Source organism: Tympanuchus pallidicinctus, unplaced genomic scaffold (genome assembly GCF_026119805.1).
Source record: "Tympanuchus pallidicinctus isolate F22 unplaced genomic scaffold, pur_lepc_1.0 scaffold3, whole genome shotgun sequence".
In the NCBI taxonomy this organism is placed as follows: domain Eukaryota; kingdom Metazoa; phylum Chordata; class Aves; order Galliformes; family Phasianidae; genus Tympanuchus; species Tympanuchus pallidicinctus.
Window position 1 is genome coordinate 74,723,121 of NW_026294747.1, and position 288,358 is coordinate 75,011,478.

At 40.9% G+C, this 288,358-nt stretch overlaps 6 protein-coding genes and 1 long non-coding RNA gene across 29 annotated transcripts; 4 read left to right on the top strand and 3 right to left on the bottom strand.

The window, feature by feature from the left end:
• Nucleotides 1–922: 922 nt before the first annotated feature.
• Nucleotides 923–28,260, bottom strand: ACBD5 (acyl-CoA binding domain containing 5). 2 transcript variants are annotated; one of them, XM_052694465.1, is made up of 13 exons: nucleotides 28,086–28,260; nucleotides 26,989–27,109; nucleotides 25,543–25,615; nucleotides 22,125–22,236; nucleotides 21,948–21,980; nucleotides 12,710–12,847; nucleotides 11,632–11,832; nucleotides 10,862–10,968; nucleotides 8,668–8,944; nucleotides 7,538–7,737; nucleotides 5,902–5,952; nucleotides 5,505–5,614; nucleotides 923–2,872 (listed from the first exon to the last, which is right to left on the bottom strand). In XM_052694465.1, exons 1-13 carry the CDS (start codon nucleotides 28,159–28,161, stop codon nucleotides 2,860–2,862), a joined length of 1,512 nt encoding a protein of 503 aa, XP_052550425.1. In that variant the 5' UTR covers nucleotides 28,162–28,260; the 3' UTR covers nucleotides 923–2,859. The 2 variants fall into 2 exon arrangements, with proteins under 2 accessions (XP_052550425.1, XP_052550426.1); XM_052694466.1 differs by lacking the exon at nucleotides 21,948–21,980 and having other exon boundaries at nucleotides 28,086–28,253.
• Nucleotides 28,261–29,219: 959 nt separating this feature from the next.
• LOC128086182 (uncharacterized) lies at nucleotides 29,220–47,591 on the top strand. 6 transcript variants are annotated; one of them, XR_008209278.1, is made up of 6 exons: nucleotides 29,220–29,582; nucleotides 30,175–30,379; nucleotides 35,589–35,652; nucleotides 36,240–36,333; nucleotides 43,908–44,142; nucleotides 45,760–47,591. It is a non-coding gene; the product is annotated as an uncharacterized LOC128086182 (long non-coding RNA). The 6 variants fall into 6 exon arrangements; XR_008209282.1 differs by having other exon boundaries at nucleotides 29,228–29,582; nucleotides 30,360–30,379; XR_008209281.1 differs by lacking the exon at nucleotides 35,589–35,652 and having other exon boundaries at nucleotides 29,223–29,582.
• Nucleotides 47,592–50,219: 2,628 nt separating this feature from the next.
• ABI1 (abl interactor 1) lies at nucleotides 50,220–126,766 on the top strand. Of its 13 annotated transcripts, none has more exons than XM_052694463.1 (12): nucleotides 50,220–50,493; nucleotides 72,961–73,128; nucleotides 98,604–98,780; nucleotides 107,841–107,855; nucleotides 108,587–108,687; nucleotides 112,026–112,166; nucleotides 114,175–114,275; nucleotides 114,851–114,931; nucleotides 116,567–116,743; nucleotides 119,685–119,771; nucleotides 123,649–123,834; nucleotides 125,717–126,766. In XM_052694463.1, exons 1-12 carry the CDS (start codon nucleotides 50,377–50,379, stop codon nucleotides 125,890–125,892), a joined length of 1,527 nt encoding a protein of 508 aa, XP_052550423.1. In that variant the 5' UTR covers nucleotides 50,220–50,376; the 3' UTR covers nucleotides 125,893–126,766. The 13 variants fall into 13 exon arrangements, with proteins under 13 accessions (XP_052550423.1, XP_052550424.1, XP_052550412.1 ...); XM_052694452.1 differs by having other exon boundaries at nucleotides 50,264–50,493; nucleotides 116,576–116,743; XM_052694455.1 differs by lacking the exon at nucleotides 119,685–119,771 and having other exon boundaries at nucleotides 50,264–50,493.
• A 708-nt stretch (nucleotides 126,767–127,474) lies between these two features.
• PDSS1 (decaprenyl diphosphate synthase subunit 1) lies at nucleotides 127,475–150,063 on the bottom strand. Of its 3 annotated transcripts, XM_052694467.1 has the most exons (11): nucleotides 149,923–150,063; nucleotides 149,201–149,265; nucleotides 148,166–148,289; nucleotides 147,676–147,806; nucleotides 139,315–139,456; nucleotides 138,440–138,551; nucleotides 138,242–138,351; nucleotides 131,705–131,785; nucleotides 131,448–131,561; nucleotides 128,729–128,809; nucleotides 127,475–128,012 (listed from the first exon to the last, which is right to left on the bottom strand). In XM_052694467.1, the coding sequence occupies exons 1-11, from the start codon at nucleotides 150,046–150,048 to the stop codon at nucleotides 127,872–127,874; spliced, it is 1,227 nt and encodes a 408-aa protein (XP_052550427.1). In that variant the 5' UTR covers nucleotides 150,049–150,063; the 3' UTR covers nucleotides 127,475–127,871. The 3 variants fall into 3 exon arrangements, with proteins under 3 accessions (XP_052550427.1, XP_052550428.1, XP_052550429.1); XM_052694468.1 differs by lacking the exons at nucleotides 148,166–148,289; nucleotides 149,201–149,265; nucleotides 149,923–150,063 and adding an exon at nucleotides 140,930–141,023 and having other exon boundaries at nucleotides 147,676–147,790; XM_052694469.1 differs by lacking the exons at nucleotides 148,166–148,289; nucleotides 149,201–149,265; nucleotides 149,923–150,063 and adding an exon at nucleotides 140,930–141,026 and having other exon boundaries at nucleotides 147,676–147,786.
• Nucleotides 150,064–150,184: 121 nt separating this feature from the next.
• LOC128086176 (protein adenylyltransferase SelO-like) lies at nucleotides 150,185–173,572 on the top strand. 2 transcript variants are annotated; one of them, XM_052694450.1, is made up of 19 exons: nucleotides 150,185–150,454; nucleotides 153,003–153,121; nucleotides 153,359–153,487; nucleotides 154,268–154,332; nucleotides 154,429–154,485; nucleotides 154,586–154,684; nucleotides 159,114–159,181; nucleotides 159,940–160,027; nucleotides 161,747–161,816; nucleotides 162,453–162,525; nucleotides 163,269–163,352; nucleotides 164,600–164,729; nucleotides 165,370–165,414; nucleotides 165,499–165,580; nucleotides 165,672–165,764; nucleotides 167,720–167,799; nucleotides 168,675–168,718; nucleotides 172,610–172,689; nucleotides 173,303–173,572. In XM_052694450.1, the coding sequence occupies exons 1-19, from the start codon at nucleotides 150,205–150,207 to the stop codon at nucleotides 173,423–173,425; spliced, it is 1,779 nt and encodes a 592-aa protein (XP_052550410.1). In that variant the 5' UTR covers nucleotides 150,185–150,204; the 3' UTR covers nucleotides 173,426–173,572. The 2 variants fall into 2 exon arrangements, with proteins under 2 accessions (XP_052550410.1, XP_052550411.1); XM_052694451.1 differs by lacking the exons at nucleotides 168,675–168,718; nucleotides 173,303–173,572.
• Nucleotides 173,573–176,331: 2,759 nt separating this feature from the next.
• On the bottom strand, nucleotides 176,332–235,135 carry APBB1IP (amyloid beta precursor protein binding family B member 1 interacting protein). Of its 2 annotated transcripts, none has more exons than XM_052694448.1 (14): nucleotides 234,907–235,135; nucleotides 223,102–223,173; nucleotides 220,729–220,816; nucleotides 218,659–218,951; nucleotides 214,363–214,440; nucleotides 212,125–212,284; nucleotides 208,814–208,935; nucleotides 201,497–201,571; nucleotides 200,101–200,244; nucleotides 197,235–197,345; nucleotides 185,341–185,439; nucleotides 184,289–184,406; nucleotides 181,162–181,262; nucleotides 176,332–177,423 (listed from the first exon to the last, which is right to left on the bottom strand). In XM_052694448.1, exons 2-14 carry the CDS (start codon nucleotides 223,171–223,173, stop codon nucleotides 176,896–176,898), a joined length of 1,989 nt encoding a protein of 662 aa, XP_052550408.1. In that variant the 5' UTR covers nucleotides 234,907–235,135; the 3' UTR covers nucleotides 176,332–176,895. The 2 variants fall into 2 exon arrangements, with proteins under 2 accessions (XP_052550408.1, XP_052550409.1); XM_052694449.1 differs by lacking the exon at nucleotides 176,332–177,423 and adding an exon at nucleotides 177,547–178,259 and having other exon boundaries at nucleotides 234,907–235,134.
• A 20,323-nt stretch (nucleotides 235,136–255,458) lies between these two features.
• LOC128086143 (uncharacterized) lies at nucleotides 255,459–272,998 on the top strand. Its single transcript, XM_052694416.1, has 4 exons — nucleotides 255,459–255,615; nucleotides 260,830–261,368; nucleotides 262,554–262,620; nucleotides 267,761–272,998. Exons 2-4 carry the CDS (start codon nucleotides 260,907–260,909, stop codon nucleotides 269,278–269,280), a joined length of 2,049 nt encoding a protein of 682 aa, XP_052550376.1. The 5' UTR covers nucleotides 255,459–255,615; nucleotides 260,830–260,906; the 3' UTR covers nucleotides 269,281–272,998.
• Nucleotides 272,999–288,358: the final 15,360 nt, after the last annotated feature.

A 288,358-nucleotide genomic window follows, 5' to 3' on the forward strand; every position in this document is an offset into this window, starting at 1 on the left:
GACTGTTCTGTGTGTGGGTTTTTGTTTAAAGCTATCAATCCTGGCTGCATTCTTCAACGTGAATCATCTCCCAGAGATACCTTATTACCCTGCATACCACAGCTTTTCCCTGGATACTTTTTGACTGGAAATACTACAGGCAAAAATACAAAAAGTTACAAACATGGGAACTGAAAGCGAGTTAAAGCTTCCTCCCCATTAGTAATTGACTACAGCTATTTGCATAAGCTGGCATAGATGTTGGTCCCTTGCAGCTGGAGCGTTTGACCTGGTGTTGGGGGAAGGCCTGTGTATTTATTTATGTGTTGTTTTTTTTTTTACACAAGGGCACTCCTTAGTGGTTCCTCTGCTACCAGAAGGGAAATAGCGTGAAGGCAGAAATACAACTTTGCACTGTATTGTCTGCTACTGTCTGGAAAAGACAGTACAACTCTTCTCTTGTGCCCTGAGCTGAGTACCTCATTGCAGTTGGAGCAGCTTCCCTGTTGTTTCATCCACTGTAAAGCTGTGCTCTGAGATGCAGGTGGATTCACTGCTTCAAAAGTGCCATGGATGCTTGCAGTGCCACACAAACCCATGATGACTGCAGGGCCTTGTGAGGAGAGCCCCAGATGGAAGAGGGGCTGCCAGTTCTCTGCAGCACTGTTCTCCTTACACTGCCTTCCAGTTAGCGCTGCCTTTGTACACTGGCAAATGACAGAGATTTTCCTTCAAGGTGAGGTAACAGCTAACTAGAAATTTGAGTCCTATCAGGCTCTGGTCTTGGACTTTGAGGCCCCATCAGGAGGCACCAGTAAGCACTGCAGAAGCTGTGCTTTGTATTACAGCCTTTAGGTTGAAGCTGCTTCAGCCCTCAAGTTCTGAGCAGCCTCCACACCCAGCATGCTGCATTTAGTTAAGATGAAGAAAGTGCAAGATTAAATACAAAATATTAAAGGATTGATTTATTGAAACATTAATAAATAACACATAACACATGCCTATGCTTATTTCAGTGGGAAGTTAACAGGTACCTTTGGGAATGTCTGTACCATCTCTGAAAGGAAGCCACCCACATGGGACATGGTTACCAGCTGGGAGAGGCACTCCACGGTGCTCCCTCCTGCTGGGGTAGGTTGGAAGTTACCTTCAAGCTAGAGTGTTGCTCCTGTATAATCCTTTCTGTTGTTTTATATTAAATTAATCACTCTAAGGGCTTTAAGCTACAGGCACAGTGGCTTCTGGTCACAGTAGAACTTCCCCTCCAGCATAAGATTTGTTCAGACCTGAGTTTTTGATACATCTCATGCCAAAACTGACCTCTGTCAGATGGAAGCTGATTGTTACAGTCTTCAAGGATATTGTGATCATTTTATTTTGTAATTCAGCTTTACAATCAGGAAATCATAAGAAGGAAAAATAATTATTTAAAAAAAAGAAAAAAAAAAAGGGCTTAAAACAAGATTAAAATTGCCCCAGTAAGACAAACATTGAATTCTGTGATTACATTTTTTACAATATAGCTTGTATGAAAAATGCTTTTCAAACTATAAAAGATTTCCAGGAAGGGCAGAAAAGAGCTTTCCTCGGTAATCTGTAATATTTGGTGTGGATGGAGAATGAAAGTGCATCAATAATATGGTGAAAAATTTCTATGATTCAAATCTTATGCACAGGTTGTGAGATAACTTAATTCTTTAAGGTGAAGAAGTGTCTTTGTTTTCTCATTAATTTTAGTACACTTCCATTTTGTAGAAATTAAGACTGACATACATGTTTACCTACCTACACATGCACATCTCTAGCTGTATCTTGGTTAATTAATCCTCCATAAAAGAAAAAGAATCGTCACCAAAATTTAAGTTTTGTTCTCTAAGAATAAGAAATCAGAAGGATAAGAGAGAAAGGAATACCAAACCTAACATTTTTCCTAGTGCGAGTGGGGAAGAGTGCACAACAGATGAGGGATAGGAGCTCTTATTTTAATTTGACATAAACTGACAAAAGAAAACTTGCAATGCACAGAGCTTTGTCAAATCTCAGAGATATACTTACAGAGCGAGCTTGCTTTCTTAAAAGCACCTTGTGCCTCAAGTATGGGTTTCAGTTACAACAAGCTGTAGCCAACAAGAATATAGCTATCAATCAACATTAAAAATATAAGGTGCAGCCTTTTCAGATGGATCCCTTGCTTTGGAGGGATCACACCTACTTACAAATACATACTTCACAGTTCTCTGTTACTAAGGGCTCTAACTTCCAGGATGTTACCACTTGTAATACCTCATTTATGATCCTGAAGGATAACCAAAGCTTCCCACTTCACTGCTGAACAGTTTACAAGGAAAGTTGTCCCACATTGGTTTAGCAGCAAAAATAACCAGTTGAATTCCTAAGAGCTACACTGTATTTTTCAACAGTTCACAATGTATTAATTCATACTTCATTAGTGCTTTCATCTCATAGTACATAAACCTGTGGAAAAACAGGTAGGGATATTTTCATTGTAACCTTATTTCTATATTAAAGCGACAGCTTTACGTATTTTGCTTTTTCTTTTACAAAGATGACATTTTCTCTGTTATCTGGCATCAGCAAGACTAGTTATTCCTAAAGGCCCATCCACAAACAGGTTCCAAAATAATTAATGTTCATGTGGTTTTAAGGATGAAATTATTAGATTTTATTTGTAACCTAGGAGCAGCAAATCATTCAAGTATCAGTAGTGTTAGTCCTTAAATGTTCAGCTCAAAGGTAGAACAAATATTACTATAACAGAAGGAACATTATCCCAAATCCTGAGGTTCTCTTAAGAATTCAGAATTCCTTTACTTCCCAGGGCCACCTTCTTCTAGCAGTCTTAAACAGCATCATGAATTCTCAGTTCAGCTTTCTAGAAGAGGAAACAAATAATCTAGGTTAATGTACTCTCACATAACACAGTTTTTCATTTGTCTAAATACCGAAATTGATTAAGGTCACACATGAAAGAAAGATTATCAGTCCTTTAAAATACAACACTGATTCAAGACTCCTGAACATTTGCCTTAGATTCACAGAATCACAGAATGGGTCGAGTTGGAAAGGACCCTTAAAGGTCACCGGGCGCAACTCCCCTGCAGTGAACAGGGACACCTACATTACATCAGGTGCTCAGAGTCCCGTCCAGTCTGACAGTGAAATGTCCCCAGGGATGGGGCATCCACCACCTCTCTGGGCAACCTGTGCCAGTGCCTCACCACCCTTAGTGAAAAAAAACCTCTTCCTTACATCCAATCCAAATCATCCCTCTTTAAGTTTGAAACCATTTCCCCTTGTCCTATCACAGCAGTCCCTCCTAAGGAGTCTTTTCCCTTCTTTCTTACAGCCCCCTTTAGATAATGACAGGCCGCTCTCAGGTTCCCCCGGAGCCTTCTCTCCAAGCTGCACAGCCCCAGCTCTCATAGGGAAGCAGTTCTATCCCTTGCATCATTTTTGTGGCCCTCTTTGGAGGCCTTCTTAAGTTAGGGAACAACATATAATTTGACAGAACTGGCAGAACTTAGACAAAGTAGATAAAATACCACCAGGGATTCTGACCTGCTGGTTACATTCATTACTACTGTCTCCTGGAGTACAGGAGAGGAGCTTGTGGTAAAGGAGGGTGACAGCACCAGACCACATCAGCGCTTTGCATTCATGAGCTGCTTTCCAAGTGCTGAGAGCAAGCTGAGATATCCCCAGGGGTACGAGCGAGGCACAAAGCTTGTGCAGACTGGAGAAGGCTTTCTCACTGCTCCTTCCATGGAATCTGCTCCACAGTTTAATGCTGAGTTACCTCACAGAGTAGCAGAGACACCTGGCATCTGCTCTAGGACAGCATGCGTATTTTAAAACCAAATGTATACGATATGGTCAATACATGCACTGTGTACACAGCTATTGCCTAAAAGCTTACATGCCTTCAGAGAGTACACGCTGAAAATGGCACTGTGACAACAGAGAAGGCATTTTGTTTCATTTTGTCTCCAAGTGTACTGATCAACCTCCTCCCCTTAGCTACAGGAGATGAAACTCCCGATGGAAAAGTGATGCAGAAACAGTCCTCAAACACAGGAACCTTTCTTCACAAACAGAAGAGAAAGGGACTGGAGCATCTCTTCTATAAGGAAAGGCTGAGAAAGCTGGGACTGTTCAGCTTGGAGAAGAGGAGGCTCAGGGGAGATCTGAAGGGAGGATGCCAAGAGGGTGGAGCCAGGCTCACCTCAGTGGTGCCCAGTGCCAAGACAAGGGCATAAAGCAAAACACAACATGTTCCACACCAACATCAGGATACAGCCCTTTGCTGTCAGGGTGACACAGCTCTGGCACGGGCTGCCCAGAGGCAGTGGAGTGTCCTCCTTGAAGATCTTCAGAAGCAGTGTGGACGTGGGCCTGGGCACCCTGCTGTGGGTGTCCTTGCTTGAAAGGGGTTGGGCCAGGCAGACCCAGGGGTCTCTGCCAGCCTCAGCCATGCTGGGATCCTGTGATTTTACCATTCAAGAGAACACTATGCCACGAAAACTTTCAATGATTAAGAAGTTATAATTTAAGCTAATTCTAGTAAGGTGTACACATAACAGACTCTGCAGAGTGGCAGAAAAGAAAAAGCTCAGGACTAAAAGGTAAGAGCACTCAATATTATCAGGTGCAAAGTATGTAGTAACCAGGGAACACTGATTTGATATTACGATGATTGAAAAGTTGAGAAAAAGTAAGGTGAGAATACAGCTGTCCTTCATCTAAAGGACAACAAAGTAGACATTATAAAAATACCACTGCAAGTTGCTTGTAAACGTAAAATAAGAAATAGGTGACATGAGACTCCATAACATATTTGACAGGACATAGCTGTCTCATGGCACAAGGTAAGTAGGGAGCCTAGCAAGAAAATGGCTCAGGAGGATACTGGGAGTGGCAGGGTCACAGAATGTCATGGACACACCTTCAAGGTATCCAGCCTTGACTACTTTTGTACACTCTCTGAAATTGCTCTTCTGCATCACTTCATGGATATAACCTAAGTCGTCTCTACTGAACATACTACATAAAGAGTCATACTAACCAATACTTTCTAACATTGAGACATTTTCTCTTCATGTCTCTTCCTAGAAGTAAGTCCCAGCTACTGGAAGGCATTCCTAGCTTCCAGCATCTCTCCTTGAGCATTTGTCATGAGTTTTGGGGAATAAACCACACACCTTCCGAAGGTCACCGTATCACAGACTCTACTGCACAACCTGCTTTAGCTTTCTATTGTCAGAGCCATGAGTTCCTGATACAGGTAAGAAAACATTAAGCAAGATGTCCTGAAAAAAGCAACTTAGTAAACAGGACCCATTAAGCTCCCCGTTCTGACACGGAACTCATGGCTCAGATATACATGCATGCTCTTGCATTATTCTTACGTGCGAAGGCAGGTTTTTTTATGTCTAAATAACCTACTTCATACTGATCATCAACAGGTGAAGGAAAGTATATAGGAGCCACTGAATGCACATCTTTACCTTCGCTTTCTTTGAAGATATACGTGCACCAACCACTGGGCAATAAACGGCCATACAATAGCAAAAGCTAAAACGCCAGGAGAAATTTCAAAGGGCCACCATGATGGTTTCTAAGGAAGACAGAAGAGAGTCCAGTCAGCAACCTGCACGTGCGCATACAACACCACCTCTGTGCTTCACAAACGCTTCAAATGCTACCATACCAAATAGAAAAAACTGGTAAGACCAGAAAAAAAAAATATTTGTCTATTCAATAATCTTTTCAGGAACAAATTATTTTTCTATCACTTCATCAAGGAAGATACAACATGAAAAGCACATACAAAAAAAGCCAGACACAAAACATTCATCTCATCCTTTCACGTTGCCTTTTGCAAATGGAAAAAACGGGATTTACCTTAACAGAGGAGGCAGGTGGATAATTTGACTGTAGTGTTGCAGATCTTGCCTTTAAATACAAAGAAAGACCTCATAAGTGTCAAAAAACAATTACACCATTTCTGCTTCACTAAATGAGAATATTTAGTTCTTCACGGTGGCTTTGCAGTCTGTTTGACAGCTTGAGGAACAGTTCTTAAAAGGAAAGGAAGCTTTTCCTTGACACTGTTAAAAGCAGTACTACACTCAGTGCAACCCACCTTCCATCATTTGGTTTCCAACTTAACCTCTCATGCTTCCATTAAACTTAAGAGCATTTTTATCACATTTCTGTATGTTAAAATATGAATCAGTATCACTGACTGAACCTCTCTAGTTTTTCAAGGCTCCCCCTGCCTATGCAACTTCATCCCGGTCCAAATCCAGCAGGTGTGATAATCCAGAGATGAAATCCCAGTAAGTTAACTTGCATAACAAAGTATTTAAACACTGGTAAACTCTGTAATAAAGACAAGAAGCATTCTTTCAGTGTGCCCTAAGCTATAGCTATACAGTCCAACCAAGGAATCCATCCAAAATCTTATAGGCAATTCAGAGAAAGAGAAGTACCAGAAACACTTCAAGCCTTTTCCTACATACTGTTGTGGTGCTTCCACAGGAATAAAGAAGTCAGCTTTCTAGGCCTTTCCTAATGAATGTGTGAACCAGAAGCTTCTTGACCTTGCTGCTCCTCAGAAAATGAAAGCACAGCGTGAACTGCTGGGCAAAAATCTTTGACTTATTCTTCATATATTGCTTTAGTAAAAAGAAAGAAAAAAATTAATCTGTGTGCAAACACCAGATTCTTGAACAGCTAAGCTGAAGCAAAATTACAGTTTTAAGAAATCCTCTTCCCTGGCTGCCTTAGATTTGGGGTGCGTGCATCTCATAGGACACTTACTGACATGGCTCTACAATGCTCAGGCACATCAAATATCAACACAACAAAGAGAACCAAGTATTTCTGACTGCTGGTTGAATACAGTTCTATCACATTCTATCCTGCATACACTACTAAGTGTAGCAGTATTCCCACTGAAATGGAAAGAAAAAGAAACACTACATCAACAAATATCTACACTCTTAAGACTTCTGCTTGTCTTGTACACATGATGTGAAACTCCAAGGAAGTTGGATTACTTTGAAGGAAAAGAATGCTATGAGAAACCAATTTGCTATCTGAATAATGAACTCAGAATTTCTGCCTGCAAACATTTAGCAATGTGGGAAATTAAGATAATTTTATTTCCTTTGAAAATGCTCTGAAATCTACCGATGAATCCCATGGGATCCCTTAGTACTATCATTAACCATGGAACATCTATGTCACGACTGCATAATGTGTACTGATAAGGATGGCTGAGATTAGTTGTATAACAGAAATGAGCACAATGACGTATGGTTAATATCTAAGTTAATATGCATGGTTTTGTTCACAGGTACAACAGTCCTGAATTGTGTTCCTAACATTAGCTCACAAAAAGAAATTCTAAGTTGAAACAAACTACAGAATATAACAAATTTATTTGCAGTTTAAGAAACATTGTTTTAATCTGAAAGCATAAAGATACTCGGGAGATTTAACAAAAATACAATCAACTTGCTTCAGTGCGTACCTGTGATGCTGTAACTGCCTCCAGCATGTGCAACCTCTGCAGGACATTCTGCATGTCTTCTTGCAACCGCATCAGCACTACGGCGATCTGCTCGTTGAGGCTGCCCCGCGGCCCCCTCTCTGATCCCCAGCGCTCTCCATCCCCTCCATTACCCATCTGTCCACCTTGCGAACTGTCTCCTAAAGGATGAAGTCTGTGCCCTACGTTGGGAGGGAAGAAACGGATGCTTAAAACACAGAATTGGCTACCAGCTCTATTGAAAATGTTTGTTAGGAACACTTGTTCAATTCTCTTCCACCCCAACTGAGTGCTTTATTCAGGCAGCTCAAAAGTGCTGGGAGGTTCCTGCAACAGTTTGAGATGTTTCCCTGCATGAAGTCTTACGTAACAGAACCTTCACCTATCACATTCCCTTAGCTGTACACATAACCAAATGTGTTTCTGTCTGCTTGTAGCAAACTAAGTTGAACGAGAAAAAAGGGGAGACAAACTAACGTGCAGCCCTACAATATGTTCTTCAGAGTAGTTAATATACGTAAGTGCTCTTTTAAAATTTTCTCCTTAATTTTGCCATTTGATGCCATGCAAAAAGACATGGCATAAATAAATGCAATGCTTTAACAACCAGAACAGACAGCATCAGCATAAATAAAAGGTGTGGCTAATACCCCAATTATATAGAAAACAATGTGTAATTGATACCTTTCCATGAGGTTCCCTGGTTTCAAATAGAGGTGTAAATAGGCATGCATTTAAAAATAAATACGCAACTTGTAAAGAAATTTTTTGCAAGCACAGATGGGTTTTGAAGATTATGCTTTAAGAAGGTGCTACAGACAACAGTTGGATTTTAAGGTCAGCCAAAACTGAATCAGACGATTCACTTATTAAAGATCTCCACAACACAATAAAATTATTCTGTAATGTTTACTATGAATGAAATAAATTCTTTGAACACAAAACTGATCACCACCCACTGGAATTAACATTTTATTAGCTACTTTTACTGTGAAGGACAGAGGCATTGTACAGTGGGACTGTCTTACTGAACAAGGCTGACCAGTGCTTCTTAGTCTCCTCTCGCTTATAGCCATGAGCAGAGTAGAAAATACAAAAGCTGGGCGCAGTACCTCTCCCTCTTCTGACACCATAGAAATCTGCTTTTTCTCCATCCTTCTTCTCCTTGTGAGGGGCCCCATTACTGGCTTTGCCATCTTCTCCTCCACACTTGACTTCACCTTTCTCTTGAACTGCTCCTTCTACAGCATTTCCCAGCTGCAGATTCCCAGCAGTTGTGCAAGCACGCCTTGGAAGATCAGTATTTTCTAATAGGAGATGATGATCTACATCCAAGAAATGGGATGGACGCTTTAAAGATCCTTTAGCTGACGTGATGATCTCCGAGGGCTACAAATTAACAAGTAATTAGAGTCTGTAAAATGTAACAGTTAACCATTAAAAAGGAAGAAGCAGCATCTTTTCTTTCACTTTAAGAAAGCAGCTTGCTCTGCATTATGACTTTTAACAGGAACATTTGTTTTGCTATAGAACATGCTTACTGATGCCCAAACATTCTTTCCAAATTGAAAAGGTTAGACATTCACTTGAGACAAATATTCTCAAAACACTGAACTACTTGGAATTACTTTAGACATTTTCAGCATACTCTCATACACTCACTGAACCTTTGGAAGATCTCAAAATGTTCAGTTTTCCTTTGGTTTTGCCTCCCAGACAGTGAAGAACTATCCTAAACTAACTGGTGAACCAGACTGTCAGAGCCATGTGCTATTAGCAATGTTGGGCTAACAGCGCTCACACTAACTGCAAAGAAATCACACTATTTATTACCAACCTGCTCAATATTGCTTGACTGCACCCTGTATTTTTCACAAATAAAAGTAAATTCTACCAAGTTTTTCATTCAAAATCTGCGATACTGCAGAAAGACATTAAAAATAGCTGCCATGAACATTGGCTGGGTCACAATTACACGTTCTGCAAGAGGACTGCCTTGAAGTGCTACAAGCATCCTTTGTTCAGTGAAAGGACAAAGTATGAGCACAACTACATGTCGAAGCAGACTGGGGAGCTCAGCTAGCTGCAGGTAACTCCATGAAAAAGGAAAAATAGCAAAAAAGAGGAGAAAAAGAAATGCAAACTGCTGCCAAAAATCCTGTTTGTCAAATACAGATCTGCATCATCAGAACTGAATATTGAGTATTTGTTACACTTTTTGCAATATTTAAGTTCAGTGAATGTTTTCTCATTTTAGTCAGTCTGTAGTTGTACATCTATACTTATTTCTACACACACCTATCTGATCTAAACTTATCACATTCAAGTTGGGAAATTGATACCTATCTACCCACGCCCGTGAAAGAGCCTCAAACAAGTTCAAACAGTACACAAGACAACTGGGAAACAACCTACATAAAAAACAGCTTGAAGCATTTCTACCAAACCACCTTTTGCAATAGCTTTCACTGCTGCACAGAATTCTGATTTGCTAAAAGGAAACAGATAAGAAAACAATGCAACACTGCTTGCAGGCCTTTCTGATCACGAGCGCCATTCACACAGTCCTTTCCTGAATCAGGAAGCCAGGTGTTTGAGTACACTCTGCCAAGACTACACTGAAAATGGATCTCCAAAAGAGGTCCAAACCAGTAATTCAACTACGACCACAGTTAATACAAGCAACAGTTCAGTGATAACTAAGCCAGTACAGTTGGTGCCCACCTTTTACATGGAGGTCAAAGATGCATGTTATGTCTGAAGAGAGTACAAGAACCCCCACAAATCATCATCTCCCATTTCTCTAGATCTAGGCTGCTTTCTTCCACTGGCCTACAGGCTTCCTGCTCAGGCTTACTCTTTACTTATTCTAAGAAACAAATGCAGGATTTATCAGGCCAGAAAATGAGAGCAAAGATCCACACACTACAGAGATGCTTCGTGATTCTGAGGGTCAGCTGAATTCTGGTCCCTACATACGTTACTAGACCCTGTTACCTGTGGATATAACCCTTACTTTCTTCATACCATTCCTTTTGACAGTTGTTTCTATGAGCTGCTGGTTTGGACCATTTCCCCTCACCTAAATTCTGTGAGGGCAATAATGTGGAGGCTGCTGGAACAGTATTAACCAAGCTGTAAAAGACTGACAATAAAAAGAACACAAAATGATAGTTCAAATAGGAGAAAGGTATGTGTGTGTTATTTCATTCACCTCTGGATGTCCAGGTTCACCTGACAGACAGGAACCTATTTAAAAACAGGCATATTAGCTTCAAACTACATATAGGAATATTAATCCCTTACCTCTTCTAGTCCAAGTTGCTCCATCGAGTCACAATAAACTTCGCTGTCTGAATCACTGGTTAAGTGCTGAGTTCCTGAGACCTCTTCAGTGCTCTCCTCATTTGCACCTGTATTTGAAGGAGGTATGCACATGTGCTTTGTAAATGTGAGCCAATCTTGGCAAAGTGTAAAGCAATGAGTTAAAATAGCTAGGTGAGCTCCAGTTCACGCCCTATTCATCTACTGTTGTCATCCTATTAATAAATTATACAAAGCGTTTGCTAAGGGAAAACCAAGCATCATACTGATATTTCTATGTTCTAAGATCAAAATTTTAATTTTTGTCTGTTCATTTCACCCTCCTTCCTATTCTCATTATAAACTAGTTTTGAACAAAGTCATCAACTGATTTTCAATTGGTAGATTTGGACATCAGTTACGATAAACTGACATTCACAATATTTTCAGCATGACAAATACAGATATTAATGATCTTCATTTAATGACAAATTAGCTTTCAAATGCAAATAACATACACAGATAATACAATGATTTTAAAAGATAATTGCACTTCTGTATATTTGAGCCTCCCTCTGAACTTACCCCTTTTTCTGTAAAAAATGTTTAAAAAAGCACCTTATTTTAAACTGCTAAGAATTGACCTAAATTTTTAGTACTCTTACTTCACGTTCATTCTACTGGAGGATACCACTTCTCATTTTTGAGTCCCAGGATTGAGATTTCCAAGAAAAACATATGCAAATTAGCACGTGATCTTGCAAGAAGAATACCTTGGTGATCACAGTTATTAGCTATTTCTAGGCTTGGCTCTGTCTTCTTTATTTCTTCCTCCACATTCAAGCCATTCAAGGCAGATTTGTTCTGGATTCCATTCTGCATATCTGGGATAATGCTGTCCTTGTAACAGTCATTAGCAACAATATTTTCCATATTCTTAGCAGCTAATGATTCTGTTTTCAGATTCTTACATTCTGTAAAAGAACAGGAAAACCTTGCAGATAGAAAGCCAGGTATATAACAGCTAAAAACACAGTTCTTAAAGCAGATAACTTTCGGATGGTCTATATGTAAAATGTTTATGCAGAACAAAACACAAAAATGTTTCTAGATTCACATTTGCAGGGATTGTTCTGTTACTATAAAAAGCATTAATATAACAGTTTAACTTGCATAAAGAGCAGCTGATGTTTAACACTTTACTAAGCAATTCTACCATTGGTCCCTCTGACAACGCAAATAATTATCCCAGTGTCCTTGGTGGGAAAAAGAACTGCATAAAATTCTAAAAGTGTGATTTCATTTGGTTTTCACTTGACACTGTTACTACTCAAAACCCTTATGAGCCCCCAAAATGAATGCCATTGCAAGTTCTGTTTTCCTTTCTCTGAAGAAATGTGATTTTCAATTCTACTGTTACTAACAGCTGCTACAAGTAGCACTGGCAACAAAAAGGAAAACAATACATGATATTCTATCAATTCTTAGATAACACTCTGACATAACTTTCTAGCAGTCAAAAAATGTATGGCAGTACAACAAGTACAGCATTCACAATCCTTTGGGACTTTCTGATACTTACACAGTTTAAAAAAAGAGACAAAAAATCTCTGGAAGAATCACAGCATGTTTGAGGTTGGCAGGGACCTCTCATTCCATCTGGTCCAACCCCTGCTCAAGCTGGGACACCCAGATCTGGGCATCCACAACCATGTCCAGGTAGCTTTTGAGTATCTCCAAGGAGACACAATCTCTCTGAGCAATCTGTGCCACTGCTTCATCACTTGCACAGTAAAGAAGTGTTTTCTGAAGCGTTTCCAAGAGGCATTGGTCTAAGTGTAGAAAACATACCCTTTACATTTTGCTGGAGTTCTTTTTCTTCCTCTTCACGAAGTCCTTCTTCTTCTGATTCTGCTCCACTATCACTACTCTCAGCTTTTCCATTCACAGTCTTGAGATTTGGAGCAGAATTCAGGACGTTACTAAGGTCTGAGAAAACATTCAACAAGGAAAAAGTGAGTATTTTAAAAGAAACTAACACACAGCTCCCCCAGAAATATCAGGCAGCTGCTGCAGAAAAGCATTTCCATATTAAAAGAACAATCAACGAATGCCAGTTTTATGCTCTTCCTTAATTATTTTAATGTTTCTCTTTTGTGGTTTACCACAGAATGCCTGACTACTCCTGAATGATTCTGAGGAAGCCTACTGGAAAAAGACAGCACATTACATGTTACTTTTGCTACAAAACCTCTGACCAAGACTATTATCCACACTTCTGGTACAGCTACAGTAACGCTTTATCTAGGACTGATATGGCCATTTTCTCTGAATCCAGAGATCACTATTTTTATAGAAGTTCCCTTTGGGGCTGAAATGCTTCAAAACTGCAAACTCTGGAACATTCCACTCAATTATGTGAGCAACCAGATTCTGTGAAAAGGGAATATTCTATTAATCTCTTCCCACAGTGGTTTAAACAAAACGTGATAACAAAATGTATACAAATATTTATCTGGCAAAGTGCACATGGAAGTAAGCACTCTGAGTTCAGTGAAAAAGATGGTGTAATTAATACACAGTGCATTTGTTTGCTTGTCTAATTATACAAATATATATTTTATATATATATATAAAACAAATATTAAAAAAATAAAGTAACAGTTTAGCTTTTGTTTTCCATATCTGTGATCATTTCAAGGTTCCTAATTCACTCCATGTTCAAAGTATTGCAAGCTAAAGATTCTTAAAAATATAAAAAGGAGAATTTAAGCCTTTGCTACACCCTATGTAAAAAAAATATGGAGAAATATCTACTGATGATTTCAACCTTGTACATTAGCACAGAGTGAGTAAGGTATAAAGTGGACAGTTCCTAGACGCTCCCACACTTTATGTGTTGACCATAAGGCTGGATTCTGTCTGCTTTAATTGTCATCATAGCACTCCACAACTTGTACATAACTTGTATAACTCCATAACTCTGCATAACTTGTACGTTCCCTTGATGGAATCTTGAAAGATTAATTAATGTCAAGCCTTAAATTAATTAGGCTTAATATTAAAGAGCAAAATAATATCCAATTATACCGGAGTTGTCAAACCAGCCCTGCTACTTTCTTTGCTGCATGTGGAGCGATGGGTTTTCTACTAAAATCTTGCAATGAAGAACTGATCTGCTTTCCCCAGTCCTTTAACATCCATACTGCTTAAAAAATAAAAAACAAAAGAGCTTTTATTTAGAAATAATGAATATGTTAAATTCCCTGTTCACCTCAGTCTTACTGTGAAATAAGCACTCTATGGGCACCTTGCATCACCATTTTGGATTGCAATTAAACTTTTATCTGAAAGTAACTGGAAAAGCTATCACCTCTTTTGTGGACCATGAGAATATAAGCAATGACAAAGTCATTCTATTCTTCCTGAAAAACAGTATTTGCAAAAAAAAAAAAAAAAAAGACTTCATAGGAGATTCCCACCATATTCCCTGTTTATTTCTCATAAGCATCTTTCGCTTACTGTAAATCTCAAATCTAGAGATGTTTATCAGAGAACAAACAGTGCAAGAAGGATAACGTAACACTGACATCCTCTGCAGCACGAGCAGTAGGCACAGTGACAGCTTGCTGGCAATGCAGAAGCAGGCATCACCCTCTCCATTGAAATAAAAACAGGGTGGGGAGCAAACATGCAAGCGCCTTACCCAGCCGTGGGAGTGAACAGGAAAAACAAGAGTTGGAGACACATCCAGTCATAAAGGCAGGTGATTAAAAAACTGAAAACCTCCTCACCCTGCCCAACATATTGATGGTATGGTTGGGACTTTTTGCAATGTATTTCCTAAGATTTACTTCTGTTTGGTTTTGAAGAGGAACATTATTGAACATGAAAATGTTTTCTTAGTACTCTATTTCAGCATGGAGATTATTAATCTGGGGAAACTTCTGTGTGCTACACTGCACCTACTCAAATGGAATCACAGAATGGTTTGAGTTGGAAAGGACTATTAAAGGCCATCCAGCCCAACTCCCCTGCAATGAACAGGGACACCTACACTGGATCAGGTGCTCAGAGCCCCATCCAGCCTGACCGTGGGTGTCTTCAGGGACGGGGCATCCACCACCTCTCTGCGCAACCCGTGCTAGTGCCTCACCACCCTATTGTAAAAAAGCTTTTTCCTTGTATGTACTCTAAACTCCTAAAGACGTAAAACTGAAGGAAAGTATCAGGAGTAACAGCAGTATGCCATGAAACACCTGAAAACAAAATCTCTCAGGATCATATTTCTTTCACAAGGTTACTCTTAGCAATAGTGCTCCTGAAGACCACAGAGGCACAGCTTTGATGCAGACTCCAAAGGACATAGCACATTGTACAAAGCCATGGCCTCACTGAAATACCATGCTTGATTCTGCACTTCTTGTCAGAATCCCTACTGTGTTATTCTCACCAAATCCATCCCAAATTGCTTCTACTTCTATGAGGTATGTGCACCAAAGCCTAATCAGAGCCAACAGGTAGCAATTTCCACAGCCTTGTGGGTAGGTCAGTAATTGCTCCTTGAGGAATGTAGCTTTTAATATGAATAACTCCATCAGCTTGAAAGTAGCAAAATCTTAGCTACTAAAGAATGATTTCTATGACTTTTACTTACAGCAACTTACATAGGAACTTTGTACTATATTCATATCAATTAATGCTCTGTCCAAATTTGGGTGTCAAGTCCCCAGACACCAGTATATATAAATCACGTTGATGGTTACTTTGATAATCAGGTAACCAGAATTCTTTTCTTGCCATCGTAACCCAATGTTCCATGCTTGTAGCTGATCCACGTAGGCTTCCTGTTTCAATTCCAAGTTTATACAACTATGCTCTGCCACTTCTCATTCATCTAGTTTCACAAATTTCCTCCTTCCTTTTGAAACTGATGCGTTCCCATACTGTATTGCTGCAAGGAGAGATCATTTACCACAGGGGAAGGAGTACGCTTCAGGGCTTAGCTATGCTTTGGAAATCCCTCTGACATTTATCCTTTCATAACAGCCTTCCAACCAAAAGTCTCTTTGAGCAGTCTATGAAACAGCACCAACAGCTGATTTTCCATCAGAACTGAGCTTATAAGTAGTATTTTAACAAGTGGTTCAAAGCATAGATATGCATCCTTTCTGACCTGGAGCTGTGCTGCCTGACATAGCCTATGCTCATCCTTTATCCCTACATGAGAATAAAAACATTCAAGCTGGTGTTTACTTAAACAACACATCTTAAAATGAGTAATAGACCTCCACTACCTTAGACTGGTTTCACTAAGAAGCTCTCAAATGAGCAGCTCAGAGGACAGACTGCTGAAAGCAATGGCTTCTGAAGCTTCATTTATTTTCTGAGGGGGGGAAAAAAAAAAAAAAAAAAAGACAAAGGGTACACGCAAGCATTGAGAAGTCTAGTGTTCAACTAGAAGACTTAGTTTGCCTTGTTTCCTTTCACTCTTTGGACAAAGCTGCTCTACACCACACTAATGAACTGTCCTCACAAATAAGATGGTAAGAGGGCATGCCAAAAATAAAGACAAAAATACAAAATCCCTTAACTACCATTCTTTTAATCATTCTATTTGATCATCAGATTTTGCTCTATACAGTTTTCATTTTTTTTAAAATTTAGTCTTCCTGAACTTCACTATAGCAGGAACAAAGGCCTCTCCTTTTTCTTTAATTTACTCCAGATGACCACAACCCTTTTTTGTCCACATTCCTCTCTCTTCTTACGTGTTACTCAAGCTGTTACAGAAAAATATATGCCATTTTATTTTCATAAACAATAGTCATGTCTTTATTTGCCATTTACAAGTACCAAAACAATCTGCGGATAAATAAATATTAAGAGCAGCTTCTTATACACACTATTAACTTGCAAGAATGCACTGAGGATTACTGGCTTAATCATCCTGGAACTTTACGTTTTATTTCCATTCAGTATCAATAGAGTTCTTCTCCATTCATACCACTGGTACTTACTCCCCAGAATTTTCAGGGCACTTTCCACATAAAAATAAGGCTACTGAGTTTTATTTGACTGATGTTTGCATGGTTTTCTTCTTTCTCTGCTTGAGACTTGAGCCAGTGGAGACAACCTGCTTGTATTTTTGGACAGAGAGCAGCTCAGTAAGGACAGCAGCCGATCTGCAGGCAATCCCAACAATGGCAGGCAGTTCCATGCAATAAGGCACCAGGCACCCAAAATACAGGGCCACTAGCACATGCAGATCAGTTACAGGGTGCATGTGCAGAGAGAACAATAACATAGGCTTTGCCAACATACTGTCAACATCTTAGAAAGCGATCAGGAGTAAGAATGAACGTGAAAAATAGCTGCTTCTTAGATTTCATATTAGCTCTTAATTACAGCAATTCCAAGACCCAGGATGTCCCCATGTCTGGTACTGCATTCCCCTGGGAGAATGAGCAGGATTTGCTATGTTCTCTTATGTGTGGAAGAGATACAGTCAATATTTGGAAATTTTTTGTTGTGTAAGAAGTAGAGAGGGGTTTTATGTACTAGTGTGATGATACATGTAAGTACACATGAATATAATAACACACATTTGTCCCAGAAAGTGCATCAAAACTCCATAAAGAAAATCAAGTTAGGCCTGAAAGCAACAGAAGAATCTATTTCTGGGTCACCTATAGTCCAGTCAGCAGGAAAGTAATTTCAATCAAAAACTGTCTTGCCTTGTACAAGAAAAAAAATTACACAGGAAATAACATCAAGATTGTGTGCCCCGCAACCTGCTCTTAGCAACTGAACAGCAACAGCCTTTCTCACCCATATTAAACATAGCCTCATGGATAATTGATGGCTCTTCCATGCGTATTTGAGACTATGATTAAAGTAATTATTTTTCTTATAATAAAGTTGTACATAAAACACTAATCCACACTCATTAGACACAAAAGCTATTATTGTTGATTCAGTTCCAGCATGAAACCCAGTACAGTCAGGTTTGCCTTGTACAAGATGGTTTTGGAAGTAAACTGCTAAACTGCTGAGACAGAGGCTAGTGTGGATTTTATTTTTGCATCTATGAATATGATCTGTAGCCTTCATAGAATCTCAGAACAGCTGAGGTTGTCAGGGAGCTCTGGTTCCACCTGTTCCACCCTCTGCTCAAGAAGAGCCATCCGGAGCAGGGTGCCCAGGGCCATGTCCAGGATTTTTAGGATCTCCAGAGAGGTAACTCCACAACCTCTAAGGGATATCTGCGCCAGCACTTTGTCATCCACACAACAGATAAGCGATTCGTAATATCTAGACAGAACCTTGATTATAGCTGTTGCTTATCACAGGGGACTAGAACTGGAAAAATAGTTTAAAAAGAACTTTAAAACCTCTCTCAACACCCAACAGCTTCTCCTGCCCTACACCTGCCCTGCTTTAATGCACCTCGTCACTGTGGTACAGCCATCCATTCTAGATATCCCACCAAAGCACAGCAATTCTGAAGTACCGGGGGTTGCAGTTATTTTCCCCCTTCTTACAAAGCATTAGGGATTCATAGCCATTAAGTTCCTTAAAAATCCTAGTGAGGAAAGAGGAAGGAGGAGGAAGGAAATTAGTTTAGCAAGTATCTTTGAAGTCAAGCACAAATGAGAAACTGAGCTTATAAAGCAAACAGAGGGTGTTTCACAAGAAGCCCACACACAAGCAGGAAAAGCATGCCACCAAATGCTTCATTACAAAGCAAATATATTAAAAATGAGATGAGCTCTTTGAGAAAATGCAACAATTTGAAAAAGAGAAACTAATCATATGCAATCTACAGAAGCACAGCTAGGAAGTATTTTACGTTTTAAGAGCAAGATAAGTGTTTTTGAGAATTAATAATTAAGAGCAGACTCACTTCTTTCAAATGCAATATTCCCCCCTAAGCTTACCTGCATCCTGAACTAGAAGCACTGGAATGAATGCACCCACTTGCACCAACATCATGCATACCTCAGTGAATACTGTCTTCTAAGCTTAGCTCTCACATCCAAGCAACTGCTCAATAACTTATCTGCCTGCAACTTCTGCCACTCACATCAGGTGCTATTGAAGTGGTGCCCTGCATAGGCAAGAAAAAAAAAAAAAGCTACACTGCAATCAGCACTGCCCAAAAGTAGCCTGTCAGTCAGAGACAGTGCGCTTCAACAGAGCTTATTACAGTTGTAATTACAGCAGTTACAACGCACCTGGGAGCAAAGGGCTCAGGAGAAAAACACTAAGCAGGATGACAAAAGTATTACAATGCTGAAACCTTCCTGTCTCCACAGTGCATAACTTGTCATTGCTGAAGGCAACATTTAGTCTTCACAAAGGTTTATAAGGAACACTTCTGCTCAGCGTAACAGCAGAGAGTCAACTTTATTTAGTGAGATTCACTGATATAACTGTGTTTTAAATGCTGGTCTTCTTTAGAAGTGAGCTGGACATCAGATTTCTCATTCATTTGTTAGCAAATATGTGTTAAGGCTGCTCTTCTAAAGCAGCAGTGTCCCTATCAGGTAGTGACCTGTAACCTCTACCACCAGCTACAGACAAAAGGATCCCTCTTTAGCACAGCAAAAATTGCCCACTTTCTTCTGTAGCCCTAGGACAGATAAGGCTCCAGTTTCTCCTTTGACATACTGTGTTTTATGGACCTGAATTAGTCTTTTCCCCCACCTACCTCCTTTAAAATACTTTCTACCTGTCACAAAGACTATTATCTGAAGAGCCTCAGCTTCTCAGCCACAGTCTGAGCTTTCAGAACATTGCCCAGGTTATGTACCCTTGAAATATTCCTCAGACCTACATAGTCTACTGGACAAAACCATGCTCCCCTCCTAACTCCTCTTCTGATTTCCCAGAGGTATGGCACAGACCAAGCCTGGGGATTGTAACGTATAAATCAGGCAACTTTCTCTTAGCTGCCATTTTAATGTTGGCATGTGAAACCTCAGGGTTGCTCATTAAGGTGAGCCACAAGCTCTGTTGACTCAAAAGACATTATTTCAATGGTTTGCATTTAACATTAACAGAGAAACCACAAGGAGTAGAAATTTAATTTTAAAAGGCTACACTTCTGTTGAGAGGCCAATAACACATCAGATGCATATTGCCTGGTAGCAGATGTTGAAGCAAGATGACATTCTTTATTGATGACAGACTTTTTAGGAAGCAGCATGCAATTCTTACATAGATGGATAGTCATTTTCACTCAGACAAAAGCCTGATGGAAAAGCAAAAGGCAAATCTTCATTCAAAATGGGCCAAAAGAGAACAGAGTACAATGAGTACAATACAAAAAAAAAAAAAAAAAAAAAAAAGCAGTTTCCAGGACATAAAAATTACCTGCGCCTTAAAAAACGACAACAAAAAAACAACTTCCGAAATAGAAGCTATACAGAGCAAGGGCAGAGGAGACTGCAAGAACTAACACAAGTAAAAATAACTATGCATCCATTTTTAAGAGTACTGTCACCAGTGTCTCACCACTTCAAAGCAAACTTGGGCAGAGCAGCTTAACTCCTTAGAATGAATCTGGGAGAGTGAATGTAATCGTGTCTCCATACTCCTATGGAATATTTTAAGACCTGCACTATGAATAATACTGATTACTTGAAGCTTCACTTTCCATCATGGAAGCATTAAGAGCACTGAAGAAAGCATTTCAAAAATCTTAAGTGTAAACGTAACGTTCTATGATAAAACAATGGGATTCTACAAAAATTGTCGAAACTCAGTGTGGCAGAATTAGAAGTTGCAGATTTAAGTTGTATGTGCTTTATCACACATCATAAAATTCATCCCGTTGTGCTACTGTTGCAATAAAGTTGAAGTTGGCTATTCTATGTCAATTTTACTTTCACTGCCTAGTGCTTCATGCTGAATCTTCAAACTATACCTGTTTCAGTAACAAACTTAAAAGATAAGTATCCTAACTTTTTTCTGCCTGAGTCTTTTTTTTTTTTTTTTTTTTTTAAATAAGACACTTGTGGCACTTTGCCATAGACACCAAGTGTAAGTAAATCCTTATTACACAGCTGACTGACCTGAATCTACTGATACTCTTAAAATCTTGCCTATCAATCTAGCCATGAGGCAAGCTCATTAAACTCCTGACATGAACTATATGCAATCGTAATCTTAAAAATTACTGTTTCAAAGCAGCCACTTGAAAACCTCAACCATTACCCTTAGTCAAATGGAATAACTATTTACCTCCCTCTGAGACTCCACGCCAAAACCAAATCAAAACTGCGTTTGCTTAAGAAGGGGAAAAGGCCCACATACAAGACACCAGTCATTGCTGCCTGTTAAGCACACCAAACTCATTTGTGCAACGGTTCTAGAGCTGTTACAAGTTTTCTCCTTTTGCATTTCAACAGTTTTCACTGAAATGAAGACAGTTCAAAATCACTAAGGCTTATATCACAACCTTATGAGCACACTGCCTCTAACAAAAACCATTACCAAAACATTTTTACAATGGCATTGCCAAATTAAAGCACCACATTGATTTTTATGCCACACTGCTAGGTTTGCCACTTGTTGGAAACATAAAGTGGTTAAAAAGATACTCCCCTTGTAAATCTGAATCTCAGAAAGTTAACCTGAAAGTTTCACAAATTCATCTTGTATTCTGAAGGTGTTATGAAACCATGATTAACAAAGCTGTGGGTTTTGACTCAGGAAGATTTTTTTTTTTTTTTTTTTTAAATAAAATTTAGATGAGATAACAAAGCTGCATTACTGTGTAGCAGCACCCATTTCCAACAGTCATTCCTTTTATGAATGAATAGCGAGAGCTAGATTTGGCTTTAAATACGCTTCTTTCCTCAGGAAGAGTTTTCCTTCAGCAGCTCAGAAAGCACGTAGATAACGACTAAACACACAGCTTCCTGGATCTAACTCTATTTTTATTTTTTACCTATTTTTTAATAGAAATAGAAGATTCAGCCTAACGAGGTGGCAAACCCAGAAGTCACAAGTGTTTGCAAGAAATTACTACAGCACCAAAACAATGGAAGAGATGGACTTATCCATAATTTCTTATTCCTACCTTCCAAGTATTTAGATACTTTCTCCATTCGAACTGCCGTATAGTAGAGAGAATGAACAGAAAGATGCAACATTTAGCTTTAAAATCACTTACAGAAAACAAGCACCTCACCCCCCCCCACTCCCAAAAGCTGGAGTTGTGATTATTAATAGCACAAAGGAAGTTATTTGTTCGAACCTGAGGTTAGGCCAGATCCTCTGTTCTTTTTATCTTCCACTATTTCATAGAACGGGCCTATTACTTGCAGTAATTCTTCAACTTTGTCCGTCATTGGCATACTCTCAAGTATCTGCACAAGTCCAAAATATGAAGTACCTCATGAAACAGCATTTCAATGATTCATCCATTTCAATAATTTTACAAACTGTCATCCACTGGCAAGTTAGTAACACTTCACTGCATTTCTCAATATATTATTGTGATTTATTTATTTTAAAAAATTTATTTAAAAAGCTCTACAACATCATAAACCAAACCTAACAAGAACCCTAATTAGCTTTATTAACTTTTTGTGGGCAAAGACAAAACAGTAGAGCTCACGTCCCACTAAGGGACAGCTATAGCAAAGTGTTAGCAGACTTTGGAACCCATTATTTCAATAATTTCAAAGTAAACCAACTCAAAGTTCATCAGGCTGCTGTTATCTGATGTGGAAAGGCAATCAATAAAAATAAATCACAAAGAAAATAAAACTGAAAGAGTTATTTGCCAGAGGATTCTTCTGGTTGGTCAGACCCTGTCATCTTCAGTAGAACCTAAGGCACAGACAAAAGTACTCTCCCAGGTCCATCTGAACCTCCCTCCCCAACCACCTCCCCCACCCTAAAAAAAAAAAAAAAAACCACACAAAATGGACAGAATACAGCAAAGCAAACTGCCACCTGTGGTACATTCCCTCCTTCAGAAGGGCAATGGAAAGGAACAGATTGGAGGAACAAGTTGCCAAAGAGCATGCATCTCACATAAAAGCACCAAGCACATCGCTCAGAAGCGGAAGCAAATGCTACTCCTTCACAAAGCAGAAGCTCCAGGCAGGCTAGCAGGTAACATGCCTATTCCAAACCAGTCAAATATACCAGGAGACAAAGATTCTATCAAAATGCAATTTCACTGACACTTCTGACCTATTTAGTGTACATAATTCATTCTATATTTGTAAGTGAGAAATGCTCTGTGCTCAGCTATCGAGCTAGAGATGAACCAGAAACAGGAAAGGTTTGTTTTTTCTTAAAAATAAACAACAAAAAAACAGAATTGATAGAAACAAGAAAACCTCTCTACAGCAACAAAAATGGTAGGTATTTACATTTGTCAACTGAACCATAAGCCAACAGCTTTTAGGAAAGAGAAAAAAAAAAAGAAAACAGGCAAGACATAAATGAATTCTAGATTGCTGATTTATTTGGGTGCCAGTTCACATATCAATATTCTTGTTTTAAATTAAAAACACTGTAGTGGTTTCTATGCTATACAATAATTTACTTGAAGTACATTAATCTAAACAGTATTACTACATAGAAGTTTCAGAAATTTGACTTGGAACAGATATTTATCTTAAACAAAATGCACCTGAGCTCACACTCAGCAGGGACTAAGATGCTGGATGGCCACTCTGCACCTCAACATCTCACCCACACACCTTCCTCAACAACTGAAGTTTTCAGCACTGCCACTTCAGAATCATAGACTCACAAGGTTGGAAAGTATATCTGCAAGATCATCCAGTCCAACCGTCCTCCCACTACCATTGCTCCACCAGCACTAAACCACATCTCACAGCTTCTCATCCAGACGCCTCTTGAACACCGCCAGGGACGGCGACTCCACCACCTCCCTGGGCAGCCATTCCAGTGGCTGACCACTCTCTGAGAGAAAAAGTTCTTCCTTATATCTAACCTAAACCTTCTCTGGCACAACTTGTGGCCATTTCCTCGGGTCCTGTTTGTTGCCTGGGAGAAGAGGCCAAACCCCTTGTCGTCCCAAGTTCCCTTCAGGAGGTTGTAGAGTGCTATGAGGTCTCCCCTGAGCCTCCTCTTCTCCACACCGAACAATCCCAGCTCCCTCAGCCGCTCCTCATAAGACTTGTGCTCCAGACCCCTCACCAGTTTCATTGCTCTTCTCTGGGCACATTCCAGGGTTCCAGGGAAAATAAACCACCAAAGCCACCAAACAAATAATAATGTTAATGTTGTGAATGGGTCACCTGACACGTGCAGCCTAGGGTTACATCCCATGGTGGTGGAATGGGAAGAAACATAGCAAGGGTACACCCTTAAGTTACATCAGTATCCAGATGTCACCTCCCAACCTGACCATGGATATCTATGCAGCAGCAGAGCACCTGCAGTAACACCACAGAGATGAGTGTGGTACTGATAGAACAATCCAGTGGACTTGAAACACATTTCTACTGATGTTTCAAGTAAAACAAATCAGCCTGGAAAAGCTAAAGCCAGCATTTCAAGTGACAGGGCTGAAGCAGCAGCAATGCAGAGTAAACAGATCTCTAGTTTCAAAGCTGAATGAGGCAAGAAGTCATTTGCTCTCCAATCCTTACACGTGATCTCTACAGAGGCAGAATATTTATGCTTCATTTGGGTCAAGTAAGCAGGCTTCCTCACAGGAGACTCACTCAGGCGTTTGTTCGGTGCAGACACAACTTCACCTAATTTTCAGCATCCTGACAAATCAACTACTGCATTGAAAACAGCAAGTGCACTACTGATGTGTCACTGCATTTCAAAAAGGAGATTTGAAAGGAAGCACTAAATCTTGTGGTCTGCATTCAAAAGACACTTAAAATTTAGTGGGGATTTTTGTTTTTAATTTACCTAATTAAGATAAACAACATATGGCCTCTTCTGTTTTCTGGAGGTGCAGTAGGGTTATGTTGTTTGTTTGCTTTAAATTTTTCATTTAGAAGCAGCAACAGCACTGCTAATGAGAACAAAATAATCAAAATCACAGATAGAAAAAATAGTTGTTGAATTCCAGCCCCATACCAAGTAAAGGTTTTTTTGCTATACCAATTATCAATCGTGCCAAGTATTCCAGCAAACATTTAAGACTATTAAAATACTGTACTAAGAAGAAAAACAAGTGTATCCAGAGTAAAACTTAGATTTCCCTTGCCTTAGTGTTAACCTCATTTTAAGTTACAGATACACCTTCATCCAGAGCGACTATAAAAAAAAAGAAAAATATATATTTAAACTGGAAAGGCTACCTGAAGTAGATACAGTGTAAAGGGTTGCAGAGCAAAGGGTTACACAGGAAAAAGACAAGAGACCTTAATTCTGAACATCTACCTTAGCTCATACTTCAGTACTACTTTAGCTCTGTCATTTAAGCTTCATATCAACTAGAACTCTTGTTTTTCCCCCAAACCAACCCAAATCCAGTAGCTTTGAAGGAAACTACAGAATTTTATCTGCCCCACAGGCCAAAAAGCATACTACTAAAGCATAACAGCTCATAAAAGGAAGAATTCATTTGGAGCTCTGACAGCATTCACTGAGAATCCCTTCACATTTCCTAGTTTAGCTCATGCAACATTTTGTTCTAAAAGATACCTTCCACTTGTTAAGAAATTTACCTTTTTCATTTCTTCAACATAAGCTATCATGGCTTCCTCTTTGGACATATCTCCCAGGGCACTCCAAGCATCCCTAGGAAAGAAAGTCACACATCTTCAGAGACTCAAAGGCCCACAGGATTTTTTTTTAGCCTTAAATAGGCCAGTTATACAATGCTCAAAGTTTCTCTCATACAAGTAAAATATTAAAAAATAATAATAATAACAATAATAATAATAATAATAAAAATTTAAACTGCAAACTGCTATTGTATTCAAGTTTGTAATTTGCTAAGATAATTAAAGCAGTGGGACATACATACAGAAGAAACAAAATGAACAGCCTGAGGAATAGCTAATCAACGATGATCTTGTACCCAGTAACGTTGTTTACAAGTCCAGATATTATGAAAAACACATACTTCCCTTTCTTTTGACTGACTTAGGGTCCTTGACAACAGGAAAAAAAAAAAAAAAAGCCTAATACTCAGCTGGCACCTACAAATATCTGCCAGAATAAGTCATAAGTTGGTCAATAATAAGTCAGAATAGGCTACAACAAAAGTGTGCCGTCCTTTGCACCTGAGTTTAGTAACAAAGGAAAGATGCACCTGTCCAAAAGGCAAATAATTTAATCATTGCCTCCAGCTACCACCGTAGTTAACTCATGACCTAAAAAATACCCAACTTTCCAGTCTTGCAACACAGAAAATGTCAAACTTTTTAGCATTGCAAAAAGAATGCCAGAACACAGGCTGAAATAAAGCATTTCCTTACCCAGAACTGCACTCGATTTGACACTATCCATACCTTTTGCCAGACTACTTGTCCCACTTACAGCAAAAAACCCCAAGGCTGGGGATCACATTTCAGCCACAAACAGCCAGATGAGTGGGAGCTTACTGTCCCAGTCATGCAAACACACCTTCTCCCCATTTCACAGATCCCAAGAAGACCCTGACCATAGAGACAGCAATAATAGTTGCTTTTCAGAAAAAAACTATTAAAATAACTTAATTAGGGGAGTGTTCATACAGGTTCTCAGACGGCTTGTAGTCTAAAAAAAATGCTATAAGCAGCAAGTCCTGTCACTGAGCACATGAACCAGGCACAAACTAAACCTGCCCCAAGAGCTTGAAGCTGTAGCAAAAGCTTTTAGTGAGCATCTATGTACTTCATTCTCATATTATATAATATAAGAAGAAGAATTTCAGACACTGTTCTACATTACACTGTGTAGACTGCCTAGTTTTGTTCTACAGGGTGGATATACAGTGTGGAAACATTACAATGGTTTATAACTCCTCGAAAAATATCATCTGAAACATAAGAAGGAAAACAAAGTAACAGAGATTAAAAAAGAAAATGTAAAAAAAAAAAAAAAAAAAAAAGACAGAAATTATTCCTTCAAGAACTACTCCTCTTAACACCTCCACCCAAGTATAAAGAAGAGTCATGAAAAGTTACCATTTATATCTACCAATAGGATCCCAAAATCCAGGTCTTGGAATGTTACAGGGTCCTTGTGTTGCCTGCTTATAAAAGCTATAGAACTTCAGCATCATTTCATTTGTTGGCTGGAAAGAACCTAGTGAAAGCATTTTAAAATACAATTAAAGTATAATCAAGTATGTTAGCAAGTATTTTGCAAGCTTAGTATTTCTGTCAGAAAACAGCCTGCGGTTTATTCCAGCTTCATTCACAGCAGTGCAGTTTAAGTCAATGAAAAACATCTTCACTTCATCTAACTCGAGTCAGCCACACTGACAATATTTACTTTACAAACAGAGAGCAAGCTGAAGATCAAACAAGGGACTATAACCTTTACTGCTTCTAAGGTCAGAATCCACAATTAGCAAAGAGTAACAAGTAACAAAGAGCAAGGCTCCTTTCACTTAGTTTAAAGGGGCAGATTCCACTTCCATAACAAAGTATGTCACAGGTCATTTTCACATGGCAAACAGGAATCTACCAAAAGACTCCAGAAAATACAACAACAGTAACTCCTCCTGCATTGCTTTTGTTTACTTGTTATTTGACAGGACTTCCAATCACAGCCTCATCGCTCTTCCTTGTTTGCTTCTCTTCCTTCACAGAACAAAGATTTGTACGGGTAGGAAGCGCAAACACAACACTGCAATAACTGGCAGAGAAAATTCATACTTACTCCTTTAAATCAAATATTCTGGGGCTGGATTTTTGTCATTAAGGGATGCCAGCAACAACCTTTAGTCCCAGCTCTTGACAAACCCATCTTTACTTATCACAGCGACCAAAAGGATACATTCTGACGTTTTGCTCTGCTGTTTCGTTAAACCTTTCAGCAGAAGGATCCCATGTGACATCAGCTCCCAAGCTGCCAAACCAAGTCAGGACCTGAGGAAGGCCCTTCCCCAGCACAGAGCCGCGGGCCGGCGGGGAGCCGCAGACCCCTCCTCCAGGAGGAACTTCTTTCCCAAGTTCGGAAGGTGCTATTTCAGACAGGACGGGGCCCCGCTCCCCCCTCGGCCCCCCGCCGCACAGACCCCAGCCGGCCGCGCCCGCCGTCCTCAGGCTGCACTCACCATTTTTGGGCAGGCTCTGGATCACCTTCACGGCCGCCTCGAACCGGGTGGCGTGCACGGAGCCGGTCTCCGCCATCTCCGCCTCGCGTCCCGTCCCGTCCCTCGCCGCCTCCCGCTCTGCCACCGCGCCGGGCTGCGTCGGCGGAGCGGGAGCAGGTCAGCCTCCCCCGCCGTGCCGCCCGCAGCACGGGAAGGGGCAAAGCGCCGCCGCGCCGCCACCGCGCCGCCACCCCACCGCCCCCCGGCGGCAGCGGGTGCCCGTGCCCGTGCCGCCCCGCTTCCCAGCGCTCCCCCTGCGGCGCGGTGCAACGCACGCAGAGCAGGGGCCCGGCCCAGCCTCGCCTTGTAGAGCGAGCGCGACCCCCAACGCCCCTAGTACGGCCAAAGGCCCACCCCTACCTTCCTCCCCTCGTTAGGCGCCCATGTTATGTCTCCCTCAACAGCGCTCTTCCCCTCCCATCGCACCGCCCCGGAGCTGTCCGGGGCTCGCTGGGAATCGTAGTTCGCCACCGCCCGGCTCCGGGGCCTGGTGGCGCGGCACTGCACGGCGCCCGGCTGGCTGTGTGGTGCCGTGGGCCTCGCCGTCGCGGCCTGCCCGTCCGCTGCGGCCTCCAACGCCGGGATGTCTGTGAACGTTCAAAATGTGTCGCGCTCAGCCCATTTACGGTGCTGACCGTGTACCTTCAGGGGATCCCCTGCTGGCCTATCCACCTTGCTGCTTGCTGCCCTCTCACAGTTGCCTCTTACCCCCGCTTCCACATACTTCAGCTGAAATATCTCTGTGTTTACACTTTCAATGACTCCTACTTAATTTAAAATCCCATTCCTAAATTTTTAAAGCCTGGAACCACGGAAATGGCTATTGCTGTGGGGTTCAGAATGAGTGCTGTTGTGGTACAGTGAGCTGTCGCAGTAGCTAAACAAATGCCCTTACCCAAAAGCACTGTGCATCAGCACACACAATCAGACAAAAGTATGCTAAAACTGATTTTGTAGCAAATGGAATAGTTTATCCAGTGAGTCTCACGATGAATTAGTAGCCTCTCTACACAGAGTACAAAACCTTGGCACTCCAATCAATTCCTATATCTGGTACACATTAAAATGTATTTTAAATTCTTCTTAAGGCAGTTGTGCGCTCACAGTATGTGCCCTCTGGTGGGAAAGCAAAAGCTTCACAGAGAGGGAATTAATGCTGATCAGCCCATACTCCGCTGAGCTACTTCGTTCCACAAGGTCAGCAGCCAGCTGGCCAGGGAGAGCTTTGCTGGAGAGCAGCTGACACTTGCAGAGGTGTTCAGACAGGATTCATCACAGTGGGCAAAGGACAAACCCATGTTATAAACATCACTGCTCCACTCACACAATTGTTACAGAAGAATTTCTCTGAAATTTTCATCCCTAGTGGGAGATTTCTAAAACTCTTGTATGTTTTATACCAATATCCATCTTCCTTTCTATCCACAAAGGTAGGAACGACAGAAGCACAGATCAAAGGTGTTTGTTTGAAGATAAGTGGGTCTCTGTATAAATATGGGTTCTTTGAGTGTGCAAAGAGTTAACTGCAAAAAAGTAATAAGGAAATGAAGGTCCTCTTGTGAGGCCAGATGATGTGTAAATTCTATTTACCTGAGAAAATCTATAATTACATTTACCATTTAATTGATTTAAGAGAAACGCAGTCTGCTTCCCAGACTTTCACTGGGAGGAGGAGATGCAAATGACAACCTGTTTAATGGCTGTGTGCAAAACAGAAGCCGCCATCTTTGCACTGAAGGTGTGTAAGATCCGTAAACCCAGAATGAGGCACTTGAAAATGAAGTAATTCAAAATAATTAGTACCATCATGCTCTGAGACATGGATGAAATAGTAAATGAGAGGCAAATTATGAGTGCTGGTGAGCCTGTGAGAGCACATCAGAAATGACTATTTAATTTAAATGCTTATATATGATATTAACTAGCATGCCATTAACTGTCCTTGTGTGCACATACTGTATTCTCAGTGTAGTGAGTTCCATGTAGAGTTAACAACAATTGGATTTGAAGCATAAGTAATAAAGAAAGCCTTCTGATCTGTTGCACAAAGATAAGAGTGGATCTACATTCCTGTCGCAATCTGGGGACCTTGACTTCATTACTTAGGGAACAAAATTATTTGATAACTCTCTGACATCTTCTGCATCTTCTGGGAACCTGTTCAGAATGACCACGTTTGTAAAATCTGATAATGATCTCTGTGTTGAACTTGATTGTGTTTCTGTCACTATGCAGGAGCAGCTGCCAAAGCAATTGTAAGTATGAGCAGCTCTTCTTTCTTTTTCTTTTTTTCTTTTTCTTTTTTTCTTTTTCTTTTTCTTTTTCTTTTTCTTTTTCTTTTTCTTTTTCTTTTTCTTTTTCTTTTTCTTTTTCTTTTTCTTTTTCTTTTTCTTTTCCTTTTCCTTTTCCTTTTCCTTTTCCTTTTCTTTTTCTTTTTTCCTTTTCTTTTTTCCTTTCCTTTTTCTGCTACGAGTGGTTTGGCAGTGTGTGTAATGTGTGACACTTGACATGTCTCAGTACTTTCTATTGTCACACTTCTCTTTAGCTGGTACTTCATAGTCCACTAAAGGAGAGTATGTGAATTGCTAATATGAGGCATTTCTTGAAATGTTAAGATAAGAAATCCTGTATGCAAGTGTGCTGTTCTAGTCCTGGAAGGAGAACATTTACAGGGTACTGAAGAAAAGTCAGACAAGATCCTGATCCTGAGGATAAACTCAGTATAAACTCAGACCTGTTCTTCACAGAGGGAGTAGGGGTGGTTGTTGAGTCCAGCAGTGCTACAGGACAGTGTATCAAGGTCTGATGTGCTAAGTACCTTCTCTTTCTATGCCACATGTAAGGTGACACTGTCCCTCAGTGTCCTTCTTATTTGTACTCCAGATCTGAACTAACTTTCTAGCAGATGCTTCCAGTGCATCCCAGAAGATCACAGAAGCTACAAAGATAGGGAAGGCAAGACTGTGAGGAGTGACTGAGGTTGCTTGGTTTGTTCAGCCCAGAGGAGACTGAGAGGAGTCCTCATGGTGGCCTGCAGCTCCTCATGAAGGGAGCAGAGGGGCAGCGCTGAGCGTTGCTATCTGGTTACTTACCAGCGTAGAATTATAGAACCATTAATGTTGGAAAAGGCCTCTAAGATCATCTAGTCCAACCATCCACCTACCACCAATGCTGCCCATTAAACCATGTTCCTTAGTACAACATCACCTCCTGAGACAGTGACTCCACCACCTCCCTGGGCAGCTCATTCCAGTGCCTCACCACTCTTTCTGAGAAGTTTTTCCTAATATCCAACCTGAAACTCCCCTGGTGCAACTTGAGGCCGCTCCCTCTCTTCCTACCTGTGAGAAAAGGCTGACCACCACCTCAGCACAAACCTCCTTTCAGGCAGTTGTAGAGACAGAGGAGGTCTCACCTGAGCCTTCTCTTTTCCGGACTGAACAATCCCAGTTCCTTATAAGCCACTCCTCATAAGACTTGTGCTCCAGACCCCTCACAGCTTTTTTCCCCTTTCCTGGACACGCTCCAGGGCCTCAATGTCTTTCTTGTAATGAGAAGCTCAAACCGAACTCAGTACTGAAGGTGCAGCCTTATCAGAGCTGAGTATCAGGGGGACAATCACCTCCCTTCTCCAGCAGGCTACACAAGAACGCCATTGACCTTGGCCACCGGGGCACACTGCTGGCTCTTGTTCAGCAGAGGGCACGACAGCAACAGGACCTGAGTCAGGGAACGGTCAGGTGGGGGACCCAAGAACTTTATCCACCAGAGGTTGGAGAGCACAAAGCAAGCTTCCCCAGGCAGTGGGCACAGTCCCAAGCTGCTGTGGATCAAAGATGTTTGGATAACACTCAGAAATATAGTTCGATTTTTAGTTCGTCCTGTGTGAAGCCAGGAGTTGAATTTGATCCTTATGGGTCCCCTTCTTACTTGGGATATTCTGTGATCCTATGATCACCTTCATTTTACTGGGACAAAGGAGTCAGTAACATTATGCAAGTGAAAAGCAGAAACTGGAACCAATTATGCCAATTGCTCCCTCAAGGGTCTGAATCACAGCAGAGTATTTCACAGAAATATTTTTAAATGGTGCTTAAGAAAGTAGACCAGAGTCTCATATGCATTATGAGCAAGTCTGTAAGCTACCAGATCCAAGAGCATGTAATTTTAGTGAAGCTTACTTTTTGAAGTATGTAATCCAGCAGAGAGAGAATGAATTATTTAAAAACTAATAGTCATAATTATGAAGAACTAAATTAGCATTAAAATTTCTAATTCAAATGTACATGCTTGTGAGGAATGGAAAGATATTGTCCAAGGATAGAGCAAAGGAGTCTAAGGAGTAATTTTCTACATTGTTCACAGTAGAAAGGCTAATGTGTCAGTTGACATTTACTACATGATTTTTAATGAAATTATGAAAGGTATTTGTGTAAAAATCAAGAGCTCTGGAGAAAGAGAACTATTTGCTTACCTTGAATATTGTAAAAACAGCAGTTGAAGTTTGTCTTCTCATGTTAGGATAATCTCTGTTCTTCAGGAAAAGCCCTGTGGGGAAAAGACTAGTTTGAAATGAACAATAATGCCTTTGGGAGTGGAAGTTTTCTTGTGAAGTTCAGATACTTTCCTCAACTAGAAATACCAACTAATTTCACAGTTGGGGATTAAATAATGGAATTATTTTTAATCATTAGGCCACTTTTCCTAACGATAAGACTCCATGTCACCAGAAGGGTTAAAGATGACATATCCAATTTTAAATCCCTTTCAAGATATTCAGTTTAGATATCTCAGGTCTTTCAGCAGTCAATATTGTGAGCTATGTTTTTCTTCCCCCACCTGCCTCCCGCTAGCTCATGTGTTTCAAAAAAGAGGATGCAGTAACAGAAATATCAGCTCAAATCTGTGTCATAATACATCTTTTGGAGAACAAAATATTATTATACTTCTAAAGACATTTAGCAGCATTTGACTTTGCATTTAACTATATATTATTTATGAAGTCGAAACCTTTTACAAGTTTACATCTTTGCAGGTGTAAAGTATAATGCCTTTCTTTTTTTCTTCAAGCTTACTATTCATTTCTTTTATGACATTTTTAATAAAGTTCAGTTTTCCTTAATGCCTCAAGGTATTGTTATAAAGCCAGCAGATAGTAATAACAGAATTGTTCAGGTTTCGCATATTCCAGAAAGAACATTAAAAAAATCCAGTGCCCGTACACAGCCAAGAAATGAGCTTTAGAATTTCATCTTGCAGCAATGGCAGACTGTGTCTTCTTATAAACAGCAGGAGCAGACTGCTCAGAACAAACATTCTTTTATTTCAGTAAAAAAATGTAGTAACCAGTAGTTAAATTGCGTTGTCATTTAAAATGATATAAATTTGGACTTGCTTGGTTGATTTGGGGATGTTCATAGTGTTACGCATTTTCATAATGCAAATTAGTAGAATTTAATTCTGAAAATCGAACTTTGTTTTATGTTTTGACATTTGCGCTTCTTATCCTTGCTACTAGTGCAGCTAAAGTTTTAGAAGCCTATCGTTGTGTAATTTGCCTTGTGGGAATAGCAAACAAAATACTGTGGCTGTATCGCATTAATGTGCTTATGCAATGGCATATTTATAGCCAGACAGCTCTTGTGATATTTCTTTCAATTTCTGGAAGGAAATAAAAAATAACATCCCCAGTTTAGGCCTGTTCTTTTAAAATTCTAGCAAACGAAAGTTATTGTTCTTTCTAGACTCTGAAAAATGATATTGCTGAAATATTTTCATGAAACATATTTACTAGTACACAAAACCTGGAATACAACTGGCAAGGAGGACTGAATTCAAGTGTTTTTTGTCCTGAGTCTATCTTTATTCTGGCAGAAAATATACCACTGAATTCTTGGTCAGTGGGTTTCAACAACCTGATCTAACAGATAGGGATGATTTACTGGAGTAAGTCCTCCAACAAACAAACCCTCAAAAGGACTTTAGACTGAGTTTAGTTGGGTGCTTCAACACTACTTCATTACAGTCTCCATTAGCACTCAGGTCCATTGCCCCATGAGTCCTATAAAAAACCTGACTTCTTCAGAACACAGTGGCAGTTAGCCAGCTTTAATACCATGGCTTTTTCACCCTCAAAATCAGGTCATGCCTAGTGCTAGCCATTATCCAATAAAGTTTATCTGAGAAGCTGTGTTGTGAAATAAATCTGACATTCAGGCATTGTTTCAGTCTTTAGTGTCAGATGATTTCTTCTGGACTGAAACAGACGAGTCATCTCTGCTCCAGACTTTTGGGTGACACGGTCTGCCTGCTTCAGTGAGATGAGGGAGCCAGGTGAACTACAATTGATAAGAACCTTCCAGTTTTTCCCCATTTAAAATGGGGAAATAATAAAATATAATGAAATATTAATAAGAGCTGAAAATGACTGGATTAATAGTTAGGACAAAAGAAGTAATTAAATGTCTTAGGTGTTGTTGTTTTTTTTCCTTGGTACTGAAGATTCTGTAAATTCCAGAAAGGTTAATGAGGAAAGACAGCTGTCAGTTCTTGTTTCCCAAAAAGTAGGGGGAAAAAAATCAAAAAGTCTGCTTAATAGTTCTCAAGGTACGTTACTTTTGGTTCCTAAGAAAACAATAAAAGAAATAGAGACAATTGAGATACAATGGAAAAACATTGTTGAATCCATGGAAGACTTTGAAAAAGTATTTCTAGTCAAATCAGTCTGCTGTACATAGAGAGATACATGCAGCCCCAGCTGAGTGGCAGGCTGGGCAGCTACGTGACTGAAAACAAACTTTGTCAAAGTCTGTTTGTCACACTGAGTTATCTAAAAGAGGGCAGAGGGCAGCCTCAGCAACCATTATCAATCTTTAACCAAAGATGTAGCCATTAAAGAGCACTTACATCATCACTTAAGCCCAGGTCTTTGGTGGTCAAATAGATCACTTAAAAGCATTCTGAAAGCAAATGTTAGTATTACAAATTTGCCATACAAAAGAGAATGATGAAAATATGCCCTATTTATTGCATTTATTTGCCTACCTTGTTTGTTTTTTTTTTTGATTGTTTGTTTTTTGTTTTTAAAAATCTTTCTGTAACTTTGCATGTTGGCCTTCACAGCTCACTATAATTCTCATGAAAGATTCACCGACAATCCTTCTATGAATCTTTATAAATAGAAACTAAGCAGACCATTTATTGCTTTTATTTGGAATTGAATTCAGTGATGTTTCCACTTTAGCGAATTCATTCTTATGTCCTTCCTTTCATAAATCACAGGTGCCACTGCTAGGTACAATGCTGCAGTAATAGTTGTATCAGTATCAAAGAAGCAGTTGAGGAATGAGATACTGGCTTATCCAGATGCAATATTCCCATTCATACATCCAGAATTTGTTGACTCTTTTGACTGTTGAGATGGTCAAGAGCCTAAAAGTAACGATTCTCATATCCTGTTTGTAGCTGAGGACCCATGTGAGAAGTGTGTACTCTTCAAGTTTTTGTTCCAACAAGTGCAGTTCCAAGTGTAAGTGGTCATCTTCTGTAACACTGTTTTTGCAACTCACTCATCAGATTATTCTATCATGACAATTTGTTCCTGTAACTTTTTTTTTCAATCTCCTAATCACGGTGGTCTTTTTTTAGAGCTTTACTGTAGTTTTCAATCAAAATTAATTGCAAAGCTGAGTATTTTACAGAAATCTGAATACATATGCTATGCAGTCTGTAGTAGATAAACATGTAGATAGGTAGGTTGGTGTATAAATAAATAGGTAGGTAGATAGAAAGACAGACAGACAGGTTCATCTATCAAATATGTTCTCACAGAAAGGGCATTGAGTTATCCTGAATATATGTGTACTTCCCTATACATTCCTATTCATTTGCATTATTAAGATAGCCTTCATTAACTGCTTCTTAATGGAATCTCCTGTTGGTCATTGTCTCGCGTACCTGGGATCAATGTTAAGCTAATAGGACTACGATGGTTATTAATCTTTTTTTCAATAGTGGCACAACCTGTGCATTCTTTAAGCGCTCTGGAATTTCTCCAGTGTTTGAAAACTGACTGAGAATTAATATTAACAATCTGCTCTTTGCTGGCTCTTTTAGAACTCTTGGATGTGACTAATCTGGACGTGCCGATTTAGGAATATCTAAATTTAGAACCTGCAGATAACTAGATCTTCTCTGTTCTCCCTTTACTGTAAGCCAAAAAAATACACTTAAAGTACTATTATTAAAGATCTGTTTTTGTTGCTCTGTTTGCTCACCTGATGTTGTATCATTTCATGTCTCTTTGAAACTCTGCAGATGGGATGAGCTTTGGGTTTCTAAGTTTTTTTTTTAAACAGAGCTACAAATTTCTTTGTGGATTACTTTCGACTTGTATGAATCCTGTCAGCTGCAAATCTTGCATTACAAGCAGCTCAGCCCAGTTTATAACTTTTTGCAGAAGGGAGTTGCTTTTGTTTTTTCACTTATTTATCTAGACCATTTTTAAGAGGAACTTTCAGAATGTTTTTTCAATCCTTTGCATGGTAGTACTTCTAGAATTTTGATCTGTATTACCCATAAAAGTCTTTTCTGCTTCACTGCCTCTATGAAATGTCAGCTCAGGAGTTTTTTCCAGATTAAAAATTAAAACTTAGAATATAATTACTTATATATGCACATATACATCTAAAGTATTAAGAAGGAAAGCTTTTGATTAGTAGCATTGGTTATCCCAAAGCCTATGTTCCTATATAATGATAAATGTACTGTTGACACTATGCACTGACTTTTTTTTTCAAAAAGGTTTACAAATATTCCAGTATTTGGATAATATATATGAATGCATTCTGATTTATTGTAGAGGAAACAATGCAAAGATCAGCTATACACATATCTGTACATCCATAAAACATAAAGCAGTGATAATGCATATTGAATTATTCAGTGCAATATTAGCTGTTGCTATCAGCAGTGTATTGAACAGATCAAAGAAAGAGATTAAATAGTCCATTCATCCCCAAATTAGCTGGGTTGTGCTGTAGCTCATGTGGCTGTAGGCACAAGGCTGCCTACCCTGCTTTCACCACAGATACCCTATCTTCTCTGTAAGCAAATCCAAAACTGCATGGCAGACATATTAAGGAATGAGAGACCATTTTTGATACAAATCCTAAAACACTGTAACTACAGCCCCAATTTGAGTCTTTTGAAGACAGAGTAGTTGTTGAGCTAAGTCTATGACTGTGCACGTGCTGCAGCTCACCACCAGGGCATCCCACTGATGTCGCAATAGTAAAATAAAGTCCTGTGCACGTTTACAAAGGAGAGCCTTGGGTTATCAGAAATACTGGCCCTGTGTTTTATTTTTATCCTTATTTTACTCAGATTTGTGTCCACAGCAGAACTAACAGATGGATATTTTTTGAATATTGTGAAAGGGTTTCATGTTTGCTGCATCATTACAGCATCATTTCATCAAAGAACCCATGCCATAATTGGTATAGGCAATGGAAACAGAACAAATACTCACAGAAATGACAAAATAATGACTTTTTAACCTCAGATATTAGAAATATGAAATTGTCTCACAGGTCTTAAATAGGAAATTGGGGTATAAAAAGAAGCAGAATGAGTCCTGATGTGAACAGTCCTGGGCATTTTACATTATTAAGAAGAGGAATAGAAAAGGGTTGGGAATAACTTGTGAAAACAAAGTCATTTGAAATAGTTTTGTTAAAAGGGAAGACTCATGCTCACCCTAGAAAGAAGCTCTGTGGTGCATGTTCATTCATTGCAAATGGACCTTACTTCCTTTGGTCTGCATCTGTTTCATGTCTCAAAATGTTTGCTTTCTTATGGAGCCCACCATATCCAGAGCAGTGTGTTTGCACACTCAAGCTCTTTAAAATGCATACAAAGGGCACAAAATGTCTTCATTTATCAGATTAGCTCACAGATCAGGCACTATTCAAAAGAGTAGAATGGCATAGAATCATGGAATCACAAGGTCAGAAAGGACCTACAAGATCTAGTCCAACTCGTCCTCCCATTATCATTGCTACCACACAACAGAACAAAGGTGTCAGCTCACTGTCATAAAACTCAATTCCCCATCTAGTCAAAGGCCAGGAGTTAAAAGCAAAATAGATACAAATGATTAATTTTCAAATCGCTCACCCTTTTAATTGATTTAGATTACATTTTAATAGAGTAAATGCATTTTTAAAACTTTACTATGAACACCGACTGCATTCACACATTCCCTGTCAGAGGCTTCCAAGCTGGCTGAAGAAGTCACCCCCTCCTCCATACCCACAGCTGCCTTTTGCTGCCCCTCTGATCTGCCTCTGGAGCTGCTCTCAGAAATACCTCTACCCCATTCCAACCAGAATAAACTGGATTCTGTTGAACAGCTGAAATGTCCTAAGAAAGCCAAGGCTACAGATTTTTCTTGGTGTGAAAAGCGCCAAGTTTGGGCTACAAAACCACACCAGCAGAAGCTCCTGCATTATGCAGCTGTTTTAGGAAACCTCTCTGCCCATGGCACAGTTGATTGCCACTGGGGCTTGTTACACTGCTGTTTATAAAAGAGCTAGATTCCCACAACGAAGCTGAAGCACTTTGGTGGTATGGTAACAGGTACTCCCGTCCTGCTGGAGCACAGTTGTTGTTGTTTTTTTTTACTGTTGCTTTGCACGTGTGAGGTAAATATGTTCCTTCATTCACACCCACACAGAAGTCAGGTGTGTCCTAAACATCTGGGCTGGGTAAGTAGATAGGATCGATTCTTTCATCTTGCTGTGACATCATTTCATTAATGTAATGTGACCCTCCCTGAAAAACAGATGAGACGGTGTGTCTTACAGAAAACAAATTTCTGTCCTCTCCTTTCTACAGGTATGATGTTGAGAAATGGCTGAACAAAACCAAATAACTTTAATTGGTAGGAGAAGATGTGCAAAATTATCCTGGATTTATTAAGGAGTAATATAAACAAACATAAAAACAGATTTCCAAATGTCAGTAATACTGAGAAGGAAGAAATATCATTCTAACCAACCCTGCAGCTAGAACTGGTGACATATATTGCCTTTGTGTCTTTAGATTAGCTTTCAGATTACCAGTTTATATCAAAATAAACCTTGCTGTGACTAAAATGTCTTATTATTAACCAATAGAGGTGAAGAAATATAAATTATATCAACCATAATCAGCTGACGTCTTAACTTCCAGTTGTTTCAGCCACTACTACATAAAACAAGTAGTGCATTGCTTACTTAAGGAAATGCTAGCTGAGGGTGAAACATGCTCTCTCATTATTCTGAAGTTTTCTAACATAAATTCAGAAGATAAATGATAAGAAAGGTCTGCTTGTGGGGGCAAACAAAGCCAGTGTACTGTCACGAGATTTTAACATATATTAAGGCACGAACTTGAAATCAATATAATTGTTTCCGTATAACCTTGCATAAGAGAACTCTCACTTCATAATGAATAATCTCTTTATTTTTTGTACCTTGTGAACCACCAGTACTTTGAAACAAAACCTCACCTTTCATTTGATTAAAAGCTCTTGCACTAAAATGGTTTTACATGGATCAAGATAACTTGTAGAATCTTTTTTTGTGAATAAGCCTTAGCAATGGAATAAACATGAATCAGTAGATTGTTGCTGTGATCCTTATTCCTGGGCACTTACAAACAAATATATTCCCTAATGACCTCACCAAACCTTAGAAAAATACATTTGTATGCAAATCTGTGAAAAGTCATATGGCAGTGCGACCCTTAGGATTGCAGAAGCTGTGCAGTACCTTAGAGCTGCAGAAATGTCTGACAGCTTTTGTATTGGAAGCTCCAGGCCATATTCAGTAGGAACACTTGAAATTATAAAGTCTGAAAAGCAACATATTCTACTGATATATACAACTTTCTCAGTCATTTCTGAATTCTTACTAATACTGCCTAAGGGCTAAAATAAGAGATTCAGATCCATAGAATACTGCTATTTGCCACGGACCAAGGCAGGAGCTAGTTGCTTCCAGCCTAATCCCAGCGTGCCATGTGGCCATGATAGCGGTGGTCACGCCAGAAGGAAGCGGGCTGGTGCCTGACTCACTGCTACTTCGGCCAACACCAGCTGCCTTCCGGCTGAACTGCAGCAACAGAATGACTTGAGATGTAGGCTTCTGTTACTGGTTGATGTAATTTATAACCTTCACAGAACCGTAATGGTAAATCACATTCTAGCAACTTTAATGTTCTAATAGACTATTAGACAGTGTGAGGCTACTGTAACTAACATTAAAAGAGTTAACTGAAATGGAGCTTTTTCAGTTATAAAGAAATGATGCTTTTGGATGAGGCACCATATGTCAAATTTGCTGCTGTCTTCATAATGCAGAACAAGAGAGCAGTTGAATACCAAATTCTTTTATATGAAATCAGGTGAGCAACTTTTCAAGCTACACAATGAAAATAATAATAATAAAAAATTATTTATATTAGCCATTTAGGAGAAGATATTCAGCCCAATTCTTTCTGACAAAATAATTTTTTTCTTTCTCTAGAAACCAAAAGAATTTTCAAAAGAGTCTGTTTCTACAAATTTCTCTGACAAAAAAGACTTGCCCCCTTTATAAGCACGTATGATATACAGCCAAACATCAACTTGTCTACGAGACCACAGGATGATGGTCATGCATAGGATATGCCCACTAGATAATTAACTGGTTAATATATTGTTTTAGCCTGCTGAGGCTCCAGTATGTGGCCAATAGCAAAACCAGCATCAGGATTTGGCTGTTTAGACCTGCAGCAAATTACCACTATATAACAGGAATAATTGGTAGTGTATATATATATGTAGTATGAATACGTAGTATATTTTATTAATGCTATTAACTCCATATTGACATATAGTATATTACATATTTATCCACTGATGGGGGATATAATCCTTCTATTTCACAGTGATACTGTATAGTTAACAAGAATAAATGCAGAGAACATCTCTTGGCCCTTTTAGTGCACAGAGAAATATCAGCAGTGCAGACTGATCTCTGAGTAGATGTATACTAACGCTAAAAACTCTACTGACAATATGCACATACAGTGGTTTTAGAAACGTACAAATTAACCAAATGTTGTCAGTTTTTTTTCAGAAGGAACAAGAGCCATATCCCTGAAATTACCTTCTGCCAAACTTCAAAGTCCTCATCAAAATAAAGGGCTGCTGGTGCTTTAATCTCTCACTGAAATATTTGTAATGGGTTAAATAGACTGCATTTCTCAGTGTTTCTTTCTCATAAATTCCCTGAAGAAAAAAAAAAAAAAAAAGCCTGAAGTAGAAATGTGTGCTGTTAGGGGTAAAATAAGACTGGCAAAGGTATAACCAACTGAAAAAAAAGCATTAGAAGGCAGTGCTTAACAACAGATTTCGCGTACATTACAGTACACTACATCTCCCATTTAAAGCAGCATCTTGATCTCCTTTGTAGTTAGAATAATACTAAAGAAATGTAGCCATTATTTCCTTGTTTATAAATGGATATATTTTGTTATCAGATCTCTTCCACTGAGAGATTCCTAGATAGATTCCACCTTATACTCCAAAGACATTTTAAGAAATACAAACATGTCAGATAGAGAGTAAAGGGTCAGACAGTTTCGTTATTTAATAAGAAGATCTGGCAAGAATAATTAATCCATTTGGTACTCCAAATCCTTTTAAATGATATTGGAAGCATTTTTAGTATTAAATACATATATATTTATTACATGATAGTGTTTAAAAGTCCCCAACCCTTCAACAAGTACAATGGTCAGAAAAATACTGTGGGATTATTATGGTTATGCTCAAATAAATTGAAACCTTCACAGCTAATGTTGACACCAAATTGTTGAGCATAGCAGGAACCTGCCATTAGTAATTTACATATTTGCTTCCAATGGTGCCTATGCATCATAAAGATAGTTTATATTTGCATTTGCTGCCCTCTGAATCAAGTCACTTTCCAGTGGAACATATTCACTTTCACTGGAGATAACTTTCATTAGTGATAATTAAAGGAGAATTTTTACTGCGTTGTGCTCCAGGAAACAATAAGAGGTTGCAGAGATTGATTAATAGCTCAGCTAGGTTTGAGACATGTAATCAATCTCACAGGCACAAAAGATTGTTCCTGTTACGTAATGAAACATAACAAGAAAGAAAAAAATGTTTACTCTGAGCTGTGCTTAGCCGTTAAATTCCATTGAAATGCACTAAATGGCCTGATTTATTTTAAAATGCTCCCAACAGAGAATAGCCTCAGTCTATGGGTAATGACTTTTGCCCTCATTATCTGCACAGTCTGTGCTTGGACTCTGACTAGGACAATGCCAAGGAGGATGTCACTGTTATCTTAGTGTGGAAATGATTTTCAGTAGACAAGTGCATGCAAGAGTTGCTCTGCATCCAATCCCTTTACTTTTGGCTTCAATGGCTATTGAAGATACTCTTTTTCAAACACAGCTGAACCCCACAGACTCAATATTACTTCCAGTTGAAGCCTTACCGTTTTAGTGGGACCTGGAACAAATCCAACATCCGTAATGTGTTTTTACTTACAGAAAAAGTGCTATTATACTGTGACTTATTTTGCCATCCTACTATTGTGTTGAAAAATACTATCACTGCAGAATTGCTGTCAAATGTTTGTTTTTGTTGTGAAAATAACACTCTTTCTGCACTAGCATGATGTTATCATTTAATTATTTTTTCTTTTCTGCTTTGTGATGGAAAACTGCAATTCAACGAAGTATATATTTAAATGCAAAAGAGGCATACCAATTAATCAGTACGGAACATGAATGCTTTTAATCTGCATCAAAAAACCACAGGCCTTAGAAAAACTCCAATCTTTTCAATAGAAAATATGTAAAAGTAATTCCTGTCCGTGCTCAAATTTCCTCAAATACTATGCAGTTGTGCAATTTAACTGCCTTTGCACTAATGTATTCTTTTAAGGTTTTGCATTATGCTAAGAACCTTTGGAAGAGTCTTTGATTTCTTTTTCTGTGGCACAAAAATGTAAGTAAGCATTTTAAATGGATAAAAAAAAAAAAAAAAAAAAGAATTCATAGATTGATCAAATGTTAGCTCTGAGACAAAGAGAACTGAAGCTTAGATGTTTACTGCATTCTGGGTCTTACCCATCCAATTAACATGGAGACAATTAGTAATGAGGACAGGAAATAAATTAAGCTGAGAGTTGCAATTAGATATAGCCATGACAGTGAACTAATTAATTTTGAGTGTATACGAAAACTAGCTGACGGTATTACAGTGGTCAAGTCTCCCTCGCCTAGCGTCATGCAAGACGGGAAATGACGACAATAGGAAAACCTGGATGCTGTTGCCATTAGGGATGCTCCAGGGTACACCAAAAAGAGACACTTCTGTTCTGTATATAGTAAGTATATCTTGAAATAGCGTATTAGCTCTGTTTTCACCACTAGCCTGAGGCCATGCAGTGCTGCATGAATTTGCGAAGCCATCCTAGGATCTACATCTCTAGGAAGCAGTTATAGGAGTGACAACCCTGTAAATAATACCTGAGCAAACAGGCTCCACCAAACCCATAATGGTTTGTGCATTCATTACACTCTGGAAGATTTTCATTTGTGTTATCTTCATAGCTGTTATCCAGTGGTGCAAAACAGAACAGAAATGGTACTAATAGTATTTTGAGACTTCAAAACATTTCTCAAGACCTTGAGTTGTGTTTTTTTTCCTGTTAGGGAAGCTCACTCCAAAGAACTATGAGAGTCAAAGACACTGCTGACACGAGGCATCAACCTCCCAGTGCCTGCTTTCAAGTCAGAGACATGGTATACTTGCATCTGCAAGTCTACATTCCTCTATATATCACTGCTAATTGCCAGAATATTACTTTTTCTGGGAACAGTCTCTCTCTGGTTTCAATAAGAAGCTCTACATAGAGTGAGAAATCTTACTCAGGGGAAATTTTATTGGGTATGTATGCAACAAAGAAAAGCTTCCTTTTTAAAGGGTTGTCATTCTCCAACAGCTATTCCTTCAGGAAATTCCAGCCTACCAACTGATGTCTGGGCCAAACCTGCATGGGTCCATTCAGAAAACTATCACTCAGTGCCTACCCTTGCAATTGGATTGATTCTTTTCATATTGAGACTAACCACCCACAAAGCCATGATATAAAAGAAGGCCAAAAAAGATTTGCAAGTAAAAAAGATCACAGCCAGGTATCCACCTACTGCTTTATGTGGCTGCTTTATACCAGCCCTTCCTTGAGATGCTATTATAACCAAACAGTTTAGCCTTATTTGTTACTGGTATAAGAACCATCTTGTCACTTGTCACCAAGATACCACAGTATCTATATTATCTGGTTTGGGTCTTGGAAGAAAGAAATGGACATTCTTTAGGTTCTGCATAGGTATGGCAGCAACAAAACAGCCTGGATCCTTCACTTTTCCAATGCTTTTAGGGCACTGCATGCACTCCTCTGCATGATGTGCTGCATTTTGGGGGATTAAGAAGAAAAGTCTACCATGTTACGAGCAGCTGGGCATAATGACAGCGCTGGGGGCTTAGATTAGGAGCTGGAAACAAGATATGGGACAAATTTGTTGGTGCAACGAAAATGGAAAGGTAAAGTCAGGAGGCAATCTAGTGCCTGGAGGCTGCGCTGGGGAAGATGAAAGAATGAAAACCAAAGTGAAAGAGGCCAAAGGAACAGGGGATCCAGCAGAGCATGGGAGGGGAACAGCTGAGATGACAGATTGAGGAAAGGGTCATGGGGATGAGAGCAGAGGAAGGATCGCTGACATCAGAGACTGCTGAAAAGTGATGATAAGCATGAAGAAGGGATGCAGAGAACGCTTTATAAAAATGAGGTTGAAGCAGAAGACAAAATCCTGCAAGTGAAAATATATTATAGGTCACGTCAAAATACAGTGGAACTATTTATTTTTGTGCTGCTCTTATCTTGTGCATTCTCAAAGCAGCAATTTTGAATCTTATTAATTCTGTGCTCTCCAGCGGCTCAGGCTGCCTAGCAATGCCTGGCTGGCGCTCCGCTGCACATGGCTCACGGCTGCCTAGCAACTGGCAGGGGGGTGCCAGGGGCCCTGGACCAGGCTCAGGGGTGCAGCCCTACCTCAAGTACCCGGATCCCCCAGCTAGGTAGAAGGGAGCAATGCTGCTTGTTACGTCTGTGACAAAAATCTTAATGCTACTTGTAAAAGAGCACACATGGAGATGCCCAACAAGAGTGCAGAGAGCCTGACAAATGCCTCCAAAAAGTGGGAGCAGTCCCATTTTTCTCTGCGATATTCAGACAACCTTTGATGATTGTTGAAATATGAATATAGTTAATTACTAGGCTCTGTGGACTAGATCTGAAAGACAGGAAAGCAAACCAACATAGTGAAGTAGCTTCTTGGGTGGTTACTTCTAATTTGATGTAGGAAATACTAAAGATACCAAAATACCTTTTGGTCCCAGAAAAAAAAAAAATAGTGTTACATATTCATGCAGGATTGTTCCAGAACAGCTACACTTGTACACCTATTGTCAATAACACTGTAATCAACAAAAATCTTCTTACAGGAGCATGAGGCTTGGCATCTGGTAGAAGAGCTGATGCGGCTGATCTGAACAGACCTCGTGGCCTCTGTGCTTCCAGCTGCCCTCTCAAATCCCTCAGCTCCCTTTCCACTGCCAAAAGTGCTTGTGTAGCTAAACAGCTGAACCAGGAATTGATCCAGCAAACAGACCATCAAAAAATAAATTGTTATTTTCCAATTGACACTATTGTAAAGGGAGAACTGTTCTCAACAGAAAAACAAAGACATACCTAGAAAATGGAACAGCTACAGAGCTACACAAATTACAGTGCAGGAGAAGTTGCTTTGATGCTACTACTTTGATGCTATTCTAAATAGGTGGGTTTAGAGTTACATTTTTCTCCCATTCAAAAATGGGCTACATTTCAGAAGTACCCTTGGAAATGAGCCTGTCCCACTGAGAGGGAGCAAATCTTAGACAGCTGAGATGCTGAATGGTATATATGCACAGTTTACTTTTAATGGGATCTCATTTATGAGGTATTTGAGTGGAGCTTGAGAAGCATCATTACATTCTTTTCTCTATCAGCCAGACTCCCCAGCCAGGAAAACTAGCTTTCTTACAGACTTGCATGTAACTTGAGTAAGTTAGTTAACATTTCCTTACAATCAGCAATTTACTGGAATAGTGGATAAGTGTGATTAATTAAAACAAAACAAAAGAATAAGACCATTTCTAGGGGGCAATCTATTGAATGCAGTTCAGACATACATTAGTGTTCTTCAGAAAGGGTCAACTCAAGTCCAAAATTTTATTGGCTCCAGCACTGGTTCTGCTGGGTTTGGCTAACAGCCTGGCCACTCAAATGGCCCCATACTTTTAGTTACTTGAAAATCACTTCCCATATGCACCACGCGTGTTCATGGAACCAGCCTGTGTCATTCACATCTAAGTCAATACAAACTCTGAGAATCTCAGGCATGAGGAGCACAGTGCAGAGATCTTCAGGTGACCCAGAAGGGACATTCTGAAAGCAAGGAGAACCAGCAGGGGCAACAGCTATTAAGGCTGCTCACCTGAACAGTTGAGCCTGACTGCACCAGGATTCCCAATGAGTACGGCACTAAGCTAAAATGTCCCGCTAGAAGTGAGCTACCTCCGCGTGAGGCCAGTCGGGGGTACCTGTATCAGGTCCACCCACCCACCGGGCTAATCCCGCCACCGCCAGGGAGGCTCTGTGCCGTGGGAGATGGCACGAGGTGGCGCTCTCTGATGGCGTCTTCAAAGAGCGCAGTTTGAGGCAGAGCGTCATTTGTTTGTTGAAGGGCTTTTGGGTGGAAATTCGTTGGAGCCCCCTCGAGCTTCTGCTCAGCTGTTTGAGGTGGGCGAGTTGCCTGGCAGCCAGCGCTGCTCTGTTCAGCTGCAGCTGTGTCTGCTTGCAGGACTTGGTTGCCTGCTGAAGTGAAGCACGGTCTGTTTAACAAAACACACACTGCTGAGTTTTCTATACTGAAAAAAGTCAATGCACAATGTCCCACGTGTCTTCCATCTCTTAGTTCAGGGGCAGCAATAACATTTTAAGAAGAGTTGACAACATTTGTGTTGCTTGAGGATGTTAACAGCTCCAGTGAAGCCAGTCTGTGATCTGCAGGCCAAGCCAACAGGAATTCGTAGCCTAACTGAAGAGAGAAATCAAATTTGCCTTTGTATTATGATCACCGGAGAAGTCAATGCCCAGGATGGTTTCTGATCAAACTTACCCTGGGAAACACTAAAGGCTTATCTATATCTCAGTGCTGTTACAGGTCAAATTTAATTATTTTACCTTAAAAGGGCACTTGGAATCCAAAATAAAAATATTTTGTTGAAAATTACCTGCTGTCCAAAAGAGAGTTATTGAAACCACTTTGGAAATAATTTTACTAAGCTGACAAATGAACCAGCCATCTGAAGACAGCAGTACAGATCCATCCCACAACAAGGGCTGTGAGTGCACCAGCTCCACCCTCCACTGCCCCAGAGGGAACTCAAGCATCCAAGCACCTGTCTGTTCCCAGATGAGAACTATGAGGTCCCTCCAGAGCCCAGCAGGCCTTCCTGGGCTCCTGCTATTACCCTCACTTCCATGGCTCCAAACGTGCAGCTGGATTTGCTGACTTTGGAGGGAAGCAGATGTTCTCCTCTCTCCACCTTGACTTGGAGACACCATCAGTGTGGCCCAGACTAGGGCAGCTTCAGTGCTGCAAACACAAGATGGACTCTGGTGGTCATGTGAGATATACAATTGTGCAGACAGACGAGGCTCTCTGCTCTTACTGTGATGAATTTCAGACTATTTTTCTGAAATGTGTTGATATTTCACTACTGTGAGTTTCTGTGGGACAACCAATAAAGCATACAGACTGACAGCAGTTGCTTTTGTGTGTACAAAATGCACAGCCAAGAGATGAGTAACAACCCTTGGAAACAGCTTCTCCTCGGCCTGTTACTCACTGGAAAGGCAGGCTCAGCCATCCCCACATAGAAACAACCTGCTGTTACTGCTTTCTTGTCTGGTATGATCACAGAAAACAGGATTTTACTTACAAAAAATCCCAAAGATATGCAAGAAAAATTGTCCCAAAGAATAACAAGCCACTTGCGTTGCACACTTCCGCAACAACCACAGGAGGTCCTGAATGACAATAGATGAGGTAAGAGAGTGTCTGGATTGATGTAACTCTGAAAATAATGCCTCCTATTTACTTCCATGGAAACAACAGATACAAAGAGCGCAATAATATTTTGATAGATTTTCAGCTACAAAAAACTATATTACAACATGGTCAGCACCATTAGGTATGCATTGTCACCAGCAAAGAACAAGAGCCTGCATGTCATGTTCTCAAAAATCTGCACCAGCAGAGGTGACTCACTGTCACCACTGTTGAAACGCATCATTCACTGCCTCACTGTGCTCACGTCCACTGTTTGGTGCAATTTTTCCCACATGGAGGAATTCAGTGACACATCTTTGTTTCATCTGCACTTCCATGCCAGATGCCACTTTGTCAGACTGACCCTCTGCTGCCATCTGTCACACAGCAACAAAATGTAATAGAATATTGGTGGGAAGGGTTGACCGCTGCTTCCATACCAACAACATCCACTTCTGGTGGTGTGGGCCAACATAATAAAATAGGAGACATTACTTTCAGAACAGCTATCTAATTTACCTCAGACAAATACTTAAGTTGTTATATATTACAAACTGATAATAGCTAATGGTCAGTTGCCACTTCTGGGCAGCCGTTTGCAAGGACCTCCACAGCTCAGATTCAGCCTCTCACCCTCTCCTACAGGATGATCAGCTGGGCAGGGCCTCTGCACAGCACTAAATACCTCCTAACCACATTGTTCTTGTTTTAGCCATTTCGTGCCACCAACTGTCATTATTTTACAAATTTCTTATCCTAACCTGACAGGAGGCAGAATCTTGCAGGATAATGATAGGCTGAAGTAAACGTGACAAAGTTCAGTGAGCCCAAGTGCCAAGTCCTGTGCTTTGGTCACATCAATCCTATGCAGTGCTACAGGCTTAGGGTAGAGTGGCTTGAAGACTGTGCTGAGGAAAAAGGTGTGGGAGTGCTGGTCAATACTCAGCTGAACATAAGCCAGCAGCGTGCCCAGGCGGCCGAGGCCAGTGGCATTCTGTCTTGTATCAGAAACAGTGCAGCCAGCAGAAGCAGGGAGCTGATCATCGCCCTGTACTCAGCTCTGGTGAGGCCACACCTTCAGTACTGTGTTTGGTTTTGGGCACCTCACTGTAAGACACTCAGGCCCTAGAGGGTATCCGCAGATGGGGAAAAAAGCTGTCAGGGGTCTAGAGCACAAGGCTTACGGGGAGTGGCTCAGGGAGCTGGGGTTGTCCAGTCTGGAGGAAGCTCAGGGGAAGCCTTCTCTCTCTCTCCAATTGCCTGAAAGGAGGTTGTGCTAAGGTGGAGGTCAGCCTCTTCTCCCAGGTAGCAGCAATAGGAGAAGGGCCTCAAGTTGCACCAGGGGAGTTAAGTTGGATAAAACCTCTTGGAAAGAGTGGTGAGGCACTGGAATTGGTTGCCCAGCGAGGTGGTGGAGTCACCATCCCGAGAGGCGTTCAAGAAAAGGGTAGATGCAGCACTGGCACAGGGAGGATGAGGGTAGGACTAAGAGGTTTTTCCGAACCTTCTACAAGAGCAACGCTTCCCCGATGGAGCCTTTAGCCCTCTGCTGAAGAACCCACTCTGCCTCAGCACAGCACGAGTGGATCTGGGGCTTTTGTTGCCGCTGGGGCAGGGACACAAGCGGTGACGCAACACAGCCCAACCCCGCCGTCCGCCATCTCCCCGCCGGGCGGCGCTGCACCGTGAGCGACCCCACTCCGCGCATGCGCACGGTGGGGAGCCCGGCGCCTACAGCTCCCGGCGTGCTCTGCAGAGCGGGCGGGTTTTTTTCTGCTGCTTTTTTTTTTTTTTTTTTTTTTTTTTTTTTTTTTCTTTCCCCTCGGAGAGGGAAGGATGGGTGGGGAAAGCGAGCGCTCACGAAAGCGAGGCGAGGAGGAATCCCACAATACCAGGCGGGTTGCGAGCCCGGCACTGCCGCTGTCTCTTTAATGCAAGAGGAAGCGATGCGGAGGGGTGGAAAATGGCAGAGTTGCAGATGTTACTAGAGGAGGAAATCCCTTCTGGCAAGCGGGCTTTGCTCGAGAGCTACCAGAACCTCACTCGAGTCGCCGACTACTGCGAAAACAACTACATCCAGGTGAGGGGCGGTGGGGCGGCTCTGCGGGGCGGGGTGCGCGGGGCCGGAGCCGTGAGCCGCCAGCCGCCTCGGGGGCAGCGCGCCGCTCCCCCGGATTTGCTTTTTCTTTCAACTTTCGCCGCCGAACGGCCGGCTTCCCCCCACCCCGGCTCGGGAGGAGAAGGGAGGGGGGTTATTATGTCAGTCCGGCTCGGAGAAGGGTGTGTCTTTTATTTATTTATTTATTTTTTCCTTCCTCCCCCTCTGTGTGTATTCATTATGAGTCACATCCCGGAGATCTCCCCGGGCCGGGCACGGGGGCTGGGGGGGGGCGGGCGGGCTGCGATCCTCTCCGCGCGGCCGGTCCGGAGCCGGCGCCTTGGGGGCTGCCCTCCCGGGGCGGCGGTTGGCGGCCGTTGGCGAGGCGGCCTCGCGCCATCCGCAGCGCCGCGGCCGAGCCCGGCGGGGACCGTGCACCGCCGTCCTCTGCGGGGATCCGCGGTGGTGGTGCCGCGTTCGGGCCACGGGTCGCCGTCCCGGCGTGCCGCAGCGCGGGGCCGGCCGGCGAAACGGGCGGCGTGCGGGAGCGGGAAGCGCCCGTGTGCAGGCACTCGCGGGCAGGCGTGATGTGGTGTTTCAAAATGGCAATCCGTGCCTCTGGGAGGCTTCGCGATCCGACATCCTGTAGCAATCATCGCGGCCCGCTGCTGCTGCTGCTGTAGGAGGCTCCGGGGCTGCGGCGCGTCCCCAGCGCTCGGCGTGGGCTTTTTTCCTGTACGGCCCGTGGTTCCTGCTCTGCCTTTAGGTCTGATTTAGTGAAACTACTTCCAGCACGCTTTACTGTTATTTATTTGTTTATTTATTTATTTTGGTCAAGATTTGCAGCACAGAACTCTGAAAGTAAGCCTGTATGTATAGCCATACCAGTGTGGATGTGGAACCATCAGGAAATGCTCAGATGAAACCTCTATTTGCCTTTCCTTGACATTTTTCTTTCCCAAAAATTTTTTCTTTAATAGAAGCACTGCTTGTGCAGTGTACTTGTTGAACTTAATAGTGGATTACTCGTGTATTGGAGGCCCTGGCACAGCTGCCCAAGGAGCTGTGGGTGCCCCATCCCTGGAGACACCCAAGGCCAGGCTGGATGGAGCCCTGGGCAGCCTGAGCTGCTGGGTGGGAAGCAGCCCATGGTAGGGGTGGGGCTGGGTGGTCTTTAAGGCCCCTTCCAACCGAAGCTATTCTAGGATTACCTGCAGTGAGCACTTAATACAGGTTATTCATGTCTTTGGCATCTAGTGTTGTCAGTGAATTGTCTTACTGCTTATAGTAATGGAACAGTGAATCTGAAAATAAAGCTTTAACAACTCAATGTGAAATCTTTTTTTTTTTTTTAAGTGAGTTTTATACTTGGATTAAAACTGTGCTAAAAAGTCATATTTTAAAGCATTTTGTTATTTTTGGTATGTGAGGGAATATGAGTTAATGTGTATTTACTCTTCCGAGTTGTTTGCTCCACCCAGAGAAAGCTGCTGATATAAATGCTTCTATGAGGCGAGGTTCATTTGGTTTTACTCATGGGAAATATGACAAATACATAAGTGTGGTAATTGCAGCGCAAGTTTTGACCTGTCTGCTGCTGCTCCCAACTTTTTGTCTGTGTCAGAAAGCGAGAGACGCTTCGGTTACATTGCTTTTCCAGTGCTCTGGAACTTGTGTCTTTTTTTAATGCAAACAAAAAATAAACCAACACTTGAGCTAGTTTCCCTCCATGCATTTGGGCTGGTGTGTTTTTGTTCTGTTTTAAAATGTAGTAGCTCACTTTCACCTCGGGTACCAATGTAGGCTGCTGGGATTGCTGCAGCCTGGTCTGTCTGTGTACAGCTGTGTTTACCCCTTTAGGAGGAAGCTGACATTCTGAAATTCCTAATCAGGACTCATGCAGTAGCTCTGAAAAATGTATGCCTGACTGTGTTGTGGATGTGTCATGCATTTACTGAAGTCGGTAAAAATGACAAATGTATTGATAAAACTACATTTACTTTCTTAGAGTGGCAGGGGTGGACTTTTTAATCAGCACTCAGTGCTAAGCCATCTGCTCTCCAGTTGGAGTGCTGAGCAGATCGTGGTGGTGCGGCTGCTGGAGGATTAGGCAGTGTGACACAGGGTGCTGGGTTATGAGAATGGGGAGTGTGTGTGTGTGTGTGTGATTGGAAAGGGGTGGGAAGAAAGAGGAAGGGGCTTAATCAACACAAAATACAAAGTGTTTGCATTTTATATAGTGGAACAGCTAACTACCACTCAATGCATCAGGGAGCTTTTGCTTAAATAATAATAAAAATAGGCCAGAATAAAGAACATGTGTATTGGATGTTAAAGCGGTTCAGAAGTGGATGTGCATCGTAGCTTAGCCCGTAGCATGTAATGGTCTCGCTCTGGTTAGCTTTGAATTTGGGCCATTTACTCTCTTTCTACAGAGAAGTCTCTGTGCTCCTTAGTGGGAAACTGTTCCTGTGTGCTACCACCTGTGCTGCGTTGTAGTGTGGGGGTGGAATGGGTGTGTGATCACTGAGTGCTGCTACTAACAGCTGCTTATAACTGTAACGGTGCTCTGTTTATTCAAAACTCTGTGCCCACCTTCACGCTCTTTATTCTACGTTCATGTTGACAGGTAAGTGGTGTCATTTTTGTGTCACCCCAAGATAATGCAGTATTCAAATTGCATCTGTACTTTTAGGTTTGAAAACATACAAATCATCTTTACTTCCATCATTTAATGTGGAAATAATTCTGGTAATGTTCAGTCACCCTGATTTTGTGATTTTGTGATGAGAACTCTCTTCAGTGTTTCTAGAGATCCTTAAAAAAAAAAGGGAGGGGGGAGAGGGGAGAAGGGGATGGTGGGGAGGAAGGGGAAAATACTCTTCACTGCAGTGAAACTTGCCTCCCTGATAGTGACTGTAGCTCTGTAGGCAGAAAGCATCCTTTTAGTAAAGCACTTAAGAAAGATGACAGGTAACAGCATTTGGGGCTCTCAAGGTGAAAATCACTGTTCTTAGAAAAGTGGGAAGCAGTTTCTTGCTAGGGCAAATTGTGAAGAAATCAGAATACCAGGCAGTAATGCAGTATGTCCTCCAGACCATGTGTATTCTGGTTATCTGGAACTTGATAGGATTTTACTTGATAGGAGGGGAGAAGAATTCAGGAGAAGCAAAGCAAATAGATTTGTAGGAAAGATATCCAGCACTGCAGTAAAATGACAGACCTTGGGGGCATCAGAAGGAGAAGGGGACAGAAAAAGGGAAAGGAAACCGAATGTAGAAGGAAATGTAGTCTTCCAGTGAAGGAAGTTGTGATGTTATTAGTGAGGATTTTGGCTCTGACTAAGGAAAAAAGAAACAAGTACATTGCTGCATTTAATTTGTAGCTAGATTTAAAATCTGTTATGTTTCTGGTGATGAGCTTTAGTGGCAAGTAGGTAGAAGATTAGATTCTTATTTTCTTTTGTTAGAGACTTAGATCATCTTTACAGTTCAAAACAGGTTTTTAACGTTGAGTATTTATCTGGAAGTACAACTTTCCTCTGTGTTTAACAAAATATACTTGAGGAGACAAGTTGCATTTTTCTTAAAATTTTCTTTTCTGCTTTAATTTCTGGCACCCTTCAGGATGCTGGTCTGACTGCTGTCCTAATGATGGAGGCAAACAGGCATGCCTTTATAGTAATGTAGGGTGAGATCTGCAAAGGGGGGGCTGGTAGAACTGTCTTATAATGGAAATAAGCTTTTTTTTTTTTTTTTTTTTTTTTTTTAGTTTTAATAGATGCCATACAAAAGTAAGTTGCAGTGCTTAATGCCTTATCCAAATCCTTTTGTCTGCAAATAAAATGAGACCATCTCTTCAAGGGAGTGCAGACCGCTGGAAGTTTATCTGAAAATCACTGGTGAGGAATGTCTGAGATTCTGCATTGTCAGTATCCTAACCAGCATGAATACTTCATCAGCACCGAGACTGGAACATTGGATGGAGTTGAGGAATTTGTGGTTCTTATTACGATTCTCCTGCTGAAAATATTAGCTTCCAGAAAGAATCTCCAGTCGCTTTCCAGGTTGAATTGAATTCTTTTGTTTTTAATGAGCTTATTTGAAATAACTAGCTTAGGAACTGTTAGAAATGATACCAAAAACCAACATCTCCAATATTATTTCCTTTTGAATAGCTTCAATTGACTGGTGTATAGCACAGGGGCCTTGCCTGTGAAGGACTCCTTAGAGCTGCCCCTTGCTGTTTAGGTTGGTTATCTTGTGCACCCCTGTTTATGCTTAGGCAGATACATAGTTTCCATCAGTCTCTTCTGATGCACTGGGAGGATCAATTTGTAATTTCTCCTCCACTCAAACGCAGTTTTAAGGTGACTGTGAGAACCTTTATATGTAGTGCTTGCGTAAATACTGATCTTAATGGTCTCCAGTGAGTGGACTTAGCAGCTCTGGAAAATAAATTAAGTGAAAGACCCTTGAAGGAAGTAAGTGCTGCGTTGCCTAAATGTGTGTTTCTATGTTGTCATGTTATTTCCTTTTGTAGCTCCTGACAAGTATGTGGAAAATGAGCGGTGAGTTCACAAGCTATTCTGGGTAAAACAGACAAAAGCAGAGAGATTCCAGTTTGGCTGCTGTTACACAAAGTTGAAAGTTTCATTTCAGTTGGTAGAAAAATGTGTGTGGTGTGGAGGGGAAGTGTTGAATGCAAGCTCTGATGTGATCTTCCAGTATGCATCTAAGAATCCTTTCTGCTCAGTAGCTTGAATGTTTGCTTCCTGTGCAGCAGATAAGATATATTGGAAAGGAAGTAACTTCTTCCATGGCCGTTCTTTTTCCTTAAAAGTTGCTGACTGATCTGACACTTGATTTCATTGCCTGGAGTATGGAAAGTAGTGTAAGCTTAGCTCAGTATAAAGCAGTTCACTTGGAATGTCTAATTCAGGAAATGAGCTGCTTTAAAAGGATCAACTTCTTAAATTGTTGCTAATACAAATCTTTTACATGCCGTGAGAACTTAGGTGCTTTTATGCTCATTGGTTAATTAGTTTGTATCAAGAGTAAATAAGTGTTGGTCTTTTATTCTGGTTTCACTGCTAAATTTGGAACTTTTTACAGAAAAAGCCAATTAAACCAGTATGCTTTCTGTAACACCAAAATATGATTCAGTATTAGAGAGCTTGAGAGCAAAAAGATAGTATATATGGATGTGTCATCCACATTCTGTATAGATTTAAATTGTACTCTTTATATTAATTAAGAAAATGTTTTAGCTTGTACTTTAAACATTGTTTCTTGTCAGGTTGTGTTATACTGACAGCAAATGGTTAATTAAAGGCACTGGTTGCTCTGTAGGTGTTTGAGCTTTGTTCTTCAGCAATTTAGTTACAGGTTGGTGGCTTTGGTTTATAACTGCCCTGTGCCAGCATGTTGCCTCTGTCTTGGAAAATAGAACTAAAATTGAAAGCAGCAATCGGACAACAGCACAACTTTATTAAATTGCCAAGCGATTGCCCTGTTTATACAGGAAATGGATCCTAAAGCAGTGGCTGCCTGTTTTGTGTCCAGAAGAGGTGGTTGGTAGGAGATTGGCTTTTCCAAATTTGAAATATTTCCATTATTTTTAGTGTATTCAGTTTAATAGGCCAGTAAGATGTCAATTGCTCTTCCTGCACTGTTTCGCTTCAGTGTTTCAGCAGATGAGGATGTTGGCACTGTGCTGCCAAGTCAGGTGGAGCGGAGTGGATTAGGTTAAGCTGTTACAGGTGCGTGCTGCATCTTGTGCAAGGGAAGTGCTCTCTGCTCCCTTCCATTTGCTCATGTATGGGAATGAAGAGGCTGCAGGTTGCTGTCAGTGTGCATTAAGTGTGATCTGTGCTCTTCATGCTGTACTCACTGTGCTGAGCACGTAGAATTGTTGGAAGGAAGAAAAAATATATGAGGAGCAATCTTCTGATACTTCTGTGTGCCTTCAGATCTCTGGCAGCTTGTTGTAGCCAGTAACTCTCATGGTAAAGAGAGAAAAGGTGGGCCTTTAGGATGGCTCAAAAAGAGGAGCACATGTGAGGAAGATAAGAGTACAGGGGCAGGTTGTGCATGAATAGGAAGTATTGCATCTCTGAGAGCAAAGTTCCTTTTAGTATCTGTGCTCTGATCTAAGCCTAACAATAAAAAAATGAACTGTGAAACAAACAAAAAAAAGATGCAACTTCGCAATGTCTTTGGTTAGTATTTTGAACTGCCTTAATTTCGCACAGAAGCATAAATGGAGTAACAGAGTTTATAACTGACTCGTGGAAGGTCGTGTAGGGACATTCTGTCAGATTTGGAAACAGAACCCAATTGTTTGGAATCGCATCAGTGTGCACAAGGGTTTCCCCTCCTCCCTCCTGATGGCCTCTGTTACACTACAGCACATCAGTGCATGTTTCCATTTACATGGGGGCAATGTCCAGAGGGAGTGCAGTATGTTGCTTGTGAAAGCATGCACCTGAAATTGTCATTAAATTCATTAGCAGCCATTCTTTTTAAAGACCTCAACACATCTGTTCTTATAGGAATGTTTGACACTAATTTTCAGTCTTGTAAACTTGTGTGCAGTTACACAGTGCTCACAGTGTGGTCTGTCTCATTGCTGGTGGCTATTGCTTTCTTGGCAGGGGCTCTAGATGATGTTGCTCTTCTTTCCCTTTAGTGAAAGCAGTCTGTGTTTGACAGCTCTGGTGTCTGAAATCTTATTTATCTGCAGAACAGCGGGGTGGTAGCTGTGCAGACGTTGTCCTTACTGAAGTAGCAAGACATTCTTGAGGGATAAGGATGCATCTTGATCTGTCTGTGCCTATGCTCAGCCCTTAATTAGTAACTTGGAGTCAAAAGGGCCATCGTGTGGTTTTTATTTCTTGTTACCCAGTAGGAAGTGACTGGTGGGCCCTCAGTTACTCAGTGCCCAGGCTTGTGTGTAATTACTGAGCAGGCTGACTGTGGAGCACAGCTATCTTTTCCTCTTTAGCATTAGCAGTACTGTGAAGCTGTTCCTTCCCCCCCACCTGCTTACCCCAAATCTGAGCACCTTGATGGAGATGTGTTGGCTTGGTCACAAGAACTCTCCCTCTCCTCCACCCTGAAGTAAAGGGGAAGTAACTGCTGAAATTGTGACAGTAGACACAGCCTCTGCATGGTTCCTCCCTTTTCCTGATCTCTCTGGTGAGGCAGCAGCTGCAGACAGACTTCATCTTGTGTGGGTTGTGCAGAAAGCCCTCTGCAGCTCAAAACTTGCACCGAGCTCTTGGAGACCAGAAGCAGTGTTCAGTGCAGGAGTGGTCGTGGTGCGCTTCTGTAAGTGAGGTTGCATCTGAAGTGCCTTTCAGCCCACCAGCCCATCACCGTGCCCTTCTGGTTGTGCTGGAGAGGCTGCAGCAAATGCTTTATCTGCTTAGAGCTGGGTGGTGAAATAAAAGTTAGCATGCTTCTTCCAGGTGGGTTCTTTGTGAATTCTGTTTATTACTGAAAGCAGAACTCTAAGCTTTCCCTGGTGTTAGAGGGAATGCTTTTTTTTTCTTTTTTTTTTCCCCCTTGGGTAAATAAGAATCTGTGCCACTTCTGCTTGATACTTAAGCAGTGAGCAACACCATTGGTAATGCAAGCTCCTAATGCTGTCACCAGAAGCCCTGCAGGAATACTTTCTTGCAGAGAGTAGATTTGTTACTAACATGTAGATATTTTAGGAAATGGGGGGAGGGGGGAAAGATGGAGAATCGTTTGCTAGAGAATTTCAACTTTGAAATGTGAGAATAGTATTCTGAAAGTGAACCTGTAAAACTCAACAATCTGTATTAACATGAAATGAAATTGGTTACCAACCCGCTACCTGCCAACTGGCTGAACTGGTAAAAACAAATTTGTTATACTCTGAAAAAGATTGACCGTTTATAGAGTGATTTGCCTGAACTAGATCTTGTGTGAAGATAGCACATGTGTTTGTGACACAGCCTTCCCTCCCTCTTCCTTCCTCCCTCTCCAAAAAACTGCAACCAACCAGCCACACACATTATTCCTGCAGCAGAAGTTAAAGAGCACATGTCCCTTCCTGCGTAAGGAGGTTCTGATAGCATGAACTATTGAAGAACTCAGGGAGAAGAGACTTGGATTTGCTTTCCTAATTGTATCATGACTTCTTAGACAGATAGGAGTAAAAAGTGGTGATGTTACAGCTTTTCTTAAGAAAAGCATGAGGGTTTCCCAGGACTTGGATAGATGCCGATCTAGAATTGGACAAAATGTTCTTACACGGTGGTCTTAAGGCTATAAATAGTTTGAAGAAAAAAGTGATTCATTTACTACTTGAATCGTAACAATTCTTATATATCCTTGGAGGTTTAAGAAAAGAAAAAAAGTGGTTCTGGATAATCCCGGGTGTGTATGCAGACTTGCCAGAACTCCTTGAGAGCAGCCTGACTGAGAAGGGCTTACAGCTCATGGCAGATGAAAAACAACATAAGCCAGCAATGTGTGCTTGCAGCCCAGAAGGCCAACAGTATTCTGGGTTCCATCAGAAGAGTGATGACAGTGGGGTGAAGGAGGTAATTGGCCCTCTCTACTCTGCCCTTGTGAGACCTTGGCTGGAATACTGTGTCCAGGTCTGGGGCCCTCAGCACAGATGTGGAGCTTTTGGAGCAGGTCCAGAGAACTGCTATGAAGATGATCAGAGGGCTGGGGCACCTCTCCTGTGAAGACAGGCTGAAGGAGCTGGACTTGTTCAGCCTGGAAAAGAGAAGGCTGCCAGGAGACCTCATTACAGCTTTCCAATATTTATAGGGAGATTATAAACATAAGGAAATCAACTTTTTACATAAGTAGATAGTGATAGGACAAGGATAAATGGTTCCAAACTAAAGGAAGGGAGATCAAAATTAATGTCAGGTGGAAGCTTTTCACTGAGAGAGAGGTGCTGGAACAGGCTGCCCAGAGAGTTATGGATGCCCCATCCCTGGAGGTGTTCAAGGCCAGGTTGGATGGGGCCCTGGGCATCCTGGTCTTGGAGTTGATCCAGTGGTTTGCAACTCAGCCTGTGGCTGGGGAGTTGGATCTTGATCATCCTTGAAATCCCTTCCAACCCAACTGATTTTTATTACTTTTGGCTACTTTTATGCCAGTGTTTCATGTGAGAGTGTTTTTCCTAAGCTCTATCAGGCAAGTACTTGTTTTTTGTTTGTTTGTGGGGTTCTTTTGTTCTCCTCAGCTATTCTTTCACCAGATGCATATCTTTGCTTTCCTCCTCTGGTCTCTCTGTTGTACTGGGGGAGCCAGCAAATCTGCCAACCAGTGTTTTGTCCTGCAGCAGTCATTGTCAGTTGAGCATCTTAGTTGGTTTTATTGTAGAAGGCGTACTTCAAATTAATACTTAAACTGTGATTTCAGTGAAGCAATTTCATGTTTTCTGGAGCCTAAGATAAGAAAGTGCCAGAGTGAAGCAGACCAGAGAACAAGGTGTCCAGGCAGTTGCGTCAGACTACTGCAGTAATGTCTGCGTAGTTGCAGATTGCCATGCCATGGATTGTCTTTTCCCATTACTACAGCAGATACAGTTGTCACTGGTAAGCTTTAGGGACATAATAGCCAGCAAAATTTCTCTTTCCAGGTGCTTCTCCTAGGCTGTGATTATAATCTGAGTTTACTGATTTTTCTCCACTCATTGAAGACTCTTGTCAGTTTGCTGCAGGTCTTTTTTGTAGGCCTTTGCTTTACTCTTCTCCTGGTATCAAATACTTGGTGCCAAATACTGTGGACTGTACTTTTTTTATTTTTGTACTTTAATGTAATAAAATTTTATATTATTATAATATTTTGCTGTCATTGCAGCTTCAGCCTCTGAAACAGATGGTTTCTTTTGGGCTTGCTCTCTACCTTGTTGACTTTCAGTCTCTTTTCGGCTCTCATCTGAAAACCATTTCTACCATGTCTATTTCTTGTAATTAATCTCTCTATTATTTAATTGCATATTTTACTGCATTGCAGTTTAAATTATGCAGCTATTTTTCATGATGCCTTTCAGACAGCTTCCAGTGGCATGGGTTTGAATAGCAGCTCATCACATAAAACTGCAGCTACTGAAGGCATTTGTATACATTTCTCTTTCAGATTATCCTTAATGGCCCAGAGTTGGGATTAAGGCTTTGACTGTGGTTTGTAACCACCTGGGAATGAGGGGATGAATAGGGTACAGAGAAACAGAAGGCAGCTCAGAAGATGCTGTGTGCACGGAGACTAACTGTGTTTCTGTCTACTAGTAAACCTTTTGGGAGGCCTCTTGAATATTTGCTGCCAAGCCTTTCATTGATAAGAAATCTTTCTTGTTTAGAAAGCTGATCCTCTTGTTAATGTGAGACCAAAGGGTGGAAAAGAGTTGGTAAAACCTTTGTTTATGGGGCTTTGAATCTCTTAACAGTGAGGGGAAGGTGGTCATATCAGGAGAAATGGTGTTCTCTTAATGTATGCCAGTGGATATGGACTGGCATAGCAGAGTTGGACCTAATCCTGAAGAGTTTTTATAAAAACGATTACAGCCTCCAGGGTTCCCCTGTGAGTCCTTGTGGCGGGTGGCTTGGACGATGCTTCAACCAAGGTCCAGGGAGCACCAGACTAACAAATAGACAGATGATGGATTAATGCGCTTATGTTGGCAAGACCCTTGGAGACCTGGCTGGAAACTGTTTGGCTTTTGATTTGCTGGCTGACTTACAGGACTTCTGAATCTCTGGGAGGAGCTATTGTTTCTGTGGTGCAAACTCATGGCCATAGCTGTATTAGATAAAATGTGTCCGCTTTAGAAGCGCTTGGCTCTGAGAGGGCTCTCTTCAAATACCGTGGGTGTGTTTCCTTCTGCAGCATACAGTATGTTCTCTCAGCACTGAAATGATCTGGTTGCTGCAGTAATGCTAAGACTTATTGGGAGTGATGCAAGTACATGCTGTCTTAAATGGCAGTGGATTCCTTGTATCTAATTTCTGAGATGCCTTTAACTTTGTGTGCTGGAAAAATTTATTCTTGCCTTGGAAGTAATTGAAGCTACAAAGTAATTCTTACTTTGTAAGAAGCCTTGTATTGCTTGAATGGTGGGCTGCGTCATTTCTAGATGTGTATTTCATTCCTCTTTGGCAATCTGGCCTTTATACTGATGGAGAAGAATAAAGATCAATGGAAAGATTTCTAGCACACGTTTTCTCTTTGGAAACCTGTGCATGAACAAGAACTGTAAAATGAGCTACTGTCTATGCATATTGACTATTCAGTGTCTGAGGAAAGTATTTGTTGTAATTGTGAGAAGGTTGAAAACTGGGGATGGTGGCCAAGCACGCGTGTATGTGGTATCTAAGGGTTGGTCAAAGTAAACTGTCGCTGCTGCTTAGAGAGAAGTTGCTGGTTTTGGTGCTGAATATGGAAGTAGGGGGGAGTGATTCGAGCATATTGTAGAAAAGGCTTTAAGAGTTGATGAAGAATAATCAATGTTGAGTACTAAATATCAAATATAGGAATGATCTGAAGGATTGTTGAAAAGTGAGTGGAGGGTCATGAGCAGCTCTGCAAGTTTTTGGGAGAAGTAAAAGTGGAGAGGAATCGGGATGTGAATGTAATCCCACTGCTGTGTGCCTGTGTTCAGTCACTTCGTCTTGTGAGTATGGTAGTACAACAGCAAAAGGAACTACTGTTACTAATTGCTTGCTATCAACCTTGGACAGCTAGAGGGGTAGCTTTACATTTTCTTCCCCAGATTGCAGTAAGGGGTTACTGCAGCACTGGTGGGAGTGGGGGAATATGAGCTGAAGTAGGTACTTAGTGGCTGTATGATATCCTGCTAGGCCTGGGGGGAATGAGTGCAGGGAAGGCTGTGAGTCATGCTCATCAGTCTCATAAAGCAGGAGGCTTTTTGAAATTGGCCTTGGAGAGGAAGAGGTGTTTAATGGAGCAGTTATGAAGGAGTTATGCAAATACAGAACATAAATAATGAGCAAAAGATACTAAGTTCTTTGCCACCTCAGAAAATGAATAAATGCCAACCAGCTACTGCAGAAGTTGAGTAAAATGCATAATTGTTGAGTGTAATGAGTACAAAACTCCGGCCATCCGCTCTGATAAGAAAATTCTCCTTTTCTGATTAGGAAAACAAATTTTTCTAGCTGTTGGAACAGAAGAGTGTTTTTCAATTTCCTTTCAAAAAGTGACAAATTTAGAAACTGAAAGTCAGCTTTTCTTATAACGCCTGGTTGGGAACAGAGGTAGTACAAAAATTAGCTTTGCTGTAGATGCTAACTTAGCTTTGCCTTGGATGTATCTTCAGTGTTTAGGCCTGTTTACTTACAAGTCTTTCCTCTTCCATCCTCTTATACATTCAGGATTTCATTTGCTTGTAAATAGTGAAACTCTTCAGTAAAATTGAAAGCACGTCCATAGGGCGTAACTTTGCTATTAATACAGCCACTGCTTTTTTTTTTTTTTTTTTTTTTTTTTTTTTTTTTTTTAACATTAACAAGTTTCAAACAGGATCATGGAATTGGGATATCCTAAGTTGGAAAGGACCCGCAAGAGTCAGCACATCAGACTTTGATAGACTGTCCTATTCTGTAGTATTGCTGGACTCAACAAGCACCTCCAATCCATTTGTGAGGAACAGGTCTGAGTTTGTACTTAGGATTGCTTTTATCTGCCTTTTCTCCAGGCATCTTGTAAATGTTTTCCTTCAGACGCTGTGCCAGCACAATTCCCCCTCCCATACATACATATATATGTGTATGTGTGTGTGTATATAACCCCTTAATTTGTTATTTTATGTATGTATATGTTTCCTATTGAAAAACTTGCTTTCTGTCTTCTGTTGGTTTCTCTAAGTTTTGCATGTTGCTGTGTTTGGGGATGGCTGTATTTGTTTTTGCTGCTTACTGGCCTATTCACGTCTTTCTTTGCAAGGAAGAAGTGGTGTGTTACTGTCCATTCCTCTCTCTCACTTTGCTCTTCTCCATTTTCCTGAACCATCTGTTGTGGGTTTTTTTTTTGTTTTGTTTTGTTTTTTTTTTTTTGATGAGCTGAATTCCTACTTGCTGCAATTGAAACAGCTCAGTGCTGAAATGAACTGAAGTATGTAAGGTTTCTGAATGCTGTTGCTAACCTTAGGCTTGAATTTTAATTTTATGAGAAGTAATTATTTAGAGAGAGGCTGGATGTAATATGCTTCTTTATCTGACAAGTACTGTCAGATGAAGAGTATACAGTTAGGCCCAGGCTGCACAAAAGCCTAAGTAGTATTAGTAATTCTTTGTTGTTTTTCTCTGCTTACATGCAAGTTCTTGTTTGAAAATAAAACAAAATTTAAAAAATTCGTTCTGATTGCAGTTTACTTTATTAGCATGAGATCACTGTTGAGCTTGTAGTAAATTGGTGAATAGTTGTTAGTGATTAGGGTCTTTTTTTTTTTTTTCCTGAATCTCCAAAATGTATTGAATCTCTTGGTTTTAGGCCTGCTTCTAAATATCTCTTCAAGAAAAGAGAAGCAGTGTCTTGGGAAGTGAAGGCAGATGTTGGAATATGTGAAGACATCTGTAGGCCACAAAACAAAGTGAATCCTGATCATGGGTAGAGATACAAATGTTATTTTCTATTTTTTTTCAGACTGAAGAAGACTTAAATGGGCATGGAATACTACAAAGTATTCAAAGACAATTTCACCCTGTAATGGTCATTACTTTCTTTTTTAAAAATATTGTGATGGTTGGGAACTGGTTTAACAGCAGCTGCCCATGTTTTACTTAAGGAGGCTGTGTTAACAGTGACTCTTCAGCGTACCAGTTCTTCCTGAATTAAAGGAACTTTTGCAGTCACTATTTGAAGGTCTGACTACTCCTTAGCTCTGTGTTGTAGTGTGTTGTGGTTCTTCCTGGAGCTGACCAGGGCAGAGCGTAGCTGAGAGCCTGCTTGCTTTTGCTGCCTGCTCTTCTGCAGATGCCAGTATTTGGTTTGTTGCTCTCTCTCGAACAGCACCTGGGACTGCCCTGTTGTATGGGTTCAGATTGTTGTTGGCATAATTGCATTTGGAATATCTGTAGTTTCCTCTGGGTTTCTGGCTTGCTGGTGAGCCTGTCCTTGTTAGATGAGCTAAAACTTGTAGGTGGATGCTGGCACTTAAGCAAAGTAAACAGCCATTTTAATTTCAAGCCCTATTACAACCAGAGAACAAAAGATCGATATTTGAGAGACAGTCTATAAGGAAACAAATATTGTCTGTTGCCTAGCAAACTGGAATAATTATTCGCTCCCATAGTCTTGGGTAACTTCCTTAGCTCTAAAGAGGAAAGATCTCTTTGGAAGCACCATGGGCTTTTCTTCCAGGCCTCTGGTGGCATTAGGTGGTTGGAGCTGTGGTTCATGGATGTCTCTGTCAGAGCCCTGCTTGGTTAGCTCCAAGGGGATTAGCGTGTGCAATGATGTGATGTCATAAGGCAAGTCATAGGCATTGCAAGGAAGTTGGGAGCCTAATCTTGGAGCAACTGTAAGCACTGATGCTGTGTAGTGCTTTACAGGAATGGAAGAAGTGGTTTCTGCCCTGGAGCTTGTGTGGTCTGTATCATGTAAAACAAGAAGATAAAACCCAGTAGACCAAATTTGTTAAGTTTGCTTCATATGCAATCTCAAAGCCTTATTGAGTGCTCAAGGGTTGTGTGAAAATGACACGTGGGCACACTTCTGTCGCTTTGGTTCACTGTTGCATGCTGGTTTTGTTGTATACACAGACGCTAACAACTGAAACATTACAATATGCTTTGCCAACACGTATGTTTACTCTGACATCCCTATTGGATTTGGCAGGAGAACTGAAAACTAAGCTTTAAACACTATAGAGAATTTTCTTTTTCCTTTTTAAAAATAAGAGTAGTTTAGTCCACAGCCGACACGAACAGTATTTCTCCCTTTGACAGAGAATGCTGCTAACAGAGCAGCTGGCACATATCTTCCCAGGCTCCATCTGTCAGAGTCGGCATGGCTTTGTAAATCGCTCTCCCATTGGATAGTTTAGTTTCATGCTGTAACGTTCACAGCCTGGATTAAAATGGAATTTCTAAGTTGATTTTTTTTAAAAGTTATTTACTGTAAAATAGTGGATTTTTTTTTTTTTTAGTTTCTTTTCTTTTTGTAAGCTATTTCTGCCCTTGTTTACAGAGCTATTGAAGTCTGTGGCAGAGTATTGTGAATGCCACATCTTGTGGACTTGTCTTTTTTTTAAAAGTAAAATCACAGATGACAGTAAGGCAGTTATTGGAAGCTTAATCTCAAAGACCCCAATCTGTGCCTAGTATGCAGGTCAGAATGGACTGGAATCTGATAACATGTCTGTGTGCCTGAGAGAAGTAAATAGTTTTTTTTAAAATATTGGTGTAGGTATTGCAATCATCACATGTTTTTGTTATCAAGACTCAAAAGTTTGGATTGCTGTGGTGAATACGTGTGTATGTGTACTCCTCACACTCTCCTTTGGAAAGAATATCTCTCCTTAATGAAAAAATCGTTCTCTCTGTCTTCCATGAAATGATAATGATTTGAAAAATTGAGTCTCTTCTTTTTACAGTTAATCAAGTGAATGAAGAGCAACTTTCAACTGAAAGAAGATCTGCAAGGACTAAGACAGATTGGCTAAATTGGTTTCAGTCCATAGAAATGCTAATTTGCTATCAAGACTATTCAGGACAGGTCAGGGGGATATTATTGATGGAAATGAAGGATTTGTTTCTAGCTGATTGTCCAGCATACACAGGATTTGGGGGAAGGGCCTGTTTGAAGCAGAGCTTGAGCTAGACAGCGATTGGTAAGCAGTTCTGTGTGTTTGTCACACTGCAGTAATTTGGTATCTGTCTTATTCTGTAGCTGACTAATCAGTGATTTTTGACAAATAGCATTTCTAAAAAGAACAGACTGAAATCCTGCTAGTGCATTTGTAGCTGGTGGGTAATCATCTCATTCAAGGCTGGTGCCTTGAATGAATGCCAGCTTTGTTGTGCAAGGTGTTTACCTGAGGAGGAGAGATTCAAGTTCTACCAGTTCCTCTGCTTTGGGATAGCTGAGTTACTGCGTCTTATCCTGGAGAAACTTAGTCTAAATACTATATAATACCACTGGGTTTTTTTTTGTTTGTTTGTTTTTGTTGGTGCTGGAGGTAAGTTGAGAGGATTTGAATTGTAGTTGTTACTCTGGCTGTCTTTATGGAGGGTTTCTTCCTCAGTAGTTAGGAATAAGTATTTTGTACTGCGTGGACTTGAAAGCATTTCATCATCCTGGTTTTAATTTTGGGGTTACTGTAGTGTGAGGAATCTTAGGTTTAAGAACAGTTCTGAATGGTTAAGCATGCTTCTGTGCCTTCTTCACGCTCCTGAAGCAGCCAGTTATTTCAGTGGCTGAGAGCTCCCATACTCCTGCTTGACGCTGCTCCACGCTGTGCAGGGGGAGCTGCACAGTCTTTCTTCCTTGCTTTCACTGCCAGTGTAAGGAATGACTGCCAGTCCCCTGGAGAGGCCTTGGGTGGGACGTGGACGTGGTCAGTGGCTGCAGTGCATTGCAATTAATAGCTCACAGGCATTGGGTTCTAAAATCCTGAGTTTTCAATACCTCGCAGGAATTCAGAAATGGTAGTAAGGTACAACAAAATCACAAGTTATGACGAGTGACATTAGTAAAGTGCTTGAATATTTTTCTACTGCCCAGATTGTATTAACAGTTTCAATGTAAACTAGTACTGCTGTTTGCATTGTAGGTTGTTAATGGAGATTCACCTGTGCTCTGGAACATGTGTGGTTTTGCCTTTAGTTCCCCCTTGGTGTGGAGATCACCAGACTGTGCTTGTACTGAGTTGTTTTCAGACTTTGCTCATTCTGAGCCATAACCTGCTCCCTGTCCTCACGTACATGGGTTTGTTTTAAATTTCCCACAATTGTTTACTGATGATAGCAATGATATGAAGAGCAAAGTAGGTGGTTCCAGTCAGGGGAATACTGAAAATGGCTGCTTTGGGGATGATTCTATTGAAGACAGACAGCAGATGAAGTGTGCTGGTGACCCTCTGAAATCTTAATTGTGGTGCTCTGGGATGTCTCGTGCCACTATGTTGAGCAAAGCTTAAATTTCTGAACCAAGTCTCCTGATGACTTGCTTCATTTTCTGATGAAGAACAGTCTAACTTTTAGGCAGGCAAACACTGGGCCTAGTTGTACTAGGATCTGTGGATGCTGAGGAATAGTGTGTTGTCCCCTTGAAGTAATCTCAGTCTACTGTACTGGAGAGAGAATTCCTTCAGTGAGATTGCTGCATGGCATGAGTGTGGTAAGCCTGTTCTAGGAGGCACTTGACACAGCCAGTTCCTACTCTGTTCTTTCTCTGGACAGTATATGTCAGAAGTGCAAGCAACTCTCATTTGTCGATCTTAAGGCCTTAGTCTCTGCTGCTGTTCTGGAATGATGTATATCCTTTAAGGCTGTACCTGTGATGAGAGAAATCCTGAATGCTCCTTAGTGAGTACCTGCTAGTAATAACCACAGTGAATTCAGATATCTTTGGATGGCTTCCAGGTAAGTAGTCGGTTACTGAAAGTTCTTTGGAGTATCTAAAATTGTGGCATCTGCAGCTGTGACTTACCTATTAGACTTTCTTCTCTTGCTGATATAGTTAGCTGTCAGTAACAACCTGGAAGGTCCACCACAATGCAGCCTGTTAGAATGGTTTGTAAACAACCACCCGGAGCTATGGGTAAGAGGGAACCTGTATTTGTGGACCACCTCTTTATATCAGTAGTAGCACCTCAGTTATTTACAGTGACCTCTGGATTAACGGTCCATAATAGCCAATTTAAATTAGGCTTCTGGCTCAGAGTAGATAAACATTATCTAGTGCATGTGGCATATTGAAACCTTTGAGACACATTACTGCAGCTTGAATGCAGAATATTTGCTCTAAGCTGAACATATGTTGCAAATGGTGTAGAAATGTGCAGGCCTTTTGCCAATAGCAGTCAGAAGTTTGGGGGGAAAAAAAAGCCCTTAAGACTGTCGTTCAGCTTTGGGTTACTAAAGGCTTTATCAAATCAGTGAAGTGGCAACATCAAGCTCATATAAGCTTCTGAAAGATCTGTGTAATGTTACAAGCTCTTGTTTTAGATAGGTTTATAAATAATTTTGTCTGCGGGGGGGGGGGGGGGGGGGGGCACTTTCCAGAGATATTTGGAGAGGTTAAGTATTGATAACAAGGAGTCTCCAAGTCAGTGCCCGGATGCGGTGTTTTTACCACTCTGTAAGCATGTTTCTAAAATTCTGCAAAAATGGCATGCTGTAGGTTATAGCTAACTTAAGCTAAAAGATTTGGCTGATTGTTTTTAATAAAAGTTCATTCTAGGCTTTGTCAAGATCAAAAATCAGAGCTAAAGTGGTAAGACCTTTGTGAAAGGAATCAGAATTTTGAAACCAATCGTAGGATCTTATAGCACTAGGAGGAAGTCTGCACTCTGCAAACTTGAAATGTAGATAAATGACAACTTGAACAAAAGAGAATGTAAATGGGTATATTGATGATCACTGAATGGTGCAGTTTTATTCTGCGAGTGCTGGTATGTGATAGAAACTGCTAAATCCTTGTAGCAACCGATCATAGTAACTCTAATTTTCTCTTTAATCTGTTGATGAAAGGTAGGAGATGCTTCTTAAATGAAGATAGCCAAGGTGCAGAACTGAGCAATTATTCCATGCTTGGTTTGAAGCAAAGGTAAATGTACTGCAGCACTGAATTCATTAAAGGCATCCTGAGTGATAACAGTGAAGGCATATAAAAGTGACTGCAGATTTGTTCCTCTTGTTTGGTTGCAGAGAGTGATTGGGCCCTTGAACAGAATGCCAGCATCTGAAAGGTGTCAGGTGCTGAATAATTAACAGCTCTGTTTAGCTTAGTGATTATTGGGCAGCTTTAGGGCAGTGCTCTATTAGTAGTTTATTATGGGTGATTTTTTTAAGAGTTGAGGTTGCACAAAGTCCGGCCATTCAAGATGGAAAATGTGGAACAACATATGCCACGTGCTCAGGAGGCAAACTAATTCATTCCTAGCAGGCTTGTTGCAGTGTGTGATCCAGTGAGCTGCTTTCTGACCTTTGTCAAACAGAGCCTGGTCATTGCTTTCTTACAGGGAATTTCAAGCACAGAAAGTAGGATGGAAGTGGGGAAAAGAGAAGGCAGGCTGGAGAAAAGGTAATAAGAGTATGGACCAGCATGCAAATGCCTGCCTTCTGAAGATGCTTTGCAGTGTGAGCTGATGTGATTTTGGAGGAAGCTGGTACATGTAGCTGCATGCTGTATCAACTAGAAAATGGTGGGAATTAGCTGAGTGAGAAAGCAGGGAGGGCAGATGGCTTGTCCGCTGCACAGACACTGTTCTGCGGATGTGCTTATGTGTGGGTGGTGTTTTGGAGGGGGTGTGGGAAATTGGCAACGCTGCAACTGGTTACTGAGTGTTGGACAGATTCCTCATTGTTTGGCCTTTGAGTGGTGCTGAACTGAGAAAGCAGTAGGTAAGATTTTGCTCTTCTATTATGGCAATTGCCTGGGTGTAAAGTCAGTTTTGATCACAATAACGTAGTTGTTTTTAGGAAGCATTGCTATACAAGTTTGGACTTGAGAAATATATGTGGTACGTGGTGTGAATGCCATGCTATTTTATCATCTCTGTCCCCTTGGGTTTTAGGAAAAGCAATTTCAGACGGCAGTTTTGCCATTCTGACAGGACTGTTAAGGATAAGCTGGAAATACAGGTTGCTTTTTAAGAGGAAAACTTAAAAAGCTGTGATTGTTTTGATTTAAATAATATTCAGTTTGCTACTAAATGACACTCGAACTTCCTTTCACACTGAGAACTATGGGGGAAGTAACAGTATCTTTTAAGTTATTAATACAAACCATAAAGTAATTCTGAACTGTTGGAAAAACAAATGAGTTGATAGCATATTGTCATCTCCAAATTTGAGTAGTTAACTGATGCTGTACAACTGATGTTGTACTAAAGTATCTAAAGGCATGTGAACATGTTTTATGATCTGTACTATTTCTAGTTTTTGCTTAGAAATGAAAATAGCAGTTCAATAATGCTGGAAATTCCTGCTTCCTCCTGCTGCTGCTCTTGGCTTTTCCCTCTCCACTCTTCATTTCCCATGCTGTGAAGCTTCTAGCATGTATCTTGTGGATACCAGCAGTTCTAATTAAACAGTGCTGAAGACTATGGGTCAAACTAGTTCTAATTTAAGCTGTTATTTAAATTACTGAGCTAAGTTGACTGAATTATCTATAAAGTTTGAAATATTTCTAATCTAGTAGGACATGAAATACATTATGTATCACAACTGCTCATCTAATCCTGCTGCCAAATTGCTCATTTGGGCAAATAACCAGAATTTTAGGTGTTTAGGCAATTGAGGACAAGGCATTTGCTCAATAAAACAGGAGAGTTGTTGTTGTTGTTGTTGTTGAAGCTTTCTCATTTGACAACAGCAACAGCGCTGTAGCTTTGTAATCAGTTGGTGTTCAGTTTAATAGTGTTCAGTTAAATCTTTAGTAAAATACCTTGAGTAAAGATTTCATATCTATTCAAACATAGATCTAAAGGTGGAATTTGCTGACTGGCTGTGTCTAGTTCAGTAGAAATTCTACTTCAGCTGTCTCTGAGGCTGCAAGCTGCACTTCCACCGTGCTGAAGGTGGTAGAAGTTCAGTTTGGAACACCTTGTTTTCTGTGGGTGCCAACTCAACACTGCACGTTGTGATTTTTTTTTTTTTTTTTGGGTCACTGCTAGTAATGATTTGAAGCTTCAAATGCCTCTTTGGAGAATCAGTGTGCTTTGGGAAGCTTGCCTCTTGAACTATAGTAGTTAACGGATCCTTCACTGTGAAGGCTTATTTCCAATGAAGTACTTGCTAAAATTTTCCGACATCTAGAAACATCAGTGTTCTTTTAAGGTGAAAAGTAGCTTTGTTTGTATTAAGAAATATTAACACTTTTTTCTCTTTTTTGCAGTAGCATGTTCTTAGTCCATGCAGTAGCTGTTCTACCCATTGGCAGCACATTGCATTAAACTGCTTCCTGTTGTTGAAAGTGTCTGTGAGTCTATTTGAAGGACGGCATTGGCTAGAAGTGTTCTATTACATGTCAGAACACTGCTGGGAACATTGATAATGGATCGAAACAAATCTCCTGGTTTGTGGGAGTGGGGCAGGAATTCATCCTTGTTTTAAAAAGAAATATATCTCTTTAGGAGATAGCATGGCATAGCTTGTGTTTCAGTATTTGTTGTGCAGTGAGTTTATGATATATACGATCAGTTTACCTTCCAATTTTCTCCTTAAAGCAAGAGAGACAAGAAGGTTTCCTTGTTAGTTCCCTTCATACTTAAGGGGCAGATTTAACACTGGTGGATGTTAACCTAAGACACTGAAGAAGCATGAGGTGAGATTCAGGAACAAATGGTAACTGTAACTGGACTGACTGTGGTACAAAGAAATGAAATGCAGGGTGGGTTCTCTGCTCTTCTATCAACATGTGATGTGGCTTGGCTGCTGCTGGAACTGATGACTGTGGGGCTGATGAGGTGAAAGAAGGCAAGGAATGTATGAAACGTGCATCTTTTGTGGATAAAGGTGAGGGTTGGAATGGGGTCAGAGAGGGGTAGAAAACAACATAAGGCTGGGTACTGCTGTGGGACACCTCAGGGGAAGGCAGGAGGAGAAGGAGGCTTAGGTGAGCCTTGTTCCCTGTGAGTGGGACCGCAGCAAGGATCTGCTCCTGGAGGTGAGTGGTACCTGAGCAAACAGGGCCAGCAGCAAGCTGGCAGCTGCCACGGAAGGCTTATTAAGCTTTCACATGAGGAGAGGTAATGTCACAATTGCTGCTCTGCTTCCCCTCTCTCCACTCCTGAGCCGCAGCAGCCTGCACAGCAGGAGGGTTGGCTTTGCAGGCAGCGTGTGTGGTGGGGGACACTGAACTGTGGGAAAATATTTTTCTATATTTAAGTTGTTTGGGCTGTGTGATCTCATAAGAGATGGTGAAAACTGTTTCAATGTTCCTGGGGAATTAGAGGCTTTTCCGGAAATGAAGGATGTGCAGGCAGGCTTTAGAAACCCATTGCTGATAAATCATGTGGTTTTTTTTTCTGCTGAACGAATTGCTTCTTGGCATGTAATATTATGGTTAAATAGCTCTCAAATTCTTTATTTCTACTTTTTTATTGAGAATTTTTGAATGTTGATGCAGACTGAGTACTTTGACTGCACAGTCAGATTTTCTCGATTACAGATCCTTCTAAATATAGGTTGTGTTTTTTGTTCCTGTTCTTTCCCCCATCTCGTACCCTTTTCCTGGCCTTAAGCAAACATCTTGTTCTTTTGTTTTACAGGCTCCAGATAAAAGGAAAGCATTAGAAGAGACCAAAGCCTACACAACTCAGTCTCTAGCCAGTGTTGCTTATCAGATCAATGCTCTGGCCAACAATGTACTACAGCTGCTGGACATCCAGGCATCCCAGCTGCGGAGGATGGAGTCCTCCATCAACCATATCTCCCAGGTAATCTTTCTTAATAGAGGTGTTATTTTCCCTCTTGTATTATTGAGAGATGGGTAGTTTATGTTGACTTATTTGAATTCTGTGATTAATGTGATTGAAAAGGGTAAGACTTTCTTCTTCTAATATTTATGAAAGCTGCTTTCTAATGATGATTGTGATAGAAATAAAACATATTCCTTACCAAGAAGTACTGGGACTATATTTGATTTAAAGCAGGAGTTAAGTTCCCAGAATCAGAAGCTGCAGTTGAGAGTGTTAGAGAGGATTTTATTTTCAAAGAAATCCAAATGTTTCATAACTGGAACTCAAAGGATCCAACTCAAAATGTTCTTTAGTGAATTTAAGACCTTTGTCGGTCAGCCAATACTGTGTTAGTAGTACATGTTAGACCAAATTTCTTAAATTTGAAGAAAAGTGCTCCTCGTGGACTTTGCTGTCTCCCTGTAGAGCCCTGATGACCTCTGTTTATTGCTCTTACACGGTAATCATGGTTTCCAAAAACTTTAAATGGCAGCTCAGCAGTTCCCTGAAAGCTGTCAGCCGGGGGGAGATTCCAGTGCATTCTTTTTTCTGGTAACAAACCTTTCTGAAACACTTGTTGACTCAGTCTGTTAAGACCTATGCAAAGTTAAAAGCTCTACTAAATATTTAGCAAGTAGTTGTAACTGAAACAGTTTAGGAGGAAGTACAATTGGTGTAAATGAATTTCTTGCTCTGTCAAGTATTGGGAGGTTTTGTGGTGCTAGGTTCAAGGCTACATATGAAGATGTGACTGCATAAAGGACTGAATCAACAAGCCTCACAAGCACTGCATGTTCTGTTACATTGAGCACATCTTTTCCTGTGTGTTTTAGAGCTACAGTGAATGAAGCAATTATTGTTCGATTTTCATTGGTTCACTGATATGACTAATAGTGAAAAAGCCAAAATGTTCGATACTAGCACAAAAGCTGTTAACCCTCTGTACTATTTGCTGCTTGAACTGAAGGCACTGTGCTGAAAGCTGTTGAGTCACCTGATACATGAACTGTTTGCTAAAGACTGTGAACAATCAGTGCTTTGTAGAGCTTTGAGGCAGTGTTTAGCAAGGTCACTCATAGTTTCTGCTGCTGGTTGGTCTTTCCTGAAATGAATTCTTGCTTATAAATGAACTTCGGGTGCTAATTTGTGGAGCTAAACTAGATATGGATAACGTATGCGTATTGGCTCAGCTGTTTGCTTTCAAGTATGGTTTTTTTTTTTTTTTTTTTTTTTTTTTTTTTTTTTAAGATATGCAGTTGAAACATTTGATCAATCTGCTGTGCAGTTGTTTGAATGACTGGTTCTAAATTCTCTGAAGTTTCCAGAGTGTCGTCTTTTCCCCTTGCTTATATCAATCATGAATATTTCCATGCCTCTGAAGCATAGGAGGATGAATGTATTTTCAAAACAGAATTCTTTTCCATGGAAGAAGTATTGCCTAGAAACACAGATCTGAGGCACTGCCAGTCAGCTCCTCAATTCTGGGTCTTGCAATACAGAGCAGATACCTATGGGATAAGGTACAATTTGCTAAAAAATATTTCTGGTAATGAGAACTGTGGAAGAAAATCCTGTGATTCTTTTTATTCGCAGTCAGTTTGTGTTTCCCTGCCACTTCTGTTGCTCAGTTCTGATGTGCAATTTCAGTTCTCTGTGCATGTTTTCCAGAATGAGTCTAGTCTAAATGACTGGACAAGCTAATCTTGACTAGTAGGCACTTGACATTTCTCATAGCTACGTACCTTCTTCAGTGGAAAAAATACTCAGGAAAAGTTAAATGGAGTGGTGTGTTCTGTTCTTGCTACTGAAACTTAATTGTACAGATGGAAAAATGACTTGTTTTCATTGGAAAAAATGAATTCAATTTCATTTTATTTTTTACTGAGAACAAACAAGCTTCACATGAAAAAATCGTTCAGGGATGAAGGAACACTGCAGTGAGCAGTTCCAGGAAAGGCTTCTGCTCTGGCTGCTGCATAGAAGCTAGACCAGCTGCATCTTCTGCAGTTATAGTTGTCTTTCCGCTGTAACCTGTGGGTCTGAGGTGGCCCGCACAGAACTACTTACTACGTCCACAATACAGAGTTTTGCACAAACAGCTCAGCTGTTAAATCCTTAGTATTGACTTTCAGCTTTTCCAGACTGTTCAGATATGGCAGAGCAGAGACTTGATTACTGCTGTGGAGAAATTGGCAAACCCTTCTGGTATATGAGAGCCTACTCATCCCGTTAGGCAGGATTTTAGGGAAAAGATAGCGAGTCTATATTTTAGACCATCTTGAGCTTCAAGGCTTTACTGAGGGCATTAAGGTGTGTGTGTGTGTATACACATATATACATATCTATATATATTTATATATCTCTCCAGGCCTCTGTACTACAAGTTTTCTGCTGCAGCCACAGTTACATCACATATTTGTCAGTTCCTGTTTGAGGTTTTAGTTTGGCTGTTCTGAAGACAAAAACATACTCAGAAGATTACAGGAATTGCTCAGCTGGTTGTGATGTAGGATGTGAAGGCAGATCCATGCTGTGATGTGCCCTCAACATTCCCTGTGGGACAATGGTAAAATGGCAGTGGAGGAAAGACCTGGGGCGTCCTGTCACTTTCTTAGCCACAGATGCTAGGTTGTAACAGAGCAGGGCTTTGTTTTGGTATTACCTTCAGAAGGAGTTACAAAAAAGCAATTTTCCTTAGTCTGAACAGCAGTACCTTAGTGTTTGCTTTCTTCTACTGTCTGAAATGTGAGGTATTTGGAATGGGAGCTATTTTCTTTCATAGAGAAGATGAATGAAAGCATAGACTGGACAGTGATGGAGTGAAACAGTGTCTGAGGGTCAGCCTGGAGTGGGAGATGGCAGGAAGGACCTCGGGCATCAAGGTGGGACAAGAATGAAGACCTTAGCATTTGGCATATGCTGTTTCTTAGGTGTTGGGCAATTCAAGTGTTGAATAAACCAATAATTTTTCATGTTGCTGGATGACGAGTTAAACAGGACATTGTGTACTTGTGCTCTGAATGCAGTTTGTGCTTCGTTATGGTTACTTTTTGTGTATTAAACGAGTTTAAGCAGTAGACTAGACACTTATGTTTGTTTGTTTCATTCTTGCATGGATCCCTGAATCCGTGAGTTAATACTTTGATAAATAAATCCTGTTGCATCTTTCTTTTTGCTCTGAAAATTGATGTCTTTTAGCAGAGGAGTTGAAAATTCAGCTCTTCCTAGCTTAAACATTTGACAAGGAAAACCTGCCTATCTAGAAATTTGGGCCTATGTTTTTTGCTCTTTTGACTTGCACTGTTTTGGTGGTTCCCCTTCTTCCTCTCGAAAATGAGAGCTAACTTAGGGAAATGTGCTTTAAGATACATTTTTGCTCATTCATTTCCATGGACTTGAAGTGAATGAAAATGAGACAGTTGTCAGAGGAGGAAGGTTGACAAGGGACATTCTTGTTTACAGTGCCAAAACTGGAAAATGTAACTGATCAGCACTTGCATTTATGTCTGAGCAGCTGCAGTACTGGATGTAGAAACTGCTCCTTTTTTTAAGAGATGATGTTTTGTACCAGGAGGCTCTTGCATCCCTTAAAACGTTAAATTCTCTTCTGCATCTGAAGCTGTTCTCTAATGCAAAATAAGAGCTGTTACAGAAAAATGTTCTCAAAGTGTACATTTCAATAGGAAAATATACATGCATCTTTTGTCACTGCTAAAAGTTAGAAGCTTTTGCAACTAAGACAATCACTTAACTAGTTTAGGAGAATCTTGCTGTCACTCTCTCATGTCTAATACAAGCATTGCGTGCAAGCAGAAAGCCAAATGCCTTTTGTACGGTATGGCTCTCTGGCTGAAGGCAGTGGCAATCCTTCTGTACACAGCTATTACCTTTTCTCACATTTCTGAACTTTACAGATGGAGACATCTGTCCTCATCTGCAAAGTAGCGGGACGTTTTCCACTGAACAGGTAACCAGCAAAGACCAATGTGGATGAGGCTTCAGAGAAGATCTGCCGGAGATCTTCTGAGGTGTGAAGGGGTGGGCTTCTAAGCAGCAGCGAGTTGAGAGCAGGCTGGCTTGTCTTTGATTCCAGGAAAAAAAGAATATGATAGGTCTTAGCTGCTCAGTAGGTCTTCACTGTTTGAAGAGAGTGATACAGTGCTACATGCAATGGGGATTCTTACTTAGTTTATGAGAAGGAGCTTTTCCTGAGTCTGTGTATGCCGCTCTTGGGTTAATGTGGTACCACGTGCAAGGGTTGTGGCATACAGTCACAGCACAGTTCATATTTGAAAGCCACAAAGTAGAAAGAGGGTAGAAAATGCAGTGAATCATCTGCTGATGAATGTTGACTGTTGTGCCTGGGAACAAGCAGTTATGTAAATACTCTGGTATTCCTATGGGAGATACTCACCAGATCCTCTTGGTGACAACTGTGGTTCCAAGGAGCAACTTTTACCATGTAACTACCTCTTTAAAAGGAAATGGGTTGCTTAATGTTCTGGTTTTGCTCTCTAACATGACGAGCATATGGGCTGAATAATGATTGGACTGTTATGTGGGAAGAAAATTAGTCAGATCTAGAACGTGGCTGGATGCTGCTAACAAGCAGGGTCAATATTGCATTGTTCAGAATAGTCTCTGGAGACCACTTGGAACATAAATTATGTCCTCGGCAAATCTGGGATAGTTCTTAAGTTAGCGAAGTTGGTTTGCATGCTGAATGATGGCACTTCAGTGCAGAGAAACCATGAGAACTGAGTCAGCAAAAATCTCTAGAAAGCCAGTGAGGTGCAGGGCCTGCACCTGAGGATCCACTGGTTTGTACAGGCTGGGAGGGCTGAGTGAGTCCTGGAAAGGAGCAGCTGTTCCAAGGGATGCTATGCTGGGAGAGGGAAATGGCAGTATGGGGCTGACTTGGAAAGAGTACAGCTGAAGGGAAGGGGCTGTCATCAGCCCTGCAATGAGAAGGCTTCACCTGGAATGCTGTGTTCAGATTTGTCATTCTTGCCTTGTTCAAGAGAGCCATAGGGAAACTGGAGAGAGTGCCAACAGTGAACTATTGAGATGGTCAGAGGCATGAAGCTACAAAGGGAGGCTGAGGACATTGTTCAGTCTGACAAAGAGGAAGCTAAACAGTGACACAGTGGTGTAGCCATCAGCTACTTGAGTCTGGCTCTGTCACATCTGTAGTTAGCCTCTCTTCAAGTGGCAGTGCAGAAAGAAGCAGGTTCTGACATGGAGCTTTTCATTATGGAAGGTGGTGCACCACAAGTTATTCAGAGGTGCAACTCTTTCCAGCATTCCACTGCAGTAGCTGGATTGACCCTAAAATCTGACTTGTCTTTGCAAGGTACATCAAAAGCTATAGGACCTAAATAGTGATGGGCAAGGGTGAAGATAGCTCAGGGAAAAAACACCACTCCATGTTTGCAAATCTTGTTAGCTCTGGTTCCATATAAACTTTCCCTGCCACACATCCAAAAGTGCATGAGGAGACCAAAGTGTTTTTGCAGGAACCAGAACAGCATCTAATGTATACATTAGTAAGATAATTTCTTATCTCTCATTCTCTTGAACTGACTTTGCTTGTCAACAGACAAATATTCCAAATATGGTGAAGAATCTTGTACCTTTTGTTTAAATTAACCTTGCCTTGGGTGGCATTTCCTCTCCTAATAAAGTGCTGACTATCTCTGTGGCCTTTGCTTCACATCCTGTTCTTCCTGTACTCTGTAACATAAGCCAAGGCTCCCAGAAGCTGCTGCAGCTCAGTTGTGCTGTGCTTGCTCTGCTTATCTGTCTGCTTATGAAAATTGTTAAATACAGTGTGTAAGGGTTGCCCTGATAGCTGTTCTGTTGAGGAATTCTCCATGACCACTAATAAATACACACAGAATCTGTAACTCCTTTGCAACTCAACCGATGAGGTTCTCTTTGTTTTTTAAATAAAATAACTATAATGGGATTTTAAAAATTATTTGCTGTTATGAAAGAGCAGCCCTAACTGTCAGCCCTTCTGTGCTGACCGCCACCTCAGTGACTCCCATAGGGCAGCTGCTTTGATGAAGAAGGAATTGAGTCAGAAACTTTTGCTTCCTCTCATTCTTTATTCCCACCTGGTTTTTTTTGAATGCTGAGTGTGAATGCGTTGCTGGGGAATAGGAGCTTGCTAACTGTAATGGCTGGTCACTGCAGTGGAATATCCTTCCTAGTCATTCCCATTCCACACTCTGATAGAAGCATATTCTAAAAGGACAATTTCCATTATCTTGTAGACTGCCAAAACTTCTTTTCTGCTGGATGGACATTTAGCTGTGAGCTTTAGATACCTCATTAAATACTGAATTAAGAGGTCTGATGTGGCTTCGTATTTTCTGAAATCAAAGCAAAAATCCAGTGGCTGCAGACTTGACCCTGGAAGGCTTTTTCTGATGGTTTTGTTCAACAAACAAGTCAAAGATGTTTGTGCAATCATTTTTTAATGAAAGCCTCTTATATCTGGAAGATATATCACATAAATGAAATATGTCACTAACCTGCTGTAAGGTCACTTATTAGACTTTGAGAATCTCTTTCTTCTTCAGATGTGTCTGATTAGATAGCTGACCAAAATTAATTTTCCATTGCAAGTCTCTGTAAACAGACAGTCTTTATGTGAATAACTTTTTCTTCCCCATTGAATTAGGACTTATCTCTGTCAGTACTTTAGTGGCATAAGTGCAAAGAAAATGGAAGGGATGCAGTGCTGGATGCAAGAACATTGTGTAGTACGGCAGCAGGTAACCAGCTGCCAAAGCATTAATGGTCACCATATCTGTGCTGTCCAATGCAGCTATCTGGAAAGTTCTTTTTGTTTTTGGAGCTGGGTAGCATTATAGTTGAGCTGACCATATTTAGGGAAAGAGAGAAAAAGAAGGCATAAAGGCTGTATTGCAGAACTGGCATCTTGATCATGTTGTGTTACTGAAACTACTCTTCCTGATGAGGCATGGGGTTTGTGGTTGGGCTTACGCAGCTCAGGCAGGAATTGCTGAGTGCTTTCTGCTGGCTGGTTTTATTTGGGGCGTATGTAACTGCTTAGTTCATGTTGATCTGCAAAAAGAGAGCTAGGTAGTGTTTTACATGAGTATTTTATAAGCTGGTAGTAATACTCTGACACCCTTTATAGTGCTTCTGGTTTGACTTTGTTGTTTCATAGCAGGCTCTAGGGAGCCATTCCTGTATCAGTTGTGCATGTCTAGTAAACCTTTGCAGTTCAGTTCATGGCAGGTGTGTGAATGACAAATTAGCTGCTGTTTTAATGCTGGGACAGTTATATTGTTATGTCATAACTTTGAAAAAAAGATGTAAGAAGCATGGGATTCTGTCAAACTGTTCACCTTAACAAACATTTGTCATGTGGCTGCTGTGCCCAAGTGTGTCCCTTTCCCAGCACCACTGCGACAGAATAAGCTTGTGCATGGCTGAGCCATGCTGAGTGCAAAGTGTTTCTTTCATGTGCAGGAAAAAGAAGTGTGTGAGAAGCTGTATGTATTATATGCATATGTTTTATAGCAAAACAGCTACATGTAAATAGATTTCCATGAATGTTGTTTTCAGAGCTACGTATTCCACTAGAGAGCCTGGATTCTTAACTGATCTGCTGCCAGTGCCATGACAGAAAGGGGGATGAGCAGGGGGAGTAAATTCTGGGTTTGTTTGGCTAAATTCTGTGCTGTAGATAATATAATAGGATTTTGTTGTGGGTGGGTTTTTTTTGTTTTTTTTTGAGAAAAGTAGTAATATGTTTTGTACTAATACAGTTTAAGTGACGACTAGTGGATGTAGTGATTTGCCTTTTCAGCCATTTCCACTGGGAATGCTGGCTGTGTGTGTAGAACCATAACCACCATAAAAGTATTCCTGCATCTTTGTCAGTCTCGAAAAATAAATTGCTGAATCTGTCATTTTCCCTTCTAATCTTTGTTTCTGGTTCCAGCAAACCATTACATTAAGAACAATGACTACTTATATTGCATGGGCAGTGAAATGTATGTAGTACAGAACCATGAGATCACAGAACTTGATATTTTGTTTCCTCTTTGAGAAACAACAACAACAAACAACAAAAAAAGAAGAATGGCATTTTCCTGAATTAAACCCTTTTATGAAAGTATAGTGGTTCTGTAGCTTTACCTGTTTGTGCCTAAAAGCATTTGTTTCTTCCCCTTGCATGTTGTCTTGGGATGGTTTTTACTTACAGGTATGTGCAGGGCAGCCCAGTGGAGGAGTCTGAATACAGCTTGTGATTTCTCCAACTCGCTTCTCTGTTCTTGCTTGTCATGGGAAATAATGTTTTGTCAACCAATTGTAGATTTGACTTTCTTATGCTATCTGAGATTTCTGTATGTGGCACAAACAGGAGTAAGAAGGGTGTGAGTAAAAGCTGTGATATCTCTGCACAATGTGAAAACAGGGTAGGGACCTTACCGGGATCCTTAGAGGCATCTTGACGGAAATTGCAAAACATGCCAGTGCTTCACAAAAGGTCAAGTGAGCCATCTTTTGAAAATATAAGTACAGTGAAGTGTTGATTAGTGACTGAAGGGAAATTCTCCGTGTCTTAGTTGTTTTGTGGTTTTTTGTCCTTAAAGTTGAACAAGGTTCAAAACTAGGCTGGATAAGAATATAGGATAAGCCTTCAAGCCATAAATCAACCTTTATCTGACTGGGTAGAGGATAAACGTCATCTTTGGGAAGCTGATCCTTCATTGTCCATTTATAGGATTTCCTTGCATGTGTTGTTAAGATAAGGGGCAAAATGCAGCAGTGGCTGGATGTATTGCAGAACTAAATGAGATGAGTTGTTCTGTAGGCAAAACTTGTCTCCTAAACTAGGCTAAAAAACGTGTTACTGAAGTTTTTGAGCAATGTTTGTGTTTTTGCTAAGAGTTGATGGGTAGTGTATGCTGAATCGGTAACACAGCACCTTGTGAATGATCAAATTGTTAATTCATCTTCATTTAAAGAATTGCTATCTAAATTTCTATGTTGAATGAAAAGAAAAACTAAGAACTACTGAAGTTGTGCTGTTGGCTTGCATGTGTATCTTGGCAGGTAAATCATGGCATTTGAGGGCAGATGCCTGATAGCAATGTTGCATTACTCCAGTGCTACAACTCAGGGCACTGTTGACTGACAGTGCTGATGGGTGAGTCACTGAAGCAGTTGAGGACAATCTCTCTTTGGGAGGTGTAGCCTGTAAGTCATATGAAGATGACAAATTTCTGGATGTAATTACAGGCCATTAAGGTAAAGTCCAGCCAAACAGCCTGAAACAAATTAGACTTTTCCAATTACATAATCTTAGCTGTACCACTATGTTTGGATGTCATTTCTTCCTGTATCCTAAGTTGCACGTTGAGACAACAGTGTCACTCATAGCTTTATCAGCCTTTAACCTGATGGGAGAAAAACCATCCTTTGTTTTTCTATTATTTATTTGTCTGGATGAGGAGCTATGAGATGGTTTAGTAGCTTGTGGTAGCAGTGATAATGGGTGGACAGTTGGATTAGATGATCTTGTAGGTCCTTTGTAACCCTGTGATTCTGTTTTTCTCTCCACACACCGAGGATGCTCTACTCACTTTTGTATCAGTATCTTAGTCTCCTTCTAAATTGATGTAATTCACTGTATCTGTTTCTGCAGTATGTGAATGACATCCATCCATGTGACCTGTAGGCATGTCCATCAGTGCTTTGCTTTAATGGTAAGAAGACAGCTGAGCACAGACATACTTATCCTTCATTTATTAGTTTTGAAGCATCCCCATTGTAATAGGTTTAGAGCTACTCAGGCATCTGGATATTTAAAAAGGTGGTAGAATCTTTTGGTTCATGGTCTCTTTGTTAATGTTTTTTTCCTTTCCTCAGTACAACCTGTGGCACACTAACAAATAACAAGTCTTCAGGAAATGGAAGTTGGTTCCTGAAAGCTCTCTCTGAGAAAAATTCAACTTCAATCGCCTGGCATTTTCCTGCTTTAAGTATTCCTCTTACTGTGTAGCAAGCCTCATGGCTGGCAGAGAAGATATCAAGCTTCAATCCCATTTCACTTGTTTCTTGCTTTTAGACATCCAGCCTTGGAAGCAGGAGGAGCTTGATGAGACCAGAGCTCCAAGTTATTTCATCTTCTTTTCAAAGAACTGATGTTATCTCTCAACATCTTAATGGAAGTGTATTCCTCTGGGCTGCATTAAAAGTGTAGCTCTTCAGCCAATGTAGGAGTCCTTTGGAGATGCCCTCTAGCGCTGTCTGAATTATTTGGAATAAATGTACCTAACATTTATTCTTTTTGCAAAGTACAGGAAAAACATCTCACACGAATAACAGCCTTTAAAAAATGTTTTCGTGAAGTAAAATTGAGAGAATGCTGCTGTCTGCTATTAGGTAGTGACTGGTCGCCTATTTCTGTATTAGTCAAAAGCATTATCTAATCAGTAGAATAAAAAATATGGTGTGAATTTTCCCAAATGCACATTTAGGAAGCAGAGGTTCTGCAAATAATTACTTAAGAAAACGTCCTATATGAACTGTCTACAGATTTGAATAAAGGTTTAAATTCTCTTTCTGTGTACTGTTCCCCTCTTACCCATTTGCCTGTTTTTCTTCATCATCACAGTTTTTAAAAACAAATGCATAGGTGTTGTTTAAAGTATCTATATCCTTCTGGGAATAAACACAGGCTGCAATGCTGGGTAGATATACATAACTTAAATCCAAAGAGTACATTGACCTCAAGAAAATCAGGATTTACTGAAACAATGCGGAGGAGACAGGCTACAGAAGTTTGCACAGCTGTCTTTCTGTGATCTATTAAATTACATCCTGATGTATTCCCTTATCTCGCAGGCAAACATTTCACTCTTAGCACTGCATCCCTCCCAGTTCAGGTAAGTGTAGCAGAATGGTGTCCCCAGCTGCAACTGCATAGTTGCAGAAGTTGAGTAGCTCTTGTGTGTGTGCTGAGCCATATGCTATTGCCCAGGTCAAAGGCCAGTTATGCATGAGTGCTCAGTGCTGGGAGGCTTTCTTTTGAAATGTTGGTGTGGCTTGTAACCTACCACAGCAATGGGAATACCTTTACAGAGCACCAGCATTCCTTCCTCAGCTGGCTTTTAACAGTCCCCTGGTCAGCATCTGTATAGTGTTTTTGCCGAAGGTGTCACTGAAGATATGTCCCATCTGATGTTTTTTTCCCCTACTATTTTATTCTGCAAGGCAGGGTTTTGTTGTCTCTGTCCCTTTCCCTCACCTCAGCATGGGGTCAGTTATCCTCAAGACAAGGTTATGAAAACTACGCACTGCCTTTCTTCTGCAGACTGTGTTCAATCTGTCACTTCCAAAGGTATTTTTCTTCTTCTTGAGTGTCTGCAGTCAAGTTAAATTTCTATGCCGGTGACTGCATGGTGGAATGTCTAATTGCCTGCCCAGTTGTTGAGAATTTCTGATTGATTTGACAAATAAATGCAGTGTAATAGTGCTGGGATAGCATGTTCAGCACGGGGCCACAGCACTGATGCCCTCTGTGCCTGCACACATCTTGTCTTGAACCACTGCCTGGTTTTAGCTTCTGTCTATGTGCATGAAAAATCTGTGCCATGATAGCAAGCTGAAAGCATGTGAGAGATGGTCCCAGAGAAGGGGAAAGGTGTTGATGTGGGTTCCTCTTTGCTAGGATCTGCCACAGTGCTGTATCTTTAGAGACATTTTGACTGGAGAAGGTTATCGCTCAGTATGCAGTGAATGCTGTGTGTGAATGCTGTAAAGGCATGTGGATGTTCGCAGCATAATAGCGGTGTTTTGTATCGGTGGTGGCCAAGAGTAGGAGACTGGGGGAATCCACCTACAGAAACTGCGTGTAACTCCATAGCAACAGCATATAACTTCCTCTTCATGTTGCTTGTAAATTAAAATGGCAATGGAGAAGTGCAGCAGCCTTAGTAATTCCATCTCTGCCCTACCCCCCCTTCAAACTGTTAAATGTCATACATGCGTGTGACTTGGTTATCTGTCTTCTGCTTTTACTTAATATATCCCAAATTACAAGAAGCCTGTATGACTCAGTCCAAAATTGTTACTGCTGTTTTATAATACATGTAAGGGGATTTTTAATTCTCTTTTTCTAGAATGTCTTAATACATTATGGAGAGTGGGATGTCAGAAGAAGTTTAATAGAACCATAGAATGGTTTGGATTGGAAGGATCCTTAAAGATCATACAGTTTCACTTCCCTTCTGTGGGCAGGGTTGCAACCTGCTAGATCAAGCTGCCCAGGGCCCCATCCAACCCAGCCTTGAATGCCTCCAGGGATGGGGTATCCGCAGCTTCCCTTGGCAGCCTGCGTCAAGGCCTCACCACCTTCTTGAGTAAGAAATTTCCTCCTAATTCGTAATCTGAATCTCCCCTCCTTTAGTTTGAAGCCATTCCCCCTTGTCCTGTGCCTATCTGCCCATGTAAAAAGTAGGTCTTTCTCCTATTAATGAGCTCCCTTTTAGGTACTGGAAGGCCGCATTAAGGTCTCCACAGAGCCTTCTCTTCATTGCTAAACAAACCCAGCTTTCCTTAGTCTGTCCCTGTATGAGATGTGCTCCAGCCCTCTGATTGTCTTTGTAGCCCTCTTCTGAACCTAGCCCAACAGTTTCATATCTTTCTTGTGAAGGGGTGCAGGCCTGGACGCAGTCCTCCAGATAGAGCCTTACGAGGGCAGAGCAGAGGGAAATAATCACATCCCTTGCCCTACTGCCACTCTTCATTTGATGCAGCCCAGGATACAGTTGGCCATCCAAGTTGCAAGTGCATCCTGCTGGCTCATAACAAGCTTGTCCACCAGAACCCCTAATTATCTCACTGCAGGGCTGCTCTCAATTAATTCTTCTCCCAGTCTCTACACATATCTGGGATTGCCCTGACCGAAGTGCAACACTTGGCCTTGTTGAATCACATTATGTTCATATCAGCCTGCTTTTCAAACCTGTCCAGATGAAGTTTGAGTTGGGTGATGTTCAAGATATTCCCAAGCATAAGGCTTGTCCTCTGTTATAGCTCCAGGAGACGGGGTTGTTTACTGAAAGGGTTTGAGAAAGGGAAGACTGGATTAGAAAGTTGAACTCTTGCTTCAAAACTAAATTAGAACAAAAAAGTAAGAGCTTATCAGATCCAGTTAGGGTGTTAGTGGCACCAAAGCTCTTTTTGTTGCAGTAATCCAATAGAAGGTAGAAGGCAGAAGGCAGGAAGTTAACTGCAATGTAAAATAAATATACCGAGAACTTTAAAGAGAAATCTGTAGTGGATAAGGGCTTCTTCAGCTGTCTTATCTTATTATAGTACTCAACAGTACTGGGCGTGAGAGAAAACTGGCCATTGCTGGTTATTTTCCCATCAAAGGGTCACAGAATCATAGAATGGCCTGGGTTGAAAAGGACCATAAGGATAATCTAGTTTCAAGCCCCCTTGATATATGCAGGGTAACCAACCACTGGAACTAGAGTCATCTCACAGTTCTGCAGTAAAGTTGCTTGCTTCCTACAAAATCTTTAAAAAAAAAAAACCCATCAGTCTTCTCATAAGCACACAAAGGTTGAAGAAAGAAGAAAAAATCATATGTGGTAAACTGTGTCTTTGGTGAAGGTACTGCAGCTGGCTGATGACCATTTAATTAACACTGATGAGTTCCTCTTGGCGCAGTGCTGGTGCACCTAAAAACCAACAGGTTTCCCACAAAATTGTATGATTGCCATTTAGTGAAGTAAAATCAAAGAGATTTAAAGATAGTATTGTTCATTGGATGATTTGTAATCAAAACTATGTCTGCAGGTGGCTAAAGGGTGCTCTTTGTCATTTCCACTTACATTGCTTCTATTTATTGGCTTAAGGAAATAGTCTGTCCCAGGACTATCTTAGACACCTTATAAGCTCTGAATTCACTTCTGGATTTTGGGCGAGGGCAGAGAAAGGTGGCTTTTATGTGGGAAATTTGTTATTCTTTAGCATAAAGATTGTTTTGAGATGCACAGTAAATGTCCTCTCCTAACTACATAACATACCTTTGTATTTGGAGAATCTTTTGGCTGTTAGAGGTGATGAACTAAAACATAGTCATTAAACTGAGGCTGTGTTAAATTACTTTTTCAGTTTTTCTCCTTAAATCTTGAAACCTCAGGTTAAAAATAAACATGGGGGACTGGCTTTTTTTCTTTAGACATGAACATTCTGGCTTGTCAGCCTGACTGTATCAGTTCCTTTCCTCTGACAAACTTTCAGAAAGTTCAGACTCATTCTGTTGAGTTTATTTTTTATAGGCTTTTTTTAGATGGTTTCCTTTTCAGCCACCTGCAGTGCACTTTGCAGGGGCACATGTTCATCTCCTGTAATGTTGCTTTTTTTGGCACACAAAATGCTTTTCATTTGACATACAATTTTGTTCATCTCCCGTGGTGGTTCTTTAGTGACTCCAAACTACTGAAGAAGCTTTTTAATTTTCCCTTTCTATCCTTGTGCTTTTCTTCACTCGAGAACATATTTAGATTTGTATGTTTTGTTTAATTCTAGACAAGTGTATTGCTTCCACTAAGGAAAAATGAGACTCATTCAGCCACTTCAAAATTCTGAAATTCTTGTATGGGAGCTTGCATATGCATATTTTTCTTCTGTTTTGTGGTTTTGTTTTTTTTTTTAAATGAACCTACTCGTGCATGCATATCTTGAGTACTACCCAATAAAAATGCAATTCAAAATGACAGAGATCTAGTTTCAGGTACTGAAATACACTTGTGTGCACTGTTGGGATTTTGACCTTGCATAATCAAAAGCATTTATCTGCTTTTTGTGCTTTTTAAGACTGAATACAAAGCTACCATACTATGACTGCGCATCTCAACTGTTGTTCTGTCAAAATCAATCAAAGTAGGATTGCACACTTGAAACACTTCTCTTTTGAAGTGTCTTCTATTTTAAAAAACACTTTTAATCAGCAGATTTTTCGCATTTTTGGCTTGTTTTCATATGTAATTAGTAAGTCATTGGTTCAATTTATGTAGTTTTTCTCTGGAAACTTGTATTGGCAATGCAACTGGTGTTAACCATTAAAATGTCTGCTCAGCTCACTTCATAGACCATCTCTCCTCCTTTAGTGAGCTATGGATGGATGTACCTTCATAGTTCCCTTATCAGAATCTCATCTTGGTGAAAGGAGGCCAAGCATAGCAGAAGACGGCATTATCCTTCACAGATATCATAGAATCATAAGGTTGGGAAGGACCTACAAGATCATCCAGTCCAACCATCCTCCTGTCACCATTACTGTCCACTAAGCTACTAAACCATATCTCGTATTTGTTTGTCAGAGAGCGTGAAACTCCAGTGGATAGCTAGTTGTTCGTTTGTCACAATCAGTGGTTTTGATCTGGTGGAACTGGGTGGGTGCTTCCTGTCATGCATCATTGTGGTGTGTGCTCAGCCCCAGCTGAATCCCCAGCAGACCCTGGGAAGCCTGTTCTAGATTGATGGCGGCTTTTGTTAGAACAGGGAGTAAATGATACCATGCAAACTGCTGCTATCTTCCCTACTTTTGACTTTTGGTGATGAAAAGCCAGACAGGCGGCACTGCAAAACATTCTCCCTCTTTCCCTCTATTTGTGTCCTCCCATAGAGATGTATGTAAGTGGTGTATTTTTTCTACCTGTTATACCCAGGTTCTTGAAGAGAGTTGAACATTCAGTTCAATGTAGATGGCCAAAAAAGGTAGCTAGAAGTAGAATCATAGAATATCCTGAATTGGCAGAGACACACAAGGATTTTGTTGAGTCCAATCCTGGCTTCAAATCAGGCTGTATGTCTGAGAGCAGTGCCCAGATACTCCAACACTCAGGGCCCACAGCCCTGTGCAGCCCATTCCAAGCCTGAACACCCTCTGGTGCAGAACCATTCCCTGAGCCCAGCTGCCCTCCCCTCACGCAGCTCCATGCCGTTCCCTCAGCCCTGTCGCTGTCACACAGAGCAGAGCTCAGCGCTGCCCTCCGCTCCCTGTGAGGAGCTGCAGCCGCCATCAGGCCTCCGCTCAGCTCCTCTGCTCTGGGCTGAGCGCAGCCAGGCACCTCAGCTGCTCCTCACACATCCTGTCCTCCAGACCTTTCACCATCTTTGTATCCTTTCCTTGAACACTTTCTAATAATTTTATGTTCTTTTCATACTGTGGTGCTCGGTGCTGCATGCAGTAGTCAAGGTGAGGTTGCAGCAGTGCGTTATTGAGTGGGACAGTTACTTCCATTGACTGTCTAGCAGTGCTGTGCTTGATGCACTTCAGAATACAGCTGTCCTTGCTGTGTGTATGTATTTGGTATGCTCAAATGGTTAAAATAAACTTTGATTTGACAGAGCATTGAAAGTATGATCTGTAGCTCACTTAGGCAGTTACACTAGCAATTTAAACTTGATGGAAGCTGTTTGACAGAAACCTTTGATATCTTTGTTGCTTGTTGCTGTGTTTCACTGTGCTCACAGTGGCAGCTGTGCAACATTGCCCCTACCCATGCCCAGCCAAGCCCCGTGTCTGTGCCCACTCTTGGTGCAGTGCGGGCGGCAGCCCTGAAGCTGGCCTGAGCTGCCAGACGGCTTTCTTGGAGCAGCACGGGAAGTCTGGCAGAGCCAGAAATAGAGCTTCCATCTGCTGTTCCCCAGGCTCTTGCTCCCAGCCGCAGACCCGTCCCACCTCTTCCCTTTGCTCGGGTAACATCCCAGCAGACAGCCGCCTCCTGTGCTGGGGGCCAGCTGGTTCTGCAGCATTGCCTGACCGCCATACTCCAGATGTTTGACGTTCCATTTCCCCATACTTCTGTGAACTTCAGCAAAGTGCTGCTGGCATTTTACCAATGCAGCAGGGGAGGAGGGAGGACTGTTGCCTTAACCATTTTCTTTCCATAACAAAGGTCTATACGGAGCTGCTAAAACGTCTTCCTCTTCAAGACATTGCCATCTGACAGTCTTCCTTCTCATGTCTCTCTCCTTGTTCCCAGATATGCTCTGCGGATCTCCCCTCCTTCAGTGATGACATCCTCTTCCTCTCACCTGAGGAGGACAGAGTGGGGAGTACAGATGTGTAGAGGTTCCCTTGTGTTTCTTTGTAGATGCTTCTCATTCATAGAACCTAGTTCTGAGAGGTGGCATCTCCCATGCACAACTTGCTGCCCCATGTTGTTTTCTTAGCACCATGTGCAAGCGTGCTGTTTGTTAGCTGTTAGAGGATAATATATAGAGCTTCTTTCCTTTGGTCTTGCAAGAGCTATGAGTGTGTGCCCTAGCAGTCTTCCTGTTTCCAATTGGCACAATAAAGAAACGTCAGGCTTGAGCTCGAGTCCAGCTCTTGGACAACCAGGCTGGTTTCCTTGCTCTGATTCTTGTCCTAGAATGTCAGTCATCTGCCCAGCCCCTCCAGTGTGTCCTTGCTCTCTGTCCCCTTTCTGCTCAATTTCTCCAGCAAACTATGTGACTAGATTTTCCAATAGGAAACTTTGAAAAGAATCTGTATAAATAATTCTTTTGCTGAATAGAACTCTCTTCTCTTCCATTTTTCAAAGCTAACTGTATAGGTGCAACTTCACAGACTGCATTTTGGAAATCAGAGTCTTTAAGTCCAGTTCCCAGTGAACCCTATTCTGGAAACCTTTCTTCCAAAATGAAGTTTTGTAACAGCAGGGGGGCTAAAGGTGAGGCTAGATGTCTTTGACCAGCAACCTTTAAGCCTCTTTCTCTAGCTTTTGTTTTCAGCTTCTTGATTTTAAGGAGATTCAGTACTGTATCAGCAACCCCCTTCCCATCCTTTTTTTTTTCCTTTTTAATTTAAGATATATCAGTATTTTAACACTTGCAAGCACATACTCTGTTGGTCCAAAATCAATTTTCTGTTAAGTTTGCCTAGCACAGGACTCTTGAGCTTAACAAATTTAACAGTGAAGCAGGGAGTATTTGGAGCAAGAGGTGCTATGGTCTGTATTATTGTTTAATATTCTGTGCTTCTGAATTCTAAAACCATATAAAGAGCAAAATGTGCTGAATTAATGGGATGCCTCTCCACTGTATACTTCTCCACTGTCCTGCAACCCCAAATGTCTTCAAACCTTTCTGACATTTTAGGTTTTTTGCTGTAAATCTGTTGTTTCTTATGCTGATGGCTGTTGCTAGGAGAATCTGAGAAAATCTACTGTGTATAAAGAAAAAGATTTAAATTCTAAAGTCAAGGGCCAGCTTCATAGGATAAGCTGAAAAACAGTCTGCTTTCAGACATAAGTGCAGCCCACTGATAAACTGAAAATAAACACAGCCATCACATCATCACTTTTTGATATCATTCCCCCTCCAACAGTGGGTGATATTAGTTAGTAAAAGGCACTAGTAGCAGTGTGCTTGTGTGCACTTGTATGTTACTTGTGTGTATATATATATGCACATAAAAATTGTATGCATTTGTGCATGTATTAAGTCTGGAAATCAGACTTAGTATTTATTTCAGTGTTCTTCCTTTGTCCTGTCTAGTGACAGGACTTCCCTTTAGGTGGCCATAAATATCTTACATAGACTGCAAGTTGCTGTATACATGTTGCTGACCTTAGTTCATTGTGCTGTTAATCTGCAGTATCTCTTGAATGCGAACCCTGCCTGCAGGACAAGGAAGGTGGTATATCAGATTACACGAGATGTGGCTTATCCGGATCCTCTACCCTTTTACCTTAGGAGGCCTGGGTTTCCCAGGACTTGGGGAGATGAAGCTGCCTGGGGAGCCTGTCCTGCTGTCGTAACTTGTCTGTATGCTGAAGGGAACGTGTGAGAAACTTCTATCTATAAGCCTACAAGAACACATTGTTGGATTTGCAGCTCTAGAACTGTGACTCACAAGTCTATTCTAGTTGCCTCCTACATTGCCAGTACTGGGTGTCTAAGTGCTTTGGAGATAACAGGAGACCAGTCTTGCATGGTGCACCCTCAGAAGACATGAAGGATATTCTGAGGTGTTAAGGATTATTGTTCACTCAAAACATCACCGATAAGAGAAAATTCAGGGGGAGGAACGAGGTTCTAAGAATTTGCCAAGCTTTTTGAGCAAGCTTCCCAGAAGCAGCTCCTTTTCATTCTATAACTGAATTGATGCAAACATAGATGAAGTTTTTGAAGTATTTCTAGTCAATGGAGTTGTCTGTTGTAATTCCCAATGCCGGTAGAGGCTCAAACCAGGGAGAAGATCCCTGAGAAGATAAATGTGTGTGCTTAACAGCAAACGTGAGCAGCACCAGCTGTATTGTGCTCTGATCTGTATATCTCCCATGGAGGCCAGGCTTGCTTAACCCTGGGACTCACATGGAGCACCTAGGTGAGGACATTCCTCTTCATCAATGCAGCCTGTTAGCTTTCTTGTTTGTTGACAGACACATCACGTTTGCTTGCATGAGGTACCGAGCATCTTCATCTTTTATAAAGAAGCTGACTACATTCCTTTCATCTCTAGAAATGATAGCAAATACATGTGTGGAACTTCTTAGTTCTACTCAGTAGATTCTTTTTTATCTATATGTATAGGGAGAAGAGGAAAGCAAGTGCCAAATTTCTTCAGAGATCATATTTTCTTTTACTAGTAATTTTTGTTTCATTCTTAAGCAACATACATTTTTTAAATTTCTGTAGGTTAATTCTTGAGGTTCTTGAAACACATTTTTAGGAATCAGACAGTTCAAGCAACAGGAATCAAACACTGAAGTTTCTTGCACTTCCATCATGAGTTCTTGAAAGAGACTTTGTTACATTGTGTAGGTATCTGTATGCAATGTCTTTAAAATCCCCCAAAAGCTATTTGTGCTGTTGCATGCATGATGTATCTTGAACTCATAACTGATCTTTTCTGTAGAACTTCTCTTGTGTAAATAAGTTCACATTTCCTTCTGGTGAATACAGTGAATTTTCTTTCAAATTTCCTTCACAAAGTAATGGCATAAGATGGTGGTCTCTCTGAAGGCAGCTGTCTGGCTGATCTTGTTAAAGATGGGGATTTTGTCTTTTCTGTAGGTCAGACGGGCCTCCTTGCAGGTAGCCTGTACCATATGCATTGTTCAGGATCTCTTCAGCACTGTTATTTAATTAATTGTAACTTGTTCATATCAAAGTCTCATTAAATACGCTTTCTTTATGGAAGTAGCAATAGCATAATTTATTTTTAAAGCAGAGCAAGTTAATAATCTTAGTCCCATCAAATTGTTTAATTTTAGGGGAGCTTATATAAATGATATACATATATATATATATATATATATATATAGCAAGACAATGAAATCTGCTGTTTTGGAGAATGACAATAAGGGATAATATTGAAGTTGGATCTAGGAGCAAAATTAAGAAGAGGTTTTTTTCCTCCCCTTTTATTTAGGGAATGTAGAAAGCACGTCAGTGTTTCTTAAGTTTCTTTGGCTGACACTACGATTTATGATCTGGGTGTATGAGCCCTAAGAGAAAGTGTATGTTTAGAAGAATGTGTTAATGTTTATTTTGATTTTTGTTAATCTGTAGATTTTAATTATCAATGTGTTTTACTGTTATAAGCAAATAAGTTGGAAGCTGCAGAAAGTTTTACAGATAGCGAAACACTACTTTCCAAATTCAAAGATAAACAAGTAAGCTGGGACTGAAGCAGGAAATCAAGCTCCTTTCTCTGCACATCTTGCTGTCCCACATATTGTCTGGTTTCACTGAGCAGGCTGAGACTGAAACTTGTGCCTTTGTCACATCAAACAGATCTTTTGCTGAAAGCAGATGTAATGGATTGCTGGACTGACTTGATACATCAAATCCAGTGTTTCAATTGGCTTGTCTTTGACTAGAAATCCTGTTGTTTCCCTCCCCCCTCCCCCTTAAATCTTATGGCATTTTTTTTCCTTATATTGCCAGCAATACAATCTTTGGTATCACTTTTAGGGATTTCTTTGGGGGATTTCACTGCTCTCAGGTGTAATATGAATGAAATCCTGTTCTGTGTTAATTTCCCATTTCCTGATGCTGGCTTCTGCAAGGTTGTCACTGCATTCCTGCAAGTAATCTGTGCAAGCCTGAAGCATGGCACCAGCATTGTGCATGAAGCAGCCAGGAGGGTTGTGGTTTCACCAAATGTGCTGGGAAGATGGGTTTGGGAAGTAGTAAGGGATCTGGGAGCGGCCGCTCCCTTAAGATTGTACTTTTCATCATATAAAGTAGTTCTAGTCTGTGTTGCTGCCATCTATGTATGTGTATAATGTTGATTTGTCCTCTAACCCAAGATTCCCTTCATTGCAAATGAAGCGTTAGTAGATAAAACCACAAACTGAAAAGGCAAAAAAGGGAAGCAATGTCAAAACTACAGAAGACTATTGCAAGTAACAAGCAGTTCTGCCTTCCTTTTCTCCTTGTGTTCTCTGAAATAGCAGCTACAGGTGGCCTGTGGAGTTGGAGTCTATGTCTGTTCTCGTCTGAAAGAACCTGGAGCCAAACTGAAAAATGACCAATTTGTACATCTTTTCAGCATAGTGCATTAGTTTGGAGGACATTTATGACGCAATAATGCTTTATGCATTATTAAAACTGTTGTATGAAATAACCTGAAAAGTTATCATTAAAAATGGCATGATTTTAGAATTTTTAGAGGATAGATAGTGCTGTATTTTCAGCACAGAAAAGAACTTCTTGCTGTATCGTTGCTACACTGCACTGCAGTTGGCCTTGGAGCTGCTTCTGAGAAGGCAAACAGTTAAAGTTTAACATCACATCCTGTTGGTCTGCTGTTTCTTTCATATGATTTGGAGCTGACAGATAGCAGAGGCAGCTAATCATTAACAGTTCCTTCAACCTCCAAGTTCAGTTTTGCTTCTGGAATTAGCTGGCATGTTCCCTTGCACCTAGTTATAAGGGCAAAGGCATTTGTTTAATGATTTAGCTTGTATTTGCTTCCCAAAGAGAACATACTTCTAGAAGTGCTGTCTCCTCCTAATCAGTACAGCACTGGGCATCTTCCTACTGGATTGTGTTGTTCACAACTGAGAATCCTGTCTGTATTCCCCAAACCTTAACATTTTGCCACATTTATTTCAGCACAGGCCACATGGACTTGAAGCTGGTCTGACTGTTTCCTACTGCATGTTACTCTGCCTTAAGCCAGGCCTGTTTGCTATGGTTTACGTCTCTTCATCTTTGAGGGGTAGAAGTAGGTTTTGTGCATTGCATCACAAACTGCTTACTGCTTTTAGGGTATCAGTGACTAAACCATAAAATTTCACATCGACATCAAGCAAATAGATACAATTACTAATGTAGAAATCACAGAATCACAGAACTGTAGGGATTGGAATGGACCTCAAGAGGTCATAGAGTCCAACTCCCCTACTAAAGGAGGTACCCTACAATAGGTTGCACAGGTAGGTGTCCAGATGGCTCTTGAATATCTCCGTAGATGGAGACCCCACAACCTCTTTGGGCAAACTGTTCCAATGCTCTGCTGCCTTACGTAAAGAAGCAGCCAGCAGTTAACATGCAATCTTTATTGATCTATTAAAGGTCACTACTGCTGAGGAAGCAAAATGTTGTTTAGTAGCTGATGGGCAGCATACTGTCCTCCTCAAACATATGCTTTGCATAGGCCAGAACACTGCCTCGTGTTTCTAGTGCACCATATGTGGTAATGAAGAGTTGCAGTTGCATTTGCTTTGAAGAGCAAATGAGCGTCTTGCACAGGCACGCCTGCATGCCATTCACAGCATACATGTACAACATCAATTTCTGGCCCTGAACTAAAATACAGATAGTGTTCTCTTTGCTTGGTCTGAAATCTGTGGAAAGACTTTACAAATCTCTGCTCTGTTTAATTTTGGATAAGCTGTCTGATATAATTAATACTTACTCTTTTCCTGTTCCGAGGATTTTTTTTCCATAAACAAGAATTTGCTGTAGAACTACTTCAGTCATTTTCAAAAGCATGTGTGGTACAGCATCTGTTCCTGGAATCTCTTATCCTCTGCTCAGTAATTCCATCAATAGTTGATGGAATTTTCATTGTTCGTTGCAGGGAGGAAAAGTCGGTCTTATGGACCACCTGCCAGGAAAAGATGAATCTTTTTGTATGGTGAAGGGCTTATGTTTTTTTTCCTTTGCCATCGACATTAAGAGAACTCTTAGTATTAAAGATGTGTTTTTGCCCATGCTGTGCAGAGGATTAATTTATTAGTAGCAACAGAATCTGCTCATAAAAGTGAAGCACAATTATGTATTTCCATGTGCATAAGAATATTTTAAAACATCCTCTTTTGAAACATTGTACTATGTGCCTTAAATTGCCACCCTCCTTGGTATCCCCTGCTGTTTGGGTGGCTGAAGTGGCAGTGGTTTTTTATTTTTGATGTTGTTTTTCCCTATGCTGTTGTCATGTATTAAAAATGTGAGGAGTTGCACCTTCGAGTTCTGCAGGATAGTTTGAGATCTTGCATTTTCGTGGCTCATTGAAAGGATTTGTGTCACACAGAGAAATTGGAAGAAATGATCTAAGAACATATAGCAGATACTCAAATAATAGTTGTTGATCTAGCTGAAAGCCTGCTGAAGGACAGAGCTTAAACATATATTTCAGTCTCTGAAAGGAAAAGAACAAATAATTGCTGGAGCTGAAGAAACACAGGTAGTCTTGTTCTGAAGTCTTTGCTCTGTCTTCTGTGAAATTGGCTGCCAGAACAAATGTGGGCACACTGGCTGATGTTTGATACTGATGTAATGGCAAGTGCGTGGTGTCTGGGATTGTCTCATTTGGAAAGGTGCTTTTTTTTGCCCCCAACAGGTAGTTTTCAGTGCCTGAATGTTTAGAACAATGAAGCTTGCTCCACAACTTTGTTGGGATGTGTAATGAACTCATTCCAAATAACCGAATGCAATCACACTCATTTAATATCTTATTTTGCGCTGGAAAAAAAATCTTATTTCTATTAAGATTCCTCACTTTTGGAAGTAAAAGACCCTTCTGCAGTGTTACAAGCTATTTGTTTTTCAGCTTTTAGCTGTGAAAATAAGCTTGCTCAATATCCACTTGCGTTCCCATTTGCAATCTGCAGTGCCATGAGGTGAAACTGTTCAGGAGGATTTTATTTCTTTCTATTCCTAAAAAAATTAAGGATTCTACAAGCATGTACACTAAATATAGGAAAAATAATTTCATCAAGTGGAAGAATTTCATAGTAAACTTTGAGCACTGAATTCTGTTTTTCCTGGAGATTGGAAATGGTCATTTTCTTGATGCTTACCTTTCTCTTTATCATTCTGCCTCATGTAGAGTCAGATACAGTCTAATTTAATGCTTCATCTTTTATTCTGTTTCACTGAAGATAACATTGCAATTAATATCCACTTTAACTTTTGTTGTTTCTAGAGATGTACCCAAACCTACTGGTGGGTGAGGAGTTTTTTCTTCTTCCTCAGCTTTGACACTGTTTCTCCATGAGAAATTGATGCTTACACACTAAGCATTATTTTCCTTAGTAGTTATTCAATAGATTTTATTCAAAGTGACTAATAGTGGTAGCTTTTGTCAGATACTATATTCTGCAGTGATATCCTGAGGTGCCAGTAACTACTTAAACCAGGGAATTAAATCCCTGCATTTCAAAGAGTCTTTCTAGTGGTGGGATTTACTGTGGCTGCCTGGTGCTTGATCTGCGTGTGTTCTCCCTTGGATGGGGTTTAAGCAGTGGTTCTCTTGCACACTGGAAGCACACGTGTGTTATGTGAAGCTCAGTTTGATCCTACACAGTCTGCAGGGCTGACCTTTCATTCCTCTTCAGGTATTTCCTAATAAAATGATGGAGCTGGGCATGAATGTGGCTTCTGTATTCCCTTAAGAGCACCTTTAAGGCTCTGAAGGTGCCATAGATTGTGTGAGTGAAACTACCCTCCATGCTGTGTCTGCCAGTTCTGTTGCAGACTGTGACATGCACCAATGACTGCTGAAAAAGATTGCCTCCCAGCTTCCGAAGACTTGTGCCCTCTGGGACTATGGGCAGGCTGCTGAGCTTGCCTACCCTGGGTTCCCAGCTGGCAAGCTGCAGTCATTTATCACTATTGTCAGTCATAAGAATGTTGAGGGTTAATCTGCACATGCTGTATCTGCGTAGTGTCTTTAGAGCGTCAAGGCAATAAAGTATAATTGTAATTTTATTATTAATATTGGTTATTTCATTAAAGTGTAATTTTCAAGCAATGTTCATGTTGATTAAACTCATTTTGTCAATGAGCTGGCATCCTTCCAGCAGCATTATCTCGGTTCAAAATCTTTGTCTAATAGTGTGGCCTAAACATGTAGATAGATAGCTCTGAAAAGAAAATAACAAATGCCTAAAGAAACCCATCCTTTCTTGTTTTTAATCTAGACTGTGGACATCCATAAAGAAAAGGTTGCTCGCAGAGAGATAGGCATTTTGACGACCAATAAGAACACATCAAGAACTCACAAAATTATAGCGCCAGCGAACATGGAGCGTCCTGTAAGGTATATTCGAAAACCTATAGACTACACGGTGCTGGATGATGTTGGCCATGGCGTAAAGGTAAGAACACCTGAACACATGAGAACTCAAGTAGTACAGACCAGGAGATAAGGTTAGGCAGAATGACCTTAAAATGTTGCTCTCATTTGTGTTAGGGAGTACTGTGGGTTAGACATGCTCCCACATACAAACATTTTAATAATAGAATTAGTTGTTTTATGAAGATTTTTATTATTGTTGTTAATTATTTAAGCAGTGTTTGCCATAACTTTGTGACTAGCACTGGTAGTCAGGGTCTGAAAGTAATGGCTTATGATCTTAGCCTGACTTTCAGAAAAGCCATGACTAAATTCTAAAATTCGGAATACTTTCTTGCCTAATTAACTTTTCTGTCACTCCCTTTATTTCTTTAACTTTTAAGAAAAAATCAGTCATCTGTTGCAGGGAAACAGGCTAATTGTTTTTTTTTTTTTTTAATTTTATTTTTGGAGGGTATGGAATGAGAGACAGGGGCTGGTAGGAGCAGGATTAGCTAGTTGGCATTGAAGTCTTAGTGGCTCTTAACATCTCCCTCTCATTTGTGCTTTTGGGCAGCCTGTTTTGCCTCTCTGAATAAAAAGCCTTTGTAAATTTTGTCCACTGCTGCTGAAGTGGTTATGGGTAAAATGAATTTAACACCCTTTCTCCCCGGCTATCTTTTTATAGCAGATAATAACTTTGTATACTCCCCAGAGCAGGCCTTCAGGTGTATTCTGTTTACAGTACTTCTCTTGAATAGTATTAAAAAGCTTTTATTCACAATCTGTGTATCCTCTACAGCCTGATGTCCTCTGGTCAGAGCAGCTAGAGCAGCCCTTCATGAGCCCTTTGGCTGAGCTCTCAAGGAACAGATATTTCAGAATTAATACAAAAGAGTACCGAAGGTGCATTGTAGTAACTCTGTGAATGCCCAGAGAAGTCTGATTCCAACACAAGCTGGAATGCATATCTATACCATGACTGCTCCAGGATATGAATCAACATAATGGCTTTTAGCTACCTGATTTATTTTTTTACACTTTCTGGCAATCAAACCTGTATCTAAACCTGTACTAATCTTGTAACTTTTAGGGTTGCTTTACACTTGTTATTTGAGGCAGGCTGGGTGGAGCCTGTCCTGTGTAGAAACATGAAAGATTAGCCCTGAATTGCTGCAAAATAGAAACACTGGGGGCAAAGAAACTGTTGATTTTTCTGCATGCATGCAAGGAGAGAGCTCTATGAATACAGAATGCGGGAATTGACAAATTCAATGTCAAGATTGGTTTCTGCATTTAAGTGCTCCAGGAGTCAGATGCTGCAGAAGGCATTTTTAAAAGCAGAATAATTACTGTTAGTCCTTGAAGTTAGTGCTTTGCTACACTGACCCAAAACTGGTTGCTGAGTCTCTAAATGCTAAAGTTAGCTGTAGCAGTTGCATTTTCTAGTATAGTCATGTTCTTAAGAGTACGAGTGTCTTTACAGTTGTGACCCTTTTTATTGAAGGAGTGAAAAAGAGATGCCAACTACCTGTTTTTAGACAGCTCTTCTTAATAAAGATTTATTTTTTTTAAACTGCATCTGGTTTAATCTAGTATAACAAACTGCATCTGTTTCGAGGTAAAATAGCATCCAGTAATAACCAAATTACCAGCATTATTAAGTTGGCTACAAACTACATCTGGCTATCGTTTCTTCGAGCAATATGCCTGTTTTATGATTGTGGAAAGCATGAAACTCTAAGTAGAAAGGTGATATTGCTGTTCAGTATGTAGACTTTTTACGCAAGTGAAATAAGCTGCTGGGTCATCCTCAGGTAGATATTGAAGGCATCTGTCATACTTTTGACACCTTCATCAGTATTGACCTTCAGTGGATGCATTGTGAGAAGATTTGGCTAAGACAGGAAATGATGTAATTACATGTGTTTAGCCAACATTTTACTGGGTTTCCTGGAGTGTGACGCAGATCACAGCTATCACGGAGTTATCTCTAGATCTGTCTGTGTCTGTGACAGGGGAACAGCAGGCTCACAGCCCCACCAGCGTGGAAAAGAAAAGGAGAAAAGGAGAAGAGTAGGGTGATGGGAACTGGGCCTTAAAACAGAACAATGGCAATGATCTGAGGAGGAAAGTTAGTTTACTAAATATGATATCAGAACACTAGATAACACACTGTACAATATATAATTGGAATTGAAGCTAATAAATCAAATAAAATGAGAGAGAGTGTCCAAAACCAAAGGCTTTCCTCTGAATTGAAGGCGAAATGGCTGGAGAGCACAGCCACACACTGCCAGGCAGTGAGAGAGAGTCCCATGACTTGCCAGCTTTATCTTCTCCTCTGAACACAAAGTCCTCTGGGGTTTGTAGCTCTTCTCTTCCAAGAGCCAGGTATTTGGAAAATCGGTGGTCCATGGAAATGGGGCATTAACTCTTTAACTCCCTGTTAAAGAGGTTAAATGGCTGTTCCACTCCTTACCTTTCCTTTTGAAGGGTCCCGTATGGATGAAATGTCCATAAGGAGGAAAGCTGCCTTTTTTTTCTTTTTTTTTTTTTTAAATATATATGCCTATGAAGTCAGGTCTAACGTGAGTCAAAATGGGGAGGACTTTCCCTCACTAGACAAACACTTCGTGTAGATGGCCTCAGAAAACACACAGACCATCATTTTTGCCAGTCCCCTGAGTAGTTGCTCAGTTGTCACCCTCTGGGGATAGGGGAATGTAGCTGAAGTCATTCTTGGTGAATAAGAGTAACAGTTGTGAAGTGAGAGCACACCTTCCTGTGTGGAGAGCTTGGTTTGAATTATTAGGCAGAGGTTACTTTAACATTTCCTTCCTTCTTTTCCCCTTTGTTTGTCAAAGGAGGGTGGGAGGGGGGAAGTAATGTGCCAGCAAATAAATAGGTCAAATACAATTACACATGCAAAACATCCCCAGTTTAATAGGGGAGGAGGAGGAGGAAGCTTCAAAAATGCCTTGAAAGCCCTGGAGTTGGCTTTAGAATTTGTTGCAATCTTTTTTTTTTTTTAATAGATGGCAGATGGAATTGCAGCAAAGTAGGAAGTTGAAATGATTGCCTTGTGGTGAAGGAGATGGTGTAGAATACATGTGAAATTTAAATGTCTAATAGTTTTAATTAGAACAAATTTGCAGTATGCAGCAAACAGTTCTAAAACTGTCTTAAACTATGTCTGAAGATTGATCACTTTTCAACTGCTTGGAGAAAAGTTCTGAATTTCCTTGTTTTTTTACTTGTTACAAGTATTTCACTGCACCACAGCTGTAAGAAGCTTTCAAGACCACAAGTCAGATGGAATCTAAGCACTTGAAAGTGTTAATTAGGAAAATGAAGGTTGGAAGGAGCCCTTTAAAGTAGGGATGGGACCAGAAGTGTGCTTGTGACATGGGCTCTGCTCTCACCCTTGCCATGCTTTTGCTCTAGTCAGTTGGTATCTGCGTGCTTAGTGCTATCTGTGCAAGATGAGAATGCAGATGAGGAGCTGGTGTGAGGGTGGAAGGCTACCTAGACATGCCTGCTATCCCTGTAGGATACAACTCGATGTGCTGGCTACTTGAGTATTAACTTTTAAGTAATTCACTGTAATAAAAATTAAGCGAGCCAGAGATCCTGAACCTGTGCCTCTGTCTTTGTTCCTGCATTAGCTTATGTTGAATGCTCTTGCTTCAAAGGACATAGTTTCATTAATGTCGCAGCATCACTTGGGGGTCATGGCCAAACAGTGAATATTGCTGCAGGGTAGAGAGGCTTCTCTGGGGAGAAAAAACAACCCTCACTGCTGCCAGCTCTCTTGCCTGTTGTGAGTGTTGATGGCAAGTGCTTTTCACAGGGCATTTGCTACTGAAAGTTAGAAGTGTGTGTGATGTCATCTGGTATAACATAGGTTTGAAGACTTTCTGGCTGCAAAGAAAACTCAGCATTTTTGTGATCTATCTATTTTCTAATTTGAATTTTTTATTTATTTATTTATTTTTTTGTTAGCCTTATTTTATTGTAGCTATTAAATATTATTAACTAAAAGAATTTGGAACGGTTGAAGTGTTTCAGAACAGAAATCTGATGCATCTTCCTCTGACTAAGGCTATTGATAAGTGCTGAGGGAATGATACTACATTTGCCCATCATCCACAGTTTCTGTATCTTAACAGCAGCTTAATATGTGAAAACATTTTAAAGTTAAATGACTTTGGAAACTTGAAAGAAGAGAAGAGAAGCAAAGCAATAGTGACAAGCTACATCTGATTACTGTTAAAAGAAAGCAATGTAAATGTAATTACTGAGTTGGAAGTAATAGCAGGAGATGTTACAGTTGAAGATAAAACTTTGTTGCAGAAACTTTACCTACACATGTTGTGTTTTGTAAGAAATATTGATTTGGAGCCTAAGTTCTTGCCACATAGCTGCCATACAGTAGACTATAACAAAATAAAGATCAAATAAGCCTTCTGAACTGTTCCAGTAAGGAAAGTGAGACACAGTAATGATTTCTTTAAAAACAGCACAGAGCTGGTGGAAGAAGCGTGTTTCCCTCAGTGTCTGACACCCACATACAGGGTGCCTTCTGAAAAACAGCTTTGATTGCAGACGCCCTTCTCCCTAAGTCCCTGTCTTCATTTCTCTGTGGAAACTGTGTCCTAGACTGGTTCTTACTGCATTCTTTCCTCACATATCCCATCTGTTCATGTACAAATGCCTTTCCTGCTGCTCTTCCTGCTCCCATTGTGTCACCTTGCCGTGGTCCAAACCCAGACCTGCTCCACTGACAAGACAGGAGGCGATCCCTGTGCAAAACCAGTGAGGATGCCTATGGGCCAATTGGATTGCCTGGCTGCAGATACACAGTAGCACTTCAGATGGCATTAGGGCCAGCTGCCTTGCTCCTATGGTTGTCTCAGATAATTCTCTCCTATTACCAGGAAAACCTTTTTTAAACAGAAAGGGAGGTTGGCTAGAAGTCATCAAGAGCAACTGTGCTTTTCTTTTGCGGTTAATGACTGATTACTGGTCAAAGGTAATGACAGATCTAAGGATGGTTATTGCTTTTACGGAATGTACATATTACAGTTCTGAGTTTCCCATACACTTTCTATTGATGCAGATTAGGCTAACAGCAGTTTTTAAACCTGTGTTTCCATTGGACAGCAATTGAAATCGATAGTCTTTAAGGACTGCAGGATACAGAGTGAAATTTGCTCTTGAATTTCACAACTTGGAGAAATATTAACCACATACAGTAGGGGAAGTGCTGCCAACCTGCACAGAGATTTAAAGTTGCTACAACCTAAATTGAGGAATTCATAGCTGAAATGAATAGGAAAAGCTGCCTGGACTTCAGCATGGGGAAAATTTCGCTGCTGTGTGGAACTGGATTTTGGTATTTCCATGGTTTCAGATAGATGTGCTCCCATAAATGAGTTTCGCACGGTGTCAATAGCCCTAGCTTTCCATACACAATTTTTAACTCAAGTAATAGCTTTCTGGTTCCCTGAATCATGACTAATGTTCCCCCATGACTTGTTGCTTGACATGGAAATTATTAAATGTTCTTCCAATGGCTGCCCCCATTGGCCAGGAGCGGAGTCCTTCAGAAACCCGGATGTCCTTTGGCTACCAGTAGATCCTTCTGGTTGTCTCAGATGCCACTCATCCATGCCAGCTATGAATCTTCTGCCACTCACAGCCTTGTCCCTTTGTTCACATACAGCAGAGCCCTGCAATGCTGTCTCTGTCTGAACTTATTTTTCTGCTGTTTAGATGGTCAGAACCGAGCAGGCTGGAATTGCTGAAACTACTGCCTTAAGCAACATAGGCACTAACTTAAGGTCATTGCTTAGCTGTTCCAAAATATTGTTTGCTCTGTCCAAACAAGAAGTCCAAACTTTTCAGTCTGAGTGCTCTGAAGTCCCTCCATCAGTTACAGAAGCAGCCATACCTTTGGCTGTGATAAATGCTTCGTATGACTTGTAAACACCTGCTTGTTGAAGAATATTGCTTGAAGAACATTACTTCTTTCCAGCCCGGTGCTGGCTGTCAGTCCGTGGTCAGCCTGTTGTCTCTTACTAAAGCCCTGTGGGTCTAACACTGCACTAGCTGTCATCCTTTGGAAGTGCAGGGAGGTTGGCTCCTGTTTCTTGAACCTGAAACTATGGTTTCTGTCTCCTAATTCTGTGTCAGCCCTTCAAACTGTATCCATGTACTTTGCACATTTTTCCAAGAAAAGCAAGACTCTGTTCTCATCTTTAAAACACCTCTCTGCTATGATGCTTGCGAAAAACCCCAACCAGTAGTGCTGCTTAGCATGCTGTTTTATTCTGGGAGCATCCTAATCTGTGTGGTTCTGCACTTTGACATCAAAAATGTCTCCAACAATCCTGTGCACAGTGCTGTTGTTCTGATGTGTCTAGAATACAGGAGGCTGTCTGCCATGTGTACAGTAACACAACTAGCAGGAGCAGAGAGTCATGCTCATTACATCTCTGCAGGAGTTTTCAGTACATGCCAAGACCTCAGTGCTGCTCTTTGTTTCACTTAGCTTTTCTGAAACCTTTTGCACCTCCTATCTCTTTTACAGATTCTCCTCCATATAGGCTTCCCTCTTTAAGCCGTGAACCTTGTGCACTACTGCCTTTTCCTTATGCCCTACGTTTCCTTCCCTCCTGACTCCAACCTTCCACTGCTGATGAGTCAGTCAGTCCTGGTGGGCATGCTCTGCCACCTGGCCTGGCAGCAGTTGGAGAGATGCTTGAACCTATGCTAAACATATACCTGCTTTTCCCTTTGGTTTCCTGCTGTTTTCCCCTCCCCTCCCCTTTTTAAGGCTATATTGATGCCAGACTGCTGCTTAAACTGTTCCCAGCTCAAAGCAATTTTTGGAATTGTTTAGATAGCACTAAATTGGGCTTTCAGACTTAAGAAATGCAGCGTGATTGACCTCATAAGATCAGCCAATAAATACAAGAAAATGTCTCCTAATTAATTAGCTTACTAACCATGATTAAACAGCCATATGGCTCATCTTCCTTTGATTCATCTGCATTCCTGCCATACTTCTGTCTTTTGGATCCAGAGTTCCTCTCCTGTAAGAATCCTCACTCTCTTTCTGTTCCTTCCTTCTGTGTTTTCCTGTCCATATGACTCCTGTTTACATTAACAACAGCACAGGGGACATGCACAGAGCTTTTCACTTAATGAAAGCAGAATGACAGCAGCCATCAACTCTTCTGCATAATGAAGAGATGTGTGCGTGTTTGTGGATCTGAACATTGGTTCATGTAACATAGTTGGTACTGAAGGAGATGAAGGTCACCTGGTGAAGTCGTAGCAATAGAGATAAAGGTCAAGAGCTGCTGGACTTTGGATGCATTCAGCATGTTGAACAGTGCTCAGCAGCAAGCAGGTTTGAGATGAAAGACTCCTGATTCAGTTCTTCATGAGGATACTCTGTTGCTGCAGTGGGGGCAGAATGTAATAGTGATTAAGGAGGGGGTGGGAAGACGAAGGGAAGGAAAGAGAGGAAGCTTTTTGTCTTTAAATTTCTGAAGCAGGCAAATTTATTGATAGAGTCTGGGTAAGAAACCATGCCACCCTTCCTTTTAAGCCTTTAAAAGGTTTCTGTCTATAGCTACTAGTATGGGGGCATGGGGAACAGAACAACAGTTTCACTTTTTGGTCTCTATTTGTGTTATGCCATTGCCCTTGGCAACTGGTTGAGTAAGGGGAGGGTTCCTCCTATGAGAGGGGAAAGCTAAAAGCTTGTTTTAAAAATATAGTGCTTGGGAGACTACCCTGGCATCATGGAAATTGAGCGTTGTGTTTATCCATGAAATAAATGTGGTGGGGAGAGATGTGGTTCAAATGCCTTCATTCTGTTACCCTGCTGATGAACCTCAGCCCAGACTGAGAGTGAACAGGATGGCCTTCAAATTTACTTACCTCAGCTAAGCTTTTTCATTTGAATTTTGGAATGGGCTTTGTGTTTTTGTGATATGAATAACTTCAGGTCACTGGCTTTCAACCTTTTGATTTTTAAACACCAGCTGTTTCTCAGTGGTTGGGCAGACCCTGTCAGAAGTGTCACACATCTGCATTGCTGTATTGCATATTTTAATTATTTTTTCAAGGATGATGAACACCTTTAAGTTGGTCTGTGGCTCTTGGTCTGGAAATGACAATTTATTTCCAGATAACCTTAAAAACAGTACTGGGATTGTTTTATGTTTTGGGGCTGCTGAGAATTTTTTGAAAGTAAGTGAAACTATTGCTTGTCTACATTCAAAATGATGAATTCCCACCCCCTCAATAAAATTAAAGAGCTCACCTTGGATTAAAAAAAAAAAAAAATTACATTAGTTTTCTTTATAGAATTATGAAGCCAAGCTGTCATAATTTTTTTCTCTGCAGTCACGAAGGCTGTAAAAATAATACAGTGGAGTCACATAATGACTTGGTTCTAGGAGCTGAAATTTCAGTATGACAATCATTAGAGCACTGCCAACACCGTTTTGAGCAGCCAGCGCAGTGCTGGCTTGAATCAGGTTTCAATCAATAAACCAGAGGTGAAAGGCTCTGCTGCTCATCCTGTCTGAAAACTCACTTTTCTTTGTTTACCATTCAAAGCAGCAGCTAGAATTTCTCCAAAACACACGAAGGTTAAGTGTCAAAACAACGGGCAAGTCCACCCTGTGCCATATAGCTGCAACTGTGCTTTTGTGAACAAATTCTTAAGTGCGTGTTGCCATTGAAATAGCATTGATTTGGTTTTGGACTTGAACAGTCAGCAAAGGGCTCTTCAACCCTTTACTGCCCGTGAGGAGCCTGGCAAACAGACCTGGCAAAGCTCAGCTGAGCTTCGTTTTGTCACAAGTGGTTTTTCTCTGGATGTTGCTTAGTCATGGAACATTCTGCTGCATGACAGCGTGAGCCAGTAACATCTTTGGTAGTGTACTGGGATGTAGCTAAGTATCAGCAGACTCAGATTATATTTTTAAATGTGATTATCTGTAGTTTAACCTGTCCTGTCAGTTGTGATGGATCTGCCATTAATTTCTCCCTTTTTCCCCCTTTTTTTGCCAACGTTAAGTGGCTAAAAGCCAAGGTAAGAAGTGTTATTTCTCCTTTGCCCCACAGTGCCTCATGTGACTGATAGTAGAGGCTGCAGAGCCATTAAAACTGAAAACTAGCGCGCTCTTACGCTCTCCTCTGCTTTCCATAGGATATTTAGATTAAACATGCTGTACTTGAATGTTTTGTTGTTTTCAGCGTTTAGCCTGTCAATATATCTGCGATACATTGACATCTGCATTTACACATAGACGATTAATTTCTCTAACACATGTAGTGCTTCGCTCTGAATTCAGTAGATGCCTCAATTCCCTTCACTTACATTTTTTTTGCAGGAGACTTCCCAGACAATCTGAATGACTCTGCTAGTCAAATAGCAGGGCCGAGCTGAGCCATCCTGGGCCTGCGCTGACTGTATTGTACTGTCAGCATTAAAGTTGGGTTGAAATTATTGACACTCCAACTGAGATGAACACAAATGTGGCTTCCCCTTAAAGAAAAGAGAGAAACGAGAGATTTGTGCATGAAACTGTCAATTGCCTAGCTTTCTGATGTCTGTTGTACATTAATAGCAAAAATAACATTAAGCTTGTATTTGAACTCTTTGTATATAGTATTGTCTGTCTTGTGTGTAGCTAAAAACTTGCTGTTTGACAGCTGTCTGGGAATTCTCGCTTTACAGTCTTACACTTTAAAAAAAAGCAAAACCTGTCAATAATAGGCTGCTCCGTTATAAAAATAAAATCATGTTTTCCCTTATTTCAGCATGGAAATAACCAGCCTGCAAGAACTGGCACCTTGTCAAGAACAAATCCGCCTACACAGAAACCACCAAGTCCTCCCATGTCAGGCCGGGGAACTCTGGGGTAAGAATGAATAGTGCTCAGTCTTGCTTGTTGAAGACACAGCTTTAAATGTGCCAACGTCGATGTTTCTTAAATAGGTGGATAGATAGCAGGTCTGATTGCCTTTAGGAAATAACACAATTAGTTTTGCTGTGTAAACCCTTTCGGCTGCACTGCCTCTGTATTTTCATGGTGACCTTTTGAAATAACTGCTTTGCATGGGGGAGTGGGTTTATTGTAGATATGGATAAAGTAGAAGTTACTGTTATTCCTGAATTTTGCGTAGAAGTCCTGGGTAATGTGAGAGAATATCAATGAGGTTTTAACCTCAGCAAAGATTTCGTTGTTGAAGTTCTTGTCTGCTTGTTTCTCATTACAGAGATAGGAAATGGCTGTTGATAGCATGTTTATTGCATTAACTAAGCGAAATTCATTGCATCATTAACATATTGGCAACACTGATTCTCACTGACTTGTGGATTTTTATTTTTACATTTAAATGAGGAAAGATTTTGCTTTTTCCAAGCCTCTCTGTGACCAGAGTTCCCTACCATATCATCAATTTCTCTGCTCTGGACCTGTGGGCAATGAAATCTGCTTATCACTGTGTGCCAGCAAGTATTTGTTGGTAGGGACCAAAGCATGAATACCTGAACAGCTCAGAGCGCGTGCAGTGTGGCTTTGTCTGCTGAGAAAGCATTTGAAATAAGAACTTCTACCTGTTCGTCACACTTAGGCTTTCCTTTATGCTGTGGGTGACTGAGGCACTGTAAAGCTGGCTGCTGTGGCTGTGTCAGCTTCAGCATGTTTTCTCAGAGAGCTGGGCAGCGGGAGCAATGAGAAGTAATGAGACAGAACTGGAGAAACAGCCAAGGAAAATTAGGAGCAGCAACTGCTTTTGTCAAAGACTTAGTGATTTTTAATCCTGATTTGCTACTTTGCTGCTTCAGGATGGCAGTGTTTATTGTGTATTCCACAGAAAAATTACCCTAGGGGGTTCCTCAGCATGTTTTCTGAAAATTCCCATTGCTCAAGGGCACAAAATCAGCATTCCAATTGTCTCTCTTATCCCAGCTGAGAGAGCGTTGTTGTTGTTGTTGATCAGCCCGGGGAGCTGGGTAGGATTTTACATCCTTCTGGCTGCCCCCAGTGTGGCAGCAGTGCTGATGGACTGCTGAGCAGTCTCTCATACTCCCATTGCCTCAGCTGATGCCTGACAAGGATTAATCAGCCCATGTCGTTTCCAGATGAGCATGACAAAAAGCAGCAGTTGACTAAGGGGAAGGAATAATGTGGCTTCCTAACACAGATTTCTATCTGCCCTTCTTGTTCAGGAAGTACAGCTCTTGTCTTGAGCAGCCATGTTCTGCCAAAGCATGAAATATCATAGGCATGACTGTTTTCCCTAATATATGCAGAAGAAAATGCTGGAAACCACAGGGATGCTGCTCTTCTCCCTTTCATCCAGAAAACAGAGATAAACGTGTAAATCAGAACGAGCTTGATGTCTAACATGAGCCCCGAAGTAGGTGTACAGCTTATCCCTCCAAGGCAAGGGCAGGGTGATCGAAAGTGATGCTGGCAAAGAGTCTTGCTCAGGAACTGCCTGAGCTGTGAAATGAATGAACAGCAGGTACAGGGGCTTTTTGGGGGGCTGCTCAGGCTGGGAGCAGAGAAGAAAGCGAGTGAAGGGCTGGAGCTGGAGAAGCTGATTGGAGGGAGCAGCTGCACCAAGAGGGATGTGGAGCAGAGCATGGCCTTAGGCTACCTTTGGCTCCCCTGTGGCAGTAGGCACTGGGTGTTGGCACTGCTTTGTCAGAGAAGGGCTGCTCTCCTCTGCTGTGCAAGACTGGCAGAAAAACAGAGGGATGGGTTGGACCTGCATGGCACAAAGAAATTATTCTCTACTTCTCTGTGCATGGGAGTTTCAGTCCTTCAATGAAGCTGAGAACAAGGAGAAACCAGGATCCAGCTGAGCCTGAGGATGTAGCAGGGTTTGCTTTTGATAGGATATTGAAATTGGATGGGCAAAATGAATAGTGCTATCAAGCCAAGAGGCTGCATTTCTTACTGCCAGTGCATTCCAAGATAGAATACTTCAAAATGTTAGTTTTCAAGGTTATTTCTGTTGGAAGCACATTTTAAATCTTCTGTGCTTATTATTTCACTTGGCAATATTTAGAGCTCTATCTCTTATAACTGGAATACAGAGTCACTTTATTTTTCCCATGACTGATCTCTTTTGGCAGGTCCACAGGTGGTGGCAGTCTGCACATCAGAGTCATCTGCAGGTCTTTATATAGACAGACTAATTTACAAACACCATCATTCATACAAACAAACACGATAATTCCATTTTTCTCCACAAGAGAGTTTTTAATAGTTCAGTTTTTAGTTAAAATTAAGTACTGTTGCATTCTACATTGTACAAAGGAAATAGATACATTTCTTAAAATACTGTGAAACCATATAGCTTAACAGGCTGGTTATAATCAGCAATGGAACAAGTGATTAAATGCCAGTAGTTTACTATTTTTGTTTTTGCTTAGCTGGTGTGTTGCCAAGTTCCGTGTCTTGCAAGGGATCTCTTGGTAACTGGTGAGAACTGAAGAGCTCTGCAGCTCAGTACAATACACACACTGTTCTGAAGGCAGAAACGGGGTGGGTAAATAGATCTCGAAAGATCCATGCTGCATTTCTGAGTTGATGCAGTCTGCTTAGTGACCTTGGAAGTCTCTGAGCTTCACTTTCTGTGTCTGTAGAACGCAGACAATGAAGCTGGTCTCTGAAGTGCTTAAAGATCTGCTTAAGTGATATGCTTGATTACAGCATGAAACAGCGCTGCTAGGAAGAGCACTGATGATTGCAAACGTAACTTGTTCTGTGAATAGTTTGGACTTACTCCTGTCTTAATGAGTTGAATACCTTCAGCCAAGAATGCTTTTAGGATGGTTAAGCATTTGGAGGGGAGAGGGAGAAAGAAGGCATTGTTAAAAGGGAAATAATTGCTCACGTGCAGTGTATTAAAAGATAACCCTGGGATATGGCACAGGTGTAACTGCTGTATGGTATGTAGTTCAAAGCATATATTTTTGGTGATGTATTTAGCTTAGACTTTTTTAATCGGTTTGTGCTCTAGGCCAACTTGTGTGGATCTTTCTACGTAAGAGCATTTTAGAGAGTTGAAGGTGATTTCACCACCTCTCGCTGGTGAAATTTGTTTAATATACTCTAATGTGGGTCACTGTGGTCTCATGTGAAAATGTAAAACAACAAGCAGCTTCACGACTCCATGCAGTTATCCTTTTGATGTACTGATTGTTTATCTTTCTGTCTTCAAATCTTTCTCTCTTGACCAGGCGAAATACTCCTTACAAAACCCTGGAGCCAGTCAAACCGCCAACAGTCCCTAATGATTACATGACCAGTCCTGCCAGACTGGGCAGCCAGCACAGCCCGGGGAGGACAGCTTCCTTGAACCAGAGACCAAGAACACACAGGTAGAACATTTTTTCTCACTCACACTCCTTCCTGCCTGGCACGCTGCTGTTTACTGAAAGTCACAGAAAAGCTTTGAAGCTTAGTGCTCTTGGCAGCACGGACTTCATTTTCTGCGGTACTTTTTTCCTGAAAATAAGCAGAACTTCAAAATTTATGCAGTTGAGAAGTCAGGCAGTGATGGGTCCTGGGTACTGGGTTAAAAGCTGCCTAGCTAACCTTAGTCTAAAATGTAGTTACCCTTTATAGAATAGTTTTTTTGTTGTTGTTTTCAAGTCCAGTAGTTGCAAAGGGGAATTTCTCTTGATTAAAAACACTATGATGAAAGTAGTCTGAAAAGCCAATTGCTTTCTTTTGGCTAAAACTTAATGCTTGTAATCAGTGCTTGCATGATAGAAGTGGAATATAAAGCTTACTCACAAAGCAGGTATTGGCAGTACCCAATTGTTTCCACACAATCAAGGTTTTTTATGAAAGAATGGTGTGTCCTGAGGTGAGAAAGGTATGGTAGTGTACTTTGTTCTCTTTTTTTATCATGCAAATTTATTCTCAAATTCCAGGGATAGATTTTTCTTTGTGCCTCATGAGTGAGTTTAGTTTCCTCAGTTTGACAGTATCAGAACTTCCGAACTGCAGGAAAAAAAAAAAACAGACAAAAGAGTTCAGCTAAAAATAAAACGGTAGCTTATTTTTCAGAGAGCTTCTGCCTTAATTTTTTTAACACCTTGTAGACAATTAAACACAGTTGGTCACTAATTAGGGATTGAAGGTATTTTGGACACGATGTTCATGAAATACTGTCAGAATTAAATAGTGTCTAAATCTGGATGCAGTGAAGATCTTGGTAACGTGTTTAGCTGGCTCCTGTAAACGCTCCCTACACTTGTCTCACTAGATCTGTATTTTGTGTAGACTACAGTTAGAAAGTCAGCTGCAACCATGGTGACGAGATCAAGGTCTTCAGCAGACAGAACACTAATTTTGAAGGAATTATCTTTGCTTCCATTTCAGATCACTGATTCTCTTTTTGTAACAGTATTATTTTCTTAAGAAATGTTTGAATGATTTGTAGCTACCCAGGATTGGTAAAGAAACTGTAAAATCACTGGGTACTTAATCATTAATGTGAATGGCTGAAAGTGGTGTGTTTTGGCTTCGAGGCATCTTGACTGCTTAGTTCCCTTTATATCATCCATTTAATCTGTGTAAATTCAAGCTTTGGCCTAAGGAATGTTCTCGAGTAAGAATAAGGACAGATGTCGTCTGAACTTTGATTCCTTTTTTCATCTCTGGGTGGAAAGAGATGTTTTGGTCTCTGCAGTAGATCACTAAAAGCATGTTCTGTAAAAATCTGTATTGCTGGCCTAGAACATGAACAGTACTGAGACAAATTGCCACCTGGTTGTACTGTTATCTTATAGACTATCTTAGAAACAAACTTCTCATACACAAATTGTGTGCCTGTGTGTGTGAAAAGGTGCATTGGCTATGCAGATAATTATTCCTTCCCTTCCCCTACCCAGCTTGGATAATCACAGCTTTTCTCAGTGAAAAACTTTTTATTCTAAGCCTCTATTCGAAGTAGAGGAAAGGTTCCTTCAGCTGATAGGATAATTAATTTTGAATAATTATTTGTAGTTTAGGCATGAACTCTTCCAGCCCCCATTATTGCTTCTAATTAATACAAGGCTCTTGAACCATTCCTGCAGTTGTTAGTCCGTTGCCTAGAATTGGTATGGTTGCTTACCTTTTTATTTTTGAAGTCATGTAATTAGACATTTTATGCATAGTGATGTTCATCAGCTTAGCTAATTCCATTTATTAGGGATGTAATGCTTCCCACATAGTTGATTAGCTATATGAGATTGTAGGTAGAGACAAGGGCTTTTTGTAGTGGATTTTTTGACTGTCTGCTGTTAGACCAGCAGAGTTCACACAAGAAGCATGGCTGTTGATAGGCTTTTGTAGGAAATGTGTGCTAATACTTGTTTTTCTGTTTTTCTCTTATAGTGGCAGTAGTGGAGGGAGCGGCAGTCGAGAGAACAGCGGCAGCAGCAGTATTGGCATTCCCATTGCCGTGCCTACACCTTCGCCGCCAACCATTGGGCCAGGTAGGAGGGACTCTTCCCATGTTAACTGAAGGCTTTAATATCAGTCACTTGTGTTTGTACAAGTGAATAGAAGTTTTTACCTCAAATAAAATACAAAAGATGACCTACAGAAAATTGCCAGTAGTAGAATTCAGACTTGTCAACTAGTGTCATTTATTCTGGTACAGTCTGAAGTTGCTAAACTGTGAGAGAGACCACTGACAGAAGCAGGAGAACTGGTGTGTATAGCACAGCAGTGAGAGAGAGCAATGCAGGTTTTCTCAGTGTGTACATCTGTTGAATTTGTTCCTTGGTTCACTTTCTTACACATGTGTAGGTTTTCCTTTCTATTTCCTGGTGTTTCTGATCCTGCACTGGTCCAAATAGGCATACATCTTACTATCACCTGTCATCCCATTGAAATAAATGGGAATAAAGACCTGCAGGTACAGAACCCTTTGTAGGATCAGGGTCTGAGCTTGTATCAGACTAAAGTTAAATTTTTGTATTTATTTGGGAAGCCTATGAAGTGCCCTTGCTTTCTTACCTGCTTTTTAAATATGTGGCCTAATTGGGAATATAAACTATTTTATTAGCACACATTTCTGTTCCTCCTCCTCCTGGAGCCCCGCCAGCACCACCACTGCCACCACCTCTCCCGATGGGCAGTCTGATAGGTGAGACTTGTGTCAATGCTGAAGTGATTGCAGTCACGCTGCATAATCAATAATCATCTCTTCCTAATGGACTTAGTGAAGCTGATTTTTTTTCATCTGTACTGGGGTCTACATGATTTTAACATAAAAATCAGTTCTGATGTGATTTTTTTTTTTTATTAAACAAATCTAATCTCCGCTAACTTCCTGTGGTGAAAGCCTCTGAAGGTAAATGTACAAGGTATGGGGAAAAGCTGCTAGTTGCTTGAAATCTCCATTCCCAGTAAAGTTAAGGTTCAATCTGTTTGATCTGAAGGAGCTCAAAATCAGCTGGAACATTGCCATTCTGCTGTATCACTCTTGCAATTGAAACTAAGCTGCTACGGTTGCATTCTCACTTAAAAATGGTAGCTGATGTGTAGGGTGATGTACGTATTCTATCCTGAGGGAAAAGGTGACTGAAAAGCAGAAGTGTCTGTCACGGTGGCTTGGGTTTGATCCTGTAATGCTGCAGGCAGATGCCAAACTGAAAGACTTTATGATACAAGCCAACAGTTCTTGAAAAAATGCTTCGAACATTACATGTTGCTGCTAGGAAAGGATTTAAAAGTAGTAAGTGTAAAACTACACAGACCTCTCCCTTTCCTATCAGAAACTGATGTCAAAATTCATAGATCTTGTTACGAAACCAGCTTTGGAGGCTTTGACCCATGTAACCCTTTGCACTTTCTCTTACTGAAGTGTTAAGTGAAAGTGACTTTGGATGGCACTACAGGACTGCAAACTACTGACCGCACACTGTGCCATGTGTGTGCGTTTTGTATATATTTTTATCTGTCTGTATAAGATATATACATATGTATTTAAAAGCACAGAACATTTTATTGCAAAACAGTTTTTGCATTCAAAAACTGCAGAGTTGTGCGTTGATCCATGTGACCTCAATGTTTGAGATCCATTAGTTTGCAAGGCTTGATGCTTTCATTTATCTGTCAGAGGTGAATGCAAAAAGAGAACTTAAATTGTTTTATTAATCTTGGCTTTTGTGCAGCGAGCATGGGGAAGGTAAAAATGGGAATCCATCTTGAAGAATGAGTGACATGTCTTTCTGACAGCCAGCACTGGTGATTCTGATCTATTAGTGGTGCAAATTCCATGAATATAAAAGCACAGCTAGCAAATATGATTGGTGAATGTGCCAAGCATCTGAAGCTTGTGACATTTATTTTACTATTAGAGCATTTTTCATTATTTGATTGGAGAGAAATTCTGGTTCACAATGGAGAACATTTGCTTTGAGCAGAATGTGTGATTTTTTGTGTGCGCTTTTCAATAAAGGGTATTGCATGTAGAATTCTTGAGATATGCTTAGGAGCTGGAAGCTGATCCAAGTTTCCAGCCCCATCAGACTGTCAAAGTAGTTATCAGCATTTCTCAAATGCCCTTTATATGAATGTTCTTTTATGTCCTGTTTCCTCGTTACTGATTATAACAGGGATGTTTGTCTTCTGTTAATCTCCTGTTACTGTCTTAATTTACTGGTGATGTGTGGTCAAATAATTCCCAGGTTCTGGGCTTTTTCTGTTTTCTGCATTCTGTCCCAAGTAATGCTCTGCTCAAGTCTTTTCCTTGGTTCCTCTGGCTAATGCTTTTCAGCTGCTCCAGGTTCAGCTCCTGGTTCCCAGTATGGCACAATGACCAGGCAAATCTCGCGACACAACTCTACCACTTCTTCAGCATCTTCTGGTGGATACAGACGGAATCCTTCTGTGACTGCTCCATTTTCTGCTCAACCTCATGTTAATGGCGGGCCTCTTTATTCTCAAAATTCAAGTAAGCTTCTGAGCTCTGAAATCAAAAACTGTTTTGAGCAAAATGATTGTAAAAGCATGCATGGCATTTTAATTCATTTGTGAAGAGCATCTATAAGATTATTGCTTTCTTTCCTGAAATAGAAAGAAAAACAAATAAGAAAAACTCTGAGTTGTACAGAGATTGTACTGTATGCAATTTCACTGTTTTTCCCCTCTGAGTTGTTTGCTGTTACTCACAACGAGAAATTATGATGATTGCCTGTCTAATTATGGGCACATTATACTTAGCATTTCAGGTGCGCTTGGAGAACATAAACTAAAACCAGATTTTTTGCAGGAGACCTAATGTGGTTGTAGCACACTTCCTCCACTACTGGACCAGTGGCGAGAGGGTGCTATCGGAGCACAATGCTCATAAAACAAGCTTTTCCCATTACTCAATATCTCCCTGTCTCTGTCTTGTTCTCAAATCCTATTTCTGTCTCCAAATTTCTCCTTTGTTCTTCACTTTAAACTTGACTGTTAGAGAAGGGACGAAGAGTTCAGTCTCTTTTCTTTTTAACAAATTGCTCCTCTATGCTTCTACACCAATAGTAGAGATGGAAATGAGTGAGCAGTGGGGTGCCCCATCCCTAGAGGCATTCAAGGTCAGGCTGGATGTGGCTCTGGGCAGCCTGGTCTGGTGGTTGGCAACCCTGCATGTAGCAGGGGGGTTGAATCTATATGATCATTGTGGTCCTTTTCAACCCAGCCCAGCTCTGTGATTCTGTGATTCTGTGATTCTATGCAGTGGGCAGCTGAGCCTGGTTTTAGTCAGCAGGGTTCTGCCTAACCACAGAACACGGCAAGCAAGGTTGACTGCAGAAAGTTCTGCAAAAGAGGGATCTACTAGAATCTTGGTGGAAAGCTATGTTTAGATCAGGGACTTTTTCCTTACTGCTTTCAGTCCAAAATTATCCTTGCTGAAATTCTTCCTTACTGGAAACAACAAGGATCATTTTTACCAGATATACGTAGAGGAGTGACTGTACTCACGTGGCTTTTAGTGCTGTGCCGGCTCTAAACTACAGAGTGATATTCCTATAAAAAGAAATGTTGATGTTTGAGCTGAAGATCTCTACAGACCAGTGCTGCCTGGTAGTATACTTATTCTTAAGGAAAGAACACATAGACAGTATTTGAGACACAGGGTGAAACATTTTCTCAGTGGTTTACAAGTACAACATTAGTCCAAGAATGTCTTTCTATGCAGGCACAGTACTTATCTACTTTTTTTTTTCTTCCCCATTCCTAATTTTCAGACTGACTCTTCATTTTCTTCCACACTCTGCTTCCCAAAATTAATTGTCCATAATAACAGAAACCCCCTCCTGCTCAAACAATTGTGTTCTGATGAATAAACAGGACTTCTGGAAATAGTCACCTTGAATGCTCTGCACAACACTATTTCTGAACATTTGGAGTTTTCCAAGGCAATTTTTTGCTCAAATGCAGGTGCTGTTCCCCAGTCCGGCATCTTTGGTGTTTTCAAAATACTGATTGTCAAAATTTTTTTGAACAGTATTTTGATGATGGGTGCGTTTTTTCTACCTTAAACTGTTTTTTTTCTCTGTTTCTGAAACTGGTGATTTTTTTAATGCTACTGTCTTGACGTTAAATCTAGGTTCCATGTTTCCTTAAGGTTTTACTTCTCATGCTAACAAATATTCTGTTTTTTTCTTAGATGTTTACTTCAATTTTGTGAGAAACCTGTTTGTTGTCCCTCTTTTATTGGTTGTTTTTTTCATTCAGTTGATTTGATTATTGGTTTTGTAATGAACTAAATGCTTCATTTTTATTCATCAAACATTAATCTTAGTCATGGCTTTATTTAAAACTGTTGCTTACTTGGAAGTACAGAACCTCTTTCAAATTTGATTCCAACTGGATTATGCTGCTGAATTCCCATCTTCACAGGAATTCTCTGTTTTGATGCAAGAGAAATTCACCTGAGAAGAGGCACAGTGTAAACAAATGAGCTGATGTTCTGTTGTTCTTTTCTTTTTTGTTTGCTTTTTTCTCCCTCCTCCCCACCTTCACTGCTGTCCCACCAGCACTGGTACTTTATGTGGCACGTCCTCTCTGTTGTGTGCTGAGGGGAAAGCTGAACACCTCAGCTGTCAACCTGGTGGGGCTGAGCGCTGGTTCAGTGTTTCCTGTCTCATGTCTCACTGAGCAGGGCCGTGCTTCAGGGGAAACGAGAAGCCTTTGCCACTTAACAACTTCACAGTTCTTAAGTTGCAGAGTGCCTCTAACCACAGAGGGCTTAATAACTTGAAGTAAAACACCGTTCCACTCAAAACTTACCTATTTTCTTTCCAATAAGCAACAAGTTCCTTTTTATATGCAGAACAACAATGCTGTGAGCTGTCCCTTGTCCCCATCCCCAGCAAAATTACAGGAGGTGCTCTGTACGAGTACTGACATCACAGCATTGTTTCCTTTGTAAAGTTGCTGTCTTCACTGTGTCAGTGCTGTTTTGCTGCATTTGATGTAGCTCTCTACTCTGATGGTAGAGGAGGAGTCCAGAATCCTCCACACCACCGCCTCCTCTTCTGGCAGCACATTTTATACAGAGAGTTCCTGGATCTGAGCAATTGTGAGCACAATGAGAAGCTCAGCACTGCGTGCTGCCTGTGCGCCCGCGCTCACCCCGGGAGCTCCCTGCTGTGGGCTGCACTCTGCTTTGTGCTCAGATGGATGCGGGCAGGTTTTGCTTTTTGGGCCTTGATTGGCTAGCCACGAATTCAGCCTCGTTGGAAACACAAGCTTGAAGAAGGTTCTTCTGTGTGTGTGTTCTTGTTCTTGACATACTTTGTTTTGTGGTCCTCGTTACTGACGGCTGCTTTTGTTTGTTTCCTTTTTTTTTTTTCCCCTGTGTCCGTTTGACTTTCCCCATCTGGTGTGTGCCTTGCTACCAGTTTCTATTGCTCCACCCCCTCCCCCTATGCCTCAGTTGACTCCACAGATACCTCTCACAGGCTTCGTGGCCAGGGTGCAGGAAAACAGTAAGTTTGGACAAGCTGAGCTATTAAAGGGTAGAGCCTCCTTCCTTCTAGCATGCATGGCTGGCAAGTCAGACTCTCTTTTGTTTCCTTTTCCAGAAGCTAATACCATCTTGCGTTGTAGTGTCAATATGCTATTGGAGCTGAAGGGCACACTCGTCAATATTTTATAACACATGCATGATTATTACTGACCCATTTAAGTTCCAAACTGCAAATTTATTAGAGAAATACAGTGTGAAATATGTGGCATCTGCTTCATCTGATTGTAGAAGTGTATCTTAATTAAAATATTAATTTCATGTTGAATCATCCTGCCCGAGGCTTTTTCAGTAGGGATAATTGATTAGTTTTTATTAGAAGGCTTATGCGGACTGTCAAAATATGTACTGTGCAATCATTGACTCCAGTACTGCGATAGTTTTTGGTGAGCCATAAAGGCAATTGAAAATGTGCACTCTTATGATCTAATGCCATTACAAAGGAGCTCCTGAGGTATTTCTTCTCTCTCCCGCCTTTCATTCTCCATTGCTTTGTGTCCTGTAGCCAGATTTCCCTACTGAGCTGCTTACGGCATAGCTCTGTGGATAGATTTGTGAGAGATGCTCCCTGGCTGTGATCTGTTTTCCACTGCTATCTCTGCTTTTACCATTATTGCTTGATTCATTTCAGGTGAGTGTTCCTATCCCTAATGCTAGTGCAGGGGTAAAGTCTTGCTCCTGCTGTGAGTTCATCTTTGTTCCAGGAGAATGTTCTTGTTTTGTAAACAAAAGAAAGAATGCAATGCAGGTAGGGCATGGAATGAGTATAATGCATTCTTAAGGCGTTTGGGAATCATAGTGGAGTCTGCTAGAATCTCATGGACTGTTACTGTGCAGTGGTGCTCCAGGATATGCTGAGGGGCTCTCAGCACTGATCAGTGCTGCTATGCAGCTTCCCATATGAGCTTCTTAGTGCTCGTATTGTGAGTGTTTTCCCAGGTGTAAGAAGCATCTCTGTGATTCCCATTCAGAAAGAAGGTATTTTGGTGTTATGTTAGATGAATGCTTATGTAGACTAGCATGCCACAAAATTGACATGCCTTCCCAAAATGCAAAGTGTAGAGGTAGATGTACTGAAGATGAAAGGTACAAAATATCTTCACTTGCAGATAACCTTGAGAAAATTGACACCTGCTTCTGAATTGTTCCAAGTATGGTGAAAAGGGACAGACTTATTTGTCTGTCACAACGAAAATTAAAGCTGACTTGTGAATGAGATTGCAGCAGAAAATAGGTTGAAATGTGGTCTAGGAATTGTCCTGTTTATTTTCTTGCTTTAGTAGTCCCTGGGGTTTGAAAGTTCTCTAATGAGTATGGTTTTGAGCTGCTGCTGCTGCCTTGTTTCAGAGGTGGGAGTGCGTGTGGCAGCTGTGCACACACTCAGCAGAACTGTCTGCAGGGGACCTTCAACTGTCTTGTTTTCTACAGCACAATCACAGGAAGTGGAGTTACAGAGACACCGGTAGGCTTACCTCTTATGGGAAGAGTCTTTCCTTTTCATAAAGATTGTTGGGTTTGGAAAGCATCTTCTGTGCACGCTGTGGACTCCTTTCAGACTTTTTCTAGGGCAGAGGATTAGAAAATGCTCAAGGTCTGTTCTTTTTTCCTGCACCCTGTGCCCAAGCCATGGGTGTATCCTGCAGAGAGGTTTAGCAGTGACCAGTGACTAGCTGTCAGCTGCTGCACTCTAACACCCGTTCTGCTAAAGATGAGTCTGCAGGGCCCCACTTAATGACAGGGATGTGAACACAAGCTAGAGAAAATGCTTCAGTTTGAAGCTTTGTTAAGTCCGGTCTATGTACTGGACCCTGTGCCCTTCCTCATTTAGAGTACTTCTGTATGCCATTTTTTCCCCCTAGAAAAATTGATGCTGCTCCTGATTTTGCCTGGCTGAGTTCAGAACCAGGCAATGCGTAGGTTGCAATCCCAGAGGTGGGGACACATCCTGGGGTGACACTTGTCTGCTTTTCTGTTCCGTTTTCTCCCCTTGTGTAAATGTGATGTTGAATTGTTTTACACATTTCCCATAAAACACGCACTGTGAGCACAGCGTTTTGGTTAGGCTGTGTGTTGGCACTTCCACACTCACATTTCCTGCCCTCTTCTGTTCTTGTCAAATACGCATCTTCACTGTTGAATAAATACAGCCTTTATTAAGGTAAGGATTTCTTAGCATCTCAAAGGATTGTTGTTCAATACTTTTCTTTTCCTGGCTGTAGCTGGATACTAAGGATAGCAGTATATTTGGTGAAAGATGTGCTGAAAAGAGCACACAAACCCTGTGTATTTATAAATAATGCTGTCATGTGCCTGTGGTGTAATAACGAAGCCTGCCTGTGAGCGCTGCTCAGTAATGCAGGCAAGACAGAGCACTCAATTGGACAGAGACTTTGTTAGTCTGTCTCCAAATGACATCAGTGAGTTTCTGTATGGAATAGGAATTGTTAACACAGTGGCAGCCGCCCCCTGCCGCAAGGCTATGGGGCACAGAGCTCGGCTAGCCCCACTGCGGGGAGCTGTGATTGAAGTGACAGTAGTGCCTTGGGGGCTGTGGCCTTCCCCCACCACAGCACAGCCTCTCTGGCACAGCTAGAACTTGAGAGCTGTGCTGAGCTGTGTTCCTGTGGACCAAAGGTTAGTCACTGGTTAGTAGTGGCCAGGCAGAAGTGAAGAGCAGTAAAGCAAACAAATCTAACTAGCTTCACTCCGTGCTGTGTTCTTTCCTTGCTTTCCAGCTTGTCTTTCTTAAAAGTAGCAGTGTTCTGGAGCACATGCCCTGCTCTTTCAGTCACACCCTCTCAGAGCAGTGGATTTCAGCCTGTCTGTGTTTCATATGTAGACTCCGAGATTGCTTGTCATTCAATGTGTGCTTATACAGCAGTGCTGAGCTCGGTGATGGTTCCTTACAGTAACTCCCGCCCAGGTTTATGTGTAGTGGCCCCAGATCCAGGGAATGAGATGGGTAGCCCTGTGTCTCACATGTGGGATCTGTCTCCCCTCTGTTCTGCCAGCTGCTATGTTATTAAGATCTGTTTGAAAGAGTGATTTGTTCCATAATGCCTTTCTCTTTTCCCTTTCCCAAAGCAACCTGTAATTGTGCTGATTGAAGAGTCTCAGGGCAGGGATTTGACATTTTGGATTACTCACTTAATTCTTTGAGCACTTTTTCCCAAAGAGCAGCAGCCGTCTGTTGTAGTTTTCCATTTGTTAACGGTATCCTGGATGTGTACATACACACAAGCCAGTCTGCAGGATACTGATCAGTACAAAGCTTTTTTTCTCCAGAAAGATCACTTGGTTTTTTCCCACTTGGTTAAATTGGAAGCCCAGTCTCGTCCCTTTTTTGTGATCTGTACCAGATCTTTTGGCCCTCTTAGGGCTAGCTCTGAGAGAGGGAATCCAAAGAAGCAGTGTTCACAAACAAATGGAAGTGACTGTACAGGCAAAGGCTTTGTGCAGAACGAATTGTGCTGCTGGCTGGCCAGCAGCTGCTGCTGCCCGGCTCAGAGGGTGCTGCTTGCAGTGCTCCCACAGCTTCTGCTGCAGTCAGCCCTTAGCATGGCCAGCGAGCAGGGCTGCCCGCTGCTGATGTTCAGCTTATGACCTGCAGCATGTGCTTTGACTCTAGTAGCATCTCTATGTAGATCTGACCACTAATAACGAACGTAGCCGCGTGTTGTAGCTGTTAATACAAAGCCTCTGTTTCTAATCAGTGCATGGTATTATAGCGCATGCTGTGTGTCGTCATCCCCACCCCTTTTATTTACAGTCTACAGCCTCAGGTTTGTTTATATCTGCACGCTGGTTTTCATGTAAAAAAACTTTCCCAACGTTTCCAGTTGCCGATAGCCCGACTCCTCCCCCCCCGCCGCCCCCTGACGAGATGCCAATGTTCGATGACTCCCCCCCACCTCCACCCCCACCCCCCGTGGACTACGAGGACGAGGAGGCTGCTGTTGTGCAGTACAGCGATCCCTACGCGGATGGAGATCCTGCCTGGGCGCCGAAGAACTACATAGAGAAAGGTAGGAAGGACTGCAACTGTGTACCTGCAGCACCAGGGATTAATGGTATCTGAAGGGGATGAATGACAAAGCTTGGTCTGATGAAAAGTCATTGTCCCTGCTAGCCAGAACTCAAAGTGTTCCGTTCTTGGTTTGTCAGTGGCTACATCTGATGTGATAAAATGTAATCCTTTTAAAGAAGGATTATAAAATATCTTCAAGCATTCTAGAATGGAGGGATAAAAAAAATATAGTGAAACAGTTATGAGAAGCAGATGTGAATCCGATGGCTTTTCATCTTTGTTGAGCTGCTGGACTGCGTCTGCAGCTACCTCAGGGTTGCTGAGCAGTCATCTAGAAAGTGTGCTGCACAAAGCCCAAAAAGTCCATGCTCTGTCCTGCTCTATCCCATCAAGATGGAAAGCCAGCTAGAGCAGACCGTGAAACATTTTGCTGTGAAATGTAGCGAGAGCGATAGGACGAGGAATGGTTTTAAACTGAAAGGGGAGATTTAGGTTAGATGCTTGGAGGAAATTTTCTTCCTCAGAGGATGGTTAGGTCTGGGCACTGGCTGCCCGGAGAGCTGCCCAGAGAGTGGGTGCCCCATCCCCAGAGGTGTTCAAGGCTGGATTGAATGGGGCCCTGGGCAGCCTGAGCTGTGGATGGGAGCCCTGTGCATTGCAGGGGGTTGGAACTGAATGGGCTTTATGTACCTTCCAACCCAAACCATTCTGTGAGTCTATGAGACATACCAGTGAGTCTGCCTCAGCAGACTGTAACTGTGCTTAGACATAAACTCATATGATAAATATTTCTTCCCAAGAATAACTGATTTCCTGCCCATAGAGCTGTCTGTGTTAGGACAGCGACCAGCTTGTCAACAGCAACGCTGCAAGTTCTCTCAGGCTCTGGCTGGTACTGTCATGAGCATGAAATGTGTCTGTGGTACCGTCTTGGCAGCAGCGGTGGAACTGCTGTGTTCTGTCCTCACTGCTGGCTGCACTGTATGTAGGGTGCACTCTTGGGATGAAAAGAACTGACCTATTCCACCATCATTTGCTAGGCAGTAAGACTCAAGTTTCTAAGATGATACATCATGTAAAATAGTAGATTCTTAAAACCTATAAAATTGACCTATTGCATAAACCCATATTAACTATTTTAAAGGATAAGAGATGTCCAAAGTTTGTATATTGTTGAGTATGTTAAAAATTCCCTCGTTCTTTTTCCTATAGTAACTTTAACACTTGCATTCATTGTAGCCCCTTTAAAAGTAATGTCAAATCTTATTATCATCTAGAAACTATGCAGCAAAAGCAGGAAATGATTCACTTCTGTACAGCTATGTTTACAAGATTGTGCATGATCACAGAATCGTGGAGCAATTCTGTGATGATTATATGGTCATGCACTGCAGTATGCACTGTATAGTTGCAGGGGCTATTGTGTAAGAATTTTTCCTAGTGGTCTTTTTCTACAGTGAATTTTTTTTTAAGGCTTTCTCTAATCAAGATATGCAGGGATCTGAATGCCTTCGAGGCAGTCTGAGCAGAAATTCACATGTGAATTGTGAATTCATATGTCTGAGCGCCACATTCACAGACCCACCTGGTTCGTAACCCAGCTTTTGGGTGGCCATGTCCACTGTTGCACTGCGCTCCAGCCAGAGGCGCTTGCCCACACCAGAAGGTTTAGGAGCATTCAATGCAGTTACCACCCACTGCTTACAGGCAGGCAGGACTGCAAGAAAAGGCAGATGTCACTTTCTGGACTTGATGTTGAATAGGAAAACTGTGTGAATTCAGTACAGTAAATCAGGATGGCAAACAAGTCTTTCCAAAATATAATGGTACTGAGTGGTGCTATTAGCACGATGCTAACCTTTTCCCTGTTCAATCCACAGTCGTTGCTATATATGACTATACAAAGGACAAAGATGATGAGCTGTCGTTTATGGAGGGTGCAATCATTTATGTGATAAAGAAGAACGATGACGGCTGGTATGAAGGAGTTTGCAATCGAGTAACCGGCTTGTTTCCTGGGAATTATGTTGAATCAATCATGCACTATGCCGATTAAAATCCTTTGCTTTTCAAAGTTGGGTCTTGTACTCGGTCATACCATGATTATTTACAAGGGGTAACTAAAAGCTAACAGAATTGTCTTAATATACTTTCAAAAAATGTGCCCATTTCTTCAGGCCATACTGTTTTAATGGTATGATTGAATGTCCATCTCTCTGAGTCTCTGGGGGCAGTATGTCTTACCTGATGGCAATCTGTAAAACAAGCAACTGTCTATAACTGGTTATACTTATTTACTTACGCATTGTTAATTTTATGACCAGCCTAAATATTCTGGGGAAGTAGGGTATAATATTTAATGAACCATGATTCAGATTGTGCCATTACATTTTTCAGTACAGCATGGTAACTAACACTACGTTAGACTAACATATTAAAATCTGGATGAGAAGTTTAATGTTAGTGCTGGTCATGTTACTTTTTGTTTAGACTCTTTGCTCATTCTTGAACTATATTTGTTTAAAGCATGCATACAAACTTATGTATTGAAATATACTTTTTTAAAAATCCAAGATGCTTCCAATTGTTGTAATCTTTACCTGGAGTATTCTCACTGAAGTCTATTACAATGAGTTGTTTGGGTCTAAGATGTCCATGTGAATCAAAAAATGGGTGGTCTTATGTATGTGTAATTTGTACCCAAGTTTTTTTAATAAGTAAATTTACATTATGACTTTTTCCATTCATAAATATATAAGTGAACCAAAGGTCTTGTCCATTACTTTGTTGGCTGGCTTGACAAAGAAGTTTGGAATGCTAACGTAGCAAAATCATGGCTGTGTTATCCCAGGCGATGTACTAAAAAGCAAATGTTTGTAACATGACTTTATCACTGACAGAGGGCAAATAAATTAGATATGAAACCTGAATTATCCATTTATACAAACTCTTAAAAGTTCTTTTCTTCCAGTATAAGTTTTAGCAAGAGTTCTTGGTTGAGCCTAGTTATCTAGATAGAATGAGTTGACACTGTCTGTAACTGACATTTCTCAGTGGAAACTGTATCTGGACGTGGTAGCGTGCCCAGCCGAGGAAGCTGGGGGCTGTCCTCCAGATCTGACCGGGGGAAACAGTCAGAACAGGACAGGGATTCTTTTTACCTGGGATGGAGCAATGCACTTAGCCATTTGCATCAAAGGATAACAAGCAGATAGCTAGAGGTGATACTTCTGTTCTGCAATTACTGTGGCTTAAATAACCTGAAAAGGAATGCGGTAGTACTGGATAATTACTGTAATAGGAATGTGTCTGTGACTTCAAAGCAGTCTTCTAAGGAGAGGGCATTGGATATTCTGTGTAAATGAGTGATGGAAGATGATGGAGTTGAAGCTGTGACTGGCTGTTGAATCATTCATTGTACCGTGGGTTTGAAATACCAAACCTTCTACTTTCCCAACTGCTAGCAAGTAACAACCAATAACATACCTGTATTTCATTATGAATTGGAAACTAGTTACATATACAACCTATTCAAGTCTACATACAATCTGTTATTATCATCTCTTCTTTATACAATTCCAGATGCTTCTGTAATTTAACAGCCAGGAAAGCATTCAAACCACCTGTGTTTCCACAGGTGTTCAACAGATAGCAACATGTATGCTGTGTTTATTGTTGTGAACGAATGAAATTTGAGCAACTTCAATTTTCATACACTGATTTATATTTATTTTCATTGTGGCCTTTGTGCATCAACATGTAAACATCTTCCCCTGCCCCACAATTAATAGCCCCCACTAAAACAATTGTACAGCACGATCTGATTTGCTCTGAACCGTATGGCTTCCTACAATAAAACACTTCCATTTTTATTTTTATGGAAAAAAAAGGTAGAGCTCCCCCACCCCCCCCCAGAAAAAAAAAAAAGTTTCTTAAAAAAATAATTTTTGGTAGCCTGTGTTGGAAGCAAATAACTTGAAGGAAATGTAGGCACAGTCTGGTAAGTAGCTGCCAGAACGAGTGGAAGGAGTTCTCTCACTTGTCTCGCATGAGTACCATTTCTGTCAGTTGAATGAGGGCTTCTCTTTCAGGGGATGGGCGCAGTTTGCTGATCTCTCTCGTAGCTTCGTGGCAGTAGCGCTGGGCGAGGTAGGTTGTTTGCTGCACACCGTCACTCTTGTGTAGGATAAAAATGGAACACGGTGGATAACCGAGCAGCCCCTTCCTGTCTTTTGCCTCTCATTGTTACAGTGGTAGTTTTAAAGGTTTTAAGTCTCATGAACGCTAAGTTATATGTTGAAGGAGTGAGGATCCACTGAATCTTCCCCAAAGCTTTAAAACACCAAAACTTATCAGCACTAAACTTAATTGTGCTCATAAAACAACACTTGTATCGGTAACGTATTATTCAGTAGGACTAGAAACTAATTGCTTAACTCCTCTCCTGCCCAAAATAGAAGCATAAAAAAGCCCCATGCTGTGCTGACTAGATATGTATTAATTCTGCACAACTATTTACTCTTTTCACATCAGTCAGCTAAAACGGGAGCGAGCACTTCAGTTGCAATCATTAGTTGCTGCTTACATCAGTCATTGGACACAGCAACTCTTCAGCTGAAGGAACTGAGTTAATGCACGAGCTTTTCATTTTTATTAGAGAGATTTGATGCTTTTTGAGGATTAAAAAAAGGCCAACAATCTATTCAACCCAGTAATTCACATTTCTGTTAAAACACTGTGCCAGTACAGCAGCTTGGAGTACCAGCATGGTACCAACACACACCTCACATGCTTCTGAACATCCATTCAAATAATGCAACTCTGCTGTTCTGCTTTAGACAAAATGAAATTCAGACTGACTTCAGGGAGGAAATGTCTGACACCGTTCCTACCTGCAACACGTACTTCCGAGCACGTTCGACATCTCCTGGCTTACTGAATCGTCTCATTATCATGGCATTCATTTCTGGAAACTAAGCACAAAGCAAGAAGTTTTGTACTGCTTGTGAGTAGTTCTCCACGCAGCAGCTGGCTGTGCTAAAGTGGAAAAGAAATGAAGTACAGCTGCCATTCCCTACTGTTGCAGTCCCTACAGATTTACTGCAGCACACTCACTCACACAGTTACCTGCTTTCCTTGCACACCCATGGTTATGAAACCACAGATCTATGCACTCCCTGTTAGGGAACAAGCGTGATATCCCTCACTGTTGTGACACTTCTCTGTCACTCAGAGGCACTCATTGTGGAAGATACATTTAAAAGTTCATTGGTGACTCACAGCCAACTTTCTCTAGATTCCAGCTTTCTTTCCACGTAATGACAAGTTAATTGCAATGTTCACATTATTCATATTTACAATGATATAGGATTCACACGCATTCACTTTTTTTTATACCTAAGCTTCAAAGAATATAAAAATTCCCACCTGAAATGAAAAGCTATTTTTAGCAGTTACACAGATATAAAGAGTAGTTTATGAGCATCTGACAAGACTGGCTGTAATAAAAATAAACCCTCCTTCTTCAGCTGTACCACTTAAAGAGTAACTCGAGAAGTAATGTACAGCAGTGCATTTCTTAAAAAAAGAAAGAAATAACTTTTCATGGTGTGAACAGGTCTTATGTTGAGCTTGAACGTGTTTGTATTAAGGTCACTCAGTACTGCAGTGCAAAAAACTGCATCTCAGCAGAGGATAGAGGACAAGAAGAAAAGGCCGTCACTTGAGAACCAGACAACATTCACAGAAGTGTGGTTGTTGGCAAGACAACGTGAGGACTGCCAGATAAATTAAAGGGTGTGCAGGACAGCAGTAACATTCATTCCAAGAGGAGACAGCCTATAAGTAACAATTGCATTTTGGACTGTCTTCAAGTCCTCGCTCACGACTTTTCATTTTCAGATAAAAAGAGATGAAACTGCTTTCGCTAGTGGCACAGATAAGCATTTAGCTCCAGATTTCTTTTTAGCACTTATACTTTGTTTATATATCACTTAAGTCTGTAGTGCTGTTCTTTCAGTTTCTTGAAAACAGCAGGAAATGTTCAGCAAGGCCTTCCGCTTAGTGAGGAAATCTATGCAAGACGATCAAGTTACCTTTCAATGCAAGGACTTACACTTGTCATCTACCAGATACAATGAGAAGTGTTTAGAAGTGACCTATGACGATCGAGTCAGACTTCAAAATGAAGCAGACAGGTTTTTTTGTATTTCCATACTTTTTATAAAACACAAGTAATCAAATGATAAGTGAGCCTGAAAAAGACAAATAGCAAATCCAAGCAAATTCATAAAATAATAATTTTAACTTAAACATTGCGATAGTCAACACCCAAAAGATGGTCAGTCACCCTTTCTCTGCCAAGTCCTCATCAGTGTCTTTGTACTACATCCTTGCTTCTCCATACAAGTAGATAAAAAACTCCATCACACAACTGCACCCTCTTTCTGTACCTGTCTCTCACTGTCCATTTAGACAACTTGCTGCTAACAAGATCCTGCTGCTCACCAACAAATTCTGCAACAAAATTCAAGAACAAGTCTGCATGCCCCCCAGACACACCTATGGGGAAGAACTGAACATATGGAGGAGGTTGTTCTCAGCGTGCATCAATCTGCACTCCCAAGCGGTTGATACTCCTCCCTTTCCTGCCTATTCTGAGATGCATGTCCTTGTAAATGCCCAAAAGATGAAGAAACAAATACATGCATATATTCCAGCCTCCTCCTGGACTCTTTTGTTAAGAAAGAGGGGACAGTAAGTGTTAGAAAGCTGTATTTTTAAAATAAATTATTTAAAATTTTTCCCATCTCAAGCTCTGAGCAGTTCCACTGAGAGAAAGAACACAGCCCAGAGCTCTGTCTGGAACTAGTTGTGCCACCTAGCATATCATGAAGCTTGGAAGGAAGGACTGCTTTCTAAGTCCCAAATCTTTCCTCAGGCAAAGCAGAAACCTGAGCAAGGTGCATTACACCAGGCTTTCTCCTTTCTATGGATTACTACCAATTTTGATGCTGCTAGTATTTCTGCTTCCTTTTTACTCCTCTAAATCATTCTCATGCCACTAAAAATCCTGACCAATTTTAAACTTATTGTTGTACTCCTTTCACTTATCCAAACTACTTTTACTTTTATCCAAATTACTTTTACAGCAGCACAACTGTAAAGAAGGGAAAGCTTCCCATGTTTTCAACTGTGCTCCAGATTGGATACAAAGCCTAAAACTTGGCAAAAAGGTTACGTAGGCAGCCTGGGGAGAACATGGTGTCTGAGGAAAGCACATAAGGCAAGCAGCCAGTGTGCAGAAAATCTCCCGGAATACCTGCACCTTTGCAAAGTCTGGGCACTGAGGGCAGCAAAAGACTAATGCTTCTCTTGATGCAAGGGGCCTAACGGCAAGAGTAACTGAGGAGGAAGGTGTCTGTCAATCTGACAACACATGCACATGCACTCAAATTCCAGCTGATACTGAATGCACTGATTGTTCACATGTGCCCAGGCTGTGTTCATCACTTACACTGAAGAAGTGATGCATGTGAGCTGGATCTCTGTGTAGCTGTGAAGAGCCACGTACACATTTGGTTTGGAGTAAATGTGTTTCTTTTAACTTACCTGTCGACAAGCAAACAAGACAGGGCCTGTGGCTAACCCAAGCTTGAGATCTGCTGCTGCTGGTTTCCCAAGATGGTCAGCACATGATGTAAAATCCAGCACATCATCTATTAGCTGCAAGGAGATAACGACGATTAGCTTAGGGCATTTTTTTTAATTCTTGTTAAAATTACATTTATGGCATTAAGACAGCCCACGTCAGTTTCTAAGGCAGTTGGGAAAAGTTAAGATTCCCCTTATTTCAACAAAAGCACTACCTGAAAAGCAATGCCAACGTTTTTTCCATACTGGTATGCGATCTCGTGAACTTTGGGATCGGGGCAGCCTAGAATTGAAACCTGAAAAGAAAAACAAAAAAGTGAATAGAAAGATTCAGCCAGGAGCTGCTTCTGGCCTGTGACCAGAGGGTGACACAGCAAGCACCAACAGTGAGAATCCGGGAAGGATTAAATGCTGACTCAGCAGCACATTCTTGCTTATCTCTTGGATACACACGACAGCCAAGCTTATTAGGAAACAAAGCTGAGGGGCAGTGCACCATTAAGAATATATTCAAGTCTGATAGGAGATTAGGTTTATTAAATATTCATCAGTTAGAAATTATAATGCACGGATGAAGAGAGAAGAAATAAAGATGCATTGCACATGCAGGCTAATAGTCATATCCCAGTCCAGAGACAGATGAATTAAATTTATTACATTTATAAATCAGCCAGGGAGTAATTGTAAGTCAGACAATAGATAATTGCACATTGCATGCCTCATAAAAGATCCACAAAATTGGAGGAGTTGCACCCACAGAGGAGGGTCAGTTGAGATAGGGTGATGTTATCTGCCTGAAGCAGAATTGCTCAGAAGACAACTGATAAGCTTGCAGACAAAGGTATCAAGCGATAAATGGCAAAGAGAAATAAGGTAGAGAATGAAGAAAGCTCACCGAGGTAGACAACGGGATCACAAAACTGAGATAAATACTTTAACTGAGCAGAGACAGAGGAACTGACTACTTGAGAGAGAGCTTTCACTAAATAAATTCCACAAAACTGAAATATAGGACTGAGGAACAATCTGGGAACTATATTGCCTCCAAGGAAGGGCACTTATGCTTCTGCACTTATCTGTTGACTGCAGAATGAGGTTGGCTATGTTTAAATTGCCTTATTCCTGTCCTCAATGAAGCTATCAGAAATAGGGGACAAAACCCATCCAAGTCTGCTGTGGCTGATGGAAGGGGCCAAGATGCATTTCATTTACTGTGAGACTAAGAATATGCTAGGAAAACCAGGTGACATAAAAATGGGTCAGTAAATTACAAAGACCATCTCTGTAAGGAACACAAAAGGTAGGATCATTAAAAACAAACGGGGAAAAAAAAAGAATCCCCAGCAAAAAGCAGGTCAAGGAATAGCTTTGAGGGTGATCATGAAGATGGACGTGAAACAACGTTAGATGCTGAAGGATCAATGTACTACATATACCCTAATGAGTATGATGCAGCGTATACAAAGTTGGAGACTATTTCACGCTTCAGTGCATTTTGTAACTAAGCACCAGAAAATTCCCAGTCATAGCCTTCATGGATGGGTAACAGCAGACCCTCAGGGGTCTCAGCCATTAACATCTCGCTCTTCCCAGTTTTATTTAAGAGGACAGCATAGCAGGGAAATGACACTACCTATGTCTATTCATATGACATAGGCCATTAAAACAGTCAGCTGCAAATATGGGGCACTCAAGTGGGACTTGCTAGAGACTGTCCAGGGAGGACATCTTGCCCTTGTACCCTCCTTCTGAAGCTTTTCTCTTAACTAGCAGTATTTGCCCCTCAAAGCTAACATCATCTGCTGCTCTGCAGTGCCTAGAAAACTTGGTGCTTCTGTAATACAAAGATCAGCAAGGCAGAGGGACTGCATTCACCCCGTGCCAATGAAATCTTTGCATATTACCAAATTTAATGTAAAGAATTAAAATAATTCAGCAGAAGGATATTCAATTGGCAAAATCCTGTTTGATGGCAAAGAGTGAGAGTGGGGACAAACTGGTAGGTGGAGGGAGGAAGGGCTACAGCTAGAGAAGAGCTTCCTCTTTAAGCTGGGAGGTCAGAGCAGAGCTGTCACTGCAGGTGGGCAGTTCTCTGGGAACACTGACATCACCCACACAGGGAATTACAGCACTGCATGTGCATTTCCAAAACAAAAGCACAAGTTCTTTACATGAGAAAATTCACCACTGCAAAAATGAATTCCTGCATCTTTGCAAGAGAAGACCTTTTTTGTATGCCCTATTTATGTTACAAACAACTCAGAGGACCAAAAAAATAAATCCATCAGATGTAACAGACCTATCGCTACTCTCTTACCATGACCACAACATAAACCTGCAAACACGACTGGGTCCTCCCAGCAGGGCTCCTCCAGGATCCAATTTCTAAAACTGTTCTTGTGGATTATTGCCCCCAAATGGACACTCACTGGGATGCAGGCAGGCTTGTCCCAGTCAGCCTGCTGCTCTGCAAGCAATGGGAGTCAGCCTGAGGCCATACTGGGATAACAGAAGACATTTACAAATAAAAATCAGTATAACAACATAAATATAATTATGTATGCTTAAGTGATAAAGCTGATGCCTTGCAGGTCATCCTATAGCTCCCCTATGTGGGGGTTTGTTGATTAAAAATTTAATCTTGCAAGAATTCAGACTTGTCCTCTAGTAAATTCTGATTTTAAAAAATCCTTCCTTATATCAAGTGGAACAAATTCTTCAGAAAGGTTCTTTGAATTTATTCAACCAAGTCAATCTGCTTGGTATTATTTCAAACACACTTTTTAAGATAGAAAATTGTTTCCAATCTTTTGTGTTACATGACAGCCTGTAAACCAATCTTGCCTCCCTGCTGACTTTTCACATCCATAAAGTATTCTGCCATCACCTCTGGATACATCCTGCTCTTCTACCTGCCACGTGAAAATAGAGCAGCTGAGGTTTCGAACACTTGCACGTCTGCACTGGTGACTTGTACCCCCAAACAGAAGCACCTGCTGCTGGGAAGAAACACGCTTGTCTAAATGGCACATGAGATGTTTGTTCTCCTTCTCCTAGGCTGGGGGCCATCTTGGAAAGGAAAAAGCTCTGAAATCTTACCCTTCAGCTGCTCTCCAGCCTTCCTCCACACCCCATCTGAAGCAGTCAGGACTTTCTTGGTTGCAGCTCACCTGGCTCAGTTTCGAGGTGATAGCACCACTCTTCCAGGGGAATTCCAGAATAGTTTGGGTTGAAAGAGACCTCTTAAGATAATTTGGTCCATTCATCTGCTCAAACCAGGGCTTACTACAGTCAGAACAGGTTGCGCAGGGCTGTGTCCAGCTGAGTTCTGACCATCTCCAAGAATGGAAATCTCACGCCCTGTATGGGCAATGTGTTCCAGCATTTGACCAAACTCACCAAGAATTTTTTCTCAACATCTGCTTGAAAATTTTCATGGAAAAGCTCTTCCTTTCACCCTGCATCTCCATCTTCTCCTACACTCTGACACAGCTGGAGACAACATGAGGATTCCCCCTCAGCTTTCTCTACTCCAAGCTGAAGCCAACTCTTGTTACACTACGTGCTTCAGCCCCCAGCCATCACTGAACTCACCCAGCAATGAGAACCTTGGTCTTGTATGAGTGAGCTCAGCTTGAGTACACTACTGCCAGTGAGGTCTGACATGTGCAGAGCAAAGGAAACCAGCCACATTGCCTTGATGTGCTGGCGATGCAGCCCCTTATGCTTTTAGCCTTCAATGCCACAGGGCCCACTCTCCTCCAGCCTCCTCAAATCCCCATTGATAACTCTTGGGAAGGAGGTTAGGAAGGTCTGCCTACTAGAGGAAGACATCTACCCAGCAGCTCTGCATGCAGCAGACAACTTTTGACCACAGTTTGCATTTTCATACATTTAATATGTCCTCAAGTAAAAGTTATCTGTCTCAGTATCTGCAGTGTATTTATGATAATCTTTCTCACAGTAAACAGATTATGAAGAAGTAAATCCCACAGGAACTACTGCAAGGGAATTTATTAGCTGACCATCTGATGCCACTGATGCTATGAGCCTACATCTTTCATCGGACGTTACTGTAGTCAGCGTGCTTAGTTTGCGGATGGGGCAGAGATCCATTTTGCTGGTGGTGTTTCAGCTTCTAGTATTTCAGAGGTATTATTTTCTTCAGCACCACTTCCATACCCTGGAAGATGTTTTTTTCAGCAGGAGCCCGGTGCATACATGAAACCATGAACTAGTTGAAGTAGATGCAGAGCTGATGCTGTTCCTTCCTTCAGTCCCTCAGCCAGACCTCCCACACACAATCATGTCTCACTCCCTGAGGCTGCATGCTCTCCCCTATCAAACAAATCCATCTCTTGTGCAACTTCACACTGATCTTGCAACAAGCATGTTTAAATCCCTGTTTTGAAAGTGTGTTATGCAAAATACAAATAGCTTTACAAGGGTTAGGAATTCCTATTAAAGCATGATTTAAAAAAAAAGAAAAAAGAGAACCTGCTAAATTTATTTTGCCTTCTCCAGCGTGACTGATGACAGACAGAAATTCCACTGCAGATTCATTATTAAATTTTGAACCAGTCACCTGCTGTGATTCTCTGAAAAATGCCTTTCAGTAACTAAGCCTTCAGTGACCCTCTGGGCCATCTGCCATCATTTTCTTTTGCAACGTATTACTTTGGCTGCAACTTTGGTTACATTCCCCCTTGTAAAACTATGGTAGAAAGAAACCGAGGACTGGGATGGCTCTAATATTTTGAGCATACTGCTCTGTCAATTAAAAACAACAGTAATTGCTATAGTAAAGGACGTCTGATTCGAGTGCTGTGATGCCTTGGAGATGCAGAAGATGTCTGAAGCGTTGAACAGACGAGTGCTGACAGGCTAGTGATCACCCTGCTCAGACATCTTACCAGGAATACTCTGCATTCCTCCTACCCAGTGTACAATTCTAAGATGCCTCCTGAACCAGTTTGACGTTCCAGTTAATATTTGTGCTCAGTTATGCACCAAAACTAACCAGTGTCTTTTCCTATCATTAGAAGGATTTGAACTGCATCTGGTGACTCTCCCAGTTACAGCTGATGTTCTGTAAATCCATAATCTCCCTCCTTGGTTTTGTCCCAGAAAATAGGATGTGAATACTCTTCATTCCCCAGATGAATTTCCTTTCAAGCTACAATGATGATCCCGGTGATCATCTTCACTGACAGAACTCCCTTCTGATTTATGGTCAAAATCATATGAATGGAGAAGAAAAAAAACCCAAAAAACAAAACAAAACAAAACAAACCCAAACTTTTCACTGCTAAAAAAACAGCAGAGCTCTCCTAATCCATGAAACAGAGGTAGGCATGCATATACAAATCATGCATACTGTGTCCTGCAAGTGTGATCTCACCTTAAGGAGAAAAGCCTCCTTTGTTTTAATTTATAACATAAATTCTACTACATATAAACATGCAGAAATTCAGCACTGGAACAACTCAGAAGAGTTACTTGAAGAACAGCACTCAAACACGTCCTTCCCATTCACCTGCATCACAGCAACAGTATGAAGTAAATGCTCAAATCCTTAATTCTTCTGTGAGTTATGAAAAGGAAAACATTCCAAATAATAGATTTGTGAGGAGACCCCCCTCAGTGGGACAGTGATCCTTCTCTCCACAAAGGTTCTATCAGGATGATTGTCAAAGATCATGTAAAATCTTTGTGGGGGTTTTTGGGGGGTAGCAGAAAATAAATAATGATGCTCCTCACTACTCCAACTCCCACTAAATTAAAGGAATTGCAAAGGGAAATTCTTGCCTGGGTCATTCTGTCATCAATACAAGCAATCCAGAAAATTTCAGTTCTCTCCTCTGACCAGAAGAAACTGTATAATGAAAGACAATTTTCCTCCCCACACAATGCGTGTCTCTCATTCTACATGATTTTCTGGGATAGAAGCAATTTTCAGCTGCTGTCTGTGGCACAAATACACAAGTGCTCTGAGAACACAGGAAGATTGACACAGGTTTATAATCTAATACCCCCAGAACTCTCTTGCTATGCCACACACCAGCTATAATTGCTTCCATAAAAAAAAAGAAAGAAAGAAAGAAAGAAAAGAATTTCAATATTATATATAACTCAGTGGGGACAAGACTAGTGCTCAGCTTCTCCATTTTCTGCACTACGACTAAACAAGTTTTTTGAATAAGGACAACATTTTGAATCAGATCCTTCTGTAGTGAATTATCAGAACTGGCCAACGGGTAAAGTTAGATATAGCAGGGTTCCAGACAAACCAACACGTACGTGCTTGTGTTTTTTGAGAATACAATGTGGAGTATATGCAAGTGCTTGTTTTCTCCCACTGCTGTAATTTAAGGTCCCAGTTTGCATTGACGGGTGGGACCAGATGTCAGAGAAGACTTAAAATCAAATTACAGGATCAGGAATTCTCAACTGACATTAAAAAACATTGCCTGAAACTCGCAGAATTTCATAAATTTGTGGCTGCCACTGTGAACCCTGTTCTGAATATCAATACATCTGTGCATGAATATAAAACAGGAAGAAATGAAAACCAATATTGGAGGCCACCCAGCTGAACTGGGATAAATAGCACAATATCAGACTCGTTCTGGCAGAACATCATCTAAAGGCTTTACTTTGGAGGGTCTCCAGAGAAAGCAAAAATAATCAGGAGTTGAGCTGTGAAGCTTACAGTACGGTATGTTAACGTTAGAAGAGACAGACGTACATACTGCTTTACAACTGTTTGCTATCAGACTCGCCGTCTTCTTAAAAGTCTTCTCGAGGTAGTGAGCAAATCTCTCATTCTCATTTTCCTTGGAACCCAACTGGAGGAATTCACCTGAAATTTCGCACAGATTCAAGTTTTTATTTGTGGGTTTACTGCTGAAGCAAACAAGTGTGAAGATAAAAACAGAAAAAGACCTTACCACGCACCAGATCTTCAATCACCTGAGTTAGAACAGAGATGATAGTAGTGTTTCCAATTCGTGCTAAAGCTAAGGAAGCAGCTGATAGGATGAAATCACCAGCAAGAACTGCCTAAGAGTTAAAAAGAAAAAAAAAAAAGGAAAAAGAAAAATCTTTTGTTTTCCTGCAAGCATTAGTACAGATGATACAACTTTGTTATTTTTGGCACACCTTCTCACATCACATCATTTTCCTACATAAAGCATACATTTCTCATTGTAACAGAGAGAAAGCAGAAGACAGCCAAACGTTCCACTTGGAACCATCTCTCAGTTCCTATCTTATACCGCTGGTTAAATTTTTCTGCATAAGTAGTGCTCTCTCTCTGTGCAACATCTGCATGTGTTTTCATGGTAAGTTTGAAGCATTTCCTTTCTATCTGACTGTTCTGCTGTGACTGTTACACCATGTCAGCTCTGAACTGCCTCGATCAGTTCTGATGTACCAGTAATTATCTTTTTTCCTTACATGTTTTGATTAAGGCCTTCCTTCACTCCGTGAAGAAGCAGCACTCAAAATATCCTCATGCTGACCAGAAAATGTTTTGCATTCATCACTGACACAGTCTAACCTACTGTGTTTTGAATGTGGTACAACTTCAAAAGCAAAAGACACAGGAAAGTTGAAAGCATTAACAGTTACTCCAGAATCACAGCTTCTCTAATGCTTCCAAAAGTTCAGTAACACAACACCCATTTGTCTTACCTACAATCTGGACACAAGGCTTCACACTTTTTCTGGAATATCCCAAGACTGTGCCCAGAGATAGAAACACAGCAAAGAGCCTGGATGTTTCTGCTCTGCCACAACTAAAATGCAATCCTTCTATCCTCACCTTCCTCTCTCCCCAGATCTGGTTGACTGTCATTTTTCCTCTGCGAGAATTTGCATCATCAATGACATCATCATGAACGAGGCTAGCTGTGTGGATCATCTCTGCAATTATGGCCACGGAGCGCTGGCTTGCTTGCACCTCCCTAAAATGAAAAACAAGATTTGACATTTAATTAAACACATTTTGTGTGCTGCAGTGCGACTACAAGAAATCCCTACTAAAACCACGCAAAAATATATTTTGCTGAAAACAGCTGTTGCAGCTTTTCCATGGTCTGAACCCCATCTTTCAAACCTGAAATTAGGAAGACAAGAGAAAGTAAGATTATGTTAGTACAAGAAGCACAGCGCAACGTTTCCATCCTCGTTAGGCCCTTTTCTGTCTTGCTGCATTAACAGCATTGCGAAACTCCTAAGTTACTGACTGTAATCCTGCTAAATCCAGACTGCAATAAATAGCACAGCATTAAGGATGCTTCATTCCAAGAAGACAGAAATCAGGAAAAGGGCAGAGAAAAGGATGCCAAGTAGCTTTGTAGCAGCGTTTAAAGTTTTCCTCATCTCCCTATTGCTCTGCTGCAGCACCACAAACTCTCCCAAACTCTACAAACCAGCACGCTGGAGAGAACAGCAGACAAAGAAAACCTTTATTCTACATCTGAATACATAATTTGCTGATCTTATCCTTTTATCTTATCCGATTATTCTAAGACTTCAGAGGTTCTTCAAAAGCCTGAAGAATTAACCGGAATTATACTGCAATCACTGTAGGGCTGTAAACACAAACTACTAACTCCTAAGGAAATTCAGCCTTTGGGAAGACCTAACACTGATGATTCAACTCTCAGTAGTTCACATTTACTTTATTTTTCAAACTAGGTGAAAAAGACATGGAAGAACATGAAAGCAACCACCTAGGGACCACACTGGCACAACGAACACGAAAGACCTGTCCTACCTCAGAAAAAAGCACCATCAACCCTACTGCCGAACTGCTCCTGCCTTGTTTTATTATCTACATCATCTATGATCTCATAAAAAGCTGCATGCAGGATCCCAGAAATGCTACCCCTATCAGCCTTGCCCTATAGCCCTAACAATCCCACATGGATGAGAAAAGAATAGAACAGGTAACATTACTTCTGATATATAAACACCTTACTTCTAGTACACAATTAGCAGAGCAAATAACACTATTTTCAAGCAGAACAGAATAAGAAGTGAGAAAAAAGAACTGAGATAAAGCAGAAGTTAATCATTTCAGCTCAACTGAATGAAATCTAAAATTTTGCACTGCCTAGTCTATTAAAATCTAGTGATTAATCACAAAATGAAAGAACATATTGCAGTCTGCTGACATAACACAGTGTTCTGACACCTACCTCTACGCAGAACTATGCATTGCTGTCAGTGGGAGTTCTACATCCTGAACAATAGCAGGATGTGTGGCTCACAGGCTGTGAAAACGTTGCTTTTGAATAACACAAAAATAAGAGCTGGAAACCTTCATAGCTGTTTGATGGTAAGTTTCACTGTGGACTAGTGATTTAGCCAAGTGCTAGTTCAGTCTAAGCAGTTTTCAAGAAAATACATTGTTACTAAGTAGGAGAACTTACCTTCAAACAACTGTAAAGGTCTCCAGCCTCTTTCATGCACAGGTCTCCTTTTGGGGACTCCCTTTTTCATTAATATGACAGCAGACTGGACTTCCTGCTGGGAAGTAGCAGTAAAGGGCAACACTCACAGACACGCCAATATTTTCAGTAGTATGAATGCAGCACAAGCACAGACATTTCAAAAACAGGTTTTGAAAATTCTGTTTTACAGTGCAGCTCATTTCTGACAATGACCAAAAATGGCAGGGTTAAAGTGTCTGGCTTCATATAAGTTATATCACATGTTATAAATCAACCTGGAGGCTTTTTATAAAGCTGCTATTTCCGAAGTTCTCCAGCAAGGTTCTTCCCATCTGTGGCCAGAAATTTTGCAGTAGCTTCCTACAAACACTTGTAAGAAAAAAATTGGAATCAGAACATGCCTATTTAGGGAAAACACAAAAGAAATGGGATCTTCCTTTTTCCCTGTCATTTTTCATTCAACTCCGCCTGCAAAACAAAAGCAAAAAGTGCCGGTAGTAACTCAGGTCAGCAGGTAACTGGATCACCACGAGTCCACTGAGTGCAGTGATGCCATTTTTAGGTCATTCTCAGAATAAGGGCACCCCAAGGTGGTGTATATTACAAGTATATTCTGTGCAACTAGAACTTCATCTTTTAGAAATGAATATAACGCACATGTGAGTCCTTGATCACATTCTACTTTTCAACAGGATCTCCTGCTTGATTCTGCAGCAATCATTTATAGGCACACAGTACCACAGGGAACCAGAACTTGTTTCAAACGCACTGAAGAAGACCAAGGTTGCACTTACAGGTGAGCAAAACTTCTGCCTCCAAACCAACACAACATTAACAGCTGCAACAAGGTGCTTTGCTATGTGTATGCCAGTAGGTAAATACTGCCAGTTAAAAGGCCAGAAACTTGCAACAGAACTTGCAAAATTTCTGCTGAACAATCACACTCCTCAAAGTACATTTCTGCTGTTAAGTTCATGTGGCTAAAAGAAAGTAACGCTTCAGATACACAGCCTATGACACACAAGGACACTACAAACTAATGGAAGCATAGAGAAGGGATGTGTTAACTAGGAACAAACTGCAGAACTACTGAGAAACAGCAAACAGTAGAGGCATCTGACAATGAAGAAGGAAAGCAAAGAGGGCTAGGGTTGCTGGCAGATCCCCACATGATAGGAAATATTCAGTCCAGTTTGGCTATGACATTATATTTAAGTATTTCTCTACCATTTTGATATATTTATTTCCCTTTTTTTCCTCCCTAAACATTTTTGTGCTCACTATTTTCTCCATCAAGATGCCTCTGTACTTCTTTGGCCTTCTTTCTGTTTGTCTCTCATTTCAGTTGCAGAAATAGACAAAAATTCCTATATACAAACACCCTTGGAGAATATCTCTTACATAGAAACCAAGGACCCATCAGGTTAAGTGATAATTCTGTGAAATTCTGCACACAGGTGTCATGTGAAGAAACATCAGGGGATGTGTGAAACTGAGGGTTTGCATGACTTCAATTTCAACTCTTTACAGCAATTTTTGTTCTCACACAAAGATAAGTTGCTGTCACTAAACAAACAAACAAAAAACCACCCAAAAAATGAAGACTCAGAGCTGCACTTTCGACAATTGGATATTCAAGGGGAAGAGAAAAATAAACCAAACTAGCACAAAACAGCCTGAATGCTTTGGATGGCTATTTTTTGACAACATTTTGGATTGTTATGGCCTTGTACAACAGTCATTCTCTTTACAATAACTAAAACAAAGCAACCCTACTGTAGAATGCCAGCTAACCTGCTAGGGGCATTCTATATAGCTAACCTTCTCAAATCTAAACTCAAAAGATCATATCACTTAATCAGTAAGCAGAGCTATCTGGGTATCTGTCTCCATTCCCTAAGAAATTTCATCCATTCTCATGGGGCTCTGTGAAGACAGAGACATCACTGTGAACTGCTTCAAAAGATCAGGACTCATATCCTTATGAAGTTGTGTCCTGTTATTTTAATAACCAAGCAGGGAAGAGTAGTACCTTTTCAAGTAGTACCAGGAAAGGAAAACAAAGCAAAAACAACCTAGAAAAACAACAAAAAACAACTGAAGAACCAGCAAAAGCATGGTGGATCCAGAAAACTGTAGGACAGCTGAGAAGGGCAGCATGGTCTGGGTTGTAGTAAATGGTGCTACCTCAGACTGGCATCCAGTCACTAGCAGGGCTCCATTTTAGGGTCAGTTCTCTTTTATATCTCTTTAATTTGGATGTAGAATTAGAGGGTGTTTTGAGAAAGTTTGCTGATGATACTAAACTGGGAGGAGCTGTTGACTTCACTGAGGGTGAAAATGCCTTGCAGGCCTCTAGGCAAATGAGAGAGCTGGGCAATCACCAGCGACACCAAGTTTAACAAGAGCAAGTGCTGGATTCTGCACCTGAAAAGGGGCAACTCTGGCTATTACATACAGATTGAGGGATGTGGCACTGGAGAGCAGTGTCACTGAAGGAGACCTGGGGGTGCATCACCAGGTGGTGCATCAAGTGCAGCATGGCCACTGGGCGAGGGAAGAGACTGAACTGCTCTACAATGCACTGGTATGGCCTCAGCTTGAGCAACATATAGCTTTGGGCAGCACAGTATGAAAAGGACATAAAACTATCAGTGTGTCCAAAGAAGAGCTACAAACATGGTGAAAGGTCTGGAGGACAGGATGCGTGAGGAGCAGCTGAGGTGCCTGGCTGTGCTCAGCCCAGAGCAGAGGAGCTGAGCGGAGGCCTGATGGCGGCTGCAGCTCCTCACAGGGAGCGGAGGGCAGCACTGAGCTCTGCTCTGTGTGACAGCGACAGGGCTGAGGGAACGGCGTGGAGCTGCGTGAGGGGAGGGCAGCTGGGCTCAGGGAATGGTTCTGCACCAGAGGGCGGTGGGCACAGAACAGGCTGCACAGGGCTGTGGGCATGGCACCACGCTGCTGTAATTCAAGAGGCATCTGGACAAAGCTCTCAAGAGATACGGTCTGATTTTTTGTGGCACTGTGTGGAGCCAGGACTTGATAGGCCCTTATGAGTCCCTTCCAACTCAGGATATTCTATGATTCTAAGACAAAACAAATTCAACAGCAGTCATACAAGCCTCTGAGGCGGAATTTTATACATATATAAACTTAAACATAAACATAAACATAAAAGATAAACAGCATAGGAAATGGGCTCACCCCACAAGTCTATTGATGCTCTGTCCAGTATCTGATTACATGTGTGGGAACCAAAGTAAAACAAGTCTGTGAAAAGAATCAATACTAACTGAGCAAAAAGCATGATAAAATGCTTCAAGAGAAATGACAAGTTGAAAGAGGAGAAACATCTCAAAAGAACAAAAAAAAACAAAACAAAAAGAAACAACCGAACAAAAAACCACCAACCCAAAAACAAGCAACAAGAGAGGCAGAATGGAAAGCAAGAGCTGTTTTTCCCCGTCTCAGATCTACAGCAGAGTAGCAGAGTAGCAAAAATGCAGTTTGTTTCTCTACACGTACATTTTCCCTCACGAACAGTAAAAAGATGGAAGAACAATTTGTCAACTGGAAGCAGTAATTCTCTAAGAAGCAACAATAATGAAATTACTGTCAGTGTGAGCTGGAAGTACACATATAGATGAAACAGGTGTTAACACACAGCCTGCCTCAAGAAACTTAAAAGCAAAGAGAAGAAAATGCATATGAAACTTCATTAATCCACATACCAAGTAGGCATGCAAAATATGAGAGTGTATTCTTACACATGGCCTACCCAACCCTCAAAAGATGTTGGACATCATGCAGCAGCCAAAAGGCTTGCAGAAACATATATGAATTTCAGTTACAATTACAGTCTTTAAGAAAAGCGTCATGAAGCAAAGAGAAAGATAAATACTCTGGGATTTCATTCTCTTCTTTTATTGAAACCTTTCTGCTCTCCCTACTCAGAATTTCATTCTAAAAAACAAAAACAAAAAAAAAAAACAAAAAAACAAGAATAAAGAAAAAACTAAACATGACAGACATGACAGAGATGGTGACTCGGCCTCTTCTCATAAAAGGTACACTTAAATTAATGAGACTTTTACTCATCAAGCATAGTTTGGAGGTGCTGACAAAAACTGAGAGCTTGTACAAAAGCTGTCAAATGACACAGGTATCTATAAAGCAGTGTCAGTGCTGAGGGTTGGCTACTGGACTTAGTAATATGTAGCATTCAGAGTCTGAGATCACACTTTCTCACCGGCACAGGGCAGATGTCAAAGTGGTCCTGACTGTTTAAAGACAGCATAACGCATGGACAAATGTATATGCATGAGCATATGCATGTTAAAAGGCAGCAAATACCATTATATGCTTCTTTACATCAAGTCTGGACTTCTTGGTATTGCCTGTACACTACATAATTTTATTGATAAGCTTCTCATACAACACATTAGAATGAGATAGAACTATCTTTTCCATTATTCTGACCAGATGGCTGTTCCAAAAACTCACTGTTCCAATTGTTAAAACTCTCCTAAATTTCCATCCTGAACACATTTACTCTTATCAATACTGTACATTGTTTTAAACAGCTTTCTTCCTGCAAACAGCAAATCCTTCACTCACCCTGATTCTCCTTCCAGTCCATCCCTCTTTCTTTAAACACAGGAAACATGGAACTGATGATTTCACAAAGCACTGTACAGTTATATCAGATCTTCCTTAGCTGAACTGGCTATTTTGAGATCGATGCACACGAGGATCACTTCAAGGTTTTTCACAGAGGTGTCCGCAAATCTCACTGAGGTTACTTCATGATGGGACACTTGTGAGCCTTCAAGCTCAAACAGAAATTTTTGTTTCATTGTTCTACCTTTCATTCCACCACAGATGGCAAGTCATCAAGAATGACTGTCATCAGAAAGTGCCATTGCCACACTCATGGCAAGAGCACTTGTAAAAATATTAAGCAAATCAGTGCTGTGGGAAAGGATGTCTCTGAGGACTTTCAGTAATATTATTTCTTCTTTTTATGTCTTTGTCACTGTCTCAGAGTGGTACTGTACAGAAAACTGAATTAAGCTGAAGTGAAGTTCATTGGTCCAAGACAAACTGGCACACGCAGGACAGGATATTGCCAATTAGGTTTTTCTTTCCCCTTAGAAATTATGTTCACATAGGAAGGGAGAAAATTTCACTGTTATACAGGGAAAGGTGCCATATCAAGCCACAAAATATATGCTGTGCTCGAAGGTATAAAAATCAAATAATTCAACAAGGCACTAAGTTATCACCAAAGAGATGATGATGCAGTAGCTGGGAAATCCCTTGAGATCAATAAATTCAAGTCAAGACACTTCTGGCTAGGGACCAAAAATGTCATACTTGAAATTCTATGAGGGCAGACTGGAAACATAACTGGAATGCAGAGAGCACTTCAGCCAACATTTTTACCACAAAACACAAACAAAACTGACAGGAATATGTGGAAATAAGTATCTGCTGTCAGGTAGAGCAAGGAGTGATGTTCTACTCTGTCAAAACTCTCAAGTTGAAAATCATGAGGATAACAGCAGAATCTTTGAATAAAGAACCTGACATTAAAGCATACAAATCTGCTCCCAGAGCTGTAGCACCTCTGACTGTCCCAATGTCTCACAGCATCAAATACAATTATGCCACCTGCTTGATGGCTTTTCTGTGTAATAACAAACACACATTATGAAAGTCCCTTCTTACAACAAAGTTCTCATCTGTTCAAGAGTTTAACAGCTACAGAAATGGTTACAACTGAAAAACAGTTAACAGAGTTTCCAAGAGTGTTACAGATTATAACAAATCATTTATGAAAGAAGCTACAATTTGCTTAAAAGCCTCACCAGAATTTGACCACATTGTTTTCCATCACCAGTTACAACTGAGGCACAGCCCACAATTCCTCATCTTGAAGCATATAATAAAACCAGTAGTCCACTTTGCACTGCTAAATTCAAAAATACATCTTCAAAATGGAATTTAAACTCGGGCTTTATTGAGGAACATTTTTTTTTTTTTTAGGAAATAGTGTGGCCAGCAGGAGCAGGGAGGTGATCATCCCCCTCTACTCAGCACTGGTGAGGCCGCACCTCGAGCACTGTGTTCAGTTTTGGGCCCCTCACTACAAGAAAGACATTGAGGCCCTGGAATGTGTCCAGAGAAGGGCAACGAAACTGGTGAGGGGTCTGGAGCACAGGGCTGATGAGGAGTGGCTGAGGGAGCTGGGATTGTTCAGTGTGGAGAAGAGGAGGCTCAGGGGAGACCTCATAGCACTCTACAACTTCCTGAAGGGAGGTTGTGGTGCAAAAGGGTCTGGCCTCTTCTCCCAAGCAAATAGTAGGACCCAAGGAAATGGCAAGAAGTTATACCAGAGGAGGTTTAGGTTGGATATTAGGAGAAACTGTTTCTCTCAAAGGGTGGTCAGGCACTGGAATGGCTGCCCAGGGAGGTGGTGGAGTCGCCGTCCCTGGCAGTGTTCAAGAGGTGCCTGGATGAGGAGCTACGAGAGATGGTTTAGTGCTTGTGGCACTGATAGGAATGGGAGGGTGGTTGGACTGGATGATCTTGCAGGTCATTTCCAATCTTGTGATTCTGTGATTTTATTTCTATAAAGTTACTTGACATATTTTTGGGGAAATGCAGGAACGATGCATTTCAAGTATGATGTAAGTCCATATACTCAAGAGCAACTGACTCACCTGGAATTGCTATGGTGAATGTTGCAAGCCCTTGCCATTAGCACCACGATCATTGGTCGAAAGGCCTTTCCTTTCCCATCAAAGTAATATTCACACATTTCCTTAAGTTCAGCAGTAGATACAAGTAACTCCTACAGAAAAGATGACACCAGCATTAAAGTCACAAAGCCAATCTTACAGTTCAAGTAGTATGCACATGAAAGGTTATTGCCCTTTTCATTCCACCCAATGTAAGCTGATGTCATTTTTACTTTTCATTGTAATCTGAAATATAATTGATGTATTCAAGCACTGTATATTAGGAAAAAACAAAAATTGCATTCTAGTTCTATACAATATGTCAAAATGCTCTCTTTACTTCCAGATAAGTTTACAAACAGCTTTTCATAAACATGAAGAACAGTCCCTAAGTAACTACCCTCCACAACAACAGTTGCAATTAAAGTCAGAATCATTACGATATCCCAGAACAGTCACCAAAACTCCTTACCTTTTTAATATCCTCATAGAGATTCTTCAAGTCTTTTCTGCCAAGTTGAAAAGGGTCTTGGTATTTTTCATCACTAACTGTCTTACTGCAGCTGCACATGTGGGCTGTACTTGTATGATAAAACCTGGTGACAGGGTTTTTCAAAAGATAAATATTGTTAAAAGCCAACTTCCCTTGGTTCTACAAATAGAAGCCGTTCAAAGCACACCTTCCTCCTTCCTTTTCCTCTCTCCCCTCTCCCCCCTCCACCCCCCCAAAAAAATAGTGAAATAGCTAAAAGATAAACACAAGGCATCAAAATACTCATTTTAACTAACTACTGAGGAATAAGGACAGCAAAGCTGCTTGTTGATGATTGTAGACTTCTAGGAGCTAGCAAAGTGCAGCATTTGGAAACCAATAATCACCATATTCCCCAAGCACTCATGCACTTAACAGATTACAGAAGTCTCCTGAGTACCAAACTACGCTGCTCTCAGCTTATTCCTTTGGAACACACTGTATGGTACTGTAGTGCACAGTTGTAGATGAAGCCTTCATCTTCTAGCAACACAATTGTTCTGCCAATTTCTTCCCACTCCTAGACAAATGTTCCTGGCTTGGATTTGAAAGTTTCCCTTTACACACCCAACTACATGAGATGGCCTAACCTAAGTTATACATTAAATCAGTACTTCCAGTTAGTATCATGATCCCATGCATCGATAAGGGTCAAAGTTCTACCTGCATACATCAAGGTGCATTATACCTGGGTCTCGTTATTTCTTTATATTCCCTGGAGCTGAAGGCTATGGTTCTTAGTGTGCCTCATTTTTCAAAATGAATTTCATGATTTGAAATGAGCTTTGCCCACTGCCCTCCTGAATGGAAGACTCAGACTCTAGCCCAACACCACAACGGTGGTCTACGTGGAATTATCCAATGTTCTGTAGCAAATAACCTTACTTTCAGTCTATGCTTATGGCTCACGGTGACTGCACAGGTCAGTCAGTAACTGCATCTTTTCCCATCAAGGAACAAGGGCCTCCAACTTACCGCCAAGATATACTACACAGTTTTGGAAATGACCATACTGGGCTTCTTTGGGGAAAGTGACACATCTGTGCAAAGAAAAACCAAGGTTAATTTCAAAAACAGAATTTAAAACGGATGGAAAACATCTGATTACAAAAGCAAGCGTTCAGCACCTCCCCATTTCTTTTCTGAACAGCTCAGCAGCAAAGGCAGCCTCTTAATCCCCCTCTGCATCACGTGAAGCGCCGCCGCCCCTGCGTCCATGAGATGCCGACTTACAGACTTCTGCTCAGGCGCAGTGAACTTTCTCCCCTTGCAGGAGCAGCCAGCAAAGCGATCAGCGCACTTCCAGCGAGCAGTGCTTGCTCTTGCACTCACGGAAGTGCAGTTTTCAAACGTTCCCCGTGTTACAGATAAATCCAGACCGCACCGCTCGCACAGAAAGGGACGGGAGCTTTCCGTATAACGCCGCACTAACTGAAGAACGTACGCTCTGTTTTCCCCTGAAGCCGTTTTAATTCGGCTATGATTTACACCTACACCCTGCGGACGCCAAGAACGTAACCCCAAAGCCGACAACGTCCTCAGAGACCCTTCAGCAGGCTCGGACCCCCGGGCCCCACACCCGTCACACCGCCCGGAGCACGCGGAGCCGCCCTGCCGCCACGCCCGGCTCGGCGCCGCTTCCTGGGCCCCGCCGCCCCATTCATCGCCGGTGACCTCCAGGCGCCCGCCGCACTCACCGCGGCGCGCAGGGCGGGCGGCGGTCCGCGCGGGCCGGGACCCGGCGGGAGGAGAGGCGGCGCGGGGTCGAGCGGCGGTGCCCGGCAGCAGGAAGCGCCGCACCGCCACCACAAGCGCAAGGCCATGCCGTCCCCGGCAGCGCCGGCACCGCCGTCCTCACCGCCGCGACCCGGAGGCGGAAGCCCGGCGCCGCGACCCGCCGCGGGGCGGCCGGGAGGAGGAGGAGGAGGAGCAGTTACGTTCCACCCCGCCACATCGCCTCCCTCCCGGCAGGGAGAGCCATGCGGCCGTCCCGCTGCGCCGCGGCCGCGCCGAGCCCCGCCCGCGGGGAGGGCGGCGGTGTGGCGGGGCTGTTGCTCCCCGGAGTGCTCGCCTGCCTCGCGTGGCTCTCCGGGGCCCAGGGCCCGCCGGAGCCGTTCTGCCCCGCCGTGCTGGGCCCGAACGCGTCGCGCCTGGAGCGGAGCTGCGATAGGGAGCAGCGGGCGGCTGCCGGCATCGGCGCGTGGGGCCTGAGCTCGGGGAGCCTGCTGGGTGCGCGCGCGGCCCGGGGTGGCGGAGAGAGAGGGGCGGCTGCTGCTGCTCGTGGGGAGCTGTCGTAATGCAGAGGCGGAGAAGTCCCAGTTCAGCGTTAGTGCAATCAGCTGGCAGCGATTTCCAGTACCCAAGGCTGTGTAGCATACAGAAATGCTGTAATAGCAAAGGTTATTTCCATATAACCCCGTGTACATTATTAGAGGTGATGATTTGGTGGGTGAGGTGCCTGGCTGCGCTCAGCCCAGAGCAGAGGAGCTGAGGGGAGGCCTGATGGCGGCTGCAGCTCCTCACAGGGAGCAGAGGGCAGCGCTGAGCTCTGCTCTGTGTGACAGCGACAGGGCTGAGGGAACGGCATGGAGCTGCGTGAGGGGAGGGCAGCTGGGCTCAGGGAATGGTTCTGCACCAGAGGGTGTTCAGGCTTGGAACGGGCTGCACAGGGCTGTGGGCATGGCCCTGAGTGCTGGAGTTAAGACACCAGAGGGTTTGGATTTTAAGTGATCCCTGTGTGGAGCTGGGGGTTGGACTCAGTGAACCTTGGGGGTCCCTTCCAACATATTTTGTTAGGCCATGGTTTTCTTCAGGTGGTGGATTTATATGCAGGCATAAGGGCAACAACCAGTGACACACTGTGTGGCAGATGTCTGAAGCAGAATTTGCTGTTAAAAGACATTGAGAAACTTGGCTAACAGCAGGTCTCCTGAGATAATGACAACATTTTAATATTATAAGGGTGATAAGGCACTGGCACAAAGGGTCCAGAGTGGTGTTGGATGCCTGTCCCTGCAGACACTCGAAGTCAGGCTGGCTGGGGCTCTGAGCACCTGGTGTAAGTGTCCCTGCTCATTGCAGGGGAGTTGGACCAGATGACCTTTACAAGTCCTTCCCAACTCAAACCATTCTGTGATTTTACAAATTGGTGACTGTGAGGCATGGGAATTTAACACAAAACTGTAAAAATATTGCAAGGAGAAATACAAAAATGTGTTAAAAGGCACAGTACTAGTGCAGTGTTATAAAACATATTTGTGCTGTTAGATGAGTCAGAGTAGCTTTGGGTGAAGAAAGAAGTACATCTTTGCATATGCATGCTGCAGCAAGAAGTGCATCCTCTGACCCATTTATTTACTGTTACATTGCTCAGAGAAGACTTTGGAATGTTACCTGGAGATCATTGCTGCATGTGGACTGTGCCGCGGTTACCAGCGTGCAGTGACTTCAGCTGTTTGCTGCCATGTTCAGCTGTGGGTGTAGCTCTTCTGGCTGCTGCAAATACCTTATAGAGTTGCGTGTATCTGAGTACAATGTAAAACTGCCTTAAAATCATAGGATCCTTAGACTTGGAAGAGACCTTTAAAGGTCATCCAGTCCAACTCCCCTGCAGTGAACAGGGACGTGCATGGATAAATCAGGTTGCCCAGAGCCTGATCTAGCCTGGCCTTGAAAGTCTTCAGGGATGGGACATCTACCACATCTCTAGGCAGCCTGTGCCAGTGCCTCTCCACTCTCACTGTAGAAGATTTTTTCCTTATATCCAAGCTAAATCTGCCCTCTTTAAGCTTGAATCCATTTCCCCTTGTTCTGTCAGTACAGACCCTGCTAAGCAGTCAATCCCCTTCTTTCCTGTAGCTCCTCTTTCAATACTGACAGGCCGCTGTCAGATCACCTCAAACCCTCTCCAGGCTCCGCAGCCCCAGCTCTCCCAGCCTGTCCTTATAGGAGAGGCATTCCATCCCCGGGATCATTTTTGTAGCCCTCCTCTGGATGCACTCCAGCAGGCCCACATCTCTCTGGTACTGAAGATTCCACATCTGGACACAGTACTCCAGGTGAAGTCCCAGCAGCACAGAGCAGAGGGACAGGATCACCTCCCTGTCCACACTTCTTTTGATGCAGCACAGGGTACAGTTGTCTTTCTGGGCTGCAAGGGCGCACTGCTGGCTCATGTCCAGCTTTACACCCACCAGTACTCTGGAGACTCTTCTGATCACACTTGATTGAAAATATGTTTTAGAGCTTAAAATTGGCGTGGTCTTCTTGTTCCTTTAACTTCAGGATTCAATTATTCCTTTGAAAAATCTTAAACAGAGTAAGACCCTAAGTTTATCTGGGCTTACTTTTCATACAGGTTTAATTCTGGATAGAAGGAAAAAGCTTTTTGTAATGAGGGAAGTGAGGCACTGGAACAGGTTGCCCAGGGATGTGATTGTTATCCCATCTTCCAAGGTGAGGTTGGATCAGGGCCTGGACAGCCTGATTTACCTGTGTGTGTCCCTGTTCACTGCAGGAGAGTTGGACTAGATGACCTTTGAAGGTCCTTTCCAACTCTAAGGATTCTATGACTCTGAACATGTTCTGGTAAATTTTGATTCTTTGTTCATTTTGTGTGGCTGGTTGATTATTTTTTTTTTTTAATTGATTCTGAAGTATTTTGATTGAATTTTAAGAGGAAAGGTATCAAGAATAATATGGTTAGGATTGGGGTTTTTTTTGTTGTTATTTTGTTTTCTGTTTTTGTTTTTTACCGTTTCTCATGTGTTTCATACAGATTCTTTCCCAATTGATCCAATCCAAGAAAATTATGTCCGTAATGTGAGAAACTGCATTTTTTCCGTTGTCTATCCCACACCTTTTAAATCCAGAGTTCTTCTTGTGGCTGTTTCAGAGGTTGGTATTATTTTGGATTCTCTCCAGTTTATAACAATTGTTAAAATACATATTAAAATATATTTCAATATTCATAAGCTGTTTATTGTTGAGGTGTCAATATATAATTTAAACACATAGAACATTTAAACCATATTATGAGATGTCTTCTGATAACAAAGCATATAGACAGCGCATTTTTTTATCACTGGAATTTTGTTCATATTCAAGGACCACATGTATTATATTTTTCTCCAGGAAGTTATTGAAGATATTTTGGATCTTCATATATCCGTCAAAGAAACCTCTGATTTTCTTCAGTTTGTCAGCGGTGAGAAAGTGTTATGTGGGTCTGTTCCTTTGGCCCATAGATATGGAGGCCATCAGGTAACTAACCCTTGTTCTTGCAGGTGGAATTGTGTAGTTCTTTTAATGTGGATTCTACCTTAAACTATATTATTTACTTGAATTATGTACGTATTGTACGTGTTGTAAATGTGTGCCTGTATACCCATAAGTACTTGAATGTGTGTGGACATTTAGATGGCAGGTTTGCTCTTTGTGGGGGCTGCGGATAGTAGAGATCTACAGTACCCTTTTGTGGTACTGTGGCTGCTTTCTCTGCCTCTGTTTTCCAAAAAGCAAATTATTCTTATATTTTCTGTTAGCTGCAGAGTCTGCTTTGTACCCCACAGCCTGACAAGGTCTGATTGGTGATAGGTAGTACTGGCTCAGGGGAGCGAAGAAGGGCAGAACCTCACTGAATTCAGCAATAGCGTGATTTGATAAGAGTTAAATTTCATTAAAATAGATGGAATTATTCATGGAAAAGAGTGGTAGAATTTGGTGCATAATTTGCAGATTAAACCATGTATTTATTACAAGCTGTGTTGGTTGAAGGGCTCATTATGCAGAAGAGACAGGTCAGTAGCTGGCTTTGTAGCTGGAGGGTAGAGGGAAAATGTGGGGATTACTGTGTCTGTGTGTGGTTTCTGATTCATCGTTGGTGTGAGTGTGAAAGTGCTTTAGGGATCAATATCTTAATTACTCCTGAGCAAATGTGTCATTGTATTGCATAGATCGCAGAGAACCTACATGCAATTTGTACTGCTTGAGTTTAACTGCTGTTACTCATAGAAGAAACGATTTGTTGTTCATTTCTGCTAGTTTGGCAGCTGGGCAGGTCAGCTGGGGGATGGAAGAGCCCACTTGGTCGGAGTGTACACAAACAGGTGCGATGCCTTCTGAAATGACTGCACTACTTCTGTATTCTGTGCAGCTGCAAACCCCAGGGTGCATTGTTACAAACTCTGATGGTATTTTTGCAGGCGTGGTGAAAGGTGGGAACTGCAGTTGAAGGGCTCAGGAAAGACCCCGTACTCCCGGTGAGTTGCAGTTAATTCATACATAACAAAAGTGGATGTTTTCTGCTTTAGAGTTGCCTAGATTTTGTGACTGATTTTTTTATTTCTTTGTTGTCTGTAGGAATGGTGATGGAAGAGCTGTGCTTCGCTCTTCTGTGCGGGAATTTCTGTGTAGTGAGGCTATGCATTATCTTGGAATTCCAACAAGCAGAGCTGCTAGGTATTACTCTTTTCTTTTTCACACCTTCCTTAATTAAAGGTAATCTTGTGCCCGAGTTTCGCTGGGCGCCAATAAAGCAGAACAAGGACAGATCTTTCTTTTCACATGTATGCAATTGGAACTCTTTCTTGGATATTTTTTTGGATAAAACTTCCCAGCAATCATGAGCTCCAGCTGTTTACCCATTCTCTTTTATGTTTGATATACTTTAAAATATTGCTGTGTTTAAACACAGTATAGTGTACTGTCTTTGTATTGTTCTGAACAGCTGTTGTGCTCTTGGAAGACTGTCTTAACTCAATTACCTTATTTTAATTTGAAATGTGGTTCATTTGTGAAGAAAGTGAAAATGAGAAAGGGGAGTTGTGTTAGATATGATTACTCCCCTTTCTCATTTTCATAGTACTGCAATCCAAATTCCTTCTATTATATATATATAACTGTACTTTCACTTCTTATTCACTAGAAAAGCTTGCAAAAACAGCAGGACTAGATTGCTGCTCTGTAGTACCCTTCAAGTTTGTGGATAATCAGTGAGTCTGTTGGTACTTGTTACAGTCTGTTATTACACTAAAGTTATACGTTTTGATGAATTTTTCCAGAATCAGGCCAAGCAGGAAAATGTAGAAAGTAACTCTTTCTGTGTTGTTATAGCCAGCTACTTGCAATTCTTAAGACTGGTAGGAAAAATGGTTAGATAAACGGGTGATAGTGTTGGAGATAGACTGAAATGTACATAATTACTTCCAACTCCTTATTTATATAAACGCCCCTTGAGCAGAGAGAGAATTGTATTAAAAACTCATTTAAAACCAATTCTATTTGAACCAAAGAGGACTAAAATTCACTCATGTAGATGACCTTCTCAGAATGAACTAAACTGAATTTTTCAGATGATTGTGTTTAAAATGCCAAGTTTATTTTGTGTTCCAAGGGAGTCATATGTCTGTGCTTCAGAATTTCAGGCTTTAAAGAAGTAAATGTACTCTGGAAGAGGCCAATACCCAGCTGCCGCATGTCAGGGTTTCTGTATTTGAAAAGTGTCTGCAAATCTCTGTAGCATTAATTCTAACACATTTTTTCTGTTGAAGTGGGGTGTTTGTAAATGACATTTTGATGGTTTATTCACTGACTTCACCTTGAGAACCTTTGCTGTTAGCTATTGATGCAAATGTTAAGTCTGCCAGAGCATCAGCAGGGAAGTATGTGGCAAGGTTCTGTGCTTTCTTTGCTGTCGTTTCAACAAATTGTTCAGTGCAAAACCAATGTGAAATTACCACTTAACTTTGTACCAATTCTATTGAGTACACAGTGTGCTTCAGTTCTCTGCTGGCAGATTGGTAAAACGTGTGGCTCTCTTAACTGCTGTACGAGCTCTCCCAACTGTTTGTGAGACTTCATTTGGAAAAACCCCAGCTGATATCTGTATTCTTCCCCATAGGGAGCTGTAGCACTGAGGCTGGTGAGATTCACTTAGAATTCTTGTAAAACGAGTTTTTGGCAGAATTGTAGGGAAAAGCCTTACAGCTTAACCCAGAACACCCAGCAGGTTGGTTTGCTCTATTAATTTCAAGTACTATCTTCCCAATGGGGTGCTACAGTTTGTGACTGTACTGCTTGCTAAAGATTGCTTCCTCACATGGTACCATCTTAGTCACATAGTGGGTCTGCCAGCTAGCAGCATCAGGGATGGGGTCAAAGAGGTAAGCCAGTATGCAGTCTTCAGTGTGAGATGGCCCTTACATGCACAACACTTAGTGGTCATGCAGAAGAGCATGCAGGGCACTTGGGAGCACGAATTCTAGCCCTTAAGCTCGAGCTAAGGTTATCTTGGCATGTAGTCCCTCTCTTCCTCAGCGATTGCTGTTCCAGCTGCTGATGTAAGAGTGATTTCAGCTCCCTGTCTCCTGTTGCCAAGTATACCTCTTATCTGCTGCTGTACAGGTAATGGTGCTTTCAAACTGGAGGGGCCATTTGAAAACTATTTTTATAGTGGTAGTGTGGTGTCTTGATGCAGCTGCTCAGTTATCTGGCAAGCTTTTAAGTGTTATTTGTTCATTAACTTGTATTAGTAACTACAAAAGTCTTGCTGCCTCTGGATTTTCAGTAAGAAAAGTGCTGGTATTCTGTAGGAGTTTTGTGCAGTGTGTTAGGGGTTATGCAAATAAAAAAACCCTTTGAGCAGGGGTCTGAAACAGCAGAACTGAGTACTGTTATTATCCTGACTGCTCTCCTTTCATGCTCTGATGCACACTGTTGTACTGGTGGCTGGGGTCTTTTTGAATTTGTTTGTTTTTCTTGAATGATTAAGATTTTTTTCTTTCAGCTCACTCATGTCAGCACTTTGTATCCTTACTCATAGAGACATAGCAATCATTATTTTACTGCTTCAAAAACAACTTTTTCTGGAAAAGAATTCCTAACATTGCTCCAGTAGAGCAATAGCACTGAGAGTGGAACTGTAGCCTCTGGTACTTCATCTGAGACGTTTTTTAATTGTTTGCAAAGCCTTCTTTTAATTTTTTTACTTCTGTGTATCTTTTCCCTGCTTTTACCTAGAACAGTTCACAGCCTTTTCTTTGCAGTTAATAGAGAACGTTTGGATTGGCTAGCTGCTGCTGCCTTCTGAAATGCAGGAAAAAAAGACTTTCGTAATTTCAAAGCCATAGTTACCATCAGTTATTACTGTTGCAAGAATTCCTTCTAATTGCCCCTCTGTGGACAGCCTGTTCCAGCGCTCTGTCACTCTGGCAGTGAAGAAATTCATCCTTGTGTTAATATGGAACTTCCTGTATTCCAGTTTCTGCACATTGTCCCTTCTACTGTTGCTCACTAATGAGAAGAGTCCGCCCCCACTGACTTGACTTCTGCACTTCAGATATCTGTGAACAGTTACGAGATCCCCTCTCAGTCTTCTCCAGATTGCAGAGCCCCTGTTCTCATTCCTTCCTCATTCTGCAGGCTCCTCATCATCTCTGTGGTCCTCTACTGGACTCCTACTTGGAGATCCTGACTTTTCTGAACTGGGGAGCCCATAACTGGACACAGTATTCCAGACGTGGCCTCACAGCACTGACCGCTGGTGAGCACCGTTGGTCACAGACCTCCAACCAGAGTCTGTGCCGCTGATCAGAACCTTCTGAGCTCTGCCAGTCAGCCACTTCTCTACACACCTCACTGTCCACTCATCTGCCCTGCACTTTCTAAGCTTTGTTACAAAGGTCTTGTGGGAGAAAAGTGTCATAAGCCTCGAAGTAGCGTCAAAAGCCTTAGGTTTGTCTATTGTCCTTTTCTGTGTTCCTCCAAGGAAAGTTTGGTTTTGTCTTCTATTCAGCCTTCAACTACCTAAAAGATACCTTAATTACCTGCACTAAATTTCCAGTATTGTGCATCCAGCTATTTTGAATTGAAAGACTTTTCTCAATTAGCGAAAAGCTAAGCAAAAAGCAAAGAATTATATGAATTGGGGTAATTTTTTCCTGCTCTTAGGCTCTCAAATCTGAAGTCTTTAGTGTGTATTGAAGGAAGAATGTTTCCTTCAAAAGATAACACCAGGCATTCCTTCTGCAGGATGGTTACTGTAATCTCGGTTGCTTTGGAGAGAAAACTTTCTAGACATTAACCTTAGGAGAAAATGATGCCCCCACATGGCTTATGATGATTGATGCAATTTTCTTCTTTGGATAATAACAGAAAATAGAGTGAAATTACATATTTTATTTTGTAAGATGAGTGTAAATTTTGACATATTTTAAAGCAAGTACAACTGGTTGTTTTCCAAGCACTCACAAATCTCAGTATTTGGATAAATGGGAAAAGATGTGCAGAACTGTAAGGCAATTGAGAGGAAGAAGTTGTTTTTAAAAATTCAAGTACAAGCAATGAAGAAGAAAGAAATAATTATAATGCATCATCAAAATGCATTTGTGCATCAAAGTGCCTTTTTTTGTGTGTTGATGGTTTTTGCAGAGTTCTCAATTGCTGAGGATCTCAGATCTGTCCCTAAGATTACTGAGACAGCAGATTTGGCTCACATAAAAGGCAACCTGATGCAACAATTTGGCTTTTAATTTCTCTCTTTCCGATTTTGCTGCTGGCCTCAGGGGACTTGTAACTTAATTATGTTATCATTACTCTCATTAATCACTGGGGTTCCAAATGGATGCAGTGCTTTTTCTGAATGCTTCCCTCTCCCCAAGAACAATGTAGGTAGTGGAAAATGGGCAGCACTGTGTAAGTAGAAAGGGAAAGCATGCTGCTAATGAAGCTTGGTAAGCTGCAGCTTTACTGTTTGCCTGTGTTGTTTGTAAAAACAAACTACTCCAGCAAAAGAATTTTCTGAAATAGTCATGTAAAATATACTTTGATCTCCAGCATAAATTAATTTTCCTGTATGAACTTCTTAATTTTCAGTTCTTCTTTCTTACAGCTTAGTTGTAAGTGATGACGATGTGTGGAGAGACCAATTTTACAATGGAAATATTAAGAAAGAGAGAGGTAATGAACACATTTCAGAGTAACATGATTTACCACTGCAACTTAATTCCCCGTTGCAAAAATCAACTTTGTCACTTATGTGTAACAGAAATGTGCAATAGGCTTCATTTCATTTACTGAGATTGAAAACCTTCCTGAGAAAATCAGTCTCAAGCACATCTTAGATAAAGAAGTGAAGCCCCATGAACAGACCTGCTATGACTGCGGCATGCAGTGTAGTGTTGCATGTTTTTTTCACATGCCATTACAAAAATGATGTTGGAATCTAGGGAAAATTTCCATCGTTCCGCAGGCAGTACCATAATGATGGGGCACTACTGTGGCTACACCATTGCTCCACCCTCTAAGCCTGCCCTGCAAAAGAGTGGGATGGCACAGCATGGATTAAAATCAGAAGTGTTTTACGCTGGTTCGTTCTTTGTTGCTCCCTTCTGTGGGGGAGTTGTAATGTTAATGCAGTACTGGAATTTTGCTTGTGTTTGCTGGTATAGTGCATACTGCTAAACAGATGAAAGTGGAGGAGTAAAAAGTACCAATTGCTTTCCAGCAAATTAACCTTTATCATTACAGTGCATGTGTAGCGTAGTATTGTGTGTATTCACCTGTTACATGTAGAGCATGCTTCTAGAAATACTTGTTAACTATGCACGTGTAAATTATTTGTCTATAGAAAAAAAACAGCATGTAATTGATCTACTATGGGATTGTTTTACATTGCTGATACTCCATTTACATTTAAACATGTGTCTGTATTTAAGGTGCAGTAGTACTCCGTCTTGCCAAATCATGGTTTCGTATAGGATCCTTAGAAATCTTGGCTCATTCTGGGGAACTGGATTTACTAAGGTTTGCATTTGGTCTTTGTAGTAATTATGTTGCTTCTCCTAACAATCACATCTGTATTGGAATGCATATATGCAGTTGAAATTCAGGCATAAATTATATAGAAAGGAAGATTGCATCACCTAGAAGGATAACCTGCTGTATTTTCACAAACGTACAAAGGTTCTGAAGGCAGAAATAAAATCCCCCAGGTGTTTCTTAAGGCCTGGATCTTGTAAAATCAAAAAGCTATTATAGCTCAAATATTTCTGGTAATTGAGCATTGAGAACAGGGGAAACTGTATGTTTTGGTAAGAGTTACACATTTAGAGAATAAGGCGTTAGTTTCTCATAGTTGTCAGTGAGGCTAAAGCAGCAGAAATCCCTCGCGCGAGTTTGTTGTATAAGCTACACCCTCCAGGCACACATACTAGGTAAAAATTTATTGCACAAGTTAAACCTCTTAGCAATATTAGCTTCTGTACATTACTTCATCTCAGGCAATTAGCATAGCAGATGTTTTGTTTTGTTTTAATGCTGATCATCCCTCTGTGGAAGCAATGTACTGATTGATAACAACTTGCAATAGCAGTTGTTTTTGGGTGCTTGAAAACAACAAGAGAGAAGTAGCAGCTGTTGCACATTAATTGGTAATTCAAGGTTACTTCCCCTTCCGTGATTCTACGCTGTCTTTCCTCACCACCTCCCCCCCCCCTTTTTTTTTTCTTTTTCTTTGAAATCTCACAGGAGTGTTTTGTTGTAAACCAAGAGATTGAGTTAGGGAACTGAATTTAAAATGACACAGCGCTGTTTTTTACTGTTGTTAAAGTACTTGCGAGCAATTGGTGTTAATGAGCACATACAGATCTCTTGTGCTCATACAGAACAGGGGCCCAGGGCAGCCTGATCTCTGAGGCAGTGTGTTGGTCACCCCTCTCACAGCTGGTACTCTGCTAAAGCAGTCGCAGCGTGAGGAGAGTTCAGTGATTTGCTCCAACAGCCTGATTAGAATGTAAAATATTTGTGTGCACAGCCTCACAACCCTTGCCCAGGTCCTTGCCTGGGTCACCTACCCAGTATAGGTGGTTCTTACAGCTGCCTGTGCCAGTGGCCCTGGCTACTTCTAACAACAACAGTCCTACATAGAGCTCATGATTGTACTAATTGCCAGCTGCTCTGCTTTAAATCTGCAAATGGAGCATCTGATAGGTATCACAGTTCTTGATGTATGTATCCCAGTTTCCTTAACCTGCTGTGTGTTTAGGGGAATGGCCAGCTGTTATAGCAAGTAACCCTACTTAGTAAGAATTCAGTCATAAAATTTTCTGTGTGGAGAATTCTGACCTACAGTTATTACTTGCAATGATGCAGCTTTTTTTGGATCCACAAATTACTTCTTTCCTGAAGTCTGATATGATATTATGCTAAACCAGATCCCATTTGCTCTGGAAATGCAACACATGGGAATAGTTTTAACTCCATGGTAGTCTCTGGTTATAGTTATAACTAGAACATTAGGTTGCATTTCTAAGTATTTGGAAGGGCTTAATCCAAAACTAAATAGATAAATAGTAAATAGATAAGTAGTAAATAGATGGCATTTTCTAATGCCTGCTTGCAGCAGGCCGTAGGTCAGCATCTGATTATTAAGAAATAAGAGTTCTGAATGCTCAATTCTCAAAGTTATTCTCAATTCTAAATTCTAAAATTTTTCTTTAATGAATTCTGCATCTCATGTTACAGGAAGTTGCTGGACTTCATCATCCAGGAACATTTTCCATCAATAGTCCCCAACAATTCAGACAGGTATCTGGTAAGTATTTTTGAAAGTTAGTTTTGTTTCCCACAAGCTAGCGAGCAAAGCACTGTGCAGAGCTTTGCAAAGTTTGCAGCTTTATAAAGTTTCAACATCTGAAATAATCTTTCAGGTTTTATTAATAAATCATTTACTCTTTGGTTGAAAAACAAAACAAAAAACGGCTTCTTTTTTTCAAAATCCAGTTGAGCATTCCTTTTTCACCACTTCTGATTATGGATGTGTGTAATGGGAAGCTTCCATTTTCCATTACTTTCTGTTGTCTTGCTGCTCAGACTTTTAAATAAGCAATGGTTACAATGTGATGAATTAGGTTTTTCCTAATGTAGAGCTAGTATGTATCATGTGTTTGTTCCCTATTAAGACTTCTACACTTTTTTTTAGTGTATCCACATGTACGTAACTGTGTTCTTTAGTGCATCTGTGTGTATTTATGTAACAACAGTCTCTGCTGAATGAAACCATTTTGTAGTCACATCGTTTAGGTTGTGAGTGAATGATCCCAGTTGGCAGAGATCACAGATGCACATTTAAAAACAGAATGTACAAAGTATTTCTGACGTAAATCAAATGTTTATGTTGCTTATTGTATTCTGTAGTTTTATGTGAAGTAAAACGTGTATTTGATTTTAGGAATTTTTCTCTACAGTCGTATCAGAGACAGCAAATGTGATTGCATTGTGGATGTCTGTGGGTTTTGCACATGGTAAGCTGCAGTAGATATTGTCACGGTGTTGGCTTTACAGGAGTGACTCTATAATTACTTACTTAAAGATGGCTTTTATTTGTTCCTTTGTTCTGCAGTCCTTCCAACGTCCTTGCCTGCAGCAGTATCTGTTATGCATTAATGCTATGCAATTCTTTTCATAACAGAGTTGAGAAAAATTCCTGATCTTTTCAGTCTGACTTTAACTGGCAGGAACAAAGAACACAGCCAGAGCATGGGTTTTCCAATATTGCTGTGATTATCTTGATGTGCAAAGATGTGTGAGTTTAATTGCTCAGGATTTGATGCATCTATATAAGAACCTGTCCTTTTACAGTGGATGTTCTGTGTAGGATAGAGTGCTGCCCACCCTGGTTTCAGGTTTGTATTATGAAAAATAAAGTAGCACCGTGTTGCTAATACAGCACACGGTCCACGTGCAAAGAAACTTCACTGAGGGACTGAGCAAGATGCTGTTCCAATACTGTGTCACACTGAATGGAAGAGGAAAGAGTGCCATCTAGGTATGGACAGCAGATGCAAGATAATATAACAAACAGTTGCTGATTTTCATACTTCATACATCTGCCACGTCAAGAATAAAAGAGACAAGTTTGTTTTCCAGAATCTGATTTCTGCAAAGGAACTTCTCTAGTTGTCTAGATTCAGTGGATTGATTTTACAGCAAATCTAGAGTTCAGGTGGAATGTTACCTTTTGTTTCTCCTTGTTGTTTAATTGTAGGTGTGTGCAATACAGATAACTTCAGTTTGTTATCCATAACAATAGATTATGGTCCGTTTGGATTTATGGACTCCTATGACCCAAGTGAGTGTGGCACTTTTTTTTTTTTTAAATGCAATTTTTGACAAAACATAAATCACTTGTATTAATCTGTGCAATTTCTTCTAATGTTATTAGCAAAAAAATCCCAAGGATGTGTATTGTTTGAACAGTTTTAGGGGGAAAAATATATTAAAGACCAGTTTTATAATATGCTATACAGGTTATATTTTGGTTGCTAAAAGTTGGAAAATAAAATCTCACTATTAAGCCTGTTTTCACAAAGAATGCTTCCTATTGCATTTCACTGATTCAATAGATGGTAGAACAGAAACCTCTAAAACTAAAAATTGCATATTGCTGTAAGCAGCCTATGGCAAAAGTTGTCTGCAACTCTGCATGCATCATGCTCTGGCTTTGCAGTCACAGCAGCTCTAAGGAAGGAAAAGAAATCAAACCTATCCTGTCATGGCATACACATATGAAACTGAATATGTGAACTCAGTTTGGGATTGATTAATGCAAATGCAGCATATACATAAATGCATTACATTTGATTATTGTTAAAAGACCTCATCTGAGCAATGCTCAGAACCAGTAGTGGCTACTTGTCTTGCAGTCTGTTTTCATGAGAGTGCAGCCTCAAATTAATGAAAGCTCTTGAGCACAGGTATTATTTGACTTCCGTTGTACTGAAAAAAACAGGTCTTTTCTGGCTTTAGGTCTTACATCTGGGTACCCTGTCACTTATGTATTTATCTCCCAGATGAGGATTTCCATACTTTAACACATTTGATATAATTTTTCCAGGAATGAAGGTGTAACAGTTGCCTATGCAGCTCAAGTATCATTCAGGTGGTCTGGGTTTTTTAAATGCATTCTTATACATGTTATTTTTTAATTGTAAATCCTTAATCTAGTTGTGCAGTTGTTTTATACTTTTTGTACTTAGTAGTAGCACTGTATGTAGTAAAAACACTGAACAAAATCTTTTTAGTATTTAATTTTTTTAAAAAACATCTGAATTTACTTTGTATTTTCAAGTTGGAAAATCCCACCTATGACATATGGAAGTTAATCTGAGAGAGATTTCTTAGGCTTGCAAATATTAGATCTTGAGTTAATCCACTGTAAATAAACGACTTTGTGTTCTGAGTTTAAACATTTCAATATCTTCAGCACTTTTATTAGTTTGCTGCCTAAGTACAGAAATGAACGCGCATCAGTATTTTAACATTGATTGTTTATTTTAATTACTCTGTTGTGGAAGAGTAATGTTTTGTTTGAAACAGATTTTGTTCCAAACACGTCCGATGATGAAGGGAGGTATAAGATAGGAAACCAGGCAAATGTTGGGCTGTTTAATCTGAACAAGCTGTTACAAGCACTGAAGCCTTTATTGGATCCCAGGCAAAAACAGCTGTAAGTAATCATTTAAATACCTAAACACTTAACTGGGAGAGATGTGAGACCATCTAATCACCATATGCATAGGGAAGAAAGAGATGAGCTTTGAAAATCTTTTTTTTTCCTAGGTCCTGAACTAGTTATTGGCTGGCATAAGAGGGAAGGGGAGTGTTTTCTGTTAACCACAAATAATAGCAAAATCTATCTGGAAGCCTGTCCTAGATGTCATGGGGCCCCTTCTTCCTAAGGTCCTAACGTAGGACCTTTGCCTGTAGGTTCCTGTTATGGGTTTTCCTAGCATGTTTTTTAAGGGGCTTACATATGAAGACCATCCTTCTGAAATAATGAGGTAGTGTTTCAGCATCCTTTTGTAAAGATTCCTGATGTAAATCTTCTTGTCTACAGTTTAAACTCCTGACTTCTTACTCAATATGAAAATGAAAGAAAGATTGTGGGTTTTTTTCCTTGCAACAGCTATGGATTTGTATGTATTTGGTGTTTCCTCTCAGACTTTTTCATAACACATATCTCTTTTGATTCAGAATATCAATGTTTGTGAAATATCAGAAGTTTCCATCCTAAGTTTGCAATAGGGTTATGCCCACAGTAGAGTTGTAGTTCCACAGAGTTTAACATTCATTTTTTTTCTTTGCAGAGCTTCCCAGATTTTGGAAGAGTATGGCCAAACCTATAATGCCCGGTATGCAGGTCCAGACTCACACCCTACAGTCCCAATACTACAAACTACCACGTGACAACTTCCTTACTGTGCTGCTATTTTCAGTTTTACAGAATTGTTCAAGAGAAAACTGGGGCTTCTTGGGGACAGTGAGGATGATAACTATTTGATTGCTTTTCTTCTAAAAGTGAGTTTGTTTTGCTCATCTTGTTATCAAACATCTGAACTGATGTACTCCATTTTTAAAAGCACTGATACAAATCTCTCTGGTTCACTAGCTCATGGAAGATACAAAGGCTGATTTCACAATGACATTTCGACAGCTCAGTGAAATTACTGCAGACCAATTAAAGGAGCTCCATATTCCTGAGGTATTCATTAATACAGGCATCCCATTTTAGGAACACGCAATATCAAATGAGTGAATCAGGTTGGAGAAAACCTTGAAATGATATGGAGAATGTTGTTCACTTTCCCTGGGAAGTGCCACTGTCTTTCCCTAACTTTTGACTTACTTCCGTTTATCATTGAATGGAAACTTAAAAGGCCTTTTTAGGGAGAAGCAGGAATTCGTGCATGGAGCATGTTATGAAGATAACGAGTTACTGTTTCTTTTTCCAGTTGTGCTATAGATAATTAAATGATCTTGACCAAGTTCTGTGGTTTTTAGTCTTCTGCTAAGAAAGAAGTATAATCTGACCTGTTCTGTGAGTGTGAAGCCATTGGTGATTAAAAAGTAGATTTTTGACAGGAAAGCAGCAAACAAAACAAAAAACCAACCAACCAGAAAAAGAAAAGAACAGAAATGAAAAGAGATGTATTTGTGCAATTAATCATTTGTACAGAAAGTGTGAACTGTGTGTGAAAGGAAGAAAGGAAGCCTCCTTCGTACAGTATGGAGCCACTCAGACTATGGAAGCAGTGCCATTTTTGGCAAATGTATCTTCCCCTTTAAAGCTGCAGGCTCAAGGCCTATCAATCCTGATGCAGTTGTGACACTGCTGCTATGCTGAGGGTCGTTTGCAGCCTTCACTTGATAGAAGGTGACTTTCTTTTGTGTTCAGTTTTTTTTTTTCCCCCATACACTTTAATGGTGCAACTCACAAATTTTGAGACCCAAACTGATGTGGTACAGCAGCAGAAATCTTATGCAGGTGAAAATTCTAATTCTTTTTTTTGAAGTTTTTCAAATGAAACTGTGCTCTCATGTTGTTGATTCATTTACTTTGTTGGTAGCAAAGTACATTCTCATATTGATTTATATGTTATTAATGTTATTTTTTCAAGTGTAATCCAAAATTGATCTAAAAATGTTCAAAACCTTTGGGAACACTGCAGGCATCCTTACATTTAGTAATAATATTTGAAATTCCTGCTAAAGCAGCTGAACCCTGCACATCTTATAACAAGTGCTTGGATCCCGTTCTCACCTGCTACCTGCTTCCCTGACCCTCAGCTTGTAATTAATGTAATTTTAACTCAGTTGTATACTCAAATGGGGTTTTCATTATATTTTTGTACTTCCAGATGTAATTGAACCTTTGTTTCATTCTTGCTTTAAATTTCCCACACTCAACATCACTGTTACCATTTTTTTTTCTTTTTCCTTTGTTTCTTGTATATCTGCTATTTATTTTCTTTTATCTCTGTCCATTACTTTCTAATCTATTCTTTCTCTGATGTTCACTTTTTGCCTTTATGCTTTGGCTGCTTTCTCTCAACTGAGCAATATGAAGCAGCTGTTCTCAGTCAGGGAAGCCCAGTTTGTGGTGGTGGTCCAGCACTGGAAGTGAGAAGCCCAAGCTGTTCTGTCTGCTTGCCTTTCTTCCCTCCTGTCGTTCATAATGCTGTCCTATGCCTGGAGCCTTAAGTTGCCCTCTTTCCCCATGCTTTCTTTTTTGTTTGTTTGTTTGTTTTTTTTTAATCAATATCTGTTCCTTATTCTTTGTGGAAAAATAAAATACTCTGTTCCTTATTTGCAAATACGTCTGATCCACACACGTACAAAGAGCAGAAGAGCAGAATGTTTAAGTATTGAAAAACAAAATGGGTCAAAAGATAAGCTAAGGAAAAATAGGGGACAAGTGCTGAAGGTATTTAGGTAGAATTTGCTGTAAGAGATGGGCTAATATGGATGTGATGGAGATGGGCTAATATGGAGTAATTTAAATAGAGGAAAAGATGCAAGTAGAGTTTAGGGAAGAAAATTTGTTGAAGGTTCACTGTGTGTTTCTCCTTATATGCTTTCTCTGATTGCTCATTTTGGTTTTTGCTTAACAGGAATCAGGTCCTGCTTACCTGTCACTAACATTTTCTTTCCCCTTAGGAGTTCTGGGCCCTGCAGGATCTGGGAAAACACGAGTTATTTTCAGAATGGGTTGCTATGTACCTCTCACGGTTAGATGGGTGAGTCTGAAGAAGTTTCAAGTGTAAAAGTAAAACCAGCTTTGTGTTTGCCAGAAGATGGCAACTTTAGTCTGCAGTGATTCATGTGATCTTTAGTCGGACTGCTAAACTGTAATGCCTTTTTTTTTTTTTTTGTCTTTGTGGTTTTAGGTTGTGCTAGCTTCTGTAATAATTACTGTTGTAACTCTGGTTTGACACAGAAGTACATAAAAATGGAAAGGGAAGAGTGGTCTGTATTTGTTCTCCTTTGGGGAATGATTAAATTTCTTCAGTAAATAGGTTTTGTTAAAATAGGAGTCCTGTATGTTCATTCCAAGAATCAGAAAGTCAGGCTGTGCAAATGCATAGAGATGGGTACTATTTCATTGCTGGCAGTGCATACTAATGTGATAGTATTGCCTTGGGATGACAGGGATGGAAGCTGGATGGCTCTGTGTATAAGGGCTGTGTTTAAACACCACAGTTAATGTGTAGATGGGGACATTCATGCTAGAACTTCCTACCAACTCTTTTATCTTCAGTCGATCAGAAAAAATCAGTGCACTTTTCTCAGTCATATCTGCTATGCATGGCTGACAGCAGTGAAAAGTACATATCAGACACTTGGAAATTTTAGTCAGAACCCAAATTCCGAGAAGGTGGAAATTGAATTCTTGTGTGCTGATGGCTTGAGAAAGGGTTAGGAGTGACATGAAAGAGAAATGAATATACAAGTCAGTGTTTGTTGAATCATTGTGAATCGGTTGATGGAATTAGCTGCTTACTGACTCTGTTCACAACAGAAGAAAGGCTGAAAGGTGTCACGAGTAAGGAAAATCTAAGGAACTTTCACAAGTAATTTTTAAATTTTTTTTGAATTTTATTCTTATATTTAGTAACAAGGGTGATTCAGACATCAAGAGAAGAAGAAGAATGACAAGTAAGTAAAATAAGTCAAAGGAAGTAGTACACTTAGAGATGGCAACCAACTTCTTATATAGGTTTGTTGCTGGCTCTCCTGCTTGTTCCATGGCTTGGTGCTTGTGGACTGCATTTTTTTTTCCCCTTTTGATACCTTTAAAGAACTTGAGAATTATTGGCCCATAGGAACGTGCTCGCTGTATTTTGTGATGTCTCAAGTGAGGCTTTGCTCAGAAGAACATTATTCTTCTCCTGTAAAGAACCTTTGATAACATCAAGAAATGTTTCTGTAGCCATCCTGTGCTGGTTCCATGGGCTGGGATTTGTAGGAGTTTCAAACGTGTCCATATTGTTTTTGTATATTATAAAGGATTCATATTTTTGATTGATTGATTGATTTTAGTGAAGCAGGGGAGAAAAACCCTCATTTAATTGGGAAAGTAGTCCTTAGAGGAAGGCATGGTTCTCAGAGATTAAATATTCTATTTTCTCCCTCCAAGTTACTTTAAATCCACAATGGTAAAGATGCATAGGTGTCTTCACAACAGAAACAGTGGTTATGAAATTGGACTTTTTTTTGTTGGTCTGCAATTATCTGAGGTAAATTTGTGTGATTTGCCTACCACAGTGAGCAACTGAAAATCTCTGGACAAAAGAGAGTGAAGCCAAAAGGGAGATCTGCCAAATTGTGCATAAGAGGCTGTATGAGCTTTATTGTCACACTGCTGTGCAGGTGCTTTATTTGCATCTCTAGCAGAAATGGCTCTCCTTTCTCATCAGGTATTGATTGGCTGATTTGTTCAGAAGCTTGAATTGATTTAGCTGGAAGAGGCAGGAGACGGTGCCAAGTTTCAACAATAAGATAGATTTTCAAATTAATGTTCCATCTGTTTTTAAGAATTTAAGAAAGTTGATATGAGAATAGTTACCAAAAGGGCTTTTTTTACTGGTTGTGTTCTGGTATGGTTGGGAAGTTTCAGCTGAGACCCTGAGGCTGTTCACTCAGCTACTGTTTTGAAGTTCCCACCTTTCCTCACCTAAAATTTAAGGCTGGGAACTGTCTAAACACAATTTTTCAATGCTTGCTATGTTTCTATGTTTTTGTGTATCTGCTTTTACAGAGGACTGGCATTCTGAGTTTTTGTTCCAAATCAGAAAAGCTCCCAGTTTGGGGATAATCTTCTGTAAACCAGCACTGTGTTTTCCACACACATCTCAGAGGATGTTATGGGATAGGAGGCAGACAATGAAGGGGGAGGTTTTGAAGGTTTTGGTCTCAGCTTTGTTAGAGACCAAAATTTGATATGTGAAGATTCGTGGATGAATTAGCTGTGTTCTGTGTAACTGGCCATGTTCCTGCAGCACAGCTAGCAGAGGTTACTAACGGGATACTGAGAGCAATTTGTTGTTTTCTATAAAATTGCATTTTTAAACAAAGATCAACACACTTTGTAACGTTTCTGCTAGCTTCTAAGTATTAAAGTGTGAGTGAAGGTTCTTCACCCTGCTGTGACCCCCCCATGAAATCCTTGCCATATAAGCCCAATACAACTGTGCATTGTTACACGACAATTAATGTTAAAAACAAAACTGTCAAGCTTTTCTCTGGATTTTTATATGAGGTTTTTAAGTCCCACTAAATTTTTTATTGCTGTTCTAAGTATTGGCTGCCCTTGAACGTTTTGTCATTAACAGCTCTCTATTCATTGCTTTTCCCTTGTTATTACTAAGTGTAGAGGAATATCTTCAAATGCTTCAAGGTAATGTGCTTTAAATTGATCACATATCATGATCTTTATTTTTTTTTCTCCCTTGACTTGGTTTCCAGTTCTTCATAGCACTTTGTCTTGTATTGCGTAGCCTCAGCTCCTTTAGGAGTTGATGAACAAATTTTGATAATCTAAATCCCAGTAAAGTCTGTCACTGTATTTCCTTATAAAAGCAATATGTTAAAAAAGAAAAAAGAGGAAAAAAATTGTAGACCACGTCATAAAACACGTGAAAGGGCACAAATTTTCTTATACCTTGTCCTTTTCTTATCTGGCTCTTCTTATTCTTTCAAAGTTATCTCGTCTCTTGTGTTAGTTACAGATATTTTTAACTCCACTGTGAAACTTGTCAATTTGCAGTTTCTAAGATTATATTTCTGGGACAAATACTCCTGCTGGTATGAGTCATGGCTTTAATGTGGATTATCATTTTTGTATGAGTCACGTTAAATTATCCTCCTCCTTAATATTCTTTTATATTGTTCTCATACTTAACTGAAAACCATTTACTGGATTAAATAAAATTCTCAGCCACAGCAAATTATTTTACCAAGTGGTAACAAAAGATTATTTTTTTTTAGTGGTTAGGGCAGGGTGTTGTTACAACTGTGTAGGAGTGATGGAGATTCCCAACAACCAGTCCTATTTGTTGGTTTTCATTTAATTTATGTAAGTACATGTAGCACAATGTGCGTGCTGATGTGAAGAAGAATTCCTGTATTTGAATGGACTGTGTTTCAGTCTTAACTCTCAGGGAAGTTAGGACCTGAACATGGAATCATAGACTCGTTTGAGTTGGAAAGGACTCTTAAAGGCCATGGGGTCCAACCCCCCAGCAATGAACAGGGACACCTACACTGGATCAGGTCCTCAGAGCCCTGTCCAGCCTGACCTTGAGTGTCTCCAGAGATGGGGCATCCACCACCTCTCTGGGGAACTTGTCATCACCCTTAGTGTAATAAACTTCTTCCTTATATTCAGTCTGAACATCCCATAGTCCCAGCATATCATTATGTGACTTGGGCAGCCTGTGTAATGGAGGAATGTGCCTTTTGTCTGGCTTTGTGCCGGTGGAGATGGAGTGCATCTGGTTTTAGCCCACATTCTTGTTTTGTCAAAGAGCTTCACCTCTATTTTAGCAGGACCACGAGTGGTCAGAGTTCAGTACTTACAGAAGAAAGTGATTTCTGTCCTTTACTTTTTTAAATGACGTAAAGACACACACTGCTGTATCTCAAATCTGGTGGCTCAAAATGGCTGCCATTCAGTTCCGAACATAAATAATTTAGTTGTATTGCGATACATAAAATAATCACTAAGTGTTGTTTTGCTGATTACATAGCTTCAGTAAATTCTGGTTTGTTAGCTGGTTAAATGGAGCATTCTTTAGAGGCTGTGTGTGTTACAGAGAAGTCTTTGCTGTGCTCAGCACTGACTGTCTGCAGGGGGCTATGGAACATGAATTGAGTCTGAGCTGACCACTGAGCTTTTGGAGGAGTGAGGCCACGCTTTTTCTCAAATGCGTCAGTTATTTGGGTAGTCAACAAGGATGAAGCAGTACAAGGAGATGCAAGTGGGCTGCTTTCCCAATTCCTTTTTTCCTGTGCTGGAGAGACAAAAAGAGGTGGATTGAGATAAAGACAACGTTAACAGGTACAGTGAAAGTGGCAAAGCAAAATAAAAAGATCATTTGCTTCTTCCCTTCAGCAGGCAGATGTTCAGCCACCAGCAAAGCAGGAATATTAGTATTTGTTTTTTTGATCTGCAGGAATATAGTGGCAACATCAAAATCTGCTTTCCAGCAGTGTGGCAGGAATGTGAGCTGTGGCAAACAAAACACTTTAGAGAAGCTGCTGGAGCTCGTAGCAGGGAAGCCTCTTTGAATCACTCTGATGTTCTACTTTTTGTTTTACATGTGGGTGATGTGACTTCGGCATTGCTCCTTGTGCAAATTAAAAAGTTATTTTTAGCAGCTCACAGATAAATACATTCATTCTTTTTTCCTTTTTATGCAGTTTTTTTTTTTTTTTTGATCAGCAAATTAAATCTCCCTGAAGGTTTCAATGACATTTGCAATGATTGTGATCTGCTTCTGTTGATTTTTGCTAACTAAATTTAACATGATTTACTTTTGGTTTCAGCTGTTAATCCTAGATACGTGCTTAGGAATTGGATGGCAGAATCGGCAGTGCAGAAAGCTAACCTGAATGATTTTTCAGAGGTAAAATTAGTTCGCTTTTTTATGGAGATATCAGCTAATAATTGACATAGAATCGTATCATAGAATACCTGGGTTGAAAAGGACCACAATGACCATCTAGTTTCAGCCCCCTGCTCTGTGCAGGGTCACCAACCAGCAGGCCTGGCTGCCCAGAGCCACATCCAGCCTGGCCTTGAACGCCTCCAGGAATGGGGCATCCACAGCCTCCTTGGGCAACCTGTTCCAGTGCGACACCACCCTCTATGTGAAAAACTTCCTCCTGATACCTAACCTGAATCTCCCCTGTCTGAGTTTAAAACCATTCCTCCTTGTCCTAATGTCTGTGAATGTTAATGAAAAGGCGGTTGCATTTGCTCATTGAATGCATAGTACACCATGGCCAACACTGTTTTATGTCCTAACGATAACTTATTATTAATACTATTGCTAATATTAGCAATATGAGGAGTGTTAATTAAATTGTTTACCATAATAACGGCAGCACTACTCATAGCAATCAACTCGTGGAATTGTTTCTGGAGCAAGGAAGGTGCATAATGTGAGGTGGCAGAGACTGCTCGGATTTGCAGGAAAACGTTTTGTATAAAAACATGCCCCATTTAATTGCTTCTAGGTTCAGCTCCTGCAGCGGGTCTTACAGCGTCCCTTCCAGAGGCAGCAGGCTGCAGAGAAGGCAGGCTATGCCTTGCGCCCGCCCGCTTGGGCCAGGGGTCTTAAAGTGAGCTGCTCGTCCTGAGGGAAGCTTGAACAAGGAGAACTGTCGGACTTCAGACCTTCTGATGGGAGCGAGGAAGCCGCACTCCCTCGTGCATTGTGGACTGGAATCTGCTGCTCTGCTAGACAACTTCTTGACCAACTTTATAAAGTCTAAAGATTAAAGAAATGGACCCTGTGTGTTTGCATCAGCAAATTGCTCCGGTGCTTGTGGCCGTCTTGGGAGTGACTTACCCAAAGTACCTTCGCCAGAGACAGGTGTGTGCTAAGCCTGCTGCTCTGCTCTCGTTCTCCGTTCCTCTCTTCTTTCTTCCTATGAGGGAGATGATAGGTGCATGGATAGAATGACTCAGGGAATTTTCACAGGTGGCACGTGGAAATGGGCTTCCTTGCAAGTATCCTGTTACGTGTATTCTCAGGTTCATACACCTTTTGTACTCGGCTTCCTGCTGATCTGACAAACGTATTTCCAAGCTGTTACTTAGCAGCATACCTTGAATTCTAACAGCAGGGCTCATCTTTGTTTTAGTCCAGTGTCTGTCTGACATTGCAATTCCAGATCATGAAACTAAGTGTATAAATTAAAACAAAATTAATATATAAGCAATCAGGTGCAGTGTAATACTACAAAGCTTATAGCAAAATTCGCTTATCTGGGGCTTTTTTACTTCTTGATGCTATCTGAGCTCTTCCCAGTTCCAAAATGGATTGTTTTAGAAGATCCAACTGTCCTCACTGCTGCTTGCATCTGAAATGAAGGCTGTGCTATGATTAGCAATTCATAAATCTGTTTCTATACAAATATAATTAGCCAGGGAAAAATATATTATTAGAAATATTCCACTGGCTAAAAAAAAACATACGAATGTGTTTGCTTCTTAAGTACAGTCAACACAGTTATTTGGGATGTTTTTTCCTTGGCTATATGGTTGCTCAGCCTGAGTTAACTCCTTTTGCAAGCAGTAAGTGCTCTTCTGCAACAGCTGGGATGAGCATTTGAGGCAGCACTACCCCAGCTAAGAGCAGTGGGCTGGTGGGAGCTCCTGTAGGAGCCCTGCTGCAGCTGGTGGCATTCACAGCCGGAGGGAACACTGCTGCTGATAGCTGTTCTACAGGAATTTGAAAATGAAATGAAAGGAATTTGAAATTGAAAATACCAGTGAAATGGTACCTTGACTGTTCTGCTTTCATAAAAATCACCTGACTGTTGCAGGTAATCACGCTGCCATAGGGTATTTTGCAAGACCATGACAATTTGTAAGTCCTAACTATACTGAATCTCTTCTGCTCTTCTTGTCTCTCTCAAAGAGAATGCACGTTTCCCAGTTAGTATGAGGCTGTTAATGGTAACTCGTAAATAAGAGTTTGGTACTTTTTCACTGAGAGGGCAGTAAGGCACTGGCGCTGCTGCTCAGAGGAGCTGTGGGTGTCACATCCCTGGAAGAGCTCCAGGTTGGATGGGGCACTGGGCAGCAGCATCTGCTGGGGATCAGCCCTGCCCATGGCAGGAGGTGAAACCGGATGGGCTGTAAGGTCCTGTCCAGCCCAACCGTTCTGTCATTCTCCGATTGAGACTTGTGCCACATGATCATCTTAAGTTTCTATTTGTTCTCAAAGTGCATGAAAAAGAACACTTGAACAACACATGAAATTATCTCAACGCTACCACAGAGAAGTGAGCCCACATCTTGCTCAGAATTTTGTACCACCTGACTTTCTATATCTGGGTTTTAATTCATGGTGGTTAATGATTACAGTGTAAGTGTTAATACTGGGTTTCCTGACATACTTCCTGAAATTCTTACATTGGCTTTTGCCTGATGCTCTGGAGCTGCCTCTTGCTTCACATTATGTAAACATGACAGTGATGCAGAAGCAGATGGGCAGTAGCAGTACTGAGGCTGGCTGAGGTGTTTGTGCTGTCCTTTCCACACCAGAGGGCTGCCAGGAGATTGAGCAGCGGTGAGCCTCACATGCAGACATCGATCTCTGGAGTTTTGTGTAGGCTTTCATTCTTCTTGTTTTGAAGACAGCTCAACTGGTTTTCCTTGTGAAGTGTTAAGATGTGGGTTATGATTGACGGAGAATGTGAAATGTATAAAATTGAGTTTATTGTGCTGAAGCAAAAGAAAAAGGAGGAAATGGGGCAGGAGGCTGAGTGTTCTTGGGAGAAGAGTGAATGCTGGGAAAGCTGTGTGAAAATCTCAGTGCTCTGTCAACAGGGAAAGTGGCTTTTTGTGCAGCCATGGTTTAAGTTGACACTGAGTATATTTTTCATAAGAGAAAATTCATTTGGTTTAAAAGTGGTTGGATAGCAGACAGCTGTTCTCCTGTCTGAATCAAACCTCTGTACTCTCAATAACTGGGCACAAAACCCCCAGCCCCTCTGCATCTAGTGGTTCTGCAGAATGTTCATACCAGTTAGATATGGAAAACAAATGAGAGATATGGATCCTATATTGTTATTTTAACCCTTAATTTTAATCCTCCTCCTTTTAGTCGGTGGGTGGGTGAGCCCTGTTTAAACTGCTCATGTATCCCCAACATGGTGCCCTGGCAGTCTGTACCCAATCCACCCGTCTGTGCAGGAACACATCCAGCTCTGTGCATGAGACAGACTGGGAGAAACAAAAGTAGGGGACCAAAAAGGGAGAGGCAAAAACTCCCTGCAAGGAATCAAATCCAGGTAATTAACTGCGACGCTGCAGTTACAAAACAGAAGCTATTTTTATTTAAGCGCTAAGAGTGACTGCTATCTAAATGAACAATAGAGAATTAAAGTGGAGAACAAAGGGGAAAAAAGTAGGAAGAGATGTATTCATCTCAGGTATGAGATAAAGTCTTTATGAAGACAGACTACTCTTAGGTACACTTTGAAGACAAATGTTAACGAAGAGATGACAACCTTGCTACTGGGGGGATGCAATGTTTTGAGGTAAGAATTTTTCTTTATTGAAAATTAATCAAATAAATGAGATTTAAAGGCAGGAACAGGGGAGGGAAAAAAATCTTTTTTTAAGACAGGCTGCTTTTGGGGGAAAGAAAGGAGGGGGGAGGGTGTCTTTTGATTGTGAAAATAAAATAGTGCGGGGTTTTCTAAAAGAGAACCCTTAAGGGGAAATCCGTTAAAAGGGACGATCCCACTTCTTAGGCACAAGACTGCTGTTGTGTGGTTTCCTTTGGTTCTAATTCTACAGAAGAGGAGCCACAGAAGTATGCTGAACTGGCCAGCACTGAGTGCTGCTCCACCACACCATGGAGTATAAAGAGGCTGCAGCCAATTTCTGACATCCTGCTGCTGGGGGGTCATTAGGGTGTGTGGGGTGAGGAAGGAGCAGGTTGTGGGGGAAAGTGGGGGGCAGAGGGCACCTCCTCACTTCTTGGAGCCCCCAGGGGGAACTCTCAGAAAATTCCTTTGGTGGTAGGGCCTGATCCAGCACGACCTTCGGCGACGCAACAGCAGCTCTGGCTTAAAGTTCACCTGTCCTCACATCAGGAGCTGCCGCCCCTTTTCTTCTCAAGAGCTTTCATTAGGTCAGACATGAAATCTGCTTGCCTGCCTCCACCCCCGATCTGAGGCGGCCCAGCTGCTCTCGGCTCTCCGTCTTGTACCGCGTTCCCTTGCCTTTGTGGGGGAAGCAGCACGGGTTTCTTTGTCAGAGCTGGAGGCTTATTGGAGACGGGTGGAGGCGGAGGGGGTGGCGGCAGGTCTGCATTGCTGCTGCTGATGGATGGGGGTGGCGGCGGAGGCACAAAATCAGGAGGAGGTTCACAGAGGTCAGCTGGTGCTGGCGGTGGTGGCAAATTGAGCATCAGGGAAGGCGGTGGTGCCGGAAAGCTTTCTGGGTCTGTTAGGAAAATACCGCTGTCCCGTTTCACTTTGGAGGGTAGGACTGGTGAAGCACTAACAGCCGATGACCGCCGTTCAGGTGGAGGAGGAGGCTGCAGCGAGTTCCTCTTATTCAGCTGTTTGTGCCTCAGTGCTGGCGGTGCCAGGCCAGGTGCATTGATGTCATTTGCCTTAAGCAGAAGGAATAAAAGAACAAAGTCAGTGGGTGTGTAAACTAATGGCACTGCCCAGACAGGGAAAGGAGGCACATTTTGCCTGAGGAATGCAAATCGTGTTTTGTTCCCCTTTGGGGAGTTGCCCACAGAGCTCTGGCAGTGGAAACCTCCATGTTTAGGGCAGCACTCACTGTGTTTCTTTGAATGTTGTCCTCAGAAAATTAGTACTTTTAAATTTTGAAAGAATTGCAGTTAGTGAGACATATAAAAATACTTTTTCAACGTTCCCCACAGCTGTTCCTTCTCTGAGAACATGAAAACCTTAAAGAAAAGTCTGTGGTGGTTTTTTTTTTTTTTTACATCCTGGGGAATACCAAACAAGATTTGAGGACATAAAAAGCAGATACAGCTTTATTTCTTGTCACCACTGCACTACCTTTTCCTGTTCTAACTGTGACTGTGGAGTCTCTGGATAAAGTTAAAAACTTGAAGCCACCTCTCTGTACCAAACTCATTGCACACAACAGGAATGGAAGGGGAGGAAGGTGGACATACCTGGGATTTCAAGGTTCCTGTGTCCAGATTCACAGTGCCCATCACTGCGAGCACGGTGTGACAGGCACCCACCTGCAGAGCACTGCGCCTCTGTGCAGGAGAGAGTGCTGCAGAGTGCTTGTGAAAGCTGCCTGCATCAGCTCTGTGCATGGCTATAGTGAAGGACTCCAGTGGGGAGCAGGCAAGGGGCTGGGAAGGGCTGGGCAAAACACTCACACTCTCCTTCCAAAAGCAGCCAAATTGTCCCTGAGGCCACTGGGTTCCAGCCGTGTTCACAAGGTCAAATGCTCCAATAACTTTTTAAAGTAAAAAATGAATCAAACCATTCATCACACAAGTAAGGAAAAAACAGAATAGCTGTTTGTTATGGTTATGTTTGTTTTGGCAAATTATGATGTAGATTTTCTTTTAAATTGTGTTTGCTAGTTAACACTGAAGATAAATAAAGCCTTGGCAATATAAATAATATATAAATAATTGGCAATATCTGAACATAATTTTCTCTCTGATTTTTTTAGGTGGCAGTCAGTAGCTGTTGACAGTTACTATACAAACATGCTGTTTACTCTTGTAAACCTGGGGAGAAGTGTGCTTCCCTGGAAACATAAGCTTTCCACCACATTCATAGAATCACAGATTGTTTGAGTTGGAAGAGACTCCTAAAGGTCATCTCGCCCTGCACCCCTGGATGAACAGGGACATCTGCACTTGATCAGGTGCTCACAGCCCTGTCCACCTGACTTTGAGTGCCTCCATAGACGGGGCACCCACCATCTCTCTGGGCATCCTGTGCCTTATCATCCTTACTGTAAAAAGCTTACTTATATATTCTTAGTTTGAAACCATTTCTCCTTGTCCTATCACAGCAGACCTTGCTAAAGAGTCTGTCTCCTTTATTACAGCTCCCTTGTAGATACTGAGCCTTCTCTTCTTCAGGCTGCACAGCCCCAGCTCTCTCAGCCTGTCCTCATAGAAGAGTTGTTCCATCCCTCTGGATGCACCTCAACAGGTCTGTATCTCTCCTGTACTGAGGAATGCATATCTGGACACAGTACTTCAGATGAGCCTCACCAGCACAGAGTGGATGGGCAAGATCACCTCCCTCACCCTGCTGGCCAGGCTTCTTTTGATGCAACCCAGGGTACAGTTGGCTTTCTGGGCTGTGAGAGCACACTGCTGGCTCATGTCCAGCTTGCCATCCAGCCCGGGTCCTTTTCAGCAGACTTGTGCTCCATCCTTATCTCCCCCTGCTTGTACTGATAGTAGGGGTTGCCATGACCCAGGTACAACACCTTGCAGTTGGATATGCTGAACCTCATGAGGTTCTCTGGGGCGTACTGCTCAAGCCATTCACTTCTAGTTATGCTGATTTACTAGTTTAAATCCAGCAAGCTTAGAGCTCCAGCTCCAGCTCAGTCTACCCTTAAAGATTTCAAATGAACCCTCCAATCCCAGGTTTATAGAAGCTATGAGTTTTTGCAAGTGAAAAGCACTCTACTGCCCAGCAGTCAGCAGTCCTAATTTTGGCATTAACAAGCTTGCCTTCTCTTGCTCTCACTCATTCGTTAAAAAGAAGGAAGTAAACAAGACACTGAGGAGGAGGAGGGAACCACTGGCTGAGTTCTGAGAACACAATCTATTTCAGAGGAAGTAAGGTTCAGAGCAGAGAAACAGATCTTTTGAAAGGAGGAAGTCAGACAGAAAGAAGAAGTATATGACACACAGAGGAGGAGGCAAAAATTCTAGGAATTGAGTTCCACACGTCCTATGCACTTAATGCATGATGTAAGGATATCACTGATAACCTTCCATCAAACAAATGGCATTTTTCTGTGTGACACATAAATACTTTTGAAATCCTCATGCTCTATTCTGCTGATATTTTTTACAGACAGAAATGGAGCAAGCATGTAAAATCTGGAACTTAACAAAAGAATGCTGTTAGGGTTTGCTGAAAACATGTTTTCCCTTACTTAGAATCATAGACTCACAAGGTTGGAAACGACCTACAAGATCATCCAGTCCAACCGCCTCCTCATCACCATTGCCTCCACCAGCACTAAACCACATCACACAGCACGTCATCCAGACGCCTCTTGAACACCGCCAGGGACGGCGACTCCACCACCTCCCTGGGCAGCCATTCCAGTGCCTGACCACTCTGAGAGAAAAAGTTCTTCCTTATGTCCAACCTAAACCTCCTCTGATACAACTTGCAGCCATTACCCCGTGTCCTGCTCGTTGCCTGGGAGAAGAGGCCAGATCCCTCTTCACCACAGCCTCCCTTCAGGAGTTGTAGAGTGCAGTGAGGTCTCCCCTGAGCCTCCTCTTCTCCACACTGAACAATCCCAGCTCCCTCAGCCGCTCCTCATCAGCCCTGTGCTCCAGACCCCTCACCAGTTTCGTTGCCCTTCTCTGGACACATTCCAGGGCCTCAATGTCTTTCTTGTAGTGAGGGGCCCAAAACTGAACACAGCTTGAGGCGCGGCCTCACCAGTGCTGAGTAGAGGGGGATGATCACCTCCCTGCTCCTGCTGGCCACACCATTTCTAATGCAGGCCAGGATGCAGTTGGCCCTCTTGGCCACCTGGGCACACCGTCGGCTCATGTTCAGCCGAGCATCAACCAACACCCCCAGGTCCTTCTCTTCTTCACACTCATCCAGCCACTCATCCCCAAGCCTGTAACGCTGCATGGGGTTGTTGTGCCCAAAGTGCAGGACCCAGCACTTGGCCTTGTTGAACCTCATCCCATTCACCTCAGCCCAGCGGTTCAGCCTGTCTAAATCCCTCTGAAGGGCCGCCCTACCCTCAGGCAGATCGACACCACCTCCCTTCTTCACACATCAGCTTTTCTCTTTTTTAACATGCACATCCTCAGCTGTGCGGACTCCCTGAGGCCATCCTAGCAGGCACATTCCTATTCCTGTTGTATGAACTCGCAGCTTTGTTCTGCAGAATGAAAGTGGCAGATGGCTGTCCCTCATTTCCAGCTGATGGCTCCTTGGCTTTTGTGCAAAGGGCACTGTTTGCAGGGTGTAAAGCACAAGGAGGAGCCAGCTGCCCTGCTCAAAATCAAATCCTTGTCACAACTGCACATAGGTACTTTGAGAAGGGAAGACATTGGGTAGAGAAAACCGGACTTGGAGAACTGGTTCATAGGTGACACACAAGTAGTGCACTGCTCATAACTGCTCACCTGAGCCTCTGGTGGATCCACTTTCTTCTGAGTCTCTGCTGCAATTTCCGCACTGGAGGGAAGAATGACCCGGGGAATCTGTCCATTTGCCTGAACAGCTCCTGTGACAAAATGGAGGAGGGAGGGGAAAGGTTACACTGTTGTGGTACTACCCACAATCAGTGGATAACAAACTAAGAAAAAGGTTATTAAAAGCCTTTACAACTTCACAAAGGAACCACTTATTACAGGTGTTAAGTAATTCAGTAAAATCCATGAGGATGTCTTTTCTACTTCAGGCTTGTTTTGCAACTTTTCATACTCAACTCATTTCCTTAGGAAAATAAACATCACAGATATTAGCTTTACCTGTCCACATGTCTCCATGATTGTAGCTGATAAACCTATAGGAAAAACAAGTAGAGGAACTATGGAGACGTGGCAAAAATTACCATGGTGCATAACTACAAATGGAGATCCTTTCCTTTTGACTACTGTGCATGGTGATTTCAGAGGAGGATAGCCTGGGCTGACACAGAAGTAGAGCAGGGGAGCTGGCTTTGGAAGAGAAGCTACATAGAAATCAAACAGGCATAGCTAAAGCCACTCTCCAGCCTTCAGCTGTTTAAATATCTATCTATTTCAGAAGAGCACTTTGAAATCTGTGGTGTGTGCTGTACTATTAACTACATTTTGTTTTTTATCACGTTTTCCCCTTTAGATTAGAGACTAAAAGTGCCATCGTTTCCTATCAGTAAGAGTTACGACTTCTGAGGAGTTGAAGTACTACAGATGGGCTGATCTATTTTCTTTCCTAAATGAGCTAACAGGTCTGAGCCTTTCGTCCCATCTGGAATCATGGAACGTTTGTGAACCTCACTGAATTCTCAGATTAGCAAAATTCTGGAAGCTTGCTAAACTAAAGCTCTGCAAAACTTATGCATACTATTAATGTGTTTATAAAGGATATAAACAAATGGCTTGTATATAAACATCTGACCCTTGTCAGATGGTGTAACTGAATGTGAAAAAACATAAAAATTGTGGTTTTAATTAAGGAAGAAATTCCCCAGCCTCTGTATAGTCTGATGAGGATTAAATAAACTCTCCAGTTTAGTCTGGGCTATATGGAAGCCGAACATATCAAAGTAGTAGATAGTGTTTGGTGTCTACATATGCACATTTGCTAATCTTAATGACTGCTTTAAACTCCATCATAATTTACAGTTCTGAGGTCCAGTAAAGTTCCACTCTTGTGATTTCTGGACACAAATGAACCCTTAACTGTCTGCAGTATAAGTACAAGCAGTTTTAATATTAACATGTAGTTTTCTGATTAGCAAAGAGGTTCTGTGACTATGATAGGAAATACAATAAATTATTTTCATTGCCATGCTTGCAAACCACACAATTGACAAAAAAGTAAGACAAACTCTGCATTGTATTCAATTTACTAGGGTTATATTGGCTTCAGGGGACAACAGGTCTGAAGTCCTTGTGTTTCATGCCTGTGCCTACATGCCATCCTGCATATTTAATCCTAAGTACCATTTAGATCATGCCGACTGCAGTCTCGGTTTGCTGAAGGACTGGCAGGGAAGTTAAATAGCGAGGTGAAATCAATCTTGTGGCTGTAAGTGCTCAGCAGAAGGAGATGCTCATCCCTGGATTCAGAGGGCAGGCTCTCAAGCAGAGCGAAATATCATCGCTCTGCAGTTCTTCTGTTGCCTGTAGCAGAGCAGGAGGTTGGGTTCCACGCTGCTCAAAGACACTTTTGCCTTCCGAGATACTGAAATTTAACTCAGTGCAATGAGGCAAATAGAGCTCCACATTAGACACTGCAAGGTGTAGTGCCTTACCTGGCAAACACAGCATACTAGAAAACTCCATTTCTTAAACAGGAGCCAACAACTGCTCACAGTCAGACAGTTAAGGTTATAACATGATAGTTGGGAATCAGGTTTCATAAAAAAGCAGTAATGACAACTGTAAGACAGCAAGAATCACACTTATTTGCCTCCATTAGAATGTTAATGATCCTTCAAAGACATTTTCATAGAGACAACATACATGGCTAAGATCTTTCCAGGCTGCTTAACTACCTAATGGGATCCATTAGTTGAGATTAGCAGTATATTTTATGGCCACACGTCATTTTCCTGGATTCTAGTCAAGATCTCAATTTATACAAATACGCATGAACAATACTAGACCTTGATCCTGTCCCTATCCAGCATGACCACAGCACCAGCATGAAGCTCCTCTGGCTGGCCACCTCTCTTCTGCCATCAACACCAGAACACAATGTGCTCCAAGATTCTGTCCCACCCATTCTCACTGCAGCACCCATGCGTGGCTAACAGTCTGTCACTAACTCTTTCTACCACAAGTGGGCATTTATTAGCCTGATTTGACTCCAAAGCAAATGTACTTCTTCCATGTACTGAGAAAAGGCAAACTGAGGCCTTTGAGAGGTGTTCATAGGGTTTTGATCTATAGTAGCACACATTAGACACCAGATAACTAGTGGCATAAGTAGTGCCCAACACTGATTTTGACTTTGACTGTCTTTATGGACGCAGGTACTCCACCAGCACATCCTTCCAAAAAAGCAATCATTAAAACATCAATGCAAGTTACAGCTAGTACCATGCACTGTTTCATCTGTGCAATAATACAATGGGTAACAGTAAACTGATGAAGCTACTAGAAAAGTAAAGGTAGAGAATAACACAGTGCTTTCCTCCTTTGTCTCCTCTTCTTCACACCCAGTCTGTTATCAGGCAAATGAGCAAAAGGCTAAGAAAAAGAAGGGTTCACCCTGACAGTCCCTTTCTGAAATGACAGTTCTCAGAACAGCCCTCTCACACCTTTTACTCACTGAAGGAAAAGCTGCAAAAAGAAAAATACCTAATTAAATTGTACAGATTTAAATTGACCTTTACTGGGCTGTCTGTATTCTTCCAATTGTAATTTCAAAATGAGGGCTCTGCAGCTAGCTGGTTATAGGTCAGAGCTACAATGAGCTGTCTAGAACTAGGTATTATCTTGCTGAATCCATGGACAATTTTCTGAACAAAGATTATGTCCAATGCTGATAATTAAGAGAGCAGTAAATGCGATTTCCACTGCTCTGAAAGCATGGTACCTGCTGATAAGGATCCTGTGGGGGCAGCTGGTTCCACCGTCCCCTGATTTGTCCACCGAGAAGACAAGCCAGCTTTCTTCACTGCACATTTGTAATTATCATATAATGTCTTGCCATACTACAAAACAATCAAAACAATACAAACAAGCACGGCATTAGGCTTGAAATAAGTCAACCATTCATTTTGCTTTTTGACAGCTTTTCTAACTCCACTACCTCCTTGCTTAGTTTTGCTAAAAAGCACCTTTCAGCAAGTGGAGCCCCTATTTCTGTACAGGACCATGCGGAAAGCATCTCCCTAACATCACAATAAAACAGGAATCCCCATCACTATGATCAAATGCAGTCATACTGATATCATTCTCTTTTTTTTTGCATTTCACTATCTGTAAACATCTCGAAATTTGGCTTTAAATCCAACCACGCTCAATAGATTATCTCTTTCCAGTGCTTTTCAAGTGTTACATTTCCAGACTGGAGACTTGGAGTGCTGAATCATGGATCAAAGTCTGTGCTGTGTAACACAAAATAATTTTATGTCCATCCCACTTTGTTAAATGTCACCCAGCAGCAGAACTGGCAGAAAACAATACACAACCCAAAACAGCAGGTCAGTATGTTCAGATATGGCCACTACACTGGGCTTCGTATAAATCCATCTTCCTTAATGTTTTGTGTGAAACAAAACTGGCTGTGGGTTAGGATCTTTAAGAAGCGAGGGGGGCCATCAATTTGGGTAGAAGTGTCTGAAATACGTCACAGCTGGACTGAACAGAATTCACACAACTTGATCCATGGCATTATATACCAGATGACTGGAGTGAGTTTTATGAGTAGGAACTTTGTAGCTGCGGAATTCACACACTGATAGCTGGAATACAGGAACATTCAGCAAAGCCATGCTGGTAATGCCCTTCTGCCCTTTCTTCCTATGGTACAATCAGCATGAACACACACACGTCCACTCTTGTCACAGTATCTCCAATTGAGATGGTAACAGGACACAGGATTTCACAGAAAATATATTTAAGTAAATATACTTTTAATCTCACCTTGGCAATTCTTATTCCTGTTACCCACTGATGCAGGGTGGCTCGATCATCACAGCATAAGTATTTGATATATTGTGACTCCTTTTGAATCTGGGGATGCTGTAAGATATCAGTTCACAACATGATACAAATGCAAACATCACATCACAGTGTAAACTACACAGTGACCTCACTGAAAACGCTGCCTGTAGGCATCCTGTTAACATGAAGATTACTTGAAAGAAAAAGAAGCAGCAAAAAGAACAAGTAAGAAAACATGAAAAAGATGGTGATCATGAACTACACACAAATTACCATTGGCAACACTTGACCGAAAGAACTTTAATGTACTGCAGCATGAGCATAAGGGCTACAGAAATCTAATAGTGAAGAAATCTATGTAGTGAAGAAGTGCCATGGTTCCAGGTCTAGTGCTCAGTGTACAAACACCAGAACAAAGTATGTTTTCCATTGCTGCTTGTCATACATAAAGCATCCAGACAGAAACTGAACATAATTAGATCCCACAGGGCATGTTAAATTTGGATAAGCATAACCTCTCAGCAGAAACAGATCTTTCCTTCTAATTCACTGCCCTACTTTAGGCCTAGACAGAACTTCCTACACATTTTTATTCTGCTTTACTCTCTGTTTGCTGATAGTTTTGTCAAAATGCCACATGCTTGAGGCAGAAGATTATTAATACAACACTATCAGAAGTAACCATTTCCATTTGTTTGTATCAGAAAACTGAACAGTTTTCAGAACAGAACGTAGATTCTCTTCCCCTTACTGCTCAGTGTAGCAGTGATACGTTATGATGAATCGCTGCAACTCATAGACCCCCCAAATGCCATGCTGTTTGCCTGCCTGAGACTGAACATCTTCTCTAGGACTTGGAAGGAATTTGCTTCATCTGCTATAGCAGGGATGGCTGCAAGTCTTCAATAGCATGAATGGGATGTCCTACTGCCATCTCTTGATTGCCATCTCTTGATATACAAGGAAAATAAAGAGATAAGAGGCTTCCTTATCCCTCCTTTCTGCATTCGTTTCTATTTAAATTGCCATAAATTGTAAGTGCACAGTTAGTGAAATCTTGCAAATACACAAAACTGCAGCAAAGTATGCTCTGAGGATTCATTGCAGTCAAAACACTCAATATGTCCCTTCCAACCAGTGGCCACAACTTGCCACACACACATCATTAAACCCCAGATAGGAGCAGAGCTTCTAGCCCCATGGGACCAGCACAGCACAGGCAGAGCAGCCACCAGCTCAGGCTGGCAAGGTGCTAGTGTGGCACAGAGGGAGCAGACACACGTCCACTAGCAGATGTCTGCTGGTGGCAGGGCTGGCCCCAGGGCTGATGCCAAACCCTGGCCATGGCTGGGTGGTACCAGGGTTCAAAAGCAGAGCTGAACGCAGAGGTTTTGCTCCTCAGCCACACGCCCCTGCTCCTGCCTCAGCAATGCAGACACCAGGCTTCCCTTCCTTGTGCTGAACCAGCCTTGACATGACTCAAAAAAGGAACTGAAGCCATGTTACCATGTAACCCAACAGTATGCAGTATGGCCTCACATGCAGCATGAGGACATGGGAGGCTGTGATACGTGCCCACAGAGCTGGACAGCATTGCTGCCAAAGCCCTGTGTCATCACTGCATGGAGCAAGAGTGAATACATCAGGGAGGTAAGTGAAGAAGGTAAAACAAAGAGATATTACTCTCAAGGGGATTGGCAGTAACAGATGTGTCCCAAGGAACAATCACAAAAAAATAACTGTATGCAGGCACTTCTCTGTGCAGCACCAGACATCCCATGGAGGCAGGTTACATTACCACCAACAGAGAAACGGGGCATTCCAACAAAACACTGCAATCCTGGGTAAATTCAACTCCTCCAGCACCTTTTAAACAGTACTCAGCAATTTTGCTCCAGTGTGCAAGGTCCTATTAAGTCCAGTAGATGGCACCCAAAGCTTTCAAATTTGAGAAGACAAGGATTTCTTTTCCCTTTTCCTGACAGCTAAATCCAATGGGTCTATGTGACTCCTGACATTTTCAAACACCACACCTATCTTCAACAGGCTTTTACTAAAAGAAAAAAATAAATAAAATAAACACCCACACTTCAACACGCAAAAATATTTGGAAGAAAGTGCACACTATATAAACATGGCAGAGGAGGATATGGCATAGGGCAAGCCAGGTCAAGGTGCTGCATAGACCTGCCAAAGGATGTGCAGCTGGGGAGCTCTGAAGGGCTGCAGTATACCTCTCCTCTGGGCAGCCTGCCTAAACCCCATTCACAACAACATCCACAGTGTTAGATTAAAGGTCTGCGAGCCCAGTATCCTGGTTTGACACCAGCCACAAATGGATGCTGAGGAAAGAGGAAGAGCAAGACAAGAACATATCCATAATCCTACTCCAGACTATCCTTAGCTGCAAGTATTTCCACAACAAGGGGTTTTCTGAGCAGAACGTAGCTTCCTTGTATTTAGATTATTTAAGGGATTTCCCCTCCAGCTACTACTTCAGCTTCTTCTCAAGCTCAGGTGGAATTCAGGCATCCGCAACACCTTTCAGCAATAATTTTCCCAGATCTGCTGTGCACCTGATGAAGAACCTTCTCCTTTTGTTCTGAATCTTAATGCAAACCAGCTTCATTTATTGTTCATGCTTTGGAAGAGACACCAAATAGCTGAGCCCTAGCCACACTTCTCTGTGCCACTTCTGAGCAAGAGATGTACACCATACTGCTGGCAAGTTGTCTGTTTTCCAGTCTGCAGACTGATAACCTACATGGTGCTCAATCTTCAGGTCAGGCATTCCCTTCCTTTGCTCACTCTTCTCCATGTGTATTGCATTCTCATTGAATTTAGAGACCCAGAACTGCACAGATGAGGGAAAACTATGGGATGGCAATGTGCTCTGTTTAGCATCTACGCCTCTCCTAATTATTCTTAACATTTGTTTTACTTACCTAAATGCAACCGAACACTGAAATGATGCTTTTGAATGGCACAAGTCAGCACAAAGCCAGAAATTCCATAAGTGAAGCTCTGTTTGCTTTGGTCTTTGTCTCCATACACATCACTGTGCATACTTAGTCTATATTATTTAGACTGTGTTATTTAAGCTGCATTATTTAACCTCCGTCCCATATAGTCCTTCCGGAATTCTTTGGTCTGCCCTTTCCTTGACATTCAGAGTAATGTAACACCATCAGCAAACTTCCTCACCTCACAACTTCCTGAGTCTATGAACATTTTGGAACTGTGGGATTATCGCTGCTTTGAGAAGCTGAGAAAGAACTGTCAGTGGACAAAGCTAACAAGTCTGGCACTAGACAACATGAGAGCTATTTATTTCCAACCTATCCCTTTACTAGCTATCACCTCCACCGTGCAATCCATCTTAACTACTGACATCTACTATGGGACTTATTCCAAATTACCCCAATCAGCAACTGTGATTAAATGCAGTCCCAAGTACATGCTGGTATTTAGGGTCCACACTAGCAAGCTGCTTCACATCCATCTCTCACAAGGAGGGATAAACACTTCAAAGCCTTGCAGACAGTCTGCATCTTAGCTTTCCTTTCAAGGAAAGGCTGGATGTTGTGTTGAGAGACATGGTTTAGTGGGAGCTATTGGGAATTGGGAACGGTTGGACTGGATGATCTTTTAGGTCTTTTCCAACCTCGGTGATTCTATGATTCTATGATTTGTAAGATTAGCTAAGGGCTGTAAGGGCTCTCACTTTCTCAGAAGAACAGGTACATCAACACCAGCTCTTTTTGCACATGTAACTTCACAGATGACATATGAAACGCAAATCTGTAGCGGCTTCATAGCCTGCTAAAGCTGACAGGAAATATCCCCATTCTTTTTCCTCAGCTTTGGATCAGGTCTAAGGAGAACTGTTGCATGCTGCAGTGCAGAGGCTGCTGTGAGCAAGGCCTGACCAGGGGATCATACACAGCAGCGCCAAGCTTCATACTGAAAGGTGCCACCTGTAAAAGCTGATTAGAAAGTGGCCCATCTGGAGGCATTTGTCTTCATTTTTTAGCCATACTAAAGGCAACTTTGGACTGGAAAGTACAGTGTTTCAGCCAACCACAACCACCACAGTATCCTGCTAGCTTGGGCAGAATTGGGTAGTGAAATTTCTCTGGCAGCACAAAATGGCAGATGCCTCTGCTGCTGACACCGACCTTTACAAGCTCAAATCTCAGCTGCAGCATCTGCAGGTCACCACAGTATCTATCAGATAGTACAGAAAAAGTACAAATGAGTACATTGCTGACTCATGGCAATCAACTCAATGAACAAGAACACCTCTAAATGAAAATCTGGTGTGAAGATCCAAATAAGCCAGTTTCCTCCTCCTTTCACAGCTCCTGCATTTCTGGACAGTTGTTTAGTACAGCACACAGAGGTAAGGAGCTCTGGTCACAACACGCTCCTATTGTTGCAAAACTAGTTTCACAGACCCTGTAATAACCTCCATGTGAGCATAACAGAGGCCACAGCACTATCAATCATGGCTGAGCCATGTGAGAAATACTGTATTTTCAGACAAAGTAATGCTAACCTCAGTACACCACAACTTACATATTTCACACGTAGAGAAAGATCAATAATCTTGTTACACAGTGCATACTGTGTCCTGAAAAGGTCACTAAAATCGTCTGACAGCAAAGTGAAAACATCTCTGGAAAGGTTTATCACCTTTGCCTCTGAGAGATGCAGCACCACAGCAAATTAGAAAAGACAAATGTTTAAGAAGTAATCATCCCAGAAGTCACAGTATGAATGAAATGTACACGTAGAAAGAGACTCCAAAATTTCAGCTATGGGAAAAAAAAAAATTGTCCAACAAATAATGTGGTGAAATACAGAGTCACCAAGGTATTTTTTTCTCTGTTGATGTCAAAGCTCTTAATAATGATGAATGAACAGCATCTTCAGCACTCCATAGCTAAAGAAACAGACAAAGGCAGAGGTCTGGCCTAGTTTTTACAAGTGTTGGATGCTTGTCCAGACACTTAATAAGGACTGAGCACCTCAAATGTCAGGCTGCAAGAAGATGTGCCAGGTTCCTCCCAGGAAAGCAACTGAATGGGTTTGGAACAGAATCTAGCGCTCTCCCCTCACCCACTGTCTCCAAGTATCCACTGCCCAGGGACAAAGAAAGAAGCACTTGAATACAAAAAGCTTATTTCCTAGAGACATTTTAAAAAAATTGTGCACAGATTGCAATTTCAGATATTGCATTTTCAGATATAAATTCCTTGCTTTAGGAAAAAAAAGAACATATTGAGAACCTGAAGAAATGGGAACTGAAAAATGTGGTTTCTACGGGTATATCCCAAAGCAAATGACTAAAAGTGGTCAGGTCACGTGTGGATGAAATCAGAGATTGTCCTGATAAAATTTTCTTTTTTGTTTCACCTTCCAACACTAAAGATGAAAAGTAAACTGAAGTTATTCAGGCATCTCATTGGATTTTTTGACCCAAAATATATGGATCATTGCTTAGTCTTTGAGGCAGAAACAGCAGCCAGAAGCATAAAAACAGTGACTAGTTTTGGATCAAAAGCCTTGGCGTTAGGCCAGCTCTCCAAACACTCCATGTTTTTTAATATCTTCTTTTCTGACAATGAACCTGTGCTACCTTAACTTCTCAGCCAGGCTGAGTTGTTCCTAACTCAAATGACTGCAAGCAGAATTAATACTCCGCACCTTTCAAAAACCACTCCAGAGTGCTTCAAATTTGCTGTTAAATTTGTCTGCTGTTAAATTTGCCCTAATTCTGATGCTATGCACTCCTTGCACTAAGATGAGCAGGTTTAAATTAGCTTTTGAAGACCTATGTGAACTGTATCAATAAAACTTCTCTCCTGTAAGGAAACTATTCTTCTGACCTCCATTTCTCTAATGACTAAGGCAATATTTTTAGTTCATTAAAAATACGTCTAATAGCCCTGTAACAAAAATATTGCTTTATACAGCAAATCATATTTTCAAAATATATTATAAACCTTTCTTCACTGTCCTTTCCCCATTCTCATTCTTGCTGCTACTTTTGCATTTATCTTACAGAACTGTTCACGTGTACTAGGACTGGAAATCTGCACATCTGAAAGTGTTCTGTAATAAATATTTCTGCTTTTCTTTTTAGTTTATCTAACAATTAATTTTACTCTGAAATACCTTAAACATTCTCACTCACGTAACAGTTTCATAATCTTTCGCATACAGAAAAATTTCTGTATCCTTGTCTTCCATGCTAGCCATTTGTTCTACACTACTGCCTCTGAGTAGTGTACTCTGAAAATGCTCACCTTCTACCTTCTTAACTGTCATTGTGCTGAATGCATCATGCACGTGACTCGGTCTGCTCTGCAGCTTACAGGGTGTGAGAGAGGAGGGAATCAGCAGTGGAATGACTAAATTCTAAATTAGCTGCTGGAATGACACTGCTGCTGCAAACAGAAGCTGTTCCTCTTGAAAATTCACTTCCCAAATCCTGTCAAATATTCATTTTTTAAAAAGGTTAGTAGCTTCCAAATGACACCAGGAAAACTTAGCTCCTTAGACTGCACAGGAAAAATGTACCCAGCTGTGGAAATAGAAAATGATTTGCCTTTGTCTCAGTTTATCCCCAGGAAACCAATTTTTTTTCATCCTAGATTAATTCAGCATTATGCACCATTACCTCCAGATTACTCAAGCACAACCAGCACCAATAAACTATAATTAAATTCACTCTTTGTCACAGGCACATCAGACTGACTAAACCAGCAAATTTACATATAGATTACCTTGCTATTTGTCTTTGAAAGATTTTTCAATATGGTATGACAAAACCAGCTCCTGGACTGGTGTACATACACATGCTGCACAAAATGGAGATTATGCTAGAATTTCTGCTCAGTGCAATGGATGCTGTTAGGAGGAAGATGAACAGACTCCTTCCTTCATGGTTTTGAGGGCTTTCAACTTCAAAATACAAAAGCAATCCCAAAAGGTCTTATCTATTTCCACAGCATCCTCCAGATAACATAGTAGACAGTGAAAGCGAAGACCTATTGGGAATCCATGTATAAAAGTTGGCTTTTGTAAATGCAGAGGATACTGTGAAGAACCAAATGGCTCCAACTAGCACTCCTGCTGTGCACAGCGTGGCAGATTATTTTTTCTGCGAAGGAGGGAGGTTTCTCTTCCCTCTCTGCTTCTCTCCAGCAGCGTCTAGTGCTCTCTGCAGGGTTGCAGACAGCCGTGTAGAGAATGAGGGAAGCTCAGAAACTGTTTTCAGTGTGCTGAGGGGTTTGTCTTTTGGTTTGTTTTTTCTATGTATGGGACTTTGGGGGATCAGTGTAGAACAATCCGTACAGACCAAGTAGCTACTGGGAAACATCACAGTTTTTCAAGCTTTGTAGTTGCCCCAACACCTAATGATTCTTGAAAGCCAAGTCCGTTGCAGCCTCCATGCCAGGCCATGCTCTCATCCTGGGGACCCAGCCGCATATGTTCTGGTTTGCTGCACAGGAAAAGCCAAAGGTGACCCCTCTCTCTGACAGCACTGAGCCAGCTGTGCTTTTCAGTTGCTCCCAGCTGGGCTTTCCACTGCCTCAAAGGAGCTGGCAGGAGGAAACAGCTGCTTTGTTCAGTTGCTGCAGCTGTCTCCTGAGTGGTTCTGAAAAAAAACCACCCATATAGGTTCAGCAAAGTGCCCTGTCTTTTACTGATGGTCAACATGGTGTGCTTTTGAATTGGTTCTGTTGCACCATCATCTCCTTAGTGTCTTTATAGTTAAGGAATAAGCAAAAGTTCTGCATTTCAAGTCTGAGGTACAGCTGGCATAACAGCACAAAACAATAGTCCAGGAATGCTCAGAATTCATCACATTTCTTTGCTTGTAAGATGAACAACCTACAGAATAGATCTGCAGCCCAGAACACATATATGAGCTAGTTCAAAATACCTTGTCTAGATACAACATCAGAGGTTGCAAAATCTATACTGGTTTCTGTTTTAAGTATTAAAGCAACCTGCCCATGATATGCATGATCTCCTTGTTGTTACACTAGCATCTCACCCCACCTGGCATCTGCTAATTAACTCAAATATGAACCACTGAAGTTAAAATTAGAGGGCTGGATTAAAAACAAGCCAATGAGTAAACAGGACATAGGGAGCTACCTGCTCATAGGCTCTGTGACTATGGGCACATGTTGTGTATTGTTAACTGGGACAGGCACTAAAACCAAAGGTTCACTCTATATATGAGACCTCTCACCTGACTGTTAGCCTACAAAGAAACTAGAGAAAAAGCTCATATCCTGTTTATAAAGATCAAGGTGTATTCAAAGTATTCAAAGAAATGGAGACACTGGGGAGAAAGCCCACGTAGTTCAGGGCAGTGTCAGACATCTCTGACACTGGAGATCTCATCATTCTAGTCAAAACCAAGCTACTAGTGTTAGCTGTGTTTAACATTATTTCCAGTGCTCTTCTTTCCCAGAAACTCTGATTATACCTTGCACTGCAAAAATGACAGGAATGCTGTGCTCATTCTCATAATATCTCGAGGACTCTTCTCTCCACAAACACATATAAACGACAAATGCTGGGAGTTAGTCAAAAGAAATATTCTTTCTTTTCTGCCTGATAATATGAAACAGGATCTATGGAGGCAAGTACAAATGGTACTGGTTTTAGATCAGTTATTTGTTAAGAGGTCTCATTCAAATAGGGGCTAGAGAAAAAGAAGGGATGCTTCCTTCAAGCATGAGGTCATATTCAACCCCAGACCATTCTCATTTATGACCGCTTCTCATTTACTGCCCTCTGAACGAAAGAGCAGCATTTCTCCTCCTCTTTAAGTAAGAAAGCAAATAAGCTTAACCAGTAGGGTCAGAAATAAATACAGTAGCTTTACAGCTCAGTGCTCAAATCAGGGAGATTATGTCAGGTTTAAAATTCACCAGAACCTTCCACCTAGCACAGAAGCAATATACTGCTGAAGTTGCTAAGTCCCTGTACTTCTCCTGAACTACAAAGTATAAGCTGGGCTTTTTCGTGTAAGCTGGGCAGTTTCTTTTATTAAGTTTGAAATACAGCAGAAGTATTAACTTGGTTGATTACTGCTCACTGCTTTGAGAGTGGTTCCTAAAGAGCTACTCATTATCCTCAGTAAGCAACAATCCTATGTAAAATGCAGTAGTACATTGCTATTCAAAAACATTTTGACCGATGTTACAGCATGTTGAAGACTATGGATTAAGCTATTTTCCAAAATTTGAATATCTCCTTTGATTCACAGCCATCCTCAATGAATAGCTAGCATGGGCTGTTGCTGCTGCCCTTCCAATGACTTTCCTCCACTTGCTTTAAAGATAATCTTCTGCTGCTGCCAACACAAACAAGCAACTGGAAGAGAACCTCTGCAGACCTCACTGCCCTGAGACACACTCTGGAGAATGGAAGATCTGTAAGAGATAGCATTGCAACTGTGCTGTGGAGGAATTTCTATCTGGATTAGATTGAGCTGAGCATGCACATTCCTTCAGAATTACCAGGTTAGAAGCAAAACGAAGGCAAATGTTTACCTATTACATCTCTTCCCTATTGCTCACTGCACCAGTATGCCCAAGTATTGTATTCCATACTCAGAACTTCATTCTTGAAATACAACAGGATGAGAAGTGTCGCAAGGATGATGGTTTGTTTTCCTTGGACATCTCAGAAGAGGTATCTCCTCTTCCTCCAAGGGAAATATTTTGGCAGACTTCCATGTGAAAACAGACAGAAACAAAATGTGACTAAGTGCAATAAATGGCTTTACGTCCTTTTCTACATACTTCTGTATTGCCAAACAACCAAGCAGAGAGATCAACATTTAACTTTGTTCTTTCCCTCAGTCCACAGACCTCAAGTTGTATTATATCCTCAGCTCCAAGTGAAGAGAAGGATATGACAGAACTCATCACAGTTGAAAGTCTTCAAAATGGTATAAAATGAACTTAAAGCATAGAAATATGAAACTCTCCATTTCATCACTCTAAGAGAGCCACTCCAGGTGGGACGCTTTCACTTTTGAAATAACAGAAGATTTGAAGATACCAAAGCTTGCTTATACTTCCTTAGCAACTTAAGTCACTGCAAGACAAGTCTAGTAGAAGCCAAGTCTGAAACTGATCCAGTCAGGAATCTACCAAATGCTGACTTGCAGGAATTAAAATGAAGAACAATCAGCATAACATAATTGCTTGGATATAATGATCTCATCAATATGATGCTTACTCTAGTATACTGCAAACACACTTAAGAAGCACCAGAGCAAACACTTTTGCTGGGTATGTTTCATACATTTACAAGCCTGTTATACAAAAACCTCGCCAGTGATCCCTTGATCTTGTTCCTCACATTTCATGCTGAGGGTAAGGTGCTAATTTCACACATCCAATTAAGCAAGTATTTCACCCCAGTAACTTACTTTTTGTTTAAGTTCTTATTCATAACATCCCTCTTTTCACAAAAGATGGCAATAAATCCAGAAAGTTTTCTCACCCATTGTGAACAGTTAAACATATTGCTATGTACATCTCAAAAATCATGCTACTATTCTCATATGAATAGAAGTGAGTAACTATTATTAATTTAGTCAGATAGTCCTTTGACCAGATATCTGTTCTGGATTGAATCTTGTAACAAAATTATAGATAGATAGGTAGAAACAAATATGGTCTCAAGGATTTTGAAATTCTATTTTCCCTTCTTTTTTAAATCACCTCCTCTTTTCTGTTGCTTTTTTTTTTTTTCCATTACAAGTTAAATTTTTCTGACTCTCCCTACTTTACAAAGAAAGACAAAGCATGTTGCTTGTTTTTCCCCATACATTTTATAGAGAACTTAAGTATTAAAACTTTCCAGCACTGTTGATTAGTTATGTGTGCTACGGAAAACAAGTCTGAGTCTATAAACCACTTCTGCTTCACTATCTGTAAATTAGGCTAGTAGATATTTTGAAGCTGAACCAAAAAAATGTTACAGTTTTATGACCTTTGCAGTTACAGACAGCAATGTAGTATTTTAAGCAACTTATGATGTGAATGCTTCCTGTGCCTTCTTTCTGAGATAGCAAGATACTGCGTTTTTTAGTATCTGACTTGCAACACAGGCCCTTAAACAGAGAAGAACCAACAATATTATCTTCTGTCTCAAAAACAAGCCCTAACTACTGCAGCCTCAAGGCTTCATTTCTGCCACCTGAATTATGTGAAAAACATGGGCTTTTCTGTTCCTGAAACAAACAGGGAATTCCCAGCCTATCTGCAGTGTTACTATCAGGAGAGGCAGCTGTGTGATTCTTACCTCAACAGCAATAAATTCATGACTGCACGAACAGTGCCTTTCACCTAGATGCTACAAGTAACTTTGCAATAAAATATGCCACCGAAGATGTCTATTCAGCCAAGATTTCACATCAACAACCTATTCAACAGGTATGACTACACTGCAAATAAAAAGTAGACATAAAAGTGGTCATAAGGTCAGCATTAGGAACTGCCGGTCTTCTCACCATACGACTGCCTCGTGAGTCATTTGTCTGCATGTGCTCAGTCACCTGAGGAGTCACTGGAAGCACAATCAGTCTTGTTCTGAAGAAAAGTTTACAGATACAGTGTAGACACACATCACAAGACTACCAATCCCTACAATTCAGAAGACTGTAAAGACATGTTGCTGATTGAGGATGAAATGAAGAAGAGAATACCTTCTGCAAAATCACGGGGTTGTTTTAATCTCGTAAGGCTCCTTGGAGCTTGAAACTTAAGTACTTCTGAATTTGCAGTAATCTGTGTATGACCTTTGCAGAACTTATTTTTCTTGTACATTACCTTTAAGACAAAGCAGTGATCTGTAGGTGCCTTATATTTCACTTTGTGTTGAGAACCATAATAAATGTTCATATTCTCAAACTGAATGAAGCACATCAGATCCCGGGATGTCTATAAATAAAAACCAAGCACGGCATTGTTAGAACAAATTAACTTTTGACATGATACTCATTAAGGGACTTTCAAGTGTATGAACACTGATGCTTTTTATTTTTTTTAACTGTCATAAAATTGACTGGAGAAGGATTAATTTTAAGAGCGTGCATTATTAAACTGACATTTGGAAGAAGGTCAGCACATATTGGGAATAACACATAACAGTAAAACATTTTGCTGTTTTTCTTCTTTTGCTACACATTATTGCTTTGTGTAGAGATTCTGGCTTATGGCTAAAGAAAAAAAAACACAAAACAAACAGAAGACCATAGTAAGAATTAACTTTTGTAAAATACACACAGATCTTGCAACCACACCCCTATAATTCCAAGTGGAGAATGATGGTTTGAGGTTCTAAACTGATTTGGGAGCTTGACTCTCTTTGATACATGTAACAAATGTAAGCTCTCATTAGGAAATAAAAACAGATTTCACCTGTTTTACTTTGAATTTTCTCAAATTTCCTGGCATCGTTATTGTTCTGTTCAGCACAATATGTTGCTTAAGTAACAAGGTTTCTGTTACTGGTACACTTTTCTGTACAGAATTCTGCATAAAAAGCATACATTTTGCAATACTTTGAGTGGAAATGCAGAAATAGCCATGTCATACAGTCACTGTTGGTTAAACTGAGAAATCAGGAAATTGTGAAAATACAAACCCTCCCTACCCCTAAGAATGGGGTTATACTTCCACATGTGATGGTTCTTCTATGCTGTTTTCATTTTTACTGTTTCACTACAATATGCCCTTGAGTTGGGTTTATTTATGCTAGTGCATTTAAAAACTGAGTTTGCAAGTAAGATTTTTAATGAGAAAACACTCCATATGGTATGTAGACATGACTTCTCCCTCTCTTTCCCAAAGTTCATGTCAGGGATTTTGTCACTGACTGTATAAACTTATGATTTTCCATTACTGCAAGTTTGCAAACATGCTCAAATCCACACAGTATAAATAAGGAGTTGTTCCTTTCCTTTAGGCAATTAAGACCAACACAAATGCATTCATTATTTTCATGCAAGGGACAAAGTCACTTACTGCTAGTATTTCTCCAGTGTTAACGTGATCAGACAAAAAAACATAACTAACATAAACATTTCAAAATTATATCTACGGTTTTGATTCTGCTGTTTTGCGGCCATACTCATTAGCAGCACAATTTTGAATGGGATAGGTAGGGTAACAGTGAAAAAAGGAACGAAAATGGTAGTGATGACTGGTGCCTGGAGACATGTGTATTAAAGTGTCTGGAATTGTTCCTGCATTTTTGAAGGTTTGTATGGTATTTTATAGCTAAAGTGAAGCGCCAAAGAAAGGTATGAGAGATTTTTTTGCTTTTCAGTATTATAACAAGTGAAAATGCGATTACATGTTGGATTTCAAAACAGCTGCACCAGCTGAAGACATTATTGCCCATTAAGGGTTTGCTTCTGTATTCTGAAAAAACACTTTACCCAAACTGAATGACTGCAACAGGTCGCATGAACATTCTTTATACCATCTCAACCTGCTGCTGGCTATTGATGGAGGCAGGCTACAAGGAAATACCTCAAATGGACTTTTCATTTGACTGTTCTTACACTCAGTCTACTTCAAGTGACTTTCACATAGAATTCTAAGTCCTAATTGATAGAAAGTTGTGTGTGTGCAAGAAAACTGGAGGACAGAAAACTGCTATCTCAGGGTCAGACAAAGTCACAATAAATTGATGTGAAGGCAGCCAGGTAATCTAGGTCTGTATTTCACTGAGATTTGGTTATAAGCACAGGTCACTGGAGCAGCAGCACTTTCTTTACAACCTATCAATTGTTTTTGTTTTTTTCCTTTTAATCTAGTCATGAAATGGGAGAATTTAGTTTTACAGCACAAATTGTAATAGTAAAACTCTGTCATCAGCATCAGAATTTCCAAATATTAAGTATAAGCAGAGCTGCAGGTGGTAACAGAAATGTTTTTCAGAATACAAAAAAAAAAAAAAAAAAAGGCAAAAACAACCTACTAGACCCAGAAGCTGCCATTCTATCTTATCCTGTGGAAAAAAGAGGCCAGCCTCCCTCAAGCACAGTATGCTCAGGACTCCCCCACTTCTTCAGTGTTGGCAATTCAGACACTTTAAATACTTGGCAATGCTTAATGTCAGCAAATCAGTTCTGTCAGATGGAAGCTTCTGCCTTACTTCCTTCAACTTAAAGCACAGTTGTAAAAAGCACGACATTCTCTAGGTAAAGATCACTGTAGGAAAAAAATGCATGCCATTTCTTCACGCTGTTTTTTGGCACAAGAAGTCGGTAGCCTACAAAGTCAGACTCCACTTTTTTGTGACAAGAAATTAGTTCGGAATTTTTAAAATATTCTTCCATGGGGAACTCATGTAACAGTGAAGTGCTTTGGCAGCATAACACCAGCTGAAGAATGCTGCACTGTTTTTCTTCCCCCTGCTGATTTCCGGTGGAGTGTTATTTCTTTAATGCTTTTATCTCTCCATGGAAATCAGAAGGAGGTAAACGTGAGAGGAACCAGGGACTACATTCTAATATTTGCACAAGTGGTGCAGTCAAATTTAAAAATAAAACAAAAATATAAACAACAAAACAATAGAAGAGTTCTCTCTCAGATGCACCAGTGCTCTTATATGCCACCCTGGGAGTTCTTCACTTTCACCTCTGTTAATTGTTTTATTGCTGAAAGGATTATTTGGCTTCCTGACCTTGGTTTTTCCTTTGGGTACATAATAAATTCCAGAAGCTCGCAGAAGAAAATAACGCCTCTTCCAGGACTTTTTTCCATCTTCTTTTAAATAAAGTGCCCCTTCAAGCTCTGGCACAATGACAGATGCCCCACAGAAGCTTTCCTGTGCAACAAGAATAAGATAACACAAAATAAATGGATTTAAGCATTACCCTAATAATAAACAGTAGAAAAATGCTCTCTTGAAAAATAAAGACACTTCCTGTGTTAGTGAACATATTAACATGGGGAATGCAGTTACCAGGGGGATAAACACCTTAGGTGGGAAACTTTTCCAAGCTCAAGCAATAACTCAGCCGTACAGATTGGGGGTGCTCACACTGGAAAAGAAGATGTGTAAACCCTCTATTCTCCAAAGGGTTACACAAAAACAACTACAAAGCATTTAGATGCACCTAGAGGATGCAATAAAACAGAACACTTGGTAATGCTGTTTTTATTTCTCTATTGCTCTCTCCATAAATTCTGTAGAGAAATATACTTGCCAAGAGAATCTTCAGAAATCACTTAGGAAAAAACATCTATCATCACTTTCACTTATAAATACATGCTAGAATTTACTACACTGTTTAAGGAAATACACTTCATTGTTTGCTTGAGGTACCTACTGTTGGGCAATATTTAATGTCAACACACTTAAGAGAATTTACCAGGACTTCTGCTGGTTGGCACCTGGTGTACTAATTTTAAAAAAGAGAATCCTCAGGCAGCCAAGAAAGGCATCTTTTCTGAATTTTTACTTAAGCCAAAATGCTTACCAGTAAAACTGTGGTAATCTTTCATGTAACTTTCACATAACTCTGAATTTCCTTCTCACAAAGCATACAGTTGAAGAAAAACCTTAGCAAGAAAGGCAAAAGGCTAAACAGGCTAAACAGACTTCCTGAAAAACTGCAGAGGTTCTTCTTCTCTTGCAGTACAGCTCATGATTTGAGGTAGTGAGAAGTACATCTGTTTTTAGTGCAAAATATAATTGTTTGCTACTGATCAGCCTTACTAATAGAAAGCCACAAGGGTGTGGTGCAGTTGTTTATTTTATTGGTAGTTGTATAATATTGCTTTTACTGGTTGGTATCGTGTCATTGCTTTTCAAAGAAACACCGAACAAATACATTTCTCCACTAAACTAATTTCTCTGACAGAAGATAAAATAAGCATTTTTAGTGGCAAACAGCAGATGTAAAGAAAAAGCCAAATACTAAACCTGAGACACAAAGCTGCTATTACTGAGTATCACAGAACTTCCTGTCTCTATGCTTTTGCCCACAAAGAGCTGAACACTGTTGTTACAGGGCAAATACAGTTGGTGGCAGTTTTGGTGGCCTTTCCATTATCAACCTAGAAAGCTGGCTTACCTCCAGTAAAGCTTCTTTGCTTTTATCATTCATTTCTTTGCTTTCATTCTTCCCCTTGTTTGCCAGGTAGAAATTCTGATAAAGACATAAAAAAAATTCATATTCTTTAAAAAGATACCAATACAAGTAATCAGTTTGATAAAACCCATTCAATAGGTGTTCAATCTTCTGATACTGAATATGCAGACTAATAATTCAGCAGATGCATATGGACACTTCTTATCTGGACACTTCTTACACAAAACCTTAATCATAGTTGCCTGCTGATGAGTCTTAATTCTTCATTTTGATGGTAATTCAAGAGCACAGACACCAGCTGCCTACAGATAGTAAGGCAACTATGCATAAAGGAAGCAGATAGGTCAAGGAGTTATGCCATGCATCAAGTAGCACGTGGATCTGTGATCAGAATTATAACGCTCAAAGCTCTTGTGTTTGATCACCTGCTAAACAGAAGTGCACACAGGACTTGAAAACACAGGATGCATGGGACAGTCTTACTGATTTCCCTTGAATTAGTCAAGCAGTTAAGTTTACATAACAGAAGGCATAATTATAAAACATGTTCTTTTTCTAGGAGGCAGACAAAATTGTAAAAACCCAACAAACTTTGAAAACCATCTACTTATCCTTCAGCAATTATGTAGCAAGAAAAATGAGAATTTACCTACTGTTTTATCAGAAATACATATGTCTCAAAATTACCAAAATGTAGCAATGTATTTACATGGACAGAAATCAACAAAGAGTAAGCTACAACATGATTGCAAAACCTCATCAAAAGACAAATAAGAAATATACACATTAAGGAATATGCTGTTTCTACTTTATATGGAACAAGCAGCATATCTACCCTGCCATCATACCATGTTTATAGCAAAAAAGTTTATCTGAGATGAAACCCTGCCTTTCCACATAACCACATCTTTTTCAAGCAGTGTCATGAACAGTCTGCAAGAATGCAAGCCACAGCAGATGGCTTTTGGAGGGGCACCAAGAGAGGAAGAGGTGTGGATGACCTCAAGGGCAGCTTTTGAAAAAAACTGCTGTACTAAAAATTCACATTAAGTGAGATAGGGGACATGAGAAAGTGAGACACCCTGCAATTTAGCCTATGCAGATGTCAAGATGTGAACAGAAAAGAGACTTTTAACATTCAGTGCCACTGACAGACTATACATAAATATTTATATGCAGGATATGCAACAAAACTTCGTTGGCTCCAGAATACCTACATACATTTCAAGTCCAGAGATGAAGGTATGCAAGCATATTTTAGACCACAGCTTCATGACTGCATCAGAACACATTATTCATAGCAGAAAAAAAGCACAAAACAACTCAAAACAAAATCTGCTTGGAAGTGTATTCTCAGTGTATTTCGTACTGCAATGCCTGCCTGTGAAGCCCAAAACCATAGGTCTGAGTGAATAACAATTCCACCCAATCCACTGGAAGAAAGATACCACCGTGAGCTGCTGTAGCCAAGAGCCCTGCATATATACAACAGCACTCCCTCCGGGGCCTTATCACAGCGTGCTTGTTTGATGTGGGCACACACTTCTTCACTGATGAAGATATGAACAGAAACCTCAGAGGGCACCGTTAAGCTAGATTGGGCCTCTGGACTTTAGCATAGATGCAGAAAGCAGAAGGACATGCAAGCTGAAAGTCTTCTTTTCTTACTGATCAGTGTAAAGACACTGTAGAACTCCCCCCCCAGCATACACATGGACAATTTGTCAAGGTAAGTACACTTTGTCACTGTCTCAACAAAGCCTGAGTCATCAACTCTACTACGAGTGGGGAGAGTATTCATCTGACTTAGTCAAGTCCCCAGCACACTGGTAATAAGGAAACAAAGCTCCTCTGATTATAACTGATTCATATTCAAGCATCTGGCATTTATTTAGCAGAAACACAGACCACCCAGCACTGACAATCAGTGGTAAAGATGGAAAGTTTGTAACATTATCCACGCAGGATCTCTAACAAGGCTGCTTTTTCATAAATCAACGTTACACAGATGTATACTGTCATCTTTCACCGGTCAATACAAATTTCATTTATTACTGATTACCTCCTTTATGTCTTGGCCCTGGAATTTGAGAGGGCACGGTGCTTTTTATTTGTCAGTGGTTGAAGACCTGAGGAGCAGACTGTACAACTGTACTTATTTTACCACTGTGTGGTCTCCTATTTTTCATCAGAAGAACTCATCCCATGGGAGGCAAGCACATGTGCCCACAAGACATCATTCCAAGTCCAGTAGTCAAAGGGCATGATAAAAGGCAAGCTCTTGCCTGGCTGAGGATACCACTGAGAAAAGCATGTTTGGCTTGGGATGTCATGTCTTAATGGGACAAGATGTGGCAACGGGGTAGCTTTCAGCATATGTCTACAAATTTGAGAATTAAGTTTTACTTCAAAAGACAGTCTTTCTCTCAACAGAAAAAACTTAAGCAGAGCTTAGTTAACAGGATGGATTCACCCTCTTACAATGATAACATAAGAAAGTAAACATAAGTGGTTATAATAAAGGCACACTCTGCCATTGCTTTTGCTTTGTTCTGTTTGGATTATGAATATGGAATGCAATGGAATAGAATAGTTCAGGTGGAAGGTACCCTCAAAGATCATCAAGTCCAAATGCCTGAATATTTCAGGGCTAACCCAAACATAAAGCATGTTACTAAGAGCATTATTCAAATGCATCTTGAACATTTGAGCAAGGGGCATCAACTATCTTGCTAGGAAGATTTTCCAGTGTCTAACTACCCTCAAAGAAAAGAAATTTTTCCTACTGTTGGATTGGAGATGAGTAATCAATTGTTCTTTAAGAATTCTTCCCCATGCCCACACATACTGCATCAGTTGAATGTGACACAAAGCCAGATCTCTGCCATCCCCTTTTACCTGAGTCAGATTAATGCAGAGCTACAGGGGCAGTCTCGGCACGTACTAACAGCCAGGAATGACATATTTAGGGGACATTATGCCTACATTTCCCTCTGTGCTCACACAGGAAGCTGGCAAAACGAACTGATGACCACATGCACAAAAGTAACTCCTGTAAGGATTTTATGGCCAGACTAAGTTAATTTTGTGCCTTGCACTGCATACAACCTTTCCACTGTGGAATACAGTCATCTTTTTTTTTTTTTTTTTTTTTGTGGAAAAGTAGTTAAAATTCATGCCAGATTATTCTTGTGCATATAACCATCACGTGATAATGAACGATGGAAGACACCATGCAGCAAAGCTGCTGCTTTGTACTCGCATCTATCTCCTTCATGCAATGAGCTGCCTGATTACCCTCATCCAAAGTGCACCTGTGGTGAATCAAGAACTGGTGAGCTCACACTGGCATGCTACATGTATCCTATTTCAGCTGAGTGCAGAACACAGCATGGTTTGTACGGAATAAAAATACAAATGAGGAGGTGGTCATATCTGCAACCTGTATCATGATACATGTGCCCCCTAAACCAAATTATTAGAATATGCCAATAATTGCTCTGGAGAGCACAAATGTAAATAAAGAAATGAAGCTAAAGGCAAAGCTCTTCTGAAGCCCACAGAACTCTGCTTGATTTTATAATATGAAGAAATGTCTCCATCTGACTTTTCATGCCTGGAGGATGATGACCTTCAAGTGTTTTAGGAGGAGGGAACATGGAACAAATGAAAGATGCGCATAACCAAAGATATAGCTAACAAAGCACTGAACAGGCTGATTAAAAGCTGCCTGTAAAACAGCTAAACTGTGCAAAGTCTGCTTATGCAACTATCCCAAGGCAGAACAATATTTATCTACATAGTGTCTTCAACTTGAAACTACACTATGGTCAACTTGAAACTACACTATGGTCACAAATACACTAAGAAGAAAATGAAGCTATGATTACTAACGACTGGGAGAGCGGCAAAAAAAAAACAAACACTTCCCTTTCCCCACTTCTGTTTCTTCATGCCTTTGCCAGCATGCTGAACAGTCAGGTTTCTGCCACCCTTCTATGTTTCCTTCCTGGGTCAACAGTGGAGACAAAAAAAAAAAAAAAAAAAAAAAAAGCAAGAGAAACCATGACTCTTAAAGCTTGGCCAAAGTGGTTAAAAAACAGAACTGTCACCTGGTGGATACCAGTCCAATTTCACAGACTTCAAAATAAATACTCAAGAGTGAAGCTCATTACGGATGTCTAGATATGAAAGATATTACAACTTCTTACTGCATCTCCTTGTGCTGTTTAATATTGCTTTGAGGAAGTAAAATCCTCATTCAATTCAATGGATTTTCCATTGGAGGGCATGTTTCTTGCTTTTGGCTTATGAATGTGGGAGCAGAAGCACGAAGCACTTACTGCACCCAGATCTCTTTACATTTTCCTGAATAATGTCCCCAAATTACAGAAATTACAGAAGGAACATGCACGTGGTGTCACTTGGATCATTTGAATATTTTCCTGGCAGTTTTTATCAGCAACATAGACACACAGAAAATCAGTCCATTTAATTAGAAAATCAAATGCGGTGTTCTAGGAGTGACTCAAGAGTTTAGACTGTCACAGTGAAGCAAAAACACTTCCTACATTAGTCCTATTAGCTAAGAATAATTCCTCGAACTTTTTAAAAAATAAATAGCCTTTAAATCTGATGATCTTCCCCTTCAGGAGTCAAATACAGCATCATACAGAGCATCACTCAACTGCATGACAAAGCCCAGCCTTTCCTATAGCACAAAGGTTTTCTTTATCTGTACATGTACCAGTATGTATTTTTGTTTCACTCTTTAGTCATAGAGTCATGACGTTCCATCTCTGTAGATGAATCACCAGTGCCATTAGTGGAACAGTCTTTTGCTGTGAATTCTCTGCAGGGTGAATTATAACACAGTGAGGAAGCAGCAGAAGTGTCTGTCATGATGAAGAAGGGGGAGGAGACCTGAGGATTTTGCAAATGTTTTTTCCAAAATGTGTTCTGAAGACTTCAAAAATTGTTTTATGGAACAAAGCTGTAGTTAAATGTTAGAGAAGACTGCATGACAAGATGGCAATCTCCCAAAACAGCCAACGGCGTTAGCTAGCAGGTTGCTAGCAGAGACACAGCAGATAAACCTCGCCTTCCAAAACCTCAGTTCCTCCTTTGTGAATGAAACACGTTTAATTGATTGGTTTTTAATCTGCACCAGATAGATAGGCTAGCTTGCAGAAAGAATTAATATTAGCACAGGTCATGGACATTCTCTGGAGGCCACATCTGGACATCTTTATAGCTAGATTTTAAAAAATCATTTCATTGTACCAAACCTCTGTGATTAAAACTTAGTATCACTAATTTGTCTATGAATAAAGTGTATGCACCTAAGCAACTTTGGAATTTGTTTCTTTTGCTGTTTTTTTCTTTTTTTTTTTTCCCCAGAAAAAACATCTGCAAGTTACAGATCTCTACAGATAACCTCTGACAGAATAAGCACTAAACAAGAATAACACAAAGAATCCTGCTGCTGCAGCATTATCACTTTTCATATAAAAAAAGCATTCTGCAATTTCTGTATTCACAGAATGAAGCAACATTGAGATAGTCTGAGCTAGAGGGATGAGGCTGAACGTACTGAGAATACTGTATCAGAGCATTGGATTTCAGTTTCTCAGTGCTTATATCATAATTTCCATAAGTAGTTTGCTACACAATCACATACACTGCCCTCCCCTCCATTTGGTTTATTTTTTCAGGGAGTCAGACCAGATTATGTACCATATATAATAAAATAAGTGTTCAAGAAATATTTGGACAATGTCCTCAAAATACGCTTTAACTTCTGGTTTGCTCTGCAGAGGTCAGGCACATGGAGACGATCACTGAATGTCCCTTTCAACCAAACTCCTCTATACACTATACTTCTATATTTTACCATGTTTCGTGAGCTCTCTCTGTGCAATACTGCTTACTTTCTGTCTGAAAGACAAACTGTTGATATGACTGTACTATTTTGCATGTCCCACAGTGTTTGAATTTACTGAGCCTGACAGATGGTTAGACTTCATTACTGGCATAATATTTCAATAGTATGATAGCCACAACTGATACAGTCTCCTTAGGCTGTTTGTTTTTGAACTTATCACAGAGATGCAGGAGCTCAAAGACTACACCCATCCAGATCAAGCTCAGTGTGTCCTGAGGAGGGCAGACTTAAGATTCATATTCTGCTTTTGGTTTAGGTGGTGTTTATTTTAAGAAGTCATGGCAATCAAAATACCTAGAATCTTCATCTAAGATTTACTTCCCAGGTGGCCCTGCCCTTAGCCACAGCAAACATCAGTACAACAATATACAACTGAACCTCTGCTCATACTGTTAAGTATGTTTATGTGCAGTAGTATGACATCTTGAGTCATCTTGTATGCTTTACTTTCAAACTTTGCTTTGCTGTTTCATATTAAAAATCAATATCAATCTATATACATTCCAGGATAAGTTTTCTTTCCCTGACTGTGGATAATTCTTATGCACTTCCTCTCTGCAGATTTTATATGAAGCACTGTCTCACTCTAAAAAACGTTCCTAATGGGTACCTTGGTGAGATTTGCTGCCAAATTATGTATTTATTTTTTCAGCAATGCTGAAATTTCTCATTTTTTCTTGCTGCCCTCAGGATGCTCAATAAGATAACAGGGTCAGGACGGAATCCATCACTTGTATGTACTGAGGTATTTGTAAGCATGGTTTCAACCAAGTAATGCAAGAAAGAAATGATTTGTGAATAAATCTATGTGAAATACAGATCCTCACTTTGCAAAGTTAGTGCACAAAGAATGGTAGTGTTTACCCAGTCCTTTTCCCAGTCTAAACAAAATATAGATAATTCCCTTTGGTACTCAGTAGACTACTTAAGAATTTTCACACATAACTGACTAAGACTGGGCCTTCAAGGCAGTACTGATTTTTATCATTTGAAACAACGGTGGAAACTACAGCACTGACAAAGGCTGGGTTTTTGCAGATCTTCCATATCAGCAAGTCAACTTCACCAGTGGTGAAGTACACACATCTTTCTTCTTTTTTTTTTTTCTAAAAAATTGTTATTTTTTAACCCGTGCAGACATGATTTTAAAACTTGTAGCAGAATAGAAAAGAAAGCACGGGTTTTCAAATCCTTGCATTCAATATTTTTTTTTCCTGAAAACACACGTTTAGTTATCTCTGATTTAGAACTCAGCTGAAATAAGTAATTTAGAACAGAGCTGAAAACAAATTAGTAATGCAATAGGCTGCACAAAGACAAAATGACATCATTATCCAAATACCATGGCATCTTACCTGCGGATTTTTAAACAAAGCATATTTTTCACTTTTTTCCAAAAATAGAATCTTATTCTCACTGTCTCGAGTCCAGTCTGACAACACTTCAACAACATTCTCATGGTCTTCAAAAAACCTTTCTGGAGAGACAAAAAAGATAATGTAAGTCATACACACTCTCCCTTCTGCTGAGGCTGTTGAAATTCCTATGTCAGAGTGGAGTCATTATCTGATGTTCATTCAGAATTGGCTCTTTTTTCCTCTGCACAGAAGTGAGCAAATCCATATGAAAATAGTGTCATGTGGAAGTGCAAATCAGCTACAGAAGAAGTCTAGCACGCTCAAGCATGACTTGGAGTCCTCCTGCATTCTGTGCTGTTGCCCAAAGACTGCAAAGGACGGAAAGAGTGATCCACTAGGAGTGGATGGTTACATTCATGTCTCTCGGTGCCCTTCATGTTTATTAGCCTTAATTTCTTATTGCTTTTTTTTCAGTATGACCAGAGATGTTTTGATGTTTTCTCACCAGAGTTTCTGACTTGGGGAAAAAACCCTAAAAATTTATTTTCATATTGTTTTACTAACTGAAATAAAAAAAAAAAAAAAAAAGAAATTAAAAAAAAAAAAAGGAAAGCTTTCTGTCACCAGAAAAAAATTTGATGTGCTAAAACTGAAATCTTTTGTTTCAGGCAACTGTGTTAAAAACAAGTGTCAAAACAAAGGAAATAGAAAGGCAGAGTACAAACTGATGTGAAGATCTTCTGTTTCACTCAGCATCTCAGCAGTAATCAATGGGAGATGTATGACATACCGTCAGATCTCTCCCTTCTTGAACTGATCTGAACTCAGGGCCTCCACCCATAAAAGCCACCTGCCAAGCTGAGGTTAGGTAGTATTTGATCTCTCCTTCCAGGGTTTCACATATAAAGCAACTGAACAGACACAGAAAGCCCTTCAGAAGGAAAAGGAATTCAGCATAATTTGACAGGTAATTTTGAAAGGACTCAAATTGCATTTTTCTATAAATTCAGTATTCGGGCAGTGAATTCAACCAGCTCTCATTTTTTAAGTTGGAGTTCCCTGAGAACAACTGTATCCCCACATCAGCAGTCTTTGATGATTACATATTTCAATGGCCTAGACTGGCTGGCACAGTGTAAGAGGAGATAGCATATATTTTATAGACTTTCAGTAGTATTTCCTTCTACTTTGGAAAAGAGGTCAGTATGCCCCAGCGTGACTAAATTTTGTGAATTAAAAAAAAATCACAAATTGGGATTGGTTTCAGGGCCAGTTCACAAGTACACAATTGTTAGCACAAAAGCAACCACAATACTTTAACAACTGATATTTCTGCAATATATAAAATGCTTGTATACTTAATAAATTTATTGAATATACAACATGTATGTACATTACATAATACAATACATTAAATATATATTAAAACAGATGCATTAGTTATTACAGATTTTAAACCCAAGTAACCTTTTGAAGGGTAGACATTGTCTTACAGGAAAACTGCAAAATGATTCTAAGTCATAACAGAGAACTTACCTGCTGTGATTGCACTGAGAGTACCAAAGAGAGGCAAATAGAAGGAGTAAGGTGGGGGGGATTTATACTTTTATCATTTTTTCCTTATTTAACACTAACTTTGTTATACAGTGGAAGCAGAAAAAAGAATGTGTACCATTGCACCCGTATGGAAATTCTCTAATTGCAAACAGAAAGGCTTCATTCCCAGTTCATTTGGACCTGGTGAGAGGCCGCTGCCTCAGCAGTTCACAGACTTTTTCCAAACTACCGATTTATTTGTTTTCCTACTCTTCTTCTGTCCTGGATTTTAGAATAGTTTTTACTCATTATGAGAACAACTCTTTATTGTATTAATAGAGCGCAAAGCACCAGATTTAGCAGGGATTAAAGCAATATCAATTTTTACTTTTAAAGAAAAGGTCTTTTCACTTCAATGTTTGTAACACTTGCTCTCCCTGGTATCTCTGGTTATAACTGTGTGATGAGGAATTTAAAAAAATGCCTATCAAGACCATGAATACACCCCTGTACATTCTCTGTAATATTCATAACATAAATACAATAATATATGTCGTCATCTTAACACTCAGACACATTTTTCCAAGTTACAAAATACCAGAGGAAGCAACTGTCTAAGATAAGAAAGCACTTTAAAACTATTCACAGTGACATTTGTGACACCTCTAGGGTCTAATGCCACCTCCAGTCTTTTCTTTATTAAGATAGGCTGGTACAAAAGAATGCAGCAATCTTCACGCATCATCTTAATGGAGTAGAAAGAACAGACAGGCAGTTACAGCCTCTTTTGTTCTTATAAGCAGAGGAGTACCTCCTTGCTCATGAGCAGTCAGGCTTTTTCCAGCTATTTTTATATTTCTTTGTTTAGTTCAGCAGGTTGATTTTTCCTGAGGTTCTGTTGAATTACAATATTGATATTCACCTTTCTTTGTGTATTTTTGTATACTTGCTGTGAGTCTGTAAACCAAGAATGCTAGAGCCTGTTTGACAATTTCCAGTTTCTCTATCGAATGCTACTCTTAAAGAAAGTTGTGGCAATTTTCTATTTTCTTTTCATGTAAATACCTTCACAGCCTAGACAATAAAAAATTCTGAATTAACTTACAGTAAGAGAATACTCCATTCATGATCAAACACTGAAGTCTTTTTGAAACAAAACTCCTGAAATAGCACCTGATAATGTACATGCTTTGCACAGCTGTCTGTTAGGAACCCAGAGGGCTGGGTAGTTACTCCCTAAATCATAAGGTATCATCAGCAGAGCAACACCCCCAAAGAAGAGCAATATTCTGTTCACAACAGTGCTTAAAAAAAGGACCATCAGAAGTGAAAAACACCAGAGATGACTGAAATGCTTCTGAGTTTTGTTTAATGACAGTGTTTGTTTGTTTGGTATGTAGCAGTCTGTTGACAGCACTTCAGCACTGCATTTTCTCTTCACAGAGTAGAATTGAGTGGTTGTGTGTTTGGGTCTGTCACTCCCTAACAAACACTGTAAAACTCAGGTGATCCTTTCAGATTGTGTAAAACTGAACAGTGGAAATAGTGCTGAGTGAGAAGCCTTCTGCAGCCTGCACCACTGACAAATGGAAGGCTTGATTTTAGAGTAAGAATGGCGTATTCCTGCATCCTCCTTCAGCTTCTAGATTAGGATTTTCCATACCAGCAGACACATAGGCAGAAGAAATGTTATTACATTTCAAAATTAGCATAAGATGCAATGTATCTACTTAATATATGCTCAAAAATAACCCTACTACTACACCACTTACCAATCTGCAGCTCTGGATAGACTTCATACAGACACCAGTCCACACTGCAGTCACAATGGGTTTTCTCAAAGAGATTGTCTAAAACATCCCGTGTCACCTGGCGTTCATCTACCATGAGTGACTTTGTGCTGTTATCATACATGTGCACCTTGACAACAAGCTGAGGACAGAGTCACAGAAGGCTCAGTTAATTTCAGAAGCAAATAACGGGCTAACTTGAATCTGCTAATGCAAATAAGAAAGATTAAGGCTGAAGGTTATTACTGGTTCAAAGGCATCCTGTGGCACAGTGAGACCGGAGAATAAAACAGATTGGAAGCTCTGACATTATATTGCCACCAAAATAAAGATCTTTTCTCAAAAAAAGGAAATTGAACTTTACCCTGTGCATTGCTACACGAAAGGTGAAATTGCTATGGAGAAAAAGCAGAAGTTAATCTCTCTAATTAAGGAAAATGCTTGATAGGAAACCCATATAGAAAAGGACACAGAGTCTTTAATGAAAGCTACTAGTATGGAAAGATATAATTCAGTTTTACATGAGAAGAACAAATTTTTCCAACTGCCAACTGACTAACCTGAAATCAATAATAAGCAAATAGATTAGTTTGTTACATTGGCTGAAAGACACTCATTGTCCCTTTATATTGTGAAGCAATTGTTAAACAAGAAACTGTGTGCATCTTTGCAGAGAGGAACAACACAAGAAAATGCTGAAGTATGTAAAACCTGATAAAGCACTGCAAATATATTACAAAGTACTTCAAATATTCCATTAGTACTGAAAGTAGAATAACAATTGTCTGCAGGATCTGTACAGAGAACCTGGAACTAAAGTGGTGAGTTGGGAGGACTTTTCCATAGCATCTTGCATAAATAGCTCCTTTTAAAAAGGGGGTATGAGAGGCTTTGGGGCCACAGAATCTCTTTTAAAGCTGACACAGAAGCAGAGAGGTAGGATTCTCAAGAAAAAAATCTACATTGTATCTGAAAAGTGAAAGCAAATATAACAAAAAAGTGAACTTGCTTTGATTCTAGCCCTTCTACGTATTTTCTCTAAACTAAGCAACTGAGCCACAGCTCAGATGATTCAGAAAAAGAAATGCTGTACATGCATGATCTAAAATGTCTCTGGGATTAAAAAAAAAGGGTATTTTATCTAGTTATAGTTGACTGCAGACAGAAATATGTAGGCAGCTTCCAATTTTTCGTAGAACAGAGAAGACTAGATTTCTTGGCAACTATTTAGGTAACTGAGAATTCAGAACTGACAGAAATTTCAGCTTAGCGAGGAAATGGCCACAAGAAGATTAGGTCTAAGTTCCACCCAACATTTCCAAATCCAGTCTGTGGGGAAAAAAAAAAAAGTAGAAAAAAAAAATGTTTCAAATGTTTCTTGCCAAGGAAAATTGCAAGTACTGCGAGGAAAAGGTGACCAGCATTTGTTACAGATCTAAGAGACAACCCTGATTAAATTCCCCCAGTACGCTGCTTCAGAAGTAGCACAATGTGCACAGGTGTATGGCGTTCTGTGGAAATCATCTTAAACATGGACACCCTCAAATTTACTGGAAGCTTCAATTCTTCTTCAAAAGCCTTCTGGCTCTGATCTATGATTCACACCTCCTACTTGAGCAAGACTGAAAGGTCATGCCTGTTTTTCCTTTACATCCATTTTTCAAAGCCACTGAACACCTGCAGCTTCTGTTGAGTTCACCTGTAACAATAGCTTAGGACGAGTAGGTACATTTACATGATACTCGGTGCTGCAAAGACATAGGCTGAATGCTTTTAACTAATTAGTCTGGAGCAAATTTTTGTACATTACTGCACTGCCATGAAATGATTTAGCAAGAAGATCCTCACTAATTTAACTGAGATTAGCTAAAGCCATATCCAGTCTAGAAGAGAAGCTTAATACTTTTGGAATCAGCACAGCCTGAGTAAGCAATGCTTTTATATACCTTCCACTTTCTCTAAAGCAATCTTTCAGGACTGTGGGCTTTGCCTCGACACTGGGGGATGAGGAGGGGAAGGTTGGTCCTCTTAGAAATAAGTCCCCCAGAGGTAGTATTCTCACAGACCTCTGTACAGGAAAGAGTTCCACAGAATATTTGTTGATGTCTCAAGTTCAAGACAAAATATAAAAAAGCCTAATGGCTTTTACTAAGATCTTCATTATTGAGAACAATGATAACAGATAATTGGTAGCTCTTATTTCACTATTTTAAGGCTCACCTTTTTAATTTTAGCTTCCTTCAGCTTCTCCAATGCAAGTTTAATTTTGTCAGCTTTAGCTCGCGCCTCTTGTTCTTCCTGAAAAGACACAAAATAATTCCTATACTTGTTAAGTAAGGCCAGCAATTTACATACACCTGAAAAGAGTTGTTTCCTGTTATTTGTATCCAGAACATAAGGAAAACCGTGAGAAATTGCATAGTTATGGGGAATTCCCAATTTTCTTGAATTAAAATCCTCCCACCAAAGCTGTGAATTACAAGTGCAGTTCTCTGTTTAGTTTTCTAGTCATAGCACCCTTAAATGAGCTGCTCCTCAAATGATACAGGAATGCTTGAAAATGGGGCTGTTCTATGTGTCCTGACTGACACCCCTCTTGATGCATTAAAGATTCTTTATTTTATCACCGATTCCCCTAATATTCCATAAGAGATCAGAAACATAAGATAAGATGTGCAACCTGAAAGAGAGCTTCAGGACTCTTTACTGTTGCCAAATCCTCCACTATGAATGCCAGGCAAAGAATTCACATATGTCTTTTCCTCTCCAAGGGCATGAAAATCTGCACTCCTACTGTTCAGAGATGCTGAAATTTCAAGAATCCCAAACTAGCTTCTGTGGTTGAACTGAAACCGTTGGATAGAAATGGCTTCCACAGTTCTTCCACTGTTCAGAAGGGGTAAGTGTAAACAGCCTTTTGCACTGTGGTCTTCCTCTTACCATCTCAGAAACACTACCCTGCAAGAAGCAGGAAAAGCATCTTAACTAAAGTAGTCCAAGCACCATGCAGGTAGACTTTCTGCTGATAAATTTAGGCAGGTATAATTCAGGTTTCTCTTGCATGTGACCTGTACAGAACTGAATTCACACATTGTACAAATCTGTGCAACAAACAGACTTCTCATCTGAGGTGAGGAAGTTTCACAACCTTCATCTTTTTCAATATAAAGAAAGTTATATACAGTAAATAAGCTACCAGATAAAAATTGTAGCACTTTTAAAGAAACGCTTCGACAGGTTAGAAGTTTTATTCTCCCTCTACGATGTTGTCACAGTGTTTTCTGGATCTTCAAATAGAAACACATAAAAGTTATCCAGATAATATCACGTTCTACATACAAATGTAGAAGCTTTATTTAGCTTACAGACAGTTCTAAAAATAAACGTCAGAGTTGATGGAAACTCATGAGACAGCTCTCCATTTCTTTGAAAGAAATGGTATACTTTTAATTGTGTCACAGTAAAAGGTTATAGAATAGAGCCTTAGTATCACAGACATAATGGGAATAATTAACACTGCTCATTTGACTACACAAAACCATAACAAAATGTCAGTCTTGATTTGTTCAGGAATCACCTATCAAGAATCCTGGCTAGATGTGGATTTTGATGAAACAAAATTTTCCATTTACAGTGGCATATCATTCTGTGGAGCAGAAATATAATGTCAAAACAAATACTCATTAACAAAGACAGTAAATACTGATTTGAAATCAGGTCTTTTCACACTTATTTTAAATGGTTATAACCTCCATCATTCAGGTTATAGCTTGTGTAATAGCCCTATAGGTAATTTTCTGCATGGACAGCAAGCCATACAGCAGGAACAACATCAGTATTTCAACACAATCTGTACCAGAAAATGAGGCAAGAACTGCAACAGAAAGCAGATTCAGTGCCTTAATGAGGAAAACCAATATTGCAGAGAGATTCCTTAGAAATGCCTCTGTTTCCTGTTCTCATCCTTCTCTGCCCTCCTCCTGTACCTGAAAAGAGACCAGGAGATGCTACTAGAGATTCAACTCAGTACACAGTCCCAGAGTAACATTTTAACTGAGAAAGAGAGGTGAGTTTCAGCTGCACTTGTGCACTTAAAACTCCAGTTGTGTTCAGCAAGTGTAACCTCTTTTCAGTCAAGAAATCTTGTTTGACCCTCAGGTTACACAGGATAACAGCTATGAAAACAAGCTTCAGCAGAGCAACCTGGGACCTGACTCTGTAAAAGCTGAGCTCAATACAACACAGAAGGAATGGAACAGCACAGCACAGTTGATTTCAGTGACCTCTAAAACACATCATGCAAGTGTCAGTGGAAGAGAGCACTGGAGGTCTGTAGTTCGACTCCCAGATCAAAGCATGAGTGTTACCAACATTATATCAGGTCAGCTATGGCTTTGCTCAGCAAAAAAATCCAAAGATGGAGAGCCAATAAACTCTTTGGGTAACCTGTTTCAGTCCTACACCAGCACTTAGAATGAAAAAAGTTCTAATGCCCTGTCTGAAGCTACAAAGCAACAAAACATAGCTTTTACCCCTTGTTATACAGTCTCCCATTGCTGTGAAGGAATTTGGCTCCACTAGCTTTGTAGCTCTCTTCAGGTATTTCAGGTTGTCACTACACCACTCCCTATCCCCCCTCTGCCAGACTCAACAAGCACAGCTCTATCAGTATGACCTCATCACTTCACATCCTCATTAAAGTTCCAGGAGCATCTCTGCTGGAGATGCTCACAATCACAATGGGCTACAGTATTCCAGGTGTGGCTTCACTCTAGTGCCAAAAGAAACAAATCATGACTCCCTCAGTCTGCTGGCCACACTCCTTCTACCTCAGCTCACTTTCCATTTCCAATCTGGCAGCTGAAGGGCATCAACTCCTTTCCAGTGGGAGCACCTGCAGATGATTCTTGATGGTGTCAAGCAGCTCACAGACAAAAATGTTAAACAGGACAAGCTCCACAGTTGATCCTACTTGTCACCAGCCATTTATTACCCCTTGAGCCTGTCAGTTTGGCCAGTCTTTAGCTCTCCTAACCAAGCACCCTTTCAGATCATACTTGCTCAGCTCCCAAATCAGACTATTCAGAAATTTGGTACTTCCCTAAAGGTCACCAGTCTAAACCAAGATGGGGATATATTTGTAATACAATGGACAGAGCTTGTCTTGACAGAATCTCTTCTGTATCAATAATAGTTAAATAAATATAAAATAATAATAATAAGAAGAAGAATAAGAATAAGAATAGCTAAATAAAAGATCTCAGCCTCTGAATTAAGTCTAGTTGTTGTTCTTATAAATGTTGATTCTCCTTTAAGATCAGAAGTTAACTATTATCTTTGAGACAGAGAAATGGTGAAGATCCTCCCATGTTTACAATTTTCATTCTTCTCACCAAGCACTAAAAAGTCCTGTACATAAGATGAAACTTTATCCAGTATAATCAACAAGGTCCTCTTCCTAAAAAATTTTCTGCTTCTTTTGCTTTTTTTTTTTTTCCTGTATTGTGCTAAAAGCAGAGGCAGCAGTGATAATGAGGTAATTCATACTCAGTTTGTGTAGGCTTTTAAGCTGCAATGAATTGCCCACGGTTTTAGGTAAAACTGACTGGTACAGTTCTGCGCCAGCTGACAGAGTACCTTTCACTCTCCCTAAAACCTTTCCATTCCCTAAGTGTAAACAACTCCTCTCCACCTTATTTTATGTGCTCACGAGTACTCAAAGAGACACTTCAAGACTTTTCAGGATTTCAGACTCATATTTTTTGGACTGCATCACTCTTCTAACACACACAGTCTCCCTGCAGGACTGAAAGGGTAAATTCTTATCTCCCTATCCACAATCTCATGTCAAAGAACTGAACTTTAAATACTTGTACTAGATATGCCATGTGTGACTTCAGTTATTAAAACAGGTTTGCAAGAAAAACAAACATGGAGGAAGTTGTGATAACTGAAATTTTAGCATATCACTAAGTCAAATGTCTATAAGTAACACTCACTGATAATTTCAGCAACTGCTAAGGGAAACATCCACAGAACCTTCTCATCAGTAGCAGTAGCATTTACTGCAGTAAACAAAGTGATAGTGTCACAAAATGATGGGATATTTGGCCATCCTTTGCACTGATGTCAAAGTGAAACACTCCATTACTAACTGATCATCACATTACAACTGATCATCACTAACTGATAAAACTGATTTTTTTAATACTTATTAAAAAAAAAAATAAATCAGTAAAAATCTTTCACTATAGTAAACCATTTCCAATGATTAAGGTCTGTCTTGGGCTATTAGAATGGCTATTAGAAATGCAAAAGGAATGGGCAGTATGTCCAGGAACTGGCAGAAAGTGCCACACTCACAGTAAAAGAATTTATAGCTGTTTTGTTAGTGTAGACTCTAGTTAAGATACTTATACATGGATTTTACTGGATACCCACAGTTGTTCCAATGCAAATCCAATTCTAAAATTACAAGTTACTGAGCTCTTGCAACAAGATTCCTCTCAGACTTACCTGGCTGAGTGGCTCGGGAGGAGGTGGTGGTGGTGGTGGTGGAAGGTCTAAATTGGGGGCTGGAGGTGGAGGGGGCAAGTCATCCTTAAACTGTCTCGTAATGGTAGCACAGGGACTTAATTTACTATAAAAGTCATTATCCATGCCTGTTGGAGGCTGAGTGGCCACACTTTGCTGGTTGCCAGAAGAAGTTTTCTGGGCTTGTAAAGTTCTCTGTTCAACTTCATTTATGTCTGCTACAAGGTCAGCCATTAAAGCATCAAGGTCTTTGTCCTCTAGGGCATTTAGAGATTCTGTATAGAAAACAAAAAAATACATCAAGAGTGAAGGCAATGAAAAAATCTGTTACCAGTTCAGCGAAGATTAAATTACAGGAGACATAGTTACTGTAAGATATAAGGGTTATGGGAAAGGATTTTAAACAGGTTCAAGAAAACAAACATGCTTTAGGAATGGATATTATTCTGGTTGTACTGAAGTTCTGAGTACAAGGAACTCTAGGAATACAAATTAAACAGGACAGGAAGTCTCATTTTCATTGATATTGTCTCAGACCTGTGTTTTATGAAATCTGACCCTGTTTCAACAAAGTTTATGGGCACATGCTCAGTGATACGGATGCAAGAAATCCAATTCACTCCCATTACGCTATTTACTTATCCAGTGTTTAGTACACACAAGAATACTCAGCAAGTTTTGCTATAACATACAGCAAACATTTTAACTGATACTTGGATAAAGAACATTTTCATATATTAGAACTATTCTATAGATTTAAAATTATTATGAACCAAAACCACCAGATGTGTTTGCAGCACATCTGTAGTTGTGTGATCAACCTCTGTGTCACACCTCATGTAATATGCAGGATTTTGAGGATCCTTTCTTTGAGGAAAAGAACAAACAAAACGGTTTCTTTTTTGAAATCATCTTATCAAACGGATATAAATATTGTAACTTTTGTTACAGTATTTCTGCTATTCTGTCAGAGTGTAAGACAAAGTCTTACACTGCGTTTTGGAACTTCATATGCAGTTTGTTCTTAGATTGTTTGAACTAGAAATGTTGTAAGAGATACTTTGGAATAACATCCTGTAGGATAATTTAGTTTTCTAGAAGAGAAGGGTTCTATAAGAATCACTGCATTCAGTGATCTAAATCACTTTGAAGAAGCTAGTTCAAAAAAAGAATCACAAATTGTAGCATTTTAAGTGGAATTTTGGAAAGAGATGGAAAGCTCTGAACTACACATTAAAAATGACAATATTTCAACAAAGAATAGATCATTCATCAAACAAAGTGAATGTGTCATTGGACCATCTCAGTTTCCTCTGCTTTACCTGCTGTGCTGACAGTGTATTTTCATAAGCTTTTTTTTACAGTGGAAAAGCTGCCTTACAATCCTCTATTTATATTTCTAACCACTTTTCTGGTAGAGACATTATGGCATAATGTAGCTTAATGGCAAATTCATTCTACAAAATAACACTAGTTGAAATCAGCTGAAATAAATAGAAACATGCAAACAAGCAGCCCCCCAGCAAAAAGAAAAAAAGGAAAAAAAAGCACAAGAGCACATTTTTAAGCTCAGATCAATTCCTTGACTCAGTTTGTCAGAGGAGCAAGCAGCAGAAGTGACAGTCCAAGCCAAAATGAGAATAAGTAATGTAAACTGGAAGAAACTGAAGCCAGTACTTCCACTAGAAATAAATGCTTCCGCAGCTCTGACTTCACACTGAGATAGCACAGTTTTCTATTAAGTTTAATCTTTACACAAAAGGTTGCCTTTTTGAAAATACTTCAGACGACTTCTATTTTTTTGCTTTCTCTCTACACTCAGACATAGTAAAAAGTCTGATTCTTCTGTAAGACCAAGCAACGTCCCTTTAAAAACACTTGGTCCCTTTGAAGTTTCCTAAACTGAGACACACAAACATACCACTGCTCCAGCAAAGTTCTTTTTTCTATACTATATTTTAGATCAGAGGTGTTTGAAGCTTTTCGTCACATTTGTTGCTGTGAGGTATTTAAAATAAGTATAAAAATGAATGAGTCCATTCAACTCCTTACCATTTAAATCCTTAAAACCTACAGTAAAGCTGAATTCCTTGTTGGTCACTTGGGGGGATGGAGTTTGTACATTTTCCACTCCTAAACTCTGTTAAGGTAAAAGAAAAAGGAAAGTGTTTTAATGATATAACTACTATTACAGACATTAACATCTGTCAATTAGTTACCAAGATGTGTTTAACTCAATTCTTTTTCAAGAAACAGAATGGAACACACTAGTTTCTGAGATTATTTCTAGACTGATAAACTGAAGACAGACAAGACCAAAGCACCGTCTCATACCAGGTGTTCAATGGTTTGCATACTTCCCAGTACAATGTCGAACCATGCAAACGCCACTCTTGTCAGGAACAGCTGGGCATGGTTTGGGAAAAAGCACAGGCTGGGGCTGTTGCATGGAACTGTTTGGGTTGAAAAGAACCTTAAAGATCACCGAGTTCTGGTCCCCTGCCACAGGCAGGGACACCTCCCTCTAGACCTGATTTCCCAGGACTCCATGCAACCTGGCCTCAACCACCTCCAGGAATAGGGGCATCCACAGCTCCTCTGGGTTGCCTGTTGCAGCGTCTCAGTAACTTCACAGTAAACAACGTCTTCTGTAGTGTCTACCCTACATCTACTCTCTTCCATTTTAAAGCCATCACCCCTTGTCCGATCACTACATTCTCTGATAAAAAGTACCTCTACAGCTTTTTATAGATCAATTTAGGTATTGGAAGGCCACTGTAAGGTCTCCCTAGAGCCTTCTCTAAACCAAACAACCCCAACTCTCTCGGCCTCCAACAGAGACACTGAAAAGCCAGACTCATTTTGAAAGGCTTTTTGAGTTTTTTGGGAAGAGAGGTGGAGGTGTGTGAAATTTAGCTGCGTACGCGCACAGATTTGAGCTGTGCAGTGCCACTTGCTCCAGCATTATATTTACTAATATAAATCATCGTTTTGTCTTCTCCTGATGTTTGAAAACAAATAACACCAGCTAACCAACAGCAAAACATGCTGCTGTTTGCAATGGAAACTGGGTACTGGGGCATTTACATTTTTGAGTTGCCTGAAACTGAGAGCTATTTTTCAGGAAAATTAATATAAATGTTTTTCCTGGAACTCTTTTCACTTATTACCCACTCAAGACATGTTGGTTTCTTCTCAAGCTGTACAAAGCTGGAAACCACAGATTACTTTAAACACTGCTATTGTGTTAATACTTACTCTCATAAAAATCAACTTGGTGTAAGTAGGGGGAGAGGGAGGAATGAAGGACATGTGAGTTTAGGGAAGGGGTGATGTCAGCACATTAGGGAGGAGGAGAGTCAGTCTTGGTTTTAGAAATACATCCTGTCCCATCTGCACCACTGAGTGGAGAAGCTCACACTCTTACTCTCCCCCCTGCACACATGATGTCATGCCTTGTCTGAGGAAGTAAAATTTATCACAAGCAGCCTTTTGTCAGTTTTCAAAACACAATAATGAAATGAAATTACCCTAAAAGAAATTCTCTTTATATACACACACAAATATTGAGTTTACATGACCACAAAAAGCTCTTAAGAAGGTGAAAAGCTATCAAGGAGCAAAATATTGGGATCTGACAGCTAAGAAAGTAATACAGAATCCTGGCTTTCATACAAAGCCACTTATTTAAGCATAATCCCCATGATGTGACTCACGATTATTGGTATTTAATTTGGCAAGATTGGGAATTATCAGTAGAAAAGATATCTCAAAACAGGGGCTGTAAGCAATCAAATTCACACATCACATCTAAGACAACAGCTTAAGTGTTTTCAAACAAGCATATATTAAAGTACAACAAATTTACAGAGCTTGTGTCTTTTAGAAATAAAAATTCTCTTTCATCAGGCTTTGCAGGAAGTATTTAGGTTTAGAAATAGGCTCCTGCTGTTTTATAGTTTCCTCTCAAGACTGTATTCTGCACTGGAAATAATGTCTCCATAAATCCTTGAACTGCTTGTTACTAGCTGTAACTTAATATTTTGGCATATCTAAAGATGACTTGTATTGCTACATGAATACACTCAAGATAATATTAAATGTTGTTTTTATTTCCAAAGTGTACAATGATATGCAGGCTGTATGTCATTTACCCATGTATGCAAAGCATTCATAACTGAAAATTCTGACTCAAACTCCGAATCTTTCACCTTCTTGGGACTGAGTCCAAGAAGGATTTAAATTGCTTATTTATTTGTTTGCTTGTTTTTGAGAAAGAATCTTTCATAAGCAGTTATATGTCAATAACTATCTAGCCTGCACTGATATTCCCTTCTTCTACAGGCCATGTGATTTAAATGTCAGGCAGAGAAATTCAGTTGAAGGTTTCTCAGAAGAATTTTTATTGGGGAAAAAATGATTTACCTGGGTCAGCATGTCCATCTCCCCAAGTAAATTGCTGAACATTTCATCTATATCATCACATGTTTGCTCCATCTGAAAGAAAAAAATCCACAGGCAATGAATCATCACAAATTCATTCCAAAGCTAGCAATGGTCAAAACCAGAGGATATGCAGAATTCCACTGGAGATGCCAAGTACCCCTGGAGTTTACTGGGTGTAATCCTGTTCAGGACCTGGTTACGACTAAGTACATAACCAACTTTTTGTCTCAATATTTTTCACTATTTTTTTTCAAATACTAGTAGACTCAGAGAACTTCCATCTTATCCAACCTCAAAGCAACTGAGGGAGAGCAGTGAGACAAGGAAAGCATGTACAGGGCTGCATGATAATGGTGACTTCTGCCGCATGAGTCAGGATTTGAGGACAGTGCCAAATGACATTCATAGGGAGATAATGTTTCTGCTATAATCCCCTTCTTCTTTCTTCTATAGAAGTTCCTTTGGAAGAAGTGAAGTAGTGTAAAAGAGTGTCACTTGAACAAGGTGCAGGCAACTGCAAGCAAGGCAACTGCAAGCAAGGCTTTGAATTTGCACAGTTCTCTTAGGTCCTGCAAATCCAAGACTTACAGATTTTGGAACTGAATGCTGTTAACAGCATGTCACACATGAGTGAGCAAATGGAAAGCTGAAGTCATCTCATCTGCTTCGTTTCCAGCTGACCAACCCACACTGAATGGCTCACTGTATGAATCCTACAGAGCTTTCTCTATAAAAGTCAGTTTTTGTAGATCCAGCAGTATTCTGGTTGCGTGCATAATTACTAAATCTTAATTCATATATTCAAATCAATAACCGTGTAGCAGCTTATCTGGTACATGGAGAATCAATTTTCATAAAAGAGATAGGCAAATGGCAATTATTTGATCAGATAGATTAAAGTTGGATCTGTTTAAGACAAGAACTGGAGCTGCAGCTCATACTGGTATTGTACTGATAGTGTCTCATCAGTAGTTAAGTAACAAATATTTTACACCTTTCTGTTTTCTCTGACTTTTGAGGACCTTATCAGCTGTAGCTGTTTGTATGTTGTTGTGTGTTTAGCTGTTTCAGTTTTACTTTCAGGAACAAGACATCAGACTAGTTCCATGAACCAACTGAAATTGTTTTCCTGAAAAAAAACAACCAACAAAGAGCACTGAACACTGTATTACAGAACAGTTTAACCAGATTATATTGGTTTCTTTTTTAAAGGTACTAATAAATTCATATCTTCTTTGCAAGCATATGATTTTCTGAATATTCAGACTCATTTGATTCATGGGGAAATAAAATGATTGTATGGAAAAGCTAAGTGCAAATAATTCACTATGAATTTTACATTTCCACATCAGAGTTAGTCACTAATGATTTTTTCTCATCCAATCATATAGACTTTAACATTAGGGCTTTTTACACCTCAGGCACATGGGCCAGAACACTTGCATTAAGAAGGAAGTGTGTCAGTGTCCGTCCCTTTCAAGTGTCACCTTCCATGAGCTGACATCTATCATGACAACCCATCACCAAGCCACTCCTCCTACTTGTTTCTGTCTTTTTCTCTTAAATTCTTTTAGGAAGAAAAGTTAAACATCCCCATCACCACACTGTGAAGAAAATATTTTTATGTGAAAACACATTGGATGATCTCTTAGACTAATATAAGAACTTTCAAAATTCATTGCAGATTTTGTCATGAGCTAGAAAAACAAAAGACAGTAAAATGAATGCCCAGAATGGGGAACTCAAGTGTGTCTGTCTGCTCTTCTCTTCTTTGCTCCGTCATATTCAGGACTCCTCTCCATTCTCATTTCTTTTCTCTCCGTGCTTCAGAAGGAACAAATAGACAAAACAACAACCAGACATGGGAACTAGCCCATTCAAGGCAGATGTTACTGCATATAGGACCAGAAGAATCTTTTTTTTTTTCTTTCTTAACTTACTTATAAATAGCCTTGAAGTTATTCAAACCAAAAACTCAAAGTGAAACCTGCAGCTGTATTAAGCTATTATTAACAAAAAAGGGGAAAAAAATTACCGAAGCTCCCAGAAGAATACTGAGTTACAGACTCAGTCCTCCTTTGTATCTTCTAAAATATCTGCAGCTATCCTGTATATAGCACTACTAATAACAACTCTTAAAATCACTATGAACTAAACTGAAAAGTCAGTACTTTCACCATGTTTCCCATGTCATGCAAAAGACTTCAAGCAGAGAAAAGAGAATTAAAATAAAAAGAGGAAATAGTGGTTGTAAAGAATAAGAAGATTTAGGAGGGGCATTTGGAAAGGCAAACATCTGAATCAAACGTATTTTTAATGTGACTGACATTTAAGCTGAGCCTTCTATCCCCCCTTTTGAATTGACACCAATAACAGGAAAAGGTATTCCCTTAGTTTATTCCCCCCAAATTTCACATCCTCAGATCTGCACTGAGCTCTCATTTCCTGATGAAAGCTGCCTTTTTTTTTTTTTAATACTCCCACATTTCTCACACTGTTTACCTACTGTGCATATTCTCTTCAGCTTTCTATTTTAACCACCAAGTCTCACTGTGTGTTCCACGCATATTAAACTCTCACAAAGTTGATATAAAACAGAAATATCAACTAATTGCATTTTGACTCACCAGTACATTTATTCATATTGCCACTTACTACAAGCCCCTCAGACCTTCTTGTCCTATTTTTTTTTTTTTTTACCTTCTCAATGTGAGATTTAGCAGCCACTTGGCTCTTAAAAGTCATTTAAATCTAAAGTAAGAGACTGGTGCATAAAGAGCTCTTTGCACTACTAACATCTTTATGTTTCAGTTTACCCCAAAAAAAGTCTGATTTCAGCATATTTGCTCTGCCTTCTCCTTCAACATTTGAGTCTGAGGGACACTTCTTCTGTCATAGGCTTTGCTGGCATTTCCAACGACACACATCCATTCGGGTGACCCTCTGATGGGACCTCCAACTCTTCCACAAGAAGCAGCCTGAAGCCCTGTCCAACAACACAGAACTCCAGTGTGCTGCATTTCTAAACCTGGCAACAGAGCCACACAAAGCTTTCAGCTTCTGCATGTCTACTCCCTATATACTTTTATTTTAAAAGGAAAAGAAAATTTCTGGATGTCTTGAGCTATAGAGTGGGAAGTTGGAATTTAATTATCTAACCTCCAACCACAGAGAAATTCAGCAGATGCAGGGAAAGCTACCCAACTTGCTGTATTTGCATGAGAAACAGACTTTGTGGGCAGTGCATTATCCTGTTCTCACAAGGCTGATCTGGGACTCCAGGACACGAAAAAGAAATTCCTTGCTCAGATACAAGAACGAAGAAACAGTCCTTGTACTCAGTCTCCCAGTGCACAATCCTACACAGGCTAAGTAGAATCTCATTAATATAATTCAGTGTCATGCACTGACATGCAGAACAGGAACTACCTTTGATGGTCTGTAATACAAACTCTGTCACTAACCAGTGTGATTTCTGTATGGTTGTAAACACCTTGATTTGTTAAGATGCTTGCAGTGGATTTGTGAGGTCACGGCCGGAACCAATGGTTGAGCACCAGGTAAGAAGGCATGGCTAAGCCAGGGAGCTCAGGTGCAACCAATGCACCTGAGTGACTGGAAGGGGTGGAGCCTGGATCCGACCCTCCTCACCCTCATTTAAAGTTAGCAGCCAAAGGAGCAGCACCTTTCTGGACAGATTGCACTTGTGCTGTTGCTGGTAACGGAGGGTGTGAGCCATGTTTTCTTCTTTGTTACTTGCTATTGGTCTTTAGTGCTTGTATCCCATTAGAAGGCACTGTGGTCACCTTTTTTTACCACACAGATTCTATAGAAAATAAAATCACCCACCGCTTTATTTATTTTAAGAATGAAGAAAGTTTTGCAATTCTATAGAATGGCTTGGGTTGAAAGGGAAGGGCAGTCACCGTCAAGATCAGACCGCCCAAGGCCCCACCCAACCTGGCCTTGAATGACTCCAGCAATGGGCATCCACAGCTTATCTGGGCAGCGGTGCCATGCCTCACTGCCCTCTGAATAAAGAATTTCCTTCATCTATCTTATCCTAATCTCTCTTTCAGTTTAAAACAGTTACCCTTACTCTCTCTCTCTACTCCCTGATAAAGAGTCACTCTCCAGCATTCTTGTAGTCCTTTCAAGTCTTGGAAAGCCACAATGAGTTCTTTCCAAAGCCTTTTCTTCTCCAGGCTGAACCACCCTAATTCTCCCAGCCCCTCTTCATAGGAGAGGTGCTCCAGCCTCTGGAGCATACCCATGGCCTCCTCTAATAGGACCCGCTCTAATAGGTCCACCTTCTTTCTTGAGCTGGGGGCCCCAGAGCTGAACACAGTATTGAGGTGGGGTTTCACAACAGAACAGAAGGTGGGGAAATCACTTCTCTTAACCTGTTGGCCACCCTTTTTTGATGCAGCTTAGGATTGGCTTTCTGGGCTGACAACACACATCCCATATCCAGTTTTTCATCCAACACTCCATTATTGCAGGGCTGCTCTCTATCCACTCATCCTTGAGTCTGCACTGATGCTTGGGATTGCTCCAGCCCACATTCAGGACCTTGCACCAGGCCTTGCTGAACTGTATAAAGTTCACACAGGTCCACTTCTCAAGCCTGTCCAGGGTCCCTGTGGATGACATCCTTCCTTCTGTGTACCAACTTCATTGCTCACCTTGGTGTCATCCAGACACCACTGTACTGTGCTTGACGCCACTGCCCACATTATTAATCAAGATATTAAACAGTACCAGTCTCAATACACCACTCATCACTGATCCCCACTCTGACACCGCGCCATTGTCTGCAACTCTTTGGATGTGGCCATCTGGCCAATTCCTTATCCACCAAACAGTCCATCCATCAGATCCATGTGTCTCTGATTCAGAGAGAAGGATTTTGGGTGGGACTGTGTCAAAAGTCTATGAGATCTGTCTCATATGAGATCTGTTTCTCTTCCCTCATCCACCAACACTGTCACTGGAGTTTACAACCAATGCGTACATTTACATAAGACAACTGCACAATGCCCATGAACAATACCTAGGGAGTGGAATTGTTGGATAGAATCATCATCCCTTGGCAGGAAGCTGACAGTAGCAACAGAAAACAGCACAGAATTCATCTTAAGAAAGAAACTATTAAAACAAAACAAACAAACAAACAAAACCACCCAATCATGAAAGCTAACTGATTATACTGTGCAGCTCAGGCATGGTACCAAGCAAAATTAGAGTTGCGACTATCTAACACCTCTGCAAGAACTACTGAAAGCCAGCCCCTTTCAACAGGAAAAGTGGTCTAAGTCACATGGTAACGAGGTTCTGCACTTGCAATCTGAAAACAAGCTTGAAGCCCTTGTGTAATACTGAACCGGAAACACCAACGGCATCACAAATGAGAATACCATCTCTGCAACACTGTCTCAGTTGAGTTGATGCAATCTAATGAACCAAGGGCTACAAAACAACAAAGAGGAACAAGGAACAGTGTGATATCAGTAGGACAAAACATGCAGGAGAGTTGTGAGAGGAACCATGTCAGGAACCACTTAGTCATCTGGTAGAAGTTACAGACACAGAATTGTCTGTTATTGTTGAGCTGTGACACAAGCAAACAGTAAGGATAAAAATAGACAAACTGTATTTTTACAAGTCACGTAAAAAGATTGAAACTACATCTTCACCTCCTAGTCCCTGCGCTACAGCACACAAATGTCAAAGTTCTAAGTCCACCAAAATAAACACCAGCTGTTTGACTATCCAGGTGACCACTACCTTCTCCTAGCAGAATGCTTAATGTTTAAATGCCTTCTGGAGCAGAATGAATTCTACAGTGTTTTGAAACCCACAGGGAGCCCAGATCAGAGATCAGTAGGAAAGGAGTGTGATTAAAAAGTGCATAAAGAGCCAGAGGAAGTTACTGAGGCATCATACTGCCCTGGTTTATAACACAAAAAAAGAATGGCATATTAAATGAAACCAAAACTCTGCACAATTCTTCCAGGAAATTTGCACAGTGTACCCACAAAATTTATCACCAAAACCAGTGAGTTAATAAGTTGCTGAGTTGGTTTTCTCTACACACAATTATAGCTGAAAAAGTGTTAATATTCTAGAGAAACAGAATCACAGAATGGCCAGGGTTGGAAGGGACCTCAAGAATCACGAATCTCCAACCCCCTGCCACATACAGGGCCACCAATCTCCACTTTTAATAATAGACCAGGCTGCCTAGGTCCCTCCCTCTACTTAAAACCATTTCCCCTTGTCCTGCTGTTACCTACTCTTTCAAAGAGTTGATTCCCCTCCTGTTTGGAGGCTCCCTTTAGGTACTGAAAGGCAATTAGGTCAACACAGAAACATAGGTATGAATGATGAATCTCATACTTCATGGCCCAATTTAAAGGCTTTACTAATCTTGAATCTGAGCAAAGGTTTCAAGACAGATAACAAAGTGCCTCTCAGTGAAGGATTTCTTATACCTTCTTCTGAAATACATGATGCTAACCACTGTGGAGACAACTTGCTGACTAAATTGACTGCGCACCTGAAATAGACATTTTTATCTTCCAGGACTTCACTTCGGAGTCTCCTGTCAACTCCACAAGGGGACTGCTTTTATGGAGCTAGGAAGCAGTGCCACTTCTGTTCTTTACATAGTGTCCTCTCAGCAGATAACATGCTTCAGTCTGGCCTAGGTCTAACAGCATTAAAGAAATATTATACAGCCACAGACTTTGTAATCTCATTTTCCCTTTGTCACAATTATTTACTGCAGAATGGTCCAGCTTGGGGATTTTCCTACTGTGAGCTATACAGAGGGCACAAACTCTCCACCAAGTTTTAAATGATAGCCATCTTCATGCAGAATTGGCTGGAGAAACAACTCCTAGTTCTAAGCCAAATTTCTGGCACACAGCAAAAGGATGTCCACTGCCCCGATTTATCTTCTGGAAAAGGCAGCAAGCTGGACAAATTACTTCTATCTATCCTCTTCCATGTTCCTTCCCATAATCTATGTTTGCTGATGTTGGGGTTGTTTTTTCCTTCCTTTTTTTTTTTCCTTTTTTCCCAGTTATCCAACACAGCTGTACATAACTAACACGATGAAACAACACTGTTTTGCATTTTTAAAAATTGCCACCAAGGAAAAAAAGTTAAATTGTTGGTATATTCTGGATCCAGCACATCTGGATGCTTAGCCTCACGCTGCCCAGAAATGGAGAAGATGGCTAAGGATTTCATTCCCAATTGCTATCATTAAGCTACTCCCAGAATTCCCTCATCCCCAGGTCACCCAGTGATAGGTGGCTTGTCTTGTGGCTCCCTACTAAACAAATATTTTGATATTTAGCTTTCAAATCCACAGGCAGACTGACCCTGCATTCACAGACTGGCTAACCACCATAAAACGGAAGCCCACACATGAGAGAGAAAGCAACAGATGGATCCACAATGTGGGAAAACCTGCCCACCTCCCCCAATATTCTACTGAATGAAGGAATGCCAAATATCAGAAAATGGAAACAACATGACAAATTTAGAAAGGGAATAAAAGGAATGAAAGTTACCATACAAACTTTAAGCACAGTATTTTTTTTCACCAAAACACACTGTGATCAGAAACAGCAATAAGTAATACATTTCAGACAAAGATTTCTAGGCTAGGAGGAAGCCTGGAGTCACCCAGATGGGGTGCTATATTGGTATGGCTGTGGCTGCCTTGCCACAGACCAGCAAGCCCTAAACCACACAGAGGAAACAGGAAGAAAATGTAGCTAGAGAAGAATCTTGTGACATGTCCATAACTGTTCCATTTCTGTATGGTTTTCCTTCCATGATAAGGAAATGCCACTGCCTCACTCTTTTCTTTCCTGACACATTTCCACAAAAACACATTTAGAAGGACTTATTGGGCCCATGCATCCTTCTTGACTCTGTGCTTCAGTGAAATTCCCACACCAAGCAAGAGAATGGGGCAGGCCTTGTAATGCTGGAAAGGTTACAAAAATCCTTCTCAGAAGAAGAAAAGTAATAACGTGTCTGTACCCTGGGCTACCAAAGACGAGCACCTAAATCAAACAACAAAGGCCACTGAGAAGCAACTTTTCATTTGCTATGGACTGCATGCCAGCAAGTGGCTGACAGGGACTGTTCTGTGGACCTTTCCTACTCCCTTGGCAAACTGCCTTCTAGCAGACACCATTTTGCCTAAAACAGGAGACTCAGAAAGTCATTTGCAACTCTCGTTAGTAAAGGCACCCAGTTAGTGCCATTATGATTATGATTCTTATCTCTCTGAGCTCGAGGGTACTAGCAGTGTTGCTATTTGCAGACTTGTTCCCTGTATTCTCCCCCTCTTCCTGGCAGGTGTGGGTAAGATGAAAAAAATTTCACCAAATAAACATTTTGTGTTTATTATGTCAGTTAAATGGTCTGAGTTTAACTGAGAACTTTCCTTGGCCAGTGTTGTTAGCCACAAAGGGTCAGCTCATCACTGATAGCAGATACACAGTGAGATATTAGTGTTACATGTCATGGCTTTACAGCTACTGCTTTAGACTGCAAGCAAATACACAGGGTAAAAGTAAAAAATGCAGGTACTCTGAGGATACAAAACTTAGACTAGTAATGCCTCTGGATATATTTCTAAACAAAGTTGCATAGAAAAAAAAAGTTCATACACATTGAGTCTTCTTTTTCTTCTAGGATTCATAATGCACCCACTCCCCCAAACACTCCTTTTTACCTTAATAACTGTTACACTGATTTATTTGAAGCTAAACTCATGGCATGCTGTATCAATTTTCAACAAGAAGAAAAAGTGCTGTTTGCCATCTGATGTGGCTTCTGGTAGCAAAAGTTATGACTGCTTGCCACCAATCTAAAAGATCAATTTTCAAAAGAAAGGCTTAGAAACTAATGACAAACAATCATTTTTCAACAATCATTACCAAGCTAGTGTGCGAATTCCCACATTAAAGTTGTAAGTCAGATAAAAACTACTTATTTCCTTTTCATTCACGGCTCATTAGCAATGCTACAAATTAGTATTAAGCTGTGGTGAGGAATGGGTGTTCATGCAAATGTGCAAATGTCTCCTAACAGGAGAGGAGGACATAGGCACCTTTGTTTCTTTCACAGTGTAATGACTTCCACTCTAGCAGATGAACTAATATCTAGGGTAGTCAGGAATCAATATGCAGGATGATAAGGAAAGCTGGCTAAAATTTGCTTTTTCAGGAGAAACGGGTCACTCCTAATCATGAAAAGACATATGGTGGAGTTTCTACAACATTTGCATCCAATCTCGTTATTTGCATCCAATCTCCTTATCCTAGACATTTTTTTTTTTTTTCAGTCAGTGAAGAGAAACAAAGGCAGTTTAACAGATCATGATGAGTAGCTGTCTAAAACTGAGCAGCAGAACTCAGAAATTTGACAAGCATCTCTCTCTTTCTCAGTCGACCATAAAGGTAACTAAAACCTCTGGTGACTAACATGGTAATGTTTGAAGTTGAGTGAGGAGGACCCTGCCTATAAAGTCCAGCAAGTACTTTGGGAGGTGGGAAGGGTCATCTGCATGGATGCATGTCACTGTCACTAGAAGTCTTCAAAAAGAAACAAGCTAAGGACAGTATACTGTTGCAGGCAACCAAAAAGCTGAGTTTCACTTTTGCCTCAGATCAGCACCTGACAACGTGAAGTCAATGTCACTACAGGTCAGATAAGCATAAAACAAAACAAGTCAAGATGTTATGAAATGGAAGATGAAAAGATTTACCAGAAAGAAAAATATCGATAGTTTGCAGAGTGAGCTGGAAAGGACCTGAATGATAAGCAGTAAAATCTAATTTAGGTATATCCCTGTAATAGAACCTCTGAAATAGAACTGCTCTTTCAAGAAAATCCATGTTCCCAGATTCCTCCTTGAATGATGGATATTTGTGATCTGCAAACAGACAGGTTCCCTCCTGAATGAAGCAGTCCCTCCTCTCAGCTCCAGGAGCACACCAGATCAGTAGCCTTCTCAGATACTTTCAAGATCAGATACAACTGCTGATCCCTGCACCAAGCCTCACCTCTCTCCTCACTCCATACTAAATTATAGCTGTAAGACATCAGTTCCTTTTCTGCTAACAGGAAAGGTGAAAAACAGCAAAACAAAATCTTAGTGAATTTGGGAAATTTGTTACTTCCTAAGAAACCTCAGACCATGGCTAAACTAGCTGCCCCCTGTGCTCATGCTGCTGCCTCCCTGTGCAAGTTCCTGTCCCCCCAAATGTATTAGTTTCTAAAGCTTTACTTGTTAAGAAAGATCAAGTCTCTCCACTGACTCATAAATGCATGAGTTATTGCATGCGATCTACTGGATACTGCTCAATTATAGTAGGATTTAGTCTTTTAACCAGTAAAAGTCAAACTGAGCAGGAATAAATATTTGATAATTAAATAAACCAGTACTTCAAAGGACTCATATTCTGCTTGAAGATAATGCACAGCAAATAATCACAAATTCCAGCATGAGCAATTAAAACACAATTTGCCCAATAATAATTTTGAGCTTTCAGTCAAATTTTTCTCCCAATGCCAGAAGTATCTGCAGTACCCAAGGAGGCATTTGAAAAAGAAATAAGGAAGGGGAAATGATTAAAAATACCCTTTCAGAGTCAGTACAATTTTCCATGGTCCCAGATGGACCCAAATTCTTTAAGAACATAAAGCAAGGATTACTCAGCTCTCTGCAACATTCTGTTGACTAAACGTCCCAAAGATATTTGTAATCCATATCTCTAACCACATTATCTCCATTTTTAAGCAAAGCTTGCACAAAGAACGAGGTACAATTAAGTGCAATAGTCTCCTTAGCAAGCCCACGAGGGGAAATAGAAGAATGAAGTTAAACATTCTGTTTTAAACTAAGTTTTAACCCAAATTCACATTCTTTACCAAGTTTCTAGAAAACAAGTTTGTAAAGTCAGTGAAGGTGAACAAGTGGGAGCCTGTACAGGTGGAGCAGATCGCCCAGCACAGCCTTCTGCAAGGTCTGATGGAGCACTGCACTGTGCCCAGCCTTGCTAATGCCACACCTACACCAGCTAACAGTGATGCTCACGGGGTCAGATTTGAAGCAGGTATTTTTTTGGATTGGGGACAGATGGCAAAACATGGGTTTCACATCATTCACAAAGGGGAGCTAGAACCAAAGAGGAAAAACGAGTGCCAAAATATCAGAAGCTGAGGTTAAGAGGGAACAAGCAGGAGCCACATCAACTCCAGATGGGAGCAATGTGGGGCAGGAACGGTCCTCAGCAAGTCAAACTGTGTCACGGTGTGATGGCATCCTGCGTATTTTGCTGGCAGGAGGCATTCCAGCGTCCAAATTTTATCCAAAGCTGAAACCTTTGGATTGGACCTCGTGGGGACTGTCTGTACGCGTTTACGTCCCCAGCATTCCCGTGCAGGCAGCACGCGGTGCGGGCCTCCTCAAGGAGAACGCGGGGCCCCACCGCTACGTACCGCCGCCACCCGCCGCGGCCCCGCCCGCCGTCGGAAGCCCCGCGGGGAGCGACCCGCCCGACGGTGGGGCTGCCGCGCTCCCCTCAGCCGGCTCCCGCCCTCCGACAGGCGGGAGTCCCCCGGCCGGAACGGGGCCCTCCGCTGCTCCCCGCTCCGGCACCGCTATCGCTGCACCCCCACCGCAGCCGGGCGCCTCCAGACCTCCTCCCGCCCACTCCGTCGGGGCCGACGCTTCCCTCTCCCCCGACTCACCTTGGCCGGCGGGAGGGCAGGAGGCTCCCGGCGCTGCTGCGAGCAGGAGGCGCGGCGGGGCGGCTCTGCGGCTCTCCCTTCGCGGCGGGAACCCTCCCGCCCTGCGCCTGCGGGGAAGTGGGGCCGGCCCGCGGGCTGCCTGTGCGGGAGCCGCCCCAGCGCTCGCAGCAACGCCCTCCGCCTTCAGCCCCGAGGGCAGGCGGCCGCTCTCAGGTGTCCGCTGCATTCCCCGGCGCTGCTGGTGGCGGTGACTCCCCGGCTCGAGGCCGCCCCGAAGGCTGTTGTGAGCCCGCGAAATGGAGCCCGAGGCACGCCAGACCCTTGGCCACTTCAGCGAGGCCGGGCTGTTGGTTTTCTGACAGAAAAGTGATCTTGGAGAGACTGGCTGCACTTTTTGTAAATATATTTATTTGCGTATTTATTTGTAATCCATCTCAAGCCAGCACGTTGCCCTCGCAGCATCCCACTTCTCCGTCGCTTTGTGGCATTGTGAAGCACTGTTTGAGGTGTGCTGAAATTTAAGTCACTGAGTAAAAATACCTACAGATCGTATTAAATTCCATCCAAAGGGGCACAGAAAAGACCTGATCACGTCTGGGTCTTCCACCTGAAACTATAAAAGGCAAGCATCAGTTAGTTCAGTGAGTTTGCATCAAGAGAAAAAGATGAAATTTGGAGTGCTGCAGCAGATATGCCTCATCTCTTGATTTGTTTTTAAATTCTATTTTCATAGTTAGTAGCTCTCCTAAACCAATGCTTTTAGCTGATCTTTTCTTCAGTATCAAAGGAGCTGACAGTGTGGCACAGTGAGCATAAATGAAAATGTCTCCATCTCCAATATGGTTATTTCAAAGTAAATTTAGAAACATCGTAAGGTGGTTTAGCTTAGCCTTGTGTTTAAAGACATTTGATGGTTGGATTGGTGGGTTGATGGTTGGAGTAGATGATTTGAGTGATGATCTTCAACCTTTATGATTCTATTTTAAATCACCATGTTCTGCTACAAACCAGTGAAACAATCCTATATTCTGTACTTCCAACACTGCTTGAGATAAAATAATTGTGGCAGAAGGATGGTAACGTTTTAAATTACCACCACATCTTGCACAGCAAACACGTGTCAGTGCTTTAAGGGGTAATTGCTATGAAAAAATCCAACTGACACAGTTCAGCTGTACTTCAGAGCACATTTAGGGAACAGAACACTGTTGTTAAGCTTCTGTTGCTTAAGAATGAACAAACAAACAAACAAACAAAACGAAACAAAAAAGCAAAATACATTATTTGATTGAGAAACTGTCTGTAATTTAGTAGAGATTTGCTGAGGTCAGAACTACATCTTTGGCTAGGCACAAATGCATCCATACCTGACAAACTTACTAGTATTTGAAAAATAATCACAGAGTTTCTAAACATTAACTCATCAGTTTGGGAGTCAGGTTCCAAGGGTACTGCGTATTCTCACTGCTGACATTCTTTGCAGTTGCTCTTTTGCCTTTTGGGATCATTACAGTACTAAGGAGAGAGGTAACTTCAAAATGCTCATTGTCAATTAATTGGTTTTTTAAACCATCCCAAGGTCAATTTTGCAATCAGCACTCCGCAGTGAATGTGTTGCATATGTTTAAAGACTTGCATTTGATAGTGCATTTTGCTGCCAAAAAGCATTAGTTCACTTCTGCATGTAATCTACCAGTAATAAGGCCCCACCCTGGTTACAGCAATGGTTTTTCACTTATTTTGCTGTTCTTATAATACATGACCAAGGCATTTATATAATAATGCAGAAAACATTTATTCTGGTGATGCAAATGAGCCTTTTTTTTTTTTCCTATGTCTAGCTTTGCTCATTCTTGCCCTCTCCAAGTGTCCTGAAATACAACTAGGAACGCTGAATGGCAGTATCTTCCTGCTCTCCTTATACCTGGTTGTAACAGGTAGGCATCTTTCTCTCTATGGAACAGTGCAGATGGGAAAGGCACCCATCTGGAAAATGAGGAGAAAATCGTGGAAATCCCGGAAGACCTTGAATGCTTGAATGCTCTCTGAGGTTTTGGGCTGTTTTCAGGAGCATGAGAGCACTGTGCTTCAGTGGGATGGGTGGAGGCCATCATGTATTCATAAGGAAGAAATGTGGTGAGAGAAATGCTGTAGCAGATATGGACCTGATTAACAATGTGTCCTAATGTTAGTGACATACAGTGTTTTAGCAAGAGCAGGTAGAAATATGTTGTGTTTCCTAATTTGTTTTCTCAATTCTCAGCTAAAATGAATTTACAGCAGAATCATTCCCCTGAATTCCAGCCTTGCATTGTGCTTTTCTCCAAAAACTTTTTTGTTTCCTAATGGAAAGACAAACCATGCTCCCCACCCACATAACAACAGTGTGTTTCACAGCAGTTGCATGACTCAAGATTTAATGCATGCAATCACGAATTGTTCCTTTTCTTTTCCTATCACTGGAGAGTAGATCACTGGGTAGATATGCTATCATTATATACCCTCAGATTTGGGACATTTTTGATCTGCACAGTTCTTGTGGATTGTATTTCTTTGTAATGTAAGTTTCCATTAAGAGAGGATAATTTAGAGTTAAGGCAGAACATCTGTTTTTGAAAGAGAACAGAAACAATTTTAATGCTGTGAAACCCAAATGCCATTGACAAAAATGTTATATTTTAATACAGATATACATCCTTAAGTCTTCTTGACATCACTTTATGCACTAATAACTATGTGACTTTTAAGGCTGACCTTCATTTTCTCACAGGGCAGATGTGACACTTTGATGTCTGGGATTTTACCTGCCGTGAGTAATGCAGAATTAGCCTCATTGTTATGAATGGAAAGGTGCAGATACATAAAATACAGCCAAGCTATTGTGCCACTGGCCAATAAAACAGTTAAAAGAAACAGTTAAAAAAGAAAAAAAAAAAAAAAGATCTGTTTATGAATCTTATTTTTTGTCATCCGAAAACACATGAAAAGCAAGATTTTTTTAATGGTTATTATTGAAACAAAACAATTGGAAGAATGAACACTTTGATCACAGAGTTTAAGGCATAAACAAGCTACAAAAAACAGCAACAAGAAACATCAGTTTAATTTAAAGCAGATGATTTCTAAATGTTGGAGTATCTTCCTTCCAAGTAGCCCTCTGTAAACACTGAATTCTTTGGCATAGTGATTGGAAGTTCCCCTGGGGTGTAGCAGATTATGTCTTTCACCAAGACTGTTCTTTCAGGAAATCTTGAGGCTGCAATTAGTGCAAAGTGAATCACAGCACCGTGTCAAACTGTGATGTAAGTTAGGGCATTTGGAAAACTTGGGATCTTCCTGGAGGGTAAAGCTGAAATCAGAAAGTGTAAGCAGCAGGTCGTATGTTCTTCCAATAAGAATGAATTCTATTGCATTTTCTAATGATCCTTTGTGATTATAAAATGGTGTGGAGGAACTGGTCATTGTAAAACTTACTCTGAGAAAGATGGAAAGCTCTCATTTGAGTTTGCATGTAGGCACTTACCAGCAATGGCTTTTGAAAAATCATAGTAAGACAAATTTAAGTAAAACTAAATATGGAACTAGTTAACAAGTACATCACATAAATCTTCAGGTTAAAAAAGAAAGGAAAAAAAAAAAAAAAAACAGCTACAACTCAAGGGCTGAAGAGCAGGTATGCAGACAGATCAATTTCCTTCTGCCCATTTGCCCTTCCATCCTTTTCACTCTTAAATGTGCTTTCTAACTTAGGAGACCAATGTTAGGAATGGAGTTATTTGCCTTAGTTCAGGCAACAATGCACCAGCTAACCAGAGGAATTTCTTACCGAGACACCGCATTATCAGGAATCATTAAGATGAGATACAATTGGTATATCAGAGTGACCTCAAGTCAAGAACTATCTTGTGAGAAAGAGCATGAAAGACAGGAAGTTTAAGAGCAGTAGAGCTATTCTGAAAATTTATTTTTATAAAACAACTAAGATATCATCTGTTAGAGACTCAGAATTGTGAGTTACTCTCTGTAAATGTTCCTAGGAAAGCTTACATGAATCTGTTCCTACATCAGAAAACCAGAAGCAAAACCCAATCTCTGTGGGTGAAAACCTGAATATGAGGTTTTCAGCAGCATTTCAGCAGGAGAGCTGGAAAATCCACCCTTTTAACTACGGAAAGTTCAGACAGAAACAGTTTTGAAGTTTATGACCACAGCTTGGTGACTACAGTTCTGTGCACTATGGATGATTTGAAGATAGATTTCCACCTTTTTTTTCCATTACTTTACTTCCTCTCTACACAACAGGCCTTCAGGTTAGTCAGTGGCTTCTCTTTCCATGGTGAGAATATGTTCAGGCAACGATTTACATGAGTGGGCTTTACTGTTAAAGATTCAAAAGCCTTGATTCAAAAGCTAGATGTGTCTGAGAGAGATTTTTTTTGCTTGGGTCAATGAGTTTTTGATCAGGTCTCAATTTTCCAGCTCTCATGTATAAATATCACTCTGCACATCCATACTTCTTGCCTCTGCTTTCTGTCCTTCAAGTCAGCCCTCTTCACCTCTGCAAGAGCTGAATGTCTAACAAAAATTCCAACTGTAGTAGGAAAAGCTTGACTACCATAACTAATTAGCTTTATTAATCTTACAATAAATGACATTGTTTGCACCCCTGAAAGGAATCCTGTCAATGTTAAATGGAAAACTGAAATATCATTTAGCTTATTGAGAGTGCTATTTATTATTAACTAGAAAATTATAACCCTGGGGTCTTCATTTGAAAATGTCAGCACTTATTATTAACGTTATTTCTTTAGTTTTACAAGGCAGGCATTTTGCAGTTGCTGAAAGCAATGCATACTAAAGTCATCTTAATCAGAAGCATTATTTTAAATTGGACATTTGATTTTATTAATGCTGCGTGTTAGATTTCACATATATGACAAACTATGATAGAAGCAATGATTTTAAATTTCATACCGAAATGACTGTAGAGACAAAAGGATGTGGAATTCCAGAAGTAAACAATGTATTTTATTCAAGATATTTAACCCTTTCTTTACTCACTCCTTTCCTCTGTGGTTTTTTTCCATATCCACTTATTTTTCCCAATTGGTAATATGTTGTCATTGATAAAATGAGATTTGCACATGTAGTATATTAGTTTGAAGTTTCTTTCCACTGAAAGTCAACCTATGTGAAGGGGTGTGAAAGCCACCTCTGGCACTGGTCTTTTGATCATACCCCCTGCTCCTGTATGTAGTGTCACTTAGAGCCACACTGTACAGCGTTTGGCTGGGCACAGTGTACATACAGGGTGAGGGGTGAGATGAAGAAAGTGGCACTACAAACCAACTCTGCTTTCTTTTCTGACATGAAGAAGAGAGAAGTGGAGATGTTGCACCACCACTACTTACTTCCCATCAGTGTAACAACAAACTGAAGGAAAAATTCCATCTTGAGACCTATTATTTTTTCTAAAGCAGACGATCCAGATGGGGAGATGAATATTAAATTCATGGATTTGTTTTGGGTTGGATGTGCTGCATTAATCCCCCTTGGTAGGTGACCAGCATAAGTATCTATTGTTAGCTTCACAGCTGGGAAAGACATAGTATTCTGGCAGGCTAAGTATGGAGAAATGGAATTCTACCTGATGCTGTTACTTCACCTCCCAAGTCCAGTTGCCATCCCAGGAGCTTGTGCCACTTCGACCATTGGAGAATGAAGAAGTGTAGATAGGGGTGGTGTAGAAACCAGCTTCCCAACAGGCTGTTTTCATACTTAGGACTTGAGTTGGAGTAGTGCATAGCCATGTGACATCCTCTACCTGCCAAGCTCTTATACAAGGAATATGGGTTTTTTGTTATTGGTAATGGTATTTTTTTTTCTTCAATGTGTCTTCCACCATACCTGCTAGCTTTAAAATTCTGGTTATTACATTCAGAAAAGCACAGTATACAATATGTAATTACAATATTCATTATAATTAGTAGCTGTTTGCCCTCTGTAGACCTGGTTATTGCTTATTGGTTGTTCCAAAGACGATAGAAATCCAGAAAAAAGAAATGAGAGCCATTGGGAGCACTTGTCTTTCATTACTAACCACTTCATAAACTTAATCGACACAGGGCAATGGGATAGGTCTTTTTGGTACATGGTAAGGATACAGAGGCGTGGTATTTAGTTCTGCTGGCTCTCTTGAAGAGGATTCATGTATCCTGTGGACTTTTGTAGTGTTGGTTTTCTTCTGTAAAAGTGACAGATCTTCTGAGTTTTTATCTTGTCTGAAAATATTATTTAGTGATCTTAGCATGCCCACCCACTTGCATACACATAAGCAGTCAGTCAGTAGGTTGCACAAGCCATCATAGAATTTGAGTTTTGAGTTGGAAAGGACTTTAAAGATCATCTGGTTCCACCTTCCCCCTCCATTCTGCCCCCAAATGATTCTTACTGTCCTAATTTTGTCCCCACTGTAGCACTGTAGCTCTCACTGTTCTCATTTTAGACCTCATGAAAACCAAATAAAGTGCTAATAGTATTTATCTTTGAAGTACCAGAATTAGTGCCTGTGTGAGCACTCAGAGAGCAGCTCACACTTCTTAGCTCAGACTAAGGTGGAGATTGCTGAACTGCTGCACCTCAAGTACTTTCAGGCCTTATTTATGGATTCTGCAGAAAGGCAGAAGCGTGAGGTTTCTTGACTTTTGAGAGTGTGTGTTTGTGGGGAGAGTGTGAATATCAACACCCCGTAAAGAAAAATACTGATGTAACATACTAACCCTTTCCTAGTGCAATTACAATAAGGGGCAACACAACTTCAACTCATTTCTGAAGCAGTTAAATTTATGCCTCCTATTTATATATGTATATATGTGTGTATATATATATATATATAGGCATGTCAAAGATGGTACCACATTAGACAACCTTAAAAAAAAGAACATTCTACCCATACTATTGATTTTTAACATATTTTAAAGTTACTCGACATTAACAACTATTTCATGATGCCTTAGAATAAATGTCACCAGAAAATAGTGGGAGCCATCTGTCTGTGTTAATTTTTTCATTAATGTAAAAATACACTGCATTTTGAAATGAGCATCAATATTTTGGACTTTGGGTAACAGACGATCCTTTCTCACAGGTCCCATTAAGCCTGATGAATTAGGTCACAGCAGTGTGAGTTCAGTCTACAGAAAAGGTCCATGTAATACAAAAATTTGAGGCTAAGGGCCTTGTATTAGTGTCCTATATTGGTCAGTTTGGAACACTGTGTTATATTTGTATAAGAAACAGTACAAGAAATTTTACCTCAGTGAAACTGTGGATTATCTGAATGGTAGTACATACCCTATCAGGTGTGGTACACCTAACCTTGAATATTACTGTAAAGAATTTGGAGAGCTTGATCTTTCTATTCTCTCTCCTTTGGAAGCTTTTCATGGCCTGTAGTTGCTGCTGGACTGAAATCAAACATCTGCAAGCTAAACAAAAGATGAACTAAGTCTGTACTCCCATGGTGCATAAGAATTATATTAATCCACAGGTGGCCCATCACCTTTACTCAAGACTAGCATCTCACACTATTCACAGGAAGATGGTACAAGGCAGATGGTAGATTAGTAAGTTAATAGTGTTTTCCAGATGATGTTGATGGTGTAGTTTTCCATAAAATACAAGTTGAATACAGCTCTATTTGAATTTAATAGAATCAATAATATATGAAAAAGGAACTTTGCAGTAGCTTTGGTAGTGTTTTTTTTTTAACTTCAGTCAGAGGAAGTGAATTCTCACTTCCCCTTGCACTGAATAAATAAACTTTCTACTTTGCACAGTTGCAATATACAGTTCATATTATTTTTAGAATATGGTTATAATTAATCTATTAAATACTGACATATTTTCCCTATATGATAGCTTGAGTATCGCCTTGCCAAAAAACATTTATATTCTAGCCCAGTAGCACAATCTTCTGAGTGCTATAATAGAGCTTCCTGTGACAGCAAGGTAAGCTTCACCCATCAGAAGTTAAAGTCATTTGACAGCTTAAGCAATCAGACAGAATTATATGCTTTTCCAGTCTTTCATATTCCTGGGGTTGAGAGTTCCTATGCACAAGCTATGTCAGTGGCAAGAGTACTTGCAGGACACACAAAGGCAGGATGTGGCTTTGGCTTGAGGGTAACATTTTTGCAGGAAGTATTTCAAATGTAGCTTGCTCTTGAAAAAAAAACCCTGTTTCTTCTGTTTTAAAAATATGATAGACATTAAAGATCTCTTGGTTGATAATTTTTCTCTGAAAATGAGCGGATTATTTTCTCAAATATACTTAACAAATAACTTCAAGCTCCTAACCAGTTTTGTCCAAGATTTTCTGAAAAGGGGATGTGTTTATGGCTGTATTTCAGCATAACAATTAAGAATGTACTTGTCCCATACCCACATAATATTCTTTGATACCTGAGTGTGATGGCAGTTGTGAACATTTTCAATTAATTTATGCATCTACCTGCTTATTATGCCACTCCTGTCCAGGTGGTGTCTCAAATCAGTGTAACACTTGGACAGATCTGTGACTGTGCTTAGAGATTTTGAACTACCAAAAGAGAGCACGTCCAGTTTGTCTTCATTAAAACATGGTGTAGGTATGTTTGATGAAATGAGAGGGCATGTGAATTAGGAAAGTTTTTCTGTTTTTCCTAAAGTAACAATGCCTATAAAAAATGGTTGACATTGTCAGTATCAAAATAGAAATAATAATGCAGAAATAAAAAATTGCACCTTTGTTGTTGGAAAGTTGTGGAAATGTTGTAAGCATCTCCTAAAAATTAATTAAAGAATTGTATATATGAAAAAGATGAAGACAAAAAAATGCTTTTTACTCATTGTAATGGAAGAAACATCACATTTTCAGTTTCTACCTCTATTAGAAAGTTGATTTTTGTTTGTTTGTTTGTTTGTTTTTGTCCTTGTAGACAAGAACCAGAAACTGTCATTCCTCCAAATGGATGCCTGTTTTGTTAAAATTGTTGACCAATGTGAATAAACACCAGAAGGATGGTGCAGTGTTCTGGGGCAGTGTAGGAGACTGAGCTACCATAAATGCACTAAGAGACTAGGTGTGGGTAAGTTCAGTTTGCATCATTGCTAGGGACTAGCACATGTAGCAAGAATAGGAGACAGCCTGTCAGTGCATAGAGTTTCATGACTGTTGGCAAAAAATTGCATGATTTATCATTGTAGGCTCTTTTAAGAGATCTGGAAGATATCTTCTTACTCCTTTCTGAACTTCAGTACCCTGGCTTGTTTTTCATAGCACCTAACTATGTATATGTTGACCCCTTCCCCTGAACTGAACTCAATTACAAAATAAGATACTCATCAGTATCTTATCTACGAGTACATTCACTCGTCAGTGAATGTACTTGTAAGAAAGTTGGTGTTTATACTCTGGGCTTTCTTATTCATGCTGAGATTTCTGCTTCTGCTCCCTTCTTATCTCAGTAATAGCATTCACATCTCTCACGCTGTCTCTGAACATAGCTGAAATTACTTGTGTACTCTTAGTATTACTTTTGCTCACTTTCAAATGAAATGCTTTTGCAGCAGCATTTAGATAAGGCCCAACTGACATAGATAGTACATTTCTAAACACTGGTGGCAGTAGTAAAGTAGTAGGTTCACCTACTACATTGTACTTAGATTTTAAAACAACTTTCTGAAGAGGCTTTCTGGAAGTTTCAGATGTGAAGAATAAAGTATGGAGCCTCTTGGAAATTTTAATAAATGGGCAAAAGAAGGATGGGAGCAAATGAGTCCATAATGAAAGAGAGGTCATGGGAAGTATGGAGAGTCCTTGTAGGAGCCTGAAAGTGAAGGTAAACAGCTTTGTTTGATGTAAGTGGGAAGCCAGTGCCAGACGAGGAAGGCAGTGACAGAGTGATTTAATAAAGAAATAAATAAATAAAATGGGGCATTAAAAAAAAAATTCTGAGCAAGAATGAGTAAACGACAAGGGAAAGACCACATCTTGAGACAAAGGGTACAGATATGAAATGAGACCCTGCAAGCTCAAGACACAGCTGATCTGACAGGATGTAGATGTATGGCTGAGTCAAAGATGGTGAGCACTTTACAGAATGGAAGGAAAGCATTCAGAAGCAAGTATTTTCCTATATCTCTTCATTGCTTCACCTTTTTCTTAACTGAGAGAACTTGAGCTTAATTTGGCAGCTGGATAGAGAGACAATTTGAAAAGCATACATTGAAAGTGAATCGGGAACATATAAAAGTGCATTCCAAGTAATTCAGTAATTGACACTGATTTTTGAAGAAGTCAGTGTTTTCACTTACATGGTATGTACTTGATTTGTTACTTGTGAAAATCCAAATCTACACTTTGCTCTGCTGGTAAGGAGTTTTGTAAAGGTTTCAGAGATCCAGAAAAGTCTTGAACATTTGCATCTTTGGAAGTACATTCTTGCCTCATAACATGAAGATAGTCTTGCTTTACAACAGTGTATACAACTTTTCCTCTTTTAAGATCATATTAGATAAAAAGTATAATTCTCTTCCATGAAAGATGAAAAGATCCATAGGTTTAATCTCTCTCATAGGCTTCTTTTCCTCTAGAAACTATGGGTCTCACATTCTGTGACGTATCTGCCCTAAATGTTGCTATAAAGGTAACTTCCTCTTTCTGTTAAAGTACTAAAGACTGGTATTAAAGCAATGGAGAGTGAAGTGAAGGAACTAAACTAGAGTTTGGAAGACCACAGTTGGTTTTCCAAATCTGCCACTGGACATTTATAAACAGGTTGCTAACGGTGTTTACAGACACCTAAACTCAAAAAAAGACCTAAACTCTTGTGCAATTGCACAATTGTATTTGTGACCCATTAGCTACATGACTGCCTAAATGCTTGAAAATCTGTACAACTGCCTATGAATCACATCCTTATGGGTAAAAAATGAAACAGGGATAAACACTTCTGTAGGTCAGGTATGTGTTCTGAACACACAGTTGTTAGACAGTGATGTTATAAATATTGACCATGCATGTATCTTCAAGGGCCAGACAAGCAATTTAACCACAGCACAAAAATTGTAACACAGACCCTGAAATAATTGAGCAAACACAGAATTTAAGTGAAACTGGTGTAGCACATGTGAAGAAAGATAAAGATATTTAGTCTGCTCAATGGTCTTTTTCTTTATAGAAACAGCATTATTGCCAGGTTAATATTATTTCTAGAGACAGAGGCCAAAACAAACACTCTTCTTGGACTATCTGATGAAAATCTATCTCGAGGAGAATAAACTCAGCTGGGTCTTGATCAATCGGTGTTTGAAACATTTCCAGGTTGACTGTGAATGTGTTTCTTTGCCAAAATCTTAAGCTTTAAGTTTATTTTAGAACTACATTGTTGAGGAAACGTCTTTGTAATTGATCCTGGCCTATTTTTAGGATTGCCAAAATAAGGCTTTGGGTCTTCAGGGTGGGCGAGTAGCCATACTGAAAAAAAATCCATAAACATCTCACAGCTTGGAGCAAAGATCAGTGTAAACTGTTACAAAGAGTATTTGAGAGACCACCAGACACTGGGCATTATGAAGAAAAACTTTTTGAGTTATTGTGCAGAAATCTGCACCAGTAACCAAGGAAGATAATTTGCTTTTCTCTTACACAGCAAGAGAAATTATTCTTATTGATAGAAAGACACTAAGACAAGCTAATATGAGATCTCTTTGCTGTAACTGGTTATACAGTGGATTGCAAAACACACTGAACACTTGATATACACCTTCAGTGAAGCTCTTTCACAGTGTAAATGAGTGTCATATCTACAGTGTTCAGTAGGGTAAAAAGTTTGTATTTATTTGTCTTATCCTGAATTAAGATGAAGAAAATCTAGGCTTGCAAACAGAAATGCACATCTAAACTGTCAGCTGGTACAATGCTGCCAATCTTTGCCATTCATGGTGATGTCCTTCATTTGGTATGAAAAAAAATTCCAACATATAGAAAGCCTCCTTAATTCATTTTTCTTTGATGAACTAAGATAAAGAACTGTGCTCTAAACTCTTGTGCTGTGTCTCCCCTTAGTCTAGAAAACCAGAAATTCTGCTGAGCTGAAAGAACAAAAAATCGTCACCATTGCAATTATTACAACTGCAAATTTTCTTCCCATTTTTGCCCTGAAAGCCAAAGGAACCAGCTTACATTTCCATCTTTCTTCTAAATCTGTGGCTGTTTTTTTTGTTTGTTTTATTTTGTTTTTTGAAGTTGTAATGCTGTACGTTGTGTGCAGAAAAATGTTCTGTCTTTCTTTTTATTCCTTTTGGCAGTCTCAGCACTGAATGGTTGCATTTTTCAGCACCAGTGAAATATAGGCAACGCTCAAATTTTTGTCATTTTAAATTCCAGATTCAAACCCTCATTTTTAAAAATAATTGCACTGTTGTCTAATACAAAGTAGAAGGATTATCATGGCCATACTTGCAGTGTCTCTAATGTGAAATGCTCCTGGAAGATTTCAGAGCTATCACTTGCCTTGGTTTCCTCATTGTTGGCCAGTATTTGACATATTCATTGTTTCTTACTATTAGACATAAATTTGTAAGGAGCAGGAACTTTGCCAAAAGCTTTTCAAAATCATATGTATATGTTTTGGGTTTGTTTTTTTTTCTTATAAGAAGAATAATATTAACAGAATCCAGCAACAGATGAAGATGCCCTTCTTTTCCTACCTCCAAACTGACAAATCCTAGTTCAGAAGACTTGGAAGTGAATGTCAGAACTCTTATGCTGATTCTGTTTATAACACAAGTCAGAGAACTACACAAATACTCTGTGCTAACCCAAACATTTTTCTCTCTCTTTTTTTTTTAATGTAACTTTGTGATTCAAAGACTTCTAAAGGAAAATAATCCAATTTTGCACCCAGCTAAGTCCAGACTTTTTTTTCCTGCTTTGGTGTTCTACATGAAATCTTGACACCATTTAAAACGCGGGGTGCTTTACCATTCACTTTAATGTATTCAGGATTTTTTCCTCATTTTTCACTTCTATTAGGTTTTAAAATATTTTCTTTAATCACCATCTTATTTCCCTCAAAGCTCTTTGATGTACCAAGACTAGTTGGTACAGTTTAGTCCAACTTACACCATACTTACATATGTTTACTTATGTAGGGGCCACAGAGTTTTGATGGGTGGTAACGTGCCAGTGATTTATTCTATACCAAATATTTAACACATAAGCATATACAAAACCGTAGCTTTATTGAGGCAGAAAAATAATACTTTCACGACTTAGGAAATGTCAGAAATAAGACTGTTTATGTAAATTCAATTCTGTCGCATTCTTTGCATACAGTATATGGTGTTTTGTAGAGCCTCTATGCTTTTTTCCATAGACCTCTGCCAGAGGCAAACACCTTCCAGAGAATGTATCAGCCAAACAGCTAAAAACCGGCAGAAGTATAAAAAAATCAAAGCATATCTCAGATGGGAAAATGGGAGACAGTTTTGCTAGTAAGTGATACTTTCTACTACTCCTGTAATGACAAGGAGAGGCAACAGCTTAGATCTGAGGTTTTCCTCTAGCCATTAGTGTGATCATTTGGAAGAAAATGCAGGCTTTAAAGTGGAACGTTTAATTTAGGGATCTCTTGCACTAGCTAAAGTTTATTTAAGAGATGTTCAGGGATCCCATTCTACAGTTCAGAGTAGACCAAATGTACTTTTAATGTGATGCACACCTTCCTCTGTTAATAAAAAATCTTCAGTATGAAGTCCTGTGAAAAGAACAGGGTTTTCCAAAATGTAATTCTAGAGTTGCTCAAGACAAATCTTTTCTTATCCTGTCTGCAGTTTCTACTACCATGATCTAGGTGCTCTGCAGAACTAGACAGAATCTTTGTCAAGGTGGTTTGTTCAGGAGAATTTCTGGGCAGCCCGGTAATCTGTACTTAACTATAAGCTTTCCAAACAGAATGCAGAAATCTCTATCAAAGAGATTTTCTCTATCTATTCATGAATACGTCAACAAATAGCTGGGCTGTTAGTGCTCATGTAGAATTGCTGAAGTAAGCAGCAATTAGGAGAGTAGAAGCTGACTCAATGCTTGTTTGAGGAGGCTGACCGCTGTAGTACCTAACTAGTGCTGACCAGCTAGCCAAGCCTGAGATGTTTTCATCATTGTGTCATCCAGCTACAAATGCAACTCTTTGGAAACACCATTCAGCTGGAATGCTTTCCGTCTAAAGTTGCTGGTTCACTGAGAGTGAAACATTTCATGAAAGCTTATCTCAGCAAGTCTTATAATGCAATACAGATCACTTTTGATAGTTCTCTGCTGGGTGGTTGGCTGCCAGTTTTCCCTTTGTCAGACTGTATGATGTATGATGACCTCTGATGACTGTATGCCTGTATGATGACCTCTTCCTTGTCCCATGGACCTGGGGAATGCAAGAACCTCCAGGGGCTCAGGAGAGAGCTCTAGAGAAACTTGTTAGCTTTTGGAAATGCACTGAATCATTGTTTCACAATTGGAATCATAACTGGAATGCCTATTTCCCAGGCAATGTTTAAACAGTTTTCATTCTAAAAAGGGGCTAATTAAGTTTTCAAAATAGTGCAATTTCTCAGAAAATGCAAACTGAGATCTGTAATCTGTTCTAACCATGAGTAATTTTTAAGTACTCATAAAATGCTCTAACTGAAAAGCCCTAGTATGGGCAGTTTGTGAGCCTGAAAGCTTGTCAATGTGGCAGACGCAATATTCTTGGAGGAAGCAGTTGCACAATAGACTGTGCCTGCAGAAGTGTGTGCAGCTCCATGAGCCAGTGCTGTGCAACTTAGGGCAGTGACATGATGGAGCATGCTGTTGAGCAGAGAAACTACACTGGGGTATGCAAACAGTGAAATAGAGACAGTAAAGAACTGTGCTTGCAGCAGCTAACTGTATGTCCCAACAAAGTGTATTAGCTCCATCTATCACTTTTCAAACTGTGGTATGTGCATTCTGCACTCAGCTATAACGCAATCAAGAACATTGTGAAAAGTATCTTGTTTTCTGTCAGCAGCTGAAGGTTCATATTTCCTGCCTTTGTACTATTTTAACCATGCTATACTGAAAAGAAGTATAGGTTGAAAAAGAGTAAATAGTAAAAAGTGTACTAACATCCTAAAAAATGTTATTTTTTATCAACTTACACACAAAAAGTATTTAGATAACTTATTAAAATTGTTTTGATACTCGTATCATTCTTAAACTTGCTTAGAAAATGGGATTCCTGTTTTGTTTGTAGCTATGCTGCAGCCGTTGGTGCGATTGTTTCTGAGAAGATAGGGGTTGTCTGTGATCTGTGGCACTGTGGCACTGATCTTCTAACACAGAATAGCTGTGTTCTTTTCTCTTTTCTTTTTTTTTTGTTCTGATGCTTGGTACCCATATACCAAGGTAGCCCAACCTTTTGTTGCTTGTGACTGAGCAACAATAAAGCATACCCTCTGAACTATGTGGTTTCTCTTTTTTTTATTTGCAAAAAATCTAGCATATCTGTTGGGCTATTGTTTTATTACTGTCATTGTTTAGCAGGGGCTTTCTGTGTCTTTGGACAGCTATTTTCTATACATTTTTTTCCTCACACCAGCTAGATGTAAACTGTTATCCATAAGGGGATCACATACACATCCAGGAGTTGTTGGCTATCTCATAATATTGGATGTCAATTCTACATGGAGGGACAGAGCACAGAGAAGTACGTGTTTCAGTGACATGGCTCTCTCCTGTTTATCTGGTTGTTCAGTGTTCCAAGACATAGTCACAGGCAAAATAGTCATCACAGATATCACTGCAAGCTGTTTTGCATGACAAAATTGTTCAAGGAAAGAAGAGATAAAAGCTTGAAGTCTATTCACTCTGTAACTCTTGGCAATCGCTCTTTCAGAAGAAAATTGTCAGTCCCTAAGCACACACTATTAATCAGCTCATCTGTACTTTGATTAGCAGTGCTTTTACAATGTGCAGAATACACTGCTTGAAAGTCAATCAAGGAATAAAAACTGACAGTCCAGGGACATTGAAAGAGGACTTTTAAACAGGAAACTCAGCAAATCTGAAAGCAGCTTGGAATTGAAATTTGACAGTGCTTTTGAAAACCAGGGAAGAGTACAAAGTGTTGGGCAAAAAAAGGGAGCTTCAAGTGCTGGCTGGTAATGAGCTAGAAATGTTACAGCAGGATTTTGTTCTCTTTGCTTTCTTTTTCTTCCTTTCTTGCTATTAATCACACACACACACACACAAAAATCACAATAGTTTCAATGAAAAAACAACGCTATTCCCATGCTCTTCATCTGGTTCATAATTATTTCTTTATTTAATTGATCAATTTTTGGAAAACAACATTTACAAAAAATGGCATAATATGCATTTTTTTAGCCTGAAAAAAGACAAGTATGTGTAAGAAAAAAGTAATTGAAATGACTGGACAAAAATTTTATTCTGAAAATTTTATTTGGCCCAAAACCTTGAGTTTTGATGAAAGAAAAAAAAGCATATCTTGAGAGTTAAGCAGAGTAAGCAATTCTGATGGATGTAACAGTACTCCCAGTTGCTATTTAAGCTCGTGGGATCAAAAAATCAGTATGCGATCCCTTACAACAGACTGTGAAAGTCAGAGAGACAAAATGGGGTTCAGGCTGCACCTGGAGTGGGATTTTTACAGAACTGCTGCAATGATAAACCAGGGATTTAAGAAATTGAATCCTGTTAAGTAGCCATGTTTACGTGTGCCTGCATTGAGCAGGTTTTTCTTACCCATATTGCAAAACATTGTCCAACAGCAAATGTTCTTGACCTTTGCAAAACACTAGGTCATGCTGAGAGCACTCACAAAAAAAGCATTTCAAAGCATCCGACAGACAGAAAAAGACCGAAATCTAGAAAAAGACCGAAAATTCCTGCCGACCATGCTTTTACAAAACAACCGGACTATGATGGAGAGCAGCACCCGCTCACCGCGGCCACTCCGACAGGGCGCTCAGCGCCGGGCAGGGCGGGAAGAGGCGGCGCTGTGAGGGGCGACCCCTAGCGGGCCGGGCCGCGGCCAGGCGCGGAGCCCTGCTGCCCTCTGCTGGCGTCCTCGGGCCCCCCGCCCTCCGGCCGGCTCCGGCAGCCCCGCGGCGATGCCGAGTCCCCGAGGGTCTCTTTGGCCAGGGGAGATGGCGTTCGAGCCGAGACAAGCCCACCTCCGGCTGCACGGAACGCACCGGGGCTGCCGCGTCTGCCTGAAGGCGGCGCGACGAAATCTGACATTGGGTTTCTTCCGGGTTGGTGTGCTGGTTCAGAGCAGCAAGGCGGTTTGCAACAATTATCCCCATCTTACTGTGTTTAGTTTTGGTGTTTGCGGGGGAGGTCTTTTTCAGAGGAACCTAATACATAAGCTTTTTTCTGGTCGACATCTCCACATGGGTACCAGCGCCTGGCTGGGGATATGGGGTTGCAAACCAACAACTGACTCTCTGCATGAATTTGAATCGTCACAAAGTCTGAGGTAATGCCCCCAGGCTGCACACGGAGTAGGTGTAGGGGCCTCCTCATCTGCCTCTTTGAACTGAGCTGCTCCTGAGTCATGCTAGTGAACACTGCCAACCCAAAGAAGAGGAAAAAAAAAAGTCACTGCACAAAAACGTCTTGCAAGCACATGATGGACTGTCTCTGCTGCTCACACAGAGCTTCTGCAGGTGTGGAAACAAAGGGCAGGCAGTTACTGCTTTATATTCAGTGGCACGGGTCCCCAGAATAACACAGCCATGGTAAGAATGGCTTCAGTATTGGCTGAAAAACCTATTAAAGAACCCGAGAAGATACACAGTGCTCTTTTGGAAGAAAAGTTAGGTGATCCAGAGGTCACACTACCACAGCTAGGCTGATCCTGGTACCCAGGAGATCCATTATTGAGATCTCTTGTGGACAAGCAAAGTCTATCCACCATAAAACAGAATGCTGCATAATCTGGAAAGCTCTCCTTAGAAGTTCGTTAAACATCTGCCCTACTGTAATGAAGTCTGTGCTGATGTGATTATGCCATTCACCCCAAAGGTACCCCAGGTACATAAGTGTGATCTGCAGTTATGCCATTGTCTCTACTGGATCTACATCCAAACAGAAACCACTAATCTTTGTTATAATCACTTTTATATTGCATTTTATGAGGTGGACTTTGCCTGGCTTTTAATGTGAGAAAGTTTGTATGCACAGCTAACCACTGTCAGACTGCTCTGGATGAGAGAATTCAGTTCATGTATATTCCCTTTAATATAAAAGATGAAGCAAGGTCAGGAATAGGTGTAGGACCACTTTTCAGGATCCTTCTAGAAAAAAAACAAAAAACAAAAAACATAAGCAGTTAAATTCTGTTTACATTATAACAAAAACCAAAAAAGATCGCTCTGAAATTTCACTGTGAACCGGAAGCTGCTCATCCCTGAGATACCTACACAACGTACCCGAGGACTCAGTCAGCTGCAATTGGGAAAAATCATAAAAAAGCAGGTCAAAAAGGGGCCATGTGAGGTCAGTTAGCTCATATTTCCATCTCAGGAAAGGGTATTTGTACCTAGGTCACTCCAGATAGATGCCTGTTTTAAACATCTGTTTCTTCTCTACTCTCTTCTTAGGACAGTCTCCTGCTGACTATGTCCTGGAGGGATAGTTCCTGAAGGAACTTTTATATCTGTTTATTCCATTGCCCCTCATGGTAGAGGTACTGGACACGATAGGAAAAAACTTTATCAACCAAAGTAGTTGACCAGGGATCCTGCATCAGCTGAAGGTCCAGGCAGAGAGTCTAGAAACTGCCAGGAGTTTCATGTAGGTCTTGGTCCTACATGAAGGAGGAGATTTCAGGGATTTCAGGTTTCCATGCGCCAGGAAGGAGCCCTGCAACCTTGTGGACCACCAGCCTCACAGAAGTCAGCAGGGGGTACCCTCCCTCTGCGTGTCTGGAGCTTTTGCTGCTGCAAACCACTGTAAAAAATCAACCATCTTGGATAAAAAAAAAATGACATTCCCAACAAATATCAAATAAAAGTTGTAGGAGAAAAAAAATAAAAGAAGAACGTGCCGTTTCTCCTCTTTATTGTATAACTGATAGTAAATACACTGCGTGAGAGCATTGCTAAGATAATGAGAGCAAGGTGACACGTGTGCTAGCCCATGGATGGAAGGACAGCCAAGGGTAATTCATAAATCATATTTTCTGTGATTTGTTTTCTGTCCTTATGTATTGCATCTGTGCTGGCCAACTTCAAAACAGTGAAATGTTGCATCCACAGTTAGCGCTGGAGCAAACACGTACTTGGTGGTGCTATCCACCAGCAACACGTGGGAGAGATCAGGTAAGCCAGGTGGCTCCTGCTGCGGGGCTATCCACGCTCCACAGCATTTGAAAGGTAGCTGCTGCCTCTCGCACCTCAGTGCGGGCGCTGCTGGGAAGCAGCTAGGGAAGCTGCTATGTCAAAAGGCAATACACGTCAGCTGTGCTGATGTGATTATGCCATTCGCCCCGAAGCTGTGCTGATGGGAAGTCAAAATGACTCCTTCAACCTATGCTACAGCGATAGTAGCATCAGAGAAAACAGGACCGGAGGCTGTGGTGCTCTTTGATGCGGCTTTCTGGCGATCAAAGTAGGAAACAAGAGTCCTGGACTACCAGAAACTTTTCCCAGCCGCACGAAACTTCTTATCGGCACCTGCGCCGTGCACGTACCTTATTCCTGTTCTTTTGGAGTCATTCCTTATTATTTTTAACGCGAATCAAGCCGCTGGGACAAGGCGAGCCTCTGAGCACCACCCGCCCTTCCTGGGAGACCCCCGCGGGCACAGCCGCAGCCCCGGGCCCCGCCGGCAGCCGGGAGGGGCCGGAGAAGCGAAGGAGTTAAAGGGAGGCGCTTGGGAAATCTGATGCTAAGGAAGCCCCAGGAATGTTGCACATTGCCATTCCCCTGCAGTCCCCGCTGCGGGCAGCCGCACCGGCCCCGCCGAAGAGCTCAGTCCCGAGGCCGCACTCGCATCTTCCCTCAGGTTCGGCGGAGGAGACGGGACGGGGGGCGTCCCCTCACCGGGAGGGGCTCCCCTGACCGCCGCCACCTCTCTTCTCTTGCAGGCGCGGCCGGAGATGCCGGGCAGACGGCTGTGGTGGGCGCGCTGTTGGCTCGGCGTCTGCCTGTCGCTGCTGGGCGCTGAGGGCGGCGGCGAGCCCTGCCGTGCCCCCTCCTGCGGCGGCGAGGCTCCCCCTGCGCCGTGCCGCGGAGCCCGCTGCGGCCCCAGGGCCGGCCGCCCCGCGCGTTCCTTCCCGCACGCCGCCACGCCGCTGCGGCCGCCGCAGGGCAAAGCGCCGCCTGCCGGGCCGCACCCCGTCGCCAGGGGGGGCGCTGCCGAGCCCTGCCCCGCTGGGGGCTGCGCCGCCAACGGCACCCGCCGCGACTGCCACGGCCTGGAGTGCCGCCTGCCGCCCCGCCTGCGGCCCCGGCCTCGCGCTCCCGGCTGCTCCGCCGCCACCGAGGGCTGCTCCGAGCCCGCCCTGCTCCGCGCCGCCGACAGAGCCGCTCAATTCGCGGGAGACGACTTCGCCTACGCCGGGCCCGAGCTGGGCGGCGGCGCCCTGGGGGTGCAGCTCATCTGCGATGTGAAGCCAGGTGAGGGGCGGCGGGGGGCCGGTCCGGGAGGGAGGCGCTGGGGTTGCCCCGTTTCCGTCCCTCCGTGCGGCCCCAGCTCCGTGGTTTGGGAGCCGCGGCGCTGAGTGCGAGGCGCTGCCCCGTCGTATCGCCTCTGCACACCTCTGTAGGTGCACTCCTGCAGGGGGTCTGCAACAGGTGAAGTGTGGTGGAGTAGGAACTTTCACGGTGCTGTTTTAAAGCAAGCGTAAGTTCTCTGATTGTCTTCACAATTGTTGTGTCTGGAATTTTTTGGTTTGTAGCAACGTTGTCCGGAGCTGCAGAGTTGTAAGTTGAGCACCCAGGGTGAATGAGCTGGTGCCATTAGTGAGAAACTTGCTGCTGCTCACGTGTTGTTGTGCTGTGATAGCCAACAGGAAACACCAACAGATTGCAGAGCTCCTCTTATTGCACAGAATAACGAGCATTGTACTGCCCCTGTCAGGTTAGCATTCTTGTAGAAAGTCAGACATGTCCAGCTTACACTCTTGGGTCAGCGAAAGATGCAAAGTGATTGCCCAGGATGTGTGGATTTACCAGTGTAAAAAGCATCAGCTTTAGCTTTAATAATAATAGCTTTAATAATTAATAAACAGGCCATATGAGGAGAGGCTGAAGGAGCTGGGAATGTTCAACCTGGAGAAGAGGAGGCTCAGGGGAGACCTCATTGCTCTCTATAACTTCCTGAAGGGAGGTTGTAGTGAGCTGGGGGTTGGCCTCTTCTCTCGTGTCATCAGTGATAGGACCAGGGGGAATGGTTTCAAGCTACAGCAGGGGAGATTCAGGCTGGACATTAGGAAGTATTACTTTTCAGAAAGGGTGGTCAGGCACTGGAATGGACTGCCCAGGGAGGTGGTGGAATCACCGACCCTGGGGGTGTTCAAGGAAAGACTGGATGTTGTGTTGAGGGACATGGTTTAGTAGGAGCTATTGGGAATAGGTGAACGGTTGGACTGGGTGATCTTTTAGGTCTTTTCCAACCTTGGTGATTCTATGATTCTATGAAGCTTAATGAGCATTTGCATGTAGCTTTAATGAACACAGAGCAGTTTGTGTTTTTGCCTAATGCCTTGTCTGAGAGATACAAACTTTGTGAGGAAGAATGATTTATTTCACCCCTAGTGGTGGTCAAAGATATTGGAAGGCATGATGAATGTTTGAACTTTGTCACATCCTTGTGGCCAAGCTGAGCACTGCCGCTCCTGCACACAAAAGAGCACAGAGCCTCAATTTGGGCACCAACTGAGTGGAGTGACACCACCTCCAAAACGGCCTTCCAGAATTTGGTGATGCCAATCCCAGGGTGAGATTTAACTCCGTCTTCTTCCCCCACCTTCATATTACTGTGACAATGTCTGTCTTTGTCTTTGCTCCCAGATGTCCTGCAGAACCTCTGTGTGTCCTGTGACCAAGGGTGGGCAGAAAGCAGACTTCTCCATTTATTCTGCTTCTGTGCGCTTTCTTTGTACGTTTATCATAATTGCTGTACCTCCCTTGTGCAAAAGGACCTATGACATTTGCAATTTCTTTGTGCTTACCAAGATCCATATTTCCAAGTAGTACAAATCATAGCAAATAATAAGGACTGCATGGACAGAAGAATGACACTTCTTGCATGGTGCCGAAGGCACGTGTTACATCTTTACTGAGAGTATCAGACAGTGTGACCTCCTTCTCCAAATATCCACCTATTCCAGGACTGTCCTATGAGAACCTCAATCAATCATAGCACTTGAAGCTGCCATTATGAGATCTGTGCACCTGTGATCTCCTAGGCCACAAAGATGGGGTTAGGTACTCCTTCCTGTCACAGGACAAAGTATAATATGGGAGAGTGAAGCAAAGGGTTGGAACAGTGATGATGCCCTGGATTTTTGGGACTTGACACATGTGCAGTGAACTCTTACAGCTTTATGCTCTTTGCAGTCATGGTGCCAGGGAAGTCTTAGAAGAACAAGAGTGTGGTTAGAAGTTTCCTTTAAAGTTTTTCAAACTATTGAGAATGAGTGATACTTCATGGCAGCGGCTGTCAGGGATTTGTGCGTTCTCCTTTTCACACCTCACTGACCCCCGCCATTCTCACCTGACGCAGAGATTATCATCGTGTGTGCTGGAGGGAAGGAGTGGACAGTGCTGCCTACTAGCCCGTTTCAAACTGTTGAATGCACCATTATCACAGAAGCACAGGGTGAGCAAACTAGTGATAGCATGTGAACTTGTTCTCATGTGAAGTCTGTTTCACACACACAACTGCACCCACAAAGGTTTTTCCTTCTCACTGCTTTTGCCTCACAGCCTGTGAGTGACACAAACTGGCAGCAGCCTGCAGCCAAGACCACTGCAGCAGCCATGGTGCTTGGTGTGAGGACCTGGGCTGGATGCTTCATTTTGTCTGGATTGGACAAAGGGCCTGTATGCATTTTGCCCATTCTAAACACTGAATCCAGTCCTTCACAAGACAGCTTTCTTTCCGAGAAGTGGAAGAGCATCATGCTGGATTCATCAACATTTAGCAGAGATCCCACATGCTTGGCATCAGAAACATCAAAATGAGCCATGTTGACAGTCTTTGGTTTCCTTCCAGTCAGTGCACAGGCAAGCATCCAGTATTCTACTCTGCCTGCAACCTCTAACATTCACTGCTTAAGACCTCTGAAACCTTTCTTTTGAACACAGATCAGTAGGCTTCTTGAAATAGTGCAGATAATGTTTTTCAACTCTCATTTGCAGATGAAGAGTGGTTCTGTGCAGAAATTCCGCATGGCCTGTGGAATGCGATAATGAAATGTGATAATCACACATTGAAGCATCTAATTCATTTACCATTGGCTGGGGAGAGCAGCTACTCAAACAGCATGTGATGAACATAGTGGGGCAAATCCGGGAAATGTCCTTTGCTTCTGTTCTTCTAAAGAATCTAGTCCCAAGACTAGAGGAGTCTGAGAGCTGATGTACAGACTTGTATGTAACACCTTTTTCCAATCAGATGAAGCCATTCCTTTGCAAGATTCATTGATGTTTCTCAGCAGCTCTTTGACTGCACCTTACTCCAGATGAAGGACTGGCATCCCAAATGAAGGAATGCACATGACCTGTTGTCATTGTTGTGTCATTTTATATTCCTCTGTGTTCCTCTTCACATTGATCAGTTGTCATTAAATTCTTCATTTTTCCCACCTGAGCCATTTTTCTGTTCTTTTCTTTTGGATAGATTCCTCTGCATACCCAAACACTCCCATTTGGGCAAAATAATGTGCAGCTCGTATATTTCATACATGCCAAACCTGGCACATGCTGTTGTGTTCTTCTGTGCACTGAGAAGTGCCTGCAGTCCAATGCTCATCTGCTGTAGTTATCAGGAGGGAGCGGCACCATCTTGGGTCCCAGTAAAGATCTCACAGTCTTCCCTCCGTTCCTCATGATAGGATGGTAGCCTTCTTTCAGTCTTCTTGCACTAAGATTGTTCCTGAGGGAACATGCAGCACCCTCTCAGATTGAAGTGTTCTTTCCAAGGCATTCTCAGTGTTTTGTTTGTACTGTGGATGGACCGTGGAAGCGTGGAGTGGGTATCTGCAAACACTGCTTACCGTGGCTGTGTATGGTGTGTGTGTTTGTATGAAAGGTAATATTGCCTCTGTGGTCATGAGAACATCTGGGTGTTGCAAGTGGTTGTACCTGTTTGATACTTGGCTGGGAAACGTGGAAGGGTAGTTAATTAGGATTGCTGATGCATACTAAATATGTCTTGGAGTGGAATTCATCCTGTATGATTTAAACCCAGTGTTCTAGAGACATCCCAGTCTGACATTCACTGTTGGTTATCTTTAGACAGGTAATGGAGAGAAATGGCTACACTTAGTGCTGAGCTATTTTAGACTTCAGAGGTTTTTTTGACAAACAAGATTCCCCTTCCTCTTAATCAAATATCATTTATTTTCAGTAGTCTTCTCTTTTGTGCAAGAGCTCTGTTACCCCAGTATTGTTCTGGCGTTGTGAATTGCCTATAGCACCAACTAATGCAGTGGAAGGCCTCCTGTACTGATGTATAACAGTGCGGCTGAATTTAGCTCAATACTATAAAATAAAAATGAGAATAAAAGCAGTCACAGAGGATTTCTTAGGTCTCATATTGTCACCAACTGAGCTTTAGACATCTAGAAGGAGCAAAGATAAATTGACTGACTGGAACACTGCCTTAGTTAGAATGCTGTAAGGCTGTTTAGGGGAGAGATCGTTGAAAGCCAGTCCATCACATGACTAGTTTCACTGTGGTCAGAACTTCAAATTATAGCCGTTTTTGCTGCCAGCAGTCAGCCGGTTACTGGCTGAAGACAGTGCTCCTTAAGTATGTGCTTAAACATCAGCTCTGCATGTGTCTGACTGAACTGGGGCTTTTGTTAACAAACACTGTGTCTATGCTGTGTTGGTTAATATAATGCCAATAATGATACATTTTCTTCTGTTATGCACACTTCTTATAATTAATCCTAGCGTTTTCTTCGCATTTTTTACCTCTGTAGGGTACAGAACTGGTGATGACATAGGTTTCTAGGCCATAGTTTGTGTCTAGGTATATACTACATTAGCTCGTGGTGGTTCCTCAATGGTGACAATCATCAGCAAACAGTGGGTTTTTTTGTTTTGTTTTGTTTTTTAATTTTTTTTTTTAAATAAAAGACTTAGAATTGTTCCTTTTTTCAGTGAGTGCATAATTTCACCTTTGTCTCCTTTGAGTTTCTTCTTCTTGTTTTATTGCTGTACTTAGTATCATAGACTCCTTTTACAGTTCTTTGTAATTGACCCTTATTTTTACTGCCTTCAATAGCTCTGAGTTCTCAAGAAATTTTATCACCTCTGTAGTGAAAATTTACCATTTGTTCCTTACTGTATTTGACGTATACATTGATATGATTCATCTGTTATTGACCAGTGATGATTAATTTATGACCTGAAGCACAGAGGCTGATTATGTCTTTTTCAGTGTCTCCAACTGTAAATGTTGTTGCTTATGAAAGAGAAGAGCTTGAAGTCCCATGGAGGAGCTATAGCGATAGTAAAGGGACTGGTTTTAAATCATGACTTGAATTTAAAGTGCCTTTTCATTAAGCTTATTAAAATTGTAACACCTTTGAAGAGATAACACAGCAACCTGGAAAATTATTTATCTTGGAAAATAATCAGTCATTTGTATTTCAGGAGAAAATGAAGTTCCATCTGAAGATGCCCTAATACTACAGCTTCACCTTGCCAAAGGTCATGAGAAATTTACTGAAATGCTAAAAAGCCAGCAGCAGATCATTGTAGATTTACAGCAGAAACTTGCTGAACAGCAACATGTATTGGTTAGCCAGCAACGGGAGATTCTTGAACAGCAAAGAAAAATGTATGAGCAAATGGATCTGATCAAAGTGCAGTATGGCATGCTTTTTGACACAGTGAAACAAATATCATTTCAGAGTTTGCAAGAAGATATTCAAAATTATTTTGAAAGTCATCTTCAAGGACTTCAGAACCAGGTCAGGAATCATCTCCAGAAGTCATACTCTGTGCATAAAGTAGAAGTGGATGCAAAAGTGATTAATGTTGGGGAATCTTTGCTGGACTGTGGTCTTTGTGAAAGTGATGAATTTTGCAATTTCCAAAAGACACCTTCACAATGTGAAAAATGCACATTGTGTCCTGCTGGCTTTTTCCAAATGGCTGATTGTTCTGCAAACTCTGATCGGATTTGCCAGGTGAAATATAATTCTGTATCTTTCAGTTACTGTTTATGAAGTATTGTGTTGGACATACGAGGATGATGTGCAAATAACTATTCGTAGAGATAGTTATTTTGCCTAAAGTTTTCTGTGGATTTTCTCATTGCCATTTACTGCTGTAAATGGGGCACTGAGTAGTGTCTGCTGGATGTAAAGCTTTCCCAAGTCTAGCAGCTGCCAGGTCTTTGATTCTGCTCATCCTGGTAGAAAAATACACCCTAAAATGCACTTATGCATAATAATTTCATTTATTTAATGCCAGGGCAGATTACATGAACACTGGAAAAGTAGAGGAAAGATTTATTAAGTAAAACTAACAATCATGCATTTATTTATCAGTTGAAAATGAAAATTATCAGTTAAAAAAAAAGTAAAATCTAATTCTAGCTTAAGAACAGCATACAAAGATATAAAATGTTTAACATTCACATTTATAATTATTAAATACAGTTTACTGTACAAAACAGGCATGTAAACAAGATGCTTTTGTGGTCACTTCCATTTAAAAATCCTAAGGTATGTCGGGATGCTTAAAGCAGTGACTTCTTTGCCAGATGTTGCCTCCAGTTCTTAGCTTCTTGTGAGCCTGAACAGCTAGTGATCTGTGCCCCCATCACCGAGAAAAACATGAAAGAGGCTGCCCCCTTTCCCTTGTCTGATTTTCTTTAATTTGAGTGTTTCAAGGCAAATTTAGCCTTTTGTTCCTTCCGCTCTACCTACTGTATGGTGAGAGTAGAGCCTGTTGAGAGGGAAAGTTAATTTATCATTTCACTTTCTTGGATGTTTTTCAGTTAGCACCTTCCTCCCAGACTAGACGTCTTTAAGAGCCTTTCCTAATGATCTTTTGGTTGTTGCAGTGTCCTCAAGACCAATTGAGCTATGCAGTTGAGGGATGCAATACTGTAGTATAGATCATGTAATGTAAAAAGTGTTAGTTGTAGTACCAGTCCATTTAGCTCATGATCTGCAAACTGGAAACCACACAGTCTGTGTGGATACCTTGATAAAGCAAATCCAAAACGAGCTGTCTTGCTCCAACATGTCTGTGAGATCACCTTCCTCTTACTGTCTGCGTATGCCTGGGTGTGACAGCCTGAAGTGCCTGTTTCAAGCTGAAGTTATGACATTAAAGTTTTTCTGTATGGTTCTTATGATTTACAGGACAGAGATGAATGCACTGAATCTCCAAGCATTTGTGGTGAGAGAATAAAATGCCTGAATACTCCAGGTAAGTTATATTCTCTGATAATTAAAGGATGAAAATACTTAGTTCTTTAGGAACAGGCCAGAAGGATAAAGGCTCAAGCCTGTATATTTGTAATTGTATGCTCAGCTTGATGGAATCAAAGGGGTTGAGAAACAGTCAGCTCTAGGTTGATAGCAGTTCTTCTGGACAGACAGTGGACTCTTTAGAACATAATATCCACTAGGACCTTTGGAGGATCCCTTTTACCTTATTTTCTTGGGTTTTTATATGCTTTGATTTTAATTTTCTCTTATAACCTGACATGTTCTTGTTTATGCTGGTGCAAATGGGGTGAAAATCAAAGATGCTATTCCTAATGGAGAAAAATAGTTGTCATTTTCCTTCAGCTGCACTGAGGTAGATATTTGATTTTATCTAATGAAAGTGCTTATAGAGCCTTTCTTCATCAATCTTATTCTCCTTTACACAATAATATTGTCAAATATTGAAGAATGATCAACAGTGTTCATCATTTTCTGGAGAAGTTTTCAGTCGTTCAAGATGGGATTTGAGTGGAATAGCTCAAAAAGTGGAAAACTTCAGACTTAGCCTTCATTACTTCTTATGGCAGTTAGACACAAAGAGCAAAATTAACAGATGTACTGAGCAAAATGTATCCAGGTACTAGGATAACTTCTGGTCAGCCAAAAAAAACTGGAAAGAAACTGATCAAATAGAGCACTTCACCAATCACAGCTTGTACTAGAGTTCACTCAGTAGAACAACCAAGGGAAGCCTTCATCAGCTTTATGCTTTTTATCCTCTAGACTTCCACATAAAAAGTGGGTGACCTTTCTGAGGGACAAAGAGTGTTTCAACTCTTTGAGTGATTTTGCACTGGTGTAGAAAAAAAGTGGAGGGAATTGGTCCTAGGAAAGGGTTAAAAGAAGACTTGGGCTTGCATACATTGCCCTTGCTTCATTTTGGCAGGAACTGAGGATGGCTAGGTGGTGTTACTACAAATACCACAGAAAACTGGAAATAACTGGAGAGAGCACCCAGCGCTGCCTTGCCTGGCAAACAGTGTAGCACAGTCAGTTGTAAGAGACAAGATGCTTCCTTGTAGTCAGCTTTAGTGGTGAGCAGTTAGATGCAGGACTGCTAGGGGCACAACATTTGAACCAAAGCATCAGAATGGTATAAGGCTTGGTCTCTTCTTTAGTAGGAGGCTGGGTTTGATGCTATCAAGCTGGTAGTTTTGTGGAAGGAAGCCTACAGGGTCTCAGCTTGAGGAAAGGAGAACCACCAATGTGGGAGTCATTTTGTGGTGCTCTAGTTTGTGACATGGGAGAGGGAAGGCTGTAAGGAATTTATCCAGAAGGCTGTGTGGGATGATCCAGACCAAGCGTAGGTGTTTTCTACTGCTAGAGGAAAAATTTAGAGGACAAAATACTGCTGTGAAACAGTTGGGTAATGGTGGTTTGTCAGACCACAGTCAGCAGCAATATGTTTGAAAGGAAAAGACTCTTCCTCTGATTCCTCTTTTCACTTTTTTAATGGTGTCTTATGAAGATGTGAGGACAGTCTGTCTCCTATCAGCTGGGCTAGGAATCAGTGTTCTGTCAACATTCTCCCCATCATCTGTCATGGAAGAGGGAGTGCTCTTCGTATTTTTTGTTTGATAAGATTGCTACCTTGAGCCTGTCTGTTCATGACGGCTCATTATCTTATACAAGTGCAATTAACTTGTCAAAAGGGCGTCTGAAACTGGATGTTTGTTTTGGGTAATGTAGGGTAGGTGGGGATGTGATCTAATACATGAGTTCCAGATGTTGTATGCGGTTTCTTGAGCTGCACGCAAAGTTTGTTGGATCTATAACAACTCATGTTCCCTTAACAGTGGGAACGGAACACATAGCAGCAAAAAACCATGCAACTAGGAGCCTCTCTTTCTTTGCCCTTCCACTTTTCTGTGTATCATACCTCTTTCCCCTGGTGCCTTTCCTTGCTTTAATCAGAGACAGGAGTTGTTAGGTTATTTGAACAAAGGTTTGTCACCAAGGAGCCATCAAAGTGCATGGTTTTCTCCTCATACAATCCCAGGAGAGCGGTCAGACTGTTGTCCTTCATGTGAATCTGCCAAGTGGAGCTGGCCAAAAGCAGTCCACACCGTGCAAACCAAAGGGGTGTTTCTATAGGACTTACTGTGGGATGCTGTGGGAAGAGGATTTAGAGATTGCATGAGATCTGTTGAGGAGTGTTTTCGATGGGTTTGGGAATATACAAAAATTGTTATGAATGTTTAGAGGAAAATAAGGAGGGATTAACGGGCGAGTAGGATAAGAGGCTTTTGGACCATCAACTGTACCCAGACCCTGTACTTTGGCGAGCTTGTATGTTCAGATGCCAGCAACTGAAGAACCAGTCACTGGAGAGTCCCATATGGTGTGTACATATTCCACTACTCGTCTTCAGTGCCATACAGTTAGAGAGAACAGGGCTGAGCCACCTGTGCTGTACATGTTTGTGTGAGTATTACATGTGCTTGTTAAGGTTTTCATCCATATGGCTGTTTGTGTTCTGTGCAAATGTCTACCAGGCATACAGGCTCAGCCTGGCTGCATGTGGAGGCACAAAACTTAGACAACCTCATATATGTGGATTCACAAAACAACTTTAATGCAGCTGTGCTGCTTACAATAAAATCAGGTGTAGCAGCATCCAGAGTAGGGGCCAGGAAGAGGTAGGAGAGATTGTCAGAAATGTGGTAGAGAGAAATAGGAAGCAGTCACAGCATGGTGCTCTGCTCACCTTCTGATGTTTGGCTGCTGTTTGCTCCTTGACCTTTTCAGGTCTGGCAGAGGTTAGGATGCTGCTGCTGCTGCTGCTGCTGCTGTGTCCACAGTAGGAAGCAATCCATGTGCTGCTTTGAAGTCACCTATTTCTAGTACATGAAGGGGGAGCACCTGCTGCAGATAAAACTGATTAAAAACTAGAGAGTGTAATGGTAAGAGTAGTCACCACATCTGTTTGTAAAGCTTGATATTCATAAAAAACCTTAAGTATAAATAAAGATGTATTAAAGAAGCAAATAGCATAAGTGAGTATGTCTAGGCACTTCTGCAGATCATCTCTGCTATATGAAATGGTTGTATTTGTGTATTCAGTAGCAGCTCATCCTGCATGTTGCAGTGGTGTGGGAGCTGTTAATCTGAGAAGCAGAACTGGTTAAGTAGTGTCATGTCAGCTATTATTCTGTGGTGAAAAATGATCTGTTTTCGAAAGGAAAGGTTGTCAGGGACCTTCTGTATTCCCTATAGAATATTCGTAATTGAAAAAAAATGTGACCGTATTTATTTTGCTTTTGCTTCTTGTAAAAAAAGCCAGATGCTTTTTGGGGGAATAAAACGTTAAGTTTCATTTCACTTTTCTACACCGAGCTCTTCTGAGGAAGCCATACCTGGTCTTTAAAGCAGTGTTCTCTCATATCATACATTATATGGTACTACATACCACTATGTGTTAGTGAAGAATCAAGTGAATGAAACGTGAATAGACAAAAAGAGGTATGAGGGTGAATATATGAAGCCTGTATGAATGAATACTGCATCTGGTGGTCTCAGCTGAATAATATTGTGTCAGAAGTGAATTTTAGCGAATAATCTGCTTTCCCTCATATGCCAGGTGTATGTGTACTATTCTTTTATGCAGTTCTCTGTACATGAGCATGCTTTTCTGCCTGTGACAACAGTCTATGTAGCCAGCACTGTCCTGGATTGAGCAGTGGAGAAAATTATCTTGCTGGGGACCATGTCAAATGCTTGTAGTCCCAATCTTGGAGCAGATCTCTGCTCAGATACAACAACTTTCTGACTGAGGAGTAGAACAAATGCATGCATCTGAGAAACACTTGTGAATAAAATAACATAGTAGATAGTAAAGGATAGTTAAGAGGAGCTATAGGAAAGGTGATCATTGGGCTTGATTATGTGTGGTCAAAAAGCTGAAATTAGTACATTGGCACATAAACTCTGAGGTGCAAACTGCAAGTGGTTATTCTTTTGGTTGTCTCAAATTAAGTGTGCTGGTTTAGATCCTGAGGGCTCTGTGCACAAAGGTGCTGGGAACCAGCTGCTCCAGCTGGAGGCAACAGCAGATGGCAGTGCTCTTGGAAAACTGACATAGAAAATTACAGGCTGTTTTTAAAACCTGCTCTTTGAGTGTGCATTCTTTGATCCACTGAGGTCACGATGTGCCATCTAACAGCACAAAATTACCTTCTTTCAAATTAAGTAATTCCAAACAGCATCTCTAGATATTTTCAGTGGTGCTTTGTTCATCTGATTATTTTAGGCTATCAAGACTATTGCTGTCCCATGTCTCACAGCAGTGGTTTTCTGCTTTTCAAATGTGCAAGCTCTGCATAATGATTTTAAGCCATATGTTTACCATTTTGTTTTCCGTACTTGTCTCTTGCAGGATCATTAAAAACAGTACACAGAATGCCTGAGGTCTGTGTCCCTCAGCCTGGAAAGCACTGCTTTAGCAATCACAGCTAGAGCAGCGCTGCCCATAACATGTGTAGGCAGCAGTGAACATTTTTTGTGTATAAGAACTCTACCTTAGTTAAAAATACCTTCACTGCTTAGTGCAAAGTGTCTTTGGAGTAATATCACATCTGACCAGTTACAGATTTTGGTTAGAATTTCCCCTGTTCAGCCCCTTCTCTCTCTTTGCTCTTTCCACTCTAAAACACTGAATTCAGCTTGGACAAGGTGAGTTTCCCTTAGTGTTTCCTCTGTCTGCTAGCAAAGATCCTTTAGTAGTGCAAAGTGATCTAACATAGAAGCACAGAATGGTTTGAGCTGGAAGGAACCTTAAAAATCATGGAGTCCCAATCCCTTGCCATTGGCATGAGTACCTTCCACCAGATCCAGCTGCCCAGGGCCCCATCCAACCTGGCTTTGAGCACCCTTAGGCATCAACAGTTTCTCTGGGCATCCTATGACAATGCCTCACTGCCCTCTGAGTAAAGAATTTCTTCGATTTCATCAGGTTATCTTCTGTTTTCTCTCATAATTAGATGCTATCAAACATGCTTGATATGTATGTAGATCTGTAGAGTTCTTACATGTAGTGTTTTAAAGGTTTAACAATAAAATTGCCCTATTTCTGTGAACAGGTGGCTTTCGATGCCTTGGAATTGCTGAGAAAGATGCAGCTCTGGGATTGTGTGGAGAGGAGTATTTCTTTAATAAGGAAATGCAAGAATGCCAAGCATGTTTGAAATGTGAAGACGGAATGGTGGCCATGCCTTGTTCCACTGTCAGTGACACGGTTTGTTCAGCAACCAGTGAAAGCAAGCTATCAGAATCTTGGGCTGCAAACATCATTTTACCATCTGTGAAGTCTGGCATCTCTCAGGTCTACTCTGGCTTGAACTTGAAGATAAGGGAAAAGCTTCACTGTGACATTCTGTCCATCGAAGATCACGGCCTGATATTCAGGCAGCATGGTCTGTTGTGGACTGACCTAAATTTTGCAGTAAAACACAACTGCAGGAATTTTTTGCAACTTTCCTTAAAGCTAAATGGCAGTGAGGAAGGCTATGAGCTGAGTGGTGTTCGCATTGAACAGCCAGAAGGAAAATATTTCCAGAGCACCAGTTTAAGCAGCGCTGCTGAGGTGGAGCCCAGCCAAACTCTTTCCGTGTTTTTGAGGAGCCCCAACCAATTCTGCAATCAAAGTAAAGACTTACATATTTACGATCTTAATAGCGCACTGAGTCTGTTCTGGTTGTCTCATGATACAGGTGCTGTGGCGATCAGCGCACACATGTCAACAGCAATGCATTACCAAACTAACTATCGGCCTACGTTTAAAATAGTTTCTGTTTCCGACCCTTACATGCTAAGTTTATCTCACGATGGCAGAGCTATAAAATTCACTGAAACTGGTGTTGTTAAATTTGTGTTGCACCAAGCGTTGTATTCTATGGGTCACACTTGTGTCCGGGAGGGTTTCTCCTTAATTTCTTATATAAATAGGAATGGTACCAACAGAGAACTAATGAATGTGTTTAAATCTGGGGTAAATTACAGAGATACGTCAATATCTGCTTCTGGGGCCACAAAAGTTGCTGCTGGAGATCTGATTAGCTTTGAGATACTCTCTCCTGCACAGTGTAATGTTCGGTATTTTGGAGATAGTTCTGGGATTAGTATGTTTAGCCTTATCTGGATACCTTCAGCAGTTTCTAGTGCCATATCAGCCACAGTTTCTGTTACAGGCCTGCCTACCGGAGCTGTGAGAAACAAATTGCTGGATTTCACCCAGATCTCATCCAATGAGAAACAGATACAGCTGGTTTCTTCTGGACAGCTTGCTCAGAAGTACTTCATTTTTACAGAAAAGGGAGTTGCCAGTCTTGCATTTAACTTAAAGCTAATCCATTCATGCAATGTGCTTAAAGTGACTCTCCAACAGTTGACCATGGATCACATGCAACCCTCCATAATTGCTCAGCAGATTGGAGGGCAGATGCCAGAGGGAAGCATATGGACCAGTGTGACCCTCCGTGCATCTTTTGAAGTACATAATGGAACGCTGATATCAGTTTCTCTTGACTGTGTACGTGGAAGGATCAATCAGATCACTCATGAACATGGAACTAGTGTATCTATTTTATGGATTTCATCTTAATTTCTGTACAGTGACAGTATTGGGGTTTAAATTGGATTAGGATTCTACTCTGATTCTTTGTCTGTATTTGAGATCTTACAGTGAGTCAACATGAATATACTGTCCCAGTAAAGTGCTCTCAAATTTAGGAATATTTAAATATAACCTTAATTAAGTGATCAGTATTTAAAGAAAAGAGAGCTTTCAGAGTTCCAAGGTAGTACTTCTGTTAACATCTTCAGACGGGGGATCTATGGATTCAAATCAGAACTATTTTTTACAGTGCAGTCTCTTAAAATCAATTATTTCTGGACCACAGAAAATTGCAGTGAGAGTAAATACATATCTTCTGGTACTGGAACTGAAAGCAGTGCAGCCAAGTAGTGGAAGTCTGCTTTCACTTTCTTCTGCCAGCAAGACTGTATGCACTCAGAGGCAAATTTGTTTACATCTTATAAAATGTTGTGATTAATCTTTCAGTGCCTTAAGAGTGCCTCAAAGTAGAAATGGTAATGTGGTAACACTGAATTATATTTGCACAATTTTGTAAAAATGGACCTGGGTAGAACATTGTTTTTACAAAGCATGTTCTCATCATGGACATTGTAACTAATGATCTAATTTAATTTTGAAATAATCTGCTTTTAAGTAATTTGCGAAGACTTGTTCCCATTTTAAATTGCAGCCAGTGAAGGGTTGCATGATGAGAAGGAAGTGTTAGAAACATGTCTTGAAAATCAGGCTTTAAAAGGAAACAGACTTTTATTCAGTTTCTTACCAGTTATGAAATCTGACCAAAAAGGGACACCATTCACAAGCATACTTATTTGGCTGAAACTGGTGCTTAATTTTAGGAGTTCTGTTTTGTTAAATCACTCAATTCTAAAATGAAATTATGTATTTAATGACACTGATTATTGCCTTCTTCCAACTCTTCTGTCAGACTGCTCTTTCTGATCTGTGTGTCTCTCCTTTCCTCTCCCAAAATATTGCTGCTTCACTCTATCCTTATTTTGTCAGGAACAAAAAGCATGCTCTGTGACATAGCTCAACTCCTTCCAGCCATCCTTCACCAGCCCTACTAAAGAACAGGTGTGCACGAATGTCACATATAGAAGAGGAACATTAATAAGACAGCTGCAGGCTGCCTACCATCAACCAATTTGAAAGTGAGACTACTATGTATTATATGACTTTACTGTGGGTGTCTGCCTGAGCACATGTGTCTAAAATGCATGCACTTTCCTGTGCTCTTCACTCGTTCTGAAGTTTGTAACCAATTTTTTTTTTTCTTTCTAAAAGCATGAACCCAAATGCGAGAGTTCCATCTGTGTTTCCATTTTTACTTGTAATTTTCTAATCTTGTCATTATCACTTGTGGTTATCTTTCCCTCATACTTTTTTCTTCAGGTTTGAACTCAGAGATATGCAGGCTTAGGACAGATTATTTTCCTGCACCAAAACAGAATGCTAGTATTTCTTGTTTCAGCTCTTAAGTCTGAGCAACTCATTGCAACATACCTCACTGGATGCTCTGTTGAGGCCAACATAACTACAATAAGTTCAGCCCTGATGTTATATCTTCTCTAACAAACTGACCTCTACAAAGAGGTGATTTTGTGAGGAGGGTGTCAAAGGCCTTCTTCCTCTCAGAAGCAGATAGCTCACTGCTGTATCAGGATGTCTGTACTGCAAGAGAAGCTCTGCAGAGAGCAGACCGGGGTATTTCTGCAGTGAAACTGCAGGGAAGACAATGTTGGAGAAGGTTTGAAATAAGATGCTTATGTTTTTATTTGACGGAAAGTCAAGAAAATAATCTTCTCACAGACATTGCTCCTTATTTTTCTTGTCTGCTTTACCATATGCAGTTGTTTTAGAGGCTGTCACCCCCATTAAAATAATAGCTTAAAAGTCATTCTGGATTTAAACCTGTGTAGCAGATAATCAGAATCTAATGTAGGATGTAATCTAATACATCTTCAGCAAAGTGCAGATGTTACTTGAATATAATAAGCATTTGCCTTTATGTAGCATATAGCACATCTAACAGCATGATTTGTATGTGTATATTTTACTTGAGTGAGTTTGTAATACCAGCGGAATTGCTTGAATATGGAGAAGACTAATGCTTAAATTCTGTATTGTGCACATGGTGATGGCACTTCCATTTAAACGTGCTATTATTAAGGGATGCAGGAACTACCAGGGAGCTACAAGTGAGCATTATTACAGCTAAGGGAGATTTCAGAGTGTGAAATCATAAACAGTCTATCTTTTCTGAAGATTCTTGTAGGAGAGCCCATAGTTACCCTCAAATTAAAAGTAGATTTTTAGATGCACGGGGCAGAAATGCGGTATTTTGCAGCCATCTGATTAATGGTAATGCATTTCATATAGTTCTGCTACTGTCATTTGGGATAAAGTATTCACACGATGAATAAAAATAATCTAAATACGAACAGTTAACTGCAACTTGCAATAGCTTAGCCTTATTTCAGTCAAGAAAGATTCATTGTTTGAGCCTGTTTTCATTGCTAACTTTAAAAAAAAAAAAACAAAAAAAAAACAGCCTAAATTAAGAACTCAGTCCACTTAGTTACAGTAACATGAATTTGGAATGTGTTGGAGTGGATTTATGGTAGTCTAACTAACAGCATAGTATATAGCCTTTGCCTCTATGAAAATGATATATATTACCTCATTCCATGCAACATTAAGTGGTGCACTGCGGTCCTACATAAGATAAAGTTCAAAAGCAATCAGACAATGTACGATGAATGCTAATTTTATGGCACTTACCCCATTTGCTGTAATTAATTGCATGCTTTATTCTTGACAGATATACCTTATCAATTATATTTACAACCTAGGAACTTTTATTTCAAGTTTTCATATGGTTTCTTTCTTTTAGTAGCATAATATAATGATGTGAAGTACAGAATTTTTTTTTTTTCCCTTCATCTTTCAATACCACATTCATGCATACTCTTGAATAAATCTCAGGAGACTATCTCCAACCCTTGTTCCTAATGGGTTTTTCTAATGGGGGTACTCATAAAGTCTTCTAGAGTAAGTGCAAGTAAAGAGGCTAGCAAAGTCTGTACAGAAAGAGTAGAAGTTAATCCATCTACGTAGGTCACTCCAAAATTAATACCTTTCTGCAACAATGCAAAAAAAATAATGCAATGTTGGTGGAAAGGTTCCGGCTTTACTGTCATACCACCATCTGCCTCTAAGAGCTGGGTCAATATAATAAGGTAGGTAGCATTACTTTCAAAACAGCCTTCATAGAAAGGTGAATGTTTCACTTACGCAGATAATGGGAAACATTGTGGAAAATGTGACTATTACAGGAGGAAAATAATATAGGTTGTGTAGTGCTGCTTATGTAAGAGGGAAAAGGATCTTTCTTACAAAAGCCTGCATCACTTAGTACGAAGCATTTTGCAATTTGAGAGAGCTTACCTGAATATGTTTCATTACCTACACACTTCTGTGCTTTCTGAAGTCAAAATTGGGTAGAGTACGTTGACTGTTTTAATATTCTGGATTATTCCCTTTGTTCTGTGCAGATTGCAGTACACTGTGAAAATGACACTAGTTTCAAGTGATGCTTTTTAATAAAATTTCCTACTTTGAAATATTACCTTGTGTTAAAAACACTGCTTAGACACTTCTGTTAATATTATATTGTAACATGTTTTAAGAGAACTTTGCTGAAATAAAAACAACAAAAAGGCTTTATTGATGCCACTGCAATTTTTAGCACCACCTCTTTTGGAAACAGATTCCCACACTACCTGAGTTAGCAACCTGTGCTTGTTGAAGTGATGTTAAACAAGAAACTGAAAGTGGGGGGGAAATAGAGATAGAAGGCATGAAAAATGGGAGAAAGAAGAAACTTATGTTTATTTGAATGAATGCTGAAGACTTCAAATTGGATTTCTTTAGAACAGCCTGTAAGAAATACTTGTTTTCTAAATCAGTTGTAATTGAAAGTGTGCTCAGCTGAAAACAGATTCAATCATGTGACTTCATTTCTGTCTCATTAACAAAAGACTCGCCCCTGCAAACTTCTGTAAACCTCAGTAACTAATGTTACTGAATATACTGAGTATGCTCATGTGTTTTGCTGAGCTGGGACATTAAGTAGTGTAATTGGGTAATTACACGACAACTTGTATTATGAAACCTCTGGAAGTATTTGTGGGTTTTGGCATGAAAGCTCATCATTACCTTCTAAGTATGTTTGTAATGGGAACCACTTCTCATTAGATAAATGAGCCTTCTCTGAGCTTCACATTGTAATCATTCAACTGCTAACTGTACCTAACCTTGCTCATTTAAGGCTCCTTTAAGTATTTGCCTGTTATACTGCAGCCGGTAGATGTACTAAGTAACTTGAGGACCCCTGTACATGTGGGATGTCAACAGAACATTTTCCCGATTTGTTTAATCTTTTTTATATCATAGATTGAACTGGTTCAGGAGTCCATGTGATAGATACGGGTTTTCAATGCAAATGTGACCCGATGAGTGATCTAGACTGGTTTTCACATCTGAGTTGCATGACCGCAGCCTTTTCTTGCTAGGAATAAAAGAATTTGAGACTATTCATAGATTAAATGCAGGTGTCTTCAGTAAAGAGCTGGAGATGCTTTGCATCAAACTGAAATAAAAGCCACTCACTCTACTCAGAAGGTCAAAAAAGTAAAAAGATTTAGTATATATTGTAAAATACTCTGTTTGTTGAAGGTTGCTGGTTTTATTAGTAGAGGAGAATAAAAGCATGTGCCTTGTGCCAAGTAGGTAAGATAAATTGCTCAAGATGCCTTTATGGCTGAAAGTGCTCTGTGCCTCACTTTTCTTGAACACAAGCCTGTATTTGTTTAAGCCTTTACTCCAAATACTGCTATCATATCAAAGACTTAACACAGATTAAAATCTCCTCAAGGATATTTTCCCTTTTCATGTTTAATCTCAGACAAACAGTATATTTCAAATACATCTGATCTGTCCTTCAAAAACCAGTACCCAATGCTGCACCAGAGTACCTCCCCAGAGACATGAACCCCAGAATTCAGGCTGAGGCAGCGATTGTCCCAGGGTGCCCCAGGCTGCTCAAACTCTCCCTCACCTTTTGATGCTGCCAGAGTTGTGCAGCACCTGCTGTCCTGCCTGAGAATTTGCAAAACTTTGTTTTGGGTCAGTCAGAAATGATTTTTCTTCTGATTTCTGCCATTCTGCCTTCCAGTCTCCCTTCATGATCTCCATGCACATTCACTACTGAACTGGATTCACTGCTCCCACAGCTCCATCTCTGATATGCCCCCACCACTTCTGTGGTTCAAATAACTGCTTTGTTGGCCATAGGCTTCCCTCTAATTCTCACATGTATAGCGGTACATACATTTAGATATCACATACTGTATGGAGACTGACACACACATAATGAGAAATGTTGTCCCATTTGGACCCACCTACACCGTTGGAAGGTGAAGGTGGTGGCATTCTCAGGTATGCTGGGGCATACAACTGCAGTATTTGTCAAGATCATGAGGTGGTTAAACCATGCAAAGCCCTTCCTCCAGACAAGATGGATTTGATGTTCTGTGTTTTAGTAACTCTAGAGAATTAAGCATCCTCCGGAGTGCCTTTTTTTTTTTTTTTTTTTTTTTTTTTTGTTGTTGTTGTTGTTGTTAAAAACCTCTCATAATGCTGAGAATGACTACAAGTATTTTTCTTCTGTTTTCTCCTCCATCAGTTGTATGTCCCAAGCTAAGACAACAAACAGCTTTCTTTCTTTCTGGGAAGTGTCACTGCTCCATGCTGCAAGCTTCAGGACATTTTGACTAGCCTGGTTCTGATGGCTTGCTGTGGAAAAACTCAGAAAACTTCCTAGTTGCCATCTGTGTCCTTCCAAGGCCTCTTGAACTTTAGTGCTTCATATGTTCAAAGGGAGCAACAGAGAAGTAACCCAGAGCCCAAAGTAAATTGGATAAAAGTCACATGCACAATTTTAAATTATCTATCAGCATCTTAAAACCCAGCTCCTAAGAGTTATAGGTTTTAATGAAAAGGACATTTGTTGAAGTAAATGTGAGAGCCAATCCAGAGCCTACGATGTGTCTGCTGCACTGATAGAGAGGCATTCAAATCTTTCAGTAGCTTGGAGTAACATCCAGAGCAGACTCCAGTGCACTGTTCACATATATGCTGTTTGCAGTAGTGGTTTCCATGTTTTCAGTTCCCACTTCTGGAAATATATAAATTTACTAACAGATCTCCACAATTCCTTTCATGCCTAGAAATAACTTGTTTCAGTAACAGTGCTCTTCAGTGTTTCACATCTTTTCACAATTCCTCACTCTAGGACTGTTGATACATTGCCATCCTTGAAAGAATCTTTCCGTTTTGTGTGTGCATGTGTACCTGAAAAGTGGCTTATATCCTGGGCAAAGATAGACCGCTGTTCTTTCCTTACTTTTTCAATTGCTCCAAAAGTCAACTACACAGAGAAGATCCGCTTTCACTCAGTCTTTGTGACAACTGATTTCCAACAAACCACAAAGCCCTGTGTTTACTCTACATGTAAGATTTTGATAAATACCTTCAGTTTTGTGGGTGCGCTAATTTTAAAATCCATTTCAAAATTTATGGCCTTTAATTTCAATATAACTTGATCATTAAATGTTTCAGCTGGTTTAATTCTGACTATATAGTCAATAGTCTAAATATGAGTATTCAGAATACTAAGTACTACAAGGTGTTTCAGATTTTGTAATATGGATTTGAGGAAATGGACAATGTTTTGTTCAAAGCACAAACAGATTTTTTAAAAAAGCTAACTTGGTGAGGACTGTTATGAAGATGCCTTTTCTTCCAACTCCACTTATTTGGGCATGATAGCAGCAGTGTAATATAGAACAGCTTAAGGCTTTTTTTGAAGTTATGCCAGAAGTCATTTTATTTCTAGTTGCTTTTAAGGCCACAGAAATGCACAAGTGGATTAAAATTGTCTTTCTACCATCCTACTTTTCTCCACATAGCTCATCTGGTCAAAGTCTGTCAGTATTATAAAGCTCTGAAGCAGATTTATTAACAGTACTGGACAAAATAAACAGAACAATCCTTGGTACGTGCTAACACTGGTTAGATAGTTACTTCACATGAGATAGTCTCTTCAAGTGCATTTTATGTTATCGTAGAATTGTAACATTATTTGGGTTGGAAGGAACATTATAGAACATCCAATTTCATCCTCCCTGTAATGACAGAAGGACCACTACCATGGAAAGGTGCTATAAAGGAAGGTGCAATGGCAGAAGGATCAGTGCAATAGAAAGATGTCATAAAGGAAGGGAAAAGATTACTCACTCACCTCTGAGGATCTAGATTTGCAGAGGAAACTCCACAGAGAAGGAATCTCCAGTAAGACATCTTCCTAGGGTGGCAGTCAGCCCTTAAATGGGGTCTAAGAGAGGTGCAGCCAGGCTCCACCCTTTCCAGTCACACAGGTGAATTGCCTTCACCTGTGCTCCCAGGGCTGATCCAGGCCTTTGCTCCAGGTGCTTCAGCCACATTACTTCCTTAGAACAGCCCTCTCAAATTCCTCTAGGACAAATCTGAGGTTTTCCCCTGCTACTTCCTAAAGTGACAGTGTTCCCTGGCTCTTCTCTATTACTCAGCAGTACATCCTCTTAACCCATCAAATCCAGGTTAAAGCTGTGATGATAAGTTCAGCCAGCTTGTTGCCCACTATATTCTTACCCCTCTTGGTTGGTCAGTGTCCATTCTGTCAAAGTTGTGTCCCAGATCATAGTACCCAAAATCCTGAGAGCGACACTAACCATGCAGCCATTCATTCAACTGATTTGTTCCCTCCTTCTCGGATCCCAGTCTCCAGCCAGGAGGGTCAAGGAGAACTCTTCCTGTGCTCCCAGTGTCTTCAAAATCTTCCCAAGGGAAGTAAAGTCTTTTTTAATATTTTGTAACATCCAAGCTGCTGCTCCCTGTGACCCAGCATCAAAGAACAGGAGCAGATAGCAGTCCTCCAGCTTTATCTACCTGGTAACCCCTTCCTGATGTCCTGAATATGGGCCCCAACAGATAGCAATCCCCTCTAGAGAGATTATCTGGGCAGCAAGTGGGTATCTCAGTTTCCATCAGTGTGTAATCCCCAGTTAATGAGACCCTTTGCCTTTTTTTCTGTGGCACAAGTTCTGACTCGGGTCCTTGGCTGGAACATCTTGGACCCAAGTATGAAAGTTCTCTACATTTTATTTCTGTCCAATCCGGTCACAATGGATGCAGCCCATGGATGCAGCGAGGGCAGCAGGCAGGCTGGGCCAGGGGAGCCCTTGTTGGAGTTCAAGGGTTGGCACAAGAGAAGCCCTGAAACCTGACCCTGCACCTGGAAGCCATAGTGGGGTCTGACCATCCCTCTGGAAATGCCGAGTTGTAGGTGCATGGAAGCTGTTTGTCTGTTGTAACATTTTTGTTGTTAATTGCTATTCTCCTATGGGTAAGTAATGCTTTGCTTGGAAGGTTGCCTGTGTTCACTGTTGTGTCTAACAACAAGTTAAGGAAAATTGGGTCCAGGAGCTCAGCCTGCTTTGATTGTCTGAAAAACAGCCTGGAAATTAAAGATGCAGTAGTGTGGATAACTTCCCGAAGTGGGCTGAGTTTTCACAAGTCACTAAGGCATGGGACATTTGAAAACAGGGAGACTAAGGCTGTAACATATACCATCAATTTTTGTGCTCCAGTAATGTGATCCTGGTGCACTGTAGTTCAGTTTTCAGCAGTTACTTGTCTCAGGGTCACGGGCATTCTGCACAGCATCTGGCATGTTCCCAAGGTCAGACACTGTAGCTCTGTCCTTGTGTATGTAGTGTGACCAGCAGGACTGATGGTTTTCATATTGCTCTGCAGGTGCTTCTGTGCCCATCAGGGCTGCTGGGAGCAGGTCTGACTGCTTCAGATTTTTTTTCTTGTGTGTGAAAAGCTTTGAGCAAAGGAAAGTCTTATTTATCACTGCTGTGGCTTAGCAGTCATAGCAGTGGTAATAATAGTTAGCTAATAAGGGCAGCAAAAAGGCAGGTCTCTTACCCCGGGAAAGGTTTGACAAATGACTGCTCACTAGATTGGAAATGTTGCTGGCTTGGAGACAGATGGGCTCATCAGATGATGTAGGTAGTGCTGCAGGTAAATGATGGAGAAATTATTATAGACGTAGCTGAGGTAGTTACTACAATCTCTTCATCTACCATTGGCATCTTTCCCTTTGTAGTTAGTTAGCTCATTTTTCTTTTAAAGAACTCTTCTGAGACCAGAGAGATGAGAGAGATCTTTGGGCACAAAGAAAAGGATGTCTTTTGATTTTTCGTGCCATACATTCAACAGCTGTGTTTGTGACAAGCCTCTGTCCCTGACTGTTTTGTTGCAAGTTACATGGGCTTCTGATTTGCAATTAGTTCATAATAGATTCTCCTTTCAGTACTTGCTCTTGCAAATTTTTGTCTTTTGTCCTTAAGTGTCTCACAAGAAGAATCAGCTGTAACCATGTTAGATATTTCTGTATAGAATTAGATGAACTGTAATTGAGTGTTAAGCCCCCAGACAGACTTTTTCAAACAGAAAGAGAGGCACAGTCTGTGTATTTTGACGCGTACAAAGATATGAACAACGCAGATTTTATTCTTTTTCTCCTTTCATACTTCTGAATGATCCAAGTCACTGTAAGAAAAATATGTGTGTTGCATCTCAGGTGGCTTTTCATTTTGGCTTGAGCATATTTCTGAATGCAGTGAGTTATTGTAGCAATCCTGAAGTCGTCAAAGACAGAGTTATGTGACATAAGAAAATACTGCAAAGAGAGACTATAGGAAAGAAAACAGAAAAGTTCCCAGTCACTGTATTCCCTTGATTACTGTGGATCCTAGCTAAACCCATAGCTGCACTGAAAACAATGGGGGATGTTGGATTGTTTTATTAGAAAGAAAAAGGATGTGTGTGGGATGAGATTTGAGAAATTCTATATCATAAACTCTGAAAACCAGTGGGAGCCTAAATGTTCATGGCATAGGTATTTAAGCGTGTTTCCAAGAGCAAAGTAGATACGATTTTGTGTTCTGACATTTCTTTTTATTTACTTATTTCTCTTTTGACAGCCTTTTCTTATTTTAAATCTAAGGAAAATCTGAGCATAATATTTATGAGTCCCTTTAAATGGGAGTGTGTGATAGGACAGCCAATGTCTTTGAAGCTGATTTTAGAGTGCGGATATTTTCCCTTTTTGATGACTATTGAAACCAAATCTGTGTTAATAATTATGAAAGTGTAATCTTCATTTATGTAAGTGAGCCGGTGCTTAGTTACCTGTATGTCCAAACCAGAACATCTGCCGTCGTCAGAGTGAAGGAGCATGGCACGCACTGCTCCTGCCCATAGCTCACAGTGCTTTGCTCAAATAAGAACAACGTTTGCAATTTGAAAGACTGGAAACTAAAATGAAAACAAAGGACAAAGAAAATACAGCCTGAGCATTAGATAACAGCAGACGGTCTACATACCTATGACTGGGCCCTTCTTTCATCTAAGCTCACAGGGTGCCGTGTTGGTAGATGGAAGTGAATGGAGCATGATAAGAAGGCATTGATAGCCCTCTTAGAATAGAGAGAATAGATAGAAACAAAAATAATAAATAAATAATAATAATTAAAAAAAGGCAACATATGGCTCGACCGAGTCTTTGGCAGATCTGCATCACAAAGCTGTCATGCCTGAGGCCAGGGAGATGGTGAGAAGGGAAGGTACTGCTGGAGATGGGTGCAGGCATGGCGGGCACTGGGCTACACCCCAGCACCACCACCTACCATGCTGGTGTCAGGTTTGGCTCCAAAGGAAGGGATTTCATTCTTTGGACTGGCTGGCGTTCCCACATCTGGCTGGATGAACCCTCTTCTGTCTATCAAACTGGGATGGAATGGTCCACACAGCACTGCACAGCAGTTTGTGAGGATACTTTTATGGCTGTAAGGATTGGCAAACTCTGAACCCCTCTTATTTGACCAGGACCCTTTGATGTCCTCATTCGTGGTCAGGTTTGAGGCAACTAAGTAAGTGTGAAAACCTAGATAGGATTGATTGATAGGATTTTGATGGGGAGAGGCTGCTCATACTTCATATCTTTCTTTCCATTGGATTTTTATAAAATTATCAGGGTGGTTATTTAGAGACATTTTCCCTATACTTTTGTTAGATTTGAAAGTATGAAGCCCCAGACCACATCCATGCTTTCCTGATGCATTCAGAAAATAAAGTGACACATGCCCTTGGAAATGAACCTGGCACTGTTCCCTGGCGATGGCCTGGTGACCAGTATCAGCAGCTGGAGTTGTGTTATCTCTGCTCTTTGGTGTCTGCATGGCTGGTACAGCTGGGATTTCAGCAGTGTGACTCAGCTGTGAGGGGTGGCACAGCTGGGAAAGGGGTTCACCATCATTCTTTTGTTCCTTTAAAAATGAGATACAATACCACTGCAGCAGAAGTGTTACAAGGGTAAAATTTGTTATTAATGACTGTGAGGTATTCAGATGCAGTGGTAATGAGGCTATATGGATGTCTGGAGTATGTGCTTCACTGCACAGCTGAAGAAAAACATGTCTGTTTCCTTGACAACCCCTCTGCATCTGTACCGCTGTAGCTGCTCTCCACCCCACATGGAAACATCAAGCATCATTACTGAAGATTACTCGCATTTTGCTCTGTTCGTATCCTGCTATTTAAAAAATCATTGTTGCATTGACAGTGTGCTTCTCTGAAGGCTGCAGTACCATTCCTCTGATTCTTCTCTCCCCACTTTCCCAGTGGTGTGGTTGCCTCTTTTTCTCTATTGTCAGCATCAGTCCTCACCCCTCCAGGGGGCCTGTTTGGCCCAGTTGACTGGCAGCAAAATAACCTTGTGCAAAAAGTGAAATCAAGAGAATAGTCTTCTGCAGAGCTGCCTTTGGGAGGGGACAGGGCAGTGTTTAGTGCTGCAGGAGTAGCAGCGTGCCAAGCAAGAGCAAATGGAGGCAGGAGAGAGGGGAGCCATGAGGCAGGAGCTGAGCGGAGCCCCTGCAGCCGCTGCCTAGGGAACACCCGGCTGTGCTCCTCCACCCGGTGCACAAATGTGGCAATATGGAAACATATCATGCCCACGTCTGTGCATTGCCCTTGAGGAAATCAAAACAAACCGAACTTTCTGAACAACAATTAGTGCTGCCATCTGTTACTGTCAGCAGATGTACGTGTTAACCTTGCGTTTGCTTCCTTGGAACAAGATGGGTGTAATTTGCTTGTGTTATCCATAATGTCTTTCCTTTTAGCAATGTAGAGGCATGTCGTATTGTCTAAGTTTTATCTTGCTATGTGTCAGGATCATATGAATGCCTCTGCATAAAGGGATTGTTGGAGGTTCAGAGCCACATGTGGTCACTGTCTCCAGTAGACAGTGACAGTTTTCAGCCCTTGAAAGCCGAAGGACTTCCCATGTGAGAAAGTGCCCACCTGGGTGCCTGAAGTTAGTGCATGAGAATAACACAGCCGGTGTTGCATCTTCCTTTGGACCCTCACATGTTCAGATAATTTGTGGATGTGTAGAAAAGCAAATATATCTAACGTAAATGGTGCTCACCGATTTCAATATACAGAAATCTGTTCTTACTGTCAATCTAACCATATTGCCATGTAAAGATACAAGGGGAACAGAGGCAGAAAACTGGCAGAATGGTGATAGAGTTCAAATACTGAATCTGCTTATTCCTAGGCACCATGTCCCAGCAGTTCAATTCCAATTGGTCATCTGCTCATGGTTAGATTTGAGTCTCTGTACTCTTGCATTGGGTAATGTCTTAAGAAAATATGCCAAACAAGGGTCAAGGGTGCATTGCACATGAAAATTAGTTTCTGGTTAAGAAATGTTTATTGATTAAATGGATTTGGCCACCAAGTATGCCCTGTAAATCTGCCCATGCGTTCGGTGTTTATATTTTTACCATATTTTACTGACAGGGAGACATCTTCCTACTGTCTAGAAGCTGAAATATGAATAGATGCAAAAGAAAGGAGATCACAGCTTGTTTTTGATGAGCATTAAGGGTAGGTCAAGGAGACATTTCTCTGTGAGGTGTGGTAAGATTACCTCAGCAGTTCTCCCTCACAGCATTTCCTCTACCTTGCTCAATTTGATACACTTCTAGCCAAACTGGTTCCTTCTTAGTTCTGTTTCTTGGAGTAGTGTTTGCTGCAAATGGAATAAGGAATTGCTTTACACTTTCCTGGGAAACCATTTTCCATTTTAAAATTGCTGCTAATTATAGTGTACATACTATAATGTTAACATAAATCAGTTTCAAATTTACATACTATCAATACATCACAAAACGTCATTTTGATTTTAATTAGATATCCTTCGGTGTGTTTTCTGGAAGTTAATTTATTGACAAGGTTTGGTTTTAGACAGATAAACACACGTAGCAAATCCACATATGAAGTAGAGGGAAAAAACAACAGTGCGTTTGATATAGGTACCAAGAGAGCATTGGCTGAGTGACAAAGAGATCTCACAGTACACGTGTTTACTTTCATGAAGGGCAGGATACATATCCAGACAAAAATACACTGTAAGAATATGGGAGCCATATGGGAAACAGAGCAACTCCCTGTACCGGCAAAAAGGCTTAAGTGTGACTAACTCCCTGGTGAAAACAAACTTCAAAATTCAGTAGGTATTTCTGCAAGAGATTAACAAAACAAATGTGGACTTGCCTCTAATAAGAAACAGAATCCAAAACTAGATGCAAAACTCTTAGCCCGTTATACTTTGGTGGTGGCAGTATGGTGAGAAACTGGGAAGCATGCTCCCTCATATTATGGCTTGCGGTGGCTACGCACCATGTTCCATGTTGGCTGGAATCACCTCTGATCAACAAAAAAACCCAGGACTCTCCAGCTCACAGTGCCTGGTGGGACTGCAGTTCATGCCTGCTGTGCTGCCTTCAGAGTCTCACTCCTTCCTGACAGCCGCGACCTGTGCAGAAGTTAGCTGCCTCTATGTTGTGATGCTAAGGCTGGGTTTGAGGCCATGTATGTTTTGAGGCCACAGATGTTTCATACTGCCAACCGAGTCTCCAGGGCAGATGTGTTTGAATCAAACTTTGTTGTCATAGTCAACACTGCTAACTGCACATGCAAGTCCATGCAAGAAACATGGAAAACCATGAAAAAGCAGTCACTAATGAAGAGTGCACTTCCCTGTGTCTTTCAGCTATGCAATTAAAATCTACTGGCCATAGTGGCAAAGAGAGACTGAAGCAGTATCCAGGCCTTGTTGTAGCTGCTTGCAGCACATCTGATCACACCACATCATTGATAATTGCAGATTTGTTAGCAACCTGCTGTTTCACAACTTGATCCTGACTTGGTTCTTTTTGCAGAACTTTTTTTTTGAAATAAATTGTTTCCATTTTATAAAAATATCTTATTTCACTTTATTTGAAATTGTGAAGGACTGGCAACCTTAAAATGTCCTAAAATCTAAACAAGGTGTTTCATTTAGTCCCAGCTCATCCCCACCCTTCCCCTGACGAACTTTGGCAAGTATTTGGAGAAATATGGGCTTAAAAACAGATGTAAAATCTCTCTTGTATGGAGGTAAATGGTCCTATGTTCAGAAAACTGCCTTCTTGAAAATTCAGTAGTTATCTTTAATATGCTGAGCTATGCTTCTGACTTTCGGATTTAGCATCTTCTAAGTAGTAATCTGGCATAACACCCTTCTTGTTGGTGGACCTCAAACACATCTGTAGGATTAGGAGACACAGTCATAGCATCTGGGCCACTGAGTTTGAAGGTAATCCTGCCAAGCTCCAAGAAATTCACTTGAGTTCCTGCCCCTACCAGCAGCAATGGTGGAGTATAGAAGTCAAAAATCTCTATTGCCCTTCAGAGCAGGAATGATTCATAATGAACTCAGTGGGGGATGCTGTACGATGCAACCTACTGTCTCCAGGAACTGACATTATGCTGAACCAGAAAGGGCTGGTTGATGACAAGTGCATCAGAACTCCATGTTTGTTGCTGGCAGCCACAAACACTGCACCTCATAGGAGTCTTAGTCTGCTTTTATTTCAAATATTCATGATAGGTTGATGCTAGAATTTCAATTCATGATAGGTCGATGCTAGAAGTTACTTAAATCTCAGTTGTTGGTTGTGTCTCAGAATATTTTCACCATTTTCTGCATGGTATGCTGGTTGGTTTGTGAATATAGTTAGTTTTCACATCTGCAGTCACGGAGTGGTAACACCACCTCTTTGCCACCCCTGGGGCTCCAGAACTTTTCAGGTCTCAAAGGGAATTTAGTGGGGTGATGGAGGTATGTATTGTTTGGGTGAGTGTACCCATTTACAATGTTGGGGCGTCTCAAGCACAATGAAAGTTGAAGCTCAGTTATGTACCAAGAGGTTTTGCCTTCAGGGAGCACTTTCTCTAGGCTGCTATTCTTTTTGAGAAGCTGTCAAGGGTTATAAACCATCAGTTGGTGAAATATTACTGCTTTGAGTCTATCCTTGCAGAGGACCCATCCATTCCAGCAGGGCAAAAGAGCTCACTGTTTCTCTATTCCTGGATCCCCACGTGTGTGTAACTGCCTGGAATCCCAGGATTTCCCATCTGCTTTCACTAAAGGGCAGTGCTTTCTGCTTTAGAGAGATTAAAACCAGGCCCTGTGCTTTTTTGGGCTGTGACCATCAGGTATCAGGAGAGGACAGTAAAATGTTGTTTGAAACAAATTAAGTGTAACAGGAGCTTTCTCTGGGAGGATTGCAGAGTCTGTGTGAATTTAGCACATTAATGCTGCTTTGTGCTTCACCAAAGCCAAAGGCAAATTTCCATGGTCTTTCTACAGTTTGAAAACATCTCTGAAGGTGAACCCTGAGGACTTGATGAGGTGGAGGAGTAAATTTCACTTTTTAATAAAGAATAAAGACTGAGCTTTCCTGGATACATTAAAAAATATACAGCCATGAAGACTTTCTGTTAGCCATGCAGAGCCCCTCCCAACACAGAACACACCATTTCACTGGCACACATTGAGCCCTCAGTGGCAATGGGAGAGAAAGCAAAGCTTTCACTATGCTGATAATCATGTAGGTTTTTAAGTATTGTGATGAAAGATTTGGTTTCACCAAACATTTCCCTTGTCTTCAATAACCTTTGAATCTGTCTGCAAACAGTTTGTAGAAAGTGCAATATATAAAAGAAATGAGGGGCAAACTTAGCTAGGGTGACTTTTTATTTTTGGTACTGATCTTTTACCCTTTGAAGGCAACTGATGCTTTTTAGTGACTGTACTGAAAGTATAAACAGCCACTGGAATATTCAAAATAGCTGCAATATTCAAATGCTCGGAAATCCAATACATCTTGTATTTAGTTAAGAATAAAAGGTTAAAATGTACATGATTTTTTTCCGCTCAAAATAAAAGTAAATTTAATTGTGTCTTTGTTATGATTTAAATGCCACTACGTAATGGAATTTGAAATATTAAAGATCTGTATTTAATATAATGTTTTGGCCTGTTTCTTGGAGCACACGTAGCCCAGAAGAGCAGAAATAATGCTGTTTGCATGGTGTTGCAGCCACCTCTTTTGACAGCATTCACACTGCAGCAAGTTTATCTCCATTAGATTCAAGCATGTGACACGGCTTTATAATCAATAAAACTAATATTTCTAATATTTTCTAATTTTTTTCCCACAGGAAAAGCCCAGACAACCCAAGCCCACTACTTGCAGTTCATACCACACCACAAATATCTGCACTCAGATATTTTCCTTTACAGACCGGAAGGGCACTGTGGTTCTGCAGTGGTGACGACCCAGAATGGCTTCATGAAGGGAAGTACTGCTCAAGCACTGCTGGCTGGTTTGCACCTCCCTTGTGGATGCTCAGAGCCCCCATAGAGATGTTTAAATTAAGATAGCTTAGAATAACTTCTGGTGAGAAAGTGGAGTTTTCCACACTGCACTTTCTCGTAACCTTTTCTTATTCTACGTTTTTTTCTCTTATGAGAGTTTGTCGGTGTCTCTCTGACTCCATCTTGCTGTTGAAGAAGCGCCGAATGCAAGCACTGATGCCCTCCAGACATGCACAAACCCTTACACGAGAGAAAACCTCCCAGCATAAAATCATTTTCATGACAGTACACTTAAAACAGATTTGCAATATACAATCTCCTTGGGTTTTATATAATTCGAGGTTGATTTTTTGAATGAAGCAGTAACTTGAAAAAATTTCCAGAACAAAACCCATTAATTTTTTCCCATCGTAATTCTTGTTGTTGTTAGGAATGCGTCACCACGTTTGGTAGGGTCGGAGTATGTTCACACCTGCCTTCACACAGCTACTTGATCTTTCTGCAGCTGTAGCAGGTAAGATGAGGGTCAGTAACCAGAAATTGGGGTCAGTTTTCCAGAGATCACGTTACATATCTCAATCAGCAGCTCTTTCTGGAATGTTTCATACAATGACATTACAGTTGATCTGTCTTTTTAAGCAAGGTCACTTGCTTTCTTCAGATTCAATCTCCATCCTGCGGCTTCTTACAGAAAGACCCAAATAAGATTTGCTTGCAGATCTTTTTTAGCACGAGTGGACATAGTGTGCTGGAAGGCAATTTGAATATTGACAGAAAGCTGAAGCAATGCTGAGTGCCTTCTCAGTTTATGGGAAGAACTGAGCTCAAAGAGCTGCTGTATCACAGCTCTCTCAACAATAGGAAATCTGCATATAAGTCACACTAAATTTGTGCAGTTCAGAAAGCAGTGTTTCCTGCTGCAGGAAGGAGTAACCAACATGTGTAGCAATTGGATTATGAACAGAGCGACAGTGACCAACACGTGCTCACTGTGCGTGCAATTATGGGGAGAGCAGTTCTGCTGTGCTGTGAGCTCTCACTTTCCATCAGGGAAATGTTCTGCCCTGGCCCCATAGGGGAACCAAAAGGCTCTTTAGGGAACTCCTGGCTATGGAGCCAGGAATGAAGGCACCAGCATAGGCAGGGCTGACATGTGAGGGATCACACAGCCAACTCCTGTTTATTTGCATGATGCCCCTTGAGCCTATGGGTGTTTTTCATAGCAGTACAATGACAAAGCCTTGAAATATACGGTGACATCAGGGCTGAGAGATACAGCTCCTTGCCATGGCTGTCCAGATGATTAGTGCTTTTCATTACAGTGAAATGATAATAAAATCAAGAGTCCAGAGAAGGAAAATGAAATACAAAAGCAGACGCTTGCCTGTACTACAGTATAACAAAATCTCTTGCTCTGTCTGGAAATGTAAGCCTTTTACATTAGTAGAGTGCTATTTAGTTCATGCTCATTCAATTTATTGGTAGGATGACTTTATACAGGTTTGACACAGTGGCTCAGTGGAGCTGGCCACAGCATCTTTTTTTAAAAGTATCTTTTTCTCATGCATGGAAATGGCCCATAAGGCAGTAAGCCTGGCTTTAGCAGCCAGCTTCAGCAATTAGAGGGATAAGATAGTCCAAAGATGCTGAATTCTACAAAACAATTCCTTCATCTCTTTTCCAAGCAGATGCTGAAAATTTGAGAGAAGGAATTCGAGCTCCAGCACTTTTTTCTGTATTTGTTAGGAGTTACAATGGGAAAAAAAGAAACAAATGTGGCACGGTTAAATGGTTTCAGTAGAGCAGAAGGCTTGACCTTGTTTTAAAGCAGAGTAGTAAAAAATTAACATTAAATAAGATCAAAATCATTGCAGTTAAAAAGAGCTGATGTTAGTACTTGTATCTCCATACCTCCTTGAGTTACGAGGTTAAACAAATCCAAACAAAACACAAAAGAAGGAGTGGAAAAAGACACGTTTTCAATAAAAATAAGGAAAATGTGAAGCAAAAGCAATTCTTTCACTCTGTAAATTTTAATCAAAATACTTAGACCAGCACATCTGTTAGGGAAGGAGCCATAGGCTGCTGGAGAGGCAATGTCCCTTCCACAGCGGTGGACCCAGGGAGTTCATGCCA

What these genes read in the sequence shown, in the direction of transcription:
- ACBD5 (XM_052694465.1), bottom strand. Translation starts at nt 28,161, where the DNA reads ATGGCGGAGACCGGCTCCGTGCACGCCACCCGGTTCGAGGCGGCCGTG. An exon ending in CCAGAGCCTGCCCAAAAATG is followed by an intron (nt 27,110 to 28,085) that starts GTGAGTGCAGCC and finishes TGCTTTCACTAG; the next exon opens with GTTCTTTCCAGCCAACAAAT. An exon ending in CCTATTGGTAGATATAAATG is followed by an intron (nt 25,616 to 26,988) that starts GTAACTTTTCAT and finishes TTTCTTTCCTAG; the next exon opens with GGATGCTTGGAGTGCCCTGG.
- PDSS1 (XM_052694467.1), bottom strand. Translation starts at nt 150,048, where the DNA reads ATGGCCTTGCGCTTGTGGTGGCGGTGCGGCGCTTCCTGCTGCCGGGCA. An exon ending in TCTATGAGGATATTAAAAAG is followed by an intron (nt 147,807 to 148,165) that starts GTAAGGAGTTTT and finishes TCTTTTCTGTAG; the next exon opens with GAGTTACTTGTATCTACTGC. An exon ending in ACGTTGGCATTGCTTTTCAG is followed by an intron (nt 131,562 to 131,704) that starts GTAGTGCTTTTG and finishes ATCTCCTTGCAG; the next exon opens with CTAATAGATGATGTGCTGGA.
- APBB1IP (XM_052694448.1), bottom strand. Translation starts at nt 223,173, where the DNA reads ATGGAGCAAACATGTGATGATATAGATGAAATGTTCAGCAATTTACTT. An exon ending in CTATCCAGAGCTGCAGATTG is followed by an intron (nt 208,936 to 212,124) that starts GTAAGTGGTGTA and finishes TTGTCTCTCCAG; the next exon opens with AAAGGTTTTTTGAAGACCAT. An exon ending in CAGGAATAAGAATTGCCAAG is followed by an intron (nt 184,407 to 185,340) that starts GTGAGATTAAAA and finishes ATTGTTTTGTAG; the next exon opens with TATGGCAAGACATTATATGA.
- ABI1 (XM_052694463.1), top strand. Translation starts at nt 50,377, where the DNA reads ATGGCAGAGTTGCAGATGTTACTAGAGGAGGAAATCCCTTCTGGCAAG. An exon ending in GCGAAAACAACTACATCCAG is followed by an intron (nt 50,494 to 72,960) that starts GTGAGGGGCGGT and finishes TTTGTTTTACAG; the next exon opens with GCTCCAGATAAAAGGAAAGC. An exon ending in CAGAGACCAAGAACACACAG is followed by an intron (nt 112,167 to 114,174) that starts GTAGAACATTTT and finishes TTTCTCTTATAG; the next exon opens with TGGCAGTAGTGGAGGGAGCG.
- LOC128086143 (XM_052694416.1), top strand. Translation starts at nt 260,907, where the DNA reads ATGCTAAAAAGCCAGCAGCAGATCATTGTAGATTTACAGCAGAAACTT. An exon ending in ACTCTGATCGGATTTGCCAG is followed by an intron (nt 261,369 to 262,553) that starts GTGAAATATAAT and finishes TATGATTTACAG; the next exon opens with GACAGAGATGAATGCACTGA. An exon ending in AAAATGCCTGAATACTCCAG is followed by an intron (nt 262,621 to 267,760) that starts GTAAGTTATATT and finishes TTCTGTGAACAG; the next exon opens with GTGGCTTTCGATGCCTTGGA.
- LOC128086176 (XM_052694450.1), top strand. Translation starts at nt 150,205, where the DNA reads ATGCGGCCGTCCCGCTGCGCCGCGGCCGCGCCGAGCCCCGCCCGCGGG. An exon ending in GTCGGAGTGTACACAAACAG is followed by an intron (nt 154,333 to 154,428) that starts GTGCGATGCCTT and finishes GTATTTTTGCAG; the next exon opens with GCGTGGTGAAAGGTGGGAAC. An exon ending in ACCTGAATGATTTTTCAGAG is followed by an intron (nt 172,690 to 173,302) that starts GTAAAATTAGTT and finishes AATTGCTTCTAG; the next exon opens with GTTCAGCTCCTGCAGCGGGT.